The sequence below is a fragment of the Macrotis lagotis genome, chromosome 8 (genome assembly GCF_037893015.1).
Source record: "Macrotis lagotis isolate mMagLag1 chromosome 8, bilby.v1.9.chrom.fasta, whole genome shotgun sequence".
Taxonomy (NCBI): Eukaryota; Metazoa; Chordata; class Mammalia; order Peramelemorphia; family Peramelidae; genus Macrotis; species Macrotis lagotis.
The window spans coordinates 130,392,395-130,680,752 of record NC_133665.1 but is presented as its reverse complement, the minus strand read 5'-3'; the positions used below and the strand labels follow the sequence as shown (position 1 = coordinate 130,680,752).

General features: G+C 38.0%; 4 protein-coding genes and 1 pseudogene across 15 annotated transcripts; 3 read left to right on the top strand and 2 right to left on the bottom strand.

The window, feature by feature from the left end:
- Window positions 1-10,174: 10,174 nt before the first annotated feature.
- Window positions 10,175-45,491, top strand: FBXW12 (F-box and WD repeat domain containing 12). Of its 2 annotated transcripts, XM_074198359.1 has the most exons (10): window positions 10,175-10,316; window positions 11,551-11,588; window positions 20,518-20,681; window positions 21,987-22,105; window positions 26,064-26,273; window positions 32,067-32,225; window positions 35,241-35,448; window positions 38,055-38,233; window positions 38,319-38,446; window positions 39,429-45,491. In XM_074198359.1, exons 1-10 carry the CDS (start codon window positions 10,221-10,223, stop codon window positions 39,526-39,528), a joined length of 1,401 nt encoding a protein of 466 aa, XP_074054460.1. In that variant the 5' UTR covers window positions 10,175-10,220; the 3' UTR covers window positions 39,529-45,491. The 2 variants fall into 2 exon arrangements, with proteins under 2 accessions (XP_074054460.1, XP_074054461.1); XM_074198360.1 differs by lacking the exons at window positions 10,175-10,316; window positions 20,518-20,681 and having other exon boundaries at window positions 10,490-11,588.
- A 16,983-nt stretch (window positions 45,492-62,474) lies between these two features.
- Window positions 62,475-78,050, bottom strand: LOC141496146 (tripartite motif-containing protein 54-like). 2 transcript variants are annotated; one of them, XM_074198362.1, is made up of 4 exons: window positions 77,952-78,050; window positions 74,665-74,823; window positions 68,795-68,965; window positions 62,475-63,212 (listed from the first exon to the last, which is right to left on the bottom strand). In XM_074198362.1, the coding sequence occupies exons 1-4, from the start codon at window positions 77,967-77,969 to the stop codon at window positions 62,562-62,564; spliced, it is 999 nt and encodes a 332-aa protein (XP_074054463.1). In that variant the 5' UTR covers window positions 77,970-78,050; the 3' UTR covers window positions 62,475-62,561. The 2 variants fall into 2 exon arrangements, with proteins under 2 accessions (XP_074054463.1, XP_074054462.1); XM_074198361.1 differs by having other exon boundaries at window positions 77,796-78,038.
- Window positions 78,051-80,080: 2,030 nt separating this feature from the next.
- On the bottom strand, window positions 80,081-171,288 carry PTPDC1 (protein tyrosine phosphatase domain containing 1). Of its 10 annotated transcripts, XM_074198354.1 has the most exons (13): window positions 171,141-171,288; window positions 159,571-159,773; window positions 152,718-152,871; window positions 128,108-128,258; window positions 116,888-116,974; window positions 106,221-106,392; window positions 104,876-104,956; window positions 104,558-104,676; window positions 103,049-103,186; window positions 100,285-101,531; window positions 97,438-97,623; window positions 96,341-96,451; window positions 92,070-94,397 (listed from the first exon to the last, which is right to left on the bottom strand). In XM_074198354.1, the coding sequence occupies exons 5-13, from the start codon at window positions 116,964-116,966 to the stop codon at window positions 94,281-94,283; spliced, it is 2,250 nt and encodes a 749-aa protein (XP_074054455.1). In that variant the 5' UTR covers window positions 116,967-116,974; window positions 128,108-128,258; window positions 152,718-152,871; window positions 159,571-159,773; window positions 171,141-171,288; the 3' UTR covers window positions 92,070-94,280. The 10 variants fall into 10 exon arrangements, 8 of the variants coding, with proteins under 8 accessions (XP_074054455.1, XP_074054452.1, XP_074054456.1 ...); XM_074198351.1 differs by lacking the exon at window positions 128,108-128,258; XM_074198355.1 differs by lacking the exon at window positions 152,718-152,871.
- A 53,926-nt stretch (window positions 171,289-225,214) lies between these two features.
- LOC141496142 (glyceraldehyde-3-phosphate dehydrogenase-like) lies at window positions 225,215-226,495 on the top strand (annotated as a pseudogene).
- Window positions 226,496-239,820: 13,325 nt separating this feature from the next.
- On the top strand, window positions 239,821-245,384 carry BARX1 (BARX homeobox 1). The gene is made up of 4 exons (XM_074196061.1): window positions 239,821-240,508; window positions 243,462-243,750; window positions 243,917-244,001; window positions 244,445-245,384. Exons 1-4 carry the CDS (start codon window positions 240,298-240,300, stop codon window positions 244,607-244,609), a joined length of 750 nt encoding a protein of 249 aa, XP_074052162.1. The 5' UTR covers window positions 239,821-240,297; the 3' UTR covers window positions 244,610-245,384.
- Window positions 245,385-288,358: the final 42,974 nt, after the last annotated feature.

The window sequence follows — 288,358 nt, the reverse complement described above, 5'->3', positions numbered from 1 at the left end:
TATATACATATATATGTGAAAATACTAAAATAATAGAAGCATATATTTAAAGGAGGGACCTTTGTGGTTACCTATTGAACTCTCAATTTAAAAAAAAACCCAGATATTTATTTTCATAATTTGTTTTTATATCACTAAGATTTTTCCTATATCCCTTGCCCTCTCTTTCCCAAAGAGCTATCCCTTATAACACAATATAATTTTTTTTTAAGAAAGAGAAGAGGGAGGTGAAATTCAGCAAAACTGATCAATGCAGTGAGCAAATCTTACATGATCTACAATGACACTTAGATAGTACAATGAAGAGTCCTGGACCTGGTGTCAGGAAGACTTGTCTTCCTGAGTTCAAATCTGTTCTCAGACACATATTAGTTGTGTGACCTAGGTAAATTATTTAATTCTATTTGTCTTAGTTTGCTCAACTATAAAATGAGCTAGAGAAGGAAATGGCAAACCACTTCAGTATTTTTATCAAGAAAATTCGAAATGGGATCCAAAGAGTCAGACATGAACAAACAATGACTTACTCATGGACCCTACACCTCTGACAAAGGAGTCAAGGAAGAAGGAAGGGATGGGGAATGGGAGAAAAGGAGAGACCTTCTTCTAAAGGACCAAGCTTTTTCTGTAGTAATTTCACACTTTTTATTTTTGATTGTTTTATAACAACTCTATTTTTTTTTAAGATGAGAAACCTGGGGACACTAGGTTCATGTTCACTTTTTTTTTTAGATTTTTTTCAAGGCAATGGGGTTAAGTGGCTTGCCCAAAGCCACACCACTAGGCAATTATTAAGTGTCTGAGGCCAGATTTGAACTCAGGTACTCCTGACTCCAAGGCCGGTGCTCTATCCACTGTGCCACCTAGCCGCCCCATGATCACTTTCATAAGTACTATCAACCAGACTGTGGGTGGACAGAGCCAAACAGAATAGGCTAGAGACAGAAGAATCAAGAATCAAACAGAAGTTTAAATTCAAAGAGAAGGAAATGACTTGCAAGGAAGGATCTAGATCCTTGTGTGCTAGGACCTGCCCTAGTCAGGGGACCCATTTGATACATATACCAATGGCTACACAGTGAGCTATAACCTTGACAATGAGAGGTCAAGAATGATTCATAGCAGCACTTCAAGACTGGAATATATCTGAGTTTGTCCAGGGCTTGTCCTAACTCAGAAAACTCCTGGTGTGGGTCAAAACAATACAATAATTATATGATTTTGCTAAAGGTTGAGATCATCCAGAGGATGAATGCAAAGAATTGTTGTTATGCCAAACACAGGGCACAACTTGCTTGCTAGATTTTTAAACTCTGGAAGACAGGATATCTTTTACTATCTTGATATTTCTCTCTTTTGATCACAGGGAGAGCATCTGGAAGAATGAAAGAAACCTCTACCCTTCTGGACAGTAAAGGAGAGTCAGGTTTAAGCCAAGATGCCATGAAAGGCCAGTTGGGCTACGAAAAACTGTTGCCCATTGAGGGAATTTGTCAGGGAAGAGTGTCCCAGGTATCACCTCAAAACTCCCAATAGGGTAGGAGAGTGATTGGTCTTTTCTAGCCATTGTTTGTTTGCAAGCAGCAAAGTGAGGGGAGGTCAAGAATGTTGAAAAAAATAATGCCAGCACACACTTGAATCAGGTTCTTGGCATATGGGCACACAACAAAAGGAAGAAGGGGAAAAATCTAAAAACAGTATACTCAACTCTCATTTGGAATCTTGGGATAGCTATCTTATCTGCTTCTGGATCTGAACCTTGAAGTCCCCAGAGAGTACTGCAGAACTGAGATTTGAACCTAGATCCCCAAACTCCAAAGAGTTCTTTCCAGGATATCACCCTGAATAATCCAAAGTACAGTGACTGAAATATGAATTCAGTCTCTGTTTCCCATAATATTCCCCAAAAAGATTAGAAGACTTACCCAGGGTAAATTACAAAAGCAACACAGGTCTTCAAACCTTATATCCAGGGTTATTTCTTGCTGCTGTGACAACACTGCAGCATATAATACATGTTATGGAACTCTGGGACCAGAGAAAATTATGCCAATGGAATTAGCCATACGGTACTGTGTGATAACATTTCACTATAATCAAATGAACTCTGTCATTTCTCCTGGAAAGGGGGTGTGAATCAATCTCCCTGTGATTTCACTCAATCATCCAGTAATTTTCCACACAAAAATATTCTTCCCTGGCTACCACTCTCCTCTATGTGTTACCTTCCCCTATTTGAAATTAGCTCTTACTGTCTACACTTTTGTATTTATAGTCCCAATGATTAACACAGTACTAGGCACCTGTTTTTTCACTCATTCATTCACTTCTTAACCCTTTACTATTCAGAATTTGTAGTAGTTTAGGAGTAAGGGAAAGAGAGCTGTAAGTCCATTCAAAGATGAGATTGTAAAACATGAACCACTATTTGGAAACAGCTGAAAGGTACCCCCCTCAATGCCCACTGGAGATACAACAATTAGATTTCAGAGTCTAAGGCCACCCATTGATGATTATCAGAATCAGCTACCCCTCTACATGCCTAAACAAACAGAATTAATGAATCTTTCTGGGACTTCCACTTTGCCCTTTCCTTTTGTGCTTTCTTTCAAGGGTTGAGTGGGGGGGGGGATTTTTCCCTCCTCTTCCTTACCCCAAAACAGTTAATGGTGGTTTTTGGGAGAACCGAAAGGCAATTAGCATGTACTCACATGTGACTTGAGAAGGAAGTTCAAGGACACAAGACAAGAACCTCTGTGCAAAAAAGCAGAGTCAGATTTAGAGCTGAAAGGCCATCTAGAGCTAAGAAGCTATTGAGCCTATACCCTTCATTTTACAGATGAGGAAACTGAGGCACAGAGAAGTTAAATGACTTACCCAGGATCATGAACCTAGTAAAAGTCTGAAGCAGGATTTGATCCTGACTTGGCAGATTGATCCTAAACTCTAACTTAGTTAGAAAAGGGAGATTTTCTAGGAAGTAACAGCTTTAGGAATTGTATCAAGCTCCCAAATATGAGCCTCCAATATTGGTCCTTCTAGAGACAGAGAAGGGAATTCTCTGATGAACTTTATTCCTGGGAGAAATTTCTGTACAGCATCCACTTGAAAAGCAATGCCAGATAGTTATTAGGACATCATAGGTCTGATGGGTAGAGAATTGCAACCCCCAAAGTAAATTTATCTTTCTGAGGGGTTCTAAAAACAGAGTTATCATTATGAGCCTAGAAGAGACTCTGTATATAACTGTGGGAGAGGGATAACACCAAAATGTCAGAATGCTGCCCTAATATCCTATCGAGCTGTTACAATAGGTAGAATGCTAACCTTGGAGTCGGGAAGACCTAAGTTCAAATCCTCCTCTGACGATAGCTGTGTGATCTTGGACAATTCACTTAACCTCTCTGTGTGCCTCAGTTTCATCATCTGGAAAAATATGGATAATAATATCTATTTCCCAGGGCTGTTGTAAGAAATAAATGATACAATATGTTACATACTTTGCAAACATTAAAGTACTAATAAATTTTATTTTACTATCACTTTTATCTTTATATCTAATAAATTATTATTAGTAGCAACAAGTTCAATTCCCTTCTGAGGGGACTATTTAAATGTTCCATGTGTTTCTATATCTGTTTAAGGGATCCCCTGTTCTTTTGTGTCTTCTGCATTTCTGAGGAAGTGAAAAAAAGTCTATCTCATATTTAATACCCATGTTGTACCTTTAGGGAGTATACTGTGGTGGTCCTTTTGGCTACATTTGAGGAGACAGGGACATAAGCTATATATACCATGAGAGTATAAGATTTTCCTAACACAATTCCACATGAGGACAATGAGCCAAAGAGAGAAATGGGCCCCTCTTGAGATCAGCCCTCTGATTGAGTCCAATCCATGCACCTCAGCAGGGCCCCGATCCATGGGTTACTGAGCAGGAAGATACATGATTCTCATGGATTTGAATAGTCCATGTCCTATCACCAACAGTGCATTATAGAACAGAAGGAGCAAAAAAGATACAACCCAAGGATGTCAAAAAGGAAGTGGGAGAGAATTACTAATAGCAACAGAGAACAGATAGGCTATGTGTTTTGCTGGTCCCAGTCTTGTGAGGAGAGACTTAGATGAAGGTCTAAGCACATTGAATGCACCCAATCTTAAGAATAAAAAAAAACAATCATGGGGCAGCTAAAGTAGATAGAGCTCTAGACCTGAAGTCAGGTGGACCTGAGTTCAAATCCGGCCTCAGACACTTAATAATTACCTAGTTGTGTGACTTTGGGCAAGTCACTTAACTCCATTGCCTTGCAAAAAGGAAAAAAAATCATGAAAATGTTTTAATGGTTCTTTATCATTGGACAAATGCTATCTTATTTGAGCTTCATAAACTTAAGAAATACTGCAGATCATATTATCTTTATTTCAACCAGTGACAAACTAAGGCTCAGAATTTTTCAGCATCTTCCAGTCTTTATCGTCTGAGTCATAACAGGATGAGAAGACATGAATGGATTGTGTTTAACTATGCTGGAAGGAATTCTGTAAATGAGGTGGGACTGGATTAGACCACTAGAAGTATAAAAGAATGCATGATTGGGACAATTTGGGGGGATCTGTGATGGAGAATACCATCTGTATCCAGAGAAAGAATTGTAGAGTTTAAAGGAAGACCAAAGATTATTATCTTCAATTTTTAAAAAGTCATCTTATGTAATATATAACTTTGCTATCTCTAATATTTTCTTTCTTCCACAAGAATATATTTTTTTCTCCCAACACATTCAATTGTGATATATATATATATATATATATTATATACATATATATCATAGAAACAAATGTAAAGACTATTAGATTGCCTTCTGTTGGGGGAAGGGAAGGGAGAAATTGTAAAATTTAAAACCTTGCAAAAAATGATTGGTAGAAACTACTATTGTATATAATTAGAAAACATAAAAATATTTCTTTAAAAAAGGAAAAGAACATGCATGATTCCAACTTAAAAAGTATACTCAAATATTGAAATGATTTATATTTGTTATATGTTATTACCAATCAGCATTCAGTTGTCACATCTTTGTTGCTTACCCACTAAATTCAGAGCACTATGGGAATCTGATGTTGAGACTGCAATGGCTTGAGAGTGGGTCTTACTGTGCCTTCTTAATTGAAAGGTAGTATGAGATAGAAAAGTGAATTGCACTGGATTCCAAGGAAAATTATTAAGCATACATTCTAATTTAAACATTCATTAGTTTTGTGGCAGGGGACAAGTCATTTTACCTCCCTTGGCCTCAATTTCTTTTCTTGTAAATTAAGGAGAGTTGAAATGAATTTGATTCAATTCATTTGAATAAGTTTTTATAAGATTCCTATTGTGTGCAAAGTACTAGGGATACTCAGACAAAAATAAAAACAGTCACTGCCCTCATAGAGCTTAAATTCTATGGAGGGAGAGGGATACAACTGTATGTATATTAGATATGTTTTAAAAAGAGAGAGAAAATATGAGAAGGGAGAGGGCTCTAATGAATGAAGGACTGGAAAGGTTTAATGTGGGAGGTGACACCAGAGCTAAATCGGGAGATAAAGTGAATGCATTCTAACAGGTGAATTGGGAGGGCATTCCAGGCTTAGAGGATAGGAAGGGTCAGGACATAGAACACTGATGGACCCAGTAGTCATGTTTTATTCTTTATTCTCAAGGAAGACCATGACATCAGGGAGGTGACCCCAGAGCTAGCCAGCTTACAAGCTAGTGAACTGGATTTGAGTGAGGGGGTACTGTGCTAAATCACCCTTTTTACTTTCTCCTCCAGAGCCCTCTGGATCCAGTGGCCAGAAATGAATCAAGATGACTGGAGATGACCCTGGATTTGAGGCAATCAGGGTTAAGGGACTTGCTGAAGGTCACACAGCTAGTAAGTATCAAATGTCTGAGGTCACATTTGAACTCAGGTCCTTCTGACTCCAGGGCTGGTGTTTTATCCGCTGTACCACCTAGTTGCCCATTGGAAATCCAATGTGGAATAAAGAATGAGTGAAGCAACATAGTGCTAAATAAGATTAGTAGGCAGGTGAGGATGATGATAACAGCATGATGTGAAGGGAAAGAACTAGGTTGAAATCAGTGGTCAGTTTTCAGAGGGTGACTTTTGGGTAAGGTGATGACTGAGTTTCAGATTCCTCCCCTCTAAACTTGGTCAGTAAACATTTATTAAGTACTTACTACATATCAGATTGTGCTAAGCATTTAGGAAACACAGAAAGGCAAAGGACAATTCTGCTCTCAAGGAGGTCACAGTCTGAAGGAAGGAAACAACATGCAAATATGAAAATCTGTGTTTGGACCTTGCCCTCAATAATAACGCAAAACCCAGGAAGAAAAGATTGAAAGGAGTTTATTAGAGCTCAAGGCAAAAGTGCATCTAGCCAAGAGATGATTTCAAACTACTGGCTACTTTTTATGGACAATCTTCATAATAAGCACATAACAATCCCTATAGGCACATGTTTCTAAAAGGGTATGGGCTAGAGCTGAATCTCAGCTCCTCCCTTACCTAGGTGGCAAAATAAAGTGTCAGACTTGAAGTCAGGAAGAGTCATCCTGTATCTTTGCCCCCCCACACAAAAGAATCCCAAAGGACTTCTCAAAGAGTTAGACATGACTGCACAACAATAACCCTACCCCCTGCACCTCGAATACCATCCCCTTCTTCCTTATTTACTTGAATCCTCCCTTTACATCAAGGCTCAATTCTTTCATGAATACTTACTGAAATTTTGTTGATTCAGGAAAAGGAAATAGATTTCTATTCTAAGGAGTTGTCAGTGAAAGTAACATCTTTAAGAAAGTTCATGACTTCTGAAATAACCAAAAAGTCATGAGAAATGTAGATTCTTTGTTCAGGAAACAGTCAGCTCCCCTCCCCATCCCTCCCCCCATTTCTTGTATCTTGTCTCCTGTCCAACACTGACCTTCTCAACTTGAATGGTTGCTCTTACAAATGGTTTCCTGCTTCTGGCTCAAACTCTTGCCTTTCAGTAGGTTTTGGAAGAAATCTTAGTGCCAGCTTGACCTGGTCTTTCTGACTAATGCATAGATTCTGATAAAGACCAGTCCTTTCCCTATCCAAATGTTGGTCTTCAGCATTAGAACTGGGCAGGAAGGACCAGGAGCCTTTTACAAGGTGAGTGGGTAAATGTTCATTGGATAGCATGGCCAGCTATGCAAGTGGGACATAAAAAAGTTCAAGAGCTGGGGAATTCCAAGAAGCAGAGGTGAGGAGAGAAAGCATTCCAGGAATGGTGATATGTCATCTGTGCAAAGGTAAGGGTGGGGGAGGTGGGAAATCAAATGTCTTGTAAGGGAAATAGCAAGTAGGAATCATGATATAGGGCTGACACAAAACCACCTTAGCATGATGTATCACCCCTTCCCCCACCCACCCCACCTTGGATTGTTTCTATAGATGGAGTGCCAGTTTGAAAGTAAGAGGTTGACAGCATAATGGAAAGGTGAGTAGAGGAAGAAAACTTTTCTCTTCATTTCTATAACCCAGAAGTCATTATTTCCATTATAGGTGATCTCTACTACTTTAAAATAAACTCAGTTTTTTTCATTTGGGAAAACTTTCTCAAATTTCAGTTTGGGTCCAAGAAACCTGCCTAGCTGTATGTCTCTCTGGTCTAGAATCGATCCATTTCTGTTTCTGATATGATTAGACTCTGGATGCCCCCCCACTGCCCTAGCCAGGATTGTTGTTAAAGGAATTCCTACATCAGGTTAGAAGTTTTATTGGTCGACTGTGACAACTCTTCCTAATTCTAAGATTTATCCTCTATGCCCAAACCCACAGCAACACATTCTTCCTTTATTCATCACCTGTTCCTGGTTCTTCCTTCATCACTCATCATACTAAATAAATGGTCACAAGGCTTTTATATCTTTACACAAAACACTGATTTTGGCACCTGGAACAATTCAAATGCCAACCCACTAGAGAATCTCCTATGATCCTCCGGCTTGATAAAAAACCTTCTCCTACTACTTGTAGACTTTCCAGTTTTCAGGGCCCAGACTTGATGGTAACAGGCTTAAACATGCCCCATTTCCTTAGTCTCCCCCTCCTCCTTTTTGTGGAATTTCTAGACAGTTGGGCCCTTTCTTACAAAACCCTTTCCCCACTTCTGAATCATGGAGAGGAATTGAGAACGCCACCTGTCAAATCTGGGAGAAGGGATGAGAGCTTGGTGTATTGATATTCCAAATCTGGGGATAGGCATTAACCTGGTGATTGTCCTTCCCTGTACATAGTGTTTCCTTCTTTAAGATAAAACTCAACCAATAAAGAAATCTTAATTTGCATAAATGGTCAGTCTCTCTTTTATACAGTTCTCTTTAAATCTCAGAGTTATTGCAATGGAATAGAACACCTACAGATCTTACATGGAATTTTTATGTTTACCACTTATGAATATATTCCACAATATTTTATGTTTTCATTTTTAATGTTTTGTTTCCCTAGTCAACAGAAAGCTAACATATCAAATTGATGACATATCAGCATTCATAGAAAGAAAGCTGAACTTGTTACAGGAAAATGAAGATTCAAATTGTAGCTTTGGCACTTAATCCTTTGACTATGAACAACTTATCTGAGTATCAGTCTTCTCCTAGATGAAATGGGAATAATAATAGACTACCAGCCTCACAGCTACAAAAATCACAAAATTTCAGAGCCTAATCTAGTCCCACCTATACGTGAACAAGAAACTCGTCTATAATATCCTCACCAATCTGGCTTTTGTTGAAAGACCTCAGGGGATGGGGATTTATTACTTCTGAAGACTGCACATTTCACTTTACAGTGTTTCAATGGAAAAGGAAGTTTTCTTATAAGCCTCCATCTGCTTCTAGTGACAATCTTTGTAACATTGGAAGAGTTATCAGATTCTCTCCTCCATGGTCAGGCTTTCCAGTATTGCACAATACTGAAGTGCTGTCCCACAGTGGTTGCTCTTCTTTCGATTGTCTCAAGCTTGTCAAAATATATCCTAAAATGCAGTTGAACACAAAGTTCTAGATGTGGTGTAACTAGACCAAGGTGGTTTTTAATGTGACAGGCGGGGAATATATCTGAGACATTGAATTTTACCTTACAAAATTACTATTTGAAGAAAATTCTCGTGTTATTGAAAATCGAGTTGGAGTAAGAATTTTAATATTTCCAGTCTTTAAAATCAACTAACTAGAAATCCTGTAAAGAATTGTAAAACTTGGGGTGGCTAGGTGGCGAAGTGGGTAGAGCACTGTACCTGAGTTCAAATCCAACCTCAGACACTTAATAATTACCTAGCTGTATGGCCTTGGGCAAGCCACTTAACCCCATTTGCCTTGCAAAAAGAAAAAAAACCTAAAAAATTACTATTTGATGAAAATTCTGGTGTGTTATTAAAAATCCAGTTGGATTAGGAATTTAAATATTTCCAGTCTGGAAATCCTATAAAGAACTGTAAAACTGAATAAACTCACTGTCCTAAAACTACAGACAATCGGTGCCTGGGAGTGGTGATCAAAAATCTTTCATAAAGAGACTTGCAAGTGAATAAGGGAGGGTTGCTTTAAGCCGAGGTCCCATAAAACACAAGAGCACAGAACCCCATCACTCAAATCCATCATGTGCTGGTCATGGCATCCCCTGCCTGGGCTTCTTGGAGAAAGAAGGACAAACATCATGTCATAAAAAGAAATTAGATATGTTTCCAAGTGATTGCCTGTTGGCTGGTCACACACACACACACACACGCGCGATAAAATGATGAATTTAATGTGGAAAAACCCCAGATGCCGAAGGCGGCCCCGGGGGTCACTTGCCCAATCCGCCCAGGCTCCCACTTTGGAGCCTTATCTGCCCCGGTGCCTGGAGAGCCGCGGGGTCGGGGGCGAGGTGGGGGGCGGGGGTGATGGGAAGGGAGGAGGCCTGGGGGCCGGCCCAGGAGCACGGGATTTCCGCCCAGGGCAAGGCTGAGAGCGGCGGCCGAAGGCCGGGGGGAGGCCGGCCCGGAGAAGGCGGAGCGCAGCCTGGGAGCCGGGCGCGGGCCTGGGGGCGGAGACGGGGCCTGGGCCGCCGGGACGGAAGCGCAGGGAGGGCGGGGCTGGGGCCGAGCCCCGAAGAAGGCCAGCGGGCGGGCGGAGGAGGGCCGCGGGGTCCGGCATGGGGAACCCGGCCGGGCTGCCGCTGGACGGCCTTCTGCACGTCTTCTCCTTCCTGGAGGCGCCGGAGCTGCTCCGCGCGGCCCAGGTGGACAAGGTACCCCACACCCTCCAGCCCGCTCCGGGCATCCCCAGGGCAGGGGGTGCTGGGTGGAGACCCCGGCCCTGAACCCCCCCCGGGCACCCCAGCGCCAGGGGAAGACCCCGGCCGAACCCGTGCCGCCCGTTTGGCCTTCTGACCCACGGCAGAGCCGGGGGTGGCATGACCTCTGAGGTTCCTCTGGGACCCCCCAGTTTCTCAGCCCCTGCCAACTCGGTCCTTTCTAAGGCAGGGCAGAACCTAAAAGGCTGCTCTTCCTGTGCTTATGTGATGGTCCCAGGGCACTACCCTGCCCCTCTCCTGCCAGCTTCCTCCTTCCAACCCACCCCCCAACCCAATGCTGTTCTGCTTCCTTAGATATGAGGGATTTGAGGATAGACTGCCTGGCAAGCTAGGGGCAGAGGTGGGGCACATCTCCTGATTCTCAGTCCGCACCCCCCCCCCATTTTTTTGTTTTGGGAGGAATTGGATTTGAGGACATGAATAACTGGAGGTTAGCCATCCTAATTCTATAAATAAATAGACCCCCCCCCAACTCCCAACCTGAGTGGCAGTTCTCTGGTTTGCTATCTATTGTGATTGGCATTTGTTGTAGGGGACTAGGGGTGGGATCTAGGAGTTCAGATGATGCGATTTCTCTCCAGTTGGCAATACACTGAATGATTTCTTATCTCCACCCAGAGACAGGTATTGGCACGTAACCTGAGCAAAGCCACTGGACCAAGACTCTTCTGGAGTATGAGCCTCAGAGGTCCTTAGGGAGGAGAGGAATCAGTGTCTGGATTTTTTTTTTTGTGGAAATAAAATATAAGTAACTTCAGTTGAGACTCTTAATAACCTTATAAGTTAAGGAAGGACAATTACTAATAGGCCCCTTTTCAGAGTAGAGAAAACTGAAGTTCCGTGAATGATTTGGTCAAGGTGACACAGTTTATATAGAGAGTTGACTCACTCCAAATTCTTTCCACACAAAATTACTCTCGATGTTCCCTTAGAGTTAAGAGTAACATTGTGGCACCACGGACCTAGGGTTGTTTTCATGAGAACATTATGCTGAGGCTTGATACTGAGTAACCAAGTGCCCACTTTTCCCTTTCTCCCTTCCTTAAGAATTACTTCCTCAGAGGACACTTTCAAACACATCATCAGAAAGCAAGTCTGGAGACCAAGATCCAGAGGTTTCCTAGAATGTTTTTCTCCTTCCATCTCCCATCTTCCTTTCCCTCTCCAGGTCTGGAATGAAGCTGCCGATTCTGCCTTCCTGTGGAGGTGAGTGAGTAAAGAAAGAATGAAGTTTGGAGGGAAGAGATTCCCCCCCCCCAATTCAAGGAAAGAGGACAATCTACTGGTCTTTTCTAGGGTGCCTGCTTTCAACTCAACCCTGTGTACATATGGGGAAGCTAGAAAAGTAGAAGAGAATGGTTGGGGAGGCAGAGCATGAGAACAATTTTTTTTTCTCACTCTTCAGGTCAGCTTACTGACCATGCTTTGGCTAAAAGAAGACTGACCAATGAGAACTCAGACCTTATCTGTATGGCAGGTATTCTGTGTCTGCTTCTAGTCTCTCCAGGCCCCTGTTATAGTTGAACTCTATCTCTTATTTCTATGCCTTTGTTCAGGCTGGCCCCAAATATCTGGAATGATTTCCCTTACTGTTTCCAAAAAGTAATGCCATAATACATACAGTGGCTTTAGATATAGAGAACTTGAGAGAAAATCCCACCTCTGATGATTCCCACAGTGTCAACTTAGACAAGTCACTCAATGTCCCTTGGTCTCATTTTCCTCATCTGCAAAGTGGCATTGGAAATTCTATCTCTCTCTATCCCTCTAATCTTAGAATTCCTTTACTAATTTTAACTTCCTTTAAGGCTCAGGTACTAGTCCTTAAATGAAAATTTTCTTGATTCTCTCTAGATTTTAGTGTTTTTTTCTCTCTCCATGTTACCTTTATACAAATTCCTCCATAGGTTTATTGTGAGGGATTTATGATTTATATACAATAATAATATAAATCTATTGATCACCATATGGACCATTATATACAAATATCCTTGTATAACAGACTCATCTCTTGAAGGAAGATGTATTTGATAGAGAGGAGTCATATTTCCTGCACAATTTGACCTTGTGTCACTGCTGGAGTTATATTACTTGGTGCTATTCTCCATCCTTAGGTGCTAGCCTTTATTATCTGAATAATATTATTTGAATAATGTTATCTGAATAATGATAATGATAACTAGCTTTTGTTTAGCATTTTGAGGTTTGCAAAATGCTTCGCAAACATCTCATTCTATCCTCAACAATCCTTGAAAGTAGGTGACAAAATTATCCCTGCTTTACAAATGAAGAAATTAAGGCAACCTGGTTAAGTAACTTGCACTGGATCACAATAGTAAGTATTTGGGCCAGGTCTTAACTTGGATCTTCCTGTCTCCAGATTTAGAACTCTATTCACTTCTATATCTAGCTACTGTCAAAGAGCTTACAATTTAGCTGGAAGGAAAGACAACATATGCATATTTACATGTGTACAAAATAGATAGAAGATCATTTAGGAGGAAAGACTCTAGGAGTTGAGGGGGGGCATTAGGAAAGACTACATAGAGAAGGTAACATTTGGGCTAAACCTGGTTGGAAATTTCTAATTCCAATAGGCAGTTTCTAATAGGTTTCTGATACATGGAGCAGAGGAAGGAATGCATTCCAGTGCAAATATGGGATGATGGAGTGTCATATATGAGGAAAAGTAAGAATATCAATTTGGGTAGACCACAGTATTCATAAAAGAGATAAATAAAATATAAAAATGTAATAAGGTCAAAAAGGTACATTGAGAGCAGATCACAAAGAGACTGAATTCCAGAATTTTTATTGATCTTGGAAGCAAAAAGGGAATCACTAGAGTTCTTTTGAGTAAGAGAATGATGTTTTCAGAACTGTGCTTTTAGAAAATCACTTTGCCATTTCCTGAAGAAGATGAATTGAAGTAGGGAAAGGCTGAGTGCAGGGAGACCAATTAGGAGGCTGTTGTGAAGGTCCAGGGAAGAGGTAATATGTGCTTGAACGAGGATGATGGCTGGGAGGGGAAAGAAGGGGTAAGATGCAAGTCACAGTGTGCAAGTAGAAATAATAATTGGCTACTGACTGGTTATGTGAGGTATATGAAAGGAAAAAGTCAAGAGTGAACTTCACTGAAGGGGAAGATGGTGGTTCACTTGACAGAAATAGGGCAGTTTAGAAAAGAAGCAGATTTTTTTTATGGGGCAGACAGAGAGAGGAGAATGGACTCTGTTTTGACCAAATTAAGTTTGAGATGTTCATTAATCATTTGGTAACATTGGATGGGAACTCAGCATAAAGATGAAATTAAATTCACATGAGTTGATGAGGTCCCCAAACAAACAGTGTGGAGAAGAGAAGGGAACCTAGGACAGAGTTTAATCTACAATTAAGGAGCATTATATAGTTGATGATCCAGTAGAGGAGACTCAGAAGGAATGGACAATTAGGCAGAAAACCAAGAGAGTACTTTCACAAAAAAAAAAGAATGATTTCAAGAAGAAAGAGTGGTCATGGGTCACAACATATCCTTCAAAGAGGTCAATAAGGATGAGGAGAGAGAAAAAGTCATCCAGTGGATTTGGCAAGGAGCAAATCACTGGTAACTTGGAGAAAGATGTTCAGGTAAGTGATCAGGTTGGGAACCAGAATGCTTAACTGAAAAATATTTGAGAACAGATGAAATGGATGCAGATTGTAATGAGTCTTGGCACTTTCACAGAATTTGGTTGAGAAAGGGAAAAGAAAGATAGTGACATTGAGTTCTAGTGAGGATTTTTTCAAGAGGAATATGTAGGCAACTAGGAAAGGATCAGTACATAAAGAGAGGTAGAGGGAGGCAAAGATGATAGAATTTTGGACATGAAATCAGAAAGACTCATCTTCCTGAGTTCAAATTCTGCCTTAGACACTTACTAGCTGTGTGATCCTGGGAAAGTTACTTAATCATGTTTGCCTCAAAATTGCAAACCACTCCAATATCTTTGCCAAGAAAACCCCAAATGGAGTCATGAAGATTCCAATACAACTGCAATGACCAAACAACAAAAACTAAAAAATTAGAAAGAGTGAAAGCTATATGACTCCATAGAAGGAAAATGACTCTATTGTCAGAAGACTTGGTTTCAGATGTTGTCTCTGACACTTGTTCCCTGTGTGACCATGGAATAAGTCATTTAATTTCATTGTGCCTCAGTTTTCTTATCTATATAATGATGGACTGGACTAGATTTTCTCTGAGCTGCCTTCCAACTCCCAATCTATAATTCTTTAATTCTGTGATTGTGGAGGTAATCTATTAGAGAATTTTGGACATAGTAGGTGCCAAAAATGTTTGTGAAATTGAATTTTAGGAAACATTGGGAGTATACAAGATCAATTATAAGATTTTTCAAAACAGCAAATACTTGTGGACTTTCCCACAAATAGTGTGAAAGATTGTGCCTTCATTCTACTCTCCCTTACCACCTGCAGAAATTAAGAAACTTGAGCAATTAAAAGAATAGAAAGAAAAGGAATTCCTTCAAGGCAATTCATGAAGAAAACTTAAAAATAGCAGAACCATACTATCACCTCCCCACTCTGTGTTTTGCATGATCACTTAGCCCCTGCCTCTACCACACCATGCCAATTGATAGAAGTGGGAGAAGTGAGCAGGCTAGCAGCTCTAGAGGCCAGACTTACATCAGGTGGGCTAGTCATCTGCCAAGAACCTTCACTAGCCACCAAATACTAGGAGTGTTTGTCATTACTTTTAGACTCCCACTGTTTTTGCATTTTGTTCATCTGTTCTTTTCCCTCCCACCTATCCCTCTCTGGGCCTGACATTAAAGGTTTCATGTAGTGGCAGCTCAAGAGACTGCAAAGTAGAAGAATGTTGGAACTATTAGTAGATGGAGTGTATATCCTAAATAAATAAATAAATAAACCTGCCCTTTACCTGCCCTCCCCCCTTAAAAAATCCTTTATAACTTAGCAGAATCCCCAAATTCCACTCCTAAACAGATTTGGGGGGAAAATAAAAATATTCTCTCTCTCTCTCTCTCTCTCTCTCTCTCTCTCTCACACTCACACACACACACACACACACACACACACACACACACACACTGATTTGAATGAAAGAGAAAAATTGATATCTATCTTTATTGGCATAGTTATATATCAGAGATACTGAGGAAAAGATCAAAAATAAAAATTCCTGAAACAGTGAAGATTGAGACCAGAGATTCCCAGAATTCAGCCTTAGACAAGAAAATAATTAAGCATTGGCTAGAGTGGAATGCCTACAGGAGCCCCAAGAGAAGTTGGAAGCCCTAATAGATTAAAAAAATAAAAAGTTTAGGAGACAATTTGAGAAATAGCAATGGAAACCCTTAAAAATCAAAGAATTTTAGAATTCAATAATTCAGCAAAAAAATATTAGAGCAAAGTAAAAAGATTAAAATAGAAAGAAGCTGAGAGATATCTCATATCCAGAACAACTGACCTATAAAACAGGGCAAGGAGACCAAAACAGTGGTCCTATTGCTCAATTTATAAGGGGAGCAGAGAATAGAAAGGAAAGCTCTAAAAGATATGAAAATATTGAAACATGTATTAAATGACATAGTAAAATGAATTCAGTGATATATTGAAAGCATTATTCATTATGGTCATATTCATATAAGGGATTTAAGAACTATTTTACATTAGGAAAAATTTAAATATAATCATATTACTAACAAAGCAATAAAAATCTATAACAAACCCTTTACAAAATATAGCCAATGTTAACATTCACTTTATTTTATTTCTTGTAATATAGTTCTTGGAGAATTTAATTTTCTCTTAAGTCATTTCTTTCACAAAAGTATAATACATTTACTACTCTTTATACAATACAACAATACAACTCAGAGAATTTCACTTTTCACATAATCATTTTTGATAACACTATAAAAAAGCAGACATAAGAAGATCTTTCCTTTCAATGATCAAAAGTATCTAAAATCAAGAGCAAGCATTATTTGTAACAGAGAAACATTAAAAGCTCTTGCAGCTGTTAGCACTAGTTTGTAATTATAGTTCTAATTATAGCATTAAAGTAAGAAAAAATGAAGGGAATAAGCATAGGCAAAGAAGAATCAACATCTGGCTTTGCACATGATTATAGGAATATAGATGTAGAAATGGAAGGGACACCCACAGGGGCCCCCAGACCACTTTAAAAGTGCATACTTTACATCTCTTGCATTCATCCTCTCTTCTCCACCATCCTGGTTCAGACTCTTATCCCCTCTAGGCTGGGCAATTACAGTAACCTCTTCATTGGACTCCTTTCATTCAGTCCCCCCACCCCATACACACGCGCTTGCTCTCTCTCTCTCTCTCTCTCTCTCTCTCTCTCTCTCTCTCTCTCTCTCTCTCTCTCTCTCTCTCTCTCTCTCTCTCTTCAATCCATCCTCTACCCAACAGTCAAAGTGATTTCCTTGTAGCACAGTACAGATTTTGTTTCTCTTCTACTCAATAAACTTTCCTGCCCCTGCCTCTCCAGTATCAAATATAAACTTATCTGTTTGGCATTTAAAGACTTTTGCACTATGATTTCTGCCTCCTTTTCTTTTGAGGGGTTTTTCTGCTTCCTTTTCCAGAATTACTTAATCTACCCTGTGGTCAGGATAAATTTCCTTTGTTACTGTTCTTGTACATGATATTCCAGCTACCGTCTTTGTGTTAGCTGTCTACCATTCCCCATAATGGACTCCTTTTTCATTTCTCCTCCCAATCAAGGCATTGCAAAGCCTTTCCTATACCATTTAGATTCCAGTTCCTACATCCCTTCAAAATGTCATACTTTTTGCACATATATGTATTTATATTATATACATACATATTATATATGTATATATGTATATGCTTATATATTTAGATATACACATGCTACCTGTTTATAGGAATAGGTATGCATGTATATATATATATATATAGAGAGAGACAGACAGACAGACAGACAGATAGACATAACTCTGTCTCCCAACCAAACCATGCATTCCATGAGGAGAACATGGCCTGTTGGTTTTGTATCCCCAAGATCCTAGCACAATGTCTGATATGTAATAGGCACTAAGTAAATGCTTGCTAATTATTTGTTATTTCATAGCAAATTCCAAATGGAAGCACCTATCCTAGATCTAAAGAGTTTACAGCAGAAGAAAAAAAAAGAATGGAATGCAATACTTGCCAGATCCATGATTAAGGGGAAGATTAATAAAGGCAAAGAAGATTACACACACACACACACACACACACACACACACATGCATCAATTTTGATAATTTGAAAAGGAAGGCCCAAAGATGCTTCGAGGTGTGACATTTTGGTAGTCATTTTAGTATATGGCCTCCCTTGGTGACTAATCTGAGAGTACTTAGGTTTGTAAACAAGTTCTGGCATGTATGTTAAAATCAGCTGCATTATTTTATAGTCACACCTGGCAGATTTTAATTAACCTTGGCATTGACTCCCAGGTGCCTTTGGATGAATTACTCTTCTTTAGAAAATGGTTCTTACTAACCATTTGGTGAGAATTTGAATTTTCTTCTTGTGGTCACAGACCAAGACCAAAATATTCATGAATACCTACTGTTCTAACCCTAAATTTTACTATCCTTTAGTGTTAAAATATAAAAACAATGGGCCAAAATTATGTAAGTTAATATAGTGGACAATAAAGCATCATTTAAAAAGAATAAGCAAATTTGAAAAATATGTTGGTAGAAAAACAATCGAAGTAAATCTTGAAATTTCTATTTAATAGAATTGGTACCATTCCCTAATGAATGACCTTAATTATCCATTTTCTTGGAAACAAGCCTGTGACATAGATAGTGAAAATTTTATAATTCATATTTTACAGGTGAAGAACTTGCAACTCAAGGAAGTTACTTTAGTAAGTCCTCTGGACATTTTTTTTTTTTGGTTTTTGCAAGGCAAACGGGGTTAAGTGGCTTGCCCAAGGCCACACAGCTAGGTAATTATTAAGTGTCTGAGACCAGATTTGAACCCAGGTACTCCTGACTCCAGGGCTGGTGCTTTATCCACTACGCCACCTAGCTGCCCCTCCTCTGGGCATTTTTAACATTGATTTTAAGGACCTCGAAGATGCTTCTTAGCTCTTACACAGTTTTCTATGATATTCTCTGATTCCTGGGAATTCAGATCATACCATGATCCATCATGAAAGTCACAATTGCTTGACTTCCCCTCTTTCCCAAATTACTTTGGATTTATTTTGTGTATATATTTGCATGACTCTTCTGCTGTTTCCCCCCATTGAATGTATGATCCTTTGAAGGCATGTACCATTTAGAGGGTTTTTTTCCCTTTTGTCTTTGTTTGTATTCCCAATACTTGCACATAGCAGGTGCTTAATAAATATTTATTCAATTTAACAGTGAATGGATTTCATCTTTCTTCCTCCAGTGGGGTTCACCTAACTTGACCCAAAGTTTTACACTGAAACAGTTTTATGATCACTTTCCTGATAATGTAAACATTTTACATGTTTTAATGGAGCCTCCATGTCACAAAGTTTCTCCTGCTTTACAATCAAGAATAGCCTCAATACGGGCACTGTAGGGTCATTCTTCCCACTCTAGTCCAGCTGTCAAATTAAACTTCCTCAAGAGCAGATTGGACCAGATCACTCCCCCTATTTTATAAATAGCCTGGCTTCCCCAACCCCTCCAGGATCAGATATAAAAGCATCTGTTTGGCATTCAAATCCTTTCACAACTTGCTTCCCTCCTACTTTTCCGGTCTTCTTCGTTTTTAATAGTATTTTATTTTTTCCCAATTATATGTCAAGACAATTTTTAGCATTCATTTTTTAATCTCATTTTATTTCCAATTACATGCAAAGATAATTTTCAGCATTCATCATTGAGTTCCACATTTTTCTGCTGTCCTCCCTTCTCACCCCCCCATGACACCGAACAATCTGATATAGGTTATGCATATATAATCATGTTCAACATTTCTTTATCAGTATGTTGTGAAAGAGTAATTAGAACTAAAGGGAGGGGCAGCTAGATGGTACAGTGGATGGAGCATTGGCTCTGGAGTTAGGAGGGCCTGAGTTCAAATTTGACCTCAGACACTTGACACTAGTTAATGTGTGACATTGGGCAAGTCAGAACCCCATTGCCCCACAAAAAGAAGCAAAGAAAAAAAAAGAATTAACGAGAAAGCAAGAAAAATATAAAAGTTTTAAAAAGTGAACATAGTATGCTTTGCTCTGCATTCAGACTCCATTGTTTTTTTTCCTCTGGATGTTGGTGACATTTTCCATAACAGATCTCTCAGGATTGTCCTTGGTCACTGAACCATTTAGTATTCATTTTTACACAATTTTGAATTCCAAATTTTTATCCCTCCCTTTTTCACCTCCCTGCTTACTAAAATGATATGTTATATATGTACAAGTAAATAAAACACATTTCCATATTAGTCACATATATGAAAGAAATAGATCAAAAGGGAAAACAAACATGAAAAAAATAAAGTAAAAAGAGTATGCTTCGATCTGCATTCAGAGTCCATCAGTTCTTTACATGGATGTGGATAGCATGTCCATTGTGAGTCCTTTGTACTTGTCTTGGATCCTTGTGTTGTGAGAAGAGTTAAGTCATCTTTCAGCCTTCTGACATCTTCCTCACCACCATGAACTCTGAGATCTAGGGCCACTGGCCTCCTAGCTATTGCTCACGTTTTCCATCTCTGGACTCCAACATTTTCTTTGAGACCCTGAGGAATAATATTCTCACTCTTCATCTCTGCCTCCTGGCCTCCCTGGCTTCCTTCAAGTCCCAGCTAAAATCTCATAAGAAGCTTCTCATCCCAATGCCTTTTCCTTCTCTCTGTGAATTTATCTCCGTTTATCCTATACATGGCTTGTATTTACAAAGTCATTTCCCCGTGTCTCCCTGTTTAGGCTGATTTCCTAGAGGGTAGGCACTGTCTTTTGTCTCTCTTTGTATCCCCTCAGTTAAGCCTGCCTTGGCCACCCCCACATATTCCAGCCCCCAAGTCACTTGTGAGAGGCTTGAGAACTCATTTGGGATCCAAATGAAATCTTGTTACTCTCTTTCAGGAGGCTAAGCCTGAGTCGATGGCCTTTTTGCAACATTTCTCAAGTTAGTAAAGGAGCACAATCATGGAAACAGTATTACCTCCATCGTTCTCAACTGGAACACCAGATGGCCCAGGGGAGGCCCTCACAAGATTTCACTTGCAAAGCCATTTCAGGGCATGATGGTAATAAATACTAAGAGGAACCACAGTAATCAACACATACACACATACACACACACACACACACACACACATACACAGACTTATCTTTAAAGTTTGTAAAGTAGCATACATAAATCATTCTATATAAGACTTATGGCAACTCTGAAGTAAGGAATACATTATTCCCATTTTTGCAGGAGAGAATACTGAGTCTCAGCAAGGGGATGTGACTTGTCCAAGGTCATACATCAAAAATAGAATTTGGACTCAGGTCTTCTACGACTCACTATACTAAGGTCCAAAGAAATATTCTGACCCCCACCCCACCCCCCATCCTCCCCATTCCTTTTATTATTATGTAGACCATGAGACTTTGACCTAGAGGAAAGCCAAGAGAGTGATAGCTCCAAAAAGTTTCCCATATTTTTTGATATCTATAGGAAATAGATTATGAGCTCTATCTCAAGGGATGAATTCTTTTCTAAATGATGTTTCATTTAGAATAATAGAGCTAGACTCAAGAAATTTGTGTTTTCTGTCTCTAATGAAGTTTGTCATTCCAGTCGAGATATTTCATCTTCTGGGCTTCAGTTTCCACAAATGTACCACACAAGGTTGTTATTAGGAACAAATAAACTAATACATGTGAACACATTTTTAGAAAAGATCAAGGCCCATAAAGTAGGCATTTTAAAATATGGATTGCCAGGGACAGAAGGGAGTAACATGTGAAAAAATGTGGTTGGGGTTAATTTTGTGGCCCAGTGACCTGGGAAATCATTTACCTTGGCAATACTAGCATTTTGAGAAATCTTGTGGTTTTTAGACTTAAACAAACAAGGAGATTTCCATGGGGTTCGTCATGTGCCCAAATTCTCAGGAGAGAAATTCTATCTATAATTCTTCCTAAAGATGTTCATTTAAAATAAGGGTCAGAACTGGTGGAGACCTTTAAATATAGAATGTTAGAAACTATAGAATAGAATGTTTGAACTGGAAGAGACCTTCAATTATAATATATATAAACGATACATATGACTCTTAAGGTTCAAAGGGACCTTTCAATATAGAATGTTAGAGCTACAAGAGACTCTAGATATCCTTGAATCTAATTTTACCCTGCAGATCAGGGAACTGAGGTCCAGGCGGAGGAAAATGCTAGCATTTCCCCTAAGCAAGTGATGCTTGCTGAGGGACTTCAAGCCCACTTTCCAATCATTCTACAATGTAGTTAATTTTTTTAAAGAGGAGGCAGGGAAATAGTTTCTCATGCAAAAATAATTTGCATCCTGTGGTTAAAAGGAATCCACTTGCTTTTCATTTCAGGAACAATAGATGGAATGGCTTATCTCTCAGCCAATGAACATGCTTTTGATGGGAAGGAGAAGTCAGTGGTATGTACTGTGTCATCAGATTGTACTGTCCGTGCTTGGAATGTACAAGAGGTGAGTCCAGCAGGAGGATGGAGGTGTGATGTTCCCAGCCATAAATGATGCAAATGTTGGGTTGACAGATTCCTAGGAATACTACTCAGTATCTTATTTATAGTAATTCTAGCTTTTTAGAAACAGTCCTGCAAAGAAATAGATCAGTGGTACTTCTTAGTAGGGAGGCAATGCTTCCTTAACAGTGGTCTTGGTGCAATCTATAATCAGTTTTCTTTGTGTATTAATACAAAATAGATAAAGATTATATGATATCACTGAAAAAATTCCTGGTTTGGGAACTGCTTCCATTAATATGAATCAAAACCTCTGTGTGATTTACCAAATAAGTTCTGCGGGGTTGACTGAGAAGTATAGATGTTAAATGACTTTCTTATGATCACATAGTCAGAAAATATCAGAGGTCAACATTTGAACCTGTCTTCTTGATTCTCTATCAGTTAATGCTCTAATTAATAAGAATTACTTTTAAGTGGATGGTAAAGTGGCACCTTGGTATATTCTCTAGATCTGTTTCCTAATTTATTTATTTATTTTTATTTTGGTTTTGGTTTTTGCAAGGCAAATGGGGTTAAGTAGCTTGGCCAAGGCCACACAGCTAGGTAATTATTAAGTATATGAAGTTGGATTTGAACTCAGGTACTCCTGACTCCAGGGCCGGCTCTATCCACTGTGCCACCTAACTGCTCCTGTTTCCTAATTTATAAAAATGAGAAGGATGGACAAATTGCCTTCAGTGGAACAGCTAGGTGGTACAGTGGACAGAATGACAACACTGGAGTCAGGAAAACTCATCTTCATGAGTTCAAATCTGCCTTCAGATACTAGTTGTGTCACTGAATCCTATTTGCCTTCATCTGTAAAAATGAGCTAGAGAATGAAATGTCAAGCCATTCCAGTATCTTTGCCAAGAAAATCTCAAATGGGGTCACAAAGACTTGAATACAATGAAAATGACTAAACAACAATATGATCCCTTCACAAAGACTTTACTCACTAATGCAAGGGTACCTCACTAGTATAAAATTGTTACCAAGTAGTATATTTTTGATATATCCTTGAGGCATGTGTAAAATTGTTGTTAATTTAATACTAAGTTAAATATACTAGGAGTACAACTTTTTAATGGAATGTTATGGTGACATGCTTTGTAAACCAGATAATCCCTTTGTAATGCAAATAATTACCCCGGCATAGCTAATAGATCTTTCCTCAAACAAGAATTTTTTCAGTGTTGACTTTGTGCCAGACAAATACAAAGATAAAAACTAAATAATCCCTACCTTCAGGTTGTTGATAGTCTATTATGGAGAGGAGGCAGGAGAAAGAAACCATCCGGAAATAATCAAATACATAAAAAATATGTATAAAATAATTTGAAGGAGGGATGATAATGGCATTGTGTGGGGGAATCAGGAGAGACCTTGGCACTTGAATGGAGAACAGTGCTATTAAGGAGTGGTATTGGAAACTGTGGAAGAGGGAGTTTCAGGAAGGAAGAGGAAGGAGAAGTACCAAAGGTACCACTCAGGATATGCCACATCATACCAAAACACCCAATCCATTCAGCTTTGGGTCACACTACCTATCTGGAAGCTGCAGTAGAGTTTGTATCTCTAATGTTCCCAAAAGTTTGAGTCAAATATATATTCAGTCAGAATCAGGTATATTACATGCACAATTTGGATATTTGACTTTTCCAGTTCTTAAATCTATAAGCCTAGGAATTCTGTGAAGGACCAAACAAATTTTTGCATCATTTGATGCTCCTAATCCTACTAGGGTTAAATATACTTAGCAAGCTTATATTTTTAATACAACCCTTTGGTGACTCTAGTGATAAAGCAAAGACTTTTGTATTGTGACCTATTCCCCTCCCCACCCTCCTTGTTTTGTAAGTCTGCCTACTATTCCAATGGCTTCATGATCTCACTGATAGGGTACATCCTCAGCAAGGGCAGATTAGGATCTGTCCCACTTATATGTCAAATTTACTTGACAGGAAAAGCAAAAACAAGATTGGAGGGGACCTCAAAATGGATCTTTTTATTTCTTGACCCTCAGATCAGGGGCTGATGTCTATTAAGAGCTAAAGAAAACCACATTAATTCCCACAGACCCATTTTTGTTTAAAAATCTAGGATCACAGAATTTCAAAATTAGAAAAGATCTCAGAGACCATCTAGTCTGACACTCATTTGACTGATGAAGAAACTAAGGTTCAAGAAGGGGAAGGACATGCTAGTTAATGTCAGAGACAGACTTCCAACCAAGGTCTCAGGATGTGGGCTTTTTTTTGCTGTCTCCTAATCCTCAAGGTCAGTAGGTGTGGAAGAGAGTGAAGGGCACAGATGGCATGTGATCCTGAGAACACTTCTGGTGGTTTCAGTCCATGATGTAATCTCTGGAAAGATTCATTTGGCTCCAAGTCAGGATTTCCGACACACTATGAAGCTGGCTGAGTCATCACAGTGACACAAATAAGGAGACTTTCAGGGAATAGTACCAGCTTTGACACTAATTTTCTAGGTGACCTTGGATAATTCACTTTCCTCCTTTTGGTTGGGTCTTCAGGGCCTCTTTAGAGCCTTAACCTTTTTTCCACTGTAAGGCAAGGAAGTTTAACTACATGGTTTTTAAGTTTCTTCCAATTTGAAAAGAAGAGATAAAAAAAGTTTGAAGAAAGAATTTTTATTAAAACCCCAGAAAACATTCTCCTATAGTTTTTTAAATTCAGTGAGAAATTATTAAATAAGTACCTACTATGGGCATAAATGAGTGTTATGAAATTCTATCTGATGTGGGCTCTGCTTTTAAGGATTATACAAACTCGTAGGGGAGGAGAAACCCGGATAAGTGACTGCCCACCATGCCTGCCTGTTTTCCCTCCTCCACTCCTGACTGCTGACTTCCCTGGCTTCCTTTAAGCCCCCACTAAAATCCCTTCCACAGGATGTTTTATCCAATTCCTCTTAATTTCAACGCCTTCCCTCTAATTATTCCCCACTCATCATGTGAATAGCTTGTTTTATATAGATTTGTTGCCTCCCCCCCATTAGATTATAAACTCTTTGAGGGCAGATGTTTTTCCCCATTTTTTCTATCCTCCAATATATGTTAATTGATTGATAATAAGGGTCAACTGAAGTACATGCAAAGGAGAGATTTGAGCAGAGCTGTGACAAATTTGAGGATGAGGAAATCACTGGGCACTTTCAAGAGGGGGTAAAAATGGGAAGAACAGATTTTTAGGGAAGATTTCAAGGAAGAGATAGCCTCTGCATTGGGTTTTTTTTTTAACTTTTATTTGTAAATCATTTATTGAATACTGTGCTCTAAAGAGATTAGTTTGGTGGGGTTTTTTTTTGCAAGGCAATGGGGTTAAGTAGCTTGCCCAAGGCCACACAGCTAGGTAATTATTAAGTGTCTGATGCCAGATTTGAACTCAGGTACTCCTGACTCCAGGGCTGGTGCTCTATCCAGTGCACCACCTAGCCGCCCCTGCATTGGGTTTTTAAGGCTGCCCTTCAACATACAGATATTGGAGGAGTGTCTATTTCAGGAATAAGGAATTGCATAAGAATACATGGAAAGAGCACTTGGTTCTGAAGGCCAAGGACCTGAATTCAAATTGACCTTTTAGATTTACCATCTATGTGGAGAGGTAATTTTTCCTTCAGCACCTTTCAGTTGTCAATTTGATGCTACACAGAGCATATGGAGTGGAAATTGTTTGTTTGGGACACAGGACACAGACTGTGTAAATGCAAAGCTAGAGAAGTAGATTGGAATCCTAGCAGGGAGGGTCTTGAATGCCAGAATAAGGAATCTATACTTTATTTAGTAGGCACTGGAAGCTTTGGAGATTAAGCAGAGAAACAACATCAATGTGATACATTCCTAGATATTGCTGTAGCAATTCTTATAAATGGTAAACGAGGAGCATTTGTTTTCCCAGGGAACAGAGATCTGGTCCAGCTCTGTTCAACCAGCACCACTGAGGAGCCTCTTAACTATCCCTGAAGATCAACTGGTCATCACAATGGATGAGCAAGGGACTGTCAAAACATGGGATGGACAAACTGGAAAGGCGCAGGCCACCTTCAACACAGTCTCTACCTGGTATAATCTGGTGCTCTGTGGGGTGCCAGGAAACCCCTTCTTGACAGTAAGTAGGCTTGGAAGATGTTTGATTTTGAGCAAGTAATTTTCCCTTTGTGTACCTGTTTCCTTATATGTAAAATGATGGAGTTGAACCAGGTCAGGGGTTCTTGACCTTTTTGTGCTGTGGACCCCTTTGGGTAGTCCAGTGACTCCTATAGACTACTTCTCAAAAGAATAATATTAAGTATATACATTAGATAGATAGATAGATAGATAGATAGATAGATAATAAAATCAATAGAATTATAAAAGAAATTAAAATCTAGGGAAATAAATATGTATTTTTCCCATGTGAGTAAACAGTGCACCCCCCCCCCAAAGCTATCCATAAATCTTTTGAGTGTCTGAAGAACCCAGAATGAGAATCCTGGAATTAACTCATCTCTAACATCCCTTTCAATTCCTTCATGATACTCTAGGGTCATTTCAAGCCCTAGAATTGTTTGCTCTTAGGTCTTTCTAGTTCTGACATCTTGTATTTTGAGGCCCTTCTAATTCTAATACTCTTTTTAGTTCTGACAATCTGTATTCTAAGGCAATAATATAAGGCACCTATAGCTCTGACTTTCTCTGTTCTAAGGTCTCTTCTAACTCTTGACACTTTTGTGTTCTAAGATACCTTATAGCCCTGACATTCTGTGTTCCAAGGTCCTTTCTAGCTTTGGCATTCATTACAACATAGCTATTCTTTTTAGTAGAGTAGAATTACAGAGAGACTGCAGCTTCCCATAGTGGAGACAGAGCTCATAGAGTTAGGAAGATCTGGGTTCATGTTCTACCTCTGTGTGACCCAATCACTTAGCCTCCTTGGGACTCCCAAACAACCATCAATAATCATAAGGTGCAGAGAAGTTGATGATCTGTATAGAGAGAAAGTCACCAGAAGTTTCCCACATCGGCGAAATGACAAGTCCAGAACATTAGTAAATATTTTAGTACTCTAACATGCCACAGTTTATTAAGACATTTTTCTAGTCTTGGACATAGAGGTTATTTTCAGGTGGTTTGTTTTTATTTCAACTAAAGGAAGGAAATAAGCATTCAAAGAGCACCTGCTAGTTCTGGGCATTATCCTGAGTCCTTCACAAATATATGCGCCCTACAAATATCATCTTATATAATCCCCACAACAGCTCTGGAAGGGAGATACTTTTATTTTCCCCATTTTGCAGTGAGGAAACAGAGGCAAATAAAAGTGAAGTGACTTGCCTAGGATCCCAGATAGGCAGATATGAATTCAGATCTTCTTGAGCCCTGACTCAGCTATCTAACTACTGAGCTACCTAACTGCCTTTGAATAAAGCAACTGTAGATAGTTGTATGGTTATAGATCTTAAAATTGCTTATTAAATGACTGAAAGATCCATAAGCACAAAATAGTCATTCTGTTATTATTCCTCTAATTAAATCTTTCTTCTAAAAGAGTTCTACGTCACTTGCCTCATTGTGACATGGAGGCAACCCAGCTTTCTCAAAGAATATACCTGTAAAACCCAAGATCTGGCAAATTCTACAGGCTTCAAAGGCTTCAACATGGTCCTGAGAATAGAATGTGCCCACTGTTCAAGGATCAACTTAGCTAAGCAAAGATGGATTCATTACAGGCAGATTATCTACTCTTTAAATATTTATTTGGCTCTTACAATTAACTAAACAGATAAACAGGAAAAAAAAAATGATCTTTAGTCCCAGAGGTCCCTTTCCATCTTTGCAGTAAGAGTGGCAGCCTGAAGGAAAAGGAAGCCAATAATGTTAAGAATCATCCCTTTACAAATATACCCAGATACACAAAGTGTCAAAGCAGGGAAAGACAATGAAAAAAAATAGAAAATACAAGTCATTATTAAGAAATGAAAGAGACCAAAATACTCAGAAGTCATATACATTTATATGTGTATATATATATATATATATATATATATATATTTAAATGTATATATGTATGTGTAATATTCCATTTTATTCATGTTTACCTTAGTTTGTTTAGCCATTGCCCATCTGATGGACACTCACCTTCCCTTCAGTTCTTTGCTACCAAAAAGAAGTGTTGATATGAATTATTTTTGGAATATATGGCCCCTTTCTGCCTTTTAACTCCTTGGGATAGATGCTCAACTATATGATATTTGAGTGAAAGAGTGAATATTTTGGTTGCCAGAATGGTTATTTAATTTCATAATTATACCACAATATAGAGACATATGCATAGACTGGGTCTTCCCATAGTCTTCCCAACTGAGTTTTGTCTCTTTTGTCCTTTTTGTCAATTTTATGGAAGTGAAGTGAAATCACAGGGTTATTTTAATTTGTATTTCAGTAAATATTTATTTGCAGTCCCTTTATATGGTTTTCAGTAATTTTTTAACATTAGTTTTCAGACATATAGCTTCTCTGAGAACTATTTTAACTATATGATGTATCTCTTCAATTTATATATATTCTTTAACAGGTATAATTTGTTTCCTCATTAACATAATTATTACTTCCATAACTCATAAGGACCCATTCATTATTCTGAATGTCAATACTAAATCTCCACATATCTCTCTTTTGCTCATATTTCCTTTTTCATTACTATTGTTCTAATCTATATTTTATCATAATTCCTTAATACCCCAGTACATGACCATTCTTTATAGAATGCTGATAGATGCATTTTCTGTAATATTCCTCTTGAGAAGTTGCTATACATCAGTCAAATCTTATCTTTTCAATAATCTGTTCAGTTTTATATTTTCCTTCTTTCTGTTGATTTTATTTGCTTATGAGAGAGGAATGTATTTTTGTACTTCATCTAAGTTTTCTTTTAAGTTCTCAGATACAATGGTATTTGGTTTTAAATATGCTTTCATTCTCTATGGTATATGTAAACATAATATTGTTTCTGCATTTCTCTTGATAAAACTAATTTTTGTTGCTGCCTTATCTGAAGTCATGATTTCAACTTTTTTTCATAGAGTCCTGAAAAATAATAAATTTTGTTCCATATATTCATATACTTAAGCAAAGTACTTCTGTATTATCCTTCCATAACAATGCTGATTTGCTAATAAGGGAATAATATTTTCAGTGAAATATTAATTTATTTATTTATTCTTTTCCTAGTTTTTTCTCATATCTTTTACTTTTTAGAATCTTTGTCCCATTGATGTTATTTTACTTTCTGAATGTCCCTCAAACAATGTATAAGGTTTAAATTTTTTGTAGTCACTATTCTTTTTCCTACTCTTTAAATTTTTATTGATATTTTATTGATTTCTTTCATTTTTATAATTCCTATTTTTCCCTGTTTATAGTTCTGCTTATTTCACTTTATTGATGCAAAGTCATTGGAGGTCTTTTCTTGTTTTTCTGTTCAAAATATTCATAATTTCTAACATGTTAATATTCCTTTATGTTTAAATTTACAGTTTATTCAATCATTCCCAAATTAATGGGCAACTGCTTTGTTTTCAGTCCTTTTCTTCTACAAAACATACTATTATACATATTTTGTTATTTAATAGAGTTTTTCTTTTTTCACTGACCTCCTGGAGTACATATCTAGCAGTGGGATCTCTGAGTCATGAACATTTTTGATCCCTTTCCTTCACCTAGTTCCAAATAGCTTTCCAGGATAGTTTGAGCTCCATTAACAAAGTATTACTGTGTCATTCTCTTCACAGTCCCTCCAGTATTTAAACATTCTTATATTTTGTCATCTTTGCCTGATTTGGTATGAGGTTAAACCTCAGAGGTGGATCACTAATATAGAGTACTGAGCCTGGAGTCAGGAAGACCAGGGTTTAAGTTTGGCCTTAGACATTTACTAGCTATGTGACTGTGAGCAAGTGACTTAAACCTCTTTTGTCTCAGTTTCTTCATCTATATAATGGGGATAAAATAGCCCCTCCCTCCTGGTATTGTTAAGATCAAATGAAATGATAATTATATCATGCTTAGCCTGGTGCTTTTACCTAGTAAGGGCTATATCAATATTAACTATTATTATTATTTCTCATATTATATAGCATCCTTTCATATGGTTAATAGTTCACAATTCTTCTTTTATGAACTACTTTTTGATCCCCTTAAACCATTTATCTATTGGAAAATGACTTTTTGTCTTATTAATTGGTAGTTGTCTATATATCTTAGTTATCAAACCTTTATCAGAGATATTTGATGTCAAGGTTTTTTTCCCCAGCTAACTCTTGCCTTCTGTTTGCATTAATTTTATTCATCAAAAAGTTTTTAATTTCATATACTCAAAATTGTCACTTTATTCTTTGTAATTGCCTCTATCCTTTGGTTAAGAATTAGTCCTCTACCTAGTCCTACCTTGGGCAAGTCATTTAATCCCATTGTCTTAAATAAATAAAATTTTAAAAAAAGAATTATCCCTTTAATCACAGCTATGAAAAGTACCCGATCTAGTTATCTTCTTATTTTTTCAATAATGTGATCTTTAGGGGGCGGCTAGGTGGCGCAGTGGATAGAGCACCAGCCCTGGAGTCAAGAGTGCCTGAGTTAAAAATCTGGCCTCAGACACTTAATAATTACCTAGTTGTGTGGCCTTGGGCAAGCCACTTAACCCCATTACCTTGCAAAAACCTAAAAATAATAATAATGATAATAATAATGTGATCTTTAATATTAAGGTTGCACATCCATTTTATTTATTGTGGTAGATGGTGTAGCATCTAATTTCTAAAAATCTATTGAATTTCCCCAGCAATTCTTGACAAAATATAGAGTTCTTCCCTGGTTAATATATGCTTTAGTACTCTGGATCAATAAATTCAATTATTTCTGGTTCCTCCTTATCCATTCCATTGATCTACATTTCTATTTTTAACCAATGCTGAATATTTTTGATTAGTACAATGTAATTTGCATTCTGAGAGTCTTGTTATCATTTCATTTCTATTTCATTATTTCACTTGATGCTCCACATCTTTTATTCTTCAAAATGAGTCTTATTATTATTTTGTCCAGCCCTGCAAAGTATTCCTTTGGTAGTTTGATAGACATAACATTAAAATCTGTAAATTTATATTTATAGTATTGCCATTCTTTTATATTGGCATAGCCTTGGCACAAACACTGACCATGCCTTTAGTTATATTTCAAGGAGCATTTGGCAGTTTTTATCTACACAAGACTGAATGGACTTTGATGGATTCATTTACAGATTTCAATACATTTTTTATGTTAAATCAGTCTTTCTAATCTTTGTTCTTGGCTTTTCTTGTTGCTCTGTAGCAATACTAAATGGTTTTTGTGAGTTTATTTTGTAACCTGAAACTTTGTTGAATCTATTAAATTATATTAATTTATTTCATTATTGATCTCTTAAGATTTTCTGCATAAACTATCATGTCATCAGCAAAAAGGTTTTTTTTTATTCTTTACCTATCTTTATGCCTTTAATTTCTATCACTTGTATAATTGCTACTATTATCTTTATAGACTAGGTCAATTTAGTAGGGAAAGGGGGCACCCTTGCTTTACTCTATATTAATTGAGAAAGCTTCTAGTATTTCCCTATTATGAATTGTTAATGGCTCTTTCTCTGGTAGCCTGTCCTTCCTATGTTTTAATACCAATCCAAATCCCATCTTCAAGAACCAGCTATTCATTGTTTTTTAGGACAAAGCTGATAGTAATCAACAGGTATAAACCAACAGCTTATGGTATGTGACCTCAGATGCCAAAAATATATTTTGAGCTTCAGATTAGGCTCCTGTTTAGCTACTTTGTGAATACTGTTTATTCTCACTGTATTACAGATATGTCAAATCTTTCCTTTTTTTAGGTGGCCACTACAGAAGGTGTGCTTTATACCTTAACAGTTCCTTGCTTGAAGGAGGTCTCCCAAGTTACTGCATTTCAAAATTGTCATATAGATTTGCTACACTGCTCTCCTGACAAGAAATGGATATTTGTAGGCTCCACAGAGACTCCAGATACTTTGGTAAGGGAACATACTTCTTTGAGAAACATCTATTTTTTTTTAGATTTTTTTTTCAAGGCAATGGGGTTAAGTGGCTTGCCCAAGGCCGCACAGCTAGGTGATTATTAAGTGTCTGAGGCCGAATTTGAACTCAGGTACTCTTGGCTTCAGGGCAGGTGCTCTATTCACTGCACCACCTAGCAGCCCCGAGAAACATCTTTGAGTTGTGTCCTTTAAAATAGTGATGGCATGCTGAAGGAAAAGGTTCCAGTGTTTGGTTTAGTTCAGTCCTGGATACTGTTATTAGTGCCTATTCTGTGAAGGGAGCTAAGAACACCCACTATAATTAGAAGAAGGAAATCACAGGCACAAATAACCAACACTTAATAATAGAAGGTAAGTACATCAGAGCTGTCTAGAGGAAGGACAGATCAGTTCTAGTCAAAAAAATTATTTCTCAGGACCGCTGACCTCCAAGGACATATGAATTCTTTATTGGAAGTGATTAGTGAGTTAGGGAAGCAGTGTGAATAGAAAACAACTTGTGAAGCCAGGAAGACCTAGTTTCAAATTCTGTCTCTGAAAAGTCTTGGGCAATATGAATTAGGGTAAGATCCTTTACCTGTTGGTACTCTGGGCATCTCTGGAAGTCTCTAGGTTTCAGAAAAATGCCAATATGCATTGACAGAAGGAGTTTCCACATCTGAGAGTTCCTTAATTCAATGAAATTTCTGGTCCAGCCCCTATTCCTGTATTGAGTTAAGATGGTTTGTCTTAGTGAGAGGGCAATTTCTATGGTAGGGGTAGAACCCAGGCTTTGGGGAGTTAGACAAAGTACAAGAGAAGAACAAGGAGATGATAAAGACCAAGGGAATTGTTTTTAAGAATTGAAGGAACTTAAGTATATTTGTAGATAACAGAGAAGGAATGAAGTGATTGAAAATGAAGAAGAGAGGAGAAACAGGGCACAGCTTTGGAGGAAACATGGAAATAGAATCAAGGGTGCTTGTTGAGGATCTGAGGTTAGCAAGGAGAAAGACAGGTATGATTCTCCTGAGAATGGAGCAAAGGAAAAGAGAATTGAGTGCTGGCAGTGACAGGGATGAACCTATGATGCTGAGATAACTTGAAGTGTTGAATTGACTAGGAGTCTCAGGTGGCTTCCATTTTTTCAGTTAAGTATGAGGCATGGTCCTTTGCTTAAAGGTAGGTGAGAAGAATGATTTCAGTGGTTTGAAATGAAGGAAGGAAGGAAGGAAGGAAGGAAGGAAGGGAGGGAGGGAGGGAGGGATGAAGGAAGGAATGAAAAAGCTGATTATTGTAAAGCACTTATTATGGGTATAGGTGTATTTTGCTAGAGATTCAAATATCAAGCAAGGATTTGACAGTCCTTATTTTCAGAGAGCTAGCAGTCTAGAAATGAATTATGAATGGTCATTTTATTGATCACAGTTCTTACCATTTTCAAAGTTGCTTGTTTTTATGGTATTTATAAATTGTTCCCTTGAATCTGCTCATTTCCTTTGTTATTGGTTTATGAAAGTTCTCAAAATTATTCATTTTTATAACATCTATGCATAACATAAATTGATCTGCTTCTTCGTTCACTCTGCATGATTTTATATTAGTCTCTTCACATTCTTTTGAAGTCAGCTACTTCCTCATTTCTTATAGCACAATAATGTTTCATCTCATTCACTTATTCCTCAATTGATGACCACTCTCTTAGTTTCCAATTTTTTTGCCACTACTAAAAAAACTGCAATAAAGTGCAGTAAAATGCTTTTCTTTTTCCTTTGATCTTTTTTAGGTCTAGATCTGGCATAGTATAACTGGATCAAAGGGAACCACTTTTTAGTAACTATATACCATTGCTTTCCAGAATGGTTGTATCCATTGCCCAGTAGATCAATATGCCTGTTTTCCCACAGTATATCCAACATTTATCATTTTCCTTTTTTTTTGTCATCTTTGTCTCTCTGCTGGGTATGATATAGAAACTTAAAATTGTTTTAATTTGGTTTTCTCTAACAAATAGTGATTTTGAACAATTTTTCCCCCTATGGATATAAAAAGACTGAGTTTCTTTCTCTGAGAACTGCCTGTTTATATCTTTAGACTATTAATCAATTGTTAAAAGGTTCTTTTTTATAGATTTGAATCAATTCCTTTCATAACTTTATAAATTAATTTGTGGGGAAAAAAGCTTTTTATGAAATAAAAATGATCCATTTTAATGGACCCTCTATGAACTTTTCTATTTCTTGTTTGGTGATGAACTTTGCTTCTATTCAAATTCCTAGCAGTTCCTAAGGAGAGAGTTTTATGTGTATTGGGGAATTTGTTTATCTTGACTATGCATATATGCTAAAAGAAATTTATTTTTTCCAATGGAATGAGGGTAGAAGGGAGAAAAACTAGATTAATCTGTTAATCATTTAAAATTATTGAGGTGGGGTGGCTAGGTGGCGTAGCAGATAAAGCACTGGCCTTGGAGTCAGGAGTACCTGGGTTCAAATCCGGTCTCAGACACTTAATAATTACCTAACTGTGTGGCCTTGGGCAAGCCACTTAACCCCATTTGCCTTGCAAAAAAAAAAAGAAGCTAATAATAAAATTATTGAGGTGTGAGGGTTGTGTTCCAGTTATGAAATGTTGTGTGCACTTTCAGATAAGGTCACTGTATTATAAGTTTTCATTAACTATTTTACTTTGTTACATGAGACCTCTCATGAAGTGGAATCGTCTGTTGATGTCATAGAAAAACAAAATACATCAAACTAAAAATGTAAAAGCATTTTAAAAAGCTATCTAATTGGGGGAAGACAGCTGTAGGGGAGCTAGAAGGAAAGTGGTTCATAAAATATGATATGCTTTGGAAATGACCAGGTAGTACATGCTTCTTTGCAAGACAACTAGTGTGTTCCATGGTCCTTCTAGGTCAGCTCCCTACCCTTAGATGAATTTGCCTGGGGCACAAATATTCCTGGAAAGGTTCAGGTTATGTCTGCAATGATGTTTGTGATGTCTTTGCAGATAATTCATACAGATTCCTTGACCAAACCAACTGAAGATAAGCCTCTTTCTAATTCCCTGCCTGTTGGGAAATGTTGGAAAGCCAGCTGGGCACCCAAAGAGGCAGCCAGGTTAATACTGCTGCATGAAGATGGAAGATCTAGAAACTTGTTTGTCACCACTTTTGATTTGGAATCAAAACAATCCAAGAACAAAGTAGAAATTCTGGGTAGGTTCCACTCTTTTTCCAAACTGTGTGCTTTGCCCCTTACAACAAGAAAAAATTTGCATTTTTCTTTCACTAATGAAGAAACACACAGATATCATATAGAGGAAAGAACCCTACCCTAGGAAGTAGGAACTTGGAGTCTAGAATGGAATGTTCCAGTAACTAACTGTCTTAAATTAAATAATCTTGTAAGTTCCTCATAACTACAATTCTATGAATTCATTTTGTATATTGCCTGGCCCCCACAGGATAGAATTTGATACAATCAGTAAAAGTTATACAAGAAGCTCTTAAGCTTGATATCAACAAACAGTTCTAAAAAAATGAGAGCTATTCAAAAGTGAATGGGCTGTCTTGAAAGTTAATGAATCCCCCCCACACACACACAACTGGAGTTCTTTAAGCAAAGATGGGATGGCCAGATTTATTGAGTTTGATGTAGTGGGGGGGGTCCTTTTTCAAATATGTGTTGGAGTAGATGCTGAGATACCTTCCATTTGTGAGATTCTGTGATTCTTGAAGATATAAATATATAGGCCAGAGAAAGTGGATGATTATTAAGGTTATTGGACTCTTCATGTCTATAACTTAAGAACTTTATTACTAGGACATAGAATATCTTTAAGAGAGTGAATATGGTGGGGAAACAGGATTTAAAAATCAAAAGTCCAGATCTATATTATAGGTACTCACAAGATTTTCCAAAAATTGGAAAGAATTTCATGTAGTCCAACCCACATCCAAAAGAATCCCCACATGACAAATAGGTGGTCATCCAGATTCTTATTGAAGAGTGTATATGTGTATGTATATTCATATATATGTGTATATATATATATATAGAAAGACAATATCTTGTGATATCTTGTGTATTTTATATAGAATATCCTATCTCAGGACTCAGTAAATAATAAAGCTATACTAAAGAAGGATTTGATAATTTCATGGATTACTCATCCATAATGGGTTATCAATGGGAAATAAGATATTTTGAACCTCTCTTAAAGCCTCTTCTAATTTTTCATCATGGTAGAAATGATGCCTCATTCTCAAAAGCTTAATACCAATAGAGCATGAACTTCTACCAGGTCCTACCAAGTTTTTCATATGGGCATCAGAATAGACTTTGCATCTATTGTCCATTAATCAGTCTAGATACACTTGGAGATTCATGACCAGAAGACCAGCCCTTTCTCCCCCCACCCTTTTTTTTTGGCTACAGCAGCTACTCATGAAACTCTAAACCAAATTATCATGAGATTGGGAACTGATTCTGTCAAGAGAGTATTTACCTCAAACCACAGATCTTTTGAAGTTTTTACAATAATTATCTTTAGAGTATATCCCAAACTTTTGTGGTTGACATCATTAAAAACCATCACTCCTCACCACATTCCTCGGATGCCCCTTTCAGAGAACTAATCCTGGTTTGGATAAGTAGGCCATTGCCCTGGGGGGGGATACCATTATATAAGGTGATACTTTTAGATAAGATGATCTTTCCTGATCCCTAGTTCAGTAGATCATGCTGGGCAGTGTGCCCTTCCACAGTTTTGACAGGTCAGTATGAATATCTCATATGGCTTAAATATCTCAAGTCATCTTTTAAGACAGGCAGATCCTCTCATGTCCTGAACTTTTCTTACCCTTAATATAAAGAATTATTTGTTTTTCCTGATATATATACTTATATTCATCATCTTTCCTCAGAATGCTTTAGTCAGACATGGTAGAAGTAGCATGTTTCTTTGACTTGATTTTTAAGGAATCCTTTTTTTAAGAAAATGTAATTAGTATTTGATTTCTAAATTAGAGGATAAACTTGATACTCAAAACAACCCCTTTCTCCCTTAACTAAACTTGGATTTACTGCCATCTCCATTCTAGATACCTTATAGGAACAAAAGTATAAAGGCCCAGGCCCCCACATTCTGTATAACTATGGAGCAACAAATAGCTCACCTAGGAACTGGTCCTAACTGGAGGTCATTGAGTACAGCTCCTTCATTTTGATGAGGAAACAGAAATTGTACAACATAAAAGGGTCTTTACCAAGGTCTATCCATAGTAAATATCAAGGTGAATTTAGACTTAGAACCTAGGTCCTCTGATTTCAGAATGAGGCCTTCCAGAGTTCCTAGGGTTCATTTAGGTTTACTTTATCTAATTATTAAGCACACACTGTTTGCAGAACCCTGTCCTATGCACTAGGGTGAAAATGGAGAACAAGCAAAATAGTCTTCTTTCTTACCCTAGCTTATTCCCACTTCTTTTTCCCAAAAATGAAATGAAATGTAGGTTTCCAAGTTTAGGTTCCATAGTTTTTCACATTTTTAAAATTGCTGGTTCATTACCAGAAAAACAATGAATGGGAAACACTGATATTAATGAAAATGAGTCCAATTTTAGAATTTTTAGAGACTTCACCCTATTTTGATCCTTTCTTCCACAAAAAGTTATTAACAATAAGTGCAATAAATGTTTGTAACTGGGTCACTGCATATTTATTAGTTGCTCTGCGACCAGTAATTTTTAGATACTAAAATCTTTATCTACCATGTTGAGATATTTACTATTTTTTGTTTTGTTTGTTTTTATGATAAAAGCACAACAGGTTGCAAATTTCATATTGCCAGATTCCATCAGAATGCCTCATCTACTGGAAAGCTATGGTACTGACATCATTCTTCTAGGGTGTGAATCAGAGCTGAAGATCTTTTCAGTGACTGGAAACCTGATAGCATCCTTTCAAGACCATCACCAGACAATCACATCCATATGGGTGGTATGATGATTCAAATTCTCAACCATTATTCTCCCTTTTCTTTTTTAATTTGGGGTAAACTCACTTCCTATCTTTTCATTTTAAGGACAGTTTCCGTGTTGTCACTTCCTCCCAGGACATCTCTCTACGAGTGTACACATGGAAAAAGGAAAAGAACACTGTTGTCCTGAAGAGTTGCTATCATTTACTAGGGGGATCTCACAGGTGGTCCAGGTAATTTCTATTTCTTCATCTGAAAAATGGGTGCTAAGTAAATTACTGCTCAAAATGGATGTGAAGATAAAATAGGAGTCTTAAAAACTTTAAATGTTCTAGAGATATAGATTTATTACAAATAACCATTTCCTAAGCAGTCTATGATTTTATTAGTGTTTATTTCTGAAGGTTTAGCTTGGATAGCAAGGTGATGGAGGCCATGCAGACCTCAGGGCAGACACACTTGAAGCATCAGCAGTCTAAAACCTTAGGTCTGAGAGAAGAAATAAATCTGTTTAAAGTGGTAATTCCAGTGGGAGAATTAAAATTCATGTGGGACTAACTTTCCTGCCTTTATTCCCACATTTATTGAGGCATTACCTGGGGCAATTTTGCCTATGTTTCAGGTACCCTTAAGAGCAACTTCAAGGAACTGCTTTCAATTATCTGAAGGTTTTGCAATTTTGTTTTACTGAATTTTGCTTAAAATGGGCTATCACCTAAATATGGGAATAGGATCTTCTAAGAGGACTTAGAGAATTATTTTAGTTTTCATATAAACCTTGAAATTTCAGTTCTTTGGAACACTTCATTTTGATACTCTGAAGCATTGTGGAATGCTGTTTTTCATTTGAATGAATACTACCTTAGTTACTGAGTCAGTGAACCTTACAAATTCAAGAAAGCAAGCCTTTGTTTGGCAAAGATCCAGTGAGTGAGTGCTCCTTGAGATTTTAGTGCCTAAGATTGGATGTCTAAGTATAAAAGATTGTGGTTGCCACTCATTCTGAAACATCCCAACAAAGCTTTCTTGCTCCACTGTAGCCACTTGGGTTCTCAAAAATCTCACATCTAGTGAACCAGGTAGCCACCAAGGCAAAGAACCCTTTGGAAAGATGAAATTGTCTTAACAGAATGACTCACCCCAGAGGATAACTGGTAACATTAACTCTTTTTACACATTTTTCATTTACAATCATTTTCTCTTTTCTCCCCACAGTGGATTCAGAGATGTGGCATGTGACAATGTAAGCATCATGGCTGTGGAATCCAGAAAATGTGGCAATAACATTTTAAGGGCATATTTCTTCAATCTATAATACATTGATGATGATAGTTAAACTGTTGTCTCTCCATTCTGCCTTCTGTAAAGAACATTAAGAACTATGAATATTTTGACTCATATTTGCTTTCCTACCGTACTTACAAAGGACACAAAGGTGCGCAAAATTTAAAATTTTTTTTTACTCTAATAAAGTATGTAAAGAATTGCAAAATTATCTTAGTTGCTTATACAAGCAATTATTACTTAAACTTATATGATTGAATCCTTGGAAATTTTTCATTTTAATCTGAATCTATTTCACAACTTAAAATATATATATATAATGTGATAAATGCCTTCCTTTTTGAGGGCTAGGTCTAGTATTGAGATCCATATGCAAACTTGGTATTCCATTCTTCAGCCAGGCAATGCATATTTCAATTACTGAAGGTTCTTTTTGTTAAGGGAAAGTACAGCTTGTCATTACCCACTTCAAAAGAGTTTACTATGCATGCTAATGTGACCATTCCAATTGCCTCACTCCACTAAATTTACCAAACACTTGACCCACAAAGTTGCCTAGGTATTGTAAGTGATGCATTTCTGCTGCCTGGGAAAGAAGCCTCTCTTCTGATTTCTCCTCGCAAGCATTTCCCTAATCTCTTTTATTATGAAAGCAGCGAAGAAATGGAAGAGTCTGAATGTTAGTGATATTTATGTCAAGGTAGGCTTCCTCTTTTGGGAGGGAAAGGCTACAGCTCAATTCCTGAAGCTTTATGTCACTACTTTTTTTTCCCCTAGATATTTCTTCCGCACTTTGCATAAAATTGCATTTTTTAACTTGTTAGTAAAACGTAGTTTAAGCAGCTTTTCTTATAAGAATATTTGGTTTACAGTGGGTTTTTTTAAACATAGTTTTATATGGTTCCTCTTTTTGGTCAACCTTTTTTTTAAAAAATACTTTATTTTTTCCCAATTGCATGTAGAAACAACTTTTAAAAATATTTTGAATTTCAAATTTTCTCCCACTCTCCCTTTCCCCTTCCTTAGAGGGTAATTTGATATAAATTATATAATCAGGTAAAATGCATTTCCATATTATTAATGTTGTGAAAGAAAACACAAAAATAAAACCATGAAAAAAAGTGATGTCTTCATTCAGAAATGATCTCTATTCACTCTTATCAGTTATTTCTCTGGAAGTAGCAGCACTTTTAATCATGAATTGTCTTTAATCATTGGAATTGTCTTTGATCAATGTATTGCAGAGAATAATTAATCCATTCATAACTGATTATTGTACAATACTCCTATTATTGTGTACAATGTTTTCCTGGTTCTGCTTACTTCACTCAGCATCAGTTCATTTAAGTTCTTCCAGATTTTTATGAAAGCAACCTGCCCATCATTTCTTAAAGCACAAAAGTATTTCATTACAATCATATATCACAACTTGTAACAGCTATTCAACTGATAGAAATCCCCTCAATTTCTAAATCTTTGCCACCACAAAAATAGCTGCTATAGATGTTTTTGTACAATAGATCCTCCCCATCCCCACCCTACCTTTAGAAAAAAAAATCTCTCTGGGAAAAAGACCTAGTGGAGTTATTATCTGGTCAGATTATGATAGGCCTTTGGGCAGTTTCAAATTGCTCTCCAAAATGGTTGCATCAATTCACAACTCCGCAACAGTGCATTAGTGTCCCAATTTTCCCATATCCCCCTGCAACATTTATTATTTTCCTTTTCTGTCATATTAGTCAATCTGTTAAGTGGAGGTGGTAACTTCAGTTATTTTAATTTGCATTTCTCTAAACAGTAGTGGTTCAGCACTTTTTCCATGAGTAGAGCTAGCTTTGGTCTCTTTATCTGAAAACCATTCATATCGGTTGGGAATTACTTGTATTCTTATAAATTTGATTCAGTTTTCTAAATATCTGAGAAATAAGGTCATTATCAGATATTTACTGTAAAAAAAATTTCTCCCAGCTTTTTGTTTTCCTTCTAATCTTGGTTGCATTAGTTTTGTTTGGGCAAAAGCTTTTCAATATAATCAAAATTATCTTGTAATGTTCTATCTTGGTCATAAATCTTGCCCTTATTTTTTTTTAAGATTTTTGCAAGGAAAATGGGGTTAAATGGCTTGCCCAAGGCCACACAGCTAGGTAATTAAGTGTCTGAGATTGTATTTGAACCTAGGGACTCCTGCCTCCAGCGCTGGTGCTCTATCCACTGCACCACCTAGCCACACCTCTACCTAGTTCATACTAAACCATTTTCCAGTTTCCCAGTGGTTTTTTATCAGTTCTTGTCCCCAAAGCCTGGATCTTTGGTTTATTAGATTACTACTATCAATTACTATTCCACTGTATCTTGTATGCAAGGTTCCACTTTCATAGGATAATGAACTAAATTGCAGAACTGTTTACTACTTCCATTTCTCAGCATTTTTTTTAACTTTTGTCATATAGGTCTCTTTCAGAAGTCTTGATGTGAAATACTTGTTCTCATCTATCTGTGGCTCTGCCCTGATCCCTTCTTTTTCCCTCTATCTTACTTGGTGAGCTCATCAATTCACATGGACCCAGTTCTTATGATTATATAGCAACATATGTGTTCAATCCTAATCTCCCCGAGCTACAATTCTAAAGCACCAACTGCCTCTTAGATACGTCAAAATTAAATTCCCCAAAGCAACTCAAGGTTGTAAAAAAGTTTTCCCTTACAAACCTGTCTCAACTTTTCTTTTACAAAACCTGTCATCCTTGACTCATTTGCACCCAAACAAATCTGTCAATTGGTTTACTTTCACATTTCTTTTCCATTTAAGCAACTATCACTTCCTGAACAACTCTCTGACCTTTACCATTACAAAAACATAATTCTGGGATTAGCAAACTACCTTATTCTCTTGTTTTCAAAGGTCTAAGGCAAGATTTTTAACATTTTACAAATAGTTTTCTTGCACTTGAGAATGTAAAAGTCATTTTTAGCCTCACTGGTCATTGCCTTGTTCAACAAACTCCACTAGCTCCCTACTGCCCTCCAGGATCTAAACAATATAACATCTCTTTGACATTTAAAGAGCTTAACAATCATTTTGCCTATATACATAGGCTGTGTACCCCCAGACCCAAATTCAAGGCTCAGTTCAAAACCCACAGGCTATTAAGTCTTACCCAGTTCTACCAGTCAAGTCCCGTTTATCTAACTTCATCTTTCATCTTTTTTTATGCAATTATTTGCATTTAGTAGGCACTTAATAAAATATAGGCTGCATATACCTAAAGTGTTCACAGGAAATTAGGGTGGGAAGCTATATTCATACCAATAGCTATTCCACACTTCCATTTAAATCTGAAGACCAGAAATAACATGACAGGGAAAGTGAAAAGTGTTGACCTCAAACAAGAACAGAGTTCAAGTTTTATCTAAGATATTACTATGAAGCTGGGAAAGTCACTTTTATGCCTAGAAATGCTTTTAAGAAATTGTATATAAAGCACAGGGCTGAGTCAGTATGGCCTGTATTCAAATCCACCTCAGAACAGCATGTTATCTTGCCTCTCATTTACCTTACACTGAGCTATGTACACCAATGAAATCACCAATTTGATTCTATTCAACCCACCAAAAAATTACCAACCATGAGACATGAGAATTTGCTCATGCTCTTTTATACACCTTGAAACTGGAGTTCTTTTGAGTGAAACAAACAAAAGCAGATTTGAAATAGAATTTTATTTGCTGATAGTTACTCCCCCTTCTTGTAAACAAAAGTTCACACAATAAGCGAACTGATCAAACATTCAACATCTTCATTATACAGCTTTTACTCAAATAAGTTATCTTTTTAAAAGCCCAATTAGAAGATGCTATCCTTCAGTGAAAAATAGGATACAATGACCTCGTTTTCAGGGATCAGTTGCAAAACTCTTTAGATCATCTGGATTGTAAAGGTTAGAAGCAATTGATTTTTATTGAGGAATTCTAATAATTGCAGGCTGTGACCAAACCTGCTCTTACTTCAGGATACATTACTAATTATATACTTATGCTCTTTGTATAGCTCAATTTTTCTCCCACCTTCCACACCCCCATTTAACATGTAGACATCTACTTAAATTGAGCCAAGAAACAGGTTCCGTTGTAATAATAGAGCCCTAAGAAAGGCAGCAGGTTGTATAGTTAACTCCTTGTGGGCAAAATCCCTGCCCTAAAACTATGCAACCTACTACCTCTTCCTAGGAGCCCATTCATTCTTCGGTAGTTCTTCTATTTGGCAGCTGCACTGTGAACCAATCTGTTAGCTTAGGCCACATTCAAACTAGTAAGCTCCTGAAATTTAGACCAAATTATTCCTTCCATTCATACTGTTCTTAAGACTACAAACATTTTTGTATTCTGTAAATTTACTCAATTTTTAATCAAATGTTAAAAATGATTTAATCAAGCACAGTAGGGAATATTGTAAACATGACAGTACCTAATAAATCTAGTACAGAAAATGTCTCCCATAATTTTTCAAGGCTCCTAAAATAAATTACTTAAGGCTGGAGCAATGAAGGGGAAAAAGTACCTCAAGACCAATTTTTTCTATTGTTTGTTGCCTCTCATTCTCTAGATAATTCTAATACTAAAATTGCATTGCACTGAGTTTACTGACCCATGAATAAACTCTGAATGGTTAGTTATACTAGTATCTGGATAATCAATTTGAAAACTTAACTCATTCCTCCTGATCAAATAGTAAAATCATTTGTGTGGGCAAAAAATCTGAGCATAATCACAAGTTAATCAAATAATTCTAAGATTTTTCCAAGTCTTCTTTGGAAAATAAGAGACATCAGAGCAGGTGCTATGTTTTCTTCCCCTTGACCTCTACAGAGCTAAATTAGAAAAACAGAGAAAATGCTCCTTTCAAATTTGTACCAATGTGCTTGAAATTCTGGGTTTTCCCCCTATAGCAAGGAACAGTAGAAGCTGGTCATTCTAGGCACAGGAAGATTTGGGGAAAATTGGAAAACAGGGCAAACTTTACAATTTCTGGGCACAAATTGTACAATACCATCATACAAAAGAGCAAGATGTATTTCCATCTGGAGGAGTCACATCCATTTTCAGAAGATTCAGTACCTCCTTTTTGATTAAAACTTCAGATCTCTTTTAGAGATTATGGGTTAGTTCTCAAACAAATGCAAATAAAGATCAAAACAGCACTAACGTCCATTTATTCTTCAAGATATTAAAAACAAGGATCTTATGTTGGGCTTGGTCAGAAGACAGGTCAGAGGAAGTATCTATATTTTGTAGTTGGAAGACAGTTGGCTCCTCTTTGGCCTTCAGTTCTTGGGATTTAAAGTTCACAAAAACTAACATCCAGAAAACATCAAATAATCAAATATTATACGTAGATATTTACAAAAAAAAGTTCTTAAAGTTAGATTGATGGACAAGATAATTTGTCTATGAGAAAAAATATAAGTATAAAATATAAAAACATAAGTAACACACAAATAACCAAAGACCTTAAAAATGCAATATTCTTTCAAAAGCCTCCATCAATACAAGAAAATGCAATAGTAACAGTTTTTACAAGAACACCATAGCATTACAAAATCAACATTTTCTGAGAGTTCAAATATGAAATGGTAATGGAATCTGTGCAAAGATCAGTGAGGCATCCTGTCCTAATAGTACTAACAGATAAATGGATAAACATATCTATGGAAGGAGCTAAACTTTTTTGATTATATCTCAACCAGTTTTTAAAAAACAGAAATGCAACAGGAGAGAAGTCCAAGTGAAGTATATTAAGTTCAAAATACTTAGTTCAATAGTAAATAATTGTGTATTTGCTTTGCTAGTATTACAAATAACATGATAACATGGTAGAGTCAAGCATAATGATTAATATCTATGTAACCATTCTATACTGTAATAGCTTGTCCGCTCCATGACCTATAAAGTCAATTTTCAAAACAAATGAACACCCTAAAGAATTATACATGAAAAAAGGACAATTATACTACTTGCTAAATAAAAATCAGAACTAGAAGGGATCTTAGGGATAGCCTAAGTTTAATTCAAGTGAAATTGAAATGTACCTAATCAGGAGAGCTAGGTTGAAAAAACCTAGATCTGTCTCCCTCGTCAACTTTGTTATATTTTTATCATATCAAACAACAAATAATGAATTTAAGAGTCTAAGAAATGAATACAAAGAATATAAAGTTTCAAAATAAGAACTGCAAGCTATAAATGACCACACTATGTCATTAACAATAAGAAAAATACAAGCTAAAACAGGTTTCAAACTTACACCCAGCAAACTGGCAAGGAAGGGAGACAAGCACATAGATACAGTTGGAAACAAAGTATATTTCAATTTGGAATTGTACAAGAAAAGTGACTACCAATTCTTATCCTTTTAAATCAGTCATTTCAGAATTTACTGGGACATTCAATAAGGAAACCTGAGAAAACTTTTAAGTCCATATATTCCAGAATATTCATAGTAACAAACAGTAAAAACTGACAAAATTGAGTTTGGGATGAGGAATGTTTAGAAAAATCATATAATTGCTTATTACTTATTTTACATAATATTGTTATTAAATTATGCATATGAGGAATTCTCTAAATGGATATAGGTGAAAATAAGCAAAATCAAGAAAAGAACATATACAAATGAAAAGAATTTAAAGTTCAATAAAACAGCTAATTTATATTTCATTTTTCCACAACACTTAAAGTTAACTTCATAAAAATCCTGAGAACAAATGAACATCTTTTTCATGCAAAAGGAATGAGGGGTTATTAAGGCTAGTAGCTGAAAACATCATTAGCTGTATTTTGGATGCTTTTGATTTTTCTTTGGCATGAGCAAGGGTTTGATGGAGGTGGGGAGGTGAGGAGGAGGGAGTGTTTGAAATGACAATGTAAAAACAAGGTGTCAATAAAATATATTAAAAGAGCAAATTATTTAAATTCTGTAAAAACTGATAAGGAAAAACAGCCTAGTCATATGAAAAAATACTACTTGTGAACTATCATTTAGGTTCAGCTACAGCATTTGCTACAGAACTAACATCATTATCTTAAGAAATTACTTGAATCTGAATCACACATTGTACTTGTTAAACATTCTGTAAGAGATTTTTTTAAAATTGTTAATTATTCAAGAGGAACTTCATTTATGAAAACAAATAATATGAAAAATGTTCAAGAAACTGGGAAAATTTTGTCAGTTCATTTTGCTGGATTCAAATAAAAGTAATGTTATCATTGCCACTGCATTTGATAGGATCACAAAGTAAACAACAGGGAGGATGTGCATAGAGCAAGTGCTTTCAAATGCTGCTGAATACAGAATATCTTCAGGTGAAGGTCCTGATTACAGACTGAGGTTGTAACAAACATCCCTACACACAACCTTGATGGCCTAGCATTTTGTACCTTTCATTCTTTTTATCTGCTTCAAGTTTGTTAGTTTTCTGAAATGTGTCCATGTTACTGTATTTAGAAATGCAGCAAATGTGAAGAAAAACTGAATGGGTTACATATTTGCTTCAATACCAGCAAACTTTTAGGTTTGAAATGATGATGATGAAAATGAAGCAAACACTGCTGTTAATCAGAGAAGATACTGATTACTTCTATGTGGCAAGTCTTTCAGATGAGTTAATTTTCTTCCTAGTTTCTCTGCTTTTGATACTATGGAAGAACACCAAGTTCAGAAAGATGCAACTTTGCTACCATAAGAATTTTGTCTATTTTTATCTGTTCAAACTTTTATTGCTTCTCAAAAGTGGAAAAACTAAAAAGGCAAATTCCTTAAGTTTAGTAACTCGCACATGCAATTTTAACAAAGTTTACTATTTAAGAATAAATAAGAATGTACAATTTTGGAAATTTTCACTAAACATATCACTACACAATTTTATGAACAAATCAAGTCATACATGTCCTTTAAATGCTCATTGAAGTGTTTCTGTGAATAGAAAAATTAAATCTCTTTAGTTATTCAGGGTGGAGAAAGAGGTGAGGAAATAAGTAAAGATAGAATGTTGAGTATTTTACTGATTATAGAATGTGAATATTTTACATCTTTGGTGGTCCCTTGCTTGTATGTAGAACTCTTTCTCAAATAAAAAATTGTGGCAACTGGTCCTTTGATTAAGCAGGATATTCTTCCAACTCTAAAAAAGAAACCTTCCAGTTCAAAAATATGATCGCTCAAGTATGTAACAATGTGTAACCTTCACAGAATTCATCTCAGAGAGCTGGGACCTCAGGAGCCACTTAGTACAAACAAACCATACTTGGATATGGATTCCCTCTACTGCAGACATGGGAAGGGATCACCTAGTCTTACTTTGAAGAACTCCATGTTCTAAACTCTGAGTCACTGTTAGAATTTTTTTTGGTATCTCAGGCCTAAATTTGCTTCATTGCAATTCCCACCTACTGTTCCTAATTCTGGTCTCTGAGACTAAAGAGAACAGTCTAGTTCCCTTTTCAAGTGACAGCTCCTCAAATACTTAGAAGAAAACTATCATTTTCTTCTACTCATTTCAGTAGGCTAAACTGATCCTAATATGGCATCATCTCACCATTCTGTTTGCTCTCTTCTGGAGGCTTTCCAGTTTATTCATGTCCTTTCTAATATGTAGTGTCCATGACTTGAACCCATTATGCCAAATCCGGTGTAGCTCTTTTGTGTAGCTCTATAAAATATGCTCTTGATATTGACTGTACGCTAAAATTGGCATTTTAAGAAACTTCTTTGTATATCTGAAAATATAAGATTATGAATCGAAATATTCCCAACTTTGAAAAACTGAGTAGATACAAACCACAGCAAAGAACAGTAGAACGTCTACTCCTCAGGGAAGGCAATAGATTGTATAGTTATCTCCTGAACAGGGTAAAATCACTACCCCACAACTATACAATCTACTACCTCACTCTGATAGAGCAATCTTAAGCAATGGCGGTCAAACTCTTTCAGAAAGATGACAAGTGTAAAACCATTTATCTTAACATAGCTATGATAGAAACAATTTTATACATTAAAAATGTTTTTGATCTAACTACATAAAAAGTGCTTTTTGCTTAATCTAAAGGTCTAATATAGAAAGGGTTACAAAAAGAAGAGAAAAAATACAAAAGCAAAAAGTCATAGTCACAATTCTTAAACTATTTTTATATGGTAACTTTATCTAAATATTAGTTAATAATTACAGTGGAAATAATATTTTTCTGAAGTCAACAGACATAAGGAACTGTGTAAGATAGTTTCATTTTGTTTTTTTACCCAAGCAGGTAGAACTTAATTATGTCTAGTAATTGCTTTATGTTTATTTTTTTGTAATTCATTCAAATGTTTTTGCCATTAGAATCATAACATGAGATAAACTTAGGAAAAATACAAATTCATGAAATTTAAAGACATAATATGGCAAACTAGATTCTCTCCTTAACCCAGTAGCCTACAAAACTGTGCTTTTTTAAAAAATGTTAAAAACAAATGAATGCTGCACATTTAAATATAACTTATATAACACACATTACAATGGGCTATGATCAAACTATTCTATGACATTTAATTATTAGTTTCAAATAAAAACAATACTCCTGAAGATTTCCTCCCACTTTAAGAAAGACAGTAGATTGTATAGTTATCTCCCAGTGGTGGGTGTGACCCTAAAACTATACAACCTACTACCTCATCCCACAGTGGAGATTGTTTTACTCGTAGATGTAGAGAATGAATCTCAGTTCATGTCAGTCAAGAGAGGAAGAAAAAAAGCAAAATAACGGTGGTTTCTTCTGCTGTTGCGATCTTGTCGTTTCCCTGTGATTTTTAAACCATGTTAATGAACAAATACAAGTTTAAGACACTGACTTTGGCATATCATTGAAAAAAGAAACAGAGAGGGGTGGCTAGGTGGCACAGTGGATAAAGTGCTGCCCCAGTGGATAAAGCACTGACCCTGGATTCAGGAGTACCTGGGTTCAAATCCAGTCTCAGACACTTATTAATTACCTAGCTGTGTGGCCTTGGGCAAGCCACTTAACCCCATTTGCCTTGCAAAAAAAAAAAAAAAAAAAAGAAAGAAACCGAGCAGCTATTTTACATATAACAAAGCAAAACTTCCAAATGTTCCCATGTTTAAACCTTTTATCTTAATACCAAATTAAATTTTAACAAATTAAAACTTGGCATGGGGGCAGAGCCATGATGGAGTAGAGGCAGGAGCTCTTCCTACCCTCCCAACAACTTTAGAGTAATATCTCAAATCAAATTCTGGAGTAGCAGAACTAAACAAAAGTTCCAGGTGAAATAATTCTCCAGACCAAGACAACTTAAAAGTCCATCTCAGTGGGATGGTGATTGGGTCTAGAGCATAGTGTTGGAGGTGGCTGTCAATGACAGCAGCTTCAAGAGTTCTCAGCCCACAAATGGGGTTGGATCTCAGAGAGAGATTAAATAGAACTTTTATTGACATTCACAGTTAAGGACCCTCTTGTACTGGCCATATGTAGTTTCAAGGCAGCACTAGGTGCTTGAGGCTATAGAAGAGCAGGAGAATTAGTCAAGAGTTTCATGGGCAAAAGGAGAGCTAACAAAAGACCAAGTGCACAAGTCATGCAGATAGTGATCATACCTCTCCGTAAGTAGTACCATCTTGGAAGTATTTAAAACCTATAGACCCCTAGATCTAGTTCTGAAAACAGCAGTATTAAAAACCTAAAAATTGGGGCAGTGCCTCCTATACATTGGAAGCAGAGGTCAACTCTAATATAAAAAAGTCATGTGAGCAAACAATAAAAAGATTATTCACCATAAAAAGTTACTATGGTGACAGGGAAAATCAAGCTACTTACCCAGAAGAAGACAGCAATGGATAAACAAAGTCACAAAGAAAAAAACGTGAAGTGACACAAGTCAGTAAGAAATTCTGGAAGAGCTCAAAAAAAGATTTTAAAATCAAGAGGTAGAGGAAAAACTGGGAAAATAAATGAGTAAAAAGAGAAACTTATAAAAAGAGAATAGTTGGTAAAAGAGGCAGAAAAAATACCAAAAAGCAAATTAACATCTTAAAAAACAAAATAGAACAAATGGTTTTTAAAAAGGGCACAAAAACCCACTTAAGAGAAGAATTCTTTAAAAAAAAAAACTGAATTGGCCAAATGGAAAAATGAGGAAATACACTGAAGAAAACAACTCCTTAAGAAATAGAAATAGATAAAAGGAAAAAGGGGTACAAAAATTTGTACTTAGACTAACCCTCAAAATTACCTAGAAAAATACATTAAAAAATATCCTGTTCATATTTCCATTCCAAGGAATGCATGGCAAATGAAATGCCAAAGATCATTTATCTAGCCTGGCAGCTGAATAAGTGTCATATTAAAACATCAACATAGTAAGAAACTTTTCATAGATATGAACAATTAGGCAGAAGGGCCTGGTTCTAGAAATTTCCTTATTAAATAATAAAGATATCAATATTCCACATGCAGCTAATGTTAAGTATACAACAGAATTCAACACTATACTAAATGTTGCTCTCATACAAACTGGCTGTAGAAGAGCCCACTAATAGAGTAACAATTTATTAATTTAAGGGAAACCCTTCAGCCTTAATTTACAGGTATTAAGGAATGTTTAAATGAACTTTGGTTGGAAATTAAAATGTAATTTAATATGATTACCTACAAATGGTCAAAAACCAAATTAGGACATTGTTAAATGATTAGCTTTGATAAATGTTACATGTTATCCCTAGGGTTAAAGAAGTAGACTCTGCCCCTGAGCAGTTAATCCAGCAATTGGGAGTAATTTGGCATGATATTAAAAGTTTTTAATAATCATGTTAAATTCATTTTATTTTGAATTCTGTCTGCTAATATAGATTTCTCAATTATTTTATTTTTCACAATATATAATTTGGAAGGAGCTTATAAATCCAATCCTTCAATTCTAAAAAAAAATTTTGCAAAGAAACCAGGAATGCAAATGCAAATTTGAATTGACATGTTAATAATAATCTTAAATTAATCAGGAAATATTTGGCAAGAACTTTGCTAAAAACATCTAAGCAATAAATCTAGAATCAGAAATGTCTAGTTAAATCAGTAATTGTATCTCTAAGATATACAAATGTCTGCTGACTTTCAATACAAATGACTAGTTAAATCAGTTATTTTTTTCACAATTAATTTAGTGGGGTTTTTTGCCCAATGCATGTTAAAGGGCTTAAGTGACTTGCCCAAGGGCACACTGCTAGATAATTATTAAACGTCTGAGCCCAGACTTCAACTCAGGTCTGCCTGACTCCAGAGCTGGTGCTCTATCCACTGCACCACACAGCTGCCCCAAACTTAAAGCTCTTTAAAGAACTATACAAATATAGTGAAGCTGAGTAATCAAGATTTTAATTTCAAAGGAACTTATCATTAAACTATAAAAGCTCCATAGAGGGATGGACCATTAACATCACAATTACAGTGCTGGAAAGAACTTTGAAGATCAACTAGTTAAAACGCTATCTTAGCTGAACATCTCACATCCTATTTCAAATTTTGCAACTCTTCTAGGCACATGGTTAGTATTTGTTGTTTATTGTATATAGTTGAGTGAACTTAATATCTAATTGATAGTAATTCCTCCTGTGATAAACAAGACAGTTTCAAATTTTGAATGTAGAAAAATTAAATAGCTGAGTATAGATACCTTGAACTAAGACACCATTTCTTTTGTATTTCCCCCTTATGTTTAGAAATTGAATTTTCAGAGATGACATTTACTAAAATAATCAAGAATTACTTTAAAGTGTATCATATTACACAGAACCATCTACGCAGTATCATCATGTAACTAGAGAGACTGTAATAGCGGTCTCTCTCTCTCACTCAGAGTAGGCTAGAAGTTACCTAGTGTGTGGGGGACTATGCATAGCTGTTATAGATTAGTACTGCTACCAAAAGTAACTCAAGTCCACAGCTCCAATGGGCTCATAAACAATAAGATTCATCCCATTCACATAGCCAATCAACAGTAGTTGTCACCATTTATCACAACTACAATTTCCATGACCTAGTCTCTGATCTTAATCTTCTCTTGTGACCCTTAGTGTTCTCATCCATCTTTAGGGATTTTTACCTTTATCCTAAATTTTAAAGATGTTTATCATATTATTATTAAACATAAACTTTTCTGCCAAAAGCTACAGTTAAAAAAAAGATAAAAGATATAACTCTTACTTGCTTCTGCTGATGACAATTGGAAATCCTGTTTCCAACATCATAATAAGGTGCTGTGGAAATAACAGAGAATTAAGTTTTGAGACAAGGAAACAAAAACTAAAAACTAGATTAAGAGTTAAGAAATAAAACTTTCCTATACTGTAACCCTAAATCTACCATTTAAAATAGCTAACACTCTAAACTATAAATTAATCAAAACACAGCACAATAAAGAACCTCATTCTACATAGTCATTTTAAATTTATTTATGAAGTTAAAAAAACCCAAAACTTTCATTTTTTTTTAAATGAATGTGGATGACATTCTTTGAAGAAGTTCTATTATGAAAAACTGGATGAAGCATGGAACTTAAGTTATACATTCCAGATTGAATTTAAAATCAGGGTACCTAACCAGAAAGTTCTTCTTTGGGCCTTAGATTCCTCATCTGTAAAATGGAAGGGTTAGAGTAGATGGCTTCAAAGTCTATGATACTTGAAGTATAGTATAACAGAAAAGAGCATCAGAGAAATAGCTGAATTATTCCTGATTCTACAAAACTATTGTTTGTAACTACAAGCTATTGTTATCTCTTAAGAAATGTTTTTGATCTGATTCTTCTTTGGAGAAAAAAAGTTGGATTAGGACCTGTCTTTGTATTGTCTAGAGACATCACACTTGGGCCATTCTATTTGGAGTGAGAAACAAAATAAGTAAGTTAAACAAAATTAACTAGAATTCTACCTTTTTACTCCCATTTGAAACACTATCTTCGAGGATGACATATATTTAGATTTATTTTAAAAAATAAACCTTCAAAATATGTCCTGGATCCCACATATATTCAGACAGCCTTTATGCAAAGCAGGATAAAAGGAGAACAAATGGAATGACAATAACAATGCAATCTTGAAATAACCAAAAGAACAGGATAGAGACAAAAGATCAGTACCTTGTAATATTTCCAACAATGTCAAAAATTCTTTAAAGGGGTTAACCAGAAAACACTACCCCCTGAGCATTCAAGGCTTTATTATACTATTTAAAAATTCTTAATGAAAGTGAAAGAGGTCAGGGAAGGTGTGCCAACTAAGTTCATGTGGATTTAATGATGTTGTTTTACAAAGATATGTCAAATAATACTGCAGCTATAAAATATTAAATTATTCATTTTTTATTTATTATTCTTTCTAAAATTATCACTATATCATCTTGGAAGAGTTGCTCAATTACAGAAAATGTAAAACTTGCTCTAAATAGACAATTTAGTCAGTTAGAGAAACATTGTATATTTCTGCCCCTGTACTTCTAGCATTAAAAGTGTATCTAATCCATATAGATTGACAAATCCACAAACATTTATAAAATCTTCAAGAACTTTCAAAAATGTTATGCAGAAGCAGAAAATTTTGTGACTAATTCAAAGTAAAGGGTTAAATTACTTTGGAAACTCAAGTTTTTAAAGATACTTACATAGATAATAAGAATCACATACTGATAACTAAAACAAAAATGCCAATTAAGTCCACCTCTAGATGAATTCAATTGTTAATTTTACTGAGTTACAATAGGATACTAAAATGGTTAAACCCCAGAATTACTGATCTAGGGCTCAGATACCTTATATTCCCTTGTAAATAGCTATAATATAAACCTACTTCCCAGGGAGTTAAGCCTTAAAATTACACACACACACACACACACACACGCGCGCGTTGAAATTCTTAGGAAAAAAAGTTAAACAGCAATGAAAAATACTTCCTGATCCTTCATATGAATTTGCTACATTAGAAAAAGTTTATCATGTTTTAATTTCAAAATACTTCACTCTGATCCTCATTACCATTTATGGTTAAAAATGAAATCATTAATGAGAATTAAAAATTTTAAATTGGAGCTTTCTGAAAAGTAAACAGAAATCTGCTCAGTTCTACTTTCTCACGGCTCAAAAGTATTAAGAAAAAAAATCCTTAAATCTACATACTGTATAGTCAACATTTCTATGGCATAGTCGAACACAACTAGGTGATTAATCTGAATATAATATTCTATAAGCATTCAAGTCTTATTAGGTAAGCTTTTTCCATACGTACTCAGTGAATTTCTTTTCTTTGAAATTCATAATACTTACAATGTTCTTTTTAAACAACTGATAACAGACATTTACTAACCTGCCTTACCAAAAAATTTTTAACTTTCTCCATAAACTAACTTATAGGGTGGTCTTCAACAATTAGTGTACAACCACCTCTTCCGGTATTACAAGCACAAACTGCACTCTGTTGTTAAGTCTTCCAAGTCAAACATATCTTTGGGTCATTATTCAGAGCACATCTGAACTGACCTAAATTGATTATCGTGATTTCAAATTTGAAATAATGTAAAAATGATACATTCCAAAATTCTAATGATTAACATGTGTGAAAGAATTAGGATAGTACATATTATATTCTTCTGAACTAAACCTAATCTAACTGGATTCAAAAAAGTCACCATTATGACTATCTAAGAACATAGGATTCAGACCCAGGAGAGGCTAGAGATAATCGACTTCATTCACTCTTCCCTCCTCCAATTTTATAGATGAAGAAACTACAGCTTTAAAAGGCTAAAACTTGTTCAAGGCCATGGAGTAAGATTAGTCAAAAATCTGAAGTCAAAACACTTGACTATATCTAGTACCTTTACTAATTTTTTTTCAATAAAAAACGTTTGGTTATCTAACTTTTTCCAGTTTAGTTCTAGAAAGCAATGTACTGCAATTACCTTCATTTCTAGGTATCATCATTAATTTTCCAGATGTTGCTTGCTACTCAAGAGTGGCTTCACAGGTAATATATCATTAATTATAAACTCAGAAAATGAGGCAGTCTTTTATAAGTGAATGCTTACTAGCAGTAGAATTATTTCAATTAGAGATGAAAATATACATAAAATATTGCATTAACAATGAATTTAGGGGCGGCTAGGTGGCGTAGTGGATAAAGCACCGGCCCTGGAGCCAGGAGTACCTGGATTCAAATCTGGTCTCAGATACTTAATAATTACCTAGCTGTGTGGCCTTGGGCAAGCCACTTAACCCCGTTTGCCTTGCAAAAGAAAAACCTAAAAAAAAAAAAGAATGAATTTAAAAATTAAAATCTAAATACTAAAATAAACAAGGTTCATCATCAGCATTAATCATTTCAACACAATCCAAGTTGTTAAAATATTCCCTAAAAATAATCTGTTAAAGGTACAGTTATTGTTTTGTTAGAAATACACCCTAGATCCCATAATTTTGAATACTTTCTTTGAAAAAAAAATAAAATCTTTAATTCAAAAAACACAGGGAAAGAATGAAAATGTTTTGCAAAAACTAACTTCACAAAAGTTGCTAATAACAGCATATAATCACATAATTTGAGATTCTGAAGAGATTTGGGAGATCAACCTTTAAGCAAAGGAAGTTACTAGATAAGAATTCCAAGCAAGGAGACTATAAAGTTAATTATTAAAGTTCAAACTTACAATGTCAGAGCAATGTAAAAAAAAATAGTATATTTACAACCAGGATTTCAGGATAGACTAATTCTGAAGTCATGTAGAGTAATTTTGATAGCTCATTCAGGAAGAATACCATAATTTTTTATAAAGTCATCATACTACAATAAAATGGCTAATGGGGGAGCAGCAGAGACATGGACTTTTAGCATCTAAATAAAAACAAATCCCTCTTAGCTAAAACATGGTAAAAAGAACGACCAGGAAAGAAGTTTTAATGGTTATTATACTGTCCCTCCTCCCTCAAAGCCTTAAGATTAAATGACTCACCCAGGATGAATCAATGGAAGCCAGGACTAGAACCTAGGTCTTCCAAAACAAGTTTACTTTTCATTTCATTATATACAAATATGTTGGTCATTAATTAAAAAGTAACTTCTCCAAACAGCAAAACATGCTTCACAGACTAAAACACATGTTTCTAATACTGGAAAAGAAGAGAGCTATAAACTGGAAATAAGGAGAAAAATAATTTTTGGAATAACACTCCCAAACTCACAAAATGGAAACAGCTACAGTATTGAACAAACAAGATATTGAATATCTGAATATATGGCAAATATCCCCCTAAATAGAATCATAGCCAAGAAATCCCACTGTTGCTAACAGCAATTATAAAAAAAGACTTTTGGGGAGTGTAGATGAACATTGGTCTAGAGGAATTAGGAGACTGTGTGTTCTACTTTCAGAACTGCCACTAGCTAGTTCTATGTATTAATTAAATTATGTCAGTAGAGTTCAACTTTTAATGACTCTATTTGAGGTTTCTTGGCAGATACTGGAGTGATTTGTCACTTCCTTCTCTAGTTCATTTTACCGATGAGGAAACTAAGGCAAAGAGGGCTAAGTAACTAAGTCACACAGCTAACAAGCATGGAGGACAAATTTGAATTTATGGAAATGAATCTTCTGGACTCCAGATCAGTCCCTATTCACTTTGATACTTCATCTTTCCAAGTGTCAATTTCCTCTTCTACAAAATCCGAAAGGAAATTTACAATCGAGGAAAAAAATACAAGTTTAAAAAACTGTAAATTTTCTTTCATTTTTCTTGTTCCAATTTTCTGTCAAACACTGTTCTGTGTTCCTAAATTATCTTACGAGGCAGAACAACTTTTTTCTTGCATATGTGACCATGGTCAAGCATAACTGATTAAAGATGGTGCCAAAACATTTTCTGAAAATAAAATAATTCACACCAATGGGATGGTGATAGTACCGGGCAGTTTCCGTTCTACATAGAAACATCAGCATTATAAGGAATTTCGTGGATTTTTTTTTCAACTTTTAGTACTTGAATTGTCACGGAACTCATCTTAAAACTCCTTTTAACAAGAATTCTTAAGCAAAATCCTTTCTTCTAAACCAATTCCTACAGAATCTATACCAAACTCCCAGACCAACCTGTGGCATGTGAATTTCACACTGAGGGAGAAGTCTTTTCAAGATTCCAAAAACACATCTGGAAAAAAATGCTTATTAAATGCTTAAGATGAAAAAAGTCTTCCAGATCTTGCCTACTTAATAGTATCCGTGGCCATCTAGGAAAATGCACGAGTTTCTCACATCACAAGTTCTCATCATCTGTGGCTTTAAGGAAGAGCATTAAAGAGGGGTAATAAAAGTTTTAAGTAAGAAAAAAAATCTGGTTGTGTCTCTAAATATTCTGCCAAATTCACAATTCTACACCTGCCCCATTTACTCATCCACGAGGCTTTTCTTAAAAAAAAAAAACAGTTCACAATTGAGATTTCTAAAAATCCCTCACCCCACCCCCACCGTTAAAGTAGTAGGCAGGTGGCCAGAGGGGGGGAACGTTAGGCAAAATGGCCATTTTCGGCCAAGGACACAGAGGTTAAGACATTGTTCAGCATCCCACGAGAAGTTTCTCGGGGGGCCCCGCTCCCGAGCGCTCGCGGGAGGGACCCCCGGGGAAGTCTTCATGCGTCCGGCTTTGGAGGCCACCCTCGAGGGCAGGAGCTCCGGGAGGCTTCCGGCGCCCGGCCGAGGCGGACCCGCCGCTCGCGCCGGCCAGCCCCATCCCACCGACAGAATTTCCTCCTTCCTCCCGCTCCTCCCCCTCCGGCTCCCCAAGGGCGGCTGCGGCCCTTCGGCTCCGGCGGCTCCGGGGATCAGAGGATGCCAGCAGCCCCGGAGAGAAAAGGGAGGGCTCCCAAGGGGTCCGGCAGCCCCCTCCCCTCTTCCCGTCAAGTTTCCCCGCCCCTCCCCTCCCTCGCACCCCCTACCTTCCCTCCTTCATCCCAACCCCTAAGGCCAAGGTCTCCCCGGCCCACAAACCTGATAGCGGAAGTGACGGAGGAGCGACGGCCCCCGCGGCCTCTCCCGTTGGGGCAGTGGGCGCCGGCAGCCAATGAGCGCCGGCCGGGGGGGAGGGACTTTCGGGCCTCAAGTTTGATTGAAGTGCGGGTGGGGGAGGGGAGAGGTGTCGGTCTCTCCCTCACTCCTTCCCGACACCCCTCCCCCTCCCGCGCCCGCTCCCTCCGCCGGGGCGGCCTCCCGGGGCCTACTCCAGCCCGGGCGCCGGAGGCCCCGCGCTCCCCGCTCCGCGCCGGACGAGGAGCGGCCCCGCCGCGGCTCCTCGCCCGGGCGGCCTCGGCCCTCCACGCCTGGCCCCCGCCCCCACTCCCGCCCGCCGCCGCCGCCGCCGCCGCCGCCGCCTCGGAGGGCCGAGAAAATGGCGGCCGCTCCCGCCTCACCCACCTCAGGGCCGAGGGAAGGACCGAGGCCCGGGCCCTCGCCGCCTGCAGGCGCCGGCCGCGGGCCCCCGGCGCCGGCCGCTTCCCCGGAACGCCGTACGGGGTAACCCGCGGCGCCGAGGACCCGGATGGAGTCGCGGGGGCGAGCGCCGCCGCGGCAGCCCGAGGTAAAGGCATCGCGGGAAGGAAGGAAGGGAAGGAGGGAAAGGAGGTAGGACCCCTCGGCGGAGCTGGCAGCTCCCCGGACGCTCATTGGGAGGAAAGAAAGGAATGACAGCCCGTTCGATCCACTCCTTCCCGCCGCGCCTACTTTCTCCCGCTCCCACTGGACTAAAGCAAGAGGAGCCCGCCCACCTCGAGGCTGAGATTCCCGGCTCCCTTTGGTGAAGGATGAACCTTGAGCCCGCCTTCCCCGGATCCCATCCTCCTTTCCCATTTGTGGAAGCGGAGGAGTGACAGACCTCGCGGCCACCCTCGCCTCCCGGCCCCCGGCTCGGCTCCCGCCTGCGCCAGATTGACAGGCCTGCCGTCACGTGGCCGGAGAGGGGCCGTTAGGCCCGCAGTGATGGAGGGGCCCCTGCGGAGGGGCGCTCGGCCCTGCCGGCTCCCCGCGCCTCCGCCCGCTCCCCACCGTGGGAGCCCCAGCCTGCCCAGGGTCGGCTCTAGTGCCCCCCGCACACAGGGCAGCGGCAGAGCCGGCCGGCCCCCACCCCCCGTTTCAGAGGCGCCCGCCGTGGTCGGAGGGGTTCGGTGGTCCCCAAGGTCACACCGCCCCGCCGGGGTGCCCGCCCGGCTCCCCCGGCCTCCGGGCCTTCCGATCTGCGCCCCGCCGCGAGGGCCCCACGGTTCAAAAGCAAGGCCCAGCTTTGGGGGGTCCGAGGGGAGGATCTAGAGTAGGAGCAACCTTCTGGAAGGTTCTGGAGGGCCCCTCTCGGCCTCCCTGCCTCCGCCCCCCAGGCTGGCCTCACCCCCGAGTTCAGCCCGCCCCTCCCCCTCCCAGGATGGCCCCCTTCCTCCCGGCCCCAGCCCCCCATGCACATCCCCTCCGGCCCCCAGCCCCCGGGTGCCCTCCCCTAGCAGAGCGCCCGCTCAGCAGGTGCCAGACGGTGGTGCCACCGTGGCGGGTGGCAGCAGCCCCCGGCTGACCTGTCACCACGTCTGCCTTCCGGACTGTGCCGACAGCTCAGAAGGGAAGACTGGAAAGCTGGAAAAGATCCCGGACATCATCCCACCAGACCTCTCCTGTTAGGCTTTAGGAAACAAAGACCCAGAGAGAAATGATTTGCCCAAGGTCATACAGCCAAATTAGCGGCGGATTTAAGACCATCTCCCTAGTGTCCTCACTCCCAGTTTAGCCATTTGTCCAAGAGTATCATATTTGAAGGCCTTTAGGAGATAAAGACACAATCTCGGCTCCTAGAAGTCTACAAAGTTGGCAAAGCTGGACACAAACAAGAAATGGGATGTGCTCCTTGGGGGAGTACCCCCGATGACAGCCTGAAACACATTTCTCATTGATGAATCAGAATTCCCATAGACTAGAGAGCCAAAAGACAGTATATCGCAGCCTAGGATTGCTTTTAAATTGTATGTTCAACTAGTCACCTTTACCTAATCCCTTCCTGACAGGATCATGGGGCAGGCAGAAGCAGCTGCCCAGCTCCAGCTTGTGTAGGGTGGGTAAAGGAGGACAGTCTGGATGGAGGTTTACTCAGTTATAGGGATTATTAGGGAAGAATGGGATGGGAGCCCAATGAAATATTAAATCTAGATCCAGGGCCTCCTGAGAAAACAGAAAAGTGTTAGCTTTTGATTTCCTTTTTTCTCTTTCATCATACTCCCCTCCTTCCCTCTTTTCTCCCCATCCCTCCGACCCCAATGTATGTTGCCCTCCAGAAATCCTTAACATGCCTTTGACCAACTCACTGTGATAGCCTACTCAGCATTTAGACTTGTCTTTCCTGGCTGAGTCATATTCCAAATTTTTCTTCCCTCTTCACTCATCAAGATTTACCTTTCCTGGAATCTCTGCCATTTTGACTTGCACTCAACTGATCTGAAGCTGCCTTCACTGATGCTCATCACTACCCCTCCATATCACTCTTCACATTCATGAATTATAACTGAAAAAGTTAATTGTCTCATATTCAAGCTTTTGTTGATAATCTTTATGTTTGTAGTCTAGTCTACAGATGAAAAATACACACACTCCATCCCTGGGCCCATGAACAAAGATTTTTCAGCTTAGGTGGGCATGTCATAGCTTGTACTCTGTTAGTCACCTTTGTACCACAAGAAGATAATAGTAATAATTTTAGTGGAGGTACTAATATATCTGTAAGTATTAATGAATTACTGTTTTCCTTCCTGGTAACATATTTGCATAGGGGACTCTTAGACTCCTGAAGAATCTCAAGGATAAGTATGACTTTTAAAAAATCCTTGAAAAATACTGTTAACTAAAATTTCTTCAAAACCTCTTGGTATCAGCCATAGAGAAATATGGATGCCCCCATATAGATTGTAAGCTCTTAGATAGCAAAAATTACATTTTACATTTCTTTTATAGATTTCAACCCTCAATCCAATGTAAAGTGTACTAGACAGGAGTGGAAGACCCCAGATTCAGTTTTGACTCTGCTTCTTGCAATCTTAACTCTGTATTTTTTGTGACCCAAGGCAAGTCCCTTAACCTCTTCAAAACTTCCATTTCCTCTATTATATACCTCCCAAACCTATTTGGAGGAAAGTGCTTTATAAACTTGAAACCACCATAGATATGTGGATCAACATTGTTTTTCCTTCTTAAAGACTAAAGTTTTTTAAAGTGCCTTTTTAAAAAAATGGAATAGAAATTAGAACTAGAATAAACTTGAGTTCTAGTGCTTTTATAAAGAATCTGAGGCCCAGAGAAAAGAAGTGACTTCTCCCAAGATTATAAAAGGAGTTAATAGTAAAGGCAGCAGTAGAATCTAGAATCTCATTCTCTTTTAACTATTATTCTCCCTACTAATTAAGACTTCTTCTCTTGACAAGAATTAAAGGAGAACTTCCTCCCTTTCTACAGAACTGCAGAAGGATTCCTAAAAGAGCCTTTTCCCAGCAGTTACTTCCTTTGGTGGAAAGGGGAAAGCAAAGGGGGAGATAGCATGAGTGGGGGGGGGTCCCTCCAAAGCTTTCAGTATTGTGGAATTAAATGTGTTAATAGAATTTCTAACCAATGAAAACTTCTTAGGTCAAACCCAAGAACTGACATTGCATAGCAAGTAATCAAATATAATCTTCCTTTCCCCTTCACTGTGCTTTTTTATTCTGTTAAATTTCTCCTTTCATTAGGCAAAAGCTCAGCTCCCAAATCCTTCCAGATTGAAAGCACTCACATGCAAGTAAAACATTAAGTTTTCATTAAAAAAAAAAATTCTCATAGGCCATATTCCCAGTGGAACCCCCTTGGCTCAAAGAGTAAGAAATCACAACTTGACAAGTCCTTTTTTTTTTTAATGTAGTTGTGTCTGACTGCATTTGCAGTGATAGAAGCAGCATTCATCTTCATGCCCTAAATATTGCCTTATACTGTTGACTCTTTTGACCCAACATCACTTTCCTGTGTGGGATTAATGGTGGTTGTTGGAGTACAGGCTGAGCAAGATGGATTTCGAGGAAGGTTGGGCTCCTTTTCATTTGGTTTCCTAAACAAGCCCAACACAGTCTTGCAGAAAATCTCATCTGGAATATCTCCTGACAAAGTGCTCTGTGTTGGACACCCTGATCGCCAGGCCTCACACAGTTCAGCGGCATTCCCCAAGACCTGGTCTGTTTTAGAGAGGACAAAATCAGTAATGTTCATGCCTTTGATGAGCTCTTGAAAATAGTACCTGATGGAAATGTTATCTTTTACTGGCACCTTTGGGAGAGAGTTGCCTTCCATAAGTCTCTCCATTTCTGTCCTGAGCTTTTTATCTTCCTGAAGGAACTGTACTGCATTCAGATGTTGTTCCAGGAGAGTTTTCATTTGTTGGTAAAGCTGTCTTGGGGCTTGAAGTTCGGTGGCAACAAGCTGTAATTTTTCTAACTTGGTAGAATGTTCATTGTCTAATTTCTTTTTCAGGGTGGCGATCCTAAACTTGATACCATTTAATAGGCTGCTTCCAATAGTGTCAATCATAGCTCTTGTGTCTGCTGTGCTGGTAATGAGCTCACTGATGAGTTTTTCTGTTTCCTGTTAAATGGCATATACACTTTTTTAGTGAGTCACTCCAATATCTATTTGCCCTAGGCAGCAAGCCATTTGAGGGGTGAACTGTGCAGGTACTGAGTTATGAACACATAGACTATTAGTGCTGTAATGGACTTGAGACCTGGTTGTCCAACCCTGGGAAAGATGATCTGAGTTCTAATTTTTGAGGCTATAGTCGTGGTGTGTTTTTGGTAAAAATCACTTCATTTTTTGGTATCTTTGGTTTATTCATTTTTAAAATGAAGGTTAAACTAGATGGGAGGAGATCTTAACTTTTTTTGTGTGTCATGGACTCCTTTGAAAATCTAATAAAGCCTATAGACTCAGAATAATGTTTCAAAAATATATAGAAGAGATTATATAGGATTACAAAAAAAAAGTATTGAAAAGCAGTTGTCTACTTTTTTAAAACAAGTTCACAGACCCTAGGTTAAGGACCCTTGAATTAGATTTTGAGAGAATATCATGTTAGAAAATATGCTATCTGAACACAGGAAGAAGTCCGACTTTAAATTCCATTTCTGACTTTGTGACCCAGGGCAAATCACCTCTCAGGACCACAGTTTCCTCATATAGCACTAAGCTTACAAGGTTCTTGTGGATACTAAGCCAGATTTATGTAAACTGTTAATCAAACATTAAATTGAAGCCTATATAAATATGAGCCATGACTTGCCAGTTCTGTTCTAGCTTTTAAATCTATGAACCCTTTTTGGGGGAATGCAAAGAAGGGGGAAAAAAATTGTTCCTATTGGATTTTGGAGCAATTCAGAGTGACATTTGGTTTGGTTTGATTCTGAACACAACCTACGCTTTGCCATTTTCAACCTTTGCTGACACTCTTTCCTGAGAAATTCCTTCTTCATCTACACTCATCTGGTTGTAAGCCTCCCTCATCTTTAAGGCCAAGTTCAAATGGTGTCTCCTCCAGTAAAGAAGGCTTCATTTCTGGCCCCTCCACTGGAACCCTTCCTCCCTGTACTCCCAGATCACTTAGTACCTCCATTATTGTACTTTTACATTTTCTCTCCTATGATGAATATGTATCTTCTTCCTGTCTCCCCTACTAGACTTCAACTGCAGAATAATAGGTTAGGTTCCAAGTTTTTCTTCAATGTTGAATCCCTCAAAAAATGACTGTTACCTATTCCCAGGCTTCTCAGTCTGGCTTTTAAACCCTTCAACAACCTGCTTTCCCCCTGCATTTCCAAACTTATTTGATATTATTCCTCTTCATGTACTCTTTCATCTAGCCCAACTGATCAGATTTGACCATCCGTCTGTCAATGCAATCTGTCTATCTGGGCTGCCTGGAATGCTCTTATTCCCCACCTCTGCCATTTCAAATCCTTCAGGGCTCAGCTCTAGTGCTTCCTCCTATCTAAAGCCTTTCCTCATTCATTTCACTTACTGGTACTCTTTTCCTCTTGAAATTATTTTTTAAATTTATCTATGTACATGTTCTATTTTTTTTTTTCAGTAGAATGGAAACTTCTTGAGACCAGGCAAGGATTTCTTCATTTTACTTTATATCCTATTTCCAATACCTAGCACATTGCTTTGTATAGCATAGCCATTTAATAAATGTCCATTTAAGTGAATAGTAGCAGCTTAATAAACATTTTGAATGAATAACAGCTAAGAATTTTTCCTTCTTTGTTTTCAGAGCACTACCAAGGGTTTCCTTAACATAGTACTGTGGTATTATTTTTTTTGCAGGGCAATGGGGAGTTAAGTAACATGCCCAAGGTCACCCAGCTAGGTAATTATTAAGTGTCTGAGGTCACATTTGAACTCAGGTCCTCCTGACTCCAGGACCAGTGCTCTATCCTAGCTTTCCCAACTTAGTAATCTTACACTCAGAACTGAACCATGGTACTGTTTCAGGATTTTATGCAAATGAACATAGGAAGCACCTTATAATTATAGGACCTTAGCTGAAAGGAAAGATCATATATACTGATGTCTTCATTTTATAGATACTAAAAATAAGACCTAGAAAAATAAATGATTCCACATGTATTAAGAATCAAAAGAGACCATAGAATGGAAAGAATTTTGGATTTATACCCTAAAGACCTGAATTCAGCCTTGCTCCTTACACTTATAGCTGTTTGATCAGTCAACGATCAGCCTTTATCAAGCCCTTTTACATTCTGGTTACTGTCTTAGGTGCTAGGAAATAGGAAAACAAAAATGCAGATTCTTCCAAGAAATCTATTCTGTTGGGGAAAATCCATGTACATATATAGGTATCTAAAAAATCTAGGTCATCTTAGGCGAGGGAGACTAGTAGCTGGAGAAAGATCAGAGGCAATCTCATAGGAGTTGTCACTTTAACTGAACTTTGAAGGAAGCTAGGGATTCTAAGTGAGAAGGGCATGCACTTGGAGAATGGCCAGTGAAAGGATGTGGGTGAAGGTGGCCGCTGGAGAATCAGGTAGGAGGAACAGGGAGGCTAGTCTGGCTAGTAATGTGTAATGAAGCTAAACTAAGTTGTGAAGGGCATTAAAAGACAAATAAGGTGGTTTTATTTATGTTTTATCCTAGTGGCAATAGGAAGCCACTGGAGTTTATTAAATAGGAGAGTGGAATGAGTGAGGAAACTCATTTAAATGAAAAGACAGTCTAGAAGGGCAATTAAGAGACCTTTGCAATAATCTTAAGTGAAAGATAATAAGAACCTGAGTAAAGATGGCAGCTCTGGGAGTAGAGACAGGAGGTTAGATTCAAGGCATGCCATGGTCATTGAACTGACAAGACCTGAGCACTGATTGGTTTTGTGGGGTAAAGAAGAAAGAGGAATCAAGGATTACTCTCATGGAACCTAAGAGCCAGACTCTCCCAGGTCTCCAGTGCACTCTCACCTCATCTCTACCTTAGAGTTTCTATATTCATGCCAGCCTCAGCCTAGATGCTTCCTCTTAAAGGTGTTAGTGGTCTTTCACTGGAATTACTTTATATTTTCTTTGCTTATCTATGTAAGTGCTGTATCCCTGTAGTAGAAAAGTTCCTCGAGGTCTGGGTCTCTTTTGTTTTTGCCTTTCTCCTCTAACAGCCTGGAATAGGCCCTTAACAAATGCTGGTTCAAATAAAATCATCACCTCTCTGTGAATTGTGTCCACATCTATAAAATGGAGAAAACTAGAGGAATGGGGCCAGCGACTGGATCCCCGGATTTAAAGTCAAGGACCTGGGTATGACTCATAGCTCTGCAATTGCTGGCCTTGGAAATGACCTTTTTCTCAGTCTTCTCCTGTAAAATGAGGGATTTGGACTCAAACTCTAAGATCTCTGCCAGTTCTAAGTCCTGTAATCCTATTGTGGGGTGTGGGAAGCTTTCTAAGGTGATTGTATAAAATAACATCTGAAAAATCTCTAATTAGAGGAATTGCTAGAACTACAGTCTGCCTCTCTAGCTGGAGATGAAATTCTAGAACGCAGAAGGCTCAACAGGTATATATATGGGAATAAGAGCCCCAAGAATCCATATAGGAATAGAGTATGTGGTTTGTTCATTTATTTGAAATAGTCATTCTTCCCTCTGGAGCTCTGGAGTATGTGGCTACAGAATAACGTTTGGGTTGGCTCAATGTTGGAAGTTTATGATGGTGTTTGTCATTTCTCTAGACAAAACTCTCTGGTGTCTCTCTAGTGTTTACTTCATCAAGTCCAGGGCCCTCTGCTTAGAATTTAAGTCTTCTAGCTCTGAGTTCTGTGTACTGAGTCATTTCCAATAGTGACATTCTATGCCCTAAGGTCCCTTCCAACTGCCACTCTGTGATACTGCAATTCCAATATGTGCAGAAAAATAGTACCACCACACACATTAATTTGAGAATTTGTTTATGTCATAAATCTCAATACAGGTTAGGCTGTCAGAAACTTTCAGAACTAGGACAGTTTCCATTGGACAGTCTGACAAGAAGAATGCCTGACATTCCTTATCCCCAGGTTTCAAGATATCTACTACTTTCTTGTAGAATACAAATCAATGTACTCACAAGTCTTTGGTCTAACTAAATGACTCATTTGTCATTTAGGAGAGAGCTAGTGTTCGTTGATCAGTGGATAGGGCATTGGGTTCTAGAGTCAGAAGACTTGAGTTCAAATGTGGCCTCTGACAATTATTAGCTGTATGATTCTGGCTAAGTCCCTTGACTTCTGTTTGCCTTGATGGTTTTCCTTTATTCTCAAAAAAGATCATGACAAGGGACAGCTAGGTGGCGTAGTGGATTAAGCACTGGCCCTGGAGTCAGGAGTACCTGGGTGCAAATCTGATCTCAGACACTTAATAATGACCTAGCTGTGTGCCCTTGGGCAAGCCACTTAACCCTGTTTGCCTTGCAAAAACCTAAAAAAAAAAAGATCATGACATCAGGGAGGTGATGCCATGGCAAATACATGAATTAGATCTGAGTGAGGGGGGGCTGGGCTAAGTCACCAGCCTCACTTTCTCCACCAGAGCCATCTGTGTCCAGTGGCCAGAAATGGATCAGGACAACTGGAGATGGCCCTGGATATGGGGCAGTCAGGATTAGGTGACTTGCCCAAGGTCATATAGCTAGTAAGTGTCAGGTATCTGAGGATGGATTTGAACTCCCATCCTCCTGACTTCCAAGGCTAGTGTTCTGTCCACTGCTCCACCTGTCTGTTCTGTTTGCCTTTAATCCACTGGAGAAGGCAATGACCAACCAATATTTTTGGCCAAGAATAGTCTATAGGGTCATCAAGAGTCAAGACACTACTGAATGATTTAACAACAACCCAGATAGAGTAGGAATAAGCCTAAATTTGTAGTCAAGAATCCCAAATTCAAATCCTGTCAGCCACAGAGATGTAACTAGGAATTCTTGTCCTTCAGGCAAATTCACTTGGGAGGGCAGTAGTAGACAATGGGCTTTGGAGTCCAAAGACCTGGGTGAAGAGCCCAGTTCTGCCATATTCTAACCTTGTCATATTAGAGAAATTGATCCAATTCCCTAAGTTTCAGTTTCCTCATCTGTTAAATGGGAATACTTGCCTTTCCTACATCACAGGGTTATGGGGATCAAATTAGATATAATGGGCACAAATTGCTATCAAATAAGACCTGGTTTGATGCATAGAGATGAAAGCTTAGACCCACAACATCTATTGCCAGACAACAACCTAGTTTTCCCTAATTATTTATAACTTTGAACATTTTCTTTGGTTGCCAGTTATACATTCCAGTTACACATTTAAAATATGCTTTATAAGGGAAAAATACATGAATGCAAGGAAAACAATGTATTGGCTTATATGGAAGCTGAGGTGTGGCTAAGCTGGATTTGAAATAGTATAACTTACTGGACAGTTAACCAATAATAGTAAATGTGCAGAATCCAAAAGTTAGCACATTTCAGAGCAAATTGATGAAAAACAATTGGTGTAGCATGTGTTTTGTTATTCTTTCCTTGGGTTTAGCCCTCCTCTCATTCCCTACATCTTGGCGTCCCAAGTAGAATACTTGTTTGAACTTGAACACAATGTGATCTGGCTGTGTCTGTGAGTTCAGGGGAATGAGCCACATGGTTGCCTACCTCTGTTGCTTGGGTCGTGCTTTCAGATTTTTGAAGTACCAGCTGTATATCCTCAACAAAAGTAATTTTCCTTGCTGAATATGCTTCTGAAATTTTTGCAATCCTGTGAGGCTTATGGTCACCAAAGAGTTTACAGATTCCACATATTGGTTCATCATCATTCAGGCACATCTGAGATTGAGAAAAGAAACCATCATCAAACCCTGGATTCAGCTCTGGGGTGGAACCCCTGAAAAGATTGTGAATGGGAGATTGTGTGGCTCTGGGATGAGGTTTGTCTTTGTGCCATATGCTACGAGGCTATTTATCAGAAAGTGTGGAGGCTTTGCCCAGACTTGTGAGGTAGTGGAAGGAACAATGGTTTGGAAAGTAGAAGGTCAAGGGTTAAAGTCCTGGCTTTGCCACCTCCCAGCAATGGGGCTGCAAGGAAACTGCTTGGCTGGGTGGGCTTCAGGTTCCTCATCAGCATTTGTGAAATGTGGAGAGTCATCTCTTTTGCTGACTACTTTACTTGCTCAGGATGTGATGAGGAAAGCCCTTTATAAGCTGGAAAAAGTGAGAGAGCTCAATAAATTTAAGATGCCTGCAGCTGCCATTCTATAAGGACGTTTATCAGAATGTGAATCTGAGCCATATACCTTTCCCCATCCATGTATGCCAGTCTTCATAATGAGTGTTTAGGGCTCTATCCATGAATAAATTTTAGGAAGTCCGTAAGTTTGGATTGGGGCAGGGAGATTTACATTTTTATTTTACTAACTTTTGGTTTTCCAGTTTCTCTACCAGTTTGATTCAGACATGGGAATTTCCAAGCAATATTAGTCACCTCACAGTTTGTCTATGGACATCTATCTGTCCCATGCCCCAAAACCTAAACTGCCTAGGCCAAAGCAGAACTACAGATGTGCTTGTCAATGGACACTACCTTTTAGTATCAGTCTTCTAACATTTTCTACCTTCACTTTGACTTGCACCTTTTTTCCTGTTAGTCTTATTGGCTATGAGAGGTTTATAAAATCTTAGACCAAGAATCAAATTTACAAAATTCTTTCCAAAGTCATGACAAGGGATGTAGCCAGCATGAACCATAGTTTTGGGCTGAGTGGGTGCTAACTTTGGGAAAGACCTTTTTTCTTGATAGAACTTAATAAAATGAGGTGCAGAATTCTGAGATTTATCATGAGCATGAATCTGGTAACAAAGTGGGTCAAATGACTACCTCACTTAGGCCATGACCCAGAGAAGGAGACCCAGCTCCTTTTTAAAAGCATAGAGCATACTGGGTAAGTGAGGAAAATAATGTAATTGGAAATAATTAGAGTAGGATCTTATCATGTAGGTATTAGTGTGTATAGATATATGTGTGCATATTTATAGATATCTATGTTTGTCTGTCTATCCATCTATATCTATCTGTCTGTCTATCTGTATTCATGTTTAACTGTAGCCTTCTTTGGGAAGGGAAAAGGGAGGGGAAAATACATAATGCACCAGCAGAGAACAAAAAACCTTCTAAGAATCAAAGAAAAGCTGGACAGCTTTGAAAACAAGGTGCAGTATTTATTATATAGGTTTTCTTGAAATGGAAATTTATTATTTTATATTGAATACTCTCATGTTTTGCTATGTACCTGGTGTTTTTCTCTTATTTTTTATTTAAGTTTAAAATAAACTTAAAAAAAACAACAAAAAAAGGGAAAATAATGTATTTGGTTACATGGCTGGCAGCAATATGATTGGTTGAAAATTGGGAACAAGGGGTTAGCAACAACTCCCTCCCTTCTTCCTGTAACTAAGAAATATTCATTGTTGAATCCACCTGTGAGGTTAGAAAATAGGACCAGATTTCTTTGGATAACAAACCAGACATCCTTGAAGGATAACTTTGTGGTGTCCACCTGCATCCCTTAAAGATAACAGATTTCCTTGAGGCAAGAATAGAAGAACAGTGATTAGCAGGAGAATTGAACTCCTAAACTTAGCTCATAGGCAGACAAAGAAATGTGGCTTGAGCAATCATACAGAATAGAATCAATTACAAAATGATTCAGAATCAACTTAATTTCTTCACCTTCAAGACTAATAATGTAAAATGTGAACAAGGATTCCCAAGCCCCTATCATTTAAATGAAAGCATTTAAAATCCAGCATCCTCTTGCTTGGGGGGGGGGGGTTGCAGCTGTTTGGGGTATGGCAGAACTTAGTTCTAAGATTAGGGTCTAAGACTTAGATTCTAAGTAATTGGGTAATTGGGAGAAGCTGAAGATGAAGAATCCCTCCAGAGTAAATAGCTTCCTGACCTCTTCTCCCCTGACCTTAGCTTAAAAAGATCAAGGTTTCCCTCTGCCTCCAGGGCCATCTCCAGTGGTCCTGATCCATATCTGACTACTAGACTAGCTCTGGGGTGGGGGGGAGAAAGTGAGGCTGGCCACTTTGCACTGAGCTCCCTCCCTTAAATCCAAATCACTTGCATGTGGTGGCACCACTTCCTGTGGTCATGATCCTCTTCCAGAAAGAAGGACAAGCAACAAAAACAATCTGCCTACAAGTATTGCCACAAATATGGCCTCAATGTGCTAATCAGTGGTCACTCTCTCTGCCCTTATCTCAAGAAATCTTTACATAATTGATGTTGTTAAATTTTTGAAGCTAGGATTTAAATAGATAACAAATTACTTTCCCTGAAATGGAGCTATTAGGCTAAACACAACTATTTTCCACAAGAATGGAGACATTGCATTACTAGGTATATACCTTCTAGAAGACATTGATAAAGAAGATAATCCCCTCAACTTTCTTCCTTGAAACAAAATTATTTATAGCAGCATCACTTTTTGAGTTAGCAAAGAACTAGAAACTTTAAGCAGATGCTCATTGATTAAGGAATGGGTAAACAATTGTGATACATGTGTTACAATGCTTCAAGAACAGGGAATATGATGAATACAGAAAAGCTCAGATGGTTTTAAATGAACTGATGCAGAGGGAAATTAAGGAAAGTCAAGAACACAATATACATAGTAATTAGAGCAGTGTAAATGAAAAGAACAGGAATAGAACAGTTGAAATCGAGTGTTGCAGAATTAGAAAAAAAAAAATGACGACTCCAAAGAACTATGAGAACTCTCTCCATTCATTAACAGAGATTAGAGGTCCATAGATATGTAACATTCCATCTACTTTCAGACTTTTTTGATGTATTGAATTTTGGGTTGTTTTTATCTTCCTATTTTTCTTTTAAAATATATATATATATGCATATATATATATATATATATATATTTCTGTTTATGTCATGGCTCTTCAGGAAGGAGGAGAGGGAGAAATTTGGGTATTGGAAAAACAAATGATATCAATAAATTTTTCTTTTAAAAAAAAATGGAGAGGGGAGATATGGTGTTTGCTAACTTGACTTGTCCTGAAGGTCTCAAATGGGAACCTTACAGTGATCTTTATCACCATGGGCTAAGACCAGTATTTCTTTTTTTTCCTTATTTGGGGTTGATTGTTTATTGTACTGAGTCATTGAGCAGTGTATACCTTTGATAATAACTCTACTCCAGGAGCCATGGCTAAAGGTTGATTCTATAAGAAAATATATGCCAAATTCTAAGTGACAGATTTACATTTTTTTAAAAATATGAAACTGATTGTATAAACAAACTTGGAAAAAATCTAACAGTTGTCTTCAGAATGGGTAAGAAATGTACCTAAATACAACTGTACATGTGAGAATGTTCTATTAATAATAAGAAAATACATTCTTCTAAAATATACTTTAATATAAAATTGTGATTATAAGGCCAATAATTTTCCTGTCTTACCCCCCAAATTTCACATCTCCTAACTGACCTGTTTTGTGCCCAACCACTGAGTAGGACAAATTCGCTGCCGCCAACTTGTTGTGGTCCATTTGGGATTATCATTTTAACAAAGCATCATGGACTTGGAGCAAGGAAACTTCAAGTTGAAGTCTTTGGTCTCCCACTAAACGACTTCAGGTGTGTCATCCTTTCAGAAATGGGGATAATCATCCCTATACTACCTGCCTCTCAGTATTGCTAGAAACATTAAAGCCCTCTATAAATGTAATTATTTTTTTATGTCTGATAAAGTGGGGCACAGACAAATGAACTGAAACAGCTGCGTAAGTAACTGATAGCTTCATTTGCTCAGACTTCTCTTTCCTTGCCAAGTTCTTGCTCTAAAGGGCCATGTTCTTACTATGCATACTGGAAGTCAATCAATCAATCAACAAGATTAATTAAAGCTACACATGTGCCAAACACTGTGCTAAATGTTAGGAACAGAGAGAAAAAGCAGAGGATTTTGTGACATCCCAGTTATTACAACAGAACTGTCTTGGCTACTGCTTTCAGGGAAAAGGCACAGATGCACTTAGGTGGTCAAGCTGGTGGTAGTTTTTAAGTCAGAAACACATTTAGTTTATAGAACATTGTTACAAGAATGGCAAATGTGACATTTAAAAGACAAACATTTTGCTCAGTACTCCACTCTGCACTTCTGAGAGTTCTTTCATTATTGCTTCAGCTCCACAACCTACCACCCATTCTCATTCTACCTCTACTCTGCTTAAGATAATAATAGTCTATTAGGTCCCTAGGAACAAAGAGCATGCCTTTTTCCTCTTTCTATCCCTGTCCTGCTCTAGAACCACAGTGATTTGTACTGTCCTAAATATATGTGTGTTGAATTCAATCAAATCCCACAAAAATTTCTTGTGGCTCAGCAGAAAAAAAAATCCTGATTTTGGAGACAAAGAACCTAAGTTTGAATCTTAGTATTGTTTTTTTACTACTTGAGTGATGTTGGGCAAATAACTTAACTTGTCTGGATCTCAGTTTTCTCATCTATAAAATAAAAGGACTAAACTAGAGTCTTTAAGTCTTTTCCAGGTCTGAATGCTACAATCTGAGAGTCTGTCTTCGTTGTAGCTTTCCAGGCCCTCCATAATCTAGCACCACTCTACCTTTCCAATTCTATTTTTTAAAAAAAGTCAACAGTTTTGAGCACTCACATGTGAATAGCATCCTTATAGTGAATCTTGTCCTTCAATCAGAGGAGGGGTGAGGTTACCCCTAGGGCAGAGGATTTTTTAAAAGGGCTGTGATCCAGGGCAGCTACATGGCACAGTGAATAGAGCACTGGCCCTGGAGTCAGGAGGTCCTGAATTTAAATCTGACCTCAGACACTTAATAATTACCTAGCTGTGTGATCTTGGGCAAGTCACTTAACCCCATTGCCTTGTTAAAAAAAAAACCCTCATGTTGTATTTTTAATGCCAAAACAATCCTCTCTGTGGCATTTAGCATTTTATCCTGTAATAAATAAAATCATGTGTGTACAATGATATTCCAAAGCTTTTTTTAGTGGATGGAAACACAGTGAGTAGTACTTGGCAATGAGTAGGCTGAAGGAAAGGAGATGGAGGAGGAGGAAAAACAAAGAAGACTTGGTCTCAGCTCTGTCTTGACTAGCTGTGAAACCTTGGGTAAATTATATACTCTCTTGGCTTGGTTCCTCATCTGAGAGATAGCAGTAAGTGGAATGATTCTAGAGTTCTGTCCTGTTTTGAAATTTTAAGCACTATTTTTATAGTCCAGATAATAAACTGGATGGGGCTTCAGAGGAAAGATAGGTCACTTCTAAGTATACTGATTGAGATGACATTCAAACTGGACCTTGAAGGATGGGTAAGATGTACTGGCATCATCTTATAAATTTTAAAGTAGAGAATGGAGAATTAATTTTAATTCCTCACATATATCAGACCACTTTGAATGAGTAAAATTACCGGTTAAAGATTTATTACTTGGGCAGCTGTGTAAAATGAAAACGTAAGATGATACCAGATTCATAATTTCTCCATGTTTTTCACACATTTGAGCAAGCTGGTTTTGCTCCTTGGCATGGATAGTCTCCAGTTCATCTTTAAATTTTTCCAGTATGTTTTCTGCCAGAATGTTCCTCTGCAATCCATTCGTTCCCCTTCCTCTCAAATATATGATCTAAAACACAAAAGACATCATGAGTTTGTTCTGTCCATATTTCTTCTTGAAAAATATAATGAGTGTATACTTGCCAAAACAGACATAGGAACTGCATGAACATAAACATAAAAAAATTTTATGCAAAAACTAAGATCTAAATAACTGAAGTATTTATGTCTCATCCATGGGTGGGTAAAGCCAAGATAATTCTAAAAACAGCAATTTTACCTATCCTTACTCAGTGTCTTCCCAATTAAAATTTTAAAAAATATTTTAGAGTTAGAAAAAATAGTAACAAAGTTCCTTTGGAAGAACAAAGTTCAGGAACCTTAAAGAAACCAAGGAAAAAGATGTAAAAGAAGTAGATTCAACAGCATTAGACCTAAAACTGCTTGAAGTTAAAAAGAATGGCTTCAATGATTTAAAATTAAAATTTTCTTGTATAAATAAAATATTTGTAGCCAAGATTAGAAAAAATGCAAAAAATTGGGGGGAAAGTTTTTATAGAAAATGTCTAAGATAGAATATGATTGGATTTGAATATTGCTGTGGTATAGGAAAATAATGATTTAGAAAAAAACATGAAAGACTTGGACATTCGAAGAGACTATCCACCTTTGGAGGAACAGATGATAGGAGGAAATAAGTATAGTGTGATCTTACATATATGTGTATGTTTATATATATGTATATGTATATGTGTGTATATATATATGTACATATATATATATATATATACTTGTAGCTTTATGATGCTGGGGAGAAAAAGGGGAAAAAGTACATAGCAGAGAACAAATGGAAACAAAGAAAAGCTGGGCAGCTTTAAAAACTATGTAGTGTTTATTATATATGTTTTCTTGAAATGATATTTATTGTTTTATATTGAATCCTCTCTCATGGTCTGTCATATACATGGCAATATGTTTTTTTTTCCTTTTCTCATTTAGTATTTAAGTTGAAAAATTTTAAATTTACAAAAGAAAAAGAAAAATCACAAGTACAGTACATACTAGGTAGTAAGATTACACCTGCATTCTACATTCTGTAGAATGCCTAAAGACTTCATAAAACAAATGATATTGAAAATGTCTCTTCTTCCAAAGTTATACATCCCAACACTGAGACATACTTCTCTCAAATGACACTTTTATCAGCTGTTGGGAAGGCAATGTAGTATAGATATTGATCACTAGCCCAAGGGTCAAAATACCTGTGGAATCTGATTCTCAGTCCCACTACTTACTATGTGATCTTACCATGGTCAAGTTGCCTCCCCCTTCTCCTTTAAAATGATGGGGTTGGGCAAGATTTTGTTTTTTAGTTTTTGCAAGGCAATGGGGTTAAGTGGCTTGCCCAAGGCCACACAGCTAGGTAATTATTAAGTGTCTGAGACCGGATTTGAACCCAGGTACTCCTGACTCCAGGGCTGGTGCTTTATCCACTACACCACCTAGCTGCCCCCGGCAAAATGATTTCTAAGGTCCTTTTCAGTGCCATCATTTTGAGACTGAACACTTTCAGTGTCATGAGCTATGTGAAGTGTTTGCTACCTATGTGTTAAGTAATATCTCTTTTTATTTGTCCTAAAAACACCAAAAAAACAAACCCAACATTTTTAAGGTCATATGAGGATCCTTAGTTGTACTAAGATTGAATGAATACAGCAATATTCACCCTGTTCACACATTTAATAATTTGTAAATATCAAAAAATGTTTCTTCTCAACACCTGTCTATTAACCTACTGAAAAGGGCTTTCTTCCCATTTCATTTCTAGTATATCTTCCTTTCCTGATCTCCAGATCTGTATTGACAGCTGGGTATTTCTGTAAGTTGGTCAAAAAGAAGATAAAGACATTTGCTGGAGAAGAGAGGATGTGGTTGAAGTTTCAGATCCAAGTAGTAAAGTAGTTCTATGATTGTGCCAACAGATAAATAGAGGAGAGATGAAGGTGAGTAGAGTTCAATCAACAGTGCCCACTATGTGCTAGCCAATATGCAAGAAGATACTTTGAGGGAGTTGAGGAACCATGAGGCTATAGTGTCAAATAGGATAACTGTTTTTTGTTTGGTAGAAAGAAGAAAAATAATTTATTGAATGAATGAAGCATTTATTAAGTAAAAAAGCCCAGGAGATGGAGACTAATAATCCTATAAACACAAATTGGGGGGGGGGGGGCTATGAATAAGCAATGGAGCTGTCCTCTCCTCTCCCCAAACTCTGCCTTCAAAATTTTCTTGGTTGAATATTAATAGTATAGAATGGCAGATTTCCTGTATTCAGTCATTCAAGGAGACAGGTATGACAATGAAAATATTTTGGAAATTTCCATCAGGAAAAAGAGATAGTTCACTGAAAACATGATTTAGACAGTCTTCTACTATAGGACATTATAGCAAATTCATTTTATTTTCAGTAAATCTATTTTATTCTATATGACTTTTTTTTTAATTTGGAAAACCAAATTGCTCATCTTCACTGTCATACACAATTTAATTTTCAAACCCATTCCCAACCTCTGCAGCCTTCACTCCTTATCTCTAACATTCCAGTGTGAAACTATTTCCCAAATCCTTTTAAAGCAGGGAAGGAAAAAGTAGTGAGTAGGCACAGAGGCCCATGACTACGCTCATCTTTCTACAAAGGTGTGGCTGATGGAAATTATTGGTCTCAGCGTGACTCAATCTGCTCAGTCTTTTACACCCACACTCTATTTGGGTTACAGGAGAACATTGTACTCAGAGGCCTGTTAACTACACATCTGAATATATAACAAACATCACTCCTCACAGAGCTACATCCTTCAAGCACCACACCTCCACTTTTCTGGGAATGTTTAAGTCCAAACAATTTGGTGATATTTGTTGGTTTCTAGCGACTTTATGAAAAGACAAATAATCTTTACTCTGGCATAGGCTTCCTATTATGTTAAATATGAGTGAGGAGATTAGTTTGAAGTTGAAAGTAGTTAAGGGAAAGGTTAATCTTACTTTCCTGCACACTGGACAGCAAAACTGCCCATTCACGTGGGTACAATTCTGACAGAGAAGGATCTGCTCCAGGCACTGTTTGCAGAAGTTGTGAGAACAGGAAAGAACAAGGACGGGTGGGGTGAACAGATCCAAACACACTGGACAGGAGAGTACCTTTCCCAAAGCCTCCATGACACACCTAGAAGTCAAATCTCTCTACCAAGCGACACTGTCCTGATCTAGGGATTCTAGAATAGGCTTGGAACTCATCTCCATGGAGACTGACAGCAACAGTAAAACAGCAGGAATGTAAAAGAACCCTGATGAGCTCCTCAGACTTCCTTGGGAAGTTCAGAACTCTTCTTTTCCTGCCTAATATTCAGAATAAATGGAACCCCATTTCTTAGTAATATATTTCTGCTAGCTAGGTGCATATACTTAAAAAAATTAAGTTTTACTTTATATTCAGGTCCGCATTTTCTCCCTACTCCCTGAGAAAGCAAGAAAAACAAAACTAGCTCTAAAGATAGGGTCAAGCAAGACAAATTCTTCCATTGGCCTATGACTTGAATAATTCTCTATCTGGAGGTAGGTAGCATGTTTCATCATGAGACCTCTGGAGTTGTTTGGTTATTGTGTTGATCAGAACTTCAAAGTCAAAGATTTTAACTTTACAGTATTGGTATTTTCTAAATTGTTCTCCCTTTTCTATTTACTTCATTCTGAATCAGTTCATACAAATCTTCTCTGGTTTCTCTGAAATCATCCCCTTCATCATTTCTTACAGCACAGTAGTATTCTATCATATTCAATATCATAATTTGTTCAGTTATTTGATATATTTGGGGTACAGACCTAGTAGTAGTAGTAGTGTCATTGGGTCAAGGGCTATGCATTATTTAATAGCTTTTTGGGAATAATTCAAATTATTTTTCAGAGTGACTGGACCAATTCAGTTTCAGGAATAAATAGTATATTAAATTACCTTTTTTTCCCACAGACCCTTCAGCATCTGTCATTTTCCATTTTTGCCAATCTGATGAATATGAGGTGGTACCTCAGAATTGTCTACATGTACATTTTATTGTATCAGTGATTTAAAGCATTTTTATATGACTATTGATAGCTTCAATTTCTTCCTGCCAATTCATACTTTCACTATTTGTCAATTTAGGAATATCTCTTATTCTTAGAAATTTGAATCAATTCCCTAAATATCTTCAAAATGAGACTTTTATCAGAGAAATTTGCTGGAAAGGGTTTTTTTATTTTTTATTTTTTTAGGTTTTTTGCAAGGCAAATGGGGTTAAGTGGCTTGCCCAAGGCCACACAGCTAGGCAATTATTAAGTGTCTGAGACCAGATTTGAACCCAGGTACTCCTGACTCCAGGGCCAGTGCTTTATCCACTGCGCCACCTAGCCACCCCGAAAGGGTTTTTTTTTCAGTGTTCCTTTTCAAATAGTATTTTTCTTTCCATGTTCTTGGGTGGGAGGAAAAAAGGAGCTAAACTTCACCATGCATCCACTGAGTGGTTTTTGAAAAGTTTTTTGAAATATCTGAATCTAACTTTCTTAATTAAAGTGATAGATATATCTTAAAAGACTGTTAGGGAAGTATAAACCATATTGTAAGAGAATCAATCAGCTGAGGAAGGTAGGAATGTTTAGCTGAAAAGATGAGATAGTGAGGAGCAAAGCATGTTCATGGGTCACCATTTTCAAATCACTAAAGTAGTTTCTTCAATCTGTTGTCATGGATCCCCTGGAATATGGTGAACCCCATATAAGATTTCAAAATGCATAAAATTAAATACATGGGGTTACAAAGGAAATGTTACCAGAATTTTTTTTAACCCCATATAAGATTTCAAAATGCATAAAATTAAATACATGGGGTTACAAAGGAAATGTTACCAGAATTTTTTTTTAACCCCATATAAGATTTCAAAATGCATAAAATTAAATACATGGGGTTACAAAGGAAATGTTACCAAAATGTTTTTTTTTTAGATTTTTGCAAGGCAAATGGGGTTAAGTGGCTTGCCCAAGGCCACACAGCTAGGTAATTATTAAGTGTCTGAGACCGGATTTGAACCCAGGTACTCCTGACTCCAAGGCCAGTGCTTTATCCACTACGCCACCTAGCCGCCCCTAGAATGTTTTAACAAAAAACAAATTCACAGATCCTAGGTAAAGAACCCTTAGCTAAAGAGTTAAAATGTTGTAAAGGATGAAACCTAATTTTCTCTGCTTTAGAGACCAAAACTAGAACCAATGATAAGAAATCAAAGGGAGGCATATTTTTTTGATAAGATGAACATTTATTGAATACTTATGTGCCAGGAAGAGCCTTCTGAGATGCTGAAAAAAATATTATGGGTTATTTTGAAAGATGGTGAGTTTCCTGCCACTGGAGAGCTTCAAGAGGAAAGCTCAATGGTTGTTTTTCAAGAACTGTGTAGATGATATTCATCCTTTGGCTGCAAGTGAGACCAGATAACTTCTGAGGTTCCTACTTTAAAATCTTATGATTCTATAAAATATGAATGGTTAACTTTTCTTTGTCTCAACAGAAATTTTCTCTTTTAAGTAACAGCTTTTGATGTTGAATTGTATAATTTTATTCCCATCTTTCCCTTACTTTTCATCTTACTATGGTAAACTCTTTTCCTCTCTTGTCCCAATTCTGACATATTTCTCTAATTCAATATATTATATCTATCAATTTGTCTTCTTGTAAGCCACTCAGATGTCCACAAGAAACTTCCATGATCATATTCCCTTCTTTGTTAATTTTCACATTTAAATTAACTATTTTTTTTTTACTACAACCTTTCTCTCAAGAGTTCCAAGACCTTTTAAAATTACTCATCACTAATCTCATATTTCAGTGGCTAACAACTCTCTATGGTCTCTTTCATATTGCCTATGTACAGGAAGGTAAGGGATTTTCAGGTGGGTGTTTGCAACTTGAAGGAGTGATAGATATAGTCTATTCATGATTAAAGAGGCGGTGCGTTTTCTTGTTCTCCCTCCCTTCCCTTTTGAAGGCCTTCAAGAAGAGTTTGGATGACCACTTGCTAGGTATGTTGAAGAGGGAAGTCTTTTTTCAGACATGGGTTGGATAAGGTGACCACTGAGATGCCTTCCAGCACCAAAATTCCAGTATTCTGTGAAGATAGGAGCAAAGGATTATGCATTTCAAGAAGTTCTTACAGATTGCTTCCTCTCCTTCAAGCCAGTGTAGAAAATTATATGCCATAGGGCTACTGCTTAAAGATAAAAATTTGCCCTTAATCAATTAAAAACATGAAAATAATGATCATCTTTCTCATTCTGTCTGGTTTCATATACCCCAGTTATGTGGCTCTACAGAGAAAGGATTTGGATGGATTAAAGGAAGTTTATGATCTCCATTTCACATTTCCTTATTAGAGTGTTCATTTGACCCAAAGGAATTTCTCATGAGCCATAATGCTGGGTATAATGTTTCCCCACTTTGGTCAGGAGCTGCAATTTTATTGGGGGAATCTCTGTGGACATTGATTCAGATAGACAATTCCTTCATAATTTACAGTCTTAGAGAGTTGTTTGGAACACCAAGCATTAAGAGACTTCTTCATAATTATATCCCAATAAATCTCAGAGGCAAGATATTCTTGGATCCAAGGCTGGCCCTCTACTCATTATTCCACACCATTAGGTTTCGTAGCATACTTAACTTTTTTATGTCCCAGAATTTGTGGACTCTACTTGCTGATACCTCCAACAAGAGTATACCTTTTAAAATTTAAGTCAAATGAACTGAAAGCCTCTTAATAAAATGGTAGGTTAAAATTTAAATTTTTGTGCCTTATAATTAGTAATTAATAAAAGCCACTTGCCAAATAAAGAAATCCCTGTATAAAAATAAGCATGTGGCTATTATGTAGCTGTGACCAACAAATTTCTTTTTAACCTTTAAATATAGAAAACAAACATCTGGTGAATTATTTTGTATTTTGAATGGGTGGTGGCCAAAAAAAAAAATACAAGCATTAGTCAGAAGCTAAGAAAAAGTGTTTAACTGCTAACAAGTAATATTCAGAGACTGAATTTAGGAGGATATCTGGTGGCACCTGCAAAAGAATAGATTTTTTTTTTGCCTCCAATAAACAACCTCTTAAATTCTCAGCAGCAAATGAAAAAATCTTAATATTTAATACCTAATCTAAGAGCACTTAAAGACACTTTGGTTTGTAATGTAACATGCAGAGTGAATTAGTATTTAGAAAAGAAAAACTGTCGTGAAATTTTTTGCATCTGGATTTCCTAAGATTAAATATAAATACCTGATGAGGAAAGATTATAAAACCCTCAACACATGAGAAATGCACTGAGAAAATTAGTGAAATTTCTCGGGAACTCCTTTCATGATGCTTATCTTCTCTTCACATTAATTGATGGATAGTACTAGTGAACAAATCTTTGAAAAAAATCCATCATTTCTAAGATATTTGATTTTAGGTTGAACTTTTTCATTTCTGAGCTCAGAGTTCCTTTCTTCCACTGACAATATTTTGACCATAACTGTTATTTGGATTCAGAGCTGAGAAGGGTTTGGACTATCTAACCTAGGTCAACCTAAAGTTACTTATTTCAGCCTTTGAACTATTTCTGCACTGCTGAAATCAGAAAAAATTCAGTAAACCTGGGATTATCTAGAGATTATTTACTCAAGAGCTTCACTTTCATGAAACAGTGTAAGTAAAAGCAATGGCTCTTATAGAAGCTCCATGAGAACAACAGAGGTCCAAGAGCTGCCTAAACTTTGGTTAGTCTCCTCTTGTACAACATAGTGCTTTCTATCTAGGCACTTAAATGTTTGCTGAATTGTTGGTGGGGGGGAAGTCCTGAACAATCAAATCTATATTGAAAAAAAATTTTCAAGGCCAAGATCCTTTGGTACTCGCTAAGAGTCTGGTAATCTGGTTGCCAATTTAGAGATTAAAAGTATGGAATTAGAATTGGGTTGAGCGAGAGAAAGGAGGAAAGAGTCAAGCATACAGTTAGAAGCAAGAAATGACACAGGTCATAGAAGAAAATAAAAGACAACAAAAAGCACACAGAAGAACTTTTAAAAAACACAGTATTCTGGGACTTTTTAGTGTAGGGTCAAAGAGTCCCACAATCACAAAAAATTAATATCTACACTGGTGACCTTGATGGTACCAAGACAAGGTCAAAATATATTTACTCTTATCTGTTAGAAAAAAAATCTGTCTTAGTATTGGGTCAGAAGATTCCCATCATTGGAATGTACTCACTGTTGTTTTGCTGACACATATTTTCTTGAATGGCACATAAAGATTCAGAAGTTAAGAGTCTGTAGGTAGCTCTAAGTATTCATAGCTTCTTGGCATTGTCTCCACTTGGGCTACTTCCAAATCCTGTGGATGCAATGGTCATTATTGGAAGTATATTCTGTATAGACTGAAACTCATGTTTGAATTCAGGGTCTCAGCCCTGGGGAATGGGAGAGGGAAACACTGGGGAAGCACCTTGAGATAGAGTCAGTGGGCAAAAAGGATCCAGGAGTGATTGCAGGGACTAAGTGATACCTGTAGACCTAAGCAAGCTACAATGGGTTCTAGCATAGGCCAGCTTCCAAAACATATGAGATAGATTTTGTGTTAGGTTTTAGAAAGTGATAGATTTTTTAGAAAGATAATGTGCTAGATATTAGAGTTCTGTTATTAATGGTTAAAATTTTATCACTTGAAGGTATATGCTCCAGTTATCTGAGAAAAAAAAACTATGCAGAATTCCTCATTCAATTCAATTCAAGAAACATTTATGAAGAACATATTAGATTGGTGATAGAATTATAAAGATGAAATCAACATAGTCCCAATCTACGCTCAAGGATCTTACATTTTACTTGGAAGGAATACCTGGGGTGGGGCAGAAATTCTACAAGTATATAGATAAATTACTATTAGAAGGTTGTACCATTAACAATTAGAGGGATACAGATAACTTTTAGGGCCTTTTTGTTTCAAGGTTTGAGTTGAGCATTGAAGGAAATTTGGGATTTTAAGAGGTAAAGAGAAAGGGAGTACAACTGAGGTGCAGACATGGGAGACAGTATATTGTTGAGGTCAGGAAACTAATGGGCCAGATTCACTGGAACTTAGAATGTGATCAAGGGATTCATATAAAATAAGACTTGGAAGATGAAGAAATTTAATGACAATTTTTGAACTTTTTTTATTATAAACTTTAGGATAAGGGGCCACTATAAACTTTTGGTTCTTTAAATATTACAAACAGAGCAGTAGGAGAATGTGGCAATTAGTTGGGTGACATAAAACCAGTTTATTTATCCAATACAAAGAAGCACAGTAGATACATGTTCCAATTTGTGTTTTAAGAATATTAATTTGGTAGCTTTTGTGGAGGATGATTTGGAGAAAGGAAGGAAAATCAGGGAGCCTAATTAGGCAGCTATTGGATTAGTCCAGGAAAGGAGTGATGAATGAGTGTAGTAGCTGGAGAAGAGAATTTACAGGACTTGTGGTCAAGATGGTGGAGAGAAGCCAGGATCAGTGTTACGTTCTTCTGGATTTCCCTCAGAAATGACATTAAACAAGCCTCTTGGGAGCAACAAAGTACACCAAAGATCAGAGTGAAATATCTTCCAGCAAGGTCTTCCCAGGGAAGTATGGGGGAGCCCAGAGAATAGAGACCCAGCATGGGGTGGCAGGGTGAGATGGAGAACTAACCTGAGATCTTTGGCTGTGGGAGCAGAGGCTTTAGTAGTTGAAACTCAGCTGCATCATGTTGGGGTTAGGGCTCCAGGTGCCTAGGACCTTGATTCAGCTCATGAGATGTCTGGACAGCCCAACCTCTGGCTCATGAAGAGGGCCTGCCTGATGTCCCAATGTCAACAGCTCCAGATACCTCCTTGTGTTCCTCCTTTCCCAACAACCCAGAGAGTGGGCAGCTGACTATCCCAATGCCATGGTTGATCCAAACAGAGAGGCCCAGCTTAGCAGACCTAGTCCAGTGACTGGATGGCCTATGGACAACTTGAAGATAACCCCAGGAATTCCCATAGTCGACAATGACCCAGGAAGTGGGCGAATGGCATCCCCAGCAGAGACGACCCAGAGAGAAGGTCTCAACTGGTCTTTACCAGTCATTCCACTTGGAGTTCCTAACATACTGCCCAGGCAGTTGGCAAGCCTCTAGGGTTCTCAACCCTGAAGATCTATGAGCAAGCCCTTCCCTCAATACAAGAACCTTGGGATAGGTAACAAATCTCAAAATGGGGTCAAAAGAAGGGTCAGAGAAAAGCAGGGTCCAAAGTTATCTTAGAGATAAGGATGGGAAAAATCTGCTCTCAGACACTTAATAATTACCTAGCTATGTGATCTTGGGCAAGTCACTTAACCCCAATGCCTTGCAAAAAAACAAACAAAAAACTCCACCCAAACTGGAGATAAGGATGGGCAAAACATAAACCCAGAAAGAGCAGAAGGGGTGCTACATGTGAAGCTTTGGAAGAGAATATGAACTGGTCCCCAGCCCAGAAAGATGACTTCTTTGAAGAGCTGAGGAAGAATTTTAAAAATGGAAAAATTGGGGAAAGAAATGCAAGAAAAAATTAACATCTTGCCACAAAAAGTGACAGAAAACAAATCCTTTAAAAATACAATTGGGTAGTTGGAAAAAAGATGAAGATATCTTTCAGGAAACTGATCCAATAAAGAGATTAGGGTTGAATATATAGATATGGGATTCATTAATTAGCAGTGATAATTGAATCCATGAGAGTAGTGAGACCACTAAGAGACTATATAGAGAGAAGGACTAAGATAAATAAATCCAGTTGATAAATAAGAGGTGGATGATGAGCCAGCAAAAGAGACAAAGGAGCAATCAGGTAGGAGGACCATAGATTTATACCTTTAGAGTGAAAGGGACATACTCCAAACCCCCTTATTTTACAGATGAGGAAACTGAAGCCTAGAGAAATGTAGGAGATTCAAGGTCACACAAACAGTAACAGAGTAATAATTCAAGATTAGGTCCTCTGACTCTAAACCCATAGTAAAGTACAATCATATTGTAGAAACCAAGGTGAGAACAATGATTCAGCAGAAGACTAACAATGCTGGTAAATGAGGTGCTTGTACAAAATCAACTAGGCCAACAATTGAGGAACTGCCTTTTTATATAGATATTCCTTGATATCTTTAATTTATAGATTATAGATTCTAAGAGCTGGATGGAGGCTATTTAGTCTCAGCCTTACTTTATTTTAGATACCAGGTTCTTCTTGATCCCCCCACCTTGTAACTTTTTTATACTTATTTGTGTATAAGATAAACTCGTCAGGTAGACTGCTTCATTTTTGTCATTTCCAGGACCTAGTACAGTGTCTTACATGAAGTATGTTTAATAAATGTTGAATTGAACTTGTTCCCCCACAGGTGGTCATCCAGAGTCTGCTTAAAGTCTACTGGCATGCAGGAGGGCTTGACATGAGGCAGCCCATTTCCCTTTTGGATAGCTCTAATTGTTAGGGCACTGTCTTCATAATGAGATGAGATCTCCCCTTCTGAAATTTCTACTCATCACTCCTTTCTGACCCTTGGAGGAAATAGAACAAGTTTAACTTCTATTCTCTAAGCCAACTTCTCAAATACTTGAAAACAACCATTTTTATGTCTGTTTTATGTCTCACCCCACCCCAGATTAAATATCCTTGGGTCATTTAACTACTTGGATCCTTTTGACAGTTACTGAAATCTGTGGACTCTTTTTTCAGAATGACATTTTAAATGCATGAAATAAAATAAAATAAAATACATAGCAATTCAAAGGAAACCAATTATTAGGTAATACAATTACCAGTATTTTTTTAAGTTTATGGGACCAAGGTTTAAACCTGATTTTCTAATTTTCATATGGCCCAGAGTCCAGTCCCCCTTATCCTTCTCCTCTAGTAAGACTAACTTGTCATATGCAAAACTGAACTCTAGATGTGATCTAAGTCAGTATATCAAGTTTAAAAAAACTGGTTTTGTGAAACCCAACTGATTATCATGTACATTTTCCCACTTCTATGCTTCTAATGTTTGAAGAGTCAGTTTGGTCAAAAGAATTATACCCAGCATGGAAAGCCTAGGAAAATGAAGTGGGAACCTAGGATCCTACATTCTAGGTTTTTTTTTTTTTGTCAAGTATTCTTGGTCCAGTCCTCTATATGAATGATGCCTTGTTTTAGCCTCCTCATGCTGTTTTTACTTTGTGCATATTTAGATCTGATCTCCTTTCCTAGTCCTTTGATATAGAAGTTCTGCAGGTTTGCTTTGGGGTATTTGGTTGCTTCTTTTATCCTGGGTATAGCTTAGAGATAGAGGTCTGTGATCATTGATCAACAAGTAATTGTGGATAGATACTTCCATCCTAGAAAGAGAATGGATGAGTGTGGCCCCATTCAGGAAAGCACACATTATGTGAGTGAACAAGTTCCCATTTAAATGGGAATCATTTTATAAAGGCTCAATTTTGCTTTGCTCCCTCAAAATTCTTTTCTATTGTCAATAAACAATAAATATGGTAGTAAAAAAATGATACCCAGAAATTTCTCTGATTGATCAAGGGCTAGCACAGATATTTTATTAAGACAGCTAGTCGTGATCATCCACAAATATGGCATGGTCTAGACAAAACACAGTATCTGAAAGGGTTTGATGCAGGGGAAAGATGAAGAGAATTGTGAATGTAGAAATTGGGTGGAGATATAAATTGACTCTTGAGATGTAAATTGATTGGTAGAGAATGATTTTATGATTTTAACAGTAACAATTGTGATCTTAAAAGCTGCTTGGGTGGAGACCCTTCCGATTCTTGATGTACCCTTGATTCATTGTTTAATGTAAAATTTGTAACCTGATTTCCTTAGACTTTACCTTCTACCTAATTCCTGGTCCAGTAAGAGAAAGGGAGTTCACCTTTTGCCCTCTGGATGAGAGGCAAGACATAAAAACCTGGATTGGACTAGATAAGGACTGTAGTCTTCTCTGACCATGGCCCAGCCAATGCTGCTTGGCTCTTCTTTTCTCTCTCTCTCTCCCTTGCCCTTCCTATGTCTTGTAACCTTTATAATAAATTTTTGTTTTATTCCCCCCCCCCCCATGCTTTCCCGAGTCTGAATAACGATTCCTCATAGGCAGAACTGAACCCAAGTAGCCAGTGGCTATAGGTCGATTGGACTTTTCAGTGATCACCAGGAGGACAGCACTATGGCCTGGTAAATCCATTCCTCTAGAGGTCCTGAGCTATGCTTTGCTGGGTTTTGGTCTGACCAGTCTGAAACTGATTCCATCTTCAGATCTAGGCACCTGGAACTACCTGAGAGCTCACTGACTTGGGAATAAGAATATCCACCTTACAGACAGCTAGGTGGTGCAGTGGATAAAGCACCAGCCCTGGAGTCAGGAGTACCCTGGGTTCAAATCCGGTCTCAGACACTTAATAATAGCTGTGTGGCCTTGGGCAAGCCACTTAACCCCCATTTGCCTTGCAGAAAAAAAAAACCTGAAAAAAAAAGAATATCCACCTTACAATGCCAAACAAGTGGTATCCTTTCAACATTTAACATAAAAGGAACTTTTTGACTTGATATGAAAGTATTTTTTTCTTACTAAATACTTCATGGATTTTTAGGCCAGTTAACTCATTTTATTATCAAAAGCCTAAATTTTTTTCAAATTAACCAAAATCTTCCTGTTCTATAGTATTATATATTTTTAAAAAAATTCCAGTATAGGATTTATTCTAATTAAATATCATCACATTTGTTTGGACATTGTCTTGATTTGCTGGAATTTTGTGAGACAAGGAGAGATTGAAAAATAAGTGACAGTGGGAATGACAGAGGGGACAATTTATTGGAAAAAAGGTAAAGAATGGGATAATTGGTCACATGGAAAAAGAGGGGAGAAGGGAGAATACTTGGTGAATGCCTCAATTTTCTTCTGTAAGATATGAGGAGAGATCTCAGGGAGAGTGGGGGTAGGGAAGCCATGGGAGATTTGATTAAAAAGAGTTTCAAAGAACTGATGTGGAAAGGGGGATAGTAAGTTGATATGGGAGGTATGGTAGGATTGCCTAACAACAGTGAAGAAAAGTTGATGTTGTATAACACAAATTTGTAGTGGATCCTTGCATGATTTTTCTTCACCTTTTAAAAGGAAGCACAGGTTAACTAGGCTGGCAGATTGGGGGAATTCCAAAGACAGTTTAGATTTTGGCAAAGCATTTGACAGAAGGTCTCATATTATTCTTGTGGAAAAGATAGGGATGGACTGGATAATATAATTATGTGGATTCAGTCCTGATTAAATAAGTAAACTCAGAGATGTCCACTAACATTTTCATGTCAAATTTGAAGGAAGAGGAGAGGGGGGTGGTGGAGGAAGTAAATACCTGTGATTGGCCTTGTGCTGTTTAAGTTTTTTAAAATGACATGGATAAAAGCATACTAGGTATGCTTATAAAATGTGTAAATAACACAAAACTGGGAATGATAGCTCATACAATGGCTGACAGAGTTAGATTCTAAAGAGATCTTGATAGTCCAATACACTGGGCTAACTCTTGTTCACTACAATTTGATAGGACTAAGTTTTACATTTAGGTTCAAAATTAACTTCACAGAAGATGACTGGCAGTACATCTGAGGAGCATCTGGAGGCCTTAATGAACTAGAAGTTCATTATGGAAGCTCAATGGTATGAAGCTGCTGTCAAAATAAAAAAGAAATTGCAACTTTGGCCTCATTGAGAGGTCTATATTCAAGGAAAGATACTCAACCATAGTGTAATCTACCATGGTCAAACCAATGTGTTATATCCTGTTCAGACAACAATCAGCTTGAGTCTAAAAGAGGGCAAGCAGGATTTTGAAGGGCCCTGGGTCACATTCATGTGAGTTTGGGCTAAAGTAACTATGTCTATTTAGCATGAAAGACACAGGGGACAGGACAGCTACATTTAAGTACCTGAAGGAGTGTCATTAGCAGGGAGCAACAGGGTAGAAGCAGCAAAAAGGAAATTTTAGGCTAGATTAAAAGAAAACCTTCTGATCAATTAGAACTGTTCAAAAAGTGGAATGAGCTCATGCTAGAGTCGCCTGTCAGTGGAGATGCTTGGATAACCACTTTTAGAGGATGTCAAAAGAAAAGTTCCATTTAGATAGGTTTAGCCTAGGTGACTCATTGATACCTTTTCCAACTTTCAAACTCAGGGATTTTGTAATTAGGACTATCCAAAAACTGAACTGCCTTAGTGGGGAATGTATTTCCTCTCACTGGAGAATTTCTGGCAAAAGCTGGATGATCAATTGTCAGGTATCTTGTAGAGAAGGGATTTTCTTTCATTTTGGACTAAATGACCGTTTAAGAACTCTTTCAACTCTTGAAATTCTGTGATTTTTGTGCCCCCCCCCCCCATAAAAACTATCAGTTACAATACCTTGTGTTGGTATATTCTTTGTAAAGAAACTGTTGTGGAGTTTGTATAAAATAATTCTTTCCTCCTTGGATTCCCTGAGTAAATCATCTTTCCTAAAAGAAAGCATTTAATTAAGAGAGAATGCCAGTAGAATGGAGCTTAAGATAATGGTTTTCTATTGCTATGTAAATTCCAAAGGATATATGAAACTTTCATTTTCAGTGAAAGATATCTTATGTCAGTATTCTCTAAGAGGGACTCTAGTTTCTACCTCTCTAAAATGGCTGAAACAGATTCAATCATGTTATTTTAATGGATGTTAGCATCACAGAAACAAGGCTAACCAAGGAGCATAATGAAGAATTGCTCCATTGTGATTCCTAATAAATCAGTCTTATCTAATCAGAGATCAGCTCATCCATAAAAGCACAATTAAAATATAATGCAGCACTGTGAATAAGAAAACTTATGATTGACTGAATTCTTCTCCTGCCATTTTTATCAGTAAATGATGGTCAGCCATCTAGTACTATGAGTGGTTACTTAGCTTCCTTCTACTACAGAGCTAATCTTCTGCCAATTTCTTGAAAAAGCATTAAGGACATTTAAACTACATTCTTGAGCTTATCTGCATCCAAAATTTATTATTGCTAGCTAATTTGGAACAGACACAAAAAAGGTCCTGTGCGTAAGCTCTCATTTTGAATGAACTTCATAGCTGAGGCTTTTTGCTCAGAGCTGTTTAGGTATTGATGGCACACAGAAAGATTGTAAGGGAGCTGAAGGTACAGAGGGCAGGCTGTTTGCAATGTACTCACGAAGTTCCCAGTTGAGTTTAAAAGGAGATGTCAGTGTACAAACCAAGAGAAAAAATATCTTTAAACAACTTAGGACTAGTTTGAAATAGAATAGGACCATGGCTTATCTACAAGCATTCTCCACTTAGAAGAAAATGGAGAAATTGTGTCTAAATTGGTTCTTGGTATTTGTCTAAAAGAACAAATGGTGGTTCATGCTTTATAGTGAATCTTATCCAAAACATACAGATTGTTTCTCAAGGCCAATATAGTAAGTGGGTTTAAGATAGGACTAAAACTATCAGCATAGCTGTTAGGGCTTTTGAGCTAAATTAACAGACAGAGATAAGCAGTCATTGAATGGATTCTTGATTGCAATGTTTTACAGTGGTGGTTTGTCACAGGAGGCAACTACAGCTTAATTATCAACACAGCAAAAAATACAATGTTCTATCAATTACAGCAAAAGTGATATCCTGAAGGCCTTTGCAAACAAAATACAAGTAAATGCAAGTAAATACAAGTAAAATTTGCAGCAGAGAATCTTTAACAATCCTTCCAGCTGGAAATCTTATGGTTTGATGACTCCTAGAGCATTACCTTCTCTCACCATTTTATAGATGGGGATATGGAACCCAAGAGTGGAGGTGACTTGAGGCATAAACACATTACTGCTGCAAGGGCTGAGACAAAGGGGTCAGTTCTGGTCTTGCATCCAAGGCTAAGTGCTACTAGAAGAACACTTAAATGGTGGATAAACAACATTGTCTCTATTTTGATAATTAGGGTTATAAGTCTTTAACAAGACATAGTTAAAAGACTGTAGGTGTTTACTTCATCTTGGCTAATTTTTTTTTAAACTCCAAATTATTATTCCCTTAAAGAACTTTTTATCAACTTTCCCACCCCTTACCCTGGGCTTACCAGTGTCATCAAGATGCTCATTGTGATAGGAAACATCAATAGACTAAAAAAGTACACTGCTACTCTTTGGGGTTCTATTTTCCATTTTTATTAAAATTAATACAATTCTCATTTACAGCCTGATTTCTTTAAGCTAGTCAATTCTTTCAGGTCCTTGGCATATACTCATTTTCATGGCTATTTTAATCTACTTTTTAACCACAGAATACTATAGTAGCATCAGGACTATACTATATTTGCTCTTCAAATGGAAATTAATAGTTTATATAAATTATCAATTTGTCAAATGAGTCATGGTTGTCATTTGCCCATATATAGAGCACAGAGGGTTTACAATATTTTGATTAAAAAATTAATTCTTCTATAATCTTATTTTGACTAAAACAGAGGTTATTTTTGGTTGTTCTCCCTACCCCCCCCCCCCAACTCAGGCACTTGAAAATGAGGAATTTCAGGAATGACTTGGTCTATTCAATGGAGGTGAATCCAGCTCATTACAATTTTTTAGTGGAATATTCCCTCAAGAAATTCATTTAATATCCAACAACTGAGTTAGTAATGTGAAAACTGACCATTATTTCTGATGAACAGTAGCTTGCTTAATTTGCACTATAAAAGTCAGGAGGGCATTTCAACTACTGGTAGTCAATCAAACTTTCCCTGAAATTATCTTTATTAATTTACAACAGGTGGTACCCCCCCCACTTTCCTTGGAGTTGTTTCAGTTAATATCCAAAAAATAAAAGATAAAGTTAGTTTCTCCTGGATACCACTTCAACTATTGTCTTCATTACTACAACTACTATGACAATGCCAGGAATAACTGTCATTTATATAAGTGCCAGTTTGCTTTGCTAGGAACTAACATCTCTCAGCTGATAAATGAAAAACAGTCTCTTTGGACCAAATTTAATCTATTATAATCCCAAGATGATAGACTCTTCTCTTAATAGAGCAAATCTCTGGAACAAAATGGTATAGAAGACAATTAGGATAAGATAAGAGAGCTTTGCTGCTCATTTCCCTTTACTGTCTCTTCCACTGTGACTAATGTTCTCAGTCCCATCATCATCTTGACTACTTTCCTTCTGTCTGAAGACATGGAAGTTTCCAGAGTGGCTCTAGGGGTTTATAGGTGAGAGTTCTAGATTGAGTGACAGTTACCAACTCCTAGAACAAAAAAAAAAAAATCTAAAAAGTCTTCTGAATGGTGCCCTTACTCCAAACGAAAGAATATGCTGGTTCCAGTACAGGGCACTGAAAGACTCCCCCCTAAGAAAATTCCTGAACTACAGTTTTCTCTACTATCAAAAATGCCTTCAATGGGCATGGGTCCAACATATTTTATGGAAGCCTGGCTCTGTCTCTTACAGTCAGTCTCTCATCCTATTTTCTTATTAAAGATAATTTGAAGATAAGCTTGTAGCTATTTGGCTAAGCAGTTACCCAGTACAAAGGAAATAAGGCTTTAGGTCCTGAGAATGGATACTGCCTTCCTGGGATGGCAAAGGCTGGTGTGCTGCAGAGTTTATCCATAGTCCTGACAAATAAAGCAGATCTATTTTTCTCAAATACAAAATTACCAAACCAAATTACATTCAATCTTTTAACATCAAATTACTGATCTTGGAAAAAATATACCTTGAAATATTTTGCCACATTTAAAACAAACTCAAACAAATGAAAAAATCCTTCAAAAATCTTGCAACAGAAACATCGGTAGTCACAAATATAAAACAACATTTCAGGACACTTGGTGACTTATTTAAGTTATATGTCAAGAAGGAATGGCTATATAGTGTTGTTTAACTATTAAAGTATTTTAAATTCCAAAGACAATTCAATCATCAAGACAATTGTTTTGGAAAGTAGAGTCAGTTATCTACCACAATGTAAAACAAAAATATTAATGTAAACATCATGTACTTCAAATGTTAATACATTAGCTCAATTCATTAAATAAAAGGAACTGGCACTGACTTTATGGCAATTGTTCAAACACAAAAATAAAACTTGTGAATGTACTTTTTCAGAATCAATAAATAGTTTCAAAACATATCATACATAACATAAAAATCACTTTAAATGAAATGCCACAATAAAACCACCAAAAAAAAGCATCTCTTAAGAACTTCAACATATTCACATATGACCATAAAAGTTATCAGGGTCTTCAGGTTAGATTAAACTAAAACATTGAAGGGAGAAAAAGTAGCTGATCATAAACAGATCCTTCTTGGGATCCACAGAAGACCCCCAACATAGAACTGTAAACATTAAGAGATGTGTTCTGATCCTTCTTTTGTAATCTTTCTTTTTTCTTCTAATGCGTGCTTAAATATTTTTTTCAGGGTGTGATAAACCACTGGTCCATTTTCAGAATCAAAATTAATCTGGTAACAAAGAAAAACTATATTAATAGAGCTCATTTATAAAATGTTTTTCTATTAAGGCCCAAGAAAGGGGGGGGGGAGTATATTCTGCCTTTAAATTATTTGAGATGAAGAAAAATGCTTTTTTTTATCTATGTCCAGATCTCACACAAAACTATATATGCAATTCTCATAAAGTATAGACAGAATAATTTAAGAGATTCAGGTTTTGTGTGTGTGTGTGTGTGTGTGTGTGTGTGTGTGTTTTGGGGGGAATATATCAGTGATTTTCATAGGAGGAGGGATCTTTGGGTGAGGAGCTCCCTGAAAAAAGGCAGATCAGTTATCCCAGGCTCCATGATAGCTACTCAAGCCTGTTCAAGAATGACTGGAGGCACTCTGAGATGATCAGTGTCCCACAACCAGTCTGTGACACATCAGACAAGAATCTGCCCACTCTCATTTTTAATTGAGTACTAGACTAGGTCTCTTGAAAGAGCAAACATTTAGGTGAAAACTCAAAAGTTCAATCTGATGATTTTTAGCATCAAAAGACAGCAGAGAAATGAATACAATTGAATGTATAGGTCATTGTTCATAGATTATTAATCAAATATTACTTTACTTTTCCTTAGGCTTAAACATTCCAATGAAATAAAAGTTAAATCTTAACAATAATAACTTGTCTCCTCCTCTCCTCTCTTGACATTTTCCCTGGCATGTGTGGCATCCTCTCCTTATCTTAGCTCATCTCCATCTCCTGGTCTTTCCAGTCCCTCTCACTTCTATTGTACTTTCTCTCTGTTAATTGTATCCCATTTATTTAGTATCAAACTTATTCATCCTGACTTGCATGCTGTCTCCCTCTTAGATTGGGAACTCCTCAGACTCTTATCTTGCTGTGTGTGTCTCTCTGCACTTAGCACAGAGTAGGTACTTAATTTTTATTGATTACTAATGATCATATTGGCAGCTTATCTTCTTCCTCTCTACTTTCCCATGTGTTATCCTTTAATTTTGATTCCATCTGGTTCTGTTTGCCATTATAACATAGAACACAACTTTCCATGCATAAAAGGCAGTCTAAATATCTTCTAAGGTTTAAATATAAACAGAATTTGATGATTTTATAGCTAGAAGGAATTTTGGAGAGAAATTAATACACCCTCCTAAGTTCACTGATAAGGAAGTTCAAATTCAGATTGGTTTAGTGATTTTTCTCAGAGTTACTCAGTTAACTAATATCCTTAGAGAAGTTACATCTAAAAACTGAGGGACAAAGTTTTGTTAAAAATTGAAAGTGATTTTTAAAAATATACAGTACTTTAAAGAATGGCTAGTATTTTTTCCAGATACATGCATGTATTCATTTCATATTCTCTCAAATATATTATGGTTAGAATCCATCTACCATAGATATTTTCAATATCAACCACTGGGGGGCAGTGACAATTTGAGAGAGGAAGATTTTTCCCCCCCTTTAATTCTGAGATTTTCCTCTTTTGGAGCAACCTCCCCTTCAAATACAAAAAAAGGATCTGTATGGGAAGGAAATAGTCTTTTTATTTTTATTAATATTTTCCAAGCCAAAATATAGTATTGCCTAATCAATGTTGAATATGAAATACTCAAAAAATAGTTCCTTGTTTCAGTTCAAGGCAGAACTGGCTTAACAAGATTCCCTGACCTCTGTTAAGCACATTATTTTCAACATTTTCAAAACTCTATTCAATTGCTTTTCCCTTAAACTAAAAAATAAATTCTTCTAAAATTCTCTTTTAAAAAACTCTATCATACCCCAAGGCTTTCCTAATGTCAGTTACCCATTCTTTAGCCAAAATTATCTAAAAGAGACTACGAGTCTTAGATTCCCTTAAATTTCAGTGCAAAGACCATGTTACCCATCTGATATGAGTTGAACCAAACTGAATTATTAGACAGGGAAGAGAAGGAGTGTTATTTACCTTGGTGAAAGACTTAATGGCATGGGCAAGGAAAGCTTCCTCAATGTCAGCAGGAATTGTCTGCAAATTCACTATACAGTGCAAGACACAAAGAATAGTCTGGTGTTGCCCCTGTTGTAGCAAAAAGCAAATGTAAGTTGTTTTAAAATCTTCTACAAGAAACCAATCATTAGTTGCAGAGATATGAATAAGACTGAAGCCACATCTTGTCTTCTAAAGTTTAAACAAGTCATGAGAGCTCTCTAGCTACAAGACATCCATGGGCCTTGAGGGTTTGCCCCAATGCTGTGAGTCAGGGGATGAGGAAAGTTAGGCCAGAGAATGGCAAGTGACTTGCTCAAAGTCACAAAGACAGGAAGAGTCTGCAGTTGCATTTGAGCAGAGATCTTCCTGACGATGGATCCAATCTTTATCAGCTCTTCCAACTGACTACCTAGATTAACTACGTAGTGATATTTTTTCAAAGTAATTTGCAGAGTATTACACCAGTTTGATCAAGAATGAACCTGAATATTGCATAAAAATTTCAAGAGAATATAAAGATAAGGAATTATCCAATACCTGAAAACAATCCTTGAGGATGGAGACATTTTCATTTTTGTCTCTGTATGCTCAAGTACCTAGCATATAGTATCTTACATGTAGTAGAAAGTTGGTATGTTTATTGAACTGCATTGCATTTTAAGTGTTTTCTCCCAAGAATTCGATGATTATTCCCCCACCCCATATTCTTATTTTTATTGGGCATAATTGTTTCAGTTAAGCTATTTTTAGTGGATGGTAGACCATACTAAACTTTTATATCCACCTCATGTTTAATCAGCTAGTCAACAAAAATGTCTGAGTGCCTGTGTGATCAATCAGGTGTAATGATTAGGGGGAAAAAGAGCTTTAGAAGAAGATAGGAAAAATGGATTAAGAAGGAAAGACACCATCCTTTCCCCTCATGGAAATTATAATTTGCTTGAAGAAATAATAAATGTCTAATAACAACCAAAAGGCTGATAGTTTGAAGGCCTGTGTGCAGGTACTGATGCTATTTGAGGGCCTCTGGGATGCTGTGGTAAACAGGAAAATGAAGGTGAGGGCTACAATACCTTTTCCAATAAGGACAGTGCTTCTGAGGCATCAGCACAGTTGTTGACTAATAGATCGACATCCTCTTTGGTGATAACAGGTTCTTTTAGTTGTTCTACCCAGGACCACATCAAACCACACAGTATGAAAGGATCTCTTTCTCCACATATTCTTTCCCAAGCCCCATCTCGTGAATTAAGTTCTTTCTAAAAAAAAAAAAATGGCACTATTTGATTGAAGTTTTAATAACCTGTGCATTTGGATCTATAATGAGCCTGGAACAAAGTAAAAAACTGAAAGGCAAAATGAGTGGGGCCTCAGACCTTGGGACACAAAGTTCTCTGGTGGTGGGATACTCTATTAAGACACCTTAATACTATATTGAATCCCATGGATTGGAACTGTGGAGTACCTCCAAGTATTCACAGAGGGTGGTATAAGGAAGGAGCCTTGCTGAGAGACAGCCATTGGAAGGTAAGAAGGAGACCTTGTGGTTCTTTCTTCTTTTACCTTTTTCTTATAATGTAATTTACATTATAAGACAACTGCTTTTAGTAACCTCTAAATTTCATGCCCTAGAGGAGTTAAGACCAGATCTCAAATTATTTGTTGTTTATATCCTTTGTTATTCTGATATTTGCTAATTTAAGAAAAGCAAGTTTTAAGAACCCAGGATAGTAATACATTTTTGGTAATGGAATTTATGAATTCCAATGTATGAAAAATTCAGAAAGTTTGTGTAAATTACAGTGGAATTTATGGAATAACTTTTGCATCTGAATAAAAATAATAGCAGCTTATATTTACAAAGTGTTTTAATGTGTCAACTGGCAATACTTTGGAAGAGAGTATATAGCAGATCTCTATTAAATTGTTTTTTTAGAATTACATTGTAATCCTGGTAAAGATGAAAAACCACACCATATTCTCATAGGATGAACCAACTTGAAGACCTGGAAAAATTACATAAATTTGCAAACAACCTAAACATGGGACTTTATACCTTATTTTATTTGGGTATTATGAGTAGGGAATAGAGGAGATCACCTAAGAAATAATATACAAATTTTAATATATTTTTGACAGTATCCCAATATAAATAAAATGTAGCCTTGCAGTACTGGGTTCTTCAAACTTTCCAATTATTTTTTACTCATTTACAATTATTTAGCCTAATTTATTAATCTCTTTGCTTAGTACTGTGTATAGATAGTGAGAAATCTAGTTAATAGTCAGAGGTGAGATATCAGTTTCCAAAGAATCAAATCAACTAAAAGAACTCAATGGTTATTTTCACCCAAGTAATTCTCTTGGCAAATTGAGTACAGTTACTGTTACCTTCTGAATTTTTTAAAAATGAAACTGAATTTGTATTAGCTAAAAGTTTATTGTTAAATCCATAAAAAAATCTGTCAAACACCTTGAGCTTAGTAAAAACAAAAAAGTTGTTCTTTAGACCTACTTTGAAAAATCATAATAAATTAAATTATCCATTGAAAGAAGTTACTTTTCTACCTTACTTCTCTTCAGTTCAAGAAAAGACATATTAGGTACTAAAGCAAAGGAAATAGAAATATCACAAACAGATCTTCAGAATGGTGTCTACGCCATGTAGCTTTGTTTCTGAAAAGTCTTTCCTCAACTGTTCCCAATTCCTAAATCTCTCTGGTATCATGGAGTTATCTAAAGAAATAATAAGCAATGGGGCTAAGGGAAAAAAAATATGAGAATTCTAGGTATTACCTCAGTTTAACAGAAAGATAAGAATAGGAAATCTACAGACTTACACAATCTGCTAAGATGATTATTCTTTTAATCAAACAAAGAAATTGTCCTAATAAATGAAGAAAGCTTTACTTCAGTAAGTGCTTTCTCCCCATTCAGTTTTATGAGTTCTATCTTAATTATGCATATATCTTGAGGAGGTCACAAACTTAAGTCATGCTTATTTATTATTGAAGTCTGGATATATAAAATGAAAGTGACCCGCCCTTTCGAGGAAAATTTGGATATATATTTAGTACAGTGCCTTGCTCACAGTAAGCACTTAATAAACACTTATCTTCCATAACCCTACTTATAGAAGGCATCTGTATTAAAGAATAATTTATATCACATGGACCATATGCTAATAAATCATTCTGATGTGATTTAACATCAGCTATTGTTTGTTATTGAAATTTTAGTTACAATTTTATAAATTTAAAATTTTCATTACAAAAGTTTATAGAAAAATACACTAAACCCAAAGGCAAAATCCCAGATACATCTTCATTTATTTATTTATTTGTTTGTTTGTTTGTTTGTTTGTTTATTTATTTATTTAAGGTTTTTTTGCAAGGCAAATGGGGTTAAGTGGCTTGCCCAAGGCCACACAGCTAGGTAATTATTAAGTGTCTGAGACCAGATTTGAACCCAGGTACTCCTGACTCCAGGGCCAGTGCTTTATCCACTGTGCCACCTAGCCACCTCTCAGATACATTTTAAAAAAATAGGAAGGGTCCTTCTTTTGAAAGCTCAATTTACCTTTGGAACTCTGAGGGTGATCCAGACCCTCTTTTCTTGCTCTAGCCGGTTTTGAATGACTATACAGGTCACCTGCCTGAAGACCTGTAGTAGGAATTTGTCCTGTTATCTGGAATATCTTTAATTTACTCAAGACACAAAATAATACTGATATAATTTTTGCAAGGCAGGATATAATAAACACAATGTGCCCAATAAACCTAAATATTCACCTCTTCGACAACTGACTTCAACTTCAGCTGAGCCTCTTAGTATTAAGTAGGATTCATCTGTCTCCTGAACTCAACAGAGGATTTGGAGGGGAGAAACCAGCATGTAGGTAAGAAGTAAGATAAAAATACCTGCCACATTTCCACTTTCTGTTTTATTTCTTCCTCTTCTAAAAATTCATTCAAATTGGCCAGGGCTTTGGCTGCCAACACTCTTCGTGCTTCAGTACTCAGTGGCATTGCTTGTGGTAGGGCATTACTTTCTTGGCTTTCAGATCTGGCAATACATTCTGCCCCAGGAACAGCATCACATTTCTGAGGGACACAGCAAGTCCCACCACCACAGTTAGCCATGGTATCTTGTCCCCAGTGACTGCCAGGGTCATACCTACAGGGGTCAGCTTTCTGGGGCAGGTCACAGGGTGACCTGGGGGTATATGCAACCTTGCCTGTGACTGACTCCCCAGTATGGTGCACACCTGAAAGACCTGAAGAAAAGGTTCTACTCCGTTGGATTTCCTTTGGAATCTTTCTCCTATTTAACTGTGGTGATCCCTCATCTCTAGAGACTTCCAGACCACTACATTTAGGTTGATTCCAGAAAGAAAATGTATTGCGGACCAAAGCTTCTTTACTGAAGTCCAGTGGAGGAGATACCTGGATACAAGCGGGGCTCTCAGGCTGCAGCTGTGGCTGCTGGAGGTGACTGCACAGGACAACCTGGGTTGGCACTGTCCATGGAGTCTCTCCATGCTCTAAGAGAAATTCAGCTCGTTTCAAGTCTGAGTCACTGTAACTGAGTCGCCTTTTCAGATGAGTCAGTGGCTGCAGGCATTCGACATTCCGCCTCTTCCAAAGAGGATCAAACTCATGTTCACTGGAGAAAACAGCATCCTGGTTCTCAAAAGCTACTTTCACTGCCGAGGGGGTGAATGGAAGGGAGGCATCTGTCACCCGCCTCATTAGCTCTTTATCCAGCTGCATGGTCACCATCTCTGAGACTGTCTTTTCAATTTCAGCTGAGAGATCTGGTACCTTCAAAATGTCCTCCTTTATCACTGGTCTGTTCTCTGCTAAGTCCAACAGCAGTTTGCAAACCAGATGAATAATTTTTGGCACGTGCTTTAGAATTCGAGCTTCATAACCATGAAGTAAATGACGCTGGCGAATTAAGTACTGTGATAAAGTAACAGCATGTGCTTTAGGCTCACAACAAGAAAACACATTGCGGAGAGGAATCAAAAACTGAGTGAACTCTCTTATACATAATAACTGGCCTCTTGTTTGTATCGAATTTGGCCTTTTTGCCCGAACAAAGATAATTGCTTGATCTGCAGTCATTCTTGTTGCAAAAACTAAATAACAAGCTATTAAAACACCTAAAAAAAAGTGAAGGAATAGGATTATTAGCATTGGAAAACCTAAGTATTCATTTACCATATTTTGCTGATTTTGAATTTAATAATATATTCTGAGATCTGTATATGTGAACATTTCAAGAAGTTATAAGAGATATTTATAACCATATAATATTTAATAACTATATACATTTAGTAATAAATTTTAGTCTTTTACTACTACCAACATCAACTAATTATGGAAGTTAACAAAACCACTGGAAAATAATGTTTAAATTCTTCATTCTCATTCCTTTCCCTAGATGAAGGAGTGCTTTGTCTCTTCCTCATCTGATTTTGACTTCTGCTCTTGTTGCTTGGGGTCTTCAGCTCCAACATCTCTGCTTTATGCTTTCCTGATCCTGCCCACCTCATAAGCCAATGTGTCTGGTTTCCTGCCCTTTCCACTTTACCCAGAGAGTTCAGACATTCCATTTTCTAACCCTTCCCACGCTGATCACTTCTTTTGAATTAGTCACATTCCCAACCCACTTTTTTTTCCTGACCATTAGGCAGTCTTGTGGTTATCCCCATTTTTCTTCTTTTTGGATCAGCACATTGCTTAACTTTTCTGAATATATTTCTCTCAAAACATACGTGTTTCTTGACCCCATGTAATTCTAACACTAATCTGTGAAGATGACAACATATTACTATGGTTCCTAATGTTCTATGAACTTGTTTAACTATGAGATACAAACTTTACCACAGGGAAGGTCTGTTAATCTTCTGTTAAAGGTCTGTTAAACTTTTTATATCCTGTGGCATATATTTTTATATCATGTGGCAAATATTTAAATCTGCTTGCTATTGGATCTGATCAATTCAAGCTGTAAGACTAGTTGTTTCTCCTGAGGGTCTAGATATGGGTGGTGCCTATTTTACACCCTAATAAAGTAAGATTATAGTGCAAATAAATGTTCTCTTCTCTGTCTGCTACCAGGTGCTTCTAAAGTATTTTTAAGTAAAATTATCGGTTCTTGAGTAATAGTATCTTATCAACAATATCCTCAGTCTCCAAAAGGATCATAAGGCTAGGAAGAGAACTTTATAAGGAAAGTCATATTTTAAAAAAGGATTGTAACAAGGTGAAGCAGCTTTTGTTTACAGGAAGAAATAAATGGTTAATGATTCAGTTTATTCTAGTCCTACAGTCCTTTCCTGCAAAAAGAAAACTCTTAGCCAAGCCATTAAAAGATATCACCAAGCTTATTCTTATGAAAGCATTTACTTTGGTCATTTGCAGTGTGAGAATGTTAGGCAGTGTTCAGAGCTAAGACAGCCTGTTTCAAGTTCTCAAAGAGGTTCCAAAGTTCCAGACTTTTTGGATAGTAAGATTATATTGGTGCGTAAGGGTTATCAATTCATTTTTTAGGTAAAATGAAGTAAAAATTTGGAAGCATTTTTAAGGAATATTTACTTCAATACTTAGAAAATATCACAGTAAAATCTTTATGGATGTATATGTAAAACTGTAACACTCACTGACATAAATTTACCTGTTCGACCAAGCCCAGCATGACAATGAATAGCTACTTTCCCTTCCTGTAAGGCAAATGTCATCACCTTCACCATATCTAAGATGGTAGTAAGAGATGCTACACCATAGTCCTTCCATCCAAAATTGTAGAAGTAAACTAAAAAAATGAAAGGGAAAAAAATCAACTTGTAGGAAAGAATACTTATCAAGATTTCTGATGAAAATGAATTAAACCATTAAAGTATGATACTGAGGCTCAATCTGATTAGATTTGTACTTAAAACATATGTTCTCTAATTGTGGTAAAAATCAAGGAATCTTAAGAAGTGGAAGAGATTTTAAAGGGTATCTATGCCAATTCCCTAAGTAAATATACCACTGAAAAGGTTAATAGTTTTGGTTCTGCTTAAGGTATGCTATTTCAAAGGACTTGTGACAGAAAATGCTATTTACATCCAGAGAAAGAACTGATAGCGTCTGAATGCAGATGGAAATATACTGGCTTTTTTACTTTTTCGTGCAGTTTTTTTTCCTTTTGTTCTGTTTCTTTTTTTCACAACATGACTAATATGGATATGTTTTACAATGATTGCACATATAAATCTATCTAGGGAAGGGAAGGAAGTGGAAAAAACTTGAAACTCAAAAAAATTTTTTAAATGAATGTAATTGTCTTTACAAGTTATTGGAAAAAATAAAGTACTATTGAAAAATGTCTTATTGAAGTTCTGTTGGAAAAATCTCTGGAAAGATTTAACAAGTGAAGTGATTCATACAAAAATTACTAAGCTGTAAGTAGAAAATGTTCTATACTGTCTCAGTATAAAAACACAAGAATCTAATGAAAGACCACCTAGTAAAAATCTGGGCACCTAGCTAGTGCAGTGGAGAGAGCACTGAGCCTGAAGACAGGAAAACCGAGCTCAAATCTGGCCTCAGACAATTACTAGCTATGTGACCCTAGGCAAATCACTTCACCCAGTTTGCCTCAGTTTCCTCATCTGTAAAATGAGCTGGAAAAGGAAATGACAAAACACTCCAGTATCTCTGCCAAGAAACCCCCTCCCCCCAGGAGTCAAGAAGAGTCAGGAATGATGGAAAATGACTGAATAACAATGAAGAATAAATCTAGATTTTATTTCTACTTGGAGCAAATCTTTTTCTAAAAAAAGATGAGGTAGTTGTTACATGCAAACCTTCAAGAGCATGCAATTTTGAGCCTTCATTTCTGCCCATTTTAAGCAATACACTTTCTAGTTCTTTGACTAAAAACACAATAAATATGTCTTTTATGATAATTATAGTTGTTGGCTTTAATGGGTTTAACCATCTCTCTCACTCTCAAAGATGAACTTGGGCTCCCAATAATAGCACCCCAAAGACAGAAGCATTTATTTTCATTTTTTCACGCAATCCTATGTACAAGAAGCATTTCCCAAGCTTCTCTTAACTGGGGAACATAACAGTAAAGATTCTGTAAACATTATATTTGATAATTAATAAAGAAAATCAGCAGGAATGATCTTACTGCCAGCTTCCATGAAAGCTTCAGGGAGGTAAGTGAAGCCACTTTCTGGTTCTAGTGTGTTCCCACAGCTTGCATGCTCTCCAGGTCGCTGAAGGTTAATTACTGTTTTTATGCCATAGCTTAAGGAGAAAAGAAATTCATTATACTGGGATCTGATATTTTTTTCAGCCCTTATTTATACAATAACATCAACAAATACTTGCAAGCTTCAATTTCTTATTTGAAATGAAGTTCCTTGACTGCCTTTGTACCTGATATCAAAAGTGATGTTGGTGGCAAATTAGGGGACCTGAATTTATGAGCAATGAGGTCATTTACCTTTGAAACTGTTCAATGATGTTGTACTTTTCAATTAGCTCAGTTGATGGTCGAGCCATTGCAAGTATGTTATCTGTGACCCTGGAAGAGGCAGGAGGAAGACTTTGGTAAACACAGAGACCCCAAGAATTTTAGAACTTGAAGGGCCCCAGAGATATACTATAGCCCTTCATTTTTCAAGCTTCTCTTCCTACCTACCCCCCAACCTCCATTATTAGGCAAGAACTTACCTAAACAAATCTGGTTACAGTCTTATGTAATGATTAGAAAAGGACAAAATATACTCAGATATTAAGTTTTAGCTTCATAAAATCCTAGGAAAAAGGAAGAATCCTATCCTACAATCAAAGTTTTAAAGGTATTAGGAATCTTAGAGATTATCAGTGCTTCTCAGGGAGTTTAGGGGAGCAGTCTCCTCTAGCAACTCAGTCAAACTGCTTCTCATATTTCATCATATTATTCTTGGTTAAATAGCATAGGAATTGAATGAAATTCAGTATATGAAAATACAAATTTGCAAAACAGATAGGCAACAAAAAATAAGTTTCCAAAAGATTCTTGGCCTTAACAAATGATTCATGATAAGAATCCTTGAAGGAGAATGCTCCTGCAGTTTATTTAAACTCCTCAATTTACAGAAGTTCTATTTATAACTCTTCAGGAATGTAGCTAATGCATATGGCAAGGTGTGATTATCCAACTTACTATTTACATGCATATCTGTTACCGAACAAGAGCACTAAGTACCAGTAATTCATGTGACTTACAAAGACTAAAAAATACGATCAGCTATATCAACATGATTAGACATCCTTTCAGGTCTAATAAGAGCTGACATTTTAGGAGCACTTGTCAAAGATGATTTCATTGGATCCTAATGATACCTCTCTAAGGTAGGCAATGAAAATATCTTCAGTTTATAAATGAGAAAGCTGCAGCTCAGAGAAATTTAGAAAGTGGCAAATCTAGAACCTGACTCCAATACCTCCAACTTTCATCAAATGCTCTATTAGTCAAATCATTTTCAATATAGAGAAGTAGGAAAATTCCTTGAATTTGGCACTTAAAGGAATGTCAAATAAAAGTCATTATTTCAAAGCTTAAAACATGAACTTAAGATAGATACCTCCAGATCTTATTGGATTCCTGTCTACACACTGGTTAATATTACTAAAAATTTCAAAAACAAAGTGAACCAATCTCCTAACTCAGAGGCTGTTAACAGACCTAAGAACTTAATGAAAAGACTGTAAGCTTTAAAAATACAATCACTGTTATGGTTATGTTAATGAATTCATGCTGCTTCTTCATTGACAGCTTTGGGAAAACCAGCCCACCACATTACCAGGAGGAATAAATCCCTTTGATAGCTTGTTCCTGCTCACTCCAGCGGGCTGGATTCTCATACTTGCAGGCTCGACCACCACATGCCATCGAACATGCCACATGTCCAGGAATGACATGTCGTAAACGTTCCCCAACTTTAGTATATTTTGGTGTTGGACGTCGTGAACTTCCTACAAAGCCAAAAGGAGAAAAAAATCATATCATGATAATACTTAAAAGATTCATATGTTAGCTCACCAAATGATAGCAATATGGAAAAAAAAGACTGATTTATTTCATCATTTAAAACACTCAACTATTATGGTATTCTTTTTATTAAAATGCTTTCACTTACAACAGAATTGCCATAACCTCATTCAGATTGCTATTTAAAGAAAATTTTTTAAAAACTAGATATTTCACAAGAGATTAAGTTAAATTTAGGAAATATAAGTCTATAAAATGCTACAAATTATTTCATCACTCTCATAAATTCTTTAAACATGTTTACATAAAAGAAAATAAGAATTACATGCAATCAATACTCAAATCTAAAATTTTACATACATAATACAGTACCTAAGAATAGCATGCAAACTGAAATACAAGGGTGTTGGTAATCTAAAAGAAAAAGGCTTTACTTTTTCTTTCAGGAAAAGTTGGATTTATTTCTGCATTGCTGACAGAAGATATAGCCACCATAACCCGATGAGAAGATGAAGAAAGCACTTCTATAACTGAATTTCTGTGTCTCTGATGCAAACGAAGCAAAGGATCAGAAGTAGAGTGCCTTCGACCTTGAAAAAAAGTACTCAGAAAATTTACAGCTGAGAGCCTCCTAGGCGAACCCTGCATTGTCCCCCTTGTTGGTTCACACTGCTGGAGCAAGTGTATATGAAACCAACTTGCTGAATGATGAAGTTACACAGAGATATGTGCATCATTCCGTATGATCTAATAGTGATTCAGGATAGGCTGACTGGTTTCCATAGTGACAAACAATGAAACCACTGATTCCCATTAGCTCTGTGGAAGCAAAATCCTATATGAATGGATTTAGTTTTGGACAAATTGTTCAAATGTTGATAAGAATAATTTGTATTTCAAACTGAATAAACCCCAATTAGGATTACTTTCTTTTGCTTCTGGCACACATTGAAAAGATCTAATAATAAGAAAAATATAGATGACTGCTAGAGGTCCATACATAAATCATTAGAGGTGGAAGGGACATTCATTATGATCTAATACATGCTATCATTTAACAGATGAGGAAACCAAGGGCCTGAAAGGTAAGAAAACTTGCCCAAGGTTATATAAATCAGGTGTCAGAACTGGGATTTTGAGATGAGGTACTGAAAAGAATTTAGAAATCATTCAACCTAGTGCTTTTTCTAAATTTGACATATTGATGTGATACATGTGTTTTTCCCTTTTCTTCTAACCATCTTTTCTCTCCCTTATTTTGGGAAGAATATAAAATAGTGTTGGAGAACCACTTTTCTGCTAATCCTTCAAAAAGAATAAAGAATCCACTGAAATACAAAACAATATACTAAATGACTTGGGGCCTTACCTCAAGGTTCCTTTGTAGGGACGATAGAATTATAGAACCTTACAAATCATCTAGTCCAGCCACCTAAGTTTACAGTTGATACCCAAAGTCTTATTTCTGGTTAAGTGACTTATCCTAAGGTCAAAAAAGCAAGTAGGAAGATAAAGATTTTAATCTACTTTGTCTAACTCGAGATCTTTCCACTGTGCCACACAGTAATCAATAATGGTAATTCTTTGACAGAGCTCCTCACTAAGTACTCTGATTCAGGTATAAACATACATTAGAGTTGAAATTTCAAAGGTTATAAATATGGGCAGTATAGATTCAGTTATTACTAAAATTTTTTTCTTTTCAGAAAAGATAATTTTCATTTTTGCCATGATGCAAAGAATAATTTTCTGCCTTTTGTCATTAACTCACAAAGATACTTAAATAAGACCTTAATTTAGGATAGGCACATTTCCAAAAAATCACTAAGCATTACATTTTTAGGAACGAGGTGAGAGGGCATTAAACACTTCAAGAACTCTTAGGATAACAAAAACATAATGAAAGAAAAAACTTTACAATCACCACTGAATAAATAGTCCTTGGCTTTTCCTTCATGGAATCCCAGAGCTGAATGGGACTTCAGAAGTCACTGGGACTCCCTACAGAATCTCAAAGGAGCATTCAACCAGGATCTAGTTAAGTTCTTAAGGGCTAGGAATTAATTCCTATGGTAATACATGGGATCATAGATTTAAAGGAGGAAATGACCTTAAATTGCCATTTTAGTGAAATTCCTCATTTAAAAGTGAGGATACTGAGACTCAGAAGTTGTGACTTTCTCATGATGGTACAAATAACAGGTAGTAAGTAGCAAAACTGTGATTTAAATCAAGGTCCTCTGACTTTATTCTTTCCAGTGTACGACATTGCCTCTCAATAAGGTTGTATTTTATTTTCCAAAATAAAAGTGTTGGGATATGGAATTCATTATTTACTTCTGGACACACTGAAGAACTCCCCACCCCACTTTCTTAATAAAAAAAAAAACAAACTAAGAGATAAAAAGTCCATTTGAATACAAAAGGATATGTAGGATAATTTAGACTGTGATTATGGATCATTAAATTTTGATTAACCAAGAAATATAGTTCTTTTTACAGAGCCCTTAAGGAAGCTGACTGGAAGCATGGGGGGAGTCTTTTCCCCTAAACTAAGCAGTCTTCACCTATAATGTGCATATTAACACATTACTCTAGAAGGTAATAGAATATGACCTGGAAGAGGCACTACCCCCTCCCCCCCTACCCAATATCAGTCTAGCACTGTGCAGTACACAAGATAAATATGTAATCTTCCCAATTCTCAAAGAGCTTACAGTCTAGGAGTGGAGATAAGTCTTATCCTAATAATTACCATGCGAGGAAGCATGGAAAATTCAGAGAGAAAAAAGGAAATCAAGAGAGATAGCTACTGTTTCTGCTGAGTCAAATTCCTTTATGTCAAAAATATTTATTAATTAGGTTCTACTATTAACTCTTCTCTCTGACACTACCCCCAATTTATCCTGTCTATATTTTGTTTGTACAGAGCTAGTTGCATGTTGTTTTTCTCATTAGGCTTGAGGGGAGGGACTGTCTTTTTGCTTTTCTTTGTATCCTCAGAACTCAGCCCAGTGCTTGGCAGATGATAGGAACTTAATATTGTTTGTTGTCTGATTCCAGAACATCACTGTAGCAAAGGAGATGGTCTCTGAAGACTATGCCAGGGGAACATAAGCTCTACTAGGTTCTACCAAGCTGGAAAGGCTTCAAGTATGGTTCCACTGAATGACTATCCAAGACTAGGTAGCTAAGTTTGGAAAATATCATTGGCATAAAATTGAACACTAGATGATGAATCATTTTAACTAAAATGACTCATGAAAAAGAGATTGATTAAAAGTGTCCCCGTGTAATATTCTTCTTCTTCCACTGTGATGGTGGCAGAGTATCAGAAAAGTGGGTACAGAGTGCTAAGAATCAGTTTTTAGACTATCTAAAAACATTCCTTTAAATTCTGGCACTCATTGTATGAGCTGTGTCCAACAGCCAACAAAAGGATAAACTAGCTAAGGAACTGGATCATTTTCATATTGGAAATATTGCTTTAAATAAAGCCAGAAGACATAAAGAAGCTGCAACTAAATGGAGAAATAGCTCACAGGCTCTTCTTTTAGAGGCAAGTAAAGGAATTGATTTAATCATATGCTCAAATGAAAAACATTCCACAGGACATTTGGCTCATCTCTCCTTGCAGCACTCAAAATGTGTACTAGAAAAGTGTAGAAGATCAAGATGAGAAATTTTGTGAATAACCTGACAAGCCCCTCTAAACTAAGTCAATATTTATCTTGATATTTAGGGACTTCAATGTGAAGGATGACAGCAAATAAATAAGCACTTTCTAAGTGATGACACTGTGCTAGGCATCGTGATAATCTCTGCAACACAAAGGATAACAAAAACAGAAGTTCACATTCTAATGAGGGAAGACAATGTGAGAATAACTACAATAAGAAAAAGGCAGAGGAGAGGACAGAGAAGAGTATCTTTAAATATGGTTTCTGGGGGGTGGGAGAGTCATTCCCTTTGTTTCAGGAAGTTGTTTTAAGTATTGTGGAGTTTGCTGGGCATATGCCCCAGTGGGATCAATGACAAAAAGAATGATTCCCCATAAATGACAATACTTTCAGCAGCTCTTTCAATAGTGGCAAAGAACTGGAACCACATAAAATGTCCATTAATTAGGGAATGCTAAACAAGTAGGAGTACAAGAATGTAAAAGAATATTACTCTGCTATAAGAAAGAATAAATATGATGACTATGGAGAAGCCCGAGAAGCCAAAGAAATCAATAATGATGTGAGCAGAACAAGAAAGCCAATTTTGTAGTGACTATGAAAATGTAAACAGAACAACAGGAAGAAAATAATCAAAAATGTATGCTGTGGTCAAGCTTGGTTGAAACGAAGAGATTTCTTTCCTCTTGATGTGGACAGTTGCATTTACTGTCAGCCTGAGATAGAGCTATTTTGTGGAAACTGGATTTTGGGTTTTTTTTAATTCTTTCATGATTTGTTACAGAGAATTGTTCTGGTAGGAGGGAGAGTGACACTGAGAAAAATAGGTGATATAAAAATAAAAGCTATCCATACAAATTATTTAAAAAAAAAAACAAAACTTGGTGTTCAGCACAGACATTCTCAATTGACTGAGTAGAGCAGCATGCACAAGTCCTTTCAGTATAGTCTGTGACCTTCAGCACTGGAAGTCTTTCTTCTATTCAAGGCTAAGAATTATACATGACAAGTAGATGGCTATCAATCTGTGGGAGTAGTGAGAGTGTTCACCCCAACAGGATCACAGATGCACAAGCAACCATCTGCCCACCTATGAATTAGAAGTCTCTAAAGCTGAATATTCTATAAAAATTACTCACATGAAAATTTCAAGGGGGAGGAGCCAAGATGGCGACAAGAGCTGATCATGTCTTAGGCGCTCTCTCATAAAACTTTTAAGCTAAGGACGCTAACTAAACTTTCGAGAGACAGAACCCACAGAGGGACCCAGGGAGGCAGTTCTCCTACTCAAGGTAACCTGGAAAAGAGCAGAAAGGCTCTTCTCTCCGGGGTCGGAGGGGCTGCCTGCCAGAGGGGTGGCCCACCAGAGCGAAAGAACTTCAGCCTCCTGGAGGCAGCCCCAGGGCACTGGGAGCCTCGGCTCACAGCAGTGGGGGAGTCTTCCAAGCTACGCCCCCGGGGAGCACCAGGCACAAAGTGGGGGAACAGCAGGGGACCTCTGCCAGAGCCAGCATGTGGAGCCCAGCCCTCAGGCAGAGCTGGTAAGCAGGAGCCCCCAGGGCATGAGCCCATTGAACTTAGGGAGGGAGTGAAGAGAGAGACTGCAGAGCTCTGCCCCTGGAACAGGATTCTGGGGCTCCAAACACATTCAGATCCTGATCGCAGTCTAGGCCCCCCCCCATAGAACAGCAGGGCCTCCTCCACCTCAGCCCCATGGCAGAGGGGGGTGCATATGGTCATTCACAGGCCAGGAGGGAGGTCAGAGCCTCACACACTGAGGCCCTTGTGGGAGTGTCCCAAAAGCTCAGGAAGCACCCCCAAAACCAGGCTCAGGCTGGGAAAATGAGCAAGCAGAGAAAAAAGAGGAACGTCATTGAGAAATATTTTACATATGAGTCCAAGAAGGATCAAAACACTCAGTCTGAAGATGAGGAAGCACAAGCTCCTGCATGTAAAGACTCCAAGAAAAACAGAAATTGGGCTCAGGCTATGACAGAGCTCAAGAAAGGCTTTGAAAATCAAATGAAAACTGGGAAAAGAAATGAGAGAGATGCAGGAAAAACATGAAAATGAAGTCAGCAGCTTAGTCAAGGAAATCCAAAAACATGCTGAAGAAAATAGCATGCTAAAAACCAGCTTAGGTCAAATGGATAAACAGTTCAAAAAGTTATTGAAGAGAAGAATGCTTTAAAAAGCAAAATTGGCCAGATGGAAAAAGAGATAAGAAAACTCTCTGAGGAAAACAAATCCTTCAGACAAAGAATAGAATTCAGGGAGATTGCTGAATTTACAAGAAATCAGGACTCAATACTTCAAAACCAAAAGAATGAAAAATTAGAAGAAAATGTGAAACATCTCATTGAGAAAACAACTGATATGGAAAACAGATTTAGTAAAGATAATTTAAAAATTATTAGAATACCTGAAAGTCATGATCAGGAAAAGAGCCTTGACATCATTTTCAAAGAATTACTACAGGAAAATTGCCCTGATATCCTAGAAGCAGAGGGCAAAATAGAAATGGAGAGAATCCACCTATCCCCCCGAAAAAGAGATCCCCAAAAACCAACCTCTAGGAATATTATAGCCAAGTTCTAGAACTCCCAAGTCAAAGAGAAAATATTACAAGCAGCCAGAAGGACACAATTCAAATATCGTGGAGCTACAGTCAGGATCACACAGGACTTAGCAGCAACTACACTGGAAGCTCGTAGGGCTTGGAATATAATATACCGGAAGGCAAAAGAGCTTAGAATGCAACTGAGAATCAACTACCCAGCAAAACTGAATGTCCTCTTCCAGGGAAAAAGATGGACTTTCAATGAACCAGGGGAATTTCAAATGTTCCTTTTGGAATGGCCAGAGCTGAACAGAAGGTTTGATCTTCAAATACAGGGCTCAGGTGAAGCATAGAGACTGGAGGAGAAGGGGAAAATATGAGGGACTTAATGAGGATGAACTGCATGTATTCCTGCATAGAAAAATGACAGTGATAATACTCATATGAACCTTCCCAGTTAATAGAGCAGGTAGAAGGAGTTTTTATAGATGAAGCACAGGAGAAAGGGGAATATAAAGATAAAATATGGTGTAAAAATGGAGTCAACAGAAAAAAGGGAAATGTAATGGGAGAAAGAAAAAGGAGAGGGGGAATAGGTCAAGATATTTCATATAATAAGATTTTTCTTTATTACAATGAGCTATTGCAATGATATGGAAGGGGGGAGGCAAGGGAGAATGAGGGAATCTTCACTCTCATCAGAGGTGGCTAGGAGAGGAAACAGCATATATACTCAATGGGGTATAGACATCTGGAGTAAGAAGGGGGGGGGACAGGGGGAAGGGGTGGGGATGTGAATAAAGGAGGAGAGGATGGACCATGGGGTAGAGTGGTCAGATATGACACATTTATACTTCTTGCAAGGGGCTGGGATTGGATGGCCTGTATGGGACCATAGGGCCAGGTTGATGCTGGGCCTAAGGAGTGGTATGGGGGCTCGGGGCCTCTTGGCCCCAGGGCCAGGGATCTGTCTACTGCACCACTCAGCTACTCTACAGCAGAGTCAGTGAAAGGAGAGAGAAAATATAGTACATGGTAGTGGAGAAATACGAAAGGAGGGAGTTGCGATCAGCAATGGCAATGGTGGAAAAATATGGAAGTAACTTTTGTAATGGACTTATTATAAAGAATGTGATCCACCCATGACAGAGTTGTTGGTGTTGGAACAAAGACCGAAGCACACTTTTTATTATTATTATTATTTTGGGAGGGGTGCAGGGCAAATGGGGCTGGGTGGCCTGCCTGGGGCCGCATAGCAGGGTGATCGTTGGGTGTCTGAGGCCGGATTTGGACCCAGGTGCTCCTGGCTCAAGGGCCAGTGCTCTGTCTGCCACCCAGCCACCCCTACTATTATTACTATTTTATTTTATTTTATTTTGGGTCTTTTTTTCCCTCTTTTTTGGTTTTTGCAGGGCAGTAGGGTAGATGTGGCTTGCATGTCACACGGCTGGGTGATTGTTGGTTGTATGGGGCCGGATATGGGCTCAGGTGCTCCTGGCTCCAGGGCTGGTGCTCTGTCCATTGCACCACTTAGCCATACCTACAATTATTACTATTATTTTTTTTTAATTTAATTTTTTTCTCTCCCCTTTATCACTCAAGTGAGTCTATATTTTGGGGGGGAGAACGGGGTATTTTATTTACTCCTAAACAAGAATATTTTATTAATGCATAAAAAACATTATTTGTACAAAACGAGAATAAATAAATATTAAATAAAAAAATTTTTTTTAAAATTACTCACATGACTTCCAAGGAGTTATTTCCAATTTCTAAGAATATATAAATAGTACTATTGTGTTTTTCCTGATCCTCTACAGTATTCTTTCAGAAGTTTTGGGAAAGTTCTCTGCTCATGCTCTTTGATGAGAAATTAGACATGAGATTATTCTGGGTGGATGCTAATAGTGAATATAATATAGAGTTTTATAGACACTCATTTTAATTTAAATTAGAATCTTAAAAAATAGCATACTCATGGTCTGCTTATATAAATTTAAGTAGATAAAATGAATTATTTTTGTTATAATGAGATGTTTTCGGATTAATAAGTAATTTTGCAAAAATCTGACCTTTTTTAAATTAGAGGGAAACAATAATCCTAAAATAACAACAAAAAATAACTAATTGTACAAAAATATTCATGGAAGTATTATTTGTAATAGTAAGGAAAAAAAAACAAACACCAAATCTAGAAACAAACTATTTGCCCAACAAGTGGGAAATAGGATAGTGTTGTGAATAGGATGCTATAAGTGGGAGTTGGAAGACCTGAGGTCAAATCCCACCTCCAATAATAATAATGTTGGTCAACAATATCTTATTTGATCTTCACAACCACCTGTGGGATGGATGTTACTATTTTACAGATTAGGAAAATGAGGCAAAGAGGGTAAAGTGACTTGCCCAGGGTCACTCAGCTCATCACCTCCTCTTCTGAGAGAGAAGGGAAAGGACTTTCCCAAGATCATGAGTAACATGATTAGGTGGTCTGAGGCCTCCAAGGTCATCATCAGTCTCCTGAGTCTTTGTGCAGCTCCATCTGAAGCCTGGACACCTCCCAAGAAGCCTGCACATCTGTGCCACTGAAGGGGGCACTCCAAAGTACTCCAGGAAGATGCTCACTGTAGGGGACTGCCAGGGCTAGTTCCAGGGAAGACAGAGGCAGAACCCATGAAAGCCCACCATCTGAAAACAGGAAAATGAGAAGAGCCCAAGCAGGGTGGGAAAACTGCAGAGGACTAGCAGACTCTGGGGCAAGGAAACCCTAACATCACCTTTACTAACTTCATGAGATTAGAACAAAATGTTAACAGGACCTTACTTAAGAGTAGAATCAATGTCTGACTGTGAGGATAATGAAGTCATCCTGATTAGAAGCATGGCCTGCATTAGAAACAGTGTTTGACCTATGGGAAAATAGATGATAAAGAACATAAGGAGCTTGAGTAAAGGGGTGAGATAAGAATCTATAAGGCTGATGTAGGAATGAGGTACAGTGGGTAGGAGGGCTGCATTTGGAGTCAGGTTGATGTGTTCAAATTGATCACTGTCTATGTACTAGCAGTGGGACCCTGGGCCTGCTTCACTTCCCTCATTTGTAAAAATGGAGCATGCAGCACCTGCCTTGCAGAGTTGTTATGAGAATAAAATGTAAAGTGTTTTGTAAATCTTAAAGTCCTCAGGCTTGCAAGCTCTTATCTTATGTTGGAGGGGAGCCTGAAGCCTGAAGTACACCCAATGTATAGTGGAAAGATTTGGATTTGAAGTTGAAGGATGAGGTTCTGTTTTCTGCTTGTGGACTCAGAAGTCAGCTCCCCTCTCAAGGTTCAGAGAGGGCTGGACCTTAGAGGTCCCTCTTCTAGGGCTAACTACAAATCTCTTTCTTTACAGACACTATTTAAAAATACTAGGAATGATAGGCAGGCAGCTAGGTGGTGCAGTGGATAGAGCACTGGCCCTGTAGTCAGGAGGACCTGAGTTCAAATTTGACCTCACACAATTACCTAGTTCGGTGAACTTGGGCAAGTCACTTAACCCATTGCCTTGCAAAAACCTAAATAAACAAATAAATTAAAAGGAATGATAGGTCAGAATAGAGAAGTGAGCGAATCCCTGGACTTCAGCTGCCCAATTCTCAGGCTCAAAGTTGTCTGCAAAGAGTAGAATAAACCTGCTACCATCTAATTTAGAGTGGTGGTGGAAAAAGAAACCCAGGGCCGAGTGTGAGGAAGAAGCTGGACAGAACCTAGGAACCAGGAGAGAGTGAGAGCCTGGGGTGGCAGACGTCAAAAGCCTCCTTCCTGAGAAAGAATCCCAGAGTGTGGGAAGGTGACAAAAGCATGAATAAGAAATTTGGCAAGAGTGGGGTGAGAGAGCTGCTAAGTGTGGGGGATGCTTTAAGAGAGACACTTAAAGAGAATAATAAGGAAATTGGAGGTTGAGTCATGGACAGGCATTTGATTAGAGGGGCAAATGTCTAATTTTACTCTGATAAGATACAGGAAGCAGATATTGTTACAAAATTTCTTCCTCAGAAGCCGTCTTTTCTATTAAGTATTTCAAAACAGAAGTTATAATGGAAGTAAGAGGTAGATTAAAGGAAAAAGATTAACCTGCAAGTTAAGATATGGCTGAGTTGGTCATCTTTCATTTTTAATTCATTCAAGATGATTTCATTCTTTGTAACTCCTGTAACCTATACAAAAATAACAAAAAAATGAATGAAAGAAATATTACCTTTCATGCTTGTTGTGTATACGCTATTGTTCACCGAGTAGTAAAGATGCTCATTTTGCGACAAGACTCCTGTAGCCATTGCAGTTCCTGTTGAAATAACAGTAATTTGTATGTTCAGCTCTTTTATTTACTGAAGACAAGTGTTTACTTATTGTACAGAAAGTACCTAAAAACAGGACAAGTAAAAGCTTCATGCTGACATTCAGCAATTCCTACTGTTGTTTCTATTTGCCCAACAGCCATAAGGAAGGCAGAACAAATGGACCTTTATCCCAGATCCCAAAATTTAGGATTTTTTTTGTAAGTGGAAACAACTGGATTTACTTAGGAATTAGTACAAGAATAATTTGTTAAAATAAATTACTAAGTGGTGCTTATTTTCCCACAACCACACCCCAAATGAGCTTCTTCCCATTCCCTCCTTTAGCAGTAAACTCATGATCTCTTGGGGTTTTGTATCTACAAGGTCAGTGAACCAAGGTCTCTGTCTTCTCTGAAAGGGGGTATTCTAGGATCTTCCCGTGGAATTTTTAACTGTTCTGAAAGCAAAAAATCGCTATTATCCAAGGTAGGCACAGTCAAGATGGCTGAGACATAGGAAAAAGTACAGTTCAGTTTCTCCACTCTAACCTTTTTTCCACAAAAGGGTTAGAAGATACACCAGATAGAAGAAAAACAAGTCAATGAGCCATTTTTTCCAATAAGGCTCCATAAGGAGACAAACAAATAGATCAGCTGTCTTGGGAGACAAGAGTCTGACCAGGAGCATCCCAAGTGCTCAGAGACTGAAAAGACCAGAATGTATCCTGGGGCAGGAAGAAGTCAGAGGGGATCCCTGAAGTAATGCCCTCTACCCTAGTTCTGGGTTACTGTTACAGGGCAGACCAAGAAAGGGGTCAGAGTCTAAGGGTCTCAGAGGGTTACAGTTATAATATCTGGTTCTAGATATGGACTGAATGAGGAACAAGTTCAAAAGCAAAATAAGTAATTGTGTGTCTTTGATCCTAGGAGCAGAAGCAGAAATTCTAGTGTTTAATCCAGGCTGAAGTCTGTTAGAATAATCAAGACAAGAACCCCAAACTAAAGGGAAGCCCTGGTCCAGAGGCTCTGAGCTCGCAGAGCCTTCCAGCAGGCTAATTGTGGCTGAGTCCAGCATCAGTCAATTGAAATTTCCAACAAGGGACAAGGAGAGGTCTTGCTGAGACCCATATCTGGGTCAGGAGGGCAATAAGAAGGTTTCATCACAGATCACATCAATATGGGGGCACTGAAAGCTTGCAGATTCCCCAGTCTGAACCATCCAAGAACCTGGTATAATACAACATTCAATAGCCTCAAGGAAGCAGCAGAAGGACCCAAGAGGAGAGAAGCTTAGCCCAGATATTTGTCCTGGTTTACAGAACCCGGTCCTAAGATAAAGTCATGAAACAGAATAGAAGAATAAACAAATGAAGAATTGTACCAGAGAGAGTTATGATAATGAGAGGGAAAGGAAACTTAAGACACAAACCAGAAGAAGAAAATGACTCAAAATATTTAAAAGTAAAACCTCAAAGGAAAATATAGCTTGTGTACAAGTCCAAACGGAATTTCTGGAAGTCACAAAGTAAAGGTTAAAAAAGAGCTAAAAATTATTTTAAAAACCAAGTGGGGGTGGCTGGGTGGCGTAGTGGATAAAGCACTGGCCTTGGAGTCAGGAGTACCTGGGTTCAAATCTGGTCTCAGACGCTTAATAATTACCTAGCTGTGTGGCCTTGGACAAGCTACTTAACCCCATTTGCCTTGCAAAAACCTAAAAAAAAAATCAAGTGAGAGTAGAAGAGGAAAAAATTGGGAAAAAGAAGTCAGATAGGGGAAAAGATGAAAAGAGAATTAACAGCTTGAAATAAGAGGTTCAGGGGGTGGCTAGGTGGCGTAGTGGATAAAGCACCGGCCCTGGAGTCAAGAGTACCTGGGTTCAAATCTGGTCTCAGACACTTAATAATTACCTAGCTGTGTGGCCTTGGGCAAGCCACTTAACCCCGTTTGCCTTACAAAAACTTTTTTAAAAAAAAAAAAAAGAAAGACGAGGTTCAAAACTTACCAAAGAAAATAATTCCCTGAAAACCAGAATTGACTAAATAAAGTTAATGACTCCAGGAGACATCAAATAACTAATCTGGAAAACAGATCAAAGAGAGACAGTTTAAGACATAAAAAGAGAATACTAGATATATTTTAAGAAATTATAAAATTGTTGAGATCTCTTACAATTAAAAGACCAAGGAGAAATGGAAAGAAACCTCAAAAATGAAGACTTTCAGGAATGTTTTAGACAAAATTAAGAGTTCCCAAGTCAATGAAAAGAAATTACTGTCAGAAAAGAGAACTTAAGTATTGAGGATCCATACAGGGTAGAATCATACAAGATTCACCAACTACCACTATAAAGGAATTTTATATTCTAAAAGGCAGAAAAGTTTATTATAACTAAAAATATTTTACTCAGCAAAAATGAGTAAAATTATGGGAAAAATGTAAAAGTGTACAATGGGAAAATTAAATGAATTTTTAATGAAATAGAGGACTTCCAAACATTCCTGATGAAAAGCCTAGAGCAGAGAATTTGACATACAAAAGAATCTAGAGGAATATAAAAAGATTAACCTGAGCAAGAGGCTAAACAAGGATAACAAGTTTATATGAAAAGCTGATATATGTATCCTTTCAGACTCTCATAATCAGATATCATAAAGGAAGTCTAATCAGATCAGAGAGCTTGAAGTAATTCTCTTGTGTTTTCATGATCCTAAAAGAAGAATGGAAAGGGCAGGGAAGAAGAATACATTGGGATTGGGGAAAAGGGGAGAGAAAGAATGGGCAAAACTATCATACATTATGCAATAGAAACAATATTGGAAAGACAAAAAAAAGACTTAGAAACTCTGAATGACATAATAACCAAATATATAATTTCAAAGGATCAATGATGAAACAAACTATCCACTTCCAAATAAAGAAATGGAGATTTATTTTCCTTTTGGAAATGGACTTTAGGGGAATTTGTTTTCCTTGACTATACATGTTTATAATTTTTAAGTTAAAAATGTCCAAATGGCAGAAGAAAGTTTCTCAGCTTATTTTCTCAATGGAAAGGAGAAGAGAAGGTGGGAGAGAATTTGAATCTAAAAAAAAAAAAATCCCAACTCTTGAATATTTTCAACTGCTAGTGCCCTTGCCTAGAATCTACTTCTCATTTTCTTCTCCCTGGCTTCCTTCAAGTTTCAGCTAAAGTCCCACCTTCTCCAGGATGGAGAATTTTTCCCAGATTTTTTTTTTTTTTAGTTTTTGCAAGGCAATGGGGTCAAGTGGCTTGCTCAAGGCCACATAGCTAGGTAATTATTAAGTGTCTGAGACCGGATTTGAACTCAGGTACTCCTGACTCCAGGGCCAATGCTCTATCCACTGCACCACCTAACTGCCCACCCCCCAGATCTTTTTAATCTCCCTGTCACTTTCCATCATTTGAGAATTATCCTGTATAGAGCTTGAGTGTACATTGTCTCCTCCCATTAGATGAGTTCCTCAAAAGCATAATTGATCTTACTTTTTTCCTGCCCAGAATGTATTGAGTACTAAATAAATTCTAATTGATCGATCAATTAATCAATAAACATTTAATAAATACCTACTAGATGTTAGGCACTGTGCTTAGCACTGGGGATACAAAAAGAGGCAAACAATAACCCCTATCTTAAAGGAGCTCACAGTCTAATGGGGGGAACAGTAATGCAAACAAATCTATACAAAAACAGCTATATCATTGATAATAAGGATAGATAGGAAGTAATTACCAGAGGGAAGGTTTCAGAATGAAGGGAAGTTGGGGGGAGGCTTCCAGTAAAAGAGATTTTAGCAGATACTTAGGGAAAATTAAGAGGAACACTAAGTGGAGTGGTGGTCTTCATCATGGCCCAGCCAGGAGGTCAGTGTCACTGGATCAAAGAGAACATGTCAGGGAGGAAGGTATAAGAAGACTGGAAATGAAAGGGCTAGGTTAGAAAAGGCTGTGACAGCCAAATAGTATTTTGTATTTGATCCTAGAGGAGGGTTGGGAACCTTTTTTCTGCCATTTAGATATTTTTAACATCATTCTCAGGTCATATAAAATTATCAACTTAAAAGTTAGTTTGCTATTATTTGGTCAAACATTTAATTAATTCACTCCCCCAAACTCCTAGGATTTACTGAATTTCGAGTTCTGCCTGTAGTCACCATGGCAGAGCCAGATCAAATGATTTTCTGCACCTGGGACAGTTAGATGGTGCAGTGGATAGAGCACTAGCCTTGGAATCAGGAGGACAGGAGTTCAAATCCACTGATACTTATTAGCTGTGTGACCTTGGGCAAGTCCCTCAACCCTGATTGCCTCGCATCTAGGGCCATCTCCAGTCATCCTGATTCATATATGACAACTGGGTCCAGATAGTTCTGGAGGAGAAAGTGAGACTGGTAACTTAGCACAGCATCCCCCTCACTCAAATCCAATTCACATGCTTGTTATGGTATCTACCTTCCTGATGTTGTGGTCTTCTTCGAAAATGAAGGACAAACATAACCACCTGCTGGTCTGACATTCCCTGCCCATGCTAGAAGCAATAGGGAACCACAGAGTAGGGGAGTGACACATTTAGACCTGAGCTTTAGAAAAATCACTTTAGTGGCTGTATGGATAATAGATTGGAGACAGAGGAGACCTGGGGCAGGCTTAATAACTTTTAATGATATAATGTTAAATTGCATAAAATACTACAGAAAATAAGACAGAATAACAAAAAAACCCATCGAACTTTCATTTTCAATGGCTTTCAACAACTGTGGTCAAGGTAAGGTCTTATTGCCTTCTGCCTGGATTGCTTAAACAGTTTTTCCGACTGCTTTTCCCCAGCTTGCCTATCTGCCCATTCCAATCTAATCTACATACAAATTCAGGATTTTTTACTTCAAGCACCATTTTAATTACATGATATTTATAGTGATTCTTGTAGTCTACTGAACCATTCACTCCTTCATGCATACAATCACCAAATGCATTTAATACGATCAAGTTACTTTACCAGGGAATTGTCTCAAGTCTCAACTAATAAACATAGTTAAAAGGTTTTTCCCCCTTACAAATCTAAATTTTCCTTTCTTTTAAGACAAATCCTATCTTTTGCCCTTTTCTATTTTAATGTCGAATCTTTGATACTTCAATGCAGTCACTATTTCATATAGGTCCAGCTTCTCCATGCTTTCTTATTCTGTGAAATTTTGTCTTCATCTTTTTCCATAACCTTCATAAATGACTAATATAGTAGAAACTTTCCTGTGTTGCTTTTTTAAATCTTAAAAACAAAGTTCAAAATTTATCTCTTCTAGTAAAACATTTATAAGTCATAATAATTATTCATTCCTCTGTCAGTATGCATGTTAACTGGAATAGTGGGAAAAGTACTAGATTGAGAGAGGGAGATTTTCATTCTAATTCTAGATCTATCATTTAGCTTCTCTGGTGTCAGTTTTCTCATCTATGAAATGTAAACTAGCTCTCTATACCTTCCAGCTCTTAACACTTGAAAATATTCAAGTCTATTTTCATCAAGAATTAAAATAAAATATTTACATTTAAATTTCAATTAAATTGAAAATCAAATCCTGGTCAATTAGGCAGAACATCACATTTCCCCCAAATTCTGGCTAAGGATTTTTTTTGTGTATTTGGTCTATATTATGTTAATTCCTTTCCTAACCATATTACTACTACATTATAAATAGCCATGTAACTCAATGATACTTTTTTGGGGGGAGGTATTAAAATTCATCTTTTATCTTACAGTTAAGAATTCTCCTAGCTTCTTTGAGAGTTTGTGTAATGGAAAGAGAAAATGATCTGAGATTAAGGAAGAAAGAAACTGTGAATGTGATTTGGAGGGCACTGAATTATGAAGGTTAGAGACTGAATTTTCTTGGGGGGGGGGGGAATTGGGACTATTGGAGTGATGACTTTTGTCCTTCATTTAGAAGAATACCATGACATCAGGGAGGTGATGCCGTGATGAGAACAAGAATTAGATTTTATTGAGGGGGGTGGGGCTGTGCTAAGTCACCAGACTTACTTTTTTCCTCTGAGGCCATCTGGGTCCAGTGGCCAGATATAAATCATGACCACTGGAGATGGCCCTGGATGTGGGGCAATGAGGACGAAGTGACAGTTAGTGGGTATCAAGTATCTTTGAGTCTGGATTCAAACTCCCATCCTCCTGACTCTACAACCAGTGCTCTATCCACTGCACTACCTCATTGCCCTGGGACTACTGGAGGAGAAACACTGAAGGAAGAAAAAAAGAGAAGGGTTTAAACTAGAGAAGAACTTGAATAAAAAGATTTGATAAGGAGAAAGGAAAAAGATTCAAGGGGAAGGATTTAAAATAAGAGAACATATAGATGGAAAGATTCAAAGAGGAGGAAAAGGAAGAGATAGAAGGTGGTAAGATGAGATAACTTAAGAGACAATAAGACAAATTTAAAAGTCAAGGTAAAATAAAAGGTCAGTAAGAGAAGGGAAAGGAAGTTGAGTATAGATTTCAAGGTACTAAAGGAGAAGTAGTTATGTCACTCTGGAGCTGAAACTACTACAAGTAATGTGTCATTGCCTTGGAAGCTATTAGCAAAAAAAAAAAAAAAAAAAGACAAGGACTGAGGATTGATCTTTTAATTAAATATGAAGGCTAGGAAAGTTTTGCCATGACTTTAAACAGAATATATGATGATGGTGCAAAGATCTGTGATTGGTCCTCTGCTATCTAAAATTTTTATCAATTACTTTAATTTTTTAAAAAAGAATGTTTATTTTCAGATAAAGAAATCAAAGCTATCTAGGCATATGAAAAAATTGCTCTAAATCATTATCGATTATAGAAATACAAATTAAAACAACTCTGACGTACCACCTCACCTATCAGATTGGCCAACATGACTAAAAAGGAAAATGATCAGTGTTGGAGGGGATGTGGGAAAACTGGGACTCTAATGCATTATGGATGGAGTTGTAAACTGATCCAACCCTTCTACAGAGCAATTTGAAATTATGGCTAAAGGGCAGTAAAAACTATGCATAGCTTTTGATCTAGCATTACCACTAGTTGGTCATAAAAAAAGGTAAAATCCCACATGTACAACAATATTCATAGCAGCTCTTTCCAAGGTGGTAAAGAATTGGAAATTCAATTGGGGAATGCTGAACAAATTGTGGTATATGGATGTGATAGAAAATTGTTGTTCTATAAGAAATCATGAGGAGTGGAATTTCAGAAAAGCCTGGAAAGACTTGCATGACCTGATAATGGGTAAAGTGAACAGAATGAGAAGAACATTATATACACTAATAACAACGAGGGTGATGGTCAAGTATGGACAATTCTAAAAGACTTGTGAAGGAAAATACCATCCATATCCAGAGAGTGAACTGTCTTTAAGACCAAAACTTACTATCTTCAATTTTTAAAAATTGTCTTATGTAACACTGTCATTTTTTCTCTCTAATTTTTTCCTTTCATTTGGATTTGATTCTTCTTTCACAACATGATTAATATGGATCTATGTTTAGCATGGTTGGTTATACATGTAGAGTCTATATTAGATAGCTTTCTGTCAGAGGGAGGGAGGGTGGGAAGGAAGAGAAGGAGGGAGAAAAATGTAAAACTCAAAACCTTGCCCAAAAAAAATGATTGATGAAAACTACCATTATTTAATTAGAAAAACAAATTAAAAACATTTAAATAAAAAAATAGAATGCCATTCACATCTATAAAGCTGGCAGTGATAGCTAACATAGTGGACAAATTAGACTCTACAAAAGGTAGTGACAGGCTAGAACACTAGCTTGAATCTAAAAATAAAATGGGGATAAATTTAAGATTGAATATTAAGATTAAAAAAATTAGCTTCACAAACCCAGAATGAGGAAAGTATAGCTAGACAGCAATTCACTTGAAAAGGATCTAATGATATGAGGAACCGAAAACTCAATGAGTCAACCGTGATACAGAAGTCAAGAAAACTAATTCAACCTTAGGCTACATTAAGGCTACATTAAGAGGTATAGTAAGACTAAAAAGGAAATAATTAAGCCATGTCTAAAGCATTAAGATCAGGTCAAGTTGGAACCTTTTAGAAAGAAAACGAGTCAGAATATCAAGAAGGTGAAAGATCTCTATTTCAAGCCACTGGAGAAAAAGCTAAAAGAAATGGGGATGTTTAGCCTGGAAGAGAGTTGAGGAAGTAAGAGCAGAGTTGCTGTTTTCAAGTATTTGAAGAGTAGAATTGAGCATAGGCTTGTGTGGCTTGTCCGTAAAAGAAAAAAAACAGGAGTACTGTCTGGATGTTGCAAAGAAGCAAATTTGGGCTTTAAGTCAGGAAAAATTTCTTAAGATTTGGTTGTTTCAGTTGTTACAGTTGTGTCCAACTCTTCATGATGTTTGGGTTTTTTTTTTTTTAATAAAGATCCTGGAATGATTTGCCATTCCTTTCTTCAATAAGTTGAGTTGCCCATAGTTACATAGCAAGTAAAGTATCTGAATTTAAGCTTAAACTCACGTCTTCCTGACTCTATCCATTGTGCCACCTAGCTACCAGGGGCGGCTAGGTGGCATAGTGGATAAAGCACTGGCCTTGGAGTCAGGTGTACCTGGGTTCAAAACCGGTCTCAGACAATAATTACCTAGCTGTGTGGCCTTGGGCAAGCTACTTAACCCCATTTGCCTTGCAAAAAAAACTAAAAATAAATAAATAAATTAAAAGATTTAGAACTACCCAAAGAATAATGGACTACCCTGTGAGGTACTAAAATTCCCCCTGCAAAGTAAAAGCATGGTAGGGAGTTAGGGCTCGCTCTGGTAGTTCAAATAGATAGATCTCTGGGCCTAGAATCAGAAAGAATGAGTTTAAATCTAGCCTCAGGCACTTACTATGTGATCCTGAGCAAGTCACAACCCCATTTGCCTTAGTTTCTTTATCTGTAAAATGAACTAGAGAAGGAAATGGCAAACCACCCCACTAAATTTGCACCAAAAAAACTTTAAATGTGTGTGTGTGGGGGGGAGGCACAGTAGATAGAGCATTGACCCTGGAGTCAGGAGGACCTGAGTTCAAATCTAACCTCAGGCACTTAATACTTAGCTGTGTGACTTTGGGCAATAGGGTCATAAAGAGTCAGAACTAGCTGAACAAGAACAACAAAGTATTCAATGACTTTTGGGTTCTTTCTAATACTGTGAGTCTATGATCAACAATCAGAAATAAGACCAGGAGCATCATGTTACCTTTTCTAATGAAAAAACATATGATTCTGGGGAAATTAGTACTTTTGTGTTTAATATGTCAACAACATATTGGGCTAAAACAAGTTCTTTGAGTTGCTCTAAAATAAGATGAGGATTTCCCTTCTGTCTTTTAAGAAAGTATTGGTTATCACAGAGCCACAGAATTTAAGTGTATTAAGGCACCTCTTTATCAAACTCAGTATGAGTCAGAAGTGTGATATAGTGACCCAAAAAGCTAATCTGAAAGTCCCACTAAAAGGGGCATAACTTCCTGAGGATAAGAAGGTAAAAGTCTCATTGTAGTCTGTTTCAGTCAGACTACATCTGTAATATTGTGTTCAGTTCTGGATGCCGGAGTTCAACAAGGATTTTGATAAACTGAAGGGCATTCAAAAGACAGCAAGAATAATAATGAAAGTCCTTGAGCACAAGTCATATGAGGATTACTGAAAGAATTGGGTACATTTAATTTGCAAAAGAGAAGTCTCAGGTAGAGAATGATAGTTATTTTGAGTACCTAAAACCAGTTGTGATGTGAAAGAAGAATTAGACACTCTGTTTGGTCCAAGGGGACAGAACAAGAAACAATGGATTTAAGTTTTAAAGGAGGTAAATTAAGGTTTGAAGGCTTGAAAAACTTGTTAACAAATCATTCAGTGATGAATGGGCTAATTCTAGAGGCCATGGGCTGATTCTAGAGGCCATGGGCTAGCCTTCATTGGAGGCTGGATGATCAATTATTGTGCATGGTAAAATGGGGAATCCCCTTGGGAATGGCTTGAATTAGCTAGCTTTTGAGCTCCTTTTTAACTGTCTAATTCTGAGATTCTGAGACTTTGGCAAGGACCATCTTGACACTTTGAATACTGCCAAGAAAACAAATTTAGCCTTTTTTTCAAAAAGTTGAGTTCTAATGTTCTAAATTTGTTTTTGTGAAAATATATCTCAGGGAAATAATATTAGAATTTTTAAAATTGAGGTATTATTTTAATAAGAAGAGACCCCAGAAACCAAAGATCCTTGAATTCAGTTACATAACAGTTAGATATCATAAAAAATCAGACATCCTTGTGTACTTATTATTCATAATGAGAAACTCCTTCCTTTGTAAAACTACAATTTATGCTTTTACAGTTTGTAGTGATCTGTAACGGCTTTTCTGATACTTAAGAGACTTTTTCAAGTCATATTGGCCAGTAATAGAATTAGAAAATTGTTAGAGGTTGGAACTAACTCTTAATCATGACACCATAAGGTATAATTGAAAACACCAAGAAGCTGGTTCATAAAGGCAACAGGGGAAAAAAAGGAAAAATGGTTAGGGCAGACAACATATCAGGTTTCAGTATGGTTCTGGTGAAAAGCATAAAATAACTATATGTTTGTTGAGTGTAGAACTGTTTATTTCAGGATTTTAAAAGAAAAAGACCCTTTAAAAAGGAAAGAGCTCTATAAAATATTTTTGGTCATTGGCAAAATGCTAAGATATAAGCAAAATGTTTTACCTTCTAGGGAAGCCTTTTCTAATTCATTCAGTTTTTTTTAAGTTTTTGCAAGGCAATGGGGTTAAGTGGCTTGCCCAAGACCACATAGCTAGGTAATTATTAAATGTCTGAGGCCGGATTTGAACTCAGGTCCTCCTGACTCCAGGGCCGGTGCTCTATCCACTGCACCACCTAGCTGCTCCCCCTCTAATTCATTCAGAAGAAGGAAAGCAGAGAAAGAAGACTGTCTCACTAACTTAAGATGGTAAAATATGTTTGGAGAAAATTTCAAACTCCAACCCCATCAAAGGATAGTCAAAAGGCATGCCAATTGATGAAAAACTTGCATATGACTTCCCCAAGAAAAATCCAAAGAAAATGCCAAGGACATTCACCTAAAAATTGAGGGTGATCTCTCCATCTTAAAAATGATGACTCAGAAGTATAATGTCAAGCTCTGTCTGAACTCATCTGTGTCTTCCTTTGCATATGACTCCTGATACCAGTTTATTTCAGCCTCAGGGCACAAGGAGAGAAGGCAAAACTCTGTGGATAAAGGAAAAGACTTAAGACCAAGAATTTTTCTTAATATCAAGTAAATTCATGATGTACATACTCCATTCAATTATCTCTCTAGCCATTTAAGGGAATTGCCATTCCCAATTATGTCAAATTATCAGCAAGGCTAAAGGACTGAATCACAGGATACTTCTTATTTTCCTACCAAAAGTTTGCTCTTAGCTCAATACTCCCCTGTTCCTTTCTACCATAAATGAGGGACACTTCATCCAATTAGCAAAGGAGCAATATCTACTATGGACTAGGTGCTAGTGATACAAGTTAAAACAAAATAAGAAAGTCTTGCCCTGGAAAAGCTTACATCAGAGAGATTTGACATGTTCTCAGAGATATAAATATAGAAAAAACTAAAAATAAATATTCAATGTTTAGGGGAACAGAGTACTAACATTGAGGGAGTTAAGAAAGGCAACATTAAATACTCAGGAATCTACCTCCCAAGACAAATGCAGAAACTGTATGAACACAATTACAAAGCACTTCTCACACAAATAAAATCAGATCCAAACAATTGGAAAAATATCAATTGCTCATAGTTAGGTCGAGGTAATATAATAAAAATGACAATTCTACCCAAATTAAATTACTTATTCAATTTCATACCAATCAAACTACCAAATAACTATTTTACCAAGCTAGGGAAAAATAGTAACAAAATTCATCTGGAGCAACAACAAATGGTCAAGACTATCAAGGAAACTGATGAAAAAAATGTAAAGGAAGGTGGCCTAGCTCTACCAGATCTAAAACTATACTATAAAGCAGCAGTCATCAAAACTGACTGGTACTAGTCAAGAAATAGAGTAATGCATCAATGGATTAAGATAGGTTCAAAAGAAATAGTAGTAAATGACTACAGTAATCTACTGTTTGACAAACCCAAAGATATTAGCTTCAAGGATAAGAACTCACTATTTGACAAAAATTGTGGGGGAAAAACTGGAAAATAATATGGCAAAAACTAGGCATGGACTCACATCTCACACCCTATATGAAAATATGGTCAAAAGGGGTACAGGATTTAGACATAAAGTGTGACACCATAGAGAAATTAATAGATCAAGAAATACTCTATCAGATCTATGGAAAGGGGAGAAATTTATTAATAAGCAAGAAATAGAGTACATTATTACTTACAAAATGGATGGTTTTGACTATATTAAATTAAAAAAATTTGCACAAATAAAACCAATGCTGCCAAGATTAGAAGGAAACAGAAATCTTGGAAACAATTTTCACAGTGAGGGTTCTGATAAAGGTCTCACTTTAAAGAACTGCATCAAATTTATAAGTCACTCCCCAAATGGTCAAAGGATATGAACAGTTTCCAAATGAAGAAATTAAAACTATATATAAAATCATATGAAAAAATGTTACAAATCATTACTGATTAGAGAAATGAAAATTAAAATAACCATGAGGTATCAACTCATACCTATTAGATTGGCTATGATGACAAAAAGGGAAGATGATCAAAGTTGGAGAGGTCGTGGGAGGATTGGAACATTAATGCATTGGTGGTGGAGTTGTGAACTGATCCAACCATTCTGCAGAGCAATATTGAGCTATGCCCAAAGAGTAATAAAACTGTTCATACCCTTTGACAAAACAGTTCCATTACTAGGTCTATGGTTAGAAGAAATCATAAAAAATGAGAAAAGTTCCCCATGTTACAAAATATTTATAGCAACTCTTTTTGTAGTGGCAAAGAATCGGAAATTGAGGGGATGCCAATCAATTGGGGAATGGTTAAACAAGTTATGATATATGAATGTTATGGAGTACTATTGTTCTATAAGAGACCATGAATAGTTGGACTTTGGAGAAGCATGGAATTAATTTCAGGATCTGATGTTGAGTGAAAGGAGCAGAACCAAGAGAACATTGCTGCCCATGGGGTGCCTGGGTTCCTGGGGTTGCCAGCTTGTAGCAGCAGAAGTGGTATCCAGACCTCCCATCACAAGGATCACTAAGCACAATTTGGAAGATCAATGGGGAAAACTCTGCCAGAATGACTATGGCCAGAGTGGCCCTCGGTGCAGCTCCAGACCTTGGAATGGAAGCAGGCCCTTGGAGCCACCCAGCAGGGAGCTGTCTGACAGCTGCTTCCAAAGCGCTCAATTCATGGAAGGGAGGGGTGGGAGAGGAACACTGTCAAGGTCTCTCCTCTGTCCCTGTGACAGGACTCTGGTGCTTTGTCCACATTCAGATCCTGGTGGCAGCCTTGGGCGCTCTCCTCACAGCTCCAGGACCAAGGGGAGTGCTTGTTATCATCCACAGATCAGATCACAGAACAGGAGAGCAGTCAGAGCCTCTCATAAGAAACTGAAGAGACTGAGGTCCTTGTGGGGGTGTCCCAATAACATTCAAAAGTTTGGGAAGCATCTCAAAGCCAGTTCATGAGGAAATAGAAAAAAAAAAAGAACTGACCATACATAATTACTTTGGTCCCATGGAGAATCAAAACACACACTCAGAAGATGACAAAGTCCAAGCTTCTGTATCTAAAACCTCCAAGAAAAATAGGAGTTGGCCTCAAGCTATGGAAGAGCTCAAAGAAGATTCTGAAAATCAAGAAAGGGAGGGAGAGGAAAAATTGGGAAGAAAAGTGAGAGTGATGGAGGAAAGTCATGAAAACCAAGTCAGTAGCTTGGTCAAGGAGATACCAAAAAATGCCAAAGAATACAACATATTAAAAATCAGTTTAGATCAAATGGAAAAAGCAATCCAAAAAGTTAATGAGGAGAAGAATACCTTAAAAAGCATAAATGGCCAGATGGAAAAAGAGATAAGAAAATCCTCTGAAGAAAACAACCCCTTCAAATGTAGAAAGAATGGAGCTAAAGGAAGCTGATGATTTTGTGAGGAATCAAGAATCAATAAAACAAAACAAAAAGAATGAAAAAATAGAAGAAAACATGAAATATCTTATTGGAAAAAACTGACCTGGAGAACAGATCCAGAAGAAACAATTTAAAAATTATTGGGCTACCTGAAAGTCATGGCCAGGAAAAGAATCTTGACTTCATTTTAAAAGAATTTCTACAGGAAAATTTGCCTGATATCCTAGAAGCAGAAGGTAAAATAGAAAATTGAGGGAATTCGCCAATGTCCTGAGATTCCAAAAAATAATCGTCAGGAATATTATAGCCAAATACCAGACCTCCCAAATGAAAGAGAAAATATTACAAGTAGCCAGAAAGAAACAGTCAGGATTGGGGTGGCTAGGTGGCGCAGTGGATAAAGCACCGGCCCTGGAGTCAGGAGTACCTGGGTTCAAATCCAGTCTCAGACACTTAATAATTACCTAGCTGTGTGGCTTTGGGCAAGCCACTTAACCCCATTTGCCTTGCCAAAAAAAAAAAAAAACAGGATTACAAAGGATTTGGCAATATCTACATTAAGGGCTTGTAGGGCTTGGAATGTGATATTCCAGAAGGCAAAAGAGCTTGGTTTACAGCCAAGAATCAATTACCCACAAAACTTAACATCTTCTTTCAGGGTAAAAGATGGACATTCAATGAAATAGGAGAATTTCAAACTTTCCTGCTGAAATGACCAGAGTGGAACAAAAAGTCTGATCATCAAGGACAGAACTCAGGTGAAGCATAGAGAGGGAGGATGGGAAGGGCAAGTTATGAGGGGTTTTAATGATGTTAAACTGCTTGTATTCCTGCATGGGAAGATGCTACTGATAACTCATATGAACCTTCTCATTCATTAGGGCAGTTAGAAGGAGCATCTATAGACAAGGCACAGGAGGGAGTTGAATAGGAAGGAATAATATATTATAAAGATGGAGTCAATGGATGAAAAAGGAATGTACTTGGAGAAAGGGAAAGGAGAGGTAGAATGGGCATGTTATTTCACATAAAGGAGACAAGAAAAAGCTTTTGCAATAGAGTGGGAGGTTGGGGAAGGTGAGGGGGAATCTTTTCATTCTCACTGGAAATAGCTTAGAGAAGAAACAACATATACACTTAATAAGGTATAGAGATCTTTTACCCTAGAGGGAAAAGGAGAAGAAAGGGATGGGAGAAAGGAGGCAGGGGGAGGGGAGGGGGAATGTAGGTGATAGATGAGAGGGTATATCATGGGAGCAGGTAGTCAGATGAAACACACTATTTTTGTTTTTTGCAAGGTGACAGGACTGGGTGGGTAGCCTGCCCGGGATCACACAACTGGGTGGTTGTTGGGGTGGGATTTGGGCTCAGGGCCTCCTGGCCCCAGGGCTGGTGCTTTGTCTTTTGTGCTACTTGGCTGCCCCACAGCACACTTTTGAGGAGGGACAAAGTGAAGAGAGATAGAGAGAGAAAATAGAATAAAGGGAAGTGGGGAGGAATGGTTGGAGGGAAATACAATCAGCAATAGAAAATGTGGAAAAAAAATATGGAAGCAACTTCTCTGATGAACACATGATAAAGAATACAATCCAACCCAGAGACAGAGCTGATGGTATCCGAACAGACTAAAGTACAATTTTTTTCTCTTTCCTTCACTTTGTTTTTTGTGAAGTTTTTTATTTTTGTGGGAGTAGGGGGGATTATGTTTACTCTTACAAGACTATTTTAGTAATGTGTAATACAAATGTAAATATAAAAAAATTTTAAAATAAAGAATAAAAATTTAATATGAGAGAGAGAGAGAGAGAGAGAGAGAGAGAGAGAGAGAGAGAGAGAAACACTGTACACATTAACAATAACATTATGAGTTGATCAACCTTGATGGATACATTTCCTCTCAGCAGTTCAGAGACTCAGTATTAGATTGGCTATGGACAATGATATCCCCATCCAGAGAAAGAAAAACAAAACAAAAAAAACCATCAGAATCTGAATAAACACTATATCCATTTTTTTATTTTCCTCATGTATTTTTTCCTCTCTCTCATGGTTTTCTTTCTTTTCTCTTAATCTTTATTCCTCATACCAAAAATGACTAATCCGTAAACATGTTTAACACAAATGTATATGTACAATATTCACCTGACTGCTCACCACTGAGGGGAGGGTGATAGTAAGGGAGGATGGAAGGAAATTATGTAACTTAAAAATATGTATATGCATGTGGATGAATGTTGAAAAACTTTCATAACATGTAATTGGAAAAATAAAATAAAATATCATTTGGGGGGAAAAAAGGCCTCTTTGAAGCACACAGAGCTTGAACTGAGACTTGATGGAAGCTACAGATCCAAAAGGCAGAGGTGAGGAAGAAGAGGATTCATAGACTGGGAGATCCTGAGCAGAGATATAGAGGTAGGAGATGGAATATAACATATGATCTGCCCACAGCTCAGGGGACATGAAGGGGGACAATATGTAATCAGTCTGAAAAGCTGAGTGAGGGCAAATTGTGAGAAATGTATAATCTGTTCTAGATGCAATAGGGGGCCAATGAAGCTTCTGGAGTAGGAGTGCTTCATGGACACAATCAAAGCTTTAGGAAAGGGATGAGAAAGATCAAGTGGGGAAGAGAGGGGAAGAATGTAGGAAGTCCAAGGAAGAGGTTGAAAAGTGAGGAGCCCTGGCCTAGATCAGCTACATTTTGTGGTCCTTCAGCATCATCCCAAGCCCCCTCTTAGTTGCCTATCTACACTCCTTTCCTGAAAGCCTAACCAATGTGCCACTTTTCTTTAGGTTTTTGCAAGGCAAATGGGGGTTAAGTGGCTTGCCCAAGGCCACACAGCTAGGTAATTATTAAGTGTCTGAGGCCAGATTTGAACTCAGGGACTCCTGACTCTAAGGCTAGTGCTCTATCCACTGAACCACCTGGTTGCCCCATCATGCCACTTTCTTTATGAAACCTATTCAACTTCCACAAAAGCATCTGCTGCCTGTCCTGCTTATTGGTGGGGGGGGCTTCCAGGTGGCACCATTGTCAGAAGGACTTAAATCTAGTCTCAGACACTTCCAAGCTATGCCACCCTGCACAAATCAATCCAGTTTGCTTCAGTTTCCTCATCTTTAAAATGAGTTGGGAATGGAAATGCTAAATCATGAATATCTTTGCCAGAAAAAACTGAAAAGGTTAAACAACAAAAACAACACTGATTTATCTCCTTGCTTTTCCTTGGAGGAAAAAATTCAACTCTAGGCATGCTCACTGTTGGTTCCGTAATGCTTGGAATTCTACCCCTCTTCATCTGACTCAGGGATTACTCAATTCCTGGAAGTCCTAGCTAACATCCCACCCACCAAAAGAAATCAGTTCTACAAGCATTGATGTCAGTGCCTTCCTAACACTGTTCATCTGATCATCTCCCACCTTTGTACATGGTAGTGTGTATGGGGATTCCCCATCACACTGGTCAACTCCTGTTTTACTTTTTGCCTTTCTCTGCATACCCATTGCCTTATCCAGTACCTGGTGGAAGAGGAGACACTTAATGCTTGATTTAAAGTTGATGTAAAAAAATATTCACAGCAGCCCTGTTTGTAGTGGCAAAGAATTGGAAATTAAGTGAATGTCCTTCAAATGGAGAATGGCTGAACAAACTGGTATATGTATGTGAAGGAACACTATTGTTCTATTAGAAGCCAGGAAGGATGGGAATTCAAGGGAAGCCTGGAAGGATTTGCATGAATTAATGCTGAGTGAGATGAGCAGAACCAGAAGAACATTATACACCCTAACAGCAACAATGGACTTGCTCATTCCATCAGTTCAACAATCAGGCACAATTTGGGGATTTCTGTGATGGAGAATACCATCTGTATCCAGAAAAAGAATTATGGACTTTGAACAAAGACCAAAGACTATTGGCTTTAATTTAAAAAACCCAACAAAAATGTTATCTAATTATATAATTTTGCTATCTCTTATACTTTATTTTTCTTCCTTAAGTATATGATTTCTTTCTCATCACATTCAACTTAGATCAATGTATACCATTGAAACAATGTAAAAACTTAACAGACTGCCTTCTGTGGGGGGTGGGGGGGGGGAGGGAAGCAAGATTAGGGGGAAAAATCATAAAATTCAAAATAAATATAATCTTTCTAAAAGTAAAAAAATAAATAAATAAAATTGATGTAAGGACTGAAGTGTTCTATCTAGGGGATGTTGTGATGTTCAGAAATCCAGTATATTTTACCTTTTCCTTCATCAAGTAATATACCCTATTTACCTCTTTCGGTGTCATAAAACTATCTGTATTACTCTACCAGTCACTTGAGTTGGTCATTGGTTTTCATGTACTATGTGGTTCTTTAAATAAAATCCTATTCTTTAAATCCTACTCTAAAACCCACATTATGGTGTAGAAGAGATCCTAGTTTTTCAAAGATTATGCCAGAAGAATGGAAGCTCTGAAAGGTCATGACTCAGCTAGGAAAGCTTTGCATATGATATTGATTATATTATTTGAAGTTAAGAAAGTATCATTACCAGAATGTTGACTACCTTCTATAGCTATACCCAGACACACATGTACATCTACATGTATATTATGTCTACAAATTTTCTACTGAGATGTGGAGTTGTGAATAAAATATTAATCTCCTCTGAATCAGGAATGCTCATGGAAGTAGTAACATTTTAAAAATATATAGTCCACATCTTTTCTTTCATTAGGTTTTCCCCACAAAAATAGTCTTATTCATTCAGTATGTCTCTCAAGAAGGCATTAGCCATTATTTCACAGAATTTCTTCACTGCTGCTTGAAAGTAATGATGTGAGGGGTGGGGGGGGGGGTTCCTGAATTATAAAAGAGTCTAGCTAGGGTGACCCTCTACAGGTGCTTCCAGCTCTAAAAAATGTTGCCTTTAGAATGTCCTTCAAAGAGGGCTCACTACAATCTGCTTAGTGAAAGAAGCAATACAGGTTGAGTTAGACACAATCATCCTTATAGTTGCTGTATTTTTGGTTTGCCAAATTTCCATTGTTTTTAAGCTAAGAAATACCCTTGAAAATTCTCTAAAACATCTTTTCAAATAAATTTAACAGGAAACATTAATTCAATTAACATTTATTTTTAGGTGCCTACTCTCTATGTTATACTATGCTAGAGATGGTGTGGTTGACAGTCAAAAAACAAAACAGTACCTTCCCTCAAGGAATCTACATTCTCCTGTGAGGAATATGTAAATAAGAATGGTACAGCAAAAATAAGTAAGCAGGTAATCATAGTATAGGGAAAATTAAAGAGGGAAAGGGCACTAACGACTTGGAGGGGCAGTAAAAACAGCTTAATAATAAAATTGATGTAAGGACTGATGTAAGGACAGGTAGCCCCTGACCCAAGTCTTAAAGGAAGAAAGCAATCACAAGAGGTGGAAAAGAGTATTGAACATCCGAGGCACAGGACACAATTATGGATGAATGCATGGAGACAAAAGATGAAGTCAAAGAACAATTGCTTGAGCATTTGACAGGAATATAAAATCTGTGATGTGAGTAATAGGATATAAAGCTGGAAAGGTAGGTGGCAGCTATCCCATAGACTGTTTCAAATGCCAATTCTAGTTTAAGTTTGTGATAGAGGAGAAGGGAAAGAAGGAAGAAGGATCCTGGAGTGTGTGACCATGTGACAGCTTATAAGGATCATAATGAGAATGGCTCTATGTGCAGAGAAAAGGGGGTTACTGGGAAAGATGCTATGGAGGCAGCACTTTAGCAATAATGGGCTCTGGAGCCCAACTCTTTACTTACATTATTTAAACCTCACACCAACTCTCAAGAATAGGTACTATTGGGGGCGGCTAGGTGGTGCAGTGGATAAAGCACCGGCCCTGGAGTCAGGAGTACCTGGATTCGAATCTGGTCTCAGACACTTAATAATTACCTAGCTGTGTAGCCTTGGGCAAGCCACTTAACCCCATTTGCCTTGCTTTAAAAACCTAAAAACAACAACAACAAAAAACATTAGGCTGACAGTAAACACATTATGCTTATTATTTCTCTATGCAATGTTAAACTATTTGAATTTAGAAACAGACCTTCATATATTTTATATAAAAATAGACAAATCAAGTATAAGCCTCCTTCATATTTCTGCTACTTGCCTATCTTCATTTTCATCTTAAAAAGCATCTCCTAAGATTGACTGAATATTAAACAGTGCCAAGAAAATCTTGCTAGTAATTAGTTATTTCACTTGGGGATCCTTATGAAAATTTTCTAAAAATAGATTGTCTTCATTTATATAATAAATTAACTTTAAAGCTGCCAGATAGATGAATAAAAAGATCATTGCCATAAGCAGTCATTCTTAGTCTATATGAATCATATTATTTAATATAACTTCCTGTTTCAAATTACAAAAAATCTTTTTCACTGTAAACTACATTTCAATTTTGTTTTTTTAAGCTCATTATTGTCATATGAGTCATAAGCTCACTAATTGGGACCTAATATTTCTAAGTAATTGTACTTTGAACATTACTCATCACAGGAAGTTCAAAATAATAGGGAGGAAGCAAAAGATAAGACATGCTCATTGTTAAAACTATAAATGATGTAATGCTCTGTAAGAAGCCTAGAGGTTTACTTCAAAGAAGAAATCAGGCTCTGGGGTAGATTGAGGAATCACATAAGCCTTAAGCTATACAAACAAAAACACCTGTGGTTAGAGAAGAATGGATGCTAATAAAAAATTGTCACACTAGTTTAGTGCTTTTAGAGTTGACAAAATATTTTTTCATCTATTATTCCATTTGATCATGATGCTGTCTTCTATGAATAAAGAATTGCATTATAGTGAATTTATTAATGACCTAGTACAATACAATGATTTCATATTCTAAATCTGGGGAAATGTCTGTACAATTTTCTAAGCCTAGAATTGTTTAAAAACTTATTGTTAGGGTGAACACATTAAAAATGGAGAGTGCAGAGAGGCAGAGTTGAGAAGCATTCAGTCAAACCCTCCCAAATTTTCCTCTAAACAACTCTATAGTAACACCCCAAATCAAATTCTGAAATGGCAAAACCAACAAAAAGTCAAGTGAAAAAGTTTTGAATCCCAAGACAATATAAGAGGTAGGCAGGAATGATCTGTCTCAGCAGGGTGTTGGTAGACCCAGGAAGTGCAGGCTCTGCCTTGGGGGCTGCTGCACTGGCATCAGCAGAATCTATGGAAGCTCTCAGCCCAAAGACAGTGAGGGGGTTGGAACTACTGATCTGAAGGAGATTTCCTGGAGCTAGGGTTTAGGATCCTGTTGCATTGCCTACTTGGTCCCAGGGTCAAAAGGAGAATTGCACTTGCAGTTAATGGGAGCAGAGGCCCAGGTTGTGATTCCAGGGCAGAGGGGAGTGCTTGTGGGTTGCTCATGGCAGAGTAAGGACCCTGGTCTTTATTTCAAGACAAGAGGTAGCACAAGCACTTGTGGCTGCAGATGAGCAAGGGAAATAGTCATAGTCCCAGGACCAGGAGAAGTGCCAGCACTGGTGTCTACAGGAACAAAGTCCTTTTCTGGGTAAAGACCAGAGCACAACCCAGAAGAGTAGACAACACATCTCTCCTTAAATCATACCACGTTGGAAGCACCAAAACCCTACAGACTCCCAGAGCTAGCCCTGAAAACAGAAGCAAAAAAAGACCTGAAGTTGGGACATTGCCTTGAGAATAGAGCACAGCTTCAACATAAAATTAAAAATCAAGAAAAAGGTTTAAAAAATAAAACAACCACAAAGAAGCTGGTCATAACAATTACTAAAGGTGACAGGAAAGATCAAGACCCAAACCCAAAAAACTATGTCATAAGTAGCTATAAACAAAACTTCAAAGAAACATATAAGCTGGATACAAATCCAACAATAATTTCAGGAAAAGCTCAAAAAGGATTTTGAAAATCAAATTAGATAGGTAGAGAAAAAATTGGGAAAAGATATGAGAGTGATACAAGAAAATTATGAAAGGAGAATCAATAGCTTGGTAAAACAGGCAGAAAACAGGAAAGAACACCTTGAAAAACAGAATTGGCTAAATAGAAAAGGAGTACAAAAGCTTACTGAGGAAAATAATTCCTAAAAATTAGAATTGTCAACAAGACAAAATTTAAAAAATGAAGAATAGAAGAAAATGTGATATATCTCACTGGAAAAACAACTAATTTGGAAAACAGATCAAGAGAGATAATTTAAGAATTACTAAACTACTTGAAAATCATGATAAAAAAAAACAAAACACCAAAACCTAGAAATCATGATCAAGGAAAAAACTGCCCCAATAGTATAAAACCAGAGGGTAAAATAGAAATTGAAAAACATCATCCACTTTCTGAAAGAAATCTCAAAATGAAAATGTCAGAAACATTGTAGCCAAATTTCAGAGTTCCCAGGTCAAGAAGAAGTTGTAATTAGCCAGAAAGAAAACAGTTATTATATTGTGGAACTACAGACAAGACCTTAGAAGATTTAACAGCTTCCAGATTAACAGAGAGGAAAGCTTGGAATATGATATTCCAGGAGACAAGGAATCTAGAATTTCAACAAAGAATATCCTATCCAGCAAAACCAAATATAATCCTGATGAAAAGACTCAAGTTGAATAGAAAATTTGACTTTCAAATATTAGGCTCAAGAGAAGCATAAAAAGTTAAATATGAAAGAGAAATTTTTTTTTAGTTTTTGCAAGGCAATGGGGTTAAGTGGCTTGCCCAAGGCCACACAGCTAGGTAATTATTAAGTGTCTGAGGCTGGATTTGAACTCAGGGACTCCTGACTCCAGGGCTGGTGCTCTATCCACTGCGCCACCTAGCCACCCCATGAAACAAAAATTTTAAGGGATTCAGTAAAGTTAAAATGCTGACATTTCTGTATGAGAAAATGATCATTGTAACTCCCTAAGTATTTTATAAAGGAGTAACAACAGATAGAAGGCACAGCTGTGAGAAGATTTGCATCAGGTGACTTTTTTTTTAATTTAGGAGGAAAAAAGAGAGATCCAGTAAGTGAAAGGAAAAGATAAAGGAAGAACACAGAAAATTATCTCACATAAAAGAGGAATGAAAGGAGAGCTATTACATTAGAGGGGTTAGTGTTATGGAAGAAAGAATTGCAAAGGGAATTAACACTTAAGATGTATGGCCTATGCAATGAGCACTCTGAAAATCAGAATAGACCAAATAGAAGCTAACGACTAACGACTCCATGAGACAAGAAGAAATATTGAAACAAAACCGAAAGACTGAAAAGTAGAAGAAAATAAGGTATTTTATAGAAAATAACAGAAACAATAACAAAACAAAAACATAAAACAGAGCAAGGAGAAAAAATTAAAAATTAAAAATCATTGGACTACCTGAAAGCTATGAACCTCTTCCAATAAAAAGCTTAGACATCATATTTCAAGAAATCTTAAAAGAAAAATGCCTAGCTCTCTTAGAACTGGAGAGCAAAGTAAAAATACAAAGAATTCACTGTTCTCCTCCTGAAAGAAACCACAAAATGGAAAGTAAAAGGTGGGGAAGAGGAATAAATTATGGAGTTGAAGGAAAATTATTTCACATAACTGAAGTGTACAAGGAGAAGTTCACAGAAACAAGGGGAAGAGATTGACAGTTGCTTTCACACAAACTGGAAGGATTAACACACACAAACATACACACACAGCTGACTACAGCAATACATTTCACTCAACAGGAAAAACAGAAAGCAAAGGGGAGAACATGAATGAAAAAAGGATAGTTATTCAGGGAGTGATTAGTCTAAAGCAAAACACTCTAACTAGGTACCCTCTTCATCTGCTCCAGTTTCCAAATCCTACTCTGAGAATTACAATCAAATCATCACCATAATTACTTCTGGAAAGGGGATGTTAATAGACTATTTGGTTGTTTCATTCACCATCTTTCTAACTTTCCAGACCAAAATTTTCTTCCATGGTCACCATACCCACATTACAATATAAGGCACTTGAGGGTAGTGTCTGTCTTCCTTTTATATTTGGACTTTTGGCACTTACATAGTGCACACTTGACAGAGTTTTTTGTACAATCATTCACTAAAGGCAGTGTGAGAATAAAAATAATTGTTATTGTTCTTAACAAAGTATGACACAGTCATTGTCCTCAAGGGAGTGAAAGAGACAAGACAAACATGTGACAAACACAATAACAGTCATTAAAGAATAATAAGGGAGGGGCGGCTAGGTGGCGTAGTGGATAGAGCACCGGCCTTGGAGTCAGGAGTCCCTGAGTTCAAATCCAGCCTCAGACACTTAATAATTACCTAGCTGTGTGGCCTTGGGCAAGCCACTTAACCCCATTGCCTTGCAAAACCTAAAAAAAAAAAAAAAAAAAAAAAGAAAATAATAGGGGAAAAAATTTGTAACAACACAACCAAGGTTAACCAGTCTTTAACTGAACAAGACAGACAATCCAGCAGTTTCATTCTGCTCCTCCTGAGAAGATGTTGGAGAGTGAAAATACTTGAGGTGGATGAACTTCCACATAATCTCTCCAGATGAGAAAACTGACATCAGAAATTAAGTAACCTACCCAAGTTTAACATGGTGAATAAAGAGCCACATCAGGAATTGTCCCTGATTTAAATCTGATTTTCTTTTTACAATGCAGTTATTATCGGTCTTATACCTTTGGTTGGCAGATCACTCATCCACATTTTAAACTCAAATTACAGAACTGGAGAACTAATCTATACATGAAGGTGTCCCCACCAGCACATACTTGACACATCGTTATCCAGACTTTACTTAAAGATCTTCAGGGAAGAGAAAACCCACTCCCTCTGGACCCAGTCAATCCACTTTTGTGTATATCTAATTCTCTTCTGACCTAGTTTCTTCCATCTTTTCAGTATTTCATTCAATAGGATCATACGAAAACAAAGGTCACCACTAAAACCATTAAGGCATATGATATCCAGAAATGAACTATCATTCCTGAAATATGCAGTGCTAAATAGGGGGTTAGGTGGATGTTTCTATGATACCAAATATAAAGAATCTTAAAATTAAAGGTACTTGTAATCCCTTCAGCAGTATAGAAACAAGAGAGTTTAATAACATGAGTTATCAAGAATAACCAATTATAATAGGAAACCAGATGGTAAGCAGGCTGATGTGAACTAATTGTCATCCCCTATTCTGACCTACTACTCCCTCAACCCCAGGCTCCACCCCAAGGGAGGACTTACTTCATGCTATTTGCTGCAGACATAGAAATTACTAGGAGTTTTTTGGGGGGAAGGGGTTGTTTTTATTTGGGGGGTGGGTTGAGGGGGTCTGCTATACTGCCAGGGACTAGACAAATATTTTCCTTAATAACAACATTAACAGCAGGTAAATGAGCTTCTCTTAGATTTTGCAGTATTTCTCAGTACAGAAAAAGATCAACTCACTAGATTAGTGCTAGATTTGCTTTGCTTTGTTTTGTTTTGTTTTTACAAGGTAAGGGGGTTAAGTAACTTGCCCAAGGTCACACAGTTAAGTAAGTATTAAGTGTCTGAGGTCACATTTGAACTCAGATCCTCCTGACACCAGAGCCAGTGCATTATCCACTGTGTCACCTAGCTGCCCTTAGATTTGTTTTTTAAAAAAAAAAGTCCCTAAAAACAAGTACCATTTTTTTTGTTACAATTCCACTCTAGGAAGTTATGACAACTAAATAATACTCAAAATGGTATGCTGACATAAGTGACATAAGTGTAGCACACAGCTAATCAAATCAAAGTCTTAGGGTCAAGGTATAGCAAATTGTTTTAAAGAGCATTTATAGGTAAGAAGATGAGGAAGGCAAGAAGGAAGGAATCATGGAATCTCAATAAACTAGAAAGAACTTTGGAGATTTTCTATTTGGGCTGACAAAGAAAACAAGATTAATTGTTCAAGAACCCAGGGTTTTGCAAATGTTGGAGTTTACTGCCCTCCTCTTCCTTAGTAGTGACTGAAGGAGGTTCAAAAAACATCATCCCTAGCTTTTAAGAAAAATAACTGAGAAGTCTAAGAATTTATCTCTTTATCAGATTGTTTGCTGTCTTGGGGAGGGGGAGGAGAGAAAATTTTATAAAAATTAATGTTGAAAACAATCTCTACATTTAATTTGAAAAAATTAATTTAAAAATAAGAAAAAATAATTATCTCTGGAGATGCAGAAGGAGCTCATTTCCTTTTGGCAGAATAGTTACCACTGCTTAAAAATAGAAGTTTTTTATTGTAACCAGCATTTTTTAAAATGTATTATTATTGATTTGTGAAAACTTGCAAATTTTGCTAGTGAAAGAAAATGTAAGAAATTAGAAAGTATCCAATCTTCTAAAAGAAAATTTAAAAGAATATCTTAAGAAATCTTAATCTTGAAAATACACATACAATATAAGCTGATAATACATTTTGTTAGGCAATTTTCAGCCCACAATAAAAATATATTGTAATGACATTTTAAATATTAACCAAATATCCTAAATATCAATATTCCAAAAAGTTACATTATTTTAACAAGAGATTTAGAAAAGGAATACACATTTATAATGAGTATATTTTGCAAAAATTACATTTCTAGCTTAGCACACCAAACTGACCTTTTATCTTTAGTCTTTTCTAGTCCCTTTTTCAGTAGTTCACAGCAAAAGGAAAAATAAAAAGAAATATTTATCTACATCACAGTAATGCCAGTAAAGAAGTGCAATCATAAAAGAGGGATACATTTTTGTTCCTTTCTTTCTTTTATGCTAGAATAGTAACCATCTCATTGGAGGGAGAATGACTACAACGGAATCAAACAACACAGAGTGAGGTACTCAACTGGAACAAAAGGATACAGAATTCAACAGAAAAGAAGGTGTGGTTTAAGGTGGTAAACAGGTGTGGTTTAAGGTGTCTCAACAATAAATCATACACCAGGGTAGGCATCAGCTCAGCATTAAATTTCTCACTATTTTCACCAATGACTATCATTTTAAATATGAATTCCAGCTAATATTATGGCATAATATTTAGATCACTGCCCAAATGATTTTGCTGAAATAAAAATATGAAAAACTAATTTGAACTGGTGAGCTGGTCAAGTGAAAATACTAACTCTCCCATCAATCTAACACTGAATAATGTAAGCAGAGTTCATTTTTTCTAAATTAAATTATATTTAAAAGACTGAATTTGTTATTTTGATGTATATTTGTAACAATTTAAGTCCAATAAACACTCTCAGATAAAGAGTGTTAATTGGCCTTTGAGGTCCCTTCCAAATGTAAATCTATGTTCTGAACTATTGTAATACACATAGTAATTAGAATAAAATTGTACTATTCATTTTTATAATTTAATTTTGAAAGCAATCCATTTCAGTTTACTGTACCTTATCTGTTTACCCAGGAAAAATTAAAAAAAGACAGCCATTGGCTTTATATGAAAAGGTAGCTTTACAGTAATGAACTGAGAACTAATTTCTTTCATCTTTAACCCAGTAATTATGAGTTCTGCCAGATTACTGATACAAGTTTAACCCAATTTTTCCTGTACCATAGACATTTCCCATAAGGTTAGATGGATTATTATCACATGAAAAGGTTTTTTTTAAATATCTGGTTCAAATTAAAGAGATTCTGAGAAATTGATCCAAGAGTTTGTCAGAGAATATTCATTTCTCTCAAATTTTCACCTCATTTTTCCCTCATGAATTTAGCTAGTTTTTGCTTTAAATATGTTGAAAAAGAAATATATCAAAAAAGAAATATGTCTAGCCAAAAGCTAAAATAAAATGTCTTTCTAAATTGGAGCTTTAAAAATGTTTTCTATAGTGATATAATTTACAAAAAATTCACTCCAGTTAGGAGGAATCTTTACCACAGATGCTACAGTGGTGTTTTAAAGCTATTAACATATTGAAAACAAAATCAGTCAAAACCAAATTATTACATAAATGCAAAAAAAGTTATCCAATACCCTGCAAAGCCTTGACTTCTGGGTCACCAACCCAGAAGATTGGAGGACTAGATCCTTTCTCTAATCTTTAGGACTTCTCAAACCCCTCCAAAATAGGAATTATATGCAAGAGATAAAACATTCAGTTGTCTCCTCAATTTAAGGGACCAAGAACCCCAAGATGGCAGCAAATCTCCTTAACTGACCCATATTTACCTACAAACAACCATAAAATTGCACTCCAAATCAAATCCTGGAATAACAGAACTAGCAAAAAAACAGGGTGAAATAATCTTTTAGCCCAAGAAACTTGGGCTAAACTTGGAAGATCATTTATAAAGGACTGTCTTACTCAGGTAAAAGGGAAGCACAGTCCAGGACAGGAAACATTCCAGAAAGCCAGCAGCAAAGTCCATCTCAGCAAAGCCCCAGGGTGGTAGAGCAGACAAGATCCACTACAAGTGCCTCAGGATAATGGGAGAACCTAGAATCTACAGCTCAGAAACTACCACATGCCCCAGAGAAATATCTCAGCACACACACTAGACACCACCACTATGACCCTAGCTCAGCACCAGGTAAGCTGCCAGCACCTAGGGCCTCCAACAGCGCCAGGTGCCCCTCACCCCACCCCCTCAGTATAGAAGACTTCTCAGGGTATTTAATAACTTTCTTGCATTTATATAATCATTTTGTTTTGACTGATTGTTTTCAATATATTAATTGCTTTATTAAAGTCAAACCACCTCAGGAAAGAGATCATAAATTAAAAACTGCAAAGAACATTATAGACGCATTTCAGAAATACCAGGTCAAAGAAAAAGGTACTTCAAGCGGCCAGAAGGAAGTAATTCAAATATTGGGAAGTCATAATCCGAATCACACGCGATTTAACAGCTGTAACCTTAAAGGATGAGAGGTCATAGAACATAATATTCCAGAAGGCAAAGGAACTAGTACTAAAATCAAGAATCACCTACCCGGTGAAATTAAACATAATACTCCAAGGGGAAAAATGATCATTCAATGAAATAGAAAGATTTTAGTCTTTCATAAGAAGACGACCAAAACTGAACCAAAAAACTGATCAAGACCCAAAAGAAGACTAAAAATGTGAAAAGTGGAAAAGAAAACATAAGGGATTCAATGGAGTTGAACTATTTATGTCCCTAAAGGGGAAGATGACACTTATAATTCTTAAAAAGTGTACCACTAATAGTGTAGCTAAAAAGAATATATAAATCAGAGGGTACAGGTTGTTACCCATAATTTTCTTAGGCTAAAGGTGAAATAACAGAGTTAGTTTTATCAATGAAGTTTCATTGTCTAGGATCTTACCAAAAATCCATGGGTGGATGAATAATCAATATTTATAGAGTTTAAACAAAGAAACATAAAATTTTGGTGGCCAACCAATCAGGCTACACATTTGTACATAAAGGTATCATTATTTTACGATTCTCTAGCCCATCCATAAGGTCTGTTTCATGTCAGAATTGTCAAAGATTCAATTAGCACCAGGACTACTGTCTCCTGTTCTGACTTGATATTTTATGTTGTATTAGATATGACAGACATACAAAACATTGGAATTTCTCCCTTTCCAAAATGTTACAAGTTTAAGAATTTATTCAGGTTCTTATCTAGATAACTAGAGCAGTTTCTTGCCTTCTCAGATTGGTCTCGAATCTGATTGTTTATACAGCTTGAAAGTAAAACTTGCAGATGCAATTAAAGGGAACTAAGGTGTTTCACACAGCCAGAGTCTGCCTTCAGATTTATAACAGTAGAGAGAGAGAGAGAAGAACTTGTGGAGGGCAGAGGCCAACATTCCAAACTTCAACTAGGAACCAAAAGAACAACTTTTTATCAAAAATATTAATTCCATATGAAAGAATATCAGATTTAGATAAGTATAAAGTGAACTGGAGGGAATTACATAAACATAATTAAAAGAAGAGAAAGAGGTGTACACTAGGTGCAGAAGGAAGGGAGAGGCAGAATGGAGCAAATTATTTAACACGAAGAGGCAGGAAAAACAATTATAGTAGAGGGAAAGATGGGAGGGTGGCAAAGGACATCATCCGGACCTTACTCCCATCAGTATTGGCTCACAGGGAAATTGGTTGAATATAGAAATCTATCTTACTCTTCAGGAAACTCTCTACAGGAAAGGAGAGAGGGGACAAACAGGAGGAAAAATGGGATGGAGGGAAATACAAAGTTAGTAATCATAACCATTAATGTGAATGGGATTAAATTCTCCCCTAAAATGGAAGTGGATAGCAGATTGGATCAAAAAGCGGAATCCTACAATATGCAGAAATACACATGAAGCAGAGAGATCCACAAAGAGTAAAGATAAGGGGGCTGGAGCAGAATCTATTATGCATAAGAAATTAAAAAAAAAAGCAAGAGTAGCAATACTAATCTCAGATAAAGCAAAAGTAAAACTAGATCCAAAAGAAAGAAGGAAACTACATCTTGCTAAAAGGTACCATAGACAATGAAATAATATAAATATTATATATATATATATATATATATATATATATATATGTATATATGCGCCAAGTAGTACAGCATCCAAATTCTCAAAGAATTAAGTGACATACAGGTTCATGACAAACAAGAGATAGAGAGAGAATTACAAAATGTAAAATAAGTAATTTTTATTACATAAAAGTAAAAAGGTTTTGCTTAAATAAAATCAATGCAACTAAGATTAGAGGGAAAGCAGAAAGCTGGGAAACAATCTTTTCAGCAGGCGCCTCTGAAAAAGGCCTCATTTCTCATATATATATATATATATATATATATATATATATATATATATATATATAATGGTCACATTTATAAGAATACGAGTCATTCTCTAATTGATAAATGGTGAAAGAATATGAATAGTTTTCAGATGAGGAAATCAAACTCTCTATAGGCATATAAGGAAGTACTCTAAATTACTTTTGATTAGAAAAATCCAAATGGAGTGGCTAAGTGGCGTGGATAGAGCACGGGCCCTGGAGTCAGGAGTACCTGAGTTCAAATCTGGCCTCAGGCACTTAATAATCACCTCGCTGTGTGGCCTTGGACAAACCACATAACCCCATTTGTCTTGCAAAAGAAAGAAAAAAATAAAAATGTAAATAAAAATAATTCCTGAGGTATCTCAAACTATCAGATTGGTTAAAATACAAAGAGAGAAAATGATAAATGCTGGAGGTTATGTGGGAAAATTGGGACGCTAATGCACTATTGGTGGAGTTGTGAACTGATTCAACCATTCTGAAGAGCAGTTTGGAACTATGCCCAAAGAACAACTAAACTGTTGTTCTAGCAATACCACTACATCCCAAAGATTATAAATACTGGAAAACGACCCACTTGTACAAAAACATTCATAGCAGACCTTTCCATGATGACAAAATATTGGAAATTGAGGGAATGTCCATCAATTGGGGAATGACTGCACAAGCTGTAGTATTTGAATGTAAGAGACTACTATTGTACAGTAAGAAATGATAAACAGGTAGATTTCAGAAAAACCTAGAAAGATTTGTACAACTTGATGCAAAGTAAAAATGAGTAGAATCAGGAAAACATTGTACACACATTCAGTAACAGTGTGTGATGATCAACAATGAATGACTCAGCATTTCTCAGCAATATAGTGAGCCAAGACAAATACAAAGGACTCATAAAGGAAAATACTATCCACATCTAGATAAAGAACTGATGGACTGAATGCAGATTGAAACAATCTTCTTTCACTTACTTTATTTTTTCTTTTTTTTTCCATCTTTCACAACTGTGACTAATATAGAAATGTTTTACATGATAATATATGCATAATCTACATCTACCTGATTATACTAAATGGTTATCTACATTTTAGGAAGAAGGAAAGGGAGGAAAAGAGGGAGGAAAATTTGGATCTTGAAATCTTGTAAAAATAAATGCTAAAAATTGTCTTGACATGTAATTGAGAACAAAAAAATAAGAAAATAAAATAAAAAAGAATCCAAGAACCATAATGAGGTAAAAACCAGATAAAGAGCAGAAAAGACTAATCCCCTTACCTCATATTTTCTCATCATACCTACTCCAATGGCTGCCCTGCTCTGAAAGGTCTGCACAAGTCAACTCAGTGGGTTAGTAACAGAACACAACTCTGTTGCCACCTCCTCTCTATATGAGGGGAAACCAAAAGGCAAAAGCTTTCTTAGGCTAGAACTGCAGCTAGGCTAATCTGCAGTTCTCAACTGGAGAACTGAGGAACAGTAGCATAATCAATAATCACTATACAAATACAAAGAAATATAGAAAAATTATATGAACTGGTGCATAATGAAGTAAGCAGAACTACAAAGCAAAATGACAAATATGAAAATGGAAAAAAAGGGAAACTAGCCACTGTGTAATTATGATCAAATTTAATCTTAAAAATGAATCAACACTGCATCTCTTACCCGTTTTTTTTGTACAAGTAAAGAATTGTGGATGGGGAAGTCCCACATACTGGCACACTTCTTTAATAGGTTGATTAGTTTTGTAAAACTACTTTCTGCCCTTCTATTTTTATTTGTCATTTTTACTATAAAACCTCAACCTAAGCAATTGACATCATCCCAATTATTTAGATCTGACTTTTTTTGCATGCAAAGTGCTCTATAATTACATTCATATAGTTTCTGGGTATGTCTTAGGAGGTAGATTGCCAAGTATTTAATATCTACAGTTACTTTATTATTTTTTAGATTTTGCAAGGCAATGGGGTTAAGTGGCTTGCCCAAGGCCACACAGCTAGGTAATTATTAAGTGTTTGAGGCTGGATTTGAACTCAGGTACTCCTGATTCCTATCCACTACACCACCTAGATACCCCAGAAGATCTTCTTGAATTCTTCATAGAATTTCTCTACTTTTCATTCTCTTCAAGTAGCAGCTACCTTCAAAGTGGTCTGTTTGCTTCAAGAGTGCTGAAAAGCCCAACAATCACAAATCCTATAAAATGATGAAACCAAAGCCATTGCTTCAGATCCCAAGGGAATCATCCTGTAAGTAGATGATGGGTAATCTCAGATGTAAGGTGCTAAAGGTACCAGAATTAAGGGCACCTGCAAAGACCTCTTACAAAAGATGGGATTTCAGCACAAAGCAATCAAGAGAGAATGTTAAGGAAAAGGCATCAAGTCAAGAGATGAATATCTTGTGACCAGAATAGCAAGGAGGCCTTGTGCAGTTGGTATGGTAGCAGAAGACTGGAAAGGTTGAAATTTCAACAGAGGAAGTAATATTTGATTCTGGAGGAATAGGGAGCTAATCTGACTCAATGAACCAGAGGAACGATATGGTCAGACACGAGTTTCAAGAAAAAAATCACTTGGGCAACTTGGGGAATAATGGATAAATCCTCAAATTTCTCTGATACATGAGTAGTCTTAAATTTCATTTTCTTTTTCCTGTATAGGACTGAATATACACATAACAGAAAATGAATAATGTTCATTTAAAAAAAGGCCACAGAACTTTCAGAGTTAGAATGTTTATTAGAAGACACTTTTGCAGACAAGTGAACACTGGTGGTACCACAGACCTAGTTCCCACATTTTCTAGCTCCAATGCAAGGTTCTTTCTACTTTATTATGCAATCAAAAAGTGAATCAAAAATTTAAAAACAGAACAAACCACACAATCACTTCAGCCTGTGTCCAAAATAAGAGAGCAATTGTTTTTAATCACATTTTACATACTAATCTAACCCTTCTCCCAGACATACTTTCTCTTCCCTAGCACTGTCTGGAAGTATCCCTAAACTATATTAATAAAATAAGTGAATTTACAAATTAAAACACTGAGAAAATCTGAAGACTTGAATAAAGTGAATATATTTATAACTAAATAGAGAACATTAAACTTTATCTACATTTAGAAAGACTGTTTCTATTATTCTATGAATGGTGAGACCACCCCCATATCTTAAAGGTCAAGTCTGATAATCAGGCCAAAACAATGAAGTGACTTTATAGAGAAAATGATTCAATGGCAGGCACATTCCTACTTCTATTTATTCAAAAAGAACAAATGCAAACTAAATGAACCTTTTAAGAAAGACTCTAAAATATAAATTGGATTAAAGTTAAATTTTGACATTTCGAACAAAAACTGTTAAGGGGAAAGGCTACATGATTTTTATTAAAGGGAATCAATTCTTGATAATTTATTAGCAACTAATCCAATGACCATTCCTTTCTGAATCTCATCTAAAAATATAAGAATAAGACAATGAAACTAATAAAATCCAGATTTATAATATTTTCTCATAATATGTAATATAAATGGTACACATGTTTTTACTCTTATAATATTTATATCATAATATATCATATCATATCATGTCATATTCTATTCTATTATATTATATATTAATATTTACTCCTATAACATATGATTCTTATTTTGCAGATAAGGAAAATGAGACTTAAGAGAGGATAACTAATAGTTACACAAACAGTAAAAGTTGAAGCAAATGCTCCCGAGTCCTCCAAGTTTCCTGGTATGGGTAATCTCTATGCTATTCCAGAATATCCTACTATGCCGTAATTTGCTTCTTTTGATTTATTCATTCTTTCTCCTTTCTCCTTTTTATTCCTACAATAATCTGTTGATTATGTCACTCTTCTGCTCAAATTCCTTCAGTCTTGCCCAGCATCTACCAAATAAAATACAAATTATTGATTCTGGCACTCAGAGCTCTCTATAATATGATTTCAAACTTCTAACCTTGTCTCTTATACTTCCCTTTCACAGTCTTTTGCTCTTGCTAAAGTGGACTATTCTCAGGCTTCCTTTCTCAACCAACTTTCTATCTACTTCCATGGTTACTCAAGCAATAAATACCAGCCAATTTGAGGGGAGCATAGAAGGGTGGGAAACCATCGAATATCTCCCACAGAAGGTGCAACCTGAATTAAGCCTAATAGGAAAATAAGAAATTCTGGGAGACAGAGTTAAAGACAGAATTCAGTATCTTTGATTCTTCCTCATACCTTTTAACTTCTGGAACTATAAAGAAAAAGGCTTAGATATAAAGACAAGGGCATAAATAGGGCTAAAGATGCAGAAGTGCAGGGCATGATGGAAGTTGAAAAGAATTCACTTACTCCAGATAATCAGGAAAGTTTAGGGGACTTTCCTTGGACAGAGATGGTCAGGAAGGTGTTAGTTCTAATTAAGGGGTCCTATTATGTGTAGTCAGGTAAAGCTATTTATGTATTCAAAAATGTGCTGACTAACCTCCTGGCAGATTGTCCAGAATAGCCTTAGTCTCCATCTTTTTCTCTGTCTCCTGAGTCATGCTATCTCACCCAGACTGGAAACGCATGGACCACTCATCAAAGCCCGAACCCATGACTGACTGGCATGAAAGCTACTTATGCTGGATTTTAGGTAGCTACATTATTGGCTATAGCCACTGCAGTCCAAAGCTCCAGAAAGCAAGCAATTCATCAGTTGTGCAGTGGCAAGTGTCACAGGAAAGCCATGAAGACACACATACACACACACACACACACACACACACACACTCCAGAATTACTCACTCATTCACGTCTCTCTCTCCACTCTGGATGCAAAAGTAGCAGGGATGCACTGACAGATTATCCAAAACAAAAATAAGTAGTGTTCCCACCAAGATACAAGTTGTCAGAGTATTTCCATTCCCACTGCCTGGAATCTGTGAAAGGGAGATCATTCCTGTTTGTACATATAAAGAAGATAATTATTTTATTACTTGATTATCCCATGTAATTTTAAAAATATACATTTTGACCTAATTAAAAGCTTTGCTATTCTATTTTTATTTGTTGCCTATATGAAAACCTGGGTTTTCATCAATACCCAGTGAATTAACTTTATTAACACGGAAGGGCAACTTCTTTACAATTTAAGAGCTGATTTGGAGAGTTGGAAAGAAGTCTCAGAAGCCAGTCATTCTAATACAACAACAAAGGAAATGGAACCACAATGGATATGTCTAGTTTTACAAAGTTGGTTAGGCAAAAAGAGATTAAATGACTTGCTCAGAGGCATAGAACCAGTAAGTATCAGAGGTAGAACTTGAACACAGTTTTTCCTGACTCCAAAGTTGGTTTGCTATCAACTATATCATGTTGCTTCTTATGACACACACACAAATACATGAAGATATAAGTGCATTTATGCATGTTTATACATGTATACACACATATACATAAACAGATTTAAATAGGCAAGTAGCAATTATTGAATAAACAGTGCTATTACTATTAATGATCATTACTTTTTAAACATATCTTTATAACTTTTAAAGATATTTTTGACATTATAAAATTTCGAAGGTAAAATTCTAGAAGATCCATGACCTGGGGCACCTGTGAGTTAGAAATTATCAAAGAGAACATAAGAAAGTATACAAAGTGGCTAATTTGAATCAGGAAAGGAATTCTGGGAGTCCTCAGGTTCCTAGAGTGTCATTATTTCTGCTCTACAAATGAACAGAGATCTAGAGGCATCCCTTCATAACACACACAAGAACTCAGTAGGAAAACAAGAGAATTTTCAAAAGAGGCAGGGAACAGTCTGCTTCTGCCAACAGCCAGTCAGGAATAAGCAAACAGGGCATAGCGAGGTGCCAGAGATGTTGCCACCTAGCTGCCCCATTTTCCCTATATTCTTAAAAAAAAATCCAACCTTGTTTCAGAATAATTGTGTTTGTTTATACCTATAACGGTTCAAGAATAAGAATCAAGAGTGTTCCTAGTGGAAAGACATAGTGGCAAATATTTCAGCCTGAAAAAGTCCTTCTAGCATCATGCCTTTCTCCTTAGTATTCTGGGGACATAGGTAAAAATGGGTGGCTCCTGCTCTCAGGGAGATTGCATTCTCTCAGAGCAGACATCTACATATTAGACATTTATGCATATACACACTCATATATGAATATGTAAAATAAATATAAAATGGATTCAAGGCAGATTTGGGAGAGACCAAGAAAGATCAGATAGTACTTGAGTCTTAAAAGAAAGGAAGAAATACATTCCAGGCATAGGGGACTGATAGTTATAATGGGAAAGTATGGAGAGAGGAGATGGAGGGCTGCAAAATGAAGGTAGAGAAAATCACCCAATCTTTCTGACAGGGTCTACTAAAATTTATGTTACATAATCTTAACTGGGATTTTACTGCTGTTGGATAATCTTACTAAAATACTTCCCTAATAGACTCACTATAGCTCTCTCAGTGGCTATAGTCAGTCTGGTTCCCTTTAACTCACCTCTCTGAGACCATTTTAGAGAAAACATTTAAATGCCATTCATTGAGAGCTCCCTCTTCTCTATGTCCTATCACTCAGATGCCTTATGTTCCTTCCTCCTCTTTCCCTCTAGTTTTATAAGGGAAAGTGGCTTTACTTCTTAACAAGGCTAAACCCCTACTTGGTCAAGTGAGCTTTTCTTAGTCATCCATACTCTGACTTCTTTTCAATCTCTCTCTCCCTCCCTCCCTCCTCACTCCTAGCTAAATTCCTACTGAAAGCAAATTATCTTGAAAATCTCTTACTTGATCCTTCCATCCCTGCTAATTATCTTCTTATATTTCTCTTGCTCTTTGTAGCTAAACTCCTTAAAAAAAACCATTTACAATAGGTACCTTCATTTTTTTCTCCTTAACTTTTTTTTTTATAACCCCTTACAATCTGGCTTCCAATCTTACCATTCCATTGAAATTGCTCTCTCCAAAGTTACTAATGGTCTTTTCTCACACCTCATTCTCCTGGACCTCTCTACAGTCTTTGACACTGCTAGTCACTCTCCTCTTTGATCCTTTTCCCCTAGGTTTTTAGGATACCACTTTCTTCTGGCCTTCCTACCTATCTGACTATTCCTCTCCTTTTCTGGCTCCTCTTCCAGATCACCCGCTCTAAACATAGGTGTTTCCCTTAGGGTTCTGTACTGAGCTCTCTTCTCTTCTTATACTACTTCACTTGGTAATTTCATCAGGTCCCATGGATTTAATGACTAGTTCTATGCTAAGAATTTTTAAATCTATAAATCATTCTCCAATCTCTCTGGTAATATACAATTCTTAAACTCCAAATCAGATCTCAGAATAAATTTCTAATAGGTATCAAACTCAATATATCCAAAATGGAACTCATCATCTTTCCACCAAACTCTTTCACCCTCTTTTCCTATCACTGAAGAGGGCATCCTTTCAGTACCTCAGGTTTGCAAACCGGGGCCATCCCAGACTCCTCACTTTTTCAGGCTTCCATCCCTACCATATCTAAGAACTGTTCATTTCCTCTTTGTATCATCTTTTTTTTTAAAGTTTTTTTTGCAAGGCAATGGGGTTTTGTAGCTTGCCCAAGGCCACACAGCTAGGTAATTATTCAGTGTCTGAGGCTGGATTTGAACTCAGGTACTCCTGACTCCAGGGCTGGTGGTCTATCCACTGCACCATCTAGCCACCCCTGTATCATCACTTGATTAGGTTCCCTTTTGTCTTCTCACTGTCTCTTCCCTGGTACAGGCCCTCATTACCTCACACATGGACTATTGCATAGTCTGCTGATGGGTTTGCCCGACTCAAGCCTCGCCCCATGGCAGTCCCTCGTCCATTCAGTCACCAAAACAATTTTCCCCAAAGAACACATTTTATTATATCACTTCTCTCCCCCACCCAATAAACTTCAGAGGTTCCCTATCAACTCCAGGATCAAATATAAAATGCTCTGCTTAGTATTCAAAGTCTATATAACCTAGCCCCACCTCCTCATCCCCCCTCTCCCTTCCTTCCCAGTCTTCTTCCACCTTACTCTCTACCACACTCTTCTAATCAGTGACACCCATCTGCACTGGGCTGTTCAAAAAAAAACCCAAAATGCTCCATCTTTCAGCTCCAGGCATTTTCTCTGGCTGTCACCCAGGGAATGTTCTCCCCGCTCCTGATTTCATTTAAGTTCCAACTAATGTTCCACATCCTTTAAAAAGCCTTCCCTGATCCCTTTTAATTCCCTCTTTTCACCGTTTCCCTATTGATCCTGTAGAAAGTTTTTTTGTATATATAATTTTTGCATGCTATCTTCATTAGAGACAATCTTTTGTCTCACCGTGCATACCCCCAGAATTTGACACAGTGTCAGGCACACAATAGGTACTTGATTTATCAAATAATAGCAATAAAGTCAATCTGGCTAGGTTGGATAATAAGAGGTTGATTGGGGCCAGGATGAGATGGGCTTTTTAATATTTAACACAGAGGTCACAATAGGGAACCTGAAGCTTTCTGAGCACAACTCAGAACTCTGCTTAAGCACAATGTGGAAGATGGCATGGGGGGGGTGGATTAGGGCACTGATGAGGAGGTTCCTGGCCCAGTCTGGTCTGGAGGTGAAGAGCACAAGGGAGGAGGTGGTTATGATATCATCCAGGACAAGGACAATCTCTGAGGATCGAACACATGAGGGGAGGCAGAGTGCAGAGTCAAAGATGGAAGGGTACACCTCAATGGGGTAGGGGCTCCAGAGGGAAAATATCACAAATTCAATCTTGGACTTGCTGAATTTGAGGCATGTCTGAGATATCTAGTTTGAAATGCCCACCAGAAAATTGGTGACACAGGCCTGGAGTTCAGAAGAGATGTAGGAGTCAGACACAGATTCAAATTAATCCTAAGGGTGTAGCCTGGAAATCACCAAGTGAAAAAATGTAGAGTAAGAGAAATGAGAAGCCTAGAACAGAAGAGAAATTCCAGATATACCCCCAGTCATAAGGAGTCAGAAAAGCATCCAGAGAAGGAATGGTCAAACAGGCAGTTAGAATAAGGAGAGGGCAGTGTCAAGAAAACCTCGAGAAGAGAGAGTATTTAGGAAGATGGTGGTCAACAAATGTTAACTGCTGAAGAAAAGTCAAGCATGAGAAAGTAGAAAAGATTATAAGATTTGACAATTAAAAATATCTCTGTTAACTTTTGGGATAGTAGTTTCAGTTGAGTGATGAGGTTGGAAGTCAGATTGAAAAAGGGTTCAGAAGTAAAAAAAAGCAAGTAGAAGAAATGTTGGGGAAGCTTTTTTCTAGGAATTTGGTTGATCAAGGAGTAGAAATATATAGGATAAAAACTCTAAAAACATTGAAACAAAAAGAAACCTTTCTTTTATGAATCATCCTCACAAGTAGCTACTCATTGAGTAGCATTTCTGTTCCTCCATTCCTTCTCCACAAAATGTTCTCTGGTATCATTTTCTGAAACCAAATTGAATGGAATGAATTTATATGATTCAGGTATACATCTATCATTGAAAAATCAGTCTGTTTTTATGAATAACAAGAATAAAATTAAGAATGTTAATACTTCGATTATAATTGGAATTAATTTTTTTCTACCCTGGAAACTTAATTATCACTACTTTAAAAATATATTAATAATGATAATAATAATAATATGTAAACATTATAACAGGATCAGTACAAATTAAATTCTTAAAATGTAATAAAACCATGTCTATTATATGAAATATGTACTGTTTGTCCTTATATTTTTCCTAATAAAATCCCCATTTGTATTAAGACCATCAGAACACAATAGGAAACATGAGCTCCATTCATAGTGATTCACTGGCTTGTACAAAGGAACACAGATCTCAGTTATATAGCAGGTCAGGCTGTTCTGGAGAACCAATAGTTGTCACACAAAGTTTCTTTTTTCCCCAACCAGCAGGGACAAAGAAATTCTAAGGAAGATGATATTTTTAAATGGGCTTCACCAGAGACCACTTCAAAATCATGAGGGGAAATAAAAAGGTACGAAGAAGAAAAATCCCATTCCCACCTAGAAGTCTTCTCTCTGGTCATGCTCTGCCTGAAATGACATCATAAATCTCAGTTCCTAATAAAACCTCTTCCAATTAGTTCTGACTATATGATTTCCATAGATGTCTAATAAATGCTTATGACCTCCTCTTCTTCCTCCTAGATACCCCAAATACAGATGATAAAAAAATTAAGATGTTTGACTTTAGGATTCAAGCTCCCAGTGTTGGGTTAGTCAACTTCAAGAATATCCTTCAGGCTCTCAGCTTTTGAGGTAGAATGTCTGGCTAATATTTAGTTTAGCTCTTCCATTCCCCCCCCCCCCCAGCAACGTGCAGGTTGGTACTTTAAAAATTATGAGTTAGATTTGCATTTGTTTTATTTTCAAAGATGAGTTTCATTGCCACAAAATCAGAGATGAAGCTGGAGTCCAGAGCCCTGGTTCTGTTATGATTCCACTCTAACGGAGTGGATAGAGTTCTGGACCTAAGTCTTAATCCTGCCTGTGGGACCCTGCAAAAGTAAGATACCCTCTCTATGCCTCAGTTTCCTCATTTGTAAAAAATAAAAATAATAACAGTACCGGGCTCACAAAGCTTTTATAAGGGGCAAATGAACTAACAAACAAATGCAAAGTGCTTTGTAAAACATTAAAGCACTAAATTATTATTGTTAATAATAATAATAATTATTATTATTATTATATATTATTAAAGGAATCTGATTTGCTGCACTGGAATAGTAATTTGATTAAAAAAACAAACCTCTACTAAGAATGGCAAATTTTTTTAATGTCTAGACTTGGATTTTATTGGTACAAGGAATTCTCTGTTAAAAAAACAGTAACAACTGTCAATCAATGCAGAACAGCAACTGCTCCCCCCAATTTATAATCTTTAAGAGTTGTTTCCTTTATCTGCAGGCTAAATATATCATTTAGAATCCAGTGAGTTTTGGTTCATATAATAAGGATCATTAGATATTGTTGAAAAACATATTCCTGGAAGAGAAGATGAAATGTAGCCATTCAAACAAAAGATCAAGGGGATGAAGAATTATATATTGCCCAGATAATGACATCCATTTATATGGACAGCCTCTGTCTCTTTTCCACCAGTATTTATATCGGTACATATAAATTGTACAGTTGGAAAATGAGTCAGGTCCAGAGTTAAAAAGGAAGAAAAGAGCCTACAAAGGGCCATCTTTTTAATACCACTATTCTACTTGTGTTGCTATATAGTATGGGGTATAGTGTCCTGTCCCTTTATGGCATTTTTCATAAGGAGAAGTTTAGAGCAAAAAGTTCAGGAGGAAATAATCAGTTTTATGTAAGGGAAAAGATTTAAACCAATTTTTAAAGGATGTGAGATATTGATACTACATTGATTAACATTTTGATACTTAAAATGAGTAAGAAATAAATCTTAGTTTAATAAAAACTATTTTTAAAGTATATGACTATATATATATATATATATATAGGATAGATAGAAATAGATTTCAAGCGAGTTTTTTGAGTAGCTTTGTATAGAAAATGAATTGTGGTATATATACATATATATGTGTATGTGTATATATATATATGTATATATACTAAAATTACCTTTAAATAATGTAAGTCAATGCCTTGTAGCTAGGTGGTGCAGCAGATAGAGAGTTGGACTTGGAATCAGGAAGACTCATCTTCACAAGGATGAATTTGGCCTTGGACAAGTTGGTTGGGTGACTTTGAGCACGTCACTTCACTCAGTTCACCTCATCTGTATAACGAGCTGGAGAAGGAAATGGGAAACCACTCCAGTATCTCTGCCAAGAAAATCCAAAATGGCATCATGAAGAGCCAGACACAACTCACTAACAACAATGCCTTGTGTATATATGTGAACAATTTAAAGAAGATTTAAAAACAACTTTTATGTATAATAAAAACTGGAAAAATACAAGAGAAAAAAGTTCAATAATACAAAATTAGATGGAGGACCACATTTAGATTTTAGACTTTAGACTTTCAAGGCTTCATTGGTCTTAGTTCATTTATATATAACTTTTATAATTAAAGAGTAAAATTAAAAATTATAATTAAAATATTTGGAGATAGGTATGATTTAAAAAGTACTATCACTGAATGAGTTATCACTTTCTATGCAAAATATGAGTTACTGCAACTAGGAAGTTCTGATTTAGGCCATGGCAAGGTAAAAGGAAATAAGAGGTGGCTCAGGCAAGTAAAGACTGAAGAAACATCAGCTTTGTCAGAGCTATTTAAAAGGACCAGGGAAAGAGCAGTCAGCTGACAGAAAGCTTCAACTATGTGAGTACTGATTCGTTAGAGAGAGGTTTGCCTTCACTGCACAAGGGGCTCAGTTGAAGATAATCTCTTCAGCATGTCCTAGAATTTAAGAGAAGTGAGGTCATAATTTTCTTTGCTTCCCCACTCTAGTTTGAAAAGGAAAAGCACAAAGGGAGAGCTACTGCTCTGGCTTTGGTGTATGAAAAGCTGGGCCAACTGATACATCTTGGCCAGAGCCCACTTGAGTTGTCTGCTGTGAAAATGTTCTGACTAGACAATGTAACACGGATGACAGTGAATACTCGCTGAACAGTCAGTGGCTTGCAAGGGAATTGCTATTCCACTTGAGAGGCAACATTTTCTAAAGGCCAAGAGTGATTGTAAATTGGAAAAATCTGGAAATGCTACAGTGTAAGGTAGAAAAGAGAATTTGCTCAGCAGGAGAGTAATGAGGTCCCAAACACAAGCAGTAAGCAGAGATGCAGTTTTATGTAATGTGGCATAGAAATTCCTAACTGGGTCAAGGACATCAACAACTGAATCTAGAGATGTTAGTTATCCAGAGAATATGGATTTTCTTTGCTCAAGTTCTTTACTATATGAATCCAAAGACAAGTGCTTCTGCAAAGGAAGCATCATCAACCTTTTATCAACACTCTTCCCTTAGGAGTAATTTCAAATTCTCTGTCAAGAAAGTTTCCTATTGACTTAAGGAAAAAAAGTAACTTAGGAAACACAAAAATCAGAATAGAAATCCCTAGAAGATACTAGCAGAAAACAAAACTATTCTATAGTATTGTGGACATTTATACTTTTAAAAATTCAAATAGAGTAGTGACTAAAATGCTTCCATTGCTATTTTTGCTAGGTCTGGATTTGTAGCATTAGCCAGATGATTTGTTATTCAGCATAGAATACCATCCTCTGTGTTTTGAGAAGTCTCATCATTTGCATCACATAAAAAAGAGGTTCTCTAAATGAGCTCATTGTACACCAGGGAGTACACATTCCCCAATCATGGAGTAAAGAAAACTTTCCCAATGGCCTTTCTCTCATACTTTCTATTCCCATAAGGCATATGCCCAAAGGAAAGAAATTGCCCAACATTTCTATGCAGACCTCGGAAAAATATATCCAAAGTACAGTTAACATTTATTCCTGGAGAATGATTTTAAGGGAGATGAGGAAGAAGGGAACACACATTTATTAAGTGCTTACTGTATACCAGGAATGGTACTGTGCATTTTCCAAATAATATCTGATTTGATCCTCACAACAACCTAGGGAGGTAAATGCTATTATTACCCTCATTTTACAAGGAGAAAACTGAGACAGTGACTTACTTGCCCAGGGTCACACTGCTAGTAGGTGTGAGGACTCTAGGCCCTCCAAGTCTCTATTTAAGGCATTGTTAAAAATGTTAATTCAATGCCTAAAGGGCAATAAAAATGTGCATACTCTTTGATCCAGCAATACCACTACTGGCCTATACCCTGAAGGTATAAAGGTTAAAAGGTTAAAAACATCACTTATACAAAAATATTCATAGCAGCCCCATCTGTGGTATTGAAGAATTGGAAATCAAGAGAATGTCCATCTTTTGGGGAATGGCTGAACAAATTGTGGTGTATGTACCTTAAGGTACACTATTGTTTTATTAGAAACCAGGAGGGATGGGAATTCAGAGAAGCCTGAAAAGACTTGCATGAACTGATGCTAAGTGAGATGAGCAGAACCAGAAGAACGTTGTACACCAGAACAGCAACATGGGGGTGATAATCAACCTAAATGAACTTCTTCATTTCATCACTGCAATCATCAGGGACAATTTTAGGGTATCTGTGATGGAGAATACCATCTGTATCCAAAGAAGGAACTGTGGAGTTTAAACAAAGACCAAAGAATCAAAAAAATAAGGTTGTCTTATGTGCTATGTAATTTTGCTGTCTCTTACATTTTATTTTTTCCTAAAAGATGATTTTTTCCACTCAACACATTCAATTTTGATCAATGTATAGCATGGAAACAATGTAAAGACTGTCAGACTGCCTTGGAGGGGGAGGGAAAAAAGATTGGGGGGGAATTGTAAAATTCAAAACATTACAAAAAATGATAGGTAGAAACTACATTGTATATAAATGGAAAACAAATAAAATATTTATATTAAAAATGTTAATTCAGAACCAAGTCCAAATTTCTGCAATAATCCCCTAAAAATTCACCTCCAGAGCAAGCTTTTCAGTCTGATCATTGTATTTTTATCAGATGCTTCAAAATGTTTATTTCTGATAGTAAATGTTTAATAAACACATAGTCAATGTTTAACAAACACTTTATGGAATTGAACTGAGGAGGGAAAAGTCATAAGATTAAGTTATAACTCCATTTATGAGACCAAATATAATTTAAAGGGCTGATAATCATAATTTGATTTATAAAGGCAAAATATTCTGAAACAAGTTAGGTATTTATGAATTCAATATGTTATTATGTTTGCATATTTTAGAACATAAGCTCCATGGGGGCATAGACAGACTACATCTGTCTCTGTGACCCCAACACCTAACAAAATGCCTTGTCTAAGGTAAGGGCTTTGTAGCATTTTAAAAAAATTCCAATCTTTTTTTTTTAAATACTGAAACAAAAATGGAATCTGTAGCCTGGATTACTCTTGCACAAGTTCTTACAGACTGCAATGACACCTATGGTGACAATGAAACTGTCAGAAAAATCTTAAAAATAAAACAATGACCTAATAGTCAAACTTCTTAATAAAACAGTAAAGAAATTACAGAGTAGTATGGGGATCATGGGCAAAACTGCTACAGCACTGTAGCAATTTTCTTTTGACTAGTGTAAGTTTTTAAGATCAATCCTTTAATTTTAAATCAGTTCATTCATTCATCCATTCATCCATTCATTTATAGAACAAGTGTCCTGTGAAGAGAACTGTGTCTAACATTGGAGAAGATATGAGTTCATACAAGACATTAAGTCTCTTATCTGGCTAATATAGAATAAGACAAAACCACAGAAAACAAGAACACACTACTGCATAATAGGGATATCAAGAAATTGTTAAAGTAGCATGTAAGGTTAGTCAGTTAGTCAACAAGTATTTATTGTTACAGTTATTGTTTCAGTCATGTCCCATTAGGAGTTTTCTTGGCAAAGATACTGGGGTGGCTTGCCATATTCTACTTCAGTATATTTTAGAGATGAAGAAACTGAGGCAAAGAATGGTTAAGTGACTTGCCCAGGGTCAGGAAGCTAGTAACAGTGCCAACTAGCTATTACGTTTATTAATCAGTATCTTTCAGGCGCTGGGCTAAGCATTGCTGATACAAGGAAGGACAGAAATACATTTTCCACCCTCTGGGACTTTCTCATAGGAGAAAAGAGTATGTAAGGAGACAGAAACACAGGAGCTAGGAAAGGCCTCCTGAAGGTTAGATTCCTGTAAACCAGAGGGCAGGGTTAGTGAAATATCAGGAAAATATTAGCTTATATCAATGGATAAATAAAATGTCCATCTCTGTTTAAAAAGCAACAGTAAGCACTGGAACCAAGGCACCTTCTATGATTGAGTCAACTCCGAGCCACACAGTAGAGCAATGCTGCAGGCTTACCAGTCAAGGGGGGGCGGGGTGAGAGGAAGGCCACTCATACTCAGCTCCAGTGTGGGCTGAGTACTAAGAATGCTAGCTGGAGTAATGATACAAGAGGGAATCAGGGACAAGCACAGGGAAAAAAAGCAGCACAATGTTCCCCTTTTCCAGATGCTGTCCCTGTCACCCTCCTGAGAACAGCCTGAACCTGATGAATACACAACTAGGAGAGATTTCACACAATGCAAGATGCACAGATCACGGGGATTTTGAATGTGGGTGTGTACATGAAATATATACAATTTAATTGGACAAACTGATTCCCTCCCAGTGGAATGTAAGCTACTTGAAGGGAACTGGGTCATTTTCATCTCTCAATAATATTTCTAGTTGTTGAACAACCAGAAAAGGTTTACATTTAGAGAGCCCTTCTGTGTTCTATATGCATTCTACGGTACACTTTATAAAAATCTCATTTCACCATCATAACTCTTCAAAGTAGGTACGAGAATTTTCCCATTTCACAATTGAGAAAACTTAGGTAAATAGAGGTAAAGTGACTTATCCAGGGTCACAAAGGTAGTAAATATCTATTCTAAGCCTGGAGCCCCTAACAAAATGTCATCTAGCTCATAATAAGGATGTTATTGAATAGTTTTTCCTGTATTATAAAGGAAGGTTCTTTTTCCCCCGTCATGACTGTACATAACAGAAAGCACTAAGAAAACATTTTAAAAGAAAAAGATAGAAAAAATGAAATTATCAAAAATGAAGAATTGACAACAAATGAAGAAAAAATAAACTTGCCAAAAGCTACTAAACTATACACCAACAAAACCAAAACTTAAGTGAAACAGATATTTAAATATATAAAATATTCAGGTTAATACATAATAGAGAAATGTTTAAATCTCAGAATCATAAATTGAATAAATCAGTGTTGAATTTAAAAAGTGAACTCACAAAGAGGAAAAATCAATCCAAGTGGAGTTTGCAACAAAAGTACATTCAATAATGAATAATTCCTGCCCTCTCACATTAAACAAAGTATTTGCAAAGTCAGAGATGGAGGGCACTTCACAAATTGCTTCTATGAGTTGAAAAAAGGTCAAACCAGGGAGATCGAAGGCTAAAAAAAGTTTAAAAATATCATTAAGAAATTATTTGCATCAAAATATTCATTGAAATGTTAGCAAAGCTACAACAGCATACTGTAAGACATTTATTATGAAAAAGTTGGTTTTATACAAGGAACACGGACCTGATCAAGAGAGTTGAAGGAGCTTCTTGAATTTATTTGATAAAAGTAAAGAATGAATGCTTAAGGGCCTAGTTAACTATAGTTAATTGCTCTGACTGAGCCTTCAGAAATTTCACAAGGGAAAATGGAATAATGCCATAAGGCTTTTACAGCTGGGGTTTATCTTGTAGGTATCAAGGCCATTTACCCTAATCATATCTCAGATGGGTAGGAATTTTGGAAGAGGTGTCTAGAAATAGCAGAACTTGTCAGAATCTAACACTGGATCCTTTAACAGGATTTAAGAGGGCAGTAGATTCTGGATGCCATGTGCTAAGAAGAGAAGACCAGGAATATCAATTGCTAAAATCTAGGGTAGAAGATAGAAAACTGGAAGGATGTTTGTGAAATAACAGCAGCAAAGATGCTTTCTTGCCTAAGGCTTGTGAGGAGAAGTTTACTTTTTTAAGACAGGCTTGGCCTAGGTACAATTAACAGAGCTCAACTAATACTGACATCCTGATATTCTGACAAAAAAAAATAATTCTGTGCTTAAAAAAGGGAAGAACTAAGTGAACAAATAAAGTACACCTGACATTTCTGCTGTGACATCAGAGAATTCTTATTGCAGAGAATCCAGATAAGGGTAATAAATATGGGAATGCCTTAAGCAGTGGTTCATCCTTTAAGACCTCTAAGAAGATTCAGACTCCTGAACTACAAAGGTTTAAGAGGTCATACAGTCTAGCCAATAGCAGTACTGAAAGGCTCTTGTCTCCTCAACATCTAGCACCGATGCTCAGTAAATGTTTGTAGAATTTAACTGACCCTATACATTATATGAAAATGAATTCCAGTGTGAGAAATTAAAAAAAAACACACAAACAATAAACTTTTAACTGTATTTTATTTCTTTGAATAGAAGGTAATAGAAAATCTCTGCTCTCTGGAATTTTCCATTTAGGGAAAATTCAGAGATTCAAAGCAGTAAAGTTGATTATCAAGAAGGTTACTGAGGCAAAGTTTGATTTTGTTTTAGTAAGAAAAAAGCAATATATGATCTGGAAAAATTCCTAGATTTGCCTTGGGATACCATGCCAAGGTTCCTGAATGTTGCTATTCCTGGTTCAAATGTAAAACTAAACACCTTTCTCAGACAGGTATCAGGTAGAACAAACAACATTGCTCTGGCTAAATCATCTTGAAATGATTCACTGAGAAATCTAAGAGTATGGCTTTTTTTCCTGAAAAAAAAATCATCTGTGTCTCTTCCAGAGCTGTTTTCAGTTTGTATTTCTCTAGTTCCATGAATAATACAGGGAGGATTCAGAAGAGAAAGATCTGTCCTAGAGGCTGCTCCTTGGTTTTCCCCAACAAAAAACAAAGAGATTATGTGTCTTTTTGTTGAAGGCTAGTGTTGTCCTCATGGTTTCAGATGTCACCCAAGAAGGCATGAATTAAAATGGTGAACTTTCATTCTAATTTAAGAGAAAAGTATATTAAGTTTTAAAATTACATGGAAAACTAGAGCATCTGTGGGACCAATCACTGAAGCAATTGGATATCAAGATAAACAGTGGAGGTTTATGAAATTCTATAGCAGAATCCATATTAATATTTTAGATTAATACCATACTTCAAGATGTAGATGCTTTTAGCATTTAGGAAAAAAATTCACCTCCTTTCAATTTCTTAAGTTGCATTATGAAATCTGAAGTTCATATCATTTATACAACATATAGACTGGAAGCTGAGGATTCTGTAAATTAATAAAGTTCAAATAACCAAGATCTCTGCACTCTAACACTAGGTCTCTGTGCCTGACAATGTTCAGCAAACAGTGATTAATCACTTGTAATTCAGAAGTCAAAGCATCTTATATAAAAAGCAAGGTATCTCTCCTAAACCTTAAAAGTTATTTTAAAAACCCAAGGTGGAATTACATATCAAAATAATCAGGTGAAAAAGCATTTATTGAGTGACTATTAGTGCTCAGCACTGCACTAGATATTGCAGGAGATACAGAACTTTATTTTCCATGTTAGATTAAATTATATATGATTTCAAAATTCCAAGGAAAACTATAGCTTCTCTGGGATTAATCACTGAAGCAATTAAATAACAAGACAAACATCTGAGACTGAAGTCCCAGACTTCTAGGAGTTTAAGTTGAGGGAAATAAAACTAACACTCACATGGAATAATTATCAAACAAGATATCATATGACTTAATCACAAAATTATATAATATAGAAATTCAGGAAAGGTATGACAGAGAAAAAAGAACTTGAACTGGGGTCTTGGAAAGTGAGAAGGATTTAGATAGAAAAAAAGGGCATTCTAGAAAAAAGGTACAACACAAATGAAGGGCTAGGACCACAGATTCCAAGTAGGAAATAAGGATGAACAATCAAAAAGAAAACATTTAAGTGCCTAGTTTGTTACAGATACTATATTAAGTACTGGAAAAGGTGGGATGGATGGTGGAGAGACTTAAATGTGGGCAATAAGTCTATAAGATATAAAACTAAGCTATCTTCCCAGGCTTTTGTGAGACTTTTATATATGTTTATAAAGGTGCCATCCAAAACAAAACAAAAAAAATTCTGTTCTTAACCTACTATATTAAAGCAACTACATGACTTTAAATTAAACCTGTTTTCTTAGCTATATAAAAAAGATTGGACTAGGAGATCTCTAAGGATCTAGCTCCAAAATTCTGACTCTAAATAGCATTCAACTGACTGACTCAAAAACTGCTATTAAGTAACTTTTTTATAGTTTAAAGTTACTTTTTTTCCCAAATGTTTTGTGGGAAAAGTCATACTTTGGGGTTCTCAGCATTCCAAAAATTCTGAGGTGTTTCTACAGTATTTATCTAGACTATCACATTCAGTTCTATTCCTAGGAAGTGGCTGGATGATATGGTGGTGAGCATACTGGACTTGGAGTCAGAAAGATAAGAATTTAAAATCCTTCCTAAAATTCCCTTGAACTTTTTGTGAGTCTGAGTTCATTTAATTTTAGTTTAATTTTATTAAGAGCTTTTTATTTTTAAGCAGAGAGAGAGAGAGAGAGAGAGAGAGAGAACGAGAACTGGAACTTGGGGTTATATTTTTAGATAGAGACTTTAGTTTGCTATGATAGTAGCAGAACTTTTAGGAAAAGTACAATAAGAAATGGTAGAGTTCACCCCACTTTTGCTACAACAATTTAAAGGAAAATATTCTTTATGTAGAGTGCTGTTACTTACCCTTTTAGGAATTTTTCAAAAAATTACTAACAATTAAAGACTAGCCAAGCAAATCCTAGAATATTTCCCAAGATTTTCTTTCCTCTATAAATCTATAAATAGAATGCACACATTATGCATACATAACACATACCCTCAACACACCTACTGTGGACACACATATTTAAAATAACATAGCTTCCATTTGCCCCAAGTACTTTTGATCTCCAAAGAGCCCAGTGAAGAAAATGAAAAAAAAATCTTCTCCATATCTGATAGATGTAACAATCCAGCCATAGTGCAAACTCTTCCAATGTGAATTATTGTGGAAAACATGCTTGATTGGGAGACAGAATGACCTTTCCCTATGACATTTTGCTATCTGGAGATCCTGTCAGCCTGAGCGTCCACCATCTGTAAAATAATCATCAAAGCGCCTATGGAAGAATTATGAACATCAAATGATGGAATGGATATAGAGTACTTTGTAAACCTTAAAAGCTACATAAATATATTTAAGCTCCATGAGGGCAGGAAGCATCTCAGTTGTGCACTTGTATCCCCATTGTTTAGCACAGTCAAGTCAACAAGCCAAACCTATTCTAGGTGCCCAATATATATGAGAGTAGGCACCGTGCTAAGTACTGGGAGACAAAGAAAAACAAAAACACGTCCTCAAGGAGTTCACAAAACTATACAAACATGATTGATACAATCCAGAGCACTCTATGTATTCCTGTTTACAAAACTTGTTATTTGACTGAGAAATATTAGTTATGAATAAAGTCAACATCATGCTCACTTACCTAATTTAATAGACAGGATCACATCTAAAAATGTGTAGTGACTGTGCTCTAAATTTTCTTTCCCCTTTTCTCCAATTCATTCTGATCTTATAAAATAGATCAGGTTAACAAAATTTAGATGTTTGTTTCCTGTGGAATACTATAGAATTAAAAAAAAGTTCAAATGGAAATCTTAAACATGGAAGTTTTAACTCAAAAGATAATTGTTTAAAAGAAAGGGTCTCAGGTATCACTAATCCTTTTAGATTTTCTTTCCTGACTCGGGGAACACCTCCAGGAAGTCTTTCCTGATTCCTTCAGGAGTTAATGCACTTTGTTCTTGAAATAACTTTCTATTATTTTGTATTTCCCTACTAATCCCTATACCACATCCCACTGGAGTAAAAGTTCCTGAAGAGAAGGTACTGTTTGGTTTTTGCTTTTATGTCCCTAAGATCTTGTACAGAGAGCTATGCCTGTATCAGCTACACCCTCTCTTATCTGGAATCAATTAGGTCATTACATTATGGTAAGGATGATTATAAAACTCATACTGTTTTTTTGGTTTTAATAATTTCATTGTAGGATTCTGTGTCAAACTTATTCAAGTGTTCTAGACAATCCCAATGAAAGTCAAATATTTGTTGAGCATCTATTATGTGTAGAACATCTACTTTTTTTACTTTCAGGAGAAATTAATCAACACTTAACCTAATTTTCTGAGAAATCACTCTATATAACTTATTTTTCTACCACTATCACCTGCTAATGCTCTATTTCAGTTCTGAGATGTTGAAAGCGATAGCTCACCCTGAAGCAAGCTCCAGCAGATTGGGGACTAGCTTGAAGCAGCTGCCTCAATGGGTTGTAGTTGGAGGGTTAGCCTAGGCAACTTTCTTTTTGTTTTTTTTTTTTATTAAAGCTTTTATTTATTTTGAGTTTTACAATTTTCCTCCTAATCTTACTTCCCTCCCCACCCCCCACAGAAGGCATTTTGCCAGTCTTTACGTTGTTTCCATGGTATACATCGATCCAAATTGAATGTGATGAGAGAGAAATCATATCTAGGCAACTTTGAAAAGACTAAAACTGTAATGATTTGGGGGTGGGGGTCGGGGAAAGGGACTGACCCAGCTCACAAAAACTTTTTTCCTTACTATCGAAAGTCACACTGGTAGTGAGGCAGGGTTAGAAAGTCTTTCCCCAAAGACACTTTAAAATGAATCCTACATTTTCTGTGTATAAAACACAGAAACAAGATTTTAGAGCACAAGTGCTCTGGAGTCTAACCCGACCTTCTAATTAATTTAGGAATCTCCTCTTCCACAATCTTTGACAAATGCAGTCCAGTTCCAACTCGACGACGTAACAAGTGGGGTGCTTTCTGGCTTCCGTCTGTCCTGCTGGGGCTGTACATCGTCTTTGCCTGGCCAATGGCTCTAGCTCTGCCTTACAGACTCTTTCAGGGAACTGAAGGTTATTAAGATACACATCGGTTCTCCGTAAGCAAGGTTCCGAGGTCTTTGGCATCCTTGCACAAGGGATTATTTTCAAAAGGAAAGGCGATGTGCCCCTTGGTTATGGTTAATAAGGGCAATATGGAGAGTTGTTCAGGGCTCCTGAACCACGGACAACTCAGAACGCGCCCCGAATCAGCCCCGATGCGCCGGCTGGCTACCCGGATGTGGGGCTCCGGGGCCTCCGCCGGGAGCTGTCCCTGCTGATCTGGGCCTGCAGGGCGCGGGCCAGTGCGACTGCGCGGGGCGGGGGGCGGGGGGGGCGGGGCGTGGAGAGGCGGGCGCCAGAGTGCGCAGCCGCGCCCCGCCCCCGCCCTCCTCTTCCCCAGCCTTTTCCCGTCCCCTCTCCGGCCCTCCCCCGCCTCGGGGTGCCGGACCTGCGTACGCAGCGCCCCTCCCTCCCTCCCTCGGGCTCGCGCGCTGACAGTTCGCGCCATCCCCGCCCCGGGCCTCGCTCCCCTCCCCTCCCCTCGAGGGGCGCGGCCCAACTAACTGACTCACCCGCCCGGCCTCAACTGGGCTCCATGGGGCAGGGCCGCCGCCGCCGCCGCCTCCTCGTCCTCCGTCTCCGCCGTCCCCGCCGCCGCCCGCGGGCTCAGCCGCCCGCGCCCTCATTTGAAGCGAGTTGCCCGCGGCCCTGGGCCCGCCTCCCCTCCCCTTCTTCCCCCTCCCCTTCTTCCCCCTCCCTCCCTCCTCTGGAGCGGGAGAGCAAAGCCGGCCGCCTGATGATGTAATCTGGAGCCAATCAGGGCCCGGGCACGTGACGCCGTCTGGCCAATGGCTGGCCGCTATCAAGCGCATGACTGGATTCTTGGGCATTTTCAAGTAGGTCGAAATGGGAGGGCCTTGGAGTCGCAATGTTACACCTGAGACCCAGGCCACCCACCTCGCCAGCGGCAGGTGAAGGATTCGAACCCAGATGGCCTTACCCCCGGGTGCGGATCGGGCAGCGGCCTGACAACTCCCGGGCGCGCGGGGGCTGGGCCTGCTTGGTAGGCCCAGCCCTTCCCCCCCCTGCTTAGGGCACAGGGCGGGCGCTTAATCGAAGCTCCCAGCTGATTGGCTGCGCTTGTGGCGGGAATTGGAGTGTGACCGCGTGACGGTGTGTGCCTCGGAAGCCGGGCCTGCACGTGGGCAGAGTCAGGACACGTGACCTGCCTCTGCTAATGGGTGGCGGGGAGCATCTTAACGCCTCAGTTGGGGTGCGGCTCAAAACCATAACTTGTGAGACAAGATTTTTTTTATTTTTAAGTAAAAATAGGCAGAGCACCGGCCCTGGAGGTGCTGAGTTCAAATGCAGCCTGAGACAATAATGACCTAGCTGTGTGACCTTACCTTGAGCAAGTCACTTAACCCCATTGCCTTGTGTGGGGGGGAACAAAAGAAAAAAATAAGCACTTATAAGGTGTGTTCTAGCTTTAGGTGCTGGGGATTCAAAGGAAAAAGAGAAAATTGGGGCCACTGAAACATGTATCTTTGGGGGGCAGGGCGGATTATGGTGTTGTACATGGCAGATTTAGCAAATTTGTGGCCCCCTACAAGTGACCCAAATAATTCCCTCCCCGAGCACCATCTTTTTTTTATTAAAGATTTTGAGTTTTACAATTTTTCCCCAATCTTACTTCCCTCCCCTCCACCCCCCTGTCAGTCTTTACTTTGTTTCCTTGTTGTACATTGATCCAAATTGAGTGTGATGACCACAGCTTGCTAAGCCATTCCCCAATGGAAGGACATTTACTTGATTTCCAATTCTTTGCCACCACAAACAGGCCTGCTATGAATATTTTTGTACAAGTGATGTTTTTACCCTTTTTCATCATCTCTTCAGGGTATAGACCCAGTAGTGGTTTTGCTTTTTGTTGCCCTTTGGGCAAAGTTCCAAATTTCCCTCCAGAAAGGTTGGATGAATTCACAGCTCCACCAACAGTGCAATAGTGTCCCAGATTTTCCACATCTCTTCCAACAATGATCATCCTTTCTGGTCATATTGGCCAGTCTGAGAGGTGTGAGGTGGTACCTCAGAGAAGCTTTAATTTGCATTTCTCTAATAATTAAGATTTAGAGCAATTTTTCATATGGTTGTGGATTGCTTTGATCTCCTCATCTGTAAATTGCCTTTGCATATCCTTTGACCATTTCTCAATTGGGGAATGGCTTTTTCCCCCCAATATGACACAGTTCTCTGTATATTTTAGAAATGAGTCCTTTGTCAGAATCATTAGTTGTAAAGATTGTTTCCCAATTTACTACATTTCTTTTGATCTTGGTTACAGTGGTTTTATCTGTGCAAAAGCTTTTTAATTTAGTGTAATCATAATCATCTAGTTTGTTTTTGGTGATGTTCTCCATCTCTTCCTTAGTCATAAACTGTTCCCCTTTCCATAGATCTGACAGGTAAACTAGTCCTTGATCTTCTAATTTGCTTATAGTGTTGTTTTTTATGTCTAAATCCTGTAACAATTTGGATCTTATCTTGGTAACAGATGTGAGGTGCTGGTCTAATCTAAGTTTTTTCTATACTAACTTCTAATTTTCACAGCAGTTTTTATCAAAGAGAGAGTTTTTATCCCAATAGCTGGACTCTTTGGGTTTATCAAAACAGCAGATTACTATAATCATTTCCTGCTATTGCCCCTAGTCTATTCCACTGATCCACCACTCTATTTCTTAGCCAATACCAAACCGTTTTGATGACTGATGCCAAGCACCATCTTTTAAAGTACTGGTGATTCTTGTGCCCTTTGCCTACAGCAGCACCTCTCCTTCCCCCCACTCCTAACCCATCCATTAATATTAGGAATAAAATATCATTTCTACTGTTTAGATGTATGCATTCATATATCATTAATCATGTAGTTTCTCTGAAATCTACAAGTAGTTCTCCACCATGGATTTAGCATACTAATACCAAGCCTGAAGTGTTTTGTTTTTGTAAATCTTGTGTTTCAGATTTCCTCTAGGAACAAATACTGCTGGTGTTCTTGGGGGGACTTCTCACTTCGTTTTTTGTTTTTATGTTTTTGCAAGGCAATGGGGTTAAGTGGCTTGCCCAAGGCCGCACAACTAGGTAGATTTAAGAGCTAAGTCGGATCTGAACTCAGGTCCTCCTGACTTCAGGGCCAGTGCTCTATCCACTGCCAACTAGCCGCCCCTGGACTTCTCATTTCATTTGATCTTTACTCCCATTCAGCTGAATCTTGGGAACTTTAGCATTTAGCACTCCTTAGCTGAATACAGAGTCACAGGCTCAAGACATAAAATACTTTAATTTATACATGAAGGGTCCAGAAAGGTTCCTCATCTCAATGTCCCAAGATTCAAAAGACCCTGTTCCCCCCTCTAGGAATCTGTTCAGTCTCTTATGATTTACCAGGTCAAGGATTACTCTTGAACTTGCCAGATTCCCTTGGAGACTTTGTCTTGTCTTTCATTGCCTACAGTCACTGCTCTACCACAGTACTACATAGCTCCACCCCGCTGCCCCTTCCAATATGCATTGTTCTCTCCCTGGGGCTTTTGTTTAGCTGTGTAAATCTACTCCCCATAGTTCGGTTTTTCTCCAGCTGATTGTGTTTGTTACTTTTTCCTTAGGGGATCAGCTGGTTCCTTGCAAGATAACAAAACTCTTTCCTATCTTGGAGCCAGAGTACCTCTAGTCTTTGGAAACTTGGTTTTTATATTCAGTACTAAAAGCTCTTTCTCTTCCAAGGGCTGCACTCAGGATATCATGGGATTGTTCTCTACTTGCTCTGCTCAATCAAGTCTTATTTTTTACTCTCAGGGAGGTTGGAATATTACTTTTGTCCATTGCCTCTGTACCCAAGTGAAGTGACTTCTGTTATGTCAGCATCTCACATTGAGAAGCTTTCCCTCTTGTCCCCCCGCCCACTTATTTATTCTCTTGAGTAGCTGGATTAGGTTATGCAAATTACCTCAGTTGTTTAGGGAAAAAAAATCTAAAAGGGAATGAGGAGGGGGCAGAACTGGCTGCTCTTCCATAGCAATTTAGCCCTCAAGAACCATTGACTCAGATACAGGCCAACAAATCTGTCCTTAGGATAAAAGTGTTCCCACTGTATTTCATAACCTTAGCATATCATAGCATAATGTTTATCTTGTACTTGGGTCAAATGAAATAACACGTGTACTTGGGTCAAATGAAATAACACGTGTACTTGGGTCAAATGAAATAACACGTAAAGCACTCTGTAAATCTTAGTGTTATATAAATGCTAGCTGTTACTCTTGTCTCCAAATACTAACTTATAAAGTAGTTGTGCCTAGTCTTTAAGATAAAACATTGTACTTTTGAGCTGAAAGGCATCTTAAGGGTATATTCTGCTTCATTTTATAAATGGAGAAAATGAAGCTCAGGTAAATGAAATGATTTCTTCAAGGTCTTGCAGCAAGTTAGTGACAAAAATAGAGAACTATACTCTCTAGTAGAGTGCACTGATTTAGGAGCCAGAGGACCCAGATCCAAATTCCAACTCTAATGCTTAATAATTGATGAGTTAGGGTACATCATATAATTTTTTACGCCTCAATTAACTCAATTATAAAATTGGGGAGGGAGGGATTGGATTAAATGGCCTTCTAGCTCAGTATCTATGATTCTGTGAACCTGGATCTTCTTACTCTTAATGTTCACCTGGCACCCTTAATCAAGTGGCCTCAAACTAATCTCAGTGATAAAATTAATTTTGGTAGTCAGGAAATAATTTGAATTTAATGACCACTCTGACTCCTGTTTCATTTCCAAAGTATTTCAAGGTTTTAGAACTTTTGTCATAATGTCCTAAAATGTCATCCATTGAAATGAGTCAGTTAAAAGTACTTTACTGTATTTATAACTGACTCCTTTTCATGAAATTGTATGACAATTATTTAATGACCATGAAAACTAAGTGTTTCTTAGTTGCTTTTTATTCTATAAATGAACTTCTCAAACTAAAGAAAGGCAAAGCCAAAAATTTTTTTTCTCTTTGACAAACAAGTACTTCAATCCTAGGGAAATTGGTATGGACATTACTACAAAGTATCTTCTTTTTTTATACAATTCTATCAAGTGCTTTGTTTTTCTGTCATCTTTTTTTTGCCTAAAATTTCAGCAAAATTCATATTTCTTCAGTAATCACATGATATGATTCTATAAGAGGACTTTTGAGTGATACAATTTATGGAATGGGGGTGGAAGTGGGAGGAGGACTAAATTTGCATAATTGGCCAGGAAACCCAGTACACCAGCCTCTCAAAAACACTAGGGTTCTTAACCCTTAATCTCTTCACACAAAGGAATTCCTTTTTGAAGACATATTATTGAGAACCATGGTCCCTAAAGCTGGAGGAGTCTCTTCTTGAAGATGTACAGTAGGGCTCCCCATGAGAAATAAAGGATGAAGCTGAATTCAAATCTTACTGTATGAGTCAGTTCTGTTTTGCTCTATGGAAGAATTCAGAGAGAAACCAGCTAAAATCCTGCAAAGAAAACCTACATTACCTTATTGGCTCCTTCATATCCCCCTTCTGTTCAGTTTTCCTTTTTTGATCCCAATAAAATGTCTTTTGATAAGTTGCAGAACATTCTTTGCCCCATTATTGCCTTATATTATGGACAGAAATAGCCCAACTCTATTAAAGGTAATAAAAATTCAAAGCACAGATCACTCTTAGGAATTCACAAGTACTATGAAGTACTTGATGGAAAATGAGGAAAGAAAAATTCCTACAAGATCCATTTTGTGTGTGTTTGTGTGTGTGTGTGTGTGTGTGTGTGTGTGTGTATGTGTGTATGGGAGGGGTGTTCACTTGTTTCAGTGTTGCTAACTTTTTGGGACCCCATTTTGGGTTTTCTTGGTAGATATACTAGATTAGCTTGCCATTTCCTTCTCCAACTCATTTTACAGATGAGAAAACTGAGACAAACAAGATTAAGTGACTTGCCCAAGAATTACTGAGCTAGTGAGTCCAGACTTGAACTCAGGAAATCTTCTAGACTCCAAGTCTGGTACTCTATTCCACTGTGCCATCTAACTGCCCTTCAGAATTAGATGCATTCTAAGATTTTTGTCAACTCAGATCCTTTGATCTTGGCAGTAGTTCATTTTGGCAAATTGTCCCCAATGTCTTTGTCTCTGTTTGTGTCTCTCCCAACCCCTACACACACACACACACACACACACACACACACACACACACACACAAACACACTTTCTTCTTACAAACAGGAGTATGCTGCATTGGTACAAATAAAGGCCATAGTTTACTTTTCCTTTCAATCCTACTGCTCTAAAAACTTGAATGTTGCCCTTACAGTAATCAATGTTATTTTTCACAATTCAACAATGTGATTCTATTCAACAGACATTTATGGAATGCTTGTCAGATTTGTAACTAGGAATATTTCACTTTGACCAAAAATAATTGAGTGTGTTATTGACAGGGAATGAAGAGAGAACAATTTGTCCAAGATTGAACTACTAGTAATGGTAAAGGTGGGTTCTGAATTCAAATCCTATGATGCCAAATCCATTGCTCTTTCTGTTATGACACACTGCCTTATTTCATATACATGGGCATGAGCCTCCCAAGTAGTAAATGGTGGAATCAAAATGTGTCTGATGTGCTGCCCAATAGAAGAGAAATCAGCCTTGTCCTGCTCATTCTTTGAGGTCAGAACATGAAGCAATGGTAAAAGGAGAAGATTCAGAATTGAGGTTAAGAAGAAAATTCTAGCAATTAAGTGTCACAGAAGATGATCCCTTAGCCAGAATGATGTACAAGTTGGACTCCACCCCTCCAGAAAGAAAATGGATGAGGTTATATTTTTTCAAGGTTCACTGGACTATTCCTGAATTTGAAAACATTTTGAAATTCTTGTTAACTTCATGTACAAATGAAAAAGAAGGAAGGTGACAGAGACCGGGTAGGTATTCTTAAACCCCCGGACTCAAATACCACAGAAAGGAAAAGGATCAGTGAGAAACAGGTGACCTAAATGTTCTCAACACAACCATTCTCTAGTTCATAAACCCTCAGCTCTTTCTACCAATTCAACTTTGAATTTTTAGAGTAGTAGGAAAAACATTTTAACTGAAGCTTATTCACAGAATTAAAGTTATTGGTACCCTGTAGGGTTGCAGTATTAATTGTGGGAAGGAAGGAAGGAAGGAAGGAAAGAGAAAAAGGGATCTTTTAAGTCCTTTCATCTATGGGAGTAGTAAGCAAGATGCTTTCCCCTCTCAAATGAAATCTCATTTTTTTCTTTGTTTTTGAGTTCTTTAATGGTTTCCAGCCTCTAAGTTTGTAGGAACACTGGGATCTAAAATTGCTTTTTTTCCCTCTTACCCCTAGTAGATTTAAGAGCTAGGCCTATGTTTATCCTAATGGAGTTACTAATCCCTTAAAGGAGATAGGGGTCTAAGAGAAATCCTGCCCAACTTTGGTGAGTTGGCTTCTCATTCTCTGATGATAAAAACTTAAATCCATCTGCTACTTACTTTGATTTTAATTTGCCCCTATTCCTGAGCAGGCAAATGAAATTCATTAGCTATTTCACCTCATGATCACATTGTAAATCAGCAAGCTGTCAACATTCATTCATCTGCTAAACATTCATTTAGAACCTACTTTACATAGAATTTAATATCCAATAATTGCTGGAAGAGATTCAAAGATATATTGAGATAAGCTTCTTTTTAAAAAAAGCATTCTAAAAATGTGAGCAAATAATATTAAGACACAGTTCTTACTTACAATTTATACTCTAGTTGGCAAAGTAAGATATGCAACATGATATTAATAACTGACGTTTATGTAACACTCTAATATTTAAGGCTTTCCACAATCTGATTCCAATTTGCCATTTCAGCCTTGTCTTACTGATCATTTTTACCTGCTCAGCATTCCAACCAGACTGGACTAATAACTGTTCCTCAAACTGAACAGTATTCTCTACTCTTTACTCTTTACCCTCTGCATACCTTCTGCCCAACATGCATTTCCTCTTCATTTCTGCCTCTTAATTTTTATCTTTTCATGGCTCAACTCAGATGCCACTTCCTCCTTTAGAGTCTCTTCAATTCAAGCTCCCAGAATTTTCTCATATTACTTTGTATTTGCAAGTGTATTCTAAGAAAATGTATTTGAGTATCTAGAACAGTACCTTTCACATATTGGTGAATTTATAAAATTATGTACGTATGTATATACATATATTACTTCATCTATTATTATGCTCTTTGTGCAAATAGGGAAACTTAGGATCAGGGAGGTGGCTTGAGTCCACAGTACCAGCAGGTAGGATTTAGACTCCCAGCTCTCCTTACTTGAAGGTCAGCATTTTTTCCTACTCTTTCCACACTGCTTTCTAATAGACAAATAAATACAAATTCAAATATAACTTTGAAAGATTTGCTCCAGCTTTCTGAGCAGAGGTAAGGAGTTTGTTCTAGAATAAAGATGATCAGTGAGGACATAGAATTTAGAGTTGGGAGGGACCTTAGAAATTATCTGGTCTATCTCCTTTTTTTAGCTGAGGAAACTGGGATTTACAGTCTCACATTTAGTCAATAGCAAAACCAGAATTTTAATCTGAGTCCTCTGATTTCAAATCCATTACTCTTTTTACTCTACCAGGATTTTTCCAGATCTGAAATTCTATTATTGAATAAGTAACTTTGAATGGGTGCTTATCTTCTTAAATGAAACAAATGGCCAGGGTGGAAGATAGCAAGACCATTTGAATGACCTCCTTGAATCTTTGGAAATCCAGCTCTCTAAATTAGAGACAGAAGTTCAGATCTGCTGCTCACTTCCTGTGTTGCACTATTTCTGGAGACATTTTCTGCAACATTACAAGCCAGCTTGGAATTTCCAGAGGCTGTTGGAGTTGGCATACTTAACTTTCCCCAGAGCCAAGACATATGCTTTTAAGTCCTCAGAAAAGCTAAAATGCAGGCATAAGTCTCTTTCTCCTCTGTGGAGCCAAATTTAATGAAAACCTGATCTGGCTCCCTGTCTATGCCAATGTGATCCCAAAATCTCTGTTAGTCAGACCCTCAGTAGGGCAGGCATCACACATTCCAAATCTTCTCTGCACAACACTTAGCCCAATGGCAGGAATTGTTTGGACCTTAGAGACCTTAGAAGGAATTTTAGAATGCAAGTTTCTGAACATGCAGTTGCCCAAACATCTCTAATACTATGCAATAGAGTTATCCAGTGCCTCACAAAACAGTCATTTTCATTTTTCAGACAGCTCTAATTATGGGGACATCCTCCTTTAAAGTGAGCCAATCCACCTCACTGAGTCTACAGCTGCTCTCTTGTAGATTCCATCTCCACAGAATCTCACACATCTCTCCTATTTTCTCTAATTGACATAGCAACCATCCTATTTCGGGTCCTAATTACCTCCAGCCTGGCTTAATTGTAATAGTCTCCCACTTCTATCCTGCCCAATTCATCTTTCTCACAACTGCCACATTCATATTCCTGATGCCCAGGCCTAACCATGTCATTTTCCTGTTCACAAAGCTCCAGTGACAGACTTCCTATTTCTCTGGAATAAAATAAAAATTCCTCTGACTTTTAAAATCCTCCCCACCCTGAGGCTAGCCTGCATTGTCAGACTTCTATTCCTCCTTCAAGCACTCTTGGGACCCAACATCTCATTTGCCATCTTTGTGCCTTTGCATGGGCTGGCCCCATCCCAGCTTGGCCTGGAACACTCTCTTCATCTCTGTTCTTAGAATCCCCAGATTCTATTTCCAGGTGAAGCACCACCTCCTCTAAACGGACTTTCTTCATTCATACTCTGTCACCACTCCCCCCACCCCACTGCCTTATATTTAGACTACTGAAATAACTTGCCTGCCTCAAGTCTCTCTTCACTCCAATTCATCCTTCTCCATTTATCCACTAAAATGATTTTCCAAAAGTGCAGGTCTAATTATGTCACTCCTTTATTCAATAATCTCCAGTGGCTTCTTATTGCCTTCAGGAGCAAATGCAAAATATTCTGCTTGATATTCAAAGCCCTTCATAACCTAGTCCCCTCCTACCTTTCCAGTCTTCTTATACCTTACACTCTCACATGTCCTCTTTGTATCAGTGACATGGACAAGTCCTGTGATTTCTTAGCTCCTGGCATTCCCTCAGTCTGTCTCAAATCTATGATGCAACTATTGCCCCCCTCCCTCCCTCTCTTCTGCCTGCTGACATCCCTGGCTTCATTTAAGTCTCAACTAAAATCCCATCTTTTTTTTTTTAGATTTTTTGTAAGGCAAATGGGATTAAGTGGCTTGCCTAAGGCCACACAGCTAGGAAATTATTAAGTGTCTGAGACCGGATTTGAACTCAAGTATTCCTGACTCCAGGGCCAGTGTTCTATCCACTGTGCCACCTAGACTCCCCTAAAATCCCATTTTCTGAAGCAGGATTGGGGAACCTTTTTTTTTGCTTCCAAAAGCCATTGGGATATTTATAACATCATTCGAAGGCCATACAAAATTATCAAATTTAAATTAGCCTACTAAACAATTCACCCCTAAAAAGCTACTTGATTTTTTGAATTTTGAGTCCCACCTGTTGTGGCTGGGGATGAAGGAGCAGGAAATGATAGTCCACGAAAGAAACTTTTACTTAGACAACTTTCAACTCTGAATCTAGAAAGGAAAGAGTTTGTAAGCCATCAGAAAGTAGATGCTGGGGTGGCTAGGTGGTGCAGTGGATAGAGCACCAACCCTGGAGTCATAAGGGCCTGAGTTCAAATCCAGACCTTAGGCAAGTCACTTAACCCATTCCCTTGCAAAAACAAACAAAAAAAAAGCAAAAAAAATGTCATATTATCCGGTAGTAGGGATGATTATGCCTCACCCACCTGCTACAATGCTGATTCAGCTTTTTTATTGGGAGAAAGCAGTGGGCTAAGGGGCTGGAAAACAAGAGGTTTAGTGTTTGGGTCTCCTTTGCTTATGATTTACTTACTCTTCTTAGGCAGCAGAACAATTCTGTGCCAGGACCCAATTCTTATGTAAATTTGATTGTCATTTTTTGTTTCCAAGGAAATGAATACAAATTCTCTCAGTCTGTCTTGGGCTTGTCTGACAACCAATCTCATTTTATAGATAGAGAAACTGAGGCACAGAGAAAAAATGATTGTCTAAATTCATACAAAGTAGAAGAATTTGGACTACAATATAAACCATATCACCACTCTTCTTTTGACTGCTATCAGTGTTCCTAAAAGTTCAGTTTTCCCATATTTTACCAATCATTTCTAAAGATTATTGGCCTTTAGAAGATAAATCTATACCTCTCTATCTCTTTCTCATTTACATGGGAATAATTTTTCTTAGATTTAAAATTTTAAAGCTAAAAGAGACTTTAGAGATGATCCTGTCTGGACAGTATATTGACTTGGGGCCATAGGACTTGGGTCTAACTCCTAGTTCCTCTACTTAATGACTCATGGCAATCTGGGGCATGTCACTTCACTTTTGAGGTATAATCTTTATGATCTCCTAACTTGAAATTTTATCATCATATAACTATGTAAATATCAAGTTAAATGATATAAAATGATTAAAAATGCTACATCTTATTGAGAAGAATGTAGAAAAATTAAAGAAAAATCAGATGAATTACTAGGAATGTTATATTTTGGTATATTTGGAAATTTGGTAATAGAAACATATGCCACCTTGTGGTAACTAAATTATATACAAATTCTGTCTTTTTCCCCTTTAGAAGCTAGGACAGGAAGATCCTAGTACAATGTAATCAGGCATTGTTTAAATAGTTTTTGTGGTTTAATGAATTAATCATTGAATGATATTTGCAAATTGTGGACACACTCTGAGGCTTTTATTATATGTCCATTATGTATAGTATTATAGTATAATATAGTTTATAGTATAGTATAATATAGTATATAGTATAGTACTATAGCATAATAGACATTATGTATAGAAATAGTATTTTCACAAGTGTTCCTTTGATAAAAAGTAATTTTTTCCTTTTATTAAGAGGAGTATTGGGGCAGCTAGGTGGCACAGTGGATAAAGCACTGGCCCTGGAGTCAGGAGTACCTGGGTTCAAATCGGGTCTCAGACACTTAATAATTACCTAGCTGTGTGGCCTTGGGCAAGCCACTTAACCCCATTTGCCTTGCAAAAACCTAAAAAAAAAAAGAAATATTATCCCTACTGTATGATGAGGGACTTTTCTAATTAGTAATTCATTGTCCATCCCCTTGAATCTCTACTTCAGTATAGACAGAATGGATTTAAATTATAGTAAAAGTAATTTAGGTTAGAGTTGTATAATATTAGAATATATTATCAAGGAGTTTCCTTTTCAGGAGAATTTTTAAAGAATTAAAAAAATTTTTAAGGAGATAAACTTTCTTATCCTTCTATCCCTGTGATTCTGGAGTATCATAACTCTTTTTTTTTAGGTTTTTGCAAGGCAAATGGGGTTAAGTGGCTTGCCCAAGGCCACACAGCTAGGTAATTATTAAGTGTCTGAGACCAGATTTGAACCCAGGTACTCCTGACTCCAGGGCCGGTGCTTTATCCACTGTGCCACCTAGCTGCCCCAGATCATAACTCTTTAAGAAAAGAAGTTATCATGTGAGAACTTTGGGAGATGATCTGTGTGACAGATTGAGTTATCTTATCATTAAGGTACTGGAACAACATCTGATCCTTAGACATTTTTTCTCATTATTTAGAAAAGATAGATATCTAATTAATGAAATAACAATAAGATTGGAGTCCACCTCACTGTAGAGTCTGTTTTTCCTCCAGTGCCTCATTGTGGCATGAGAATATGACTCTTTCTTTCTTTGGTTTAGGTTTGAAAAATTGTGCTCCAATAGAAAGGTTTCAAAAATGGGCTCCGTAACAGGCTAAACATCTGTTTATCTGAAAACCACTCTATTCATATTTGGAAGAGCTTGTCGCCAAGTTGATTGTAAGATGATTGATTTTTTGATCACAGTAATTCTTAAAGGTCACCTGCTAAAGTCTCTTTGTCTAAAGTCTCTTTGTCTAATGTCTGTCTGTCTGTCTGTCTGTCTGTCTGTCTCTCTGTCTCTCTCTCTCTCTCTCTCTCTCCTCTACAGCTTCTGGTAAGAGACTATCTATCTATCTATCTATCTATCTATCTATCTATCTATATGTATACACACACACACATATATGCTATCAGATGCTTATCTGAAACAATTTACTGCAAATATTTTCCCCTAATTAATAGCTTCTCTTCTTATCCTGGTTACAAAGGTTTTATTATTACAAAGGCTTTTCAATTTCTTTTAACTAAAATAATCTATTTTATCTTTTGTGATTACCTTTATTTCATATTAGGTTAAGAATTTTTTCCCTATCCACAATTCAAATCTCTTAGAATTTATTTATGATTGATCATTAATACTTAGGTCATATATGAATTTTTTATTTTATTATAATACAGGGCACAAGATATTCTAAACCTATTTTTTTTTTCAAACCATTTTTTAGTTTTACCATCAATTCTTTTCAAATAGAGAGGTCTTCTCTGGGTAATTCATGTTCTAGGGTTTAGCAAGCACTGCATTAAAGATTTCAATTATTTCTAATTCTTCCTTTTATAGTCTGTTCCACTAACCTATTTTTAAAACCTCTTAAACCTAAACTATGATCTCACAGCAGCCATTCTTTTCCACCTGAACTCATAGGACTTAATATGACAATAGGAAGGAAGACTGAAAATATGGGGCAGGGATATAAACTACATCCTATAACCAAATAGTATTTCAAAATGTTAAAAACATTTTTATCCTGCAAACCATAAAAAATATGTGACAAGCCAGGTTTGATCCCTGGGCCCATAATTGGTTGACCTTTGACAAAGAGTGTTCTGCTGTATTGGTCAGTGGTTCCCAAGTCACGATTCTTTCTATTTACTTTGTGAAAGATGTAAACATAACAAACCTCTACAAAACATGTGGGACTTAGGCCTCTGTGTTTTTGGTGGAAAGGTCTACTCACATTTGGCTATATCTACATGAAGTTCCTTTGGGAAGGAGTAGATGTCAGCAAGAAAGGGGACATTATGGCTTTCATATGTGATGGGTCAGCATCAAATGATCAAAAAGAGAGTAATAGTGACAAGAAGCACCAGAAGAATATTAAATCCGCATTTAAGATGAATTCATAGCTATTCAGCTTTGAAGATTTGAGAAAGAAACTCACTGTGAGAACTGATATATTCTCATTGCACAAGTAGAATGTGGATATTGGGATGAAATCCACCTTTATAATTTAAGAACTTTTAAAAATAGTTTTAATCACTGAAACCTACCTTTTTCTCCCTTTTACCAAACTCCCCACAACTATTGGAAAAGGAAAAAAAAACACTCCATTATAAACATGAATTATCAACCAAATTCCTATATTAGTCATATCAAAAACCAAAACAAAACAAAAAACCCATCTCAGTCTGTACCCTGAGTGTATCCCCTCCTTTTTGTTACTTGGTAGGTAGGGTTAGGGATGTTCAAGGAAGACATACTTCTGGTGTGAGGGCTGCAAACCCTTTTCAGGACTGCTTTCTACCCTTTGGTGTTCACTTAAATCACTCAAATCTCACTCTTAAGAAGCTGTAGCATGCAGAGTGGTAATACCCCATTAAAATGGTTCCTTAGACAGGCTAAACCAGATTGAGGGTAACTCAGGATCTCAAATGCATCAAGGAGTTAGTGGGATGTCTAAGCATGTGAAGACTTCCCCCAGAAGAATGGGCAGATGAGAACAATTTGTTCCAACAGTCATGGAGGTCGTTGAAGGAGGTACTGTAGGGCACTCAGAGTTTGATCATACATCAAAGACAGCAAGATCATCCACTCCATCTTGAGCCATCTCTAGTTATCTTGACTTTTGTCTTGGAACTAGACTCCAATTTGGATGTGAAACTTGATGTGTTCTCTTGCAACAAGAACAGTTCATCTTTCAGGTCTGCTATATTTCATGTTATCCATAAGCATGATGCCCACATTCCATAAAACAAAGCTGAGTGGAATCATCTTCACAAAAATTTTTGTATATCCCTACCTTCTGTGGAAAGCAGGTTAGCATTGGGTGAATAAGTTGGTTTTTAGGTACCTTTTCTATCTCCTTCCTCATTCCAGGAGATGAGCGGTATGGTTCTTTAAAAAAGCAGCTCAGACACCCAAGGGCTGTGGAATCCTCAATGAGAAAAATAATTCTATGGCCTAGGCCACCTGTGTGCAAGGTTGTGACTACAGCTCCCAGTGTATCTGTATCTGATTCTTTTTCATTTGCCTGTCACCATATAACTTTGAAGTAGATAAAAATGATAAACTTGAATGGGTGATACCTTTTGATGAGTATAAATTCTGAGGAAAACAAGGCTGGCAAATAAAGGCCAACTTACCAAAGTTAAAGATGGATACCTGTTTTTCTGGAGTGGTGCAGGAATAGGGAGTGCTGTGAAGATGGCATAGGTTTCACAATCAAAACTAATCACTAACTAGTTTCTATGCCTCCCCAAAGAAGTAAACAACAGTCTCATGACAATGCAATTATCACTTGCCGATAAGTACCATACCATCTTCATCAGTGCATATCATCCCACCACGAAGAACCATGAGATTAAAGAAAAATTTTATGGAAGTCTGGAGATCCTCATCACTGATGTTCCAAAAGAAACATGCTTATTCTGGGTGTCCTTAATGCCAAGGGAACACAGATTACCAGACATGGCAGAGAGTCCTTGAGAGGAATGGAATTGGAAACAGCAACAGTAATGGTCACTTACTACTGAAGATTTGTACATCTCATGACCTCATCACCAACACTGTCTTCCATTTACCTAAATGCAATATAATTTTGTGGATGCACCCTCAAAGCAAACATTGGTATTTAATAGACTATGCCATTGTAATGTTTTTGTCCTTCATTTTCAAATAAGACCATAACATCAGGGAGATGATATCATGACAAGTATAGGAATTGGATTTGAATGAGGGGGTCCTGTGCTAAGTTACTGGCCTCATTTTCTCCTCTAGAGCCATCTGGGTCCAGTGGCCAGATATGAATGAAGATGATTGGAGATAGACCTGAATGTGAGGCAATCAGACTAAGTGACTTGTCCAAGAGCATCTGAGGTCAGATTTGAACTCAGGTCGTCCTGACTTAAGGGTCAGTGCTCTACCTACTGTGTCATCTAGCTGCTCCTTGTAAACAAAAGAGACAGGCAAGATATGAGAATGACAAAAGAGATGTGTGACACAGAATGCTGAATTGTTCATAGATTTATCCTTTCCAAGCTAAACATTCAAATTCAACAAAAATGACTACCTCAAGGCAAGATGACTACCAGAAGACAATGTCAACAGATAGAGTGCTTCTCTGACCATGAAAAGTTCATTGCTAATTTGGAGCCCACAATGGCTGACATCAGTGGAGCACTAAAGCAGTAATCAGCTTTCAGAGATTTGGTGTATGGCATTACATTACTTTTACAAAAGCTGGATGAAATTTTTTGGGTTATATGGCAAGAGGAGGTTATACCCCCAGGAGTTCAAGGATGCCTCCAATGAGGAAGAAAGGGAAATAGATACACTGGGAGCTGTAGTCACAACCCTGCACCCAGGTGGCCCAGACCATAGCATCATTTTTTCACTGAGGATTCAACAGCCCTTGGGTTTCAGAGCAATTTTTTTTTAAATGGAAAAAATGAGAGGGAATAAAACCATGACAAAATAAATTTTAAAAATTGAAAATAGTAAGCTTTTCTTTGCATTCGAACTCCATAGTTCCTTCTTTGGACATGGATGGTATTTTCCATCAAATGTCCTTTGAAATTGTCTTTGATTATTGTACTACTTGGAACAAGTCCATCATGGTTGATCATTACAGATATATGAGGTATGTACAAAGTGTGTACAATGTTCTTTGGTTCTACTCATTTCATTCTGGATCAGTTCATGCAGATCTTTCCAGGCTTTTCTAAAGTCCCATCCCTCATGATTTTTTCTTAAATTTAAGTTTATCTTTCTAATACATGAAAAGATAATTTTCAGTATTCATCAATTTGTAAGTTTTTGAGTTCCACATTTTTCTACTACCTTCTCTTCCCTCTGCCCTTCCGTTGGCAGCAGACAATCTGGCACAAGTTGTATATGTACACTGGTGTGTAACATATTTCCTTATTAGTCATGTTATAAAAGAGAAATTAGAAATACGGAGAAAAACATGAGAAAAAAAGAAAAACTATCCTGTTAACATTTACAGATATGAATGCTAACTCTGTATTTCCCTCCATGCTATTTTCCTGTTTATGTTTTCTCTTTCCTTCCCCATCCCTCCTACAGATGATTTGCTTCTGATTGCTGCATTTTAACCAGCCCTTCTTTCTAACAGCATTTTCCCTTTCCTCCTCCCTTTCCCCCTTTTACTTTTCTTTTTAACTTTTACTTTAACTTGCCTTTATTTTTACTTTCATCCTCCCTTTTATCAATCCCTTCTTCCTCTTTATTTCCCCTTCCTCCCTTATTTCTCTGTAGGATAGGATAAATTTTTAAATCCAATTGGGAATTTATGTTATTCCCTCTTTGGGCCAAATCTGTTGAGATTAAGATTTACTCAGTGCTATCACCTTTCCTTCTTTCCCTCTACTTTTAGTGCTGCTTCATGAGGTGTCATTTATTCTCTACTGCCTCACCTTCTCTTCTTTCTTTTCATGTCTTGGTTGTTTTAAACCTGTATTATACTCACAATTTCTATTAAAATATACTTTTTTATCGGTCTTGTTAGAAGTCCAGTCTGAAAGGATTCTTTGATTGAATGATTAATTGATTTTTAAGCAACATTACCTCATAGTAACTTCATAATCACAGCCTCTGTCCAAATACATTCCCCTCAATTGTCCCATAAGAAATATAATCCTTGGGGCAGCTAGGTGGCCTAGTGGATAAAGCACCGGCCCTGGAGTCAGGAGTACCTGGGTTCAAATCGGGTCTCAGACACTTAATAATTACCTAGCTGTGTGGCCTTGGGCAAGCCACTTAACCCCATTTGCCTTGCAAAAACCTAAAAAAAATTATAATCAATTTATACCACACCCTCTTTCCAAGTACCCTCTATAGAAATATAATCCTCTTGAGTTAAAGTGTCATATAAAGCAAAATCAGTCAAGAGTTAAAAGTTTGATTAGATCTCAATCAATTTATATCCAGACCTTTTGCCTAAATATGTTCCTTTCAATTGTCCTAAGAAAAATGCAGTTCTCAAGATTAACTAACATTATCTCCATCCCCCCCCCTTCTGTTTATTTTTTCATGTATCTCTTGCATGTGAAGATCAAATTTTCTCTTCTGGTCTTTCCCCCTGAAAGAATAGGCTGAATTTTGGAGGTTAGTTGATTCCTGCTTTCCTGCTTGTAGCATAAGTTCTTTTGCCCTCTGGAATATCATATTCCAGGCCTTCCAGACCTTTAATGTTGAAGCTGATAGATCCTGCATAAACCTAATTGTGGTTCCCTGGTATTTAAATTACTTCTTTTTGGCTACTTGGTGTGTTTTCTCCTTTAGATGAGAATTCTGAAATTTGACTACAATATTCCTTGGAGTTTTTATTTTGGAATTTCTTTCTGGGGGGTTGATTGATATATTCTTCCAAGGACTATGTCATCTTCTTATTCTACAATATTATAGCAGTTCTCCATGACAATTTCCTGCATGATATTGTGGCTTTCATGTAGACCCATAATTTGTAAATTATCTTTTTGGATCTATTTTCCAGGTTGGACATTTTTTCTTAATTGGTACTTTACATTTCCTTCTATTTTTGATATTTGATGAAATCTTGAGGACTCAGAGTCATTCATTTCTACTTGTTCAATTCTAGTTTTTAATGTTATGTTTTCTTTTTTCCCCTTTTTAAAATTTCCTTTTATTTTCTTTATTTGTTTCCTTTTCCCATTGGTTAATTTTATTTTCCAACTGGCCAATTTTACTTTCAAAATTATTGTTTTCTTCATTGAATTTTTCATAATTCTTCTGCATAATTCTCATTTCTTTTCTCCATTTTTCTTCTTCCTCTCTTTGGTTTTTAAATACTTTTTGAGCTCTTCCCAGAGGTCTTTTTGGAATTTAGAACAGTTCAGAGTCTTGTCACAAAGGCTGCTTTGCTCTTCTGAGATGGTGGTTTTTTTTTTATCATTCCTATCAAAATAGTAACTGTCAATGGCTGGCACTTTTTCAAAATTTTTTCTGGTCATTTTATCAGTTGAGCTCTGTTTCTGTGCTATAGGGAGTATAGTCCCAAGCTTTTTTTTTTTTTTTTTTTTGCTAGGGTTTGAGGCTCTGGTCCCTGACTCTCTGCTTTGATATTTCTAATATTCCCAGTTTTACTCCCTGCTCGAGGGTAGCCCAATGACTCATTAACTTCCTAGGGCTCAAAATCTTGCTCTCTGATCTGGGCTTGAGACCTTCACTGCTGGAAGAACTGCTCCAGGATCTTAACTATACTGGGCTAAAAGCTTCTCACTGGCTTCCCAGCTCTCCCACCCACCCTGGTCTTTACTCCCCTTTTACCCAGCAACAGACCTTTTCCTGAAGTTCCTTCAAAGATGTCTCACTGAAAAATTGTTTCACTGTTTTGTTTTTTTTGGTGGATTCTGTTCCTTTAGGATCTGTTTAGAGGTTTCATTCAAAGTTGTTTCAGGAAAAGCTCACTGACCATATTCTTTCCAGAGTTATCCTAAATATACTGATCCTTTACCTGGAAGATGATCTTCTACCCAAGAGTCAGTGTGGCTTCAAAAAGAGTTGATACAGTGTTTGCTGCCTGACAATTCCAGGAGAAATATCAGAAGCAGAACAGGTCTGTATATGACATTCATCACTCTGACCAAGGCCTTTAATACTGCCGGTCATGAGGTCTTATGGAAAATTTTGTCAAAATTTGACTGCCTGAGCATTTAGTTTCATGATGGTGTGCTTTCACTGGTTCTGGATAATGGGCAATCCTCTTAGGCTTTCCCAGTCTCCAGTGAAGTAAAGCAAGACTGAATGCTTGCTCCCATCTTTTTAGTATGTTGTTTTTAGTAGTGTTGTCAAATGCCTTCAACAAGAACTAAATGACATCAAAGTCAACTACCACACCAAAGTTATATTATTTAACTTGAAAAAGCTACAAGCCTAGACTAAAATGGAAGGAGAGTTGATACATGAATTTTTATTTGTGGATGATTATGCACTCAGTGAAGTCTCTGAGACTGAGATGCAGCAAAGTATGGGGTGATTTTCTGCTACTTTTACTAAAATTTATTTTTAGATTTTTCAAGGCAATGGGGTTAAATGGTTTGCCCAAGGCCACAGGGCTAAGGTAATTATTAAATGTCTGTGGTTGGATTTGAACCCAGGTACTCCTGACTCCAAGGCCTGTGCTCTATCCACTGCACCACCTAACCGCCACCTAGCTACCCCCTACTTTTACTAACTCTATACTAACAATTATCATCAAGAAAACAGAGGCTATCCACTAATCAGCACCACATCATCTACATTTGGAACCACTGGTTACAGCAAATGGAGAAACTTTGAATTCTGTGGATAAGTCCACTTACCTTGGCAATTTACTTTTCAGGCATGTACACATAGACAACGAAGTTGATACAATGCATTGCTAAAGCTATTTAATGTTTGGGAGACTATGAAGGAAAGTGTAGGATTTAAAGGTATTAAGCTGCCTACCAAACTGAAGATCTATAGAGACATTTTTACTGACCTCATTTTCATATGTCTATGAAATCTGGACATACTTGCACCATGCCAGGAAACTAAATTGCTACCACTTGTATTGTCTTAGGAAAATTTAATTTTAACTTATTTTTCAATTATATTTAAGGATAGTTTTCAACATTCATTTTTGTGACGTTTTCTCCCTCTCACCCTTCCCCCAGACTCTAGGATAGCAAATAATCTGATAAAGGTTAGATACAATCACGTTACATATATTTCCATATCAGTCATGCTGTGAAAGAAGAATCAGAATAAAGGAGGGAAGAAAAAAGAAAAATTCTAAAAGATGAAAGTAGAATGCTTTGATTTGCATTCAGATTCCATAGTTTTCTCTGGATTTGAATGGCATTTTTCATCATAGGTCTTTTAGAATTGTCTTTAATCATAGTTGATCATCACTCAATGTTGCTGTTAAAGTATATAATGTTCTTCTGGTTATTTCACTCAGCAACAGTTCATTTAAGTCTTCCCAAGATTTTCTGAAATCTGCCTGCTCATCATTTCTTATAGAACAATAATATTTCATTACATACATATGCAACAATTTGTTTAGCTATTCCTCAATTGATGGGCAACCCTCAATTTTGAATTCTTTGTTACCACAGAAGATACTATTATGAATATTTTTGTATATGGGGGTCTTTTTGTCTCTCTTTTTGCTGGAATTCTTGAGAGTGAACTCATCATTTATTCTCTATTTATTTATCTATTTGTTTGTTTATTCAGTCATTTATTTATTTGTTTATTCATCTATTTGTTTATTCAGTCATTTATTTATTTGTTTATTCATCTATTTGTTTGTTTATTTATTTATTGGAAAGAGGCAATGAGGTTAAGTGACTTGCCCAAGGTTACACAGCTAGGTAATTATTAAATGCCTGAGGCCCGATTTGAACTCCACTCTCCCCCCTTCCATCATTTATTCTTATTAGTGCTCTTAAGAGTTAAGGACTTAAAGTGTAATCATCCTTTAGGTGATGGATTAGCCAAGAGACAAACTGGCTGTGATTCATTTCCATCTTCTAAGATGCCCAAGCAGAACTCATCATCAAAGGGCTCTTGATCAAACATCAACAGGTATCAGCTAAGATATAGCATTGTTCTTTTTTTTTTTTAACATTCAGATAACAATTTTTTAGCAATGCACGCAGTTGCAGAAACAAATTTGGTCTAAGGCTCTCCATCTACATGAGAACTAAGAACTTTGGTTTCTAAACAGTTAATATACAATTAAAGGAGTAGAAAATAGGATAAAAGATTTGAACCACCTTGTTCTTCATTGGTGGAGGGGATCTGGAGACTCTGAGGTGAGAGGCAGGATAGATGTTCTTATGAATTGGAACTTAATTTTACAAAATGGAGAATAAAGGCAAAATGGAGTTACTTATGCTATTTTTAATGTAACATTTCCCCCTTTGATCCTGAGGTTCATAACCCCCAGGATAACTCATTTAAACTCTTTATTTGGATGGAATGATAGTCTACCTTAAGGGGCATCAAAAGAGTGGGTTGAGAAGCACAGAGTAATAATCTCACATATCCCCTAAGGAGACAGACTTTATTAAATAGACTCTATAGGTAAACTAAGTCAGGCTAAGATCAAACTACTTAGAGGATTCACCATGGACTGATTTGGGGGGGGGGGATTTATATATCAAGGTAACCATGAAAATTTAGTAAATATAAATACCATGAAACAAAAAATTGAAGTCATATAATAATGATCATCAATATTAAATAACTTCTGAGCATTTTATGCCACATGTTGATTTTATTGAGAGGCATTTGTGTGGTGCAGTGAATAAAATGTTGGGCTTGAAGTAAAATTCAAATCTTACCTCAAACTCTTACCTGTTATGACCCTGGGTTAAGTGACTGAATGTCTCACAGTTTCAGTGTCTTCATTTATAAAATGGTGATGAAATCACCTACCTCACAGGATTGTTGTGAGAGTCAAATGTGATGATATGTGTGGTACTTTTCATATACTGAAGTACTCTATAAATGCCATTTGTTATCATCATCATCATCATCAGATTTCAATTTCCATGGCATGTTTCATAATGAACAATGAAAATGCTTAGACTGGGGTGGGGAGGGTATCCCGGTAGGATGAAAAGGTATGCTGCAGGATTTCTTGACCGTTGAAAAAAGTATCATTTCTGAAGTAGCTTGCTCTTAAATTTTCTTTCTTAGTCAGAATTAATCCTGGCAGGGAAAGATTCTATTCTGCACAGAGAAATACTTCTCCTATAACACTTTGGCAACTATGAAAACTTTCTGGTTCCTGTTTGGGTATGCCTGTATCTACCATATGAAATGATCTGTCATCACCAGGATATTGCTCATATTTTTCCCATCTCCTTTTAGGAATGCTTAGGCTCTACAGACAAGCTCCAACTGTTTGCTGGTACTTATACTCTCCAAGTATGCAATATGAGTTGGCAGTACTTTCTTTGAGCACATTTAGCACAACTTCACACTTCTGACTTATCATATTCTTCTGGAGACCCAAAATTCTTAAGTTAGTATTCTGTCTTTGAGATCAATGTGTTTTGCAAGAATGGAGATTGGGTTTTCTTTTATTATTATTGAATTTCACTTCTCTATTTACAGATTGTCCTTCATTCTCATATATTTGCATTTGTAATCAGTTATTTTTTCTTTTGATTCTTTGGTGAGACTTGTCATTTTGGATTCAAATTTCTGGGTTTTATACTTCTTGATTCTCTTTTAACCTATTCAGGAACAACCTGCTGTGGGAGTTCACAGGTTCCTCTATCTCCTCAGGTGTTGGTTCATTTTCCTTTGTCATGCAATATTTATTCACAGATATTAGCACTTCTAATGGACATCTATTGCCATGTTGTGATAGGAACATCTAATTATAGCCACTCTAGAATTCTCTCTTGACTAAGATGTCCAAAATTATCATGTAAGATGTCAAAGTCATTGAGTAAAATGACTTAAATAATATCAAAAACTCATTGTTATCTAACCTATATGATCAGTTATAGTCTGGTATAATATTCCTTTGCATAATTCACATTTCTACCATTCTTTCAATGACAAGATGCTCCCTGGAGAATGCAAAGATTACACTTTGCTTCTTAGGCTGTATCACTACTTGTAATTCTTCATCATGCACTTATAGAAGTCTACTATATCATCCAAAAACAGCCAAGATAAGGAGGATCAGTTTCATACAACAAAGTTCACATCCATTGATGACATTTTTCTGGCAGTTTTCCCAGTTTCTTTTAGCTATAATCACCTGGGATACTGGCCTGCCTCCACATATACTAAAAATTATCCCTCTATGGGCATCAAGTAGATATCAGACATATATATATATATTTTTTTCATCTATGTTAGTTTTCCTGGGTAAATGATTCATACTATACTTAGTGTTATCCAACTCCAGTAGACAGTATTCAACTTAATGCTAGCCAGATATACTGATAGATTATTATAATCCATATTTTTATTGGTGTCTAACTACATAGTCTGAAGACTTATCAATGATAGAACCCTTCAAAGTCAAGAATTTTAATGCGTGTGATTTTTTGCAAATAGGATGGATTTCTTTTTTTCTTTTTTCTTTTCTTCTTTTGGTTTTTCCAGGCAGTGGGGTTAAGAGACCTGCCCAAGGTCACACAACTAGGTAATTATTAAGTGTCTGAAATAATTAAGTGTCTGAGGGATTCAGGTCCTCCTGACTCCAGGGCCTGTGCTCTATCCCTGCACCACTTAGCTGCCCCCAAATATGGTGGATTTCTTATGGCTAACATATAAGACTGCTCCCAAGTCTTCCAGTTTAGTATCAATGTATAAGACAAAAAGTTTTCTTATATTGTAATAAACTAACATGGTCTTTAAAGCTCAGAGTATACTTACTTGTTTCAAGGATCTCTAAATAGTGTCAAATGAGTAAGATAAGATTACCCATTCTTGTCCTTCTGCTTCATGTCTGCCACTGCCATAATATCTTGGTGCTATTTACAATGATCATTTTCCTCTATCATCTACTTGACTTAGAAATTATAAATTTTAGAATTGGAAGGGACCTCCAAGGCCATCCAGTCTAGTCTATATCCAACAAGTGATTATCCTGCATTCACCTGAATTTCTCCAGGCATCAGCAATCCTTCTCTTGAGGCAACCCATTTCATTTTTGATAAGTTCTAATTATTGGGAAGTTTTTCTTTATAGTAGGAGAAGAGAAATAGATAATTGAGGTTTAATTGGAGGAAATATCCCAATAAACCCAACCATCTCAGAGATCCAAGAGGTCCAGAAAACAGTTCCTTCATAATAGAAAGATTTTCAATTTTTAAGGGCAGAAAAGTTATTTCTTGGAGAAGAAACATTTATGTTACCTGAAATTTTCTATTGTCAATGTAATATTTTGTGTGTTTCCATCTTTAGCTCAAACACTACACCTTGATCTTTTTTTCAAAGGGGCATCCAAGTCACTTTAGGATATATTTGTTTTTGTAGGGTTTCAATTAGGAAAGTTTAGAAAGCAGTGAAAGGCAAAAGCCATGCAAAGGAGCTGATTCTTGGAAAAGAAGATTGAAGTTAGGTCTAATAGCTAGGTCTGGATACTTCATTTCCCCCCATCTCATAGGAAATCCCTGATGGAAAACAGAATCAGATAGAATCATAGAAATCACATCACCCTACCTCAAACAACATAGCAACCCCTGAAAACTAATGAAACTTCTAATCTCTGATTTAGGATGCTTATTTCTTTCCCCCCTCACATTCTCTCTGATCTTGGACAAGCAAAGGTGCCTCCAAATGGAGCTTGCTGAGTAAAGTCATGGGCATGCATTTTTTAAAACTTGGAAAATGTCGTTTCCTTTGCAGAGGAAAGTTCTTAGACAAAAGCAAAATAAGACCCAATTAACAAGTTGCTTTGTTGTTTAATTCATATCTTAACTAATTAATGTTGATGGGTGCTTTGAAATAACCAGATGAAAGGATCCAGAAGGGTAATGAGAATCCATTCATTCTTTCTTCCAGAAGTTTCAAATCCTGTGATCCTGCTCTTGGCTGGATACTTGGGTAAAAATATACATCCCCAAATCTCCTTTGAAAAAAAAAGAATCTGGGTATTATATTGAATTAGACATGGGAGAACCAAGAAAGCATGAACACTAACATAATGTTGAATGTTATTGATTGAAACAAAAAAAACCTTTTGCCCAAGGTTTACATTTTTCCTCTATTTTGAAAAAAAATTCCATTGCCAAATTTTTATTTAATAGTGATAAGATTTCCAAGATTAGTCCTTCATATATTTCTACTTGGGCATCCCTCTCCAAAATTGATTTATGAAATTATATTATAGGAAACATAATTATCAATAGTTATCAATAGTATTAGCCTCAGATTTTATTTTTTGCATGCTCTATGGCAATACTAAAATATGATTATTGTAATTTCTGTGGAATAAAAATTTGTAGTTAGGTACAATTTTCACGTTTAAGAATAAGATACATTTCTGCTTCCAGAGCTTTTTATCATAAGATAAAAATTTTTATTAGGTTCTTGTTAACTTTTAATAGATATTGGTAGGTCTGTGCCCATTTTCTAGGCTAAATCTCAAAGCAATGGGAGTGGAATGGATCCTGGCAGTATATAATTTCTATAGAAATTAGAAATAAGGAAATAATAATAGCTTAGCTAGTATTTGTATAACATTTTAAGTTTTAAAAATGCTTGAAAATATATTATCTCCTTTCAATATCACAGCAATCTTGTGATAAGGGGCTATTATTATCGACATTTTACAGAAGAGGAACTGAGACAGATAGTGTAATTTGCCCAAGATCACACCGCTAGTAAGTCTGTAGGATTTAAACTGATTCCAAGACCAACACTCTACCTACTATGCCACTTCTTATTTCTAGCTTTTTCAAAAAATAGAAAGAAGGAAAGATGAATAAAGATGTTGAAATTGGAAGGATGAGTTGGAAATTTAGTGTCTTAGATAAATGACTCTCTTTCTTCCTCTATAAATACACACATTCTCCAAGGATTCAGTGATATTAGCTCCTTTGCCTTGGCAGACTTTATCAGCCCCAAGGGCATATATTTTCTCCCATTTGTATTCAAAGGATAGGTACCAAAGAATATGTAGCTACTGCCTCAGGAAAGCCAGAGCTTCTTCCTGATTTTTCCCATACTGGAGCTGCCAGGGAAGCTCTGAGTTATCTCATTAAAAGACATCAGATGACAGAAAACCCAAGCCAGTGAAATTCATCTTGGATATAGGTTCTGAGTTCATTTGGGTTACTGTCCTGCCATACTTTTAGCTTCTCCAGTCAAAAGCAAATTTGTCCATTCCATTTTTACCCAATTGGAGTCCTTGATGTGGACTTCCTCCCATCTGACTTGCCAACAGGGAACCTAATCCATTTTTTTCTGGTGTTCTGATTTAGTCATCTGAGCCAACTTTGCCTTGTTCCAGATTCTTAATTCTAAGTAGCAATTTCCAACTCACCTAACTAAGTGACCAAGCAGGTCAAAAGATAGGAGGAAGAATAAAAAAATGTTGAAGTTGGAAGGAAGAGTTGGAAACTGTTAGTGCCTTAGAATGAACTCCTCCTTTTTCCACATGTACACTCATTCATTCTCCTTAACAACTTACCCTGATCAAATCCCCCACTCTAAATCTCTAGCATCAACAGCTGTCCTATTGACCAAGCTGTGTTTTACTTAGTCATTCATAACACCCACCAGTTAGACCTTACCATCCTTGACAAGCAAAGCCCTAGGACATAGCCCATTCAATCTAAGTCAAGATCGATCAGGTAACACTTACCTTGCCCTCTTTTGACCTTTGACTAGAATCCGTAAAGCTGTGAAAGTCAGCATATGTTTTAATCGAAAGATAAGAGGCATCTTAGGTTCATATTCTATGTGAGACTTGCTGTCAATATAACCAACTGCTTAGCCTCCCTGGGTTTTGGTTTCTCCATCTATAAATTAGATTAGATTAGATAACTTTAGAGTTCTCTTCCAGCTCTAGATCAGAAATGCTAATTTATCTTGTCTTAACAGTCAACTACTATCCTGACACACCAAAGTTAATGATCTCTATCACTGCTGGGCAAAATAATCTGTCGTTGCCCTTTGGCTAAGCTGCTGGGTAAGCCTCTCTGAACCTATCCAGGAGAGCCCTTAGGCAACAAATGTGGTTGGTCTCCAGGTTTGTCATCAGATCTCATGGAATTGCCAGAGGAATTGCCAGAGCTCATATGTCACTGATATTCTTTATCCTCTTTGGCAATTAGGTAATACAGTAACTAGAGTGCTGAACTTGGAGCCAGGAAGACAGGACTTGAATCCTGCTCTGAACCAGCTGTGTTATCTTGGGCAAATGATTTAACCTTCTCAGTCTTAGTCTCCCCTATAAAATAGGGGTGGTAGATAGAGCACCAGTCCTGGAGTCAGGAAGACCTGAGTTCAATTCTGACCTCAGACACTTGATAGCTGTGTGCTGTGATCTTGGGCAAATCACTTAACTCCATTGCCCCAGGGAAAAAACCCAAAATATTAAAAAATAATAACAAAATAAAATGGAGGTGGTAATGGCACCTATCTCACAGAGTTGTTGTAAAGATCAAATGAGACAACAAAGGTAAAGTACTTTGTAAACCTTAGTAGTGTTGTAAATAAACACTAGCTGTGCTGCTGCTCCTGCTACTACTATTCCTATACTACTACTGGTATTAGTTGTTGTTTCAGTCATGTCCAACTTTCTGTGACCCCATTTTGGGGTTTTATTGGTAGAGATAATGGAGTGGTTTGCCATTTTCTTCTCTAGCTCATTTTACAGATGAGGAAACTGAGGCAAATAGGGTTAAAATGATGTGTCCAGGATCACACAACTAGATTGGAATTCAGGAGGATGAGTTTTTTTGGGTTTTTTTTTTGTTTTTTTAGATTTTTTGCAAGGCAAATGGGGTTAAGTGGCTTGCCCAAGGCTAGGTAATTATTAAGTGTCTAAGGCTGGATTTGAACTCAAGTACTCCTGACTCCAGGGCCCGTGCTCTACCCACTGCACCACCTAGCTGCCCCGAGGATAAGTTTTCCTAACTACAACCTCAGCACTTTGTGCTGGCATCTAGCTGCCTATTCCTCCTTCCTCCTATCATTATTATCATCATTATTACTATTGTCCATGTTCATTTCCATAATGAGGCATTGGGAATAGAACTTTAATGTTTATGTTGTACTTTAAGGTTTGCAAAATTCTTTATTATCATGATTTCATTTGATCCTTACAACAATCTTATGTGAGAGGTTCCTCAGTGCTTTAAAAAGAGCAGGTTATACCACATATTCTTTCTTAATAGGATGATTAGATCATTCAGGGAAATGCTGTAGATGGAACAATGGACAAAGTCTCTTGTGATATCTTTGTGGAAAAATGGAGAGAAATAAGAGCAAATTGTGTTATAGTTAGTTGGATTTGGACCAAGGTGAATGATTAGACACAAAGGAAAATTACTTTTACTGTCAACTTATCCCTGGGGGAAAAACCCTAGGAATCTTTGCTTAGTTCTGTGCAATGCAACATTTTTATCAATAGCCTGGATTAAAGAATATTTTGGTCAAATTTAAATGACATAAAACTTAGAGACTTAGTAATAAGCACACTGGATGACAGAGTTTGGGTCTAATTGCCTTTGCTAAGAAGTTAAACCAAATCAAGAAATATGAAATTTAATGGGCACATATGTAAAGTTACATACTTTGTTTCAGTAAAAAATATCAACCTCATGAGTATAGGATTGAGGAGGAATTTCTAGACAACAGATTCTGTGAAAAAAAATGTGAGGGTTTTGGTGGACATCAGGTTCATTATGAATTTGACAAGGGTATTAAAAAAAGTCAGAGCGGGGCGGCTAGGTGGTGCAGTGGATAGAGCACCGGCCCTGGAGTCAGGAGTACCTGAGTTCAAATCCAACCTCAGACACTTAACAATTACCTAGCTGTGTGGCCTTGGGCAAGCCACTTAACCCCATTGCCTTGCAAAAACCTAAAAAAAAAGTCAGAGAAAAGGTATTGCTCTCCTGGGCATCATTAAAGAATCATGATGTCCAGAATGAAGGAAATACTCAATCTGTTCTACTCTATCTTGTTCAGGCCAAATATGGGGTTTTGGTTTAGTTCTGAGTACCATTTGTTTTCAGTAAAGATCTAAACACAGTAGAATTCATACAGAGGAGGTTGAGCAAGAAGAGAAGGACTGGAGACTGAAATAAAGTTAGGAAATAGGGAAGAGATTACTTAGGTGTCATATGATAGTCATCATTTAGCATTTGAAGGACTGACACATGGAAGAAGGATTAGATTTGTCTCTCTTTTTTAAAAAAATATGAATTGATGCAGTGGAGTAAATAGTTAAAAACAATATACACAATGATTGATTATAATAATGTAATTTTAAAAACCCACACTAAAAAAAAACTTAACTGCTTGACCCTGGAGAAAAGAATAAGAAAATGTACTCTTTCTTTGAAAGAGGTGAGAAACTATGAATGTGAAATGTTACACATACTATCAGACACAATCAAAATGTTGGTTGATTTAACTTTTTTTTTCCTTTGTAATTAGAGATGATTCATTGGTGCATGTTTTGGGGAAAGTCTATTGAAAAACAAAGACTGTGATGGAGTTTGTACATTTTCAGCCCTCATTTTTCTTGATCTCTTGCAACATTTGACACTGTTGACCTCCTTCACCTCTAGAATGCCCCCTTCCTATGACTTCATTTAAGCCATACTATCCTGGTTTTTCTTCTGCTTTCCTTCAAAAAGGAAAATAACCAGAGGTATTTTGTAAAACTAGACTAGACCTTAGAGATGATCTAGTCCAACTTTCTTATGTTATAGATGAGCAAACTGACAAACCTAGAATTAGAAATGAATATTTCCAGAGTCTAATGGAATTTTATTTTATTTTATTTTTTTAGGTTTTTGCAAGGCAAATGGGGTTAAAGTGGCTTGCCCAAGGCCACACAGCTAGGTAATTGTTAAGTGTCTGAGACCGGATTTGAACCCAGGTACTCCTGACTCCAGGGCTGGTGCTCTATCCACTATGCCACCTAGCCGCCCTTTAATGTTACTTTCACAATAATCATTCTCCAATCACTCTTATAATACTTTCACTAGGACCTTTTCCTCCTCCTGTCTCCTGCACATGTACATTTTTCCAAAGTTCGGTCCTTGGACCTCTTCTCTCAAATTTCTAAACTTTCCTTTAAAGATCTCAACCATTGCTATGACCTTTTTACTAGTTACTTACAAATCTATAATTCTAGACCTAGCTTTACTACTGCTGAACTGCTATTTAGAATTCTCTTTGGTAGACCTTTGACTTGGGTATCCCATCACATTCCAAGCTTTTCATTATTTTCTTTCTCAATTCTAGCTTTCCTATTTCTGTTAATAAGAACACCATTTTTCTATTCCTGTTGATGAGACCACTATTTTTCTAAATATACATGTTCAAAATCTTGAAGACATTTTTAACTTCAAATTTATCTCCTTCATCTCCTTTATTAAAATGCTGACTTTAAGCTCTATCAATTCTGCCTCTATAATAGCTCTCTCATCTCTCCCTTTTTCCTACCTTCTGCCCCCCCCCCCAACTCTCAATTCAGGCCTTTTACCACCTCACCGCCAAACTGCTTTAACAGAGTTTTTAACTGGTCTCCTTGTTTTTCTCCAAGTCATTCAACTCACTATCATATTAATCTTTCTCAAATACCATTTTCAGAGCACTCAAGATTATAAAAACAAACAAGAAGCTTTCAGTCTCATCACTGCTCATGTGTTTTAAAAAGCCCATTTCCCTCAAGTTGTTATTCAATAACCTTTACAATTAGCCTTAAAGCTACTTTTACAGTTTTCCTTATATTTTTATCCACTTTCTTCTACCCTGCCTCAATCATGTGATGTCCTGGAGCAGCTCTTCTATCATTTCGGTTTTTAAAATTTATTTTTTGTTATTATTTAACTTGACAAACACCAACAAACCAAAACATTTATATATATACAAAGAAGAACAGACAAGGTATTATACTTTGGGAAATCACAAATCTCATAACATATAGCTTGTTTGTTTTGGAGTTTCAAAAACCATCTTACTTGTTTGCTTTTCTCATTGAACTACCTTTTTATCTGCAAATTTTTTATTTTTATTTTTTTAAATTTATTAAAGATTTTATTTGAGTTTTACAATTTTCCCCCATCTTACTTCCCTCTCCCCACCCCCACCCCCCACAGAAAGCAATTTGTCAGTCTTTACTTTGTTTCCATGTTGTACAATGATCCAAATTGAGTGTGATGAGAGAGAAATCATATCCTTAAGGAAGAAACAAAAAGTATAAGAGATAACAAGATCAGACAATAAGATACCTGTTTTTTTCCCCCTAAATTAAAGGGAATAGTCCTTGAACTTTGTTCAAACTCCACAGTTCTTTATCTGGATACAGATGGTATTCTCCATTGCAGACAGCCCATAATTGTCCCTGGTTGTTGCAGTGATGGTAAAAGGATATGCAAAGGCAATTTGCATCAAATTCATCAAGGTTGATCATCACCCCCATGTTGCTGTTAGGGTGTACAATGTTTTTCTGGTTTTCTAGTTTGCTAAGTCATTCCCCAGTTGAAGGACATTTACTTGATTTCTAATTCTTTGCACCACAAACAGGGCTGCTATGAATATTTTTGTACAAGTGATGTTTTTAGCCTTTTTTTTTTATCATCTCTTCAGGGTATATAGACCCAGTAGTGGTATTGCTGGGTCAAAGGGTATGCTCATTTTTTGTTGCAATTTTTCATATGGCTATGGATTGTTTTGATCTCCTCATCTGCAAATTGCCTTTGCATATCCTTTGACCATTTGTCAAATGAGGAATAGCAGTTTTTTTTAAAAAATATGACTCAGTTCTCTATATATTTTAGAAATGAATCCTTTGTCAGAATCATTAGTTGTAAAGATTGTTTTCCCAATTTACTGCATTTTTTTTTATCTTGGTTACAGTGGTTTTTATCTGTGCAAAAGTTTTTTAATTTAATGTAATCGAAATCATCTAGTTTGTTTTGGGTGTTGTTCTCCATCTCTTCCTTAGTCATAAACTGCTTCCTTTTCCATAGATCTGACAGGTAAACTAGTCCTTGATCTTCTAATTTGCTTATAGTATTGTTTTTTTATGTCTAAATCCTGTATTCATTTGTATCTTATCTTGGTAAAGGTTGTGAGGTGTTCGTCTGACCTAAATTTCTTCTATACTAACTTCCAATTTTCCCAGCAGTTTTATCAAAGAGAGTTTTTATTCTAATAGCTGGACTCTTCGTGTTTATCAAACAGCAGATTCCTATAATCATTTCCTGCTAATGCATCTAGTCTATTCCACTGGTCCACCACTCTCTTTCTTAGCCAATACCAAACAGTTTTGATGACTGAAGCTTTATAATATAATTTTAGATTGAGTAGGGCTAAGCCCCCTTCTTTTTTGCAAGTTTTTTTAAAGTTTCATTGACACTCTTTTTTCCTTTCTTTCTTTTTCTTCTTTCTTCCTTTCTTTTTGCCTTACTACCTTCTAAAAAAATTTAAAAAAACACTCTCCCTCGCAACTAGTTAACATAGCAACACAAAATAGAACTATGTGTTCCTCAGGTATGAAATTATGTCTTATTTATACCTCTCATTCATCTCTCTTATTACCAGATGGAAAGCATCCTTTGTACTCTGGAGTTGTGGTTATTTTATCAGTTATTAAATCTTTTGAAATTGTTCTTCCTTACACTTTTGAAGTCTCTTACAAATTGTGCATATGTTCATTTCATTATGCATCAATTCATAAAAGTTTTTCCCAGATAGGAATAATTTTTTTTCCTGATTCTTCCAGGTACTCTTGTAGGCCTTGTGACCAGTCATTTCTCTACCTCCCGTGCCCCAATACTCTTCACCCCATCCAAAGGCTCTGCTTATGCATGTTATCTACTTATACATGTTAGACATTCTTCTTGGGGATTTTATGCTGATCCATAATATCACTTTATGATGTTCATTGTCTTCTGCGTACTCTTATCTTCAACTTAAGTACCTAATTAAGAGTTTTGCCATGATCAGATCTACTGTCTCCCAAGGACTTGGGTCAAGGAATCAGAATCTGTTTGGTGTTGACAGTGATTTTCTGGTCTCCTACTGAAGTCTTTCACTTCCCATGATGTGTCTGTCTTTGAGTGCTGGAAGGGGCTTCAGTTCTCTGATCAGAACTCTGAGGTTGGTGTCAGTGCTACCATTGTCTTCCCCAAATGAAGCCCTCCTGTCATCTTTTATCCTCCCTTGAACTTCCCTGCTTGGGGCAGGGAACAGGAGACTTTCCTTACTGGGGTCTTTTTACTTCCTGGGACAGGGACCAAACTTAACCCTCTCTATATCCCTATAACACTAAACTCAGAACTGGGTACATTGAAAGTTCTTAATTAGTATGTTGAATAAAGAGAATTAACATTTTTATAGATTCAAAAGAATGAATAATGCAGATAGCTGATCCATCAATACATATATTTTGGGCAGATTCTCCAAAAGGACCATGAACTGTTCTCAGAGGTTCTTACCCTTTAGTTAGGGGGACTTCAAAATCAGACAGGAATACCAGTTCACAGAAACTGGTATTGGAAAAGCTTTGTTCCTTTTCTTAGTATGAATAGAAATTATATGAGTGTGGGGGAGTGATTATATGTAGAACATATGAGTCATTCACTTCTTTATTTTCCCTAGTATCTAAGATAAATGTGTGGTATATCAAGCACCCTAAGGCAGAAAATAGTACCATGTTAGCGTGGAGGACTGAAATAATCTCGATAATCTGTTTATCTCTTTACTACCAGCAGATCTGAATCTGGAAGTTAGTGGGGAGAGCCTCCTATCCCTCCTCCTATCAGTGACTGGAGGATTCATAGGAAGAATGTACAATGATGCAGTGACTAAGTCAATAAGTGGGCATATGTACTCTTGGGATGTTCTAGGGGTGAGTTGACCTAGAAGGAGGAACAGATGCTTAATAATGTAGTAGGAGGATCTAAGAAACTTTGTGTTGATCTCTAAGGTCATAATAAAGGGAGGAAAGATTCTAGGTTTCATAACCAAATGATTCTGTAATTTACAGAACGTTGGATTAAGTCTGGATTTCTGTCATCTTTGCCTTAATTGTTAATAAAAAGTCCTCTGAAAATTCACACCTATTTTTAGATGAGTTAAGGGGAAGCAGTTGGGATGAATACATATATCAAGTGTATTCTTGTGGTAGTGTAGAAAGATACAGAAGGAGGACTATATCCAAAAACCACTCCCAATCAACCATGCTCAGGCCATGGAATAAAGAGAAAAGAAAGAAAGTTCAAGGTAGGACTTAGGATATTGTTCTATCCCTTTTCCTGACTGGGAAAATAGTTATGTCCTTGCAGATATTAGCAACATTATAGAAGTTCAGCATCATAAACCAATTTCTATGGACCTCTGTCTGTATCATCTTCTATCCCGCTATACCCTAATCCCACTTCTAGAAATATTCAGTGGTCCACATGTTCTTCCATATCTGTTCCACTGTTCAAGGTACCACTTTACTTAGAACTGCCCTCCATAGCAGCATTCTGTGAACAAAACTTTTCTATATTGTGCCCATGGTCCATTCCATTCTTCTCAGAAGACTAGCAACTGGGGCTATAGCAGTCCAGTCCAGAAGCCCTGTTGAATACATCTTCCCCTAATTTTTTCTCCTACTTCTCTAAAGAACTACCTTACCCTCACAGACCACCTCCTGACCAGACACTTATTGTAGAGAAATGACCCATTTTCTGGTGAGCCGCAGAATGGCTTTCCAAGGACTGGATACATAAGAAGAATTTGTGTTAGAAGACCTGGATTCAATTTCAGCTTTTTCTACTAAGTGGGTGATCTTGGGGACACTTCTTCACTTTTCTGTGATTCAATTTTTCACCGTAAAATGAGGTGATTAGGAATCACTAAGATTCCTTCCAGCTGTGAAAGTCATGGTGCTGTTTCATATAAAGTGCCAAAATTCAAGTAAGAGAAGAGAGCTAAGTGGTGTGATTGGAACAAGTGTATTTATTGATGCTCAAAATATCATCTTTGTTAGATGCCTGAATGGCATTTGACTGTCCTCCTCCCCAATGTTCCGCACTCCAATTCAACGTTCTCTTTTGCCATCAAATTTAGCAGACTTAGCAGGGAAGGCAGAAGAGAAAGGTGCCATTCAGGGCAAGCCTTGGTGGTTGGCAGTAGCCTGATTGCAAGAGGGATCTATGAATGCCAGGGAAAACTGAAGGGGAAGATGAAAAAGGAGTGCAGAGTCATGGAAATAAATTGAAGAATTCTAACCAGGCATTTGAGTGTTTAGTGGTATCTAAGTTTCCACTCTCATTCCCTGAAAACAGTGTGATGAGATGAAATATATAATTTGTAGACCCTGGGCTAGGTCATTGAAATGGTTTACCCCCTGTAATCTATAGCTAGATATATAGTTCTGACAGTCATTGGATCATAGATTTAGAGTTGAAAGGATACAAAGGGTCATCTAATCCAATCTTTATCTTACAGATAAAGAAATTAAGAGTCAGAGTAGTTATGAAGTTTGTTCCTAGTCACCAGAGGCTGACTTTGAACTTGTTTTCCTGTCTATAATCCTAACTTTCTCCTGCTACATCATGCTAGCTTTCATCTGCAAAGAGATGATCAGTAAATCTATTGAGATCACTGGAGAGAAAAGAAAGGGAACTAGGACAGAACTTTAGATAACAGCTATAGTTAGGGGCATATGGCATGGATGATGATCCAGCAAAAGAGACTGAGTGTCCTGAGAAGTAGGAGAGGGAAAACCAAGACTTTTTAAAACCAGGGAAATTTTTAGGGGGAGATAATAGTCATGCCAGTATTAAATGTTGCAGAGATAAAGGATGAGGTCTGAGGAATTACCATTGGATTTGACAATTAAGAGATCACTTTGACTAGAGTAGTTTCAGCTTCTGTCCTGATCAAACCACTCTGGCAACATTTCTGGGCCCTGTATTTAAAGAACATTCACTAACTGGAGCATATCCATAGAAAGGTGACCTTTGTGCTGAAGGGACTGCAAGCTGAATTATAAGGTTTGGTTGAGAGAACTGGGAATGTTCACCCTGGTGAAGAGAAGACTCAGGGAGAACAGAACTATTTTCTCCACATATTTGAAGAACAGACATGAGAAAGAAGGAATGAATAGGCTTCAGAAAGTATGAAATGCATGTGAGGTCATATAGTCTAAGTCTATCATTATACATATGAAGAAACTTGTATTACCCAAAGTAACACAAGTAGCAAGTGGCAGAGTCAAGATTAAAACCTGAGTCTTTCCACTGAACCACAGGAACTTCCTGTGGTTGCTGTTTTTAAATATCAGGACTACATTGTGGAACAGGGAGTAGATGTTGATCCCCAGAGCTACAGAGAATAAAACTTCAATGGACTTTAAAAGAACTTTACAACAACTAGAGTTTTCTGATGACAGAAAGGACTGTTGTTTGAGGCATTGAGTTACCTGTCACTGGAAATAGAGGCTAGATGACCACCTGTTGAAGATGCTATTAGGGGAGCTCTGTAGTAGAGATGAGCTCTGAAATCTGAATTCTCTTCTAGCACTAAGATTCTACTTAGAGAGGGCAGCAACCCCAGAATATCTAATGGCAGAGGACTTTTCTGGAAGGAAATTCCAATGAGATTTTTATAGTAGGGATTTATTTATTTTGTACAAAGCCTCTTTCCAGCCTGAAGTCTTTATTCATGTTGTTCTTGTTCTCACTGAGCTCCACAGACAACGATCAAAAACACTTGGCAGAAATGAGCCTGGGTTGGGAAAGAGATTAAGCTGTCATCTCAAAAGCACATTGTATACTTGCAAAAATAACAAACAGACCTTCGCTCCAAAGCTGAGTCTTTCTTCTTGACAAATATTGCCTGGCAGGGGGTTTCTGCCCTGAAGAGGCAGCCTCCTCACAATTCACCAAACCCTAGGCAGAATAGATGGTAAAAAATAAATACCAAGGGAGAAGGTGCCAGGCAGGCTGCAGAAGATTTCACTTCTGAGCTTCCCAGTTTGACTTCTCAGATGGAAGGCAGAGGGAGGAGGTTTGTGCAGCCCTTGGCCATGTGCACTGGGACCATCTGGATTCCATAGAGGGCTCTGGCAGCATAGTGATCTTCTCTTTTCTGGGATTAACTTTTGTTTCATGTGCAGGGGAGGGGCACACTATAAACATCCAAATTGTGTTTTTGTTCCTCGACATGTTTCCTTGGCACATGAACCTACCAAACTATTGTCTCCACTTTATTGGTCTCACTTGGCTGATGGATTATTTTTTTTCATTAAGATGGTTTTAGATAAACCTTGCATTGAAATTTACATGAGGTTTCCTGTTCCCCAAATATAGTGTATCCCTTCTGAAGTTCAAGGATATTGCTAACACACTATGGGATAGTTGTCATACCACAAAGTGAGGTCACTGATTAAAAGTCACCTCTGAATCAGGGAATAGGGATTTTTTGAGGGGATAAAGACCTCACCCTACACACTGAGATATTGGTGTCACTGTTTTTTCCACAAGGGCAAGAAATGTATGATGTTTACTTTCTACGTCTTTTCCAGGCTCCCTTGTTTTCCTACTATAGTAGGGCTGATTAAAGGAAACTTGATTTATCTTATGTGTTCTGTGATTTGTGTGATGAGATTATAGGTTATTTTTTTTTAAGCTAGAAAATCTTTTGTGGAACTGGACATGAATATTTGACCCTTGTGGAGGGACATTTACTTTGTTGGGAAGACACAGTGGACTCTTCTGATTTGTCCCTAGAAGCTGAAGTTGTCTTCTGATAACTGGGCTCAAAAATAAAAATCAAGAAGAAGCTTCAGAGACCATCTAATACAGTGATTTTATTTTATAGTTGAGGAAACTGATTCCAAAGGAAGTTAAGTTGACTTGCTTAGGATCATACAATAAATATCAGAGGCTGAATTTGAATCCAGATCCTTTGACTTCAAAGGCAGTGATCTCACTGTAATATTGTACTTCTCTTGGAGAGATTCTTGTTATAGGAACCTTTTGTAGCTTTATAATGCTGCCCTCCCCCCCCCACCACCACACCCACCTCACTCATACCATTTACATTGACAGGTAGAGTTTCAAGAAGAGTGGGTGCTACAATTTTCAGGGGTAACACTGTGAATGGTTTAATTCTCCAAACACAAACTCTAGAGCCCCCAACTAGTATATTCCCCATTAAGAATCAGCTAATAGACCTAGTGGTGAAGGCGAGGAAATAGAAAGAATAGTTGTTACAAAATGTTTCCCCCCCAAATCTGGAGCACAAACTCTTACAAATATAGTGTCAGGAGAAGAAAGATAAGACATGAATTTAAAATGCTTTGGTAATGAGATATACATGTTAGAAATACATGTGATAAAGGCCACTCACAATTTCAGACCTCTAAATCCTTTCTTTTTTTTTTTCTGGAGCATCCTCCTGAAATTCACTGTGGGGCATGGCTTAGGAATGAATGCATCATTACACTGCTCAGCTTGACTTGGTCTCTATGGGCCACATTGTCATGGTTGGATGAACCAATTCACTACTCTACTGAGTCAAACATGCTACTCAACAGCTGCACCAACTTCTCCCTAGACTTAGCTCCTACTGGACTGGTCCCATCCATCTAATCTTTCACTGGGTAGTGGGCATCACACAGTGCCAAGCAGCCTATTCCATTGCTTGTTGGTATTGCCAGGCTAGTCTGAGCAGGTGTTTGACTGCTGGACTCTTCTTGGGGTACAATATCTCTTCTTGGATGGATTAATTGACTGGAAACCCAATGCTCATTCTTTATTGAACAGCTCTCATCTTTTCCTCATACAACCACTGGCTTGGTTGTGTACTAATGCTTTTTCTTCAGATACCTTACAGTGATCTTAGGTTTGCAGAAATCTTTTCTCTTTAAATCCTCAAAGTCACAGCTTTGAGGTTGCTTGCCTCTTCCAAGCTGGAGACAGGAAAAAGTCTTACTTCTGAAAAGCAATCTTTCATGGCTCAAAAGCCCCTTCTTTCAGTAAACCATTCCACCTTGCCCTAGGGTGATCAGGTCCAATTCAGTCGGTTCTACCTCTCATATTCCCTTAAGGAGCTTAATCAGATGAGAAGCTTGGAGTCAGGTAGGAATCCAGTTTGTGCTCTGGAAGCAATTAAATTATTCTGCTAGTTTTTTCATATGCACTGTTCAGGACTTAGACCCTTTCTAGGGTGGGAAATATCCTTTTCCTCTGAAAGTCCTTTGCTTTTATACTTTAATTATCTCTTTTTAAAGCCCTTCTTATTTCAGTTTTTTACTGAACTCTCCCTGGGCTACCTCCTCTTACACCTATGATATCTAAGGAAAAATGACCTGATCAAAATCTTTGGAGCATTTTCCAAGTAATTTCTCTCCTTTGTACTTCTAAACAGAGTATAGTAATGTGGAGGGGAAAAAAATGCAACCAAAAGAAATGGCTGTGTCTCTTAAAAATTTGCTTGATGAAGGCTTTATTTCTCAAATATATAGAGAACAGTTAAAATTTTAAGAATACAAATCATTTTAGTTTTCAGGTAAAGTAATCAAAACTATCTAGTCATATGAAAAAATATTCTAAATAACCATTTGAGAAATTCAAATTAAATCAATTTTAAAGTACCATCCCAAGTTCCTGCAGTATGTCTAAATGATACGTAAAATATTGTCCATAATTTAACCCAAACAAATTATCTAGTACATGTCTGCCTATAAGGAAGTCATCTTTCCATAAGTCTGTGCATTAACTATGAACTGATGCTACTATTTTTCAGGATGCTAGGGGATAATATGAAGGATTATTCTTTAAACACATGCTCACAAGCCTCCAACAATTAACCAATAGACTCAGTTGTAAAGGCAAGGACATGGAAAGAATAGTTGTTACAAAAAAAAGCTAAACAAAAAAAATAAAAAAAATAAAAAGGAAGGGGACCTATATGAACAAAAATATTTTATCAACTCTTTTTGTGGTGGCAAAGGGTTGTTCATTGAGAGGATGACCATCAATTGGGGAATGGATGAACAAGTTGGAGTATATGATTATGATGAAATAGTAAGAAATGACAAGCAGGATGCTCTAAGAAAAATCTGGAAAGATTTATCTAAACTGGTACAAAGTGAAAAATGAAGGAAAATGTTGTATACATTAAGAACAATACTATACAAAGATGAATTGTGGATGATTAAGCAATTCTCATCAATACAATAATCCAAGATAATTTTGAAGGACTTATGATGAAAAAATGCTATTCTTCTTCAGAAAAAGAATTGATGGAGTCTGAATATAGATGGAAGCACACTATTAAAAACTTGATTTTTTTGTTTAGTTTATGTGTTTATGTTTTCACAACATGACTGAGATAGAAATATATTTTACATAACATGTATAACTTATATTAAATTGTTTTGTATCTCAGGGTAGAGGGAAGGAAGGAGGGAGGAAAATAATTTGGAACACAACATTTTTAAAAATGTTAAAATTGTCTTTGCACATAATTAGGGAAAATAAAATATTAAATAAATAAGGAAGGATATGAAGTCTGAATAGTTCAATTACAAATGAAGAGGCCTGTAAAGAAACTTTTCTTTGCATTTGTCAATAGCCACTCATTAGCGTAAGATTTCCAAAAGAGATTGAGAAGTCTAATAGCCTAATTGGTAATGATTGCCAGAAATCTAGGTGAGTTTCCTATAGAATAGAACAAATAAGAATTGGCAAATAGGAGACACAGTACTTCTCCCCTGTTGTCTAGAGATAACAGACCAGAAAGACAAACTTTTGAGGATGTCAAAGAGAAGAGGCTCCTGTAAATTCCACATTAAGTGTCATTGCCCTGGTTGGAAAGGTATGGTAGCATTTCCATTAAAAAAGAATGCAATATCACCAATTCCAGATAATGGCTAAAGGTTATGAAAGGTGATAATACCCATTAAATGATGATCCCAGTGGATCGACATGCTCAACAAAGATGTCTCAAGAATGCAGTAATTCAACTAACTACTCAACCCATATTGGTAGCAACATCCCAGTAACAGAGCAACCTGCCCAGGTCCAGGGCAATAATTGTTCAGTGAATGAGGGATCCTCCAGGACTAGCTTAGCAGCCCAACAGCAGATTGAGCCATATAGCCAGGTTCCCTGCCTGTTAAGATGCCAACCCACTTGGTTATTGAAGAGATGTGTCCATCCCTGACCCCACATTCTATAGAGATGAGGACCACTAGACAGAGACCTGCATTTCCACAGCTGGGATTTGCCTTGACCATGTGTGTTCCCTATCTGCATGCGCCTCTAAAATACCACTCTACTTTAAATTTGTGCCTACTCAGGTTTGGGGTAAATTTTGCAATGGCATTTGAGAAAATGTCTTTGTTTAGGGAAAAAAACCCACCATATTTATTAGTTGGTGAATAATGGGAAATATACTAGTGGAAATTAGTCATCCATAGGGCTATTTCTATGATCATGGGAGTGGAAGTGTCTTTCCCTTTGGTAGTCAAACCCAACAGGGGCACAGCAGGTGAGAATGACTCTAAATGGGGAAAGGAAATAGAAGAAGCATTTATTAAGGGCCTACTATTGTTAGGCACTATGTTAAATGTTTTACAAATAATATCTTATTTGGAAAGGATGGATATATGCACACATACATTTAAAGTAATTTAGGGTTTTGATAACAAGTACAATACTGGTGGGAATCATGAAATATTTCATATAGGAGGTACCACTTGAGCAGAGCTAGGAAGAAAGACATGTTAGGAAGCAGGGGTGATAAGGGAGAACATTCCAAGTATGGAGGATCACTTGTCTGAAGAAGGTAAGGAACCCAGAAATTGAGCATTGTGTGTGTGGCACAGCAAATAGACTAATGTGATTGGAATCCAAAGTGCATGAAAGGAATTCATGTATATTAAGCCTGAAAAGGGAAGTTCTAGTAAAACTTTGAATGGCTTAAGATGTTAAATAGAAGAATTTGCATTTTATTGTAGAGGCAGTAGGAATCCCTAGAACTTCTTGGTGAAGAAGAGATAAAACTTGCTCTTTAGAAATATCGATTTGTGGGGGCAGCTAGGTGGTGCAGTGGATAGAGCACTGGCCCTGGAGTCAGGAGTACCTGAGTTCAAATCTGACCTTAGACACTTAATTACCTAGCTGTGTGACCTTGGGCAAGCCACTTAACCCCATTTGCCTTGCAAAAACCTAAAAATAAAGAAATATCAATTTGTGTGGCAAAATAGGCACTTAAATATATATTGATTGCTGGTTATTTGTTATTGGACATTGATTAAACTGAATTGGTCTGAATATTTGGGAAGACACTTTGAAATTATGTTTGAAAAATGACAAGAAAAGACCCATATCTTTTGGAGATGGTATCAAGGGCATGAATAGAGGATGATGAAGATTTTTAAAACAAGGAAATGACAGGATAAGAATCATCTTTATTGAAGCTATAAATAAGAGCACAAGAACCTAGCAGTGATCTAATAGTTATACAAAGCAATCCCCCACTGCCCAGTGCTAGTTCTGACTCTGTACCTGTGTTCTAGAAGGTAACATTTATACTTCTTCCCTTTTCTTTCCTTGTCTAGAGTCACTCTCACCAGAACTGCCCCTATTGGGTTTGGTTCCCAAAGGGGAAGACACTACTACTCCCATGATCATAGGGATAGCCCTATGGGTGACGAATTTCCACTAGTGTGCTTCCCATGAACAATTAGCCAATAGACTTAGAATTTTTTTTTCTAACAACATGAAAAATTCATCAGAAGTGTTGAGATGGATGTTGAAGGGATGACATTCCAGGTAAAAGGTATATCTTTAATCAAAATATAGAGAAAGGGAAGGTAACAGACACACACACAAGGGACATTGAGTAGTCCAGTTTGGTCACTGCAACTTGACTATGGCTGAGGAAGGGAGTAGAGGGAATTTAGGGTGGAAAGGGAAAGAGGTATAGAATTATGAAGACTTTTGAAGGCTAGACCAAGCTGTTTAGATCTCAACAGTCTTAGAAAGATTTAAAACTAAGGGTAGTTTAAACCAAAAATTGGAAGGGATCTCTGGCAGGAACCATGAAAGCACCAAGGCTGTGAAAGGGAAAATGATGTCACATACATCCTATATGGACAATGTAAATCACTTAACCAATCAGAACCCAACTTTTTAAAAAGATTTTATTTATTTTGAGTTTTACAATTTTTCCCCTAATCTTACTTCCCTCCCCACACCCCCCACAGAAGGCAATTTGTCAGTCTTTACTTTGTTTCCATGTTATACATTGATCCAAATTGAGTATGATGAGAGAGAAATCATATCCTTAAGGAAGAAACATAAAGTATGAGAAATAACAAGATCAGACAATAAGATATCAGGCTTTTTTCTAAATGAAAGGAAATAGTCCTTGGACTTTGTTCAAACTCCACAGTTCTTTCTCTGGATACAGATGGTATTCTCCATTGCAGACAGCCCCAAATTGTCCCTGATTATTGCACTGATGGAACGAGCAAGTCCATCAAGGTTAAACATTACCCCCATGTTGCTTTTAGGGTGTACAGTGTTTTTCTGGTTCTGCTCATCTCATTCAGCATCAGTTCCTGCAAATCCCTCCAGGCTTCCCTGAATTTCTGTCCCTCCTGGTTTCTAATAGAACAATAGTGTTCCATGACATAGTATACCACAGTTTGCTAAGCCATTCCCCAATTGAAGGACATTTACTTGATTTCCAATTCTTTGCCACCACAAACAGGGCTCCTATGAATATTTTTGTACAAGTGATGTTTTTATCTTTTTTTCATCATATCTTCAGGGTTTTTGTTGCCCTTTGGGCATAAGAACCTAACTTTCTTAAGGGGGGGTTGCATTAGATGACCTCTGACCTCTGAGATTTTTTTCTATAACTGATTTTGGGGAAAACCAGATCTATTCCAGGGCCCTAGTCAATTCTAGTTCTTTACCTGTAAGAAGGAGAAGAGGTTAAAGGTAAGAGGAAGGTAAGAGAGTTATAGCTGATTTTTAGTTTTCCAAAACTCAGAAACCTATCATATAATAATCAGGCTCTTTCTTAGACAGTTGAGGCAACCAGATGATAGGTCCCCTTTTTTGGGCCAAGAATATAATTTCCTAAATTAGTGATTCTACCATAAGCCTTCTGGGCTTCAGAATCAAATCCAGGAGACAAATGGAAACCACTGACATTCCAGTGGACAAAGTTCTTGACCTGGAGTCAGGAAAACATTACTGGGAACAATTCACTTCACTTCTGTTTTCTTCAGTTTCTTCAGTTGTAAAGTGGGGATAATAATGCCACTTACCTTTCAAAGTTGTTTGAAGGATCGAAAGAGATGATACTTTTAAATTACTTAGCCCAGTGTCACAGAGTAGGAACTAGGTAAATATTTATTTCTTCCCTTTCCCCTTTCCAGGACAACAAAATGAGTGGAGAATTTTTAAAATCTCAGCCAGTGGAGCAGGAATTCTCTACCAAGCTTTCTGACTCTGAGAGAGGAGCTTATTTGTCATTTAAAGTTCAATTGACTTATATACAAATAGTCCCTCTCACTACTTTACTTGTGTGTACTTTTCTTTTCCTTTTTTTATGTTTAGAAACTACATAAGCTTAAGAATGATCTAGAAGGGAAAACCCCCCCACCCATTGTGTACATAGAGAACATTGCATTTTTACAAACCCCATCAGATATAACATATATTACTTAGTTGTGTGGGTCAGCTTTCTGGATTGTAAATTGGGGTCAGGTAGTTCTGTCACACCAGAGATGGTCCATTAGGGTTTGGCTCTAGGATTAAGGGCTGTCTTTCATTTGACTCTTGTCTTGCCTGGGGTGGTATCTTCTCAGTACCCTCTTCTGATAGAACTACATATGGAAAGAGGAAGAGAGGGAGCAGTGTCTAGGCTTAGAATGAAAAAAATTATTAATTTTTAGTAATTAATGAAGAGGGGGCCTTGGAAAACTGGGAATTTATTTTTAAAATTTAGCCCTGAAACCCCTTTCCCAGAGGGTTTCTTCTTTTATTGCAGCCATCTCCTTAACCAATGGGCTAAGTGGGTAGAGTACCAGCCCTGAAGTCAGGAAGACTTGATTCAAATGCAGCCTCAGACAATTACTAGCTGTGTGACTTTGGGCAAGTCACTTAGCTCCACCTGCCTTGAATCCAGGGCACAGGCACAGGCTTACATGCTACAAATCTATTCTGTGCCTGGAGTTTCTGAGAACTGCTCAGCTTTATCTTTTATGAACCTGTCAAAGTCATGATTAATTATTTCCCAGACAGTATAATCTTGTCCTTTTTATTTCAGTAAATGAAAAAAGTGATCACACTTCACAAAAGGATTACCAGATATGACCACATCCTCCATTATCGGACTACATGACTACAACTAGAGTATAATAAATTGGTAAAAGACTAATTCCTCCCACCCCCTTCACTCCCTGAGTACACATATGAAAGTGAAGAAAACTGGTTCACAGAGGTTAAATGATGTCTTAGGTCATTCAGATAGGTAAGAGTACTTATTTGAATTCAAAATATTCAACTTCATCCCAGATTTTACCAGTCTTCCTAAGATTTGTTAAGGAATTTAAATATGTGACCTTTTTCAGTCAGCAAAATCTCCTTTAATTATACCTTTGGTGAGTTACTTACTATCTCTGGGCCTCAGTGTCCCCATCTGAACAATGAATTCTATGGTTCTTCTCAGCTCAAAATGCTATGAACTGATGAACTGAAGTTAACATTAAATTAAATGGGAATTAAAAGCAAAAGTAAAATAAAATATGGAAATACTAGATGTGAAGTTTATAAAAGTACAATGATTGGTAAGCTCTGGTTGCAAACCTCAGGTATACCTTTTGAGTATAGATGAGATTTTTTCTTCTTCTTAGGTAATACTCAACTGTATCACCTTTAACTAGAGTCACCAATTATCTTAGTACTTGAAACAAGGAAAAGTTTTGAAGCCAGATTTTATGCCAGTGATCTTCTCCTTCTTTCCCTAACCCTTTGCTCCCATAAACTTGGTGGCCTTTTTTAAAAAATTTAATTTACAAAGCTATCTCCCCTGATATGTTCCATGAAACATTGGTCTCTACTATGAACTCCCAGTCTAGGGGAAAAAAAAACCCCCAGAAAACCTGGTGTCTATTAGGTCCAATAAATACTTCATTTCTAAACCAGCTGTTGGTTCCACCTATTTCCCTAAGCTCTCAGGTTATTATCGCATTCTTAGTGAGTTCTTTTTACTAAAAAGTCCTTTCACGAGTATATGAACTAGTACATGATCCCATCTTACAGTTTTACAATATGGTATAAATACAAATGACACACATTTATAGAGATAATTAGGTTTACAAGGTCCTTATCCTTACAATAAACCTTGGGAAGTGGTTGATTTAAATGTTATCTATTTTATGAGAGAAATTAAGTTGAAAGGCAGTAAAGAGGTTCATCCATGGAAATCACAGTTAATAGCTAGGACCATGACATGGACTGTGTGTATTTGATGGGTGTACACGGGTGTCTGCTCTACCATTAGCAGCCCATGTCAGGTATTTTTCCTCAGCTTTCTGCTGTCCACAGAAAAGTAGGTTTCATTTTATTAATAATCCAGCAGGGGCATGTAATAAAGAATTTGTCCACCAGGTGGTGACATGCTCAAAACACCAATCAGAACATCCTTTGAAGGTACTTAGGCTTTCCCCAACTGCAGCTGTATCCTCACTAAAGGGTGGTTTGCTGCAAACTCAACACTAAATTTTTCTTCCCTCACAGTTTGGACTGAACAGGTTCTGTCATGCTCACTTGCAAGATTTACAACTTAGCCTAGAGGAAAAGAAATTAAATATCATTCTGAAATATGAGTATTGTGAAAATAACAGTATGGCTCTTTTAGGGGGCTCTGCCATCGGGAAAATATACTATCATCATTAACCAACTTCATTTGACTGCTTTTTCAGTGGCCCCATGATTCATTAAATCATAGCAAAGGAGTTGATGGCACAGCATATTTAGCAAAACTGTAAAGAAATTGTTTGAACTAGTCTTCTCCATCCCATTTTTACTGCTTGTTCCAAGTGATTAACGGTAAAAGAGTTTCAAGTTTGGGATCAACCAAGACCTATTCCAGAGAGAGAGAGAGAGAGAGAGAGAGAGAGAGAGAGAGAGAGAGAGAGAGAGAGAGAGTCAGACACACATACACAGACAGAAACAGAATGGAGACATACTACACACATACACATATAGTCAGACAGAGACAGACAGAAAGAAAGACACAGAGACATACAACACACACACACACACAGAGGGAGAAGAGAGAGAGAGAGAGAGAGAGAGAGAGAGAGAGAGAGAGAGAGAGAGAGAGAGAGAGAGAGGGAGAGAGAGAGAATCAGACACACATACACAGAAACAGAGATAGAGACTGAAAGACAGAGACAGAAACAGAGAATCAAAGAGACAGAGACATACCACACACACACACACACACACACACACACACAGAGCGAGAGAGACACAGAGACAGACAGACACACAGAGAGAGAAACTACGGCAAAATTAGGAATGCTCTCCCAGCCTGATCTTACTATCTCAGTAGTGGAGGACTTTTTAATAGCAGTTTCCATTATCTTTTGAAACACTGGGCCTGCATGGAAATGCATGGTCTGCTTTATGATCACGAAATCTGGCTCACATTTTAAGTTCTCCAGGATCTGTCCCAGTTCATCTTTTACTATGCCCAATGTGAACTTAAGTAGCAGCATTAGGCACAGTGAGTAAAAATCTGAGCAATCAGCAGCAGGTTCAACTGCCAGTAGTGTTGAAAGAATGGTATGGAATGGCACACTGGGAATCTTTTCCAGGTAAAGAGAAGGAGAAGGAAGTTGGAGATATTGGAAAACATACCTTTCCTCTTAATAACTGGTCTACCCTAGTCAGCTTGCTGGAAGCATGAAGAATACTTATTTCCTAAGTAAGAGTCAGGACCAGGACTCAAACCCAAATCTATCAGCCGCAGAACCTCAGAACTTTCCTTTTTTTTGTATATTGTCTTTCCAGGAGTCAGTGGACCAATGGCCTGTACTTCCTCAGTGTCAGAACTCCCTCCAGCAAAGTGCAAAGCCATACATAACTTTATGTTTCTTAACAGAACTGCCTGAGGCTTCAGGATGTTGTGTCCTGCCTATGGCTATAGTGTTATAGTATAGAAACATTAAAGTTTTAACAAGCATTTGTATTTGACTCTTAAGTCCGGATTTGCTCATAGGTATGTTATGCTAACCCTCTTTCCCCTCTCATTAGGAACATGTACAAGTTCTACCTTTTTTTACCTTTTTTAATTACTCAGGCAAGGTATCTCTTCTCTACAGACAGATTAGTCTATTCTAGGTGGTTATTACCCCTTACTGAAACCCACAAATCCCTCTATATCCTTCAGCATCCAATATTCTGAGCCTTTCCCATCTCTCTCCTTTTTTCTCTTCTCCCTCTTACCTATCCAATATCCTGTAGGTGTCCCATCTATTCAAGGTTCTATTAGGAATTAATTCAAATTAATTTCCAGCAAGTTGTTGATGGACAAGTCTTGTGCCATATACATAATAAAATTAATTGAGTATTTTCCCCATCTTTGGAGATTATGTGCATTTTAACAAGGGGAAATAAATACTGAAAATCAAACAAAAGAATAGTGATCATTTCAGACTGTTTCAGGCATTTGGGAGATCTATTTTATGGCAAAAATAAATGAGTATTAATTAGGTATTTACTGAGTATCAGACCCTGTTGGAAGGATGAGAGATGTAGGTAAAATTGGAAAGAAAGTTAATCTCTTGAAAAATAAAAAAGGAACAGATCAATGTATGGATATTTATAGCAACTTTTTTCTGGTAGCAAGAAATTGGAAATTGAGGGGATGCCCATCAGTTAGGAAATGGCTAAATAAAATGGGCGATGTAATTTCATGGAATACTATTCTGCTATAAGAAATGATGAGCAGGATGTTCATAGGAAAAAACCTCAAAAAGACTTACATGAGCTGATGCAAAAGGAAATGTACTGTATACAAAGTAACTGCAATATTGTAAAATAATCGATTGTGAATGACTTAGCTTTTCTCAGCAATACAATGACCCAAGACAACTCTGAGGACCTATGATAAAAAATGCTTGGGTGACATGGGTGTCTGTTTAACCATTAGCAGACATCTGCAGACATCCCCAGGAAAAAAAAAAGCTTATGATGTCTGAATACAGATTGAAGCATACTTTTTTATTTTTCTTGAGGAAATTTTTGGGGAAGTTTGTTTTCTTTCATTACATGATTTTTATGGAGATGTTTTGGATAACTACACATTTATATTTTATATCAAATTGCTTGCTTTTTCAATGAGGGGGTGAGTTGGGTGGAAAGGATAGAACTTGGAGCTCAAAGCTTTAAAAATGATTGTTAAAATTGTTTTTACAGATAATCAGAGGAAAAAATAAAATTTTAGAAATGAGAAAAAAAATCCCTGCCCTGAAGGAGTCTATATTCACATGGGAGAAGACAGCACATAAGAGGAAGCTGAAAAGCAAGGGAGTACTTGGTGGAGAAAACCAGAAGAAAGTCAAAAGTTTAGTATAAAGAGGAATGAAGACTGAGCAACCTTCCTAATATGGAGATTCTGGGAAGAACTAATAAATCAGAGGGAAAGATCAGAGGTACTTCTTAGGACCCACAAGTTATATAATGAGGGTTGTCTCTTTATGTTGAGTCTTGGTTGTTACGAAGACTTAACCTCAGTTATTTCACCTCAGTTATGTGAGTAGTGCTGCAGTTAAGTGGTGCAGTGGATAGTCAGAAGGACCTGAGTTCAAATCTGACCTCAGACACTTGACACCTGTTAGTCACTTTACCCCAATTACCTCATCCAGGGCCATCTCCATTTGTCCTAATTCATATCTGGTCACTGGACCCAGATAGCTCAAGAGGAGAAAGGGAGGTGGTGACTTAGCACAGCCCTATCTCACTTAAATCACATGTGTGTCATGACATCACCTCCCTGTTGTTATGGTCTTCTTAGAGAATGAAAGACAAACATCATTATAATCATGTGAGTAGCAATGACATCAAATCCAAGTTTGGGTACAAATCTCTCTGGATTAGGAGATAAAGGGAGGAGGCCCTGGCTGTTCTCACAGAAGCCGCTGAGTTGAGGTCTTCTATATCTCTCAAAATGTAATCTGCAGGTGGACTGTCTTTTCAGTAATTTAATTAAAACTAAGAAAACTAATTTTGAATTCTTCTGTCAATCCCTGTCTAAAGTGATGGGAACTCTGGAGATAAACTTTCAAGCTGTCTTGAAAAGGTACATTCAGTTACCAGTTTTGGAAAGTAAAATATTATGTCTGATGTTTGATAAAATTTTCATTGTTTAATCCTCTTTTAAAGAAAAAGAGTCTGAGGGCTCTATACTTCACCATACTTCCTGTCATAGTAATTTCAAGAGGACCTTAGAGATTTCAGGAGAGGGGTCCAAGAGATGGCTTCTACTAAGCATTGTTGGGTGAAAACAGATTCAGCCCACACTTTTCTTTTTTTAAAATTTATTTTTAGGTTTTTTGCAAGGCAATGGGGTTAAGTGGCTTGCCCAAGGCCACACAGCTAGGTAATTATTAAGTGTCTAAGGTCACATTTGAACTCAGGTCCTCCTGACTCAGGGCTCGTGCTCTATCCAATGCGCCACCTAGCTGCCCCTAACCCACACTTTTAAAGAGAATTCTAGAAGCATTTTAATATGGTATAGTGATTCCCTCAACAGAATGGAAACTGTCTTCTCTTTTGATTCTATTCCTTTTTTGGTTTCCTCTTTATTTTATTTTCCCCAGTTACATGCAAAAATAAGTTTCAACATTCACTTCCAAAACCTGTAGTTCCAAATTCTCTCCCTTCCTCCCATCCTAATCCCTGTCATAGAAAGAGCAAGTTACTTGAAATAGGCTAAAAATGTATAACCACAAAAAACATTGCCATGATAGTTTTGTTGGAAAAGTAAACATAACTCCCTCCAAAAAAGAGAAACCTCAAGAAAAATACAGTTAAAAAAAAGCTATACTTCAATCTGTATTTAGAAATTATCAGTTTTTGTTTTGGGACTGAAAGCTTTCTTTATCATAAAACTTCAGAGTATTCTTGTTTCACAGCATTGCTGAGAAAAGGTAAGTCATTCACAACTAATCATCCAACAACACTGCTGTTATTTTGTGCACAGTACATTTCCCATTGCATCTGCCCTTGCAAGGCTTTTACTAAGAGCATCCTGTTCATCATTTCCAGAATGGAAGTTTCTTGAAATTCAGGGGCTAGTTCCATTTTTATCTTTGCATCCCTAAGTCTAATGTGTGGACTTTGAGCATAGTGGGTGTTTAATAAAATATTTACTAAATTAAATTGAATAATAAACAGAAAGTCCTTGCCAAAGACATTCAAGAATCCACATACACCCTGAGCTTTTTCATTTTAATCTTTATTTAGAAACAGAAGTATACACATAATGATATGTATAATAAATAAGCAAACTTTAATGTGGGGGAAGGAGAGAATAAACATTTATCACCCTTAGTTCTATATGCTAAGCACTGTTTACAAATCTCATTTGATCCCTACAACAACCCCTCAAGGTAGGTCCTATTATTATCCTGATTCTACAGTAAGAGAAACTGAGGCAAATAAGTTAACATAACTGGTAGCTATCTGAGTCTTGATTTGCACTCAGGACTTCAGGTCTTCTGCTCTACACACTCTACTGCCACCTGCAGAATGGATAGATAATTTGTATCTATTAGTTTTTCAAACATATGAAGATACTGTAGTAATAAGATCCATATTCATTTAAAGGCATTCACAAGTACAAAATAACTTTTTATCCACATATTTTTCTTCTATATATTTTATTTTTATTGATGCTTTTAAATATCATGTTAATTTCAGAATATAGCCCTTCCCCTCCTCTCAGCTTAAAACAAAGTGGAGAGGGGAAGCAGTTCTGCAAAAGCAACAGCATATTTACCTTGCCCAACAGTATATAGCCTAACAATGTTTGTTCCCTTGGGGCAGCTAGGTGGTACAGTGGATAGAGCACCGGCCCTAATCCGGCCTCAGACACTTATTAATTACCTAGCTGTGTGGCCTTGGGTAAGCCACTTAGCCCCATTGCCTTGCAAAAACCTAAAAAAAAGAATAAGGGTACCACAATTTATTTAACCATTCTATGTTTAAGGATTTGTTTCCAATTTTTTTCCACAACAAAAGCTGCTATGAATGTTATATTTGGGGTTTTTTTTTTTGATCTCTTGGGGATATATGCTTTGTTTTGGAATGTGTAGGTTTATCAAAAGCTATGGACCAATTCATAGGGCACCAGCATTATGTGATGGTATGCCTATTGTTCCACAGTTCCTCCAATCGTTTGTCATCCTTGTCAATTTTTAATGTATTTTTATCAAATCAACAGGTATTTTGTTTTAATTAGATTGACAAAAATGCACAATACTCTTGATATTATAATTAATTTCAGTCAGGCATTTACTTTTATAAAAAAGAAAGATACAAAAATATAACAAGTCAGTATCTGTTTACAACCAAACACAAAGCAAAAAATACTCAAACCGTTCTTATAAAAATGTCAACGGGAAATTCTTCTTAGTTAAAAGAGGAAATAAGAACAGTTTTTAATAGTTTTAAAAGTTCTATAATTATCCATATGTATTCAGTCTCTTTTTTGGCACCAATAGACTGAGAATTAATTCTATGGGTGTCCTTGAAATTTATTGATGTTGAAAAGGGATTATTATTCTTGTCCAGATGGAGAACTACTAATATTGTATAAAGACCACAGAACTTGGAGCCTGGGGACCTTGGTTTGTGAAGAGATGGAAAAAAATGCACCTTCCCTACTCAGGATATGAAAATTGGATTATTTATGTCTTTATTGTCTATCAGAGACTCTGAGCCTTCATTGTAACATCACTATATAAATACTGTAGGAAAGCATATGACATTAAATATAGTGTTCTCTTCCCACACAACATATTCTGGAATCCAGTGACACTGACCTTACTGAGACACTCCATTTCTTGGTGTAGGGTACTTTTGTTTTTGATTATGAATTTCTAGAATGCAGAGACTGTCTTTTACTTTGAGTTTAGCACAGGGGCTGGCATATAGTTGTTGTTCAGTTGTATACAACAGTTTGTGGCCCTGTGGACCATACAGGCCATGGGGTTTTCTTGGCAAAAATATCAAAGCAGTTTGCATTTCCTTCTTCAGCTATTAAGGGTGTGTCTGAGGCTGGATTTGAACTTAGGTCTTCCTGATTCCAGGCCAGGTTCTCTATCCACAAGTCATATTCCAGCTGGCATCTATTTGCTTAATAAATGTTTATTGGCTGAAGAAACATGAATTCACACATTGGCTATGTGTGAAAAATATGTTTGCTTCTGTAGCTCTAGTTGGTCTAATTTCTGGTTTAATCTAATTTTCTGATTCCTTCTGCAAATGCTAAACTTCCATGCAAAAAAGAGCTTTTAGGAGCTCTTCTCCAAGCTCCCTGCAAGGATCCACTGCCTTGGTCAGTCGCATTCCTGAGCCAAGATGGTGAAGGTTGGAGTCAACGGATTTGGCCGCATTGGGCGTCTGGTGACCAGGGCTGCACTCATCTCTGGCAGAGTAGATGTTGTGGCCATCAATGACCCCTTCATTGACCTCAACTACATGGTTTATATGTTTCAATATGATTCCACCCATGGCAAGTTCAAGGGCACTGTCAAAGCTGAGAATGGAAAGATGGTGATCAATGGAAAAGCTATTACCATCTTCCAGGAGTGGGATCCCACCAATATTAAATGGAGAGATGCTGGAGCTTAATATGTTGTAGAGTCCACTGGTGTCTTTACCACCATGGAGAAGGCTGGGGCTCACTTGAAGGGTGGAGCCAAACGGGTCATTATCTCTGCCCCTTCTGCTGATGCCCCAATGTTCGTGATGGGAGTGAACCATGAGAAATATGATAATTCCCTTAAGATTGTCAGTAATGCCTCCTGCACCACCAACTGCTTGGCCCCCTTGGCCAAGGTCATTCATGACAACTTTGGCATTGTGGAAGGACTCATGACCACAGTGCATGCTATTACTGCTACCCAGAAGACTGTGGATGGTCCCTCTGGCAAGCTGTGGCATGATGGGGTGTGGTGCTGCCCAAAACATCATCCCTGCTTCCACTGGAGCTGCTAAGGTTGTAGGCAAGGTCATCCCTGAGCTGAATGGAAAGCTCACAGGCATGGCTTTCTGTGTTCCCACTCCCAATGTATCTGTTGTGGATCTGACCTGCCGCCTGGAGAAACCTGCCAAATATGATGACATCAAGAAAGTGGTGAAGCAAGCATCAGAGGGACCCTTGAAGGGCAGCCTGGGCTACACAGAGGACCAGGTTGTATCCTGTGACTTTAACAGCGACACCCACTCTTCTACCTTTGATGCAGGTGCTGGCATTGCCCTCAATGACCACTTTGTCAAGCTTATTTCATGGTATGACAACGAGTATGGTTATAGCAACCGTGTAGTCGACCTCATGGTCTTCATGGCCTCCAAAGAATAAAATGGGAAGCCATGGATGAATCTTCATCCCCAGGCAAAAAAAAAAGTTACATCACTGGGGAGCCCACATCCCTAACATGCATTCCTCTACCAGGGATCCTGTGCCCCATTCACATCCTTGTCCCAAAGCACCCCTGTAGGGGGGAGAAGTCTAGAGTCCTTTATTGTGTACCATCAATAAAGTCATCATATTCAGTGAAAGAAAAGGAGCTTTTAGGAATATAGCTTTGATAAGTACAACACAGGACTAATTTTTATAGTTTCAGGTCTATAGTTTTAGCTGTATCCCCATGAATATGCCAATAAACTAGAGGGGAATCTCTCCTCTTCTCCTCTCTCTCTCTCTCTCTCACACACACACACACACACACACACACACACACACACACACACACACACAAGACTAGGAATGACTTGGAATGAGGAGAGCTATTTCTTTAAACTGGCATTATGGGAAGGGACAACTGATCACCTTTCTCCACCAATCACTATGTGTCTAAGGATACATGGTGTCTCTATTTCTTTTTTAAAATTAATTCTTAAATTAATTTTTTATTAAATAAATTACTGATCTTAGCTGAATAATCAGGAGGTGTCTAAATAGCTACCTTAAAAGGGAAATTCCTAGGTAGAAACTTTGAAAGCATTAAAAGGTAGGGGAAAATTATAAAACAAAAACTAAGAAAACTAGATTAGCAACGACTGAGTCAACAAGAAGCTGATCTCCCTAATGCTTATATCCTGCTAAGGGGCTGATTCTGCAAACTCTATCATCTAGAGAGAATTGGTTATTGATTATTCTGACAAGAGTGGGGAATCAGAATCAAAGATGTAGATGGTCAATGGTTCATAGGTTTAGAGTTGGAAGAGACTTTGGTAATAATTGAGTCCAACCCTTTCATATTAAAGATATTGAAAAGTGAGACCAGGGATAGGAAATTACTTGCTCAAGAGCCAATTTGCTGTTAAGTGGAAGAGCTAGAATTTAAATAAAGGTGACTCGATTCCACAACAATTCTGATGCTATAAACTAAAAATGTAAGTTTTAAGCACTTGGCTTATGGATTCTGTTATAAAATCATGTTTAAATAACTAGTTCATCTCAAACTCAGGTAAGCCCTACCTTATGTTATCATTATCCCTTCCTTCCATGGAAATTTTAGTGACTTGTAAGTAGGGAATTGGATAGAAAGAAAAATGGGGAATGGGTTCCTCAAAGAGGAGGCCTTCTCAATGGAGTCTTGTTTCTGATACTTTCATGTGCTCATAGGCAAGTTAACAACCTCTCTGAGTCTACTTCATTTGCAAAATGAGCACATTAATAGTCACACTGGCTTATCCCACAGAAGTACTGCAAGTAATAGATAAATAATAAAGCTTTAGGTGGCTCAGTGGTTAGAGTGCTGACCTCTGGAGTCAGGAAGACCTGAGTTCAAATCTTCAGACATTTACTAGCTGTGTAACTCAGTTTCTTCATCTGTAAAACGAAATAGAGAAGGAGATGGCAAACCACTCCAGTATCTTTGCCAAGATAACTCCAAATAGGGTCACAAAGAGTCAGACACAACTGAACAACAACAAAAAACTATGAATATGAATTATTATCTCTAGGCCTTATTCCACCTAAAGGTTATCTCCTTGCTTTTTGGTCATTTGGTCAGATAAGTCAAAATAGGGAACTGATTTTATGTGGTAAGGTTTACCTTCTCTCTCTGCTATAAAATGGAACTCTATTTTATTGCTAGAACTGTGAACTCCAAACATGGAGCCATCCCATAAGTTATATAAAATATATGGCCTTCTTTTTCTTTGGTCTTCTTTTGTTTGTTTTTAAGCAAAAAGTTGGTGGTCAATAATGTAATCACTTTATCCACCAGGCTTTTTTTAAATTTATTTTTTATTTAGTTAAGTTAATGGGGTTAAGTGATTTGCCCAAGGTCACACAACTAGCCAATTATTAAGTATCTGAGGTAGAATTTGAATTCAGGTCTTCCTGACTCTAGGGCTGGTGCTCTATCAACTGCACCACCTAGCTGCCCCTGTCTATCAGACCTGACTTCAAATGACCATTGACTACTCACCCAAACCAAATCCAAATTGGAGGCTTCTGTCCCTAATTAGCTAGGTTACCCCAGATAAATTACCTCCTTGTCATGAAAAATAAGGGGTTGAAATGGATGAATTCCAAGGTCCTTTCCAATTCTAAAATTCTATGAATTTAAGATCTACATAGAAATAACAAAACCTTGAATCACAATTAAAATGCAACTGCTCATTTTCTCAAAATACATCAAAATACTGAAAGTCCATTTCTACCCTTCCTACCTATGACCATTTATTTTTGGGGAGGGGAGAGGGTCCAGTAAATCAAACAACTGGTATAGTTGGTAGAGTCCAGGTATTTAGAATCAAAGAATCAGCATTTAAACTCGAATTCTGTCACTGACTACCCCAACCAAACAAGTCACGTTTGTTTCCTCATTTCTAATCAATCAATCAATTAATAAACATTGTGTTAGGTGCTGAATATATTTTCTTAAGAAATTAAAAAAATAAAAGCTCCTATTTTCAGGAAGCTTATATTCTAATGAAAGATTTGGATGATATAATCTCTAAAGTCTATTGTAGTTCTACATCTATGGTACTTTGACCCTTCAGTGCTAGATAGATGATGGTATTCAGAACTTCTGATCCATGACTAAGATCTGACTCATCTCACCTCACTATAGCTCTAAGTTGCAAGGCTTAATGTTGCCAGCAGATGGCATAAGATGCATTGTATATAGAAGGGCCTGGGAGTACTGTGAGCACACAAGACTGTGGGTGTTAGGTTCAGCAATTTCCAGGAAGCACATCAACAGATATTTCTTACAAACACTTCTATACCAACTAAGTCACTTATAATAGTTGTTTCAGACATCTTTCCTTTTTCTTATCCCTGTATAGAATTGTTATTTGAGTCTTTGAAAGTTATTGTTGATATATCCATAAATTCTTACATAAAATTCTTTTGCTTTGGGAAACTCCCAGAAAATTAGAATCTGCATCATCTTTTTCTCAACATTTCAACAGTGAGATAAACATTGTAGATAAAAATAACAGGAAATGTAAAAGGAAACAAAAGTCAATAACAACACACCTCTTAGAGGAGACTTTGATGCTCCAAAGGTATTCCAAAAGATTAATCTGGTTTGGGGGTTTTTTCCTTTGGAAACAGGAACTGAAAAATTCCAAAGATGAGGAATGTAGTTGGGGACACCAGTGAAAAACATTTGAATCATTTAAAAACATTAAAGAGAGGTTAACTGCAAAGTCAGAAGGTCACCTGGATTCTTATTTCTGGTTCTGTTTTTGAATAAACATATAACCCTGGAGAAATCACTTCAGTCAATCAATAAACATTTCTTATCTAATACTAGACCCTGTTCAAAAAGAGGCAAAAGACAGTTCCTGCTGTCAAGGACCTCAAAATCTAATAGAGGAGACAATAAGGTTGTACACACACACACACACACACACACACACACACATATATATAAATACATGCATATATATGTATATATATACATACATACACAGGATACGTAATAAATAATTAAGAGACAGAAGGCACTAGAATGGAAGGGGTTGTAAAAGATGGGATTTTAGTTGGGAATTAAAGCTAGTGAACCCAGCATGGAGAGATGGCATTGGAGATAGTCAGAGAAAATGCCTGGAGCTGAATAATAAAGTCTTGTTCACTGAACATCAATGAGACCAGTGTCATTTAATGAAAAACTATATGTCCGAAGGTAAGGAGACTGGAAATGGGGGAAACAGGGGCTAAGATTATGAAGGACTTTACCAAACAAAGGATTTTCTATTTGCTACTGGGGGTAAGGGGAAGTCTTGAGAGTTTATTGAGTTGGCATTGATTTGGTTTATTGAGTTGACTTGGTAAGACTTGTACTTTAGGAAAATCACTTTGGTAGCAAGGTGAAGGATGGATTGGAGTGAAGAAAGGTAAAGTGAGCAAACCCACCAGTAGGCCTTATGGTGGTTATTGGAAAGATGTAAAGATGAAATTGGCAGGCAATAGATTGGATATTGAGGGTGGTGGTGAAAGATAGTGAAGCATTGAGGATGACACCTAGGTAGTAAGCCTAAGGGAATAAGATGTGGTGTTACTTTCTACAGTAACAGATAAAATAGGGTCTGCTTCATTTCTTTAGAAATGGAAGTATGAGTTATAAGACATTTATTGTGTTAATACATTTTCTAGCATAAGTTTTATACTTCATCTTATTCTTTGGTGAATAGGGTCAGGCAAATAAGGGACTTATTTTTGCCTAGAAAGTTCCTAAGAAAAGTAAGAAGGAAAGGGAAAAAATGCAAATTGTGTCAGCTACAAGCATTTATAAGCACTTTCTTTTTATGTGCTCAGCACTAAATACTGGGAATAGATACAAAGAAAGGAAAATATAAGGCCCTGGCCTTCTAATGGTTGGGAAGGAGCCAGTTCTTGGGAACTAAAGACTCAGATAATTCCCATACCCCAATGAGTCATACGCACAGACAGTAGAGAACAGTGAAGAGAGCACTATTAGAGACCCAGAAGCCTGCTACTAACTAGCTATGTGTCCTGGAGGAATTTTGTTCACCTCTCTGAACTTCAGTCTGAAGATGAAGAAGAGAGAGAAAAAGAAGATGGAAGAAGAAAGAGGAAGGAAGAAGAAAAGAAATAAGAAGGGAGAAAGAAGGAGGAAGGGAAGAAGAATAAAGCCAAAGAAGAAGATAGAGAAAGAAGAAAGAGGAAGAAAAAAGAAGGAAAAGGAAAGAATGAGAGAGGAGAAGGAGGAGGAGAAGATGAAAGAACAAGAAAGAGGAAGAAGGAAGAGGAAATAAAGAGATGAAGGAGGAGGAGGAGGAGAAGAAGAAGAAAAGAAAGGAGGAAGAAGAGAAAGAAGAAAAGGAAGAAGAAAAAGAAGAGGAAGAAGAATTGTTTTCTGTCCATTGATGTAAGGTGGCAGTCATCTTAGCCCAGCACTTTAAAAATGCATATATAAGGCATATGCATCATGTTAATTTAATGTGCAAATATCAGGCATAATTGTTATAGTCAACAAACAATATAATCATTAATATCTAAGCAAGTTTGAAAATATGTCCATATTTCTCATATGCCCATTCTTTGCATGATAAATGTAGTTCACTATACAGACACATCTTTCCTAGACTTTCCGTAGTGAAATACTATTTAAAAACTTTTGTTGATCATTTCTTAATCTGAACAAAGAAAAAAATCAGATCATTCAGCTCTGATGATTGGTCATTTCCACACCCTCCTGCAGTTTCCTTGTTCCGAGGAGTACAGATGATGTGGTTCCTGCCTGGAGGAAGTTAGAGAATGCTGTGGCTAATGGGAATGGTGGCCAAGAAAGTACTCCTAGAAGCCTCTACCGGAGCAAGTGTTGGGTGGGAGTGTTTATGGAATTTTGAATCTTACTGGCGTGGTCCATCTTAAAGGATGAAGAGTCTCAATGGGCCTCAATTGCACCTGCTACCTCACCTCTATCAAAAAAAAAAAAAAAACCCAAACCTTAATGGAGAATAAACTTGTAAAGAGGCGAAATGGTCGATAACAGTACAGGTGTCCCTAGGATGGACAACCTCATTGCAGCCTGGGAAATAAATCTTGAATCCTAAACGTCCTCCCCAAATTGCCTTTCCATCTTTAGAAGACCAGGCAGGATGCAAGCAAGGAGACTCCTGTCTCCCAAAGAGTCCTGGAAACGTACATCACATAAGCTATTTATTTCGAATGCTGTGGATTTCGCCCCCACTGTGTTATTCTAGACTGCGATCGTAAATCATATTAACTTCACATCTGAACTTTCCATACACTCAGAGTGAGAATGAGAAATCTTGATTTTGGAAAAGCTTTCCAGTACCTCAAGAACATCCGCCTGTGCGTGGGTAGTGAAGTCTGTATAAAGGGGGGTTAGGTGTGGGCTGGGACTGGGTGGGAGGGGGAACCTTCATTTCAAAGCAGCTTGAAACAGCCCATTGCAATCCGAATATTCAGATCTGTCAGCAACGCATAGGGGAGCTTTTAAAAACAGGGAATATTTTAGAGAATTTCAAAGCCGGCTCTCCCTTTCTAGAAATGTAAGCCATTTCTGTGGTGGACATATATTTGTTTATATTGTATACACTTACTTCCATTTGCTGATTTTTAGCTAGTTTGTGTATTGCTTCAAATATTTAAGCCAACCAACCTCCATTTTAGCTATTTAATTTTGTTAAACTTAGTGCTACATACCAGCTAACCAAATACCTTGCTTGAATTACATTGATGCAATGGAGACGCATTTATCGTGGAAATCGGAATATTAGGTTTCTCTGTCATCTTGCTCATTTGGGGAAGGGGGAGCTGGCGGGAAAGAGACATAGATTGCTCTCCTGTTATGAACATATTTTCTCTATTTGTTGGAAAGCTTAGTTTTAATATTCAAAGTCCCCAGTCATTCCCTCAGTCTTCCCATCCAGCCCTTTAGGGGAGAAAGTGTATTTTCAACCTTTAGATTGTGGGGCCTTTAGTTAGAGATTAAAAATTCAGTTTTTTAAAAACCACTAAATTTAAAAAAAGGAATGGGTGGACTCTAAAACCTTTTAAGCAAATACAAAGAGAAATAATTAAATGATTTTAAGAGTAATTTTTTAAAAAAGAATGCGCTTTTCTTTTGGTTATGAAATCTTAGAGGAACTTTGTATCTAAATACAGAGCAAAGATCTAGATTCGAAACAAAAAGCAGGTAATTGCACCAATAAGAAGGAAACTGCTTAAAATAAGTCTTTCTTACGAGTTAGCTAATAACGAAGGAAAGACGAAAAACGTTAAGATGCAATTCCTAGTCTTACGTTATTAGATCCTCGTGCTATTTATAAAAGTTTTAAAATTATTATGATAAAATGATTTCATTTTCATTTCATTTCATTTTATTTCATTTCATTCAAAAATGATTTAATGATCAATTCTTTTTTGAACAAGTAATTTTTTAAAAGATCAGTTTTTTGAAACAAAGCGATGACTTTCCCTTTCTCTCTGAAATTGATTTTACCTCAATGAGCCAAAGGGCAGATTCTCTTGGTATTTCAAATTCTGCCTTTCCTATGTGGCAGCGGAGAATTCACCCCTCCGAATCTGGGGAGAGGGGTTCCCGTATACCTCACGGACTCCTCTTTAAGAATGAACTGGGGAGATGGAATTCTACTATGGAGATTAAGTCTGCTCGACTTCATTCCTGGAGAGTTTGCAATCTCGAAACCTCGGGCTGTAGCAAGCTCTCATTTTCCGCTGCTCCTGAGTGAAGCGGTCCAAACTCCCCACGGCCGACTCCCAGTGCCCCAAAGCTGGCATCCGCAGAGAGAGTCAATCTTCTGGATCCCACCTTTCCCTACCCGTTATTTCCACGCGTAACAAGTTCCAACAAATTTCACAGAGAGGCAATTGATGTAAAAAATTCTTCTTCCTTCCAAATCGGGTCCCAAACTAACCGACAACAAGCGCGACTCATTTGGGAACCTGGTTCGCCTCGCCCAGAACGCTGTTTTCACTGTCTGTCTGCCAAAGTCTCCGTGGATTGGCACGGGTCAGCGCGAAGGCCCCCTTTTTAGGACTGCTAGATTGGTAGGCTGTTTAGTAGCAAATTTGCGAACCGTGGGACCTGAGAGCGTGGGATGGGGCCCCCTGATTTAGTAAGGTCTCTCGGAAAGCCGCGAGGAGGCTGGGAGTGACCCGGGAAGGGGGGGGGGGCGGTGTTTCTAAGGGCAGGTGGATCCCTCTGGGAAAACTTGGCGCCACAGAGAAGCAGCCTGCCCAAGGTTGCCCGAGCACGATTCTCCAAGGTGGCAAAACACCCAGACTGTCTGAACTTCCAGGTGTCCGCCCCCAGATTGGCTGAATGAGTGTGTAAATAAAAACGTAACTTCACTCAAGCGTCTCTCTTCTAGACGAAATTACTCAAACCTGGGTTAGTTCTTTCACCTCTGGGGAAAGGGGGAAAGATTGGAGGGGGGGGGTTGCATATGATGTCACGCTTTCCACAGATCCTTACCATTTTGAGGGTTTTCTGAATATGAAGTGTCTATGGAAAGGAAGGTCGGGGAGAAGGGCTGGGGGGAAAATTGTGGGACCTATTTTTCCCCGACCATGCACCCTACAGCCCTTAGAGAGATGGGGAGGGGTGCTAAAGAGGAGAGATCTTTCAGGTCAAGGCCAATGGTAAACAGCTGGAGATTTCGTAGAAGGGAGAATTGGGGTCGGGCCTCTGGAAGCTTCCTCTTCTCCCCCCCCCAACATTACCTGCTGTGTCTGTATCCCCTAGATCGGATCTTGGGCAAGATAAATTCCGAGACCACTCTCCTTGAGGCTGGGGAGCAAGGCAGATTTTCGAACCCCAGGGACAACAGGAATTAAGGAAGGTCTTCGTTGACAATTATCTGAAAGCTTCAGTCGAAAGTGGAATTCTCCGAACTTGGAGTTAGCTCTTGAACAATTTAGAAGGCCACCTCCGACGTCTTTACCCGAAGCGACGTGATTAACATAGGTTTCTTTGGCCATGGGAGGATAGGGGAAGGAGGCGCATAAAGATTTCGAGGAAAACTGTCTGCTGAACCCCAGAGAAAATTAAATTGTGGGGTGGACGAGTCATTCCAGAGTTACCAATTCAAAAGCCAAGCTTAAGAGAACCCTGGTCAACCTTTGGGCCCTCCTAGGGGACTCAATGCTCTATTATTGTTGAGAGACTTGAGGGGAAAAAAAGATATTTTCCCAATAGTTTTTGTTATTAACAGTCACGTGCTATCCCCCCTACACCACCCGGTTCTCGACTCTCCCCTCGGGTTCCTTGATGAAGCTGGCACTGGGCCTGAGATCCTTGAGGTTGGTGGCTCGAGATAAGAGGAACTGGACAACGAGATTGTTCACTAAAGTCTCCTGCCTGCTATTCCTCACTTGGCTCGAACCCTGAGCCCTGGGGGGACCCCACCCCGCCAGCCGCAGCAGGCCTCGGTTACCTCGCTCTGTCTCCCACTCTTTTTTTTTTTGTATGGAGGCAGGGTGTTGTAGATTGAAACCCTTTTAAACTCCCTGGGCCTCATCAACTATGGAATATTCCTCAGAGATCACTAGTGTCACTTTCCGTTCCTTGAGGTCATTCCTGTTGGGAGCCGGGACTGCAAGATTTCTCTCAGATTTCTTCAATCTGTGGCTACTGCGATCTCCTCCTCCTCCTCCCCAGCGTGGGCTAACTAGCCTTCAGGCCAAACAGAAATTGGAAGCTTGGGTTTTTGGAGCACCCACTTCTGTGCTCTGGTAGAAAAGGTATGGGCGGTTTATTAAATGTTTGCAGGCTGCCGGAGCTTTCTGGGACAGGAACCTGTGCAGAATTTTGAGCTTCAGTGATCGGAGCAGTCGTTGCCCTCTGCATTTCTCTGAGTCAGGGGAGACACCCTTAAAAAGCGGCCCTAGCCCTAGCCAGATTCCCCCGTCCACTCTGGGTCTGCGAGACTCTGGAGGGGTAGTGTTCTTGGTGGTGGTGGTGGTGGTGGTGGTGACAGATTGTTTGTCCGAGCTCTGCCCGCCCAGAGCACTAAGGCCGGCCGGTGTTGCTAGAGGGAAGTTTGGTTTGGACTTTTCTGCTGCTCCCTGTTCCTGATTCGGAAGGATTTGGGACTGGGAAAGAGGACCTCTGGGACCGAGCACAAAAGGAGAGGAGGGGACTGTAGGAACTGGGGTGGGGGGGTGTGCTGCTGGAGAAGGGAGTCCAGGAAGCAGACTGCGCTGAACTTGGGTGGGAAGTTCGGTTCCAGGACAGCAGGATGGGGGTGAATCGTAGTCATTGGGACCCCTACAACAGAGTTGGTGATACCCCCTTCCCTGAGCTTTCTACCTGGAAAGGCAACTTGGTAGTTCTGGCTAATGAGAAAGGGAAAGAAAATCACGATTATTCGAGTTCCAGCGCTGTAGGTTTGAGGAAATAATTAACTAAGCAGCATTCACTAAAAACCTACTGTGTGCTGCCACTTCTAAATAGTGCTATCAAATAGAAGAACAAAAGAAAGCCCCTTTCCTCAAGGGGTTTACACTCTCTGGAGGTGAGGGAGGAGAAGTAGCGAATACCTGAAGAGATAGCAAGAAGAAATAGGAAATAGATGCAGGATCATTTTAGGAGGGTAGGTTAGGAGAGTACCAGCAGATGGGGCAGTTTCTCTGATCAGCCTTACCTAGCATTGGCAATAGAGAGACAGGGATCTGGGAGCTAGGTTAGAGGCAACGGGCATCTGCCTTAAGCATTCCCTTGACCAAGAATGTACCTCTCCATTCTCACTCAATCCTAAAAACCAGTTGGTCTTATAAACATTCCTTGCAATGAACTTGGTTAATTTAGACCTGGATTGTCGAGGGGAAGCTCCGGAAGGACCCAAATGTCAGTTTTATTCAAGGCAGGGAGTCTTGGAAAGCTTGAGAGTCTTAAATTCATTCCCTCATTTTACAGATGAGGAAACTGAGACCCAAAGCGTGGAAGCATCTTGATCAATTTTACATCTCTAATTAGTGGCAATGCGGTATTTGAACCTAGATCTCTTGGCTTTAAATCCCGGGATCTTTCCCTAAACTTGTAAACGAAATAACTGAACACTTTGATGATAGTATGGAAGGTGTTTATTTTCTCAACTCCGTTATTTCAATCCCCCCTCCCCAAACGAGAGAATGAGTCCAAGAGGACCACACACTACACTCGAGGCACCAACTTGGTACTGTTTTGGGGGGTGGGGTAGTTAATTTCTTGTTTTTTTTACATCATACTTATATACATTTACCCTCTTCCTCTCCCCCCCCCCCATTTCTAACGGTTTCCATATTGTACTGCAGGACAAAGCTCATCTTCAAACATTATATGTGAACTATGGTTGATGTGGATCGAATTCAAACCTTCCTCGACCTTTCTGAACCTCCTCCACTTGCTGCGGAATGGCCTCCTTGTGGGTCGGACAGATTTCCCCCCAGTCCACTCTGGGTCTGTTTACAAGGCCTCCATCACCTGCTCTTCAGAAGAGAGGAAAAGACTTTGGAATTATTTCCGTGATTATCGGAGGCAAGTACTCACCTAATAATTTGGATATTTGCCCAACAATCGGTTTTATGCTGGGCGAGGATGCTCTGCCTGGAGGGTCTCTGAACAACACTAATCGCGAAACAAGAATAAACAGGGAAAACTGTTGATTCAATGGATTATTCACCCAGGAGGACCCTATTCGAGATTATTAGGTTGCTTCTGGGGCAATTAGATCAGGGAACCCCGAAGCAGATCTGAGAGAGATCGTTCCCTGAGACTGAATCAGTGATATATTTTGGAGTGTCACAATCCCTTTTGCCCTCATCATTCCTCCAGATAGTTTTCTTTCAATAATATATCTCCCCATTCCCCAGCCGCCCTTCTCCCCCGTTTCCTCTTCCTACTATCTTCCACCAGGGGATTAAATTTTACCAATAGAGATTTCTGTCTTTTTCCAATCTGAAGGATAGAGTAGAGGATTATTGGATTCTCAGAATGTCCCCCAGATATTGGGGGAGGCTAGTCCCAGACCCTTCATTTTGGTGACTTGACCGTGGACAACTTTTTTGTTCTAAATCCAGTCCCTAAGACTTTGAAATTTGAGCCACCCAAGAGAAAACCGTTCTCTACCCCACCCCCACCCCCGTTGGCGTACATGGATATAAAGGCAGAAAAATTCTGTGAACCCTGAGTTACTGAGCTCCAGAAAATGTTGCCCATTTCCCAGTCTGCTCTGGTTCTTCCCTGTGGGAAAGGAAGACATACGCAGCAGGATGACTGTCTTTCATTCATGGAAGGCACCAGCTAGGTCTGACACCTGAAACCTTGTGAGGACTTTATTTGAATTTTGCTCTTTACTCTCAGCAGATAGCGGCCTCCTTTCTCCCCAACAACCGATGTGAATGGCACCTGGCGCCCTATCCCTTACCTTCATTTCAGGAACACAGAGGTAAGCCTCTGACCCACTTTACAGGTTCCTCCTCAATTCCGTTCAGGTGACTGTAGAATCACCAACAGAACCCCGGTTTAGCTCCTTTTCCCACTTTCCTTAGGACTTGATTGGGTACAAACAGAAATAGATACACACATACACACACACACACACACACACAGAGAGAGAGAGAGAGAGAGAGAGAGAGAGAGAGAGAGAGAGAGAGAGAGAGAGAGAGAGAGAGAGAGAGAAGGGCGTCATGCTGGTCTCCCCAGCTGATTAGAGGTACCCCGCTTATTTCCCTCGTCCTTTTCTCCCACATATCCTCCCTTTCTTTTCCTATCTTTTGATTTTCTTTCTAGGATTCCCAGGACTGAATCTATGATACAAAAAGTCACCCATTGGCTCCGATCTGAGCTGAGGCAGGGGTCTCGGATTGTTTGCTGGGTCTTCTCTCACACCCACTTTACATCATCATCCCTTTATAGGAAAACTCCGCCTCATTACTTGGTCCTCCAGAGTCCCAAACTTTGAGTTGGAGCGCAGAGTCTCGTGGCTTAGCACCTTGGACTTTAGTTTCTAATTAGGGGGCAGAGAACTTGCGTTGGGCATTGAAGTCGCACTTGCCCTGGTCAATCAGACACAGCATTACCTCTCTGCTCTGCCCACACGTCGAGGTGGTAACTAAGCAGCCTCTCTCCTGGGTGGCTCTAGTGCCCAAAGGTCAGAGTCAGTTACTTCAGATTTAATCTCCTTCTCACCCATCCACAGGGCCTGAACAGGGGCCTTTGGAAATGCTGGAGAAACTTAGGAAGCCCCCTCTGCCTTGGAGAACTCAGGTTGGTGGGCAAGGTAGCTCCCCTTTGGGGCGGGGCTACGGCTTATAGGGCAAGGAGCAAGAGCCGGGGCCAGAACGGTTCCCGGAAAAGCTTCAGAGTCCCGCTGCCTCGATGGCTCAGATCCATGCAGCTTCTGCTCGCGGATGCTCAGGACCCCTTTTTACCAAGTCGCTTCGGTCCAAGTCAGTGCAGAACCCCAAGAACAGAACAGGAAATTGGCTAACCATTGTGCAAACTGGGTTAACAGTCAGAATTGGGGCGTTAAAGGGAAGACGACGAAGGACAACTACAGGCCAATGTTTTCGTTAGCCGGCCTCGCCCAGGACACCCAGGGAGGGGGAGACAGGGGTCCAAGGATTCAGGGAGACGGACTGGGGTCTTGAGGCCTGTAAACTGAGACTGTCCCTGTGCTTCTGTGATGGGTTCCCTGGCTTTGAGATCAGCAGAAAGAGAATCTCTATTCCAGCCCCGCTGCTCCTCCCAACCAGGCCTCTCCTTTCCCTGGGCCGGAGCGGTTGGTTAGTCAGGGCTGGGCAGCCGAGGAGTGGGCGGGGGAGTAAGGACTGTGCTCTCTCTCTCTCTCTCTCTCTCTCTCTCTCTCTCTCTCTCTCCCGCCCTCTTTTCCCTCCCCATTCCTTTCTTCCTCCTCCCCCTTCTCCCCCCTCCCCCCTGCCCAGCCCCCTTTCTCAGTCTCGGCCCCCGTTCCCCAAGTCTCGGCCGGAGGTGAAGGATATAATAGGCTCGGCTCTGTCCCCTCCCGGGAGGGGCGGGGAGAAAGCCCATCTCGGCGATGACGCGCGGGGGCGCGGGCCGCATGAGGCGCTGAGGCTGCAGGGCCCCGACTCAGTCCTCCCCACCAGATCCCCCCGGTCGTGCGCCTTTCCTCGGGGGCAGGCAGAGTCGGAGGCCGGAGAGCCCCTGGCTGAGGCGGCTGCCCGCCGAGGGGCGGAGACGGCGGCCGGCAGAGCAGGGGAGAGGGCCCAGGCAGCCGGGAGCATGAGCGGGCGCCAGCCCTGGCCCCGGAGCAGCCCCCCTGGCACCTCGGCCAGCGCTGCCATCTAGGGCCCGAGGGGGGCCCCGCCGGGCGGGAGGAGCGAGCGGAGGCGGCGGGGGCACTGGCCGGAGCCTGGCTGGAGAGCAGGATGCAGCGCCCCATGGAGCTGGGCGCCGCGCACTACTTCCCGGCCGAAGCCTTCCCAGATCACCGCTCCCACCGCTACCGGAGCTTCATGATCGAGGAGATTCTCACCGACCCCCCGGACGCCAAGAGTGCTGCGCCCGCCGCGGCCGGGGAGCTGCTCAAGTTCGGAGTGCAAGCCTTGCTTTCGGCGCGGCCCTTCCACAGCCACCTGGGTACGTGCGGCCGAGCTGGGGAGGGCGGGGGCCCACGACCCGGTGTCGCCCCGGAGGCCCGCTGGGTCCTGGGCAAGCGGGCGGGGGAAGCCATAGCCACCCAGCAGCTCTGCCCCGCTGCGATCCACCAGCCTCCCGGTCCCTCTCTTAGCGAAAGAGTCGCCCGGTCACTGTGCCAACTTGATCGGGGTGCAGAGAGTCCTGGACCAGCGAGCGCTGTCCTTGGGGAGCTGGCAGGCCAGTAAGGGCCTGCTCTTGTCTTGGCCATCTTGCCAGTTAGAAGGGGGAGGTGCAGGCCCACTGCGAGCCCCTCTTTCAATTCCTCTGGTCCAGCAGCTTTGGACACAGGCCCGATCCGATGGATGTACAAATCGGGCGCTTTCTGCTTAGTAGTCACCCTACTGCATTTTTAAGAGTGCTTTGAGCTCTTCAACCCCAAGGTTTTGTATGAGCCAAGGGTGGGGGAGAAAGTCATAGCAACTTACAGACCCATGGGTCCCTCAAGAAACCATTCTTCCAGGACTTCAAAACCCCTGCTGGGTCCCACCTTTAGACGGCATCCTTTGGAGGGAGAGAAAATTTAATCCCCCCCCCCCCACGCATGATTTTATGGTACATCTTTCCCTGGTCCATGAGATCCCATGGATTGTCCTGGGAAATGGATGAGAGTCTCATGGGACTGCGGTTCCAGTAGCTCCATCTTGCCCCATCTCAACAACCCCCAGTGGAGTTGGAGGTCGAAAGAGGAACTCGGAATCTCTTTCTCTGACGTTCAAGACCTCGGGCTTTTAGATTCTGGGTCGATCTAGGTGCCACCAATATTTGCCACGTCAAAGGGAGCCAAAAGAGGAATTAGTAGTCCCTGGGGAAAGAAAGTGGGTTGAACCTGAACCCCAGTTAGGTCACTAGAGACCCCTCTGATTTCGAAGGGTCTGGAAATGAAGAAAGAAAATAGTTGTAGTCTCTTAAAAATGGTGAGAGAAAGATGATGAGATTTTTTAATCATCCTGAGGCCTACCCTGCTAAATATCTAAACTCCTTCCCTGAAGACTTCCAGCCGGTGATGAAAGGGCAAGTTATAACAGGGTCTAGAGTGGACCCGGGAAGTTGGAATGAGTTAATAGCTACTGAATTTCCCTATGGGCCTGGACCAAAAATCCTGGAGCCCTTTAGGGTTTCTTAAACCTCAAAACTTTCCCAAGCTCTTTGCTTTTGTTTCCTGAAGGAGGCTAATAGGAATGGGTGTTTGAGGAGTCCAAGTCCCTCTAGAGAACCATGTCCTCTATCTCCCTCTGCTTTGCTGGAAACAAATTTCCCAGATCTAGGTTCATCTAGGTCCTTGGAATGGAAGTCACTTCTTGCATTTAGGTTTAGATCATCTTGGGACAGTCAAGGGACTGGAGGTGCCTAAGAGAATTTACACCAACAGTTTTGACTGTCCTGGGGCCTTGGAATGCTTGCCTTATTTTCTAATGAGATAGTTATAATCAAATGTTATTTGAAACAAGATTGAGTTCAACTTTAGTAGTCCACTATTAATATTAGGTTTTTATATATTATTAAGAGAAGGTTGTGAAAAAGCCATTTCCTTTTCTATGTCTTTGTAGCTCTATTATTTTCCTTTTTCATTCCCCCCCCCACTCTTTCCTGTTTCTTTCTCTCTTCACCCTGCTCTTTTCCTCTCTCTCCTACCTATCCAATGAGAGCCTTGTTCGGAACATCTGGAGTATAGGATACATTCCCTTTTTTTGTAAAAAATAAAGACGGGGATGTTATTTCAGAATTTTAGGGACTGAAGCTTTAATTATGAGGCAGGGAGACACAGAGGAAAGTATGGGAGTACCCATTTAGAAAAGGGATACTAAACTAAAACTAGTTTATAGTGATTTTTTTCAAGGCGAGAACTGCAAGGAAATAGAAATGAAAAAATCCTTTTTTTTTTTAAGAGGAAGGTTTTTGTTATTCAGTGATCCCCTGTTCTGCCAAAGACAGGAGCACTTCCCTACACATCTCCTTTTCTGGGTTGGATTGGGCAGGCCGGAATCTCCTGAGTTGCTAACTTCGAGACTAGCACTGAGGAACGTGGAGATTAGACACGGGTTAAATTCAACCTGCGGATTATTCGTTACCAGTCATTTGTTTTTATTGTAAAAAAATTATTTCCAATTGAAGAATTCCGAAGCATTTTCGTGTCGAAGTGTCTGACTGGAGTAACGATTGTTTAACACATACACACAAAGAGCACTTCACAAAGGACCCACACATACACTCACGCATATATCCTTAATGTGCAGAGACATTAGTAATCCATGGGCATCTGTTCCCATTCCCAAACAGGTGTACATACAATCACCCATATCTATCCACATACCCCATGATTTCATACAGGTTTGAATCTTCCCTTTCCAAAGGTTATTTGTAAATATTCTAGCGGAAAGGTTCTAGCTTGGAAATGAAGACAAATTGCCTCTTCCCAACTCAGTTAACGACGCTGTTTTCTCCCAGGCTTCTGGCTTTTCCCTTGGTTTCCGTTTCCCACGAATCAGAGACGCTCAGAATCCTAGACTTCGGGATTCACCCATTTTACCAGCAGAGGAGAGAGCAAGGGAGGGTTTGGAGAAATCTCACGGTAGAAGACCGTGATGGAGCCAGATGAAGGAGCACTTTAGTTCGGGGTTCCAGAGTTACTGGGGGAGAGGGATCGGAGAATTTAAGGAAAGTGGCCCCAATAATACGGCTCCCAGCGGGAGTTTAGGGGAAAAACGGTCCCAATATTCTCCCAGCGGCAGAACTGACTAGCAGCAGTGGAAGTGGGCTTTGGGGAACACCCCCGCCCGTCTTCCTAGCAGTGCCCTAGCAGTGATCGGAGACTCCGGCGTGGGGGGCCGCGGGTGGGCGCTGACTTGTCCCCTCTTTTCTCTCCTCTCTCCTCTCCTGATCCCCCCGGCACCAGCGGTTCTGAAGGCAGAGCAAGCCGCGGTCTTCAAGTTCCCCCTAGCGCCCCTGGGCTGCTCCGGCCTGGGCTCTGCGCTGCTAGCCGCAGGCTCCGGGCTCCAGGGGGGCTCCGCCTCACCTCACCTCCCTCTGGAGCTGCACCTCCGGGGAAAGCTGGAGGCTGGCCCGGCTGAGCCAGGCGCCAAGGCCAAGAAGGGGCGGCGGAGCCGGACGGTTTTCACCGAACTGCAACTCATGGGCTTGGAGAAGCGCTTCGAAAAACAGAAGTATCTCTCCACTCCGGACAGGTAGAGTCACGAGCCTGCGGGGGATGGAGTGGGGCGGAGGAACGGGGCGGGGGGCCGGGAGCTGGGGCCGGGACGCACTCTTCTTTCCTGGGTTTGCCTCCCCTGGAGCAGCTCTCGAGAGTAAAAGGAGATCCTGAAGCTATTGTCCCTTTTGGCGCTTTCACAGAATAGACCTCGCTGAATCACTGGGCCTGAGCCAGCTGCAGGTGAAGACCTGGTACCAGAACCGGAGGATGAAATGGAAGAAAATAGTGAGTGTGAGCTCCCCGGATCCCTCGTTGAGCCCCCTGCCCTCCTCAGCTTCTTGGCGTTCCCAGAAACCCTGGTAGCACATACTCTGGTCCCGTTACATCGGGAACAACCTATATTTTCAGAAAAAAAAAAACTATCTGCACGGAGGCCTCTGTATTCCAGCTTAGTCTATGGTGTAGGGACTAAGGGAGCTAAGAACACAGTATCGGGAGGAAAGGGCAGAACCCGGCTCGGCCAGCGTTTAATCCACAATAGAATTTCGGCGACCCAAGAGAACAAGGAAGAGGAGTTAGACTCAGTCAGACTAAGAATCCTCTCTCCAGGGTTCTGGGCAGGGAGATAGGCTCGGGCTGAGCAGAGAGCCAACCACTTGTCGTCCTTCCCTCTCCTTCGGCCTCCTGTAGCTTGCAAAGGCTCAGTCTTCTTCTCGGTTGCTCTCCAGGTGTTACAGGGCGGCGGGCTCGAGTCCCCGACTAAACCTAAGGGGCGCCCCAAGAAGAACTCCATTCCCACCAGCGAACAGCTGACCGAGCAGGAGCGGGCCAAGGAGGCAGAGAAACAGGCAGAGAACCTCAGCTCGCCCTGCCAAGTCAACCAGGAAGAGTGAGTTTGGTCACCAGGATCCTTCAGCCCTGCGGCACAACCGAAGGAGGGGAGGGGGGGTGGCCTGACCCTCGAACCAACCAAAAGCTACCTTCCTGGCTTTTCCTCCCGAGCACCGGATTAGCCAAGAGGACAAACTAAACGTCTCCAGCCTCATTCGGGCGGGGCAGTTTTGCCACCCTCTTCCAGCCTGGGAACAGATCAAGTTGTTTCGGCCGCCTGCTCCTTCCTCCGCACCAGACTGATCTTATTCGGAGCAGCCATAAGCATGGAGAAGAGTATCTGTTGCTGAAAAAAACCAAAACGAAACATTTTGTTTGTTTGTTTTCTTTCGTTGTTTCACAAGACGGTCCCACTAGGAAATCCAAGGGAACCCGAATTACACAGACGAAAGAAAAAAATGCACCACCTGATCAAGAAGCCAAAAAAGATCCTCCAGATGAATTTTTATGATAGAGGAGAACATTTTTCCTGTCCTTGCTGATGGGGTATTTAAGGTTGCGAAACCGCCCTAGCGGGTGGGGGTGCGCGCGTACACTCACGAACACATACCATTCACACTCATTCACACTCACGCCCCTCGGGGCTTGGCCACTTCCCGGAAGGACTCTCCAAGGTAGGGCCTCCTAGAGGTCTCCGTTCGCTTCTGGAGTCCTAGGTTCGGAAGGGGAGCCAGGAGCTGCCCAGAGGTCTCTGGGGGCTCAACCCCACCCTAGATGCCTCCTCCAACGATCCGCCTTACCCTGCGAAGATAGTGACTTTATTTCAATAAAGTATTTTATGACACACGCACTGAGATCGGTGCTTCTGCCGCGCCCGCTGCCTCCTCTTGGTTGAGGCTGGTTTCTCAGCTGTTTTGGGTGCCCGAGATTTTAGAGAAAGCAGATTCCACGTAGCGCCCAAAAGGGGAGGGATTGGCATGGTTTGGTTTTATTTTCAGAGTAACATCTCAAAAAATATTTTTTTGGGGAGGGGGGAAATCTAGATCTTTTGCTCCAAAGCAGGTGGGTTTCCTTGTGAGTGTAAGGCTGGTGTCCTGGCTTTTCCTATTTTGGGATTACCTGGTTACGATTCCAATTTTCTGCTTTGCTTTGCCTCTAAAGTATGGTAGGAGTCTCTGAAAGGGAAAGTCTGTAATTCTCTCCCCTTTGCAGCTATGTAGCCCACTCGGTCCGGAAAGGATCTTGGCGCAGTCTCCACGGAACACCACCCGCCTTGAATACAGATTCAGTATAATAATAATAATGATAATAATAATAAAACTATTCCTTGGCAGGGTGGGGAATCGAACCGCCGAGCGAGAAATCCCTGCAAGTCTCAGGATAAAGAGCTGACTTTTACAACATCGTCTGATTAGATTCAGGATTTGAGTGTCACTTCTTGGTTTTGCTACTCAGGAGGCTTACACGGTTTATTCTTTTTATTATGGTTTTATTTTGGGTGCCGAAGCTTTGTTTGAACTTGTGCTTGATGCTTGCCAGCATCTCGGAATGATCAGAATTATAAGAAAACAGCCAGAGTTGAATATTGAGGCATGGCGACTTGGACCGGCTGGCTTATTGACTTTTCTCTAGGCAAGGCATCTGGGGCGTTGGATCACAATTAGACTTTGCAGGCTCTGCCAGTCTTCATGGTAGGGGCAGGCTCCTCGTGTTTCACTGTTAAGTTTTGTGCAGGGACACCTTGGGTCCCTTTTTATTTGGTTTGATAGCAGAGGGAAAAGGTGATGTGCAATTATTCTCCAGACCTCCTGGTAATGTTGGCAGGAAACTCAAGAGTGTGATTGGGAGGGCCATCCCGTGTGGCTTCGTTGCTCCCGAGGCCGATTAGAGCTCCCTACCTTTTACCTCCATCCCCTACTCTACTCTGTTTTCGTCTCTAGGCCCCTGCCCGAGGCAATGCCCTCTACTACGTGCCAGGCACCAGACCCTGTTTAGAGTTTGCCAGTTTCCATCCATCCATCCATCCCGAGGTATCGTTGATCCCTCTGGTCCCCCCACCCCACCCCAAGAATACAAAGCCAGGAGAGAGTGAAAGACCAGCTGATGGGCATGAGTTTATTGAGGATTCTCTCAGGCCTGGAATTTCAAATGCTGAGGGAACTTCCCATTGAGGAACCTTCCATGGCTTCAAATCTCAACTTATCTATAAATTAGAATTGTGGAGAGTGCTTCATAAACTCTGAGAAATTGAAGGATATAGTCGGGGTGATACTTAGTATGTGGGTCAGAGGCAGGATTAGAATTCAGGTCTCCTTAAACTCCAAGGCTGACGCTCTGGCTTCCCACTCCACACAGTACCCCAGACGACGGAAAACGAAACAGGAGGAGTGAGACGTAAAGGCACTCTTTTCCTTGGTATATTTTAACGGGAGCTTGGGCCCAATTTTTCTAGACTTCCATTTTATCCTTTGCAAAATCCAGGGGATGGACTAGTTGGTCTCAAAGATTCCTCTCTAAAATCTGCACTCCTCTAGACGTGATTTCTCTGATTAGTGGCTCTCTGAAAACCAGCCGCCTGCGGCCTCCTCTCAAGAGGCTAATTCTATTAGTCAAGTCTACATGGGGCTAGGCTGATAGTTCCGAATCAGATTGTTGGACCTGCAAGACACCGTGGAGGCCATTTAGTGGCGTTCCCTCTTTTTTTAAAAATAGAAACTGAGGCGCAGAAAGACCAAATGAGCTGATTTCTTCTGTGTTTATTTCCATCACGGTCAGAGTCTCAGCTCCTTCGCCAGATTGCACCCTCTTTTGGTTTGGGATGGGGAGGGAGAAAAGGAGACAGAGTGAAATTCTAGAACCACTCTTATGGTCAGAGCCTTTGGGGAAAAGTCATCCCTCTTTCCAAGGCCCAGGCCTTGAACTCACCAATAGTTACCCGCCTGCCCATGTCCTCCTCAGAGTCCCTCCGAGTAGCCTACAGTCTAGGGCACAAACACAGTAGGGGGCAGCATCGGCAGGTCTCCGAATGAGGGAGAAGACCCTGTTTTTTTTTCTAATCTTCACTCCTCTCCCCGCTCCCTCCCCCCCCCCAATCTAAAGGATTTCCTGTCGCCCAGCCTTTTTTTTTTCGGTCCAGTTTCTGGACTTTGGAGGCATCTGCACCTCTGACAGTTACCTGGAGGGAAAACTGCGAAAGTCACTATGGGAAGGGCATTGGGGAAGATAAAAGGAGAAATCAATTATCCCAGATTCTTTCATACTTCAGGCAGATGCAACACACTGAAGTGAAAGGTGGAGAAAGATCGAAGGGATCCAGGGAGCCCCAGTTCTCAACACAATCTGTAAGCATATGAAGTGAGGGGAGTGTGTGTGTGTGTGGGGGGGGGGGCAGCGATAGGGGAAGCTGGTCCAAATGTCAGTTTCTGTAAAAATCAGACGTTGCTAGAACAGGGGAATGTGGATAGATAGTATTTAATGAGTGGAATAGGAGCATTAAAGGAATAGGAGCATTAAATATTTTCAATCTCCTCATCTCTCCTATTCGAAGGGCTCCAGGAAGACCGGCATAGGCAGACTTGACGGCTTCTGGTCGTCCGGCTAAGAACAATCAAAGCAATGCATCAAAAGTTTTCTAAGGCTGTGGAGCTCTTCTTTTCCATTGCCCTGCAACTTTGGAGGCTTGGAGAGGGGTGACTGGGGCGCTGGGGAAAGTTCCCCAGAGAAACATTCCCACCGGGCAAGAGTAGAGGTAGCTGCAATGGTCTGAAAACTCAGAGGAGTTGGGCCGGTGGCCACACGGGGTGGCTTAGGGCCCAGAGAGAAGTGAAGGGACACATTTTTCCTGATCGCTGACTTGAAGCAGTTTACAAGAGGAAAGAGGTCCCTTGAGCACCTTCATTCCCAACTAATTGTAGGGAACTAATATAGGGAAGTAGAGAACTGCCCCCCCCATCTGAAACCCTGACTCTGTTCTCCTCATTCCATTTAAGCCCTTTTTCTGAGACCACTCATTACTTGTGCCTCTGTGGTCCCCCACGTTCCCGGAGAAGGGGAGGACGAATCCCGTAGGGGTTGGGGACTCAGTAGCTTCTAGAAGTAAGAGGAGGGCCTGGGATACTAGTCTAGAAAACGTGTATCAAAGAACCATTGAGCAGAGCCAAAAGGGGCCTTAGAGAAGGAGTTTACGCCTTCGTTTTTTCTTTTCCCGTGGGAAACCTGTAGTGTAGAGAAGTGATCCTCTTAATATTATGCAGTTCGTAGGCTCCAACCGGGCTGTCTCAGTTTCCCAACTCGAGCTCTGTATAAGAGCTTTGACTAAATGCAACTCCAACGTATCTTCCGATTTGTTCTTTCCGACTCCTTCGGGGTGCGTTCGGGAGAGGATGGGGTGGGAAGAAGAGGGAGGGTCACTCATAGGAACCAAGTTCGAATCAGCCCTTTGATTCTCCTCCTCCTACAACTTCTGAAGCATCTAGGACTTGAAAACCAGTTGAAAGAACCCACACTGTCCTCCTCAGCATCAAACTCCCGGCTCCTTTCCGCAAAGCCTCGGGCGCTGGCTGGTTTCCCAATAGAGACAAATTAATCTCTCTTCTCAGAGTTTTCTTTCCTTTTTCTAATCTAGAGCATTTATTAGTCTCCGCTCGAAGACCTACAAAGTGTTTTTTTTTTTAATTGTCCGGGCTTCTTTCCTTAACTGCCAGGGGTCGATCTTGGCCGATCGCGTTTCTGAGAGGAGAGGGGGCAGCCTAAGTCTGGTGGTTTTGAAGTCAGGGGACCTGGATTCACATCTTGTTATCACTTGGCACCTTAGTGGTCTTGGGCAGGTCACGTCCCCTTTCAAGGCCTCGATTTTTCTCATCTATAGAATTGAGAGACTTGGAAAACATGATCTCCAAGATCCTTTTCATAGACTCTAAGAGTCTATGATCCTATGATATCTTACTCAAATCGAACCCCTTCCCTTGCTGGGAGAAGGAAGGGGAGGACGGATATTTAGACCAGGGCGCAATGGGGAAAACACAGAGCCCAAGCCAGGGAGGGACCTTTGTGTCCAGTAAGCTGAGGTGAGGGACTGCTTTGTCGATGGGAAGAGAGTCTGCATCCTGGACCTGTAGCTTGTGGCTCAGGAGAGGTGCTTCTGGATTTGGGTTCAGGCCCCCCAATCAGATGAAGTGGCATTCCCGTAGCTGGATGGAGGAATTGTGCCTTCCATTCTCCTTCCGGTTTTTTCTTTTCTTTTTAAAAACGAGTCAGGACCAGATTGTGACTGGACTTTAAAGGAGGAGATAACAGCCCAATAACATGTATACCCTTCAGTTCAGAGTACAGATCACAAATCGTGGGAGTCTGAGAGAGTTGTAAAGGATTTGATCGAGGAAAGTAAACTCACCTGGACCCCTATCGACTTCCCTGAGACTACAGGCGGCAAGAAGGGACTTTAGGCCTCCGTAGAGTGAGAAAACTGGGGCCCTGAAAGAAAAAAATAGCTGGAGAGAGTTAGGAAGAGCTTCACATCCACTTCTCCTGCCCACCCTCCAATCCTTCAGCTGGTCGAAAGCTCCGGATAGGGCGAATTTTGGGACGATGCTGTATTTGCATTTCCATTCAGGAAACCATAGAATCATTGATTATAAAGTTGGAAGTCTTCCTAGAGACTATTTAGATCAACTCGTATTTTAGCGATGAGGCGCTCAGGGAAATTAAGTGACTTGTCTAAGGTCACCAAAGGAATTCTTTTGCCTTCAAGCCCAGATGCCTGGCTCTAAATGCAGTGTCTTTTCACTACACCATGCTGTTTCTCGTGGTATCACCTCTTGGTTCTGTTATCACTACCCGTGTGACCTTTGGCAAAGGATGTCACTTCTGTAGCTTTGCTTCTTCATCTGTAAAATGAGGGGTGTGGATTAGATGGTCTCTACTAGCCCTTCCCATCCCATCCCTCGCTAAATCGATGGCTACCGCTGTCTTCCCAGCTTACCAGCGGTCTTAAGAGCTGAGTCTCTTGAGATCAGGTCAAAGCGGAAGGGGAGGGGTGGCCCTTGTCGGGCAGTCCACAGCACAGGGGCACCCCTCCAGTTCGGCCCTTTAATCATACTCACTTGGCATCTTGCCCTGGCAGGTGGTCCGGCAGCTTGGCCTGTCTCCCTCCCTCTCTGAGAAGACAGACACGCAGACACATGGGCTTGTTGCAAATGTGGGGTCCCATCCAGAATCCCCAGGATGTCTAGTTCCCCGGGCCTCTGTTACTGGTGAGCCCCCTGCTAGATGGGGGGAGATGGAGAAGCCATTATTCGGGGAGCCCAGAACCTCAGCTTCTACCTTCCCCTTGCCCTCCTACCTCCCCTACCCCCCAAAGCCCGGCCTCCCTTGAGTCCGGCGGCTCAGCTCACCCCCGTAATACTCAGACCATCCTTTCGCCTTGCGCCTCAGCCCCGGCGGGAGAGGGGAGGTGGGAGGCCCGCCAGGGGCCCGCGGGGCCGGGGCCCAGGATCCCCGGCCAGGCCCCGGGGCTGTAGGCTTTGAAGTAGCCCCCGGGGTCCCTGTCAGCCTCGGCAAACCTGTCAGCCTGGGCTTCCATGTGTTTATTTGAACACGAACGTCTCTGCGGCCAGCGGCGCGGACGGAGGCGCGTGATTTGAGCCCGGCCGGATCCAGTGTTGCAGGGACGCTCTCGAAATGTAAGGAATTGATAAAAACAATATTCCTTAAAGTAAGCAACATTTCCAGCTAATGCGATCCGTTGCCACGGCGTGTGAACGGCTACAAAACCTGCAGCTTAGATTTAATTCAGACCCAGTAATTTGCTTGCTTTTTTTTTTCATAAGGATGCAATTTTCTGCATGCTTTAAAACATTATATGGGCATTTGACTGACACGACATATGAAATGCATTATGCTTAGACAGCCAGCACAGCTCCGACTCGGGGACGTCGGGCCGGCTAACGAGGGAGGCGAGCTGGGCAGGGCGGCTTGGTCGGGCCCGTTTGTTAACAGGAATACGGTACCCGGCTCTGTTTCTGGGAGACCGGCCGGAGCTGCGGGCTCGGACTAGGTCCGCCTCCTCGGCCCGGGCCCGGCCCTCGGGCCGCAGGAAGCGCCCGCAGCCGGCCCAGCCCTCTAAGAGCGCTGCGCACTTGTGTCCGGGGCCCAGCGCCCGGCCCAAGGCGCTGCCGGAGGAGGAGACTCTGTGCGCAGCGGTTCCGGTCATCGTGCGGCCCGGGGCCGGATTCCCACCAGCCTGGGACCCGCTCAGTGGGAAGAGGCAAGGGTGGCCAGCTGGGGGCCGGGGCGGGGGGGGGCACCGGACGGAGCCCTGACTCTGGAGAAAGAAAATGTGGGCTCAAATCCCAGCTGCTCCACCTTAAGCCCTGTGTGGCCTTGGGCAAGTAATAGTGACTAGGAAGCAACTACCGTGTGTGTGTGTGTGTGTGTGTGTGTGTGTGTGTGTGTGTGTGTGTGTGTCTGTGTGTCTGTGTGTCTGTGTGTCTGTGTCTGTGTGTTACAGAGACAGAGAGAGAGAGAAAGAAGGTATGTGGTGAGAGAGACAGAAAGATAGGGAAGGAAGGAGGGAGAGAGAGGAGAGAGAAGGGATGGGAGAGGAGGAGGAGGAGAGAGAGAGAGAGAGAGAGAGAGAGAGAGAGAGAGAGAGAGAGAGAGAGAGAGAGAGAGAGAGAGAAGAGGAGAAAAATGGAAGGAAGGTACACATAATCAAGGGTTAGTAACTAATATATTGGCATCCAGAATTGGAATCCAAAAAAAATAAGATTAGCCTAACATAATATGCTGAAATTTCATTTTAAAGAATGTGAAGTTCTACTTTTGGCTTCAAATAACCAACTGCATAAATAAGAAGATAGGTTTTTAGTGGCTACAAGCTCAATGAGTCAATCAACAGAATATGACAGACAAGAAAGCTGTTGCATTCATAAAATATTTTGATCTGGAGACACACACACACACACACACACACACACACACACACACACACACACACAAGAGTCTTTGCCATAAGGAAACTTAAATTCTGTTTGGACACATCTCCCAGGACCTCCATTTCCTTTTATGGAAAACGAAGGGGTTAGCAGTTCTTATCATTTAGGTATGACTATGACTAACAGAGCAGCTGTTACATTAGTATCTATATCACTCCCTTCATCCATGATCAAATATTTTATTAATGCAATAACTTTGTTTGTCATTTTCCTCTGTTGACTGACTCATACTGAGCTTGTAGCCACTACAAACCTTTTTGTGTGAACTGTGCCATATCTCCTCTTTACCTTTTTTTATTTATGCAGTTAATTTTTTTGAATCCAAAAGTAGAACTTCTCATTTTTTAAAATTAAATTTCATCATATTATATTAGGCTAATCTTATTTTTTTGGACTCCAACTCTGTCTTCCAATGTATTCAATACTAACCCTTGATTATGCATACTTCCTTTTATTTGTTTTCTTCTAGCACATCGGAGAGCTCCTTTTGCAGCCACATTTCTCTTACATTTATATTTCCCTTTTATTCCTCTTTAGGATAATGAATTATGTTAGCATCAGAATTTCAGTTTTGAGAATTTCCTATGCTCTTGATCCAGCTATACTTTTTGTTATTTTTTTTTGTGGGACAGTGGGATTAAGGTCATGCAGTAAATATTAAGTGTGTGAGATCAGATTGTAACTCATGTCCTCTTTTTTGAGGGGACAAAGCAGTGGGGTTAAGTGACTTGCCCAAGGTGACATAGCTAGGTAATTATTAAGTGTCTAAGGCTGTCAGTGTTCTATCCACCTGACTGCCCCCCCATCCATTTATATTTTTAAAGACTAAGATAATAGGAATCATAATGAAAAAGATTGTCTTTCATAAACTTTGATGTACTGAAAGTTGCATTGAATTATTCTATTTTCTAAATATAGAGGAAAAAACTTTAGTTGATTATAATAATTTTTTTTATTCCCTCCTTTGAGTTGAGGAAGAAGATAATATACAATTAGTGGAGTGGAGAGTTCACTGGCATTCTTGAAACTTTGTTTATTCAAATTGAATGAGAATGAGTTTGTATTAATAGTCAGCAACCATTTAGTCCTGAGCATACTTAGAGAGTTGTAATTAAGTCACTAGGTGTATGGGGATTTAAAAGGTAAGGTGGGGGAGATACCCCTCATGAACTCTAGTATTAGAGTCTTAAGGAAGGAAGCTTTGGTCATTGGGGAATGGGTTAGAGAATAAAATTAGGAAGGAGTAAATGAATTTTCTTGCTTTGTGAAGAACCAATTGAGAATGGGGAGTACACATTTGTGGTAGGCCCTGTTGGTCAGTTAGGTGATTTCCTTTAGCTGCAGCAGCAACATGTGAATAGGAATAGAGAAGGAAAAAGGTAGGAAAAAGACCAGGGTTGGGATTTGACAAAATGTCAGCATTGATGGAGGAGGGGGAAGAGATTTGAGACCAGAAGACAATGTAGAGATGATCTGATAATTGGGTTGAGATTGGAAAGGGAGGAAAGTGAAGTTAGAAGTATCTGCCTGGGAGAATACTGTGAGATGGAAGAATTAAGGGTAACAATAGTGATTAAGAATAGTTTTAGGAAAGGTAGGACGAAGGTAAGAGTTGAACAGGAGGTTATTATTTGATAAAAATCATTACAGAGTTTTTGATTGTTGTGAAGTAGAATACTCATGGGTGTAAACAAAACTAGATGAGAAAGGGCTGAGCAGTAGGTTGTGAGAATTGAGAAGAGTGTGGAATTGGAAGATTAGGGTGCTTGAGGGGACCTCAACTTCCCCAATAATAAGGTAGGAGTTTGGGTGGAGTTGAAAATTGTGACTCAGATACTGAACATCTGGAGAAATGGAAAAGAATTTCTAGGGAACAGATAGATAACTGCTACCAAAATGTTAATTGGATGATAAATTTTTTTTATTTTTTTTATTTTTTGCAAGACAAACAGGGTTAAGTGGCTTGCCCAAGGCCACACGGCTAAGTGTCTGAGACCGGATTTGAACCCAGGTACTCCTGACTCCAGGGTCGGTGCTTTATCCACTGAGCCACCTAGCCGCCCGGGGATGATAAATTTTAATGTAGTGAACCTCAAAGGAGGAGAAGTTGCTGAGTGACGATGAAATGTGTAGATTCTGGAAATGGTAATGGAATAAAAAAATATATCATGACTTCTCTATGATAAGTATGCTGAGTATAAGAGAAAGTAAAGTCATGTTGGAGAGAGTAACTAGAGATAGTGTATTCTGATGGGGGTGGAGACAAATTAGGTGCCAGTGAATTAGAGTAGGTAGAAGAAACCTGAGAAGAGGAGATTTAAAATAAAGGAAAGAAAGCAGCGAGGTGGAACAGTGAATAGAGCACTGACCCTGGTCTCAGGAGGACCTGGTTTCAGTCACAATGGCTGTGTGACCCTGGGTAAGTCACTTAACCCTCATTGCCCCCAAAACAAATAAATGAAGGGAAGTTTGTTAACTGTGGAATGAGAATTCCAGAGGGCACTATGAAACAAAATATGAGTAGACATTTTTGGGCATAGGGTTTTGGTGAATGGGGATGAGAGAATGAGAAGTAGGAGTTGAAGAGAGCTATAGATCACATTTAGGAGGTTTGATGATTCATGATCTCAGGGATTTTGAGAGAAAGGGAGTTGAATGGAATATTATCTGTCCATAAATAATGAAATATTACTAACCATCCCCAAGGGGGAAGAGATGATTTTTGAATAAGGAGTCCTTTCCTAAATGACCAAGCCCCAGTTATCCAGGACCTCATAATTGTTCCTTAGTTTACTTTTTTGAGACTCTGGGGGCATGTATTGCAGATATTTCCCTAGACACAATATAAGTTCCTTAAGTATAGGCTAACTCACTCTCTCTCTCTCTCTCTCTCTCTCTCTCTCTCTCTCTCTCTCTCTCTCTCTCTCTCCCTCTGTCTTTGTCTCTGTCTCTGTCTCTGTCTCTGTCTCTGTCTCTGTCTGTTTCTATCTGTATGTCTCTGTCTCCTGGTCTCTCTCACCCTGATATCTGTGTCCTTTGTAGCTAGCACAGAGCCTGGCAAATAGTAGACACTAGCTGATAGTTCATTGATTGCTATCAGAATTTCCCTCCTATAATACAGTACTTTGGAAAGGATTTCTTCCCCGAAGGTTTCTGCTCCCCCTGTTGATCATGGTTAAACTGTCTGTAAAATGCAATTACTCTGGAAAACCTCTGAGAGCTCAGAAGATTCTTGGGTGGAGCTTTTTCTTTCCCCCCCTAAATCAAGATCGATTATTTCTCCATATTTCAGAATTTTGCTGTGTTTCTAATTTGAAAAATAAAAAGAGGTGTGTTGCTCTTGAGAGGGAAAGGGGCCATATCTGATATGGTTTGGGACTGGGCCCTAAGACCCCAGTTTCTCAAACTACTCAACTTCCAGATGTCCTGGATGTTAATTCACAAAGAAGCCAACAGCATTGCACAAAGGGAAAGGATCCTGGAGACACTTGTCTCTCTTCCTTGCCCAATTTTTACTGTGAGAAATTGCTTTAGAAAACACTGGCATATCCTCAACCTGTGGTTCCAGGGAGCCCAGACCAGCCAGTATTTCTCTAGGGTACCCCCCAACCCCTCCGTGTGCTTTTTACTGTGCTTCTCTCTTTGATTTCTATCCATCAGAGCATGTACATAATAAGGAAGGGCTAAGAAATCAGGAAGAGGTGGGAATTTTTGTAGCCTAAATGGAGGGTAGCCACTGGATTAAACAACCTCCTACATTCTCTTCTGATTTTGGCAATCTGTGATTTTGTGAGAAGTCAACTGTATCATTGAATCACAAATTCAGAATTGAAAGGAGTTTGGAGAACATTTCATCCAGTTAGTACCCCTTTTTACACATGGAAACTAAAATCCAGAAAAATATAGTGATGAATCCAGTCACAGAGGTAGTAATAGTAGTCCTTGAACCCAGGTCCCCTTATGCAGATGATTAGGAACCCCTTCAGCAAACATACTTGAGATTCAGAACTTAAAGGAACCTTAGGTCTTTTAGTTTGATCCCTAATCTTACAGATAAGAAAATTGTCCCAGAGAGTTGAAATGAATTGCCCAAGGTTACTTAGCTAGGAAATGGCAGAACTGAGATGAAAACCAGATTTTCTGACTCCAAACTCAGTGTGCTGTAGTCCTCAAAACTAGAAATATTCAATGAAAGTCTGAAGATGAAAAGAGAAAATGTTCCAGTCAAAAGGAAATAAGGTAGCAGTATTAGAGAATAATTGTAGCTGCACAGGGATCTCACTAACCCACCTTAAAGGAGAAAAAAGACCTCTAGAAAGGAAAAATAAGATCGGGTAGTAACACAAAACCATGTCATGATCTTTTCAGGAAAGCTCAAAGTCCAGTATGGGCTGAGGCTGGCAAGGAAAACTAAGGGCAATGCAAAAGGTTTGTTTAAAGCTTTTTAGGGAAAAGAGAAGTAACTATCAAAGAGGCTCAGGGTATATGTGAGGATGATAATAGACAAATAGACAAGTGAAAGAATGAAAAGCTTTTCATTTCTTTGGACTTAAAAGAATAGAACAAAAATGACTTAAAGTTGATACCTAAAATAAATGGATAGATAAGCAGTCAACCAATCTTGAGCTGTCATCTAACCCAGATGAACTATATCCTTGGATGGGGGAATGGAACAAGCATTTCTTAAGTTCCTACCATTGCCATGCTTTTTAAGTGCTTACAAATTTTGTCTAATTTGATCCTTACATCAACTCTAGAATGTCTGTGATATTATCCTTATTTTACAGTTGAAGAAACTGAGTGACTTTCCCAGTGTCATATAGTTACTAAGTGTTTGAGGCTGGGTTTAAATTGTGGTCTTCCCAACTCCAGCCCACCACTCTATGGGTTATGTCACCTATCTCTGCCAAAAGATTTGATAGATATAAGATCTGAGTTACCCTAAGACATTTGAAAGGTCTTAGAGAGTGAGAGAGACACCGAAGAACTGGAGGAGAGCAAATGTCACAAATTCAAAAAACAGTAAAAGAAAGGAATTAGTAAACTATAGGCCCATGAGCTTGATTTGAATTCCTGGCAAAATTCTAGGAAGTAATATTAAAGATGTGGTTATATGCAGAAAAGATGTGATTGTCTAAATCTGGAATGACTTTATTAAGAGTGGGTCATGCCAGACTAAGCTTATTTCCTTTTTTAGTAAGATAGATCAATAGAAGGTTAAGTAATTATGGTTTACTTTGAATTTTAGCTAAATATGTGGTAAATTGTCCTATTCTAGTTTTCTAGAAAAGATCACAAGATGTGAACAAGACAATATTGTCATTATCTGAATTCAGAAATAGTTTAATATCCAACTCCAAAGAGTAGTTGCTAATGATTCAGTGTCAACATGTTGAATGGTCTAAGGTTCTATGTTTCACTTTGTGATGTTTAACACTTTTATCAGTGATTTAGATAAAAGCACAAATGACAAGCAATACCAGATTTCCATGTGATGCATAGTTGGTAGGAACAGCTAACATTGGATGACATAGTATCTAAAAATATATTGACTAACTAGAATATTGGGCTCAATTCTGCAAAATTAGTTGTAATAGAAATATGAAATCTTGCCTGGAGTTAAAATTTTGAATGCACAAGTATAAGATGAGGAAAACATGGTTAGACAGCAACTTGAAAAATATCCAGTGATTTAGGTGGGTTACAATCTAAATGCAAATCAATAGTGAAATATTGAAGTCAGACACACTAATACATTAAGAGGGCATTACCTTCCAGGAACAAGGAGCTGATCATCCTCATCAGTACATAACTTTAAGGTTGTATTAGTTCTGGGTACTATATTTTAGGAAGGACTCCGACTTCAGAACTCTAGAGGGGTGGTGAAAGACCTTGAGTTCAAATTATATAAGAATCTGTTGAAGGAACTGGGGATATTGAATATAGAGAAGAGATGTCTCAGAGAAATATGACAGTTGTTTTCAAGTACTAAAATAAACACTGTAATATGGAAGATGGATTAAATTTATTCTACTTGATACTAGAGGGTGGATCTGGGAGGAATGAGTAGAAAGTACAAAGAGACATATTTGGGCATGATGTCCAGAAAGTTTTCGAACAAAGCTACCCCAAAATAGAATTAATTACTTCAAGTATAAGAGCTGGTGATGATGAGGTGATGCAATAGTAGGCGCTTGCTCACCAGTAGTCTTCAGGCAAAGGAGGAGGGAGGACCAAGTGGTAACTTGTATTGGGAATTCTATTTCAAGTTGTGTTAGACTAGATGGCTAAGGCCCTTTTCAATGAAAACTCCATGATTCCTAATCCAGAGTTCTTCAATTTAATGAGACTACATCTCATGTGTAAATTGAGGGCAATATCTCTTGAGTTTTCCTTCTATCCTAGAATATCACCTCCTTTGTCTCTCCTGCTTTCTTTCTTTTTTTTTTCCCCCAGTCTAAACAAATTACAAGCCCTACTTCTTCCATGCACAGCCTATGGGCAGGCCTACTTCATTGGTCAGTTTTTTTTAGGTTTTTGCAAGGCAAATGGGGTCAAGTGGCTTGCCCAAGGCCACACAGCTAGGTAATTATTAAGTGTCTGAGACCGGATTTGAACCCAGGTACTCCTGACTCCAGGGCTGGTGCTCTATCCACTGTGCCACCTAGCTGCCCCTGGTCAGTTCTTTTTTTAATTTGGAGAGGGCGAAGGACAACATAATACAATGGTATCTTAAATTTACCATGTTCAAAACAGAATTTTTTTTTTCCTTCAATACCTAGCGTTCTCCTGAACTTTCCTATTTTTATTGAGGGGTCCTTCCAGTCACACAATTTTACAATTCTCCACTCTTTTCTCTTTCTCACCCCTTATCAGTTGCTAATTCTTGTCAAGTCTACCTTCACAGATTTTGAATTTATTTCTTCCTCTCCCCTAACATGGTCACACCTTGGTTTAGATTCTCATAACCTCTGTGGAAAGAATTATGATTTTCTTATGAATTGATATGATGTGTTTTACCCGGACTATTTCAAGAACCTTCTAAAAATTGTCCTAGCCATTCTTCTATCCAAGCCATCATCTGTATGAGCAGCCAAATTCATATTCCTAAAACAAGGCTTGACTATCACTCTCCTTTACTCAATGAGTTCCAATGACTTTCTATCAACTGGAATACCAAATTAAAAACTTCTCTCTTAGTCATTTAAAACCTTTCCCAATCTGACTTCAGTCAAACTTTACATGCTTAGTGAATATTCCTTATCCTCACAAATTTTATGTTCCAGTCATTCTTCTTTGTGTTTCCCTCTAAATGACATGCTATTTCCTACCTCCTTTGTACAGGCAATGTCCCTCATGCCTAGGACTCATTCCTTCCTCATTTCCATCTTGTAGAATCCCTAGCTTACTTCAAAGCTCAGTTTAAATGCTACTTTTTTTTATGGGAACTTGTTCTGATTCTCCCATTACTAGTTCCCTTCCTTACAAACTATTTTGTTATCTATTTTGTATTTATTTTTCTAAAAACATGTTTCATTTCAATAAAATATAAACTCCTTGAGGACCGAAACTGTTTCATTTTTGTTTTTCTTTCCCTGGTGGTTAGGACAGTGTTTGGCACAGAATGACCACTTGATAAATGAATGCTTAATGAATAAATGATTGAACAGCACCTTTTGAAATGATCTGGATCAGAAACCAATAAGGCTACCATGTCTCCATGTAGTAGCCTACCTTACTGAGAATGAGAACAGGATTGGAAGAATGAACCAATGTGCTGCATCAAAGAACTCAGGTGGACGAAGAGGTTTTATTAAAGAGGACATCAGCTTGGTTTGCATGACTTTAGATGGAGATCTGGTTAGAAAACTTTGGTATCACTTCATCTAGGAATTAATTTTCTAAGTACTTCCAATTATCTTAGTCTACTATATAATTTATGTATTTATTTATGCTCTTTTCCCTTGTAAATATAGCTTGAGATCCCAGACTATCGATTCAAGATACCATCCACTAAAAAACTATAATTCATGAGTCCATTTGATAGTTATTTGAATAGTACAACTTGAAGACGCATTAATTAGAAACATGGGAAACAAAAAAGAATTCTGGATTGAGTGTAAAAAGATTTAGATTTGAATCTCAGTTTTACTACTTGTTGCCTATGCAACTTTAAGCAAATCCTTGCAATAGGCCTTAGTTTCTCATCTGTAAAAATTAGAATATATGATTTCTAAGATCTTTTTGAGTTGTAAATCTAAGATCATCTCAAAACAAAGCTCCTACCATTTTTTTAGATTTTTGCAAGGCAAATGGGGTTAAGTGGCTTACCCAAGGCCATGCAGCTAGGTAATTATTAAGTGTCTGAGGTCGGATTTGAACTCAGGTACTCCTGACTCCAGGGCTGGTGCTCTATCCACTGCGCCATCTAGCTGCCCCTCATTTTTATTAATTATCTTTATATCACTTTCATTTTAACATATATCCTCCCACCCCTACCCTGAGAGCCATTCCTTATAACAAAAAATCAAGAAAGGAAAGAAGTTAGTTTAACAAAACCTACCGACGTACTGGCCAAGTCTGACATATACAATGTTGGGCATGCATAGTTCCCTGCCTCTGCAAAGAATGGAGGAATAAACAATTTTTCCTCTTCTTCTTTTAAGATAAGAACAATTATTATAAATACAAATTGTTTATTCTTTTCTTTTTTCTGCATTTATATTGTTGTAGTATATTTTTCCTGGTTTTGTTTATTTTCTTTTGTATCAGTTCATGAAAGTCTTCCCTCCCTTCTATCCCTCCTTTGTTCCTTCCTTCTTGTCTTTCTTCTTTAATTTCTTCATACACCTGTTAGGTTGATAAAGTTTATTCTCAAAAACAAGTTTCTGATATATGTTTAGAAGCTATGGGTGAATATTTGGACCTCCTATATGCTTTTGCAACAAGGCAATCATTTGTATTTTTTTTTTTTAGTTATTTCTAGGCAATGGAGTTAAGTGATTTGCCCAAGATCTCAGGTCCTCCTGACTCCAGGGTCAGTGCTCTATCCATTTCATCACCCAGCTGCCCCCATTAGTAGTTCTTGGAAAGAGACTATGCAGACATAGACCTTCCCTCCCCCAGGACCAGGACCACTCAGGTATCTACTGTTTTTTTTTTTCTAAATAGGGAAAAGGTGAAAAATGCTCAAGATCAAATTGTTCTGGCAGCTCACTTTTATAGACCAAGGAAAGGGAAGGCTCCTTTTAATGTCATTCAACCTGTCATCTTAGAGTCAGTTCTTATTACTGAGAACCAATTATGAGTTTCTTGTGTCCTCTAAACAAGGGACCACTGTGAATATAGGTACTGCTCATGGGGAGATGCCTTCTGGAGCCCAGATAAATTCATCAAACTAATCTGGGATTCCTCTCATCACTCTCTCCTCTATACTGGAGAACAGAATAGACATATATAACTCAGGAAATCAGAGCAGAGAAAGCAGCATAAGGGACCTTAAACCAAGAATAGACTGAACTCAGAGTGAGAATTGGTGAAATATACTTTTGGCAGTCAACTTAGTATATTTGAGGGGATACCGGGAGAAAGGGACTCTATTAGGCTGGGTCGTCTGTAAAAATGGTTCAGAAATTAGCCTCTTCCTTGATGAAAATGAAAAGTATGCCTTATTGGTTACTTCAACTAGCTTGCTAGAAAGGAGTGAGGCCACTTACCAGATTCACTAATATGATAAAATAGGAAAATGTTGAATGTTGGAGGAGATGGTGGCAAATTGGAATACTAATGCATTGTTGGTAGAATTGTGACTAATCCAACCATTCTGGAGAGCAATTTGGAACTCAAAGGACAATAAAACTATGCAAACCTTTTGACCCAGCAACATCACTGCTAGGTCTTTATCCTAAAGACATCCACAAAAGGGGAAAAGGATCTATAAATATAGAAAATATTTACAGCAGTTTTTTTATGGTAACTAAGAACTGGAGACCAAAAGGATGGAGAAATGACAAGCAGGATAATTTCAGGAAAACCTGAAAGGCTTACAAAAACTGATTCAAAGTTAAGTGAACAAAATGAGAACATTGTACATATTAATAGTAATACTGCACAATGATCAATGTGAATGACTTAGCTATTCTCAGAAATACAATGATCCAAGATAATTCTAAAGGACTAAAGATGAATACTTAATATCTCACCTCCAGAGGAAGAATTGGGAGAGAGGGACTCTATTTGACTGGGTCCTGTATAAAGGACCCAACATATTTTTCACTTTCTTCCTTTTCTTTTATTAAGTCTTCTTGTACAAAATACTATGGAAATGTTTTATATAATTGCAAAATAATAAAATAAAATTAATATATCTAAAGGAAAAAAGAGAAAGGAATGAGGTCAGAGAATAATATCATTGGTTCAGGTAAGTTATATTCCTAAGTCTTCTGTATTTTTTTCTCTATCCTTATGCATTACTCTGTTTCTTTCTGGTTATGTATCATTTTGCCTCTATTTTTTCTTGCATTCTTTATTTCCCATTCCATGTTATTTTTATGCCTTTTTGTATGTTGTTTCTTTGCTTTTCTTGTGACAGGGCTGATGGAACTAGGCAAGTCCATGTCTCAATCTAACTGAAGTGAAGGGCTGGGAAGGCTCATTGTTTTATTTTTGAAGGGGTCTCATCTGCCTTAGCTCTAAAACCCTGCTGCAATTGTTTTCTCATCTCCACTTTAACTCAGCCTAAAAGTAATAGAAATATATCTTTAAGATTATTTCTCTGATAGCACTTTCCTGGCATTATATCTTAATCCTGTGTTTCAAACATTATCTCTCTTACAGTGTTTCTCCCATAGTATTTTTCAGTATACTTTCTTAGACTTCTCTAAACAAATTTGACTCCCTACTTCATCAGCTTAGTCATATGTGACTTTAGGTAAACAATTTAACTAACTCTGAGACTCATTCTCCTCCTCTATAAGAAGGGGAAAATGGCAGCAGAGACCTCCAAGATTCCTTCGATCCTTGGTTCTGAATCTAACCTAATGTCAAATTGGGAATTGAGTGAATACAGATGGGAGTTAGGAAGAAGAGGTAGTAGGTTGTTAATGAAATTAGATATACAGACTTCACTTATGACCTGTGTATTCTTGGACAAATCACTTATCTTCTTTAGGCCTCAGTTTCCCCATCTGTCTAATGAATGTATTGGACTAGAGCTCTGATTTGAATGTAACTGTTTTTCCACAATTCTCAGATTGCATCCTGGAGTATACTACCTCCTATTGACTAAGAACAAATCTCTAATCCAGTCAATGAGGGCATCCCCTGGCTGTTCTGCAGACTTAATTTAACACCAACATGGTGACAAGTTCCAAGTAAAATGAAAGGACCTAGTGAAGCAATTCCTAATCCTAGTTTAGAGATAATCAACAACCTTGATAACTTTCTATTGACTGAGATCCCCACCCATACTTCATCTCCAAGCATAAACCTGGACATATCTGCCTAGGAACAGTCCAGACCCCATTTCTCTTATTTCAGCACCAGTAAGTACTGGGAGCCCAAGGGACACCATGAGTGGATGGCTGGGTGGATCTTTATGTATTTATGAATATATTTATCTGTATGTATATAAGCAAAAATATATTTTTACAAGGGATAAGGGGTGGGTGATGAGGAGAGAGTAGTTATTGGATAATGATAAAGCTGTAAAAAGAAAGACAGAAAAAAAGAACCAAATAGACATTTAAAAATATACAGAAGAAAACCCAAAGAAGTACAATAAGAATTAAAAACAAATGATGCAATTTTGTTACTGTGTTATTCTTAATATATGCTTTTTTTTTAAAAAACCCTAAAGGCACAGAGTTAAATGTTAATAGAGTTTCATTTTATACTCAATCCTTTTTTTTTTTTTTTTTTTTTTGGTACTTCTTTGTATACTGAAAGATTCCTGTCTATTAAGTTGGTTTTTTTTTAGTTTTTGGGTGTTTTTTTTTTTTTTTGGTAAAGCAATGGGGTTAAGTGATTTGCTCAGGGTCACACAGCTAGGTAATTATTAAGGGTCAGAAGCCAAATTTGAACTCGGATCCATCTGACTCCAGGATCAGTGCTCTATCCACTGCACAACCTTGCTGTCCCTTAAGTTTGTAGTAAAAATCAAATTTTCAAAAAAAAAAAAAAAAAAGAAAAGAACATTGGGTTTGGAATCAAGAAAGAGTTATAAATCTAGCTTCTAAGATATACTATGTGGTCTTAGACAAATCTTCTCTGAACTATGGTTTTTCATCTATTAAAAAACAAGGTTGATGTCTGCCTATTTAATAAGATTATTAGAACGAAAGTGCTTTGTAAGTCTCAAATCACTATATTAATGTGAGTTTATAGGATCATGGATTTAGAAGAATAAGTGGATGCTAAGAAAAAATATATGATTTATCCAAGGTTATTATTATTGTTCACTAATTTTAATCATTATTTCACTTGGGGTTTTCTTGGTAAAGATACTAGAGGAGTTTGTTGTTTTCCTTCTCTAGCTCATTTTGTGATAAGGAAACTGAGGCAAACAGGGTGAGGTGACTTGCCCAGGGTCAACTTAGCTAACAATGTCTGAGGCTAAATTAGAACTCAGGAAGATGGGTCATCCTGAATCTACTGCAGCACTCTATGCACTGCACCACCTAGATTCTCCTTGTCTAAGGTAATCAACTTCATTGACTTAAACCATATTGGCAATAAACAGGAATGCTGGGATTTGAATGGAAATTTTTGGATTCCAACTCCAGTCCTCTTTCCCCTAAACAAATCCTGATTATATTTTTTCTTTTAATTTTTGCAAGGCAATAGGGTTAAGTGGCTTGCCCAGGGCCACACAGCTAGGTAATTATTAAGTGTAATTATTAAGGATTTGAACTCAGGTACTCCTGACTCCAGGGCCAGTGCTCTATCCACTGCGCCACCTAGCCGCCCCAAATCTTGATTATCTTACAAGGTTCAATTTAATTTTTTTTTTTTTCCCCTAGAGAAGACTTCCCTAGAACAGAGCTTAGAAAATAGTAAGCATTTAATAAACGCTTATGGATTAAGTGATCGATAGATTGCAGTTTCTACTAAATTCCTGTGGCATAAAAATAACAGTAATAATAAATATTAGTATAAATAGTAATAATAATAATAAATATTAATATAAATACTAATAATAGTAAAGCTATTAATAAGAGTAAATAATAATTAACCTGAATATTAATAGTACTAAAATTAATCATAATAGTAAAACTCACATTTATGTAACCCTTCAGTAAAAACAACAGCAACAAAATCCATTTATATAGTGCCAACTAAGACCAGACACAGTGCTAAGTGGTTTATAATTATTACCTCATTTGATCCTCACAATGGGCCTGGGACTTCTCACTCCACTATACATCTGCTGCCCTATCTCTAATTTCATTACCATGTAGCTTGACCATCACAACCTCCCTTAGCTTCCTCTCCCCTTTGATTGGAAGACTGGAGGATGGAGTACTAAACTCCTCCCAATGCCTTCCTTTATAGATAGAAGAAACTATCGACTCCCCTTATAATTTTTTTTCAACTCCATAGAAAAAGACATTGCCATCAGGTACCCTTGGTGTTCCCACTCCCACCTTTCCTGCTTCTTTTTGTGTGTTGTCTTCTTCCATTAGATTATAATGAGGGCAAGGGATGTCTTACTTTTTATTAGTTGTATCTCCAGCACTTAACACAGAATCATGCATAAAAGGGGTACTTAATAAATGTTTATTGGATTGGAAGTAGGTTCTACCCCATTTTACAGCTGAGGAAACTGAGGCAGAGGATAAATGACTTGCCCAGGTTCACATGGCTAGGAAATATATGAGACTGGATTTGAACTTGGATCTTTTTGACTCTAGCCCTGCTCTATTCATTGTACACTGCACAGCCTATAGTCTATGTGATTTTAAATTTGATAACATGCAATCTTGTATTGTTTTTTACCTCTTTATCATTATCCACTAACTATTTCCTCCCCATCACACATCACAATGGTTTCATGTCATAACTGGGAACAATTTCTGGTCATGGTGAAAAGTTCATGGAATACATAACCTGCAGTTGAGAACGTGGGGAAGTAGAATCATAGAATATTAGAGTTCAAAGAAATATGAAAGGTAATTCATTCTTATCCTTTCATTTTTCAGATGAGGAAAAAGACTCAGAGAGGTTGGGCCACTTATCCCAGAGCATAAAGTTAGTTTGACAGTTAGAACCTGGTGTCCTGGCTGCCAGACTGTCTTCTTTGTTTCAGCTCTATCTCACTCCCTCTCAGATCCTTGAGAGATCATGATCAAATATCCCAAGTTTAGTATGTAAGATCATATTTCTCCAGATTTTTTAAATTAGAAATGAGCTACTCGATATAAAATTGCTTCCCTATATTACTCTCATCTTCTCCACTCTCTATTCACCCCAACCCCCACAGTCTCCTACCCTCCTTCAAGTATCTGTTTAGTGTCTTTGTCTCTACCATCCTTGGCCTGTCTTGTCCTGCCCTGTTTCCAACAGAAACAGTAGAAATGAAATATAAGAACTCAGCTTCTAAGAACTGTACAGAGTAAGAGGGTGTAAAGGGTGGAGATGGGGGAAGAGAAGGAAGCTGGAGGTGGAGGGTAATGAAATAAAATAAGGATATTCTTTCAAAGACTGAGAGGCTGTCGGTGTCTTGGCCAAGCCAAAAGATCTCCAGGGACAGACCTTGTCAAGTTCCACTACAAATAGCTATAGGCCATATCTCAATACAACAGCCTATTGGTGTAAAGAGTAAAAAAAATAAGTCAAACTCCTCCATATTTGGCCTACATGATGCCAAACATCTGGTTATGCAGAACCATCTGGATGCCTGTATGAATTTTTCACTTTCCCTCCTGATGTTGGGCATCATGTAGGAAAGGTCTTAAATAGAAATATTTGAAAACTTAAAAAAAGTATGTTTCTTCTTAGGAGTGGCTATAGCAGCTAAAAACAAGAGACCTGATCTTTCATGATAACACGTTCTTCTAATAAATTCTAGTTAGTGGATTTGGTCTATTCTGATGCAAAGTATTCATATGCACTCTTGCCAAGGGAGAGGGTTTATCAATATGTGATTGCTTGCCACAGAAATGGCTCTGGGTCACATTAGCAGGTGGAGAAATTGTTCCCTCTGGGAGAGGAAAATCATTTGCAGAATGTTTTCACCACTAAATAAATATTTTACTTGCAACTACCAAAGCATCATAAAATGCAGTCAATATAAATAAAGGCAGGACTAAACCAGCTTCAGTAACAACTCTCAGCCAAACCAAGCCCCAGGAGGGCAAACCCCTAATATCTTGGTGGGTTTCTCCCTTTTACATTGGGGCTTGCCTGTCTCAAACAGGAAAGCAAAGTTGCTTAGAGGATGAGACTTTGCAGCCAAGGAGTAGGTTTTGGACATGGAAGAGATTTCAGAAACCATCTTGTTGAGTTTTGTCACTTTACACAATGGAAACTGAGGCCCAGAGAATGAATAAATCTTGCCTGAAATCCTGTAGCTAGCCACAAAACCATGAAGAGAAATCAAGTCTCCTGACTCTTTTCCATGAGCTCCTGCTCCCTATTCTGTATATTCTGTGCCTTTCTTCTAAGAAGTAGTGTTCAGGTGTCACAGTGATAGGAGTATAGGTTTAGGAGGTAGAAAGATCAGAATTCAGTCTTCATTGTCACTCTGTGACTGGGAAAGTCACTTATTTCCCATGAGGAAAGTCATGCAACCTCCCTGACTCTTAAGTTTCTCATCTATGGCTATTGTCCATTCTCAAAAAGGTCCAAAATGACATCACTGCCTTGGGGATGAGGTACAGTGTGTCCAACTGTGGCTGATCAGACCAATATGAACTTGGAAGGTTCTACTACACTTTAGCCACAAATAATTCACATAAACATATATAGTGGAGAAGTCTCTAAATTTGTGAATCTCACATTTCTTTTGAGCTATTGCAATTCTGCTTCACTCATATAGCCCAGCACCTCCTTTGATGCAAGCATGCTATGCTGAGTGGTCTTGTGCCAGCATGTCTCATAACTGATTCCATTTTCTCCATTTCTCATCTATAAAATGGAAATAACATTACTTAGAGTGCACACTTCATGGCGTTTGTAGAGTGCTTTGTAAAGATGAAGACGGAAGATGAGAGCAGTGTAGTATAGCAGAGAGAAAGCTGGCATGGGAGTCAGACAATCTAGATTTAATCTGTTGCCTCTTGGCTATGAGACCTTGAGTAAGCACAGACAACTCAATAAGAGTGTAGGTTACAGCAGAAGTTCTCTTGTTTAGTGGTTTCAGTCAAGTTTGACTATTTAAGAGCCCTTTTGGGGTTTTCTTGGCAGAGATATTAGAGCGGTTTTTCATTTTCTTCTCCAGCTCATTTTATAGATGAGGAAACTGAGGCAAACAGCATTAAGTGACCTGTCCAAGGTTACACAGCCAGTAAGTCTAAGGCTGTATTTGAACTAAGGTCCTCTTGTCTCCAGCATTGGTGTTCTATACAATGTATCACCTATGGTACATTAGTGAGAGTTCCCTGTGCTTAAAAAATTTTTAAAAAGAGAATTCTTTGATCTTTCTGCCCCCACCTCTAACTGTTAGCACTTTTCATCTACTCTGTGTGTATCTTCTATGTACCAATTTAATCCTGTTTCCCCCCATTAGAATGCAAGATCCTTGAAGGTAAGGACTATTTAAGTGCCCCCCAACCTTTGCAACTCAACCTCTCCCTACCCCCTTTAATTCACATTGTCTAGCACAAAATTAATAAATGTTTCTTGATTGGTTGAAATTCCAAGTCCCATCCCCCTCCCCCAAAAGAATGAAACCAACAATATCTTTTCTACATACTTTCCAGTATGTCTGTAATTTAATGATATAGAAAAAGTGGTCTGCCAAATTCATGCAAACATTTGAAGAGCATGTGAAATTTGTCTTTGTGAAGAAGTCCCTTCATCAATGCTAACTGAAGTCCTAGGGAATCCTAGAAGCTCCAGAAGACCAAATTGGTATCAGAGGTGGAATTGGTACTTGGAGTCCTTCTCTCTTTGTAAACCTTAAAGCATTGTAGAAACATCAGTTTTTATGACAAATGTGAGTTATTTCTTTTACCAGTTTTTTTTTATTTATTCATCTATTTAGTGTTCAAATGCATTAATTTTTTTTATTAAGGATATTATTTGAGTTTTAGAATTTTTCCCCAATCTTACTTCCCTTCCCCCCCACATGGAAAGCAATCTGCCAGTCTTTACTTTGTTTCCATGTTGTACATTGGTCCAAATTGAGTGTGATGACAGAGAAATCATATCCTTAAGGAAGAGACAAAAAGTCTAAGGAGATAACAAGATCAGACAATAAGATATCTGTTTTTTTCCTAAATTAAAGGGAATAGTCCTTGAACTTTGTTCAAACTCCATGGTTCTTTATCTGGATACAGATGGTATTCTCCATTGCAGACAGCCCAAATTTGTCCCCGATTGTTGCACTGATGGAATGAGCGAGTCCTTCAAGGTTGACCCCCATGTTGCTGTTAGGGTGTACAGTGTTTTTCTGGTTCTGCTCATCTCACTCAGCATCAGTTCATGCAAATCCCTCCAGGCTTCCCTGAATTCCCATCCCTCCTGGTTTCTAATAGAACAATAGTGTTCCATGACATACATCTACCACAGTTTGCTAAGCCATTCCCCAATTGAAGGACATTTACTTGACTTCTAATTCTTTGCTACCACAAACAGGACTGATATTAATATTTTTGTACGAGTGATGTTTTTACCCTTTTTCATCATCTCTTCAGGGTATAGACCCAGTAGTGTATTGCTGGATCAAAGGGTATGCACATTTTTGTTGCCCTTTGGGTGTAGTTCCAAATTTCTCTCCAGAAAGTTTGGATGAGTTCACAGCTCCACCAACAGTATAATAGTGTCCCAGATTTCCCACAACCCTTCCAACAATGATCATTATCGTTTCCGGTCATAGGTCATATTGGCTAGTCTGAGAGGTGTGAGGTGGTACCTCAGTAAATGCATTAAATTGACAAGAACATCATCAATAGCTCTAAGTTCCATTTTTTTCCTTTTTCTCTTATTACTCTCTAAGATAGCAAATGCTGTTAAAGTTTATACACTTACAGTCATGTGAAACATATTCCCATAGTAGTCATGTTGTGAAAGAAGAATCAGAACAAAAGGGAAAAACATGGAAGAAAAAAATTTAAAGTGAAAATAATATTCATTCAGATTCTATAGTTCTTTCTCTGGATGTGGATGGCATTTTCTATCACAAGAATTTTGGAATTGTCTTTGGTCACTGTATCCCGAGAAGAGTTAAGTCAAGCATCATGTGACTGTTAATGTACATAATGTTCCCCTGGTTTGGCTCATTTCATTCAGCATAAGTTCATGTAAGATTTTTCAGGTATTTCTGAAATCTGCCTGTTCATGATTTCTCAGAGAACAATTATATTCCATCACTTTCATATACCACAACTTGTTCAGTCATTCCCCATTTGATGGGCATCCCTTTAATTTCTGATTTTTTTGTCATCTCAAAAAGAGCTGCTATAAATATATTTTTGAACATGTGAATCCTTTTCCTTTTTTTTTTAATGATCTCTTTGAGATACAAACCTAATATGGTATTTCTAGATCAAAGGGTATGAAATGCACATTATTATTTTAAAGACTTGAATTCTTTGAGTGGTTTGACCCTCCCCTAGGGGAGTGAGGAGAGTCAGGGAAATCCTGAAGTTTTCTATTTCTCAGATGAGGGAATCAAATACCAGAAAAGGTGAGGAGTTTGCTCCGGATCATTCAGAGAGTGTTATCAGGACTTAGGCATCTGATCAGCACTGAATTACCCTGTCTTCAATGATTTCAGGGTAGTGCTTCCCACTCCATTTCAAGCCTTGGATGCAAAAAGAAGCCTGGCTCCCATTCCTTAAAACCTCAGGAGGACAAAGCTGTACTATGAGGTGCTGGTTGTTCTTACCATTTAGGTGAGCATGTGCGAGTGTCTCCACCTGAGTGTTTGTGTTTTAAAGGCTCAGTTCATGGTAATAGCCTCTAATTCACCACAAAGCACTGCTTGTGATTTTTTGAAATGCTCTTTATATCTGGCTCATACATTTAAAATTATATTAATATATTCTGCACGTGTAGATTAAATGGAGCCGTGTGTTTTTACCTTTATTAAAGGCTTCTTATTTAGGCTGTTCCTAATATAATTAGAAGGGTTTTAAACCTAGGGATGAGTATATTTAGTGGAATGTAGTGTGGTAAACAGGTTTGAAGGAAGCTCTCTACACTCTTCAGAGTCCCCACTATACTTTCCATTCCTAGTCTTTGCTACCTCAGGGCTATCTTCCAGATGATTCCAAAGGGGCCCCTGTCTCTCTCCTTTTTTGTACAGAGATGCTTGCAATGAGAATTGGAGACTGAAAGTTTTACCTTGCAAGGGGCTAATGAAGCTTTGTCCCAGGTTGCTGACATCTAGGGTAACAACTCTCCTGCTGATCTGTGACAAATTGACTTCAGAGCTATCACCCTATATCACTATGATATTCCTTTCTTGGGGCCTGTCTATTTCCCTATATACTTTACTTTTTCTATTGGTGGGACTGAAAACACTGTTGGACTGCTCTTTGGACCATTGCCACAGATGCATCATTTGCAGATAACAGAAAACTGGGAGGGATTAGCTAAACTAGCCTTTTGGAGTAGAAAATGAAATATGAATAGAATCTATACATTAGAAAGGCAATGAAGTTCTTCATCTTGTAGAACTTACAGAAAGTTCCATGAATGTGTGAGAGCAACATTTTGACCTTTTTTTTTTGGCAAGAAACTCTGCAAACAGAGGTTTCAAATTATAAAGTGTTCTAGGTGCTGAATATGAAGAGATAGTATAAAGCAGGGGGAAATCCATGGGGTTTTTTTTGGCATTACCTTTCAAATGTCTGTAACTTCTGCTTAATTCTTTGTTCAGATCTGTGATGGATGAAAAAGCATATTGAAACTTCTCTTTGGGTCTTTTGGTCATTGTTTGATCTTAGTACAATTTTTGATCATTACTTTTTTAAAACTGGGTAAATTGGACTCCCTCATACCTTTCATGTAACCATCTTTGTCAAAGTTTCCATCTTAAACTAGGAAGGTTAGAGCGAGAAACTCTAGGAAGGGTTAGAAAGAGAAATTCCATTCAAAATAACTACAGGTATTATGCAATATTTGGGAGTACACCCATCACGATTCACACAGAAACCTAATGAATCCAATAAATTGGATTTTATTTGCAAATTATTTGCAAAGTAAATTTATTTGCAAAGTAAAAATACTCTGCAAAAAGACAGACTGAAATAATTAGAGAAATATTAATTTCTCATGGATAGATTGAGCTGATATAATAAAAAGGACAATACTAGCCAAATTAATTTACTTATTCAATATTGAACAAATCAAATTGCTAAAGGAGTGTCTTATAGAGTTAGAAAAATGATAACAAAATTCATCTGGAAGAAAAAAACTCAAAAATCTGTTGACTTAATATGAAAAAAAATATGAGAAGAAAGGAGATTTATCAGTACCATACCTCAAGATGTACTAAAAGTATATTGAACAGATTTGGTATTGATTTAAAAAAAGAGAACTCTGTCAGTGGAACAAATTAGGTACATAATTTACAGAAGCAAACATACACAGTAGCATAATGGTTGATAATTCCAAAGACCCCAGGTGTTGGGAGAAGGACAAAAGTTGATGGGAAATCTAGGTAGCAGCTTGGAAGAAAGTAGGTATAGACCTACATCTCACACAGGATAGAAATGTAAAAGTTCACACTAAAAATAATTAGAAGTACAAGGAAGGAATTATAATTTTGAATCTATTGGTAAAGGAAGACTCTGCACAAATAAAATGGACAACTTTCATTGTAAAAAATTAAATTTAAAAGTTTTTGTACAAGCAAATGTAGTTGTAGTTAAAATTACAAGGGAGACAGGTAAGTGGGGGAAATCTCTGTGCTAAGTTTTTCTTATAGAGGTTTTATATCCAAGATACATAAGGAACTGATTCAAATTTATAAGTCTGAGATGTTTCTCCCATTGATAAATGTTCAAGAGTTAGGATTAGGTAGTTCTCAAGGGAAGAAATGCCAGTCATCAACAATTATATGAAAAGATATTCTAAATTACTAATAATTAGAGAAAGGCAAATTAAACAATCTTTGAGTTCTCACACCAAAAATGATAGAAGAAGAAAATGACAAATGCTGCAGGGACTATGGGAAAAGAGATACAGCAGTTTACTGTTGATACCTTTGTTTTGGACAAACTAATATGAAAAGCAATTTGGAACTATGTCCAAAAATGATTAAACTGACCCAACTATACTACTATGGGCTTCTACTCCCAGTATAATAAAAGAAATAAGGAGAATACTTACATGTACAAAAATATGTATAATGGCTATTTATGGTAGCCCCAAATTAGAAATTAAAGAGTTGTCTTCCCAAGGCTAAGTAAATCAAGGTGTATCAATGTAATAGAAAATTATTGTGCCATTCAAAATGATGACATGAAAGATTTAAAAAGGAAAAAAATAAAAATTGATAAAGTTAGTATACATTTTTTCTTTTTATTTTTTCCAGAAAGATTTTATTTATTTTGAGTTTTAAAATGTTCCCCCATTCTAGCTTCCCTCCCCCCCACAAAAGACATTCTGTTAGTCTTTACATTGTTTCCATGGTATCAGTTGAATGTGATGACGGATAAATCATATCCTTAAGGAATAAAAATAAAGTATGAGATAGTAAAATTACATAATAAGATAACAGGTTTATTTTTTCTAATTTGAAGGTTATGGTCTTTAGTCTTTGTTCGAAGTTCATAGTTCTTTCTCTGGATTCAGATGCTTGTCTCCATTGCAGATAGCCCAAAATTGTCCCTGGCTGTTGCACTGATGGAATGAGCAAGTCCATCAAGGTTGTTCATCACCCCCATGTTGCTGTTAGGGTGTACAAAGTTTTTCTGGTTCTGCTCATCTCACTCAGCATCAGTTCATGCAAATCCTTCCAGGCTTCCCTGAATTCCCGTCCCCTTCACCACTCTATTTCTTAGCCAGTACCAGACAGTTTTGATGACTGATGCTTTATAATATAATTTTTAGATCTGGTAAAGCTAAGCCACCTTCTTTTGCACTTTTTTTCCATTGAATCCCTGGAAATTCTTGACTTTTTATTTCTCCATATAAATTTAGTTACAATTTTTTTCTAACTCATTAAAGTAATTTTTTGGAATTTTGATTGGTAGAGCACTAAATTGTCATTTTTATTATATTAGCTCGACATATCCATGAACAGTTGATGTTTGCCCAGTTATTTAAATCTGATTTTATTTGTGTGAGAAGTGTTTTGTAATTGTTTACAAAAAGTTTTTGAGTCTGCCTTGGCAGGTAGACTCCCAGGTATTTTATTTTGTCTTTGAATGGTATTTCTCTTTCTAGCTCTTTCTGCTGCATCTTGCTAGTCATATATAGAAATGTTGAGGATTTATGAGAGTTTATTTTGTATCCTGCTACTTTGCTAAAGTTGCTAATTATTTCTTGTAGTTTTTTTAGATGACTTTTTGAGATTCTCTAGGTATACCATCATGTCAATCTTCAAAGAGTGAGAGTCTTGTCTCCTCCTTCCCTATTCTAATTCCTTCAATTTCTTTTTCTTCTCTTATTTCTGAGGCTAACATTTCTAATACAATATTGAATAGTAGTGGTGATAATGGGCATCCTTGTGTCAACCCTGATTTTATTGGGAATGCCTCTAGCCTATTCCTGTTGTATATAATGCTTGTTGATGGTTTCAGATTGATAAGTTAGCAGAAATTTGATGAAGATCATTGAAGCATTTAGAAAATTCATGGGAGAGAACAAAAAGATGTTCAGAAGGCTACACAAGCATGCAGATCAGATTTGGGGGTAACATTACATTTATTATTTGTTAGAAGCTAGGTAGAGCAGTGAAGAATACTGGACATGGAGATCATCTATTCCAACTATTTTATAGAGTATATATATATATATATATACACACATACATATACATATATGTATATATAATGAATACACATGTACATATATACATATGTATATAATTATTTATACATGCATATACTTAAATATATTTTTTCTATCAATCTATTTATCTTTCCATCATCTCTATGATTTCTCTCCATCTCTCTCTACACCCATCTGTGCCTTACACCATCTAGCTACCATTGATAGAAACAGAACTAGAGAGATGAGAGAGAGAGATTGTCCAATGAATCTGTGAACTCAAAGATGAATTGTCCTTTAATAATACAGAACATATTCCATCCACGCCTGCATACTTTATGCAACTTTGTTCCATGGCCAACCATAAATTGCGGTGGGTGCATTTAGTGATAGATAAAATAATAAAGGGTTGATAGATAAAGATGGTATAAATAATAAATTGATTATATAGATAGATTTTAGATAGATAAATAGGTAGATAGATGTGTTCTGAGTTCAAATCCACATCCAGGTACTTACTAGTTATGTGACTCTGGACAAGTCACTTAACCTCATTTGACTCAGTTTCCTTATCTACAATGAGATAATAATTGCGAAATGCTTAATAAAGTGCCTGGCACACAGTAGGCGCTAGATAAATATTAATTGTATTATTATTGTTATTATTATTATCTGTACATTTTTATGTATCTATACATCCATGGTTTTACCTCTGCAAAGGCACATGCACATTCATGCACATCTACTGAGTCATGCCATTCTAGAAGTCAAGAAGACATGGTTACAACTTCTACCTCTTATATATACTGACTTTGTGATCATGACCAAGTCACTTTACCACTTGCTGTATCCTACACAACACTCTAAAAGTATAAGTTACAGATAGATTGTTGATATTTATCAGTATTTATCAGTAAGGAGGCTGGAAATTCCCTTTGTTGATATCACAAGTATGGCTCTTCACACACTATTCACAAAAGCACTTTTTTTGGAGGGGGATTTGAATTTCTGTCTTTCTCATTCTGAAAATAGTTCTTCCTGTCTTACCTTTCACCTTTTTCCTTTTCTTCCTCCTCCTCTTCTTCCTCTTCTTCCTTTTTTCCTCCTCTCATATCTCTATCTATACCATCCCTATCTTTTTCTATGTTGATATCTATCTATCTATCTATCTATCTATCTATCTATCTATCTATCTATCTATCTATCTATCTATCCATCTATCTACCTATCTATCTACACACCAAGATATATCTATTCAAAGTATTTATATTCAATAAAGATTTGTGGGGGAGGGGGGAGAGAACCAAGAGAGTGGAAGGGGATAGAGAACTGTGATTATGGACAAGTCATTTAACTTCTCAGTGTCACAGACAGCTTTAAGACTAAATTTCAGAGAAGGTGCCAATATGTATCAGTAGGGAGCATTTCTTCTCACTCTGAGCTTACTACATATAAGAAATAACAGATTTGGTTAAAAATTATTTAATTCCATCTTCATCTATTTGCACCTGTATCATGTCATATTATTGTATCTATTGGTCTGTCGGTCTCTCTCTGACTTGTTCTAAAAGGAAGCCTCTTTCAGTTGTGAGGGAATTATTTTGCACCTTGTAAAAAAATATAAAAGTTTGAGTAGACTCAGTCTCACCTTATAAACATGTGGAGCTTGGAATAGTTAATATGTATATAGAAAGGTCAGGAAAGTAGTTGAGTAGCTTGTATTGAACTTGTCTTTAGGACATAGATTTCCTCTGTACATTTTCTCCACCATTCATTAAATGGACCCACAAGAGAGGCTTCCAGTTAAACCAAACAAACAATCCAACAAAATCTGGGAAGCCCAAACCTCAGAGCTGTTTGGTGATGCACTGGGCAGATGGCCACTGTCTAGTTATGGCATACTTTGTAAAGAAGAAAATTTGGGGAACTGGAGTCATTGTAAGTAAGGTTTCCCCCAAGGTAAGGTGCAGGAATGAATATCTGTCTGTCCTTGAACTCTCTAATAAAAGGAAACAGAATGGTATGATGGTTTAGAAGGCAAAACCCAACAGTTTGTTGCATTCCAGAAATCCTTTAAAATATAAATACATAATGAAAATGAAAAGTTGGAACAAAATTTACTATGCCTCAAGTATAGAAGCTTCCAAAGAAACAGGGGTTGTAATTCTATTTATAGAGGAAGTCATAACAAAAATATATAATTCTAGGAGAAGCAAAGAGGTAAAAAGTTATGTTTAAAAACAAAATCTTATCACTAAATATTATATATGTATACACATATATAGAGAGTTTAACATCTAGATTGTTAAAGGAAAAACTAGTTAATCTGCGAATAGGTAAAAGATAATAAGATAATAATTATAGGAAACTTTTATGTTTTTCTTTAACAGCCAAATAAACCTAACAGAAAAAGTAAATACAAAAGAAAATTATAGAGTGGTGGACTATGGGAAGAATTAGATTTTAAAATTTTATGGCATCTTCTGAATGAGAATATTAATAAATATACATATTCCTCAATATTTCACAACTTTAAAAATAATTATGTCCTAAGGATACAAGAAAATGATAAATGATAATAGGCAGAAATACTAAACAACTTTTATAGAACATTTGTTGATAAAAAGGGTAATAGAAGAATAATAAGCAAATGCAGATTAGGTAATAGCATCCTGAATAATGAGTAGGTTAAAGTGCAAATAATAGAAAAAAATAAATAATTATGTTTAAAAGATTATAATCATAAAAATAAAATAATCCAAGTTCAATATAAGTAAACTGTTTAATGAGACTATGAAAAGTGGTAAGTATAACATTGAGTAGGAGTAAAATAGTAATAATAATAATGATGATGAAAAATTCACTAACTGATTTGGTACCTAAAAGTTTGGAAAATACTTTATTATTAGCTGAATGAGGGAGGTGATAATTCTACTCAGATTCTGTGTTGATAAGGCTTCATTTGGAGTTTTATGTTTAGTTTTTGATGCCATATTTAAGAGGAATCTTTATCAATTGGAGTGCAGCAAGAGGCAAATGGCCACAGTGAAGAGAATAGAAACCATGTCAGTGGAGAGAGAGCACAGTTTAGTATAAAGAACACTAGTATTAATATTAGACTGTCCTCTATCACTAACTAGTTACGTGATCAGTGGAAAGTTATTTTCACTCTCTGGGCATTCTTTGTTACCTGTAAATTAAAGTGGTCCTCCTAAATGGTTTTTAAGGTTCCTTAAAGCAGAGTCAAAAATAATTTTCCTGCATGGTGGAAATTTAATTGGAACTATAAGGGGGTAGAAGAATGTGGGTTAGTGGTGGTGGGGTCATGTATGTATTATATATTAATAATTGGGCGACTAGTAAATTGCTTAACTTTTGTTTACTTCAGTTTCCTCAAATGTAAAATAGAGATAATAATACCTACTTCACAGAATTGTTGTGATGATCAAATGAAATTTTGTAGTGTTTTTCTAAGTGTCTGACACCTAGGAGGTGCTGAATTAACTTTGGTTAAGTGTAGCCATGTAAGAGAATCATAACTGACTTCTCAGAAAATCTATCCAAGTCCTGGGAGAGAAGTGTCATATTACCAGGACCCTTGGTACTAATGATTCTTCACTAGATGAAGTAATGGGGATGAGTGTATTTGAGATCCAAGGCTAGAGAAGATCATTAGGTGAAGGAGGGTGGATTGGAGTACCACTGTAAGACAGGTACCCTTGGTACCCTGGATAAAGCCTTAATATTCTCACCTTAATTACAGATTTGTTGTTCAATTCTGACATTCTATGAGTCTTTAATCATCTCCAGTGGATGTTTTATCAATATTTTTGTTCCTACATTGAATTAATTTAAAGCAGAAATACTTTCTTCAGATGTGAAGATAGTGAGTTTAAGCTAGGAATACATGGAGTAATAATTCCATCTGAATTTTTATTGCTAAAATATTTTTAGCTAAGGGAACTTTATGCTTGCTCATCTACTGTCTTGGCAACTCTCTTCCCTCTTTGAGTTTTAAATGATGAGATTGGATAACTTAATCTGAAAGGTCTCTTCCAGTTGAGACATTCTTTGGTTTTATAAGTTAAAAAAAGTAATCAGACCAGAACAAGTCAATTTTTTTTTCTTTTGCCTCATGTACCACTTACAGTCAAATAACAATCATGGTAAGATTTAACTTTGAAAAGCATAGGAGAAAGAGTAATGTATTTAATCATAGAACCTTAGTTCAAAGCATTACAATTAGAGTTGAAGCAGATCTAGATCCAAAATCTATTTCTTCAGATGATGAAATTGAGATCCACAGAAATGAATTGACATGGAAAAAAATCACACAGTTTACAGTAAGTGGCCAAAATGAAATTTGTAGTCTAGAGGCCATTTAGTGCAAATAATTTGTTTTATAGATGAGAAAACAGGCCAGGAAAGTGGTTATACAGAGAGTAAATGGAAGAACTGAGATTTGGACCCCAGTGCCTCTAACTGGAGATCCACTAGTCTTTCCACTTTATCATTTTGCCTCTAATATTTTTGAAGGCATTCTGGCTCGCATATGAACTGAATTAGAATGACCTTTGAAATCTCTTGCAATCTTGATAATATTTGAATTTGTTATTTTTAGGGGAGATTTTAAATTTCATTAGGAATATTTGAGATCATGATGCTTTAATGCCAAGGAATGGGTGGGAAATTCATGGTGGGAACTTTATGTTTGATGGTTAGTCATTGTTGATGGGTTTTTTGTTTTATTTTTTTAGATTTTTTTTTCAAGGCATTGGGGCTAAGTAGCTTGCCCAAGGCCACATGGCTAGGTAATTATTAAGTGTCTGAGGTCGGATTTGAACCCAGGTACTCCTGACTCCAACCAAGGTCAGTTCTCTATGCACTGCGCCACCTAGCTGCCCAGGCTTTGTTGATGTCACCAAATTTGATGTGGTCCAGGGACCTGGAACCATTCATAGAAGGGTTGCTTTCAGGTACAAAAATGGCTAAGTAATGATGAAGGAATTAGAGTAACATCTTTCTTTCCTAGTCAACATACCTTTCTAGTTTTATTACCCCTTACTTCCTCTCATGTATTAGAAGGCAGAAAAATCATACTGGTCTATTTGCTATTGTCATGAACTTCTGTGTGTTTTTGCATTATGCCTGTAAGGTATTCTTTGCTTATTTCTACCCCTTACACTCTCTAGCTTCTTTCATAACTTAACTCAATTCTCTATTCCCATTTAAAGTCATTCCTCCTGTTCTCAGTTGAATAAGTTCTCCCATCCTGAAATCACCTTGTACTTACTTTGCATCTAAATTATGTGGCATTGTGGAAAGAGTGCTGATTCTAAAGTCAGAGGAGCTGAGTTCAAATTCCGCATATGGCACTATCTTTATGGTCTTGGTCAAATGGGGTAACTTCCTTGGGCTTCAGTTTCTTACATGTAAAATGAAGGCATTAGATCAGATGGCCTTGGAAGACTTTTCTAGTTAGTTCTGTGTTATTCCATATATGCACACTATATATATATGTATATATATGCATATGTTTATTATTTTTCTTTCAGTTATTTCTTAGGCATGTCTGACTCTTCATGTTCCATTTGGGGTTTTCTTGGCAAAGATACTAGAGTAACATTTTTTGGGTAATTTTCTCCAGTTCATTTTATAAATGAGGAAACTGAAGCAAATAAAGTTAAGTGATTTGCATGCAATATATGCACATATGCATATGTCTACTTGTATATGTGTGTTTATATATGCATGTATATGTGCTGTATGTATGTGGAATATATAGGATATAAACTCTTTGAGGGCGGAGATTGTTGTTTCCTTTTTTTCTATATCCAATTGCCCTGGTCATAATAGATTCTTAATGAATGTTTGTTCATTAATGGAGATAAAGTAAACAACTGTAATCTTCCCTATCTTCTCTTCATGTCAACTGCCCCAGTCCCTTGACAGCTAACCAGCCTAATTCATTAGTTTATAAGCCCTATCCTGTTTTTGTTGCACCCCCCCCCCCAGGAGTGTATTGGACGAGTCTCTACCCTCTAGTGAACTGAGGAGCCAGTCCCAGAATCACTTTGGACACCTTGGCTTCAGAAAGAGGGAGAGAGTGAATTGATTGCCGAGCTCACCAAGTACTAGGAAAGCATAAACATTAGGGCTAAGCTGTTTTTCTTCCTTTGACATATGTGCCACTATTTCAACTTTGCATGAGTAAAACTGGTGTTTGCCTTGGCACCCCCTGGGCAAGCTCAGAGGAGCTGGCAGAGGAGACAGACAGCTCCTTGTGTGCAAGGTAATGATTAGCTCTGGTGAAGACCAGGGGAGGTTCATGGCGACCACACTGAAATCCTGCAGCGTTTAGAAAGTAGGATGAGGCAAGAGGAGTTTCCTATACTCAGGGCCATTAACCAGCCCAGATGTAAACCTGCTCCTTCTTCCTCTCTGGCCATGGAAAACAGGATCTTGAAATTTTTCTTCAGAATTGGACTGTCAGAATGATGTTCTTTAGAGTGTGGAAAGAACAGTTGTCTACAGGGCCTTGAGATCAAGAATATCTAAATGACTAACATGTCTTAGGAGAAATAAAATAATAGTTGTGGTTCATATTTTGAAAGTGTTGTACAATTCACTTTCCATACTATTGAAGTAGGCAGTGAAAGTATTATTACCTCCATTTTAAAGATGGTTGTAGGGTTAAGTGACTTGCATGCTAAATACACTACGTGCATATTATATATGTATTTTAAAGATGAGGAAACTGAAGTGCAGTGGTATAAATTTGATTAAAGGCTACATATAGTTTTTAAGTTTAGAACTAAAATTTGAAACCAGGACTCCTGACTACAAATCTAGTGTAGCTTCTCCTCTGTTTGTGACCAATGAAGGGAGGAGATGTTTAAGAAATATTCCATGTAATAAGATAGTTGCCCACACATGATTATAGGTGTCTAATATAGGTGTCTCAGAACAGGGTCTGAAATTGTTGAAACCTCAAGTTGAAGTTTTACTGGTTGCCACCTATGGATAACAATGGATGAGTTTTGCCTGTGACCTTTATCACTCAGAAACCTGTGTTTTGCAACTCATTTTTTAAAAGTATTTTTGCTATTTCATTTGATTTTAATGAATTCTTTTAAAAAATTTTATTTATTTAAGGCAATGGGGTTAAGAGTGACTTGCCTAAGGTCACAAAGCTAGGTAATTATTAAGTGTCTGAGGCTGGATTTGAATTCAAGTCCTTCTGATTCCAGGGCCAGTGCTCTATCCACTGTGCCACCTAGCTACACCCTCATTTTAATGAATTCTTAGGAAAGATAATTTTTCAGTATTCCCCATCTATGTTTGGAACTCAGGGGAAATGGTAAAGTTGATCAATGAATGGGGTAAGAAAAATATTCTGATCACTAGTTAGTGGAGAAAGCATGGAGACAATAGCTTAGTGGCTAGCTCAACCATCAAGAGAAAGGATGGGGAAGTCTGGGCACAATAATATGTTGCTTACAGATGAGAGCATCCCAGGAACTTCAGCACTGTTAATCAGATTTATATGTTATTCTTCATTTTGGAAGAGGATCAATGATATCAGCAGGGTGATGTCTTGCCTTGCAAGTAAATTGGATTTAAGTGAGTCAGGGCTCTACAGAGTCATTGGCCTCACTCTCTCTTCCAGAGTCATTGGAGTCCAGTGACACAACAAAGAATACTGGTAACTTAGTGTAAGATCTTGGACTTTTTAAGCTAAGGTCATTCCCAGGTCCCAATTTTTCAGAGGCAGTGTCCATTCAGTTGTAAGATGGGTTAGTTTGCTTTCAGAAAATAATCAATTGGGTAGGGGAAGACCCCACCCAATACAGAGATAAGGAAAATGAGGCCCAGGGAGGAAAAGTAACTTCCTGCCCAGGGTCACATGGTAGCAAATTGTAGAGTCAAACCCAAGTCTGATTCCAAATGTTCTTTTGATTCTGTTATACTGCCCTGATTTGTGGTATATGCTGACAATCATTAATATTTTGGGTGGTTAATTGTTATTGTATAAGCAAGAGAGGGCTAAGAATTTCTATGATTTTTTTCATTTGCTCTGGCTATCGCAGATTTAAGGTGCTCTTTTAAGTAATGACTCTCCCTAAATAAGGACTTTGAGAAAATCCATCATATGCTACGATCAAATCCATGGCTGAGTCAACTGCTCCATCACTGGGGCCTGCTTTGCCACTGACTTTTATTATATTTGTCACTCATCCTAAAAACTGCTCTGCCAAACCCAACTAGATGCCAAACTTACCCAACCCTGAGCCCCGCCCAAAGCCAGGAACCCAACCTGGACCCAGAGTTCACATCAGCCCATCCTAGAAGAATTTGAAGCTTACATTTTGTATTTTTAAAATTCTATATTTATTAAACTATGACATCATTATAAATCATATAACAGTTCCTACCCTGCAGATTGTAGATTCCTGGGGGAGTGGGTGGTTAGCAGAGTTATTGTAACAGGGTCCTTGCCTCCATTTATCCATCATCCATGTCACTAAATGGTTCAAATAAGCATACTTGCCTTCTGAGGACTGAATTACTATTATCATTTGTTGTTGTGTTATTGTCGATTAGTCGTGTCTGACTTTTTGTGTGACCCCATTTGGGGTTTTCTTGGTAAAGATACTAAAGTGGTTTGCCATTTCTTTCTTCAGTTCATTTTGCAGATGAGGAAACAGAGGCAAACAGGGTTAAGTGACTTGTTCAGGGTCACACAGCTAGTAGGTATCTGATGATGGATTTGAACTCAGATCTTCCTGACTTTAGGGTCAGCTCTTTATCCACTGAACTAGCATTATTATAGGACCCTTTTGTGTATATCCAGTACAAATTTCACTTTATAGGAGACAACAAAACCCGAGGAGGTTAAATGATATTTAATAAATATTAAATGTCAGAGGGAGGATTTGAATATACATCCTGATTGCAAAGTTTGTGCTCTTCCCACTACAACACAGACACATATTTGTTTTTGTTAAGTCATTTTTCAGTTGTATCTGATTTTTTGTGACCCTATCCATATTAAAGCTTCATGAAGGCTCGGGCCAATTATAATGCTGCATTTATTATGGCAATTTAGTGTAGGGGAAAGAAATGTGTAGCAGGAATCAGGAGATCTAGATTCTTAGATGTGACTCTCATTTATATCTCTGCCATTGATCTTGTCACACATCTCTAAGTTTCTGCATTTGTTAAGTGAGCATACAAATCCCTGCTTTTCCTCTCTTGATTAGACATTTTAGAGGTGAAAGAATATCCTGATTCAAAGACTGAAGCAAAGATAGCACAGAATTATTCAGTACCTGTTAGAGTTGACTGTTGTCCCTTTAGTCTTTTAATAGACATTTTCTGAGCATTTACTTTGTGCCAGACCCTGTTCTAATTATGGAGGATTCATTAGGTCCAATTTGACCAGAATTTCTTAACCTCAGTCAGCATCACTGATGACTCAGATCAAGTTTCAATGAAGGTAGAAAAACTTAAAAGATGAAATGACCTGTGATGCATAGGTTAGAGTAGAAATTTTATTAAACTACAATCTGTTAGAACAGGAAGGGGCCTTAGGGAAGATTCTTTCCTGTCCATTACCCCCAAGTGAAATTGGAATAATCCCCATAATCTGCTAACTAGACACATTTCTATTTGGAAATGTGCAAGAGGTCATGATCTGCCCAAACTAACTGTTGTGTTTTTATTGAGTATCCTTTGATCAAGGAATCTCCTTTTGCTCATTATTGAATGATCAATGAGTGTCTTATTTCATTGCAATGTTGGACTTCAGTTGCATTCTTTCCTAGGAACATAATCTAAATTTGAAGGGTCCCAACTCCATGGGAGAGGACCTTTTTATGTCCTTAGGTGATTAAGAAACCACATCAATGGTTACCAGGAAATTATATCAATATAGTCTTGTGGATAGCCTTCTTGGATTTTAGGAAAAGAGTTAAACTGATCTCTATGGAGGAGAGAGGTGTGAAGAAGCTTGGCATATCATAGATATTATCTTTTTAAAAATTATTTATCCCCAATTATGTCTAAAAGCAACTTTTAACATTGTTAAAATTCATTGTTGAATTTGGAGTTCTAAATTCTATCTTTTCTTCCCTTCACTGCCTCCTCCCTGAGATGGTAAACAATCTGACATGGGTGCAATCATGGAAAATATTTCCATATTAGTAAATTTTGTGGAAGAAAATTCAAACAAAGGAAAAAAGAAAGGAAGGAAAGAAGGAAGGAGGGAGGGAGGGAGGAAAGGAAGGAGGGAAGGAAAGTGAGAGAAGGGAATGAAGGAAGGAGGGAAAGGAGGGAGTGGATGAAGAAGGAAGAAGAGAGGGAAAGGAGAGTGGATGAAGGGAGGAAAGCAAGGGAAAAAGGAATGAGAAAAGGGAAGGAAGTATATGAAGGAATGAAAGAAGGGGAAAAATAGTATGCTTTTATCTATATTCAGATGACTTCAGTTTTTTCTCTGGAGTAGATAGCATTTTTTTTATCATGGGTCCTTTGGGATTATCTTGGATTGTCGTATTGCTGAGAATCACTAAATCATTTACAATTCTTTACTACAATATTGCTATAACTTCTACCATGTTTTCTTGGTTCTGCTCATTTCACTTTGTATCAGTTCATGCAAGTATTTTCTGATTTCCATAGAAATTTTCTAGTCCAAAGTCCTCATTTTTTTAAATTTTTGATCACAGCTAGGTAAGTTAATATGAAATGTCTGAGGTTGGATTTGAACTTAGGTCCTCTTGATTCCAAAGCTGGTGCTCTATCCACTATGCCACCTCCCTGGTCTAAGGAAGGTGTCTAGATAAGAAAACTGAAACCTAGGGGTCAAGTGGCTTTTCCAAGGTCTCACAACTGGTTTGTGGCAAAGGGAATATTAGATGCTAGATCTCCTGCTTCCTAAACCCGTGCTTTTTTTCCAGGAACCTTATTGCCTTTACATATTGCGTTGGATTTGGAAAAAAGTTTTAATGTTAGAACACGCCTTAGGTAAGTATGTAGGATATGCAGGGGCATTATGCATTATGGAATAAGAATAATGTTTCATAGACTTGGCTATTTTTTCTGATAATATTCCTCAACACTTACTCTAACTTCTTCCTCTAATACTTCATCACATTAAGATGGTGAACTCATTTTAATTTATTTTTTCAATTAACAGCTAAAAATGATTTTATTTCCCCTCTCACCTCCCACACCTCTCCTTTGAAAAAGCAGAAGTAAAACAGGACTAGTGTAAAGCAATTTCTTTGCCTTAAATTCATTCTACATCATGAGTCCATCCATCACCTCTCTGGCAAGAGGTGAGTAGCATGATTTATCTTTGATTCTCTGGAATCACTTAGTCACTGTATTAATTAGAAGTTTTAGAGTAGAAATTTTATTAAACTACAATCTGTTAGAAAAGGAAGGAGCCTTAGGGAAGATTCTTTCCTGTCCATTACCCCCAAATGAAATTAGAATAATCCCCATAATCTTCTAACTAGAAATATTTCTATATGGAAATATGCAAGAAGTCATGCATCTGCCCAAACTAACTGTTGTGTTTTTATTTTTGCATGTTATTTTTACATGTTATTACTATGTATGTTGTCCTCTTGGTTTCATTCATTTCACTTTGCATCAATCCAGAAAATTCTTTGCAGATTTCTCTGAAACAGTCCCTTTCAGCATTTTTGATGGCACAATAACATCCCATCATTTTCAGGTACCATAACTTGTTTATTTATTCCCCAATCACTGGATGTCTCTTCCATTCCTAGTTCTTGTTTAATATATAAAAGAGGTACTAGAACTATTTTTGTCTTTATTGGTCCAGTTCATCTTTCTTTGATCTCTTTGGGGTACATGCCTAGTTACCATGCTGAAGAGTATACTCAGTTTAGTAACTTCTGGGGAAGAGTTCCAAATTACTTTCCACAATGTCTAGAACAATTCACAGCTGCCCTAATATGGTGGCATGGTCATTCTGGAAAGTTATTTGGAACTGTGGCCTCAGATTTTTGAAGGATAGTCCAGTTGAATACAAGCTGTGGAAGGTCCTTCTAAGTGACTCATTCCCAGGGTCCTAAGACACAGCATAGACATGGATGGAGGTTGAAGTGATGTGAATGGAATTATGTATCATAGGAGTAAGAAATTCTTAATAGGGGGCACAAAAAGCAGTGAGTGAAACATTCCTCCCAGAGGGATCTTTAGGTTTTGATGCCTACAAACCTGTCTTTGGCTTAACTCTTCAGGGATCTGAGATTTTTGGAGGGATGTATGAGCAAAGGTTTGCATTGGAAATCACCCCCAGCTTTTGGGCCAAGAAAAAAAAATTTTCTCCTTGAAAACTAGGCAGAAATTTTCCTTGTTGGAGGGATGTATGTTCTGGAAGACATTTTCTTCCGGAACAGCCATGGCTTGTTGGTATTGAAGACTTGCCTGGCACAGTAATCTTCCTCTCCAGTAATGTTTGCCAAGATTTTAGGGAAACCTTGAGCTTCTAACCATCTTTAAAACCCCAGCAGCTTTTGCTTGCACTCTGATTTTAGGCAAACCTTACCTACCTTCAAACACATGGACCAAGCCTGACTTTCACTATGATTGCCATTCTTTCATCCCAAAGCATTGTGTTGCTTTCCTATGTCAAAGAATTTCAAGGAGTTAGCTTGAAGGTGCCTAGATTCAAAGATT

What these genes read in the sequence shown, in the direction of transcription:
- FBXW12 (XM_074198359.1), top strand. Translation starts at nt 10,221, where the DNA reads ATGGGGAACCCGGCCGGGCTGCCGCTGGACGGCCTTCTGCACGTCTTC. An exon ending in CAGGAAACCCCTTCTTGACA is followed by an intron (nt 26,274 to 32,066) that starts GTAAGTAGGCTT and finishes TCCTTTTTTTAG; the next exon opens with GTGGCCACTACAGAAGGTGT. An exon ending in CAGAGACTCCAGATACTTTG is followed by an intron (nt 32,226 to 35,240) that starts GTAAGGGAACAT and finishes ATGTCTTTGCAG; the next exon opens with ATAATTCATACAGATTCCTT.
- PTPDC1 (XM_074198350.1), bottom strand. Translation starts at nt 107,056, where the DNA reads ATGCAGGGTTCGCCTAGGAGGCTCTCAGCTGTAAATTTTCTGAGTACT. An exon ending in TGCTGGGCTTGGTCGAACAG is followed by an intron (nt 101,532 to 103,048) that starts GTAAATTTATGT and finishes ACTTTTTTTTAG; the next exon opens with GTGTTTTAATAGCTTGTTAT. An exon ending in CACTGTCCTTATTGGAAAAG is followed by an intron (nt 96,452 to 97,437) that starts GTATTGTAGCCC and finishes TTGCTACAACAG; the next exon opens with GGGCAACACCAGACTATTCT.
- LOC141496146 (XM_074198361.1), bottom strand. Translation starts at nt 77,969, where the DNA reads ATGGAGGCTTTGGGAAAGGTACTCTCCTGTCCAGTGTGTTTGGATCTG. An exon ending in GCTGTCCAGTGTGCAGGAAA is followed by an intron (nt 74,824 to 77,795) that starts GTAAGATTAACC and finishes TTTGTGTTTTAG; the next exon opens with ATCATATATTTGAGAGGAAG. An exon ending in ATGGAGAAATTATGAATCTG is followed by an intron (nt 68,966 to 74,664) that starts GTATCATCTTAC and finishes TCTCAATCTCAG; the next exon opens with ATGTGCCTGAATGATGATGA.
- BARX1 (XM_074196061.1), top strand. Translation starts at nt 240,298, where the DNA reads ATGCAGCGCCCCATGGAGCTGGGCGCCGCGCACTACTTCCCGGCCGAA. An exon ending in GCCCTTCCACAGCCACCTGG is followed by an intron (nt 240,509 to 243,461) that starts GTACGTGCGGCC and finishes CCCCGGCACCAG; the next exon opens with CGGTTCTGAAGGCAGAGCAA. An exon ending in GGATGAAATGGAAGAAAATA is followed by an intron (nt 244,002 to 244,444) that starts GTGAGTGTGAGC and finishes GTTGCTCTCCAG; the next exon opens with GTGTTACAGGGCGGCGGGCT.